This window comes from Parambassis ranga, chromosome 15, assembly GCF_900634625.1.
Source record: "Parambassis ranga chromosome 15, fParRan2.1, whole genome shotgun sequence".
In the NCBI taxonomy this organism is placed as follows: domain Eukaryota; kingdom Metazoa; phylum Chordata; class Actinopteri; family Ambassidae; genus Parambassis; species Parambassis ranga.
Window position 1 is genome coordinate 15,460,578 of NC_041035.1, and position 267,275 is coordinate 15,727,852.

At 40.1% G+C, this 267,275-nt stretch overlaps 8 protein-coding genes and 1 non-coding gene across 16 annotated transcripts; 3 read left to right on the forward strand and 6 right to left on the reverse strand.

Annotated features, from left to right (window-relative positions):
- Positions 1 to 15,241: 15,241 nt before the first annotated feature.
- Positions 15,242 to 20,448, reverse strand: kcnk1b (potassium channel, subfamily K, member 1b). The gene is made up of 3 exons (XM_028423972.1): positions 19,910 to 20,448; positions 18,174 to 18,569; positions 15,242 to 16,620 (listed from the first exon to the last, which is right to left on the reverse strand). The coding sequence occupies exons 1-3, from the start codon at positions 20,262 to 20,264 to the stop codon at positions 16,364 to 16,366; spliced, it is 1,008 nt and encodes a 335-aa protein (XP_028279773.1). The 5' UTR covers positions 20,265 to 20,448; the 3' UTR covers positions 15,242 to 16,363.
- Positions 20,449 to 22,700: 2,252 nt separating this feature from the next.
- On the forward strand, positions 22,701 to 40,155 carry map3k4 (mitogen-activated protein kinase kinase kinase 4). 3 transcript variants are annotated; one of them, XM_028423511.1, is made up of 27 exons: positions 22,701 to 22,913; positions 28,298 to 28,488; positions 28,571 to 29,970; positions 30,751 to 31,011; positions 31,147 to 31,299; positions 31,397 to 31,554; positions 31,646 to 31,762; positions 31,847 to 31,946; positions 32,101 to 32,184; positions 32,281 to 32,550; positions 32,634 to 32,783; positions 33,123 to 33,284; positions 33,465 to 33,598; positions 33,916 to 33,994; positions 34,089 to 34,167; positions 34,804 to 34,897; positions 35,171 to 35,293; positions 36,204 to 36,304; positions 37,246 to 37,326; positions 37,418 to 37,609; positions 37,701 to 37,771; positions 37,851 to 37,967; positions 38,048 to 38,207; positions 38,301 to 38,423; positions 38,615 to 38,721; positions 38,946 to 39,125; positions 39,237 to 40,155. In XM_028423511.1, exons 1-27 carry the CDS (start codon positions 22,882 to 22,884, stop codon positions 39,255 to 39,257), a joined length of 4,740 nt encoding a protein of 1,579 aa, XP_028279312.1. In that variant the 5' UTR covers positions 22,701 to 22,881; the 3' UTR covers positions 39,258 to 40,155. The 3 variants fall into 3 exon arrangements, with proteins under 3 accessions (XP_028279312.1, XP_028279314.1, XP_028279313.1); XM_028423512.1 differs by lacking the exon at positions 22,701 to 22,913 and adding an exon at positions 23,065 to 23,195; XM_028423513.1 differs by lacking the exon at positions 35,171 to 35,293.
- Positions 40,156 to 40,790: 635 nt separating this feature from the next.
- Positions 40,791 to 45,810, reverse strand: agpat4 (1-acylglycerol-3-phosphate O-acyltransferase 4 (lysophosphatidic acid acyltransferase, delta)). Of its 2 annotated transcripts, none has more exons than XM_028424233.1 (9): positions 45,484 to 45,810; positions 45,018 to 45,199; positions 44,492 to 44,661; positions 44,236 to 44,397; positions 43,986 to 44,139; positions 43,783 to 43,885; positions 43,622 to 43,697; positions 42,514 to 42,712; positions 40,791 to 42,003 (listed from the first exon to the last, which is right to left on the reverse strand). In XM_028424233.1, exons 2-9 carry the CDS (start codon positions 45,193 to 45,195, stop codon positions 41,912 to 41,914), a joined length of 1,134 nt encoding a protein of 377 aa, XP_028280034.1. In that variant the 5' UTR covers positions 45,196 to 45,199; positions 45,484 to 45,810; the 3' UTR covers positions 40,791 to 41,911. The 2 variants fall into 2 exon arrangements, with proteins under 2 accessions (XP_028280034.1, XP_028280033.1); XM_028424232.1 differs by having other exon boundaries at positions 45,479 to 45,810.
- A 9,774-nt stretch (positions 45,811 to 55,584) lies between these two features.
- Positions 55,585 to 70,387, reverse strand: thbs2a (thrombospondin 2a). Of its 2 annotated transcripts, XM_028423077.1 has the most exons (23): positions 70,118 to 70,387; positions 69,702 to 69,773; positions 68,984 to 69,537; positions 68,554 to 68,638; positions 66,285 to 66,484; positions 64,912 to 65,052; positions 64,728 to 64,821; positions 64,223 to 64,390; positions 63,103 to 63,279; positions 62,612 to 62,785; positions 62,208 to 62,335; positions 61,973 to 62,125; positions 60,792 to 61,010; positions 60,605 to 60,712; positions 60,253 to 60,412; positions 60,054 to 60,172; positions 59,728 to 59,962; positions 58,678 to 58,905; positions 58,326 to 58,597; positions 58,144 to 58,241; positions 57,686 to 57,825; positions 57,262 to 57,292; positions 55,585 to 56,901 (listed from the first exon to the last, which is right to left on the reverse strand). In XM_028423077.1, the coding sequence occupies exons 2-23, from the start codon at positions 69,766 to 69,768 to the stop codon at positions 56,898 to 56,900; spliced, it is 3,555 nt and encodes a 1,184-aa protein (XP_028278878.1). In that variant the 5' UTR covers positions 69,769 to 69,773; positions 70,118 to 70,387; the 3' UTR covers positions 55,585 to 56,897. The 2 variants fall into 2 exon arrangements, with proteins under 2 accessions (XP_028278878.1, XP_028278879.1); XM_028423078.1 differs by lacking the exon at positions 57,262 to 57,292.
- Positions 70,388 to 79,715: 9,328 nt separating this feature from the next.
- wdr27 (WD repeat domain 27) lies at positions 79,716 to 110,410 on the reverse strand. The gene is made up of 24 exons (XM_028423448.1): positions 110,164 to 110,410; positions 109,764 to 109,905; positions 109,529 to 109,653; positions 109,292 to 109,405; positions 109,170 to 109,221; positions 108,998 to 109,068; positions 108,777 to 108,921; positions 108,040 to 108,109; positions 106,022 to 106,113; positions 105,419 to 105,483; positions 105,158 to 105,270; positions 104,183 to 104,256; positions 100,916 to 100,985; positions 100,593 to 100,664; positions 100,411 to 100,514; positions 99,937 to 100,026; positions 99,315 to 99,436; positions 97,817 to 97,950; positions 97,153 to 97,250; positions 96,310 to 96,431; positions 93,877 to 93,974; positions 91,471 to 91,573; positions 87,436 to 87,534; positions 79,716 to 79,851 (listed from the first exon to the last, which is right to left on the reverse strand). Exons 1-24 carry the CDS (start codon positions 110,296 to 110,298, stop codon positions 79,747 to 79,749), a joined length of 2,415 nt encoding a protein of 804 aa, XP_028279249.1. The 5' UTR covers positions 110,299 to 110,410; the 3' UTR covers positions 79,716 to 79,746.
- A 2,957-nt stretch (positions 110,411 to 113,367) lies between these two features.
- On the forward strand, positions 113,368 to 133,608 carry psme4a (proteasome activator subunit 4a). Of its 3 annotated transcripts, XM_028422763.1 has the most exons (48): positions 113,368 to 114,032; positions 114,818 to 114,958; positions 115,066 to 115,182; positions 116,420 to 116,476; positions 117,792 to 117,836; positions 118,862 to 119,011; positions 119,537 to 119,600; positions 119,692 to 119,766; positions 120,084 to 120,206; positions 120,290 to 120,382; positions 121,691 to 121,956; positions 122,120 to 122,306; positions 122,410 to 122,499; positions 122,592 to 122,656; positions 122,884 to 123,034; positions 123,228 to 123,326; positions 123,431 to 123,500; positions 123,615 to 123,682; positions 123,787 to 124,002; positions 124,823 to 124,980; positions 125,106 to 125,201; positions 125,310 to 125,365; positions 125,457 to 125,513; positions 125,631 to 125,686; positions 125,895 to 125,993; positions 126,092 to 126,154; positions 126,405 to 126,500; positions 126,701 to 126,832; positions 126,922 to 127,131; positions 127,244 to 127,380; positions 127,539 to 127,592; positions 127,675 to 127,804; positions 127,910 to 127,991; positions 128,083 to 128,236; positions 128,361 to 128,430; positions 128,527 to 128,652; positions 128,728 to 128,880; positions 129,091 to 129,195; positions 129,304 to 129,395; positions 129,537 to 129,668; positions 129,786 to 129,994; positions 130,132 to 130,217; positions 130,351 to 130,479; positions 130,919 to 131,074; positions 132,024 to 132,186; positions 132,304 to 132,437; positions 132,528 to 132,668; positions 132,754 to 133,608. In XM_028422763.1, exons 1-47 carry the CDS (start codon positions 113,836 to 113,838, stop codon positions 132,660 to 132,662), a joined length of 5,544 nt encoding a protein of 1,847 aa, XP_028278564.1. In that variant the 5' UTR covers positions 113,368 to 113,835; the 3' UTR covers positions 132,663 to 132,668; positions 132,754 to 133,608. The 3 variants fall into 3 exon arrangements, with proteins under 3 accessions (XP_028278564.1, XP_028278565.1, XP_028278566.1); XM_028422764.1 differs by lacking the exon at positions 116,420 to 116,476; XM_028422765.1 differs by lacking the exons at positions 113,368 to 114,032; positions 114,818 to 114,958; positions 115,066 to 115,182; ... (1 more) ...; positions 117,792 to 117,836; positions 118,862 to 119,011 and adding an exon at positions 119,367 to 119,460.
- Positions 133,609 to 147,657: 14,049 nt separating this feature from the next.
- Positions 147,658 to 149,954, forward strand: gpr75 (G protein-coupled receptor 75). Its single transcript, XM_028424315.1, has 2 exons — positions 147,658 to 147,902; positions 148,213 to 149,954. Exon 2 carries the CDS (start codon positions 148,290 to 148,292, stop codon positions 149,952 to 149,954), a length of 1,665 nt encoding a protein of 554 aa, XP_028280116.1. The 5' UTR covers positions 147,658 to 147,902; positions 148,213 to 148,289.
- A 1,403-nt stretch (positions 149,955 to 151,357) lies between these two features.
- erlec1 (endoplasmic reticulum lectin 1) lies at positions 151,358 to 156,901 on the reverse strand. Of its 2 annotated transcripts, none has more exons than XM_028424318.1 (14): positions 156,579 to 156,901; positions 156,365 to 156,469; positions 155,623 to 155,703; positions 155,429 to 155,506; positions 155,287 to 155,347; positions 155,155 to 155,201; positions 154,119 to 154,342; positions 153,881 to 154,022; positions 153,629 to 153,790; positions 153,486 to 153,545; positions 153,275 to 153,399; positions 153,101 to 153,178; positions 152,880 to 152,955; positions 151,358 to 152,534 (listed from the first exon to the last, which is right to left on the reverse strand). In XM_028424318.1, the coding sequence occupies exons 1-14, from the start codon at positions 156,717 to 156,719 to the stop codon at positions 152,463 to 152,465; spliced, it is 1,452 nt and encodes a 483-aa protein (XP_028280119.1). In that variant the 5' UTR covers positions 156,720 to 156,901; the 3' UTR covers positions 151,358 to 152,462. The 2 variants fall into 2 exon arrangements, with proteins under 2 accessions (XP_028280119.1, XP_028280118.1); XM_028424317.1 differs by having other exon boundaries at positions 155,287 to 155,350.
- An 80,137-nt stretch (positions 156,902 to 237,038) lies between these two features.
- trnal-uaa (transfer RNA leucine (anticodon UAA)) lies at positions 237,039 to 237,121 on the reverse strand. The gene has a single exon. It is a non-coding gene; the product is annotated as a tRNA-Leu (tRNA).
- Between the last annotated feature and the right edge of the window lie 30,154 nt (positions 237,122 to 267,275).

The window sequence follows — 267,275 nt, forward strand, 5'->3', positions numbered from 1 at the left end:
TGACGGCAAAGAAAAGCAGGTGTGAGTCAAAACTGAAGGTTTTTCTTCTTCAAAGTGATATAGTGGCTGATCTGTTCCTCCTCCACTCCGGTGGGCACCAGTGGGACATCAGGAGCAGGTGTGTGATGATCTGTGCATCCTTCTCAATTATAGATGGGATGTTATGCAACTGAAGCTGCTTCTACTGTACTGGGGAGGGTAATAAACATCCCAAAAATACATTTGTTTTGAGGAGCCCTGTTTGCACTACGTGGCACATCCCTGCCCTGAAAGGCATTCCAGTGCTCTCCAAAACATAACATGGTTAAATTAAAATGTTTTCCTCTGAAATTCCTGCAAAATCTTGCCAATGCATTTCAGCTATTATGTTTAAAATGAGAATAAACTCACAGCGCTCTGTCTAAAGACACACAGACTTCTCCACTTATTTTTTCACGTGGATTTCTCAGCCCTTGTGACTCTGAGAAATCCACATGAGAGCTGAAATTAGATAATTTTCTGCTCAGCTCTCCTGCTGAGACGATGCTTCCCCTCCTTTATCCATCGTTAAGACTGCAGTTACCAACACATAAATACCCACAACTGCAAAAAAAACACCTGTCTAAATAATATCCTCTGTAGCAACAGATGTTGGCATTTGCACCATATGTACCCAAAACTTATGAATATGCATCCCTCTGTCACATAATGCTTTTACATAAAATATTAAATATATCATTGAGTCTCCGGGGTATCTGATTTTTTAGCCTGTTACATGTAGCAGTGTTTTAAAAATGCATGCACAAAGAATAGTCTGGAGATGAAAGACTGCAGCGATTATAATGAGCGCTGCACTGTTGATGGCTGCTTCTCCTATCCGTCTCTGTGTGAAGCTTGTGAACATGCAGGAATAAGTGTAACATTGACTCTGTTTACGTACATAGATGATCTTGCCGCATTAACAGGATTTGTGCATGCGTGCAGACGCTTGGCTTGAAGTTCATTAAGTTAGGAGAGGTTTTGCTTCCAGTCTAATAGACACCCCGCTTTTACACAGAGAACAAAAGGACACAACTCACTGAATCAAGAATGTGGCTGCGACAAGTCAACAAGCAATGATGTGTTAAGCCAATGTGATATTATGTCATGGCGTATACATAACACACAACTTTTAATGACATGCATGCAGTAATTACTTATTTTAAGCATGTGCATGTGCTTTTTTGATGGTGTTGTGTCTGCATAATTCACATTTTAAGCTATTGGCAGAGAGGCAGGCTGGGAATGGTGGTGGTTGTATATTTGTGTGGTGAAGTACCTAACTAGTAAGTACTAGTTAAGGTTAGGGTAAGAGGCTGGATAAAAGCCGTGGTTGGTCACATTTACGAAAAATACGTTTCCTTCTGCTGCTGTGATGGTGCTAGTGCAAATCAGTGGAAATTAAAGGGGTGTGAAATGAAATGTTAAGAATGCGTATTGCAAAATTACTTAAGAAACTGGCATGTTATTTATATGCAATTTGGTGATACCAGGCTGTTTATGCACAAACACATCAGGCATATTTTAAAGAAAAATAGTTGGGACTCACTTTCTTCATAGTCTTCTGTTTACTTCCTTTGCAGCCAAAAACAGACTACATTTCCCAGAGTGCCTTTCCCTTCTCACAGACAACATGCTCAAGCTTGTCCCTACTCATCTGTGAATTACAGGCCACCTGAGCAACAGCACTTACACATATTAAAGTGTACACACTTACTCCCAATGCAATGTCATATGTTAGAAACTTCTGACCGAACCAAATGTATGCACATTTAATGGATGGGCAAGATGAGAATTGGGGATAGTATGACACATTTACAGCAGCTTCCATTGATTGGCCAACTAAAATCTTACAAATAAATTCAACATCCTCCTCATTTCAATAAAATGATCCCATATCTCAGCAAAAAGCAAAGATCAGAGCACAGACAGATTTGTTTAGCTTAGCCCCAACTTTTCTGCTGTCAAACAACCCGAATCCCTCTTTCATCACAGTGTGTTTACATAACCTCTTTCACCTCAACTCCAGCTGAGTTGAAAGGATTCATTCTCACAGTCAGACCATACCTGGTCCGTCCCTCCCAGCTGTCCTGTTACTGCCAGCAGTGAAAATGTAGTATATGGGCACATACAGTAGGCCCACTCTAACCTGCTCCCACCATGCCCAAACCCACAGCTTAAAATAGAATCCAACCTCATTTCATGCCTCGTGAAGCTCTAAATTTGTACCAGAGGGGATGCTACATTTGTGATAGATAGTGCGAGTAAATTAGAAAAAATGAACACAGTCTGTTTGTCCTACAAATGGCTTGCTGTTTCTCAGAAGAAACCTAAAGGGACACTTTTAACAGAGAAGGGAAAGTAATCTGTAAGGACACCCTAGTCTAAGTTGCTGGAATTGTGCCTGGAAAACTAGATTTAATTGTTTAAAGCAACACAGGATGCAGCAGCTTGCATTTAAATCTCCATTTCAGGACCTGGTAATAGTTGACATTCACTTGACTTTTGGATACAACAGGAATCATAGGACAGAAGGGTTTTCTTCCTTTTGCTGCCATATTTTTCAGATTGCTGTAAAAGATAAAAGCCCCAAAAACTTTCTCTGCAAGATGTTATCCTTTGAGTTTTCTCTGGAAAGTGATGACCCTCGCTTGTTTTCTATTTATCCTGCATCTTAAAATCTCTTTGCTCTAAATTCTAATTAAGAGGGTGTTTATATTTTATCATATGTGCATATACACTACCGTTCAAAAGTTTGGGGTCACAAGGCCAGTTCTATAGCTTCTCTGATCAGCATAACAGTTCAGCTGTGCTAATATAATTTCACACAAATTATGGTTGCTGGAAAAGGAACTCTGTACTTTGTATATTTTCCATCCTCCATCCTCCAGAGAGAGGCACCGCAAATCTGAATCAGAAAGACACAGTAGGTGGAGCTGCCAGGGTCCATATGTGCTAAATACAGCCTGAATGCAGAGCTATAACATCCTGTAATATAAGGGATGAACCTTGTATCATGAAACATCAAAAGCAAAACTGTGCAATAGGAAAATGACATCAATCACAGGCAGATTTGAAAAAAAGGTTTTCATTCTAGCTTACACCTTTCAGCTCACAGGGCTATTACAGCATTCTGCATGTTGATGATCCTTGCAACCTCATATTCAGGATATTGAGATGATCCATTAAGTCACAACAAAAAGAGCCAAGTCACACTGTCACCTTTCATTTCCAGCCTGAGTCACAGCACACTACTAGCTCCCACTCTGCTTACTCCTGCGTGAAAGAGCACATGTGCCAATTTGGAGAGGCTGGTGGTAAATGAAACAAACAGGCATCTCTTTGCACGCTGCTGAGAAGTACTCAGCCTCCCACCTCTGCTGAAAATTGGCTGCCTTCGGCATCAGCCCTACACTTTTTAGCCATTAGCCATCGCTTCTAGTTGAGTTCTGACTAGTCAGGTCATGTGTGCGTGCGTTAGAAGAGGCTGTGGCCTGATTCTGTTCAACACATGGCATGCAACTGTATTCCATGTGTGACTAGTAGGGCTTCTGTCCCCATGAAACACAGATGCAAATACAGTAGGAGGGCCAGCAGGGTCTGAGAGCTGTGTGGACCGTAGCCTGTAATTATTTCACTACAGGGCTGTTGTGTTAGAAACAGGAAAAAGCTGAACGAAGCAAACACTTCCTGAAATGATCAATTAATGGACATTTTCCCCGATGGCCATGCACACAAAAATGTCTGATGTAACAATGCAACTCACCATGAAATATTTCAGAAGCAGAATAATAGTCAACTCAATTATTTTTTTTTCAATTTTGACTGTTTACCTTTGTAAACAATTGCAATTATGTCTGTTTCCCAACAGCTGTTTGGCACGTAGGATGAAAAAAACCTTTGCAATAATGAGCAGCTTAAAACCCAGTTTTTAATGAAGTGTTTAAATTGCACATACAAGCAATCAGGTACAACATGAAAACTAGAAATTATTGATTGATTGTCTTGGCACCTGTCAATAATTTGTGGAGCTCATGTGTTGAAAGCAGGACAAATGGGCCAGCATACATGCTGAACTGGCAGTGAACTGGCGGCAAGGTCACCGGTGCCCAGGACTCAATGATGCAGCATGTCAGTTACTCAAAAATCAGCACTTGTTGTTTAGCAGGATGAGTTATCTTGCAGCAAAGGCGCTTTTCTGGTGAGGATGGGCACCATTATACATGTGAGCAAGAAGAAGGAGCATAATTAATCTTTTTTTTTTATCCTGTGGAGGACTGTGTGTTTTTTTTTTTTCTTTACCTGGGGGAAAAGATGGCAGCCGGGTGCACTACAGGAAAAAAAGGCAGCCTTTGGGCTATGTTCTACAGGGACACCTTACATCCTGGCATGTGGAGCTTTGAACACCTACTTAAATATTGCTGCAGATCATGTACACCTCACCTGACATTAGGCAGGTGGATTTTATATTATGGCTGATCAAAATGAAATAAAAAATAAATTAAGTAAATTAAATAGGTTTGATGGAAATTTCATTTAGCAATTATTAAAGGTAGGGTAGGAGATTTTGAAAACCCAAGAGTCAGCCAGATTTCAAATGTAAACACACGCCCCTTTCTCTCGGAGCTCACCCCGAAGCCACGCCTCCCAATCACATGGACGGGCATTACCTCTGTGACTTCGGCCATCATGCACGTACCTCTCTGGAGCGCGCAGAGCAGGAAGAGAGTGACAACCAATACTCCGCACAGGGTCCACCCGGAGGATTGGCTGATGTTTTTAGCTTTTTTTTAGCTTCCACAGATGATTAATAGTCTTCGTTTTAATGCGAAACCGCCAAACTAATTGGTTGCTATTGGATTGTAAAGAGAAGTTAAACTAATTTAACTAAAAGTGCATCAGAAAGAAATCTCCTACCCTACCTTAAATTGAAATTGGTTTCTATTATAAAAAAAACAAATGCCAATCTCTTTAGCATTTTAAATTGAACTTAATTTCATACAGCATCTTTGCTGTGTTGGCAGCCAGAGTGCCCTGCAGATGGCTAAAAAAAGGTATTGTGTATTTTTCATCACATTTAAAAAAGAGAGAAGCCTGCAAACAATATATGCAAACAAGTTAGAGTGGAATATCCTGCCTTACTTTATCTAGTCCCACACCAGTGTTTACAAAAGTACAAACTGAAATATGAACTGCAGCTGTCCTGTGAATTCTGCAGTGCTCAGATGTTATGTATAGACCTATGAATTTTAAAGCAGCCTTGCAGCTGTTTAATATTGCAGCCTCATATGAAATTTACAAAATTTTCTACCGGTTACCAGCAAGAGCATAAATCAGCCACATCCTACAGCAAAGACATTCACATCAGAGCAACAATAACATATGAACAATTGAATTAGAGTTGTTACACCAGCGGAACAACCATAAAGATCCTTTAGAGGAAGCACGACTGTAATCCATCACACCATCCAGCCGGATCAGCTGATCGGTAAAGTGATGCACAAAAAAAAAAATGATCAAGTCATGCAAGACAAGAAAAATGAGAGGGGAAAATAAAAGCTGCCTTGACAACTTTTTTCTTCAAAGAATCAACTGCTCCAAGCAACACTGCCTGATTCTGAGCCTGACAAGCTCCAGTGAAGCAAGCATAAACTCCACCTTCTGCAGCAGCAACACTGATGCTAATACTCAGAGAGGGCAAATATAGACTGGAAACAACGGTGAAGGTGGTGACTGACACCATGCACAATATCCTAATCAGATGTGTATTGTGCAACAACAATACTTTGCTTTAGCTCTATATTTAGGATGGGATGAGGGATGATTTAAGGGGATGAATACACTTAAACCTGGAGGGCCAATGTGCCTCTGATTGGCAAAGCAGCTGAATCTTATCATCACATGAAGACAAAGGTAGATTCTACAGTTATTTAATTTGTGTTTATTCCACATCCAACCACACATGTACAAACAGCTGTGATTCTTAACAGCGTAAAAAGCCATTAAATAAAGCCCTTAATGCTAAACAGAACTGAAACTCTCCATGTGCGTAAACAGACTCACTCTTGTAGCTGGTACTCCACGGCTGATATCCATAATAGCCTGTGATCCGCAGTATTCGCTCCTCTATGGACGCGCTGTTGATGTCCTCAACTGAGCGAGAGGATTTTAGGTCCTCTTTGATGGCCTCGTCCACCACCAGGTACTTTAGCTGTCTGAGCTGGGGGCTGATGTCCGAAAGCCTTCTGGGGCTCACGTCGGGCGACTTGCGCATCCCGCTGGGAAGAGAGAACAAGGGGGTGGCAGGGTTACAAGACTTAAAATGAGGCCGCTTTGCAAAGGGAAGAGGAGTCTGTAAAATGTGTATATGACTTGATGATATAAGAGTTCTTCTAGGCTCAAGCAGGAAAAGTCAGTGCTGTATGTTCCACAAAGACCAGCGGCAAGGGCCCCTGCAGCGCCTCTGTTGTACAGTACAATCATCATCCTTCAGTGGCCCTGGGTCCACACAGCAACAGTGTGAAAGACACTAAGCCAAAGTGACTGGTCCTGCTATTGTTGCATACTATGCACTGTCTAACTCCTATTATAGGCTTATAGGATTCTGAAACTAATGAATCGATCATGAGTGATTTATGGAGATGGAGGAGCAACACTTGTGACAGCTCCGGGCAATGAACCACTGAAATGCGTCCCTGCCATCAAATGTCATTTATCACAAAGGGAAGGGGGAGATGGATGCGTGACACCGTGTGTCCACGCAGGTGAGGGGGGGGGGGACAAAAGGGATTTGTTGGAATTATGCCGATAAAGCTCTGCTACCTGTTAAAGTAGCGCATGGTGTCCTGAGCTGTGTGAGAGCAAAACACGATTTACTGACCCACTCAGAGAAATACAGTGAAGAAAATCCCCCCACGCTGCTATATGCGAGATCTACAGCCTGAATAAACACCGACTGACTCCAAACAAACAGTGACATTTCAAACATCAGCAAATCCACAAAGAAAACAGCGATATTAGATTTTCTAACACCTCACACAATACGCTAATTTTGCGCAACAGGTTGTTTTGCCTCCATGGCAGCAATGTATCTGGAGAAAAAAAAAGTTTAAACGTCTTACATCGGCATCAAAGTGGTTGGAGGTCCAAGGTAGCACATACAGTCCCGGTGGGGCCGTCCGACCCGGTCCCACACCGTGCCCTCTCCGTCGCCGTACATCCTGAAGGCGACTACAGTGAATCTAAATCCTCATCCAGGCTGAGGGAAACAAGTAGCATCGTCCTGCTCCTTCTCACCCACTCCCAACATATGCCCGGCCACCACAGCGCAGACTGTTCCAGCATTAAAAGGGCTGCGCTCTGCCCTGGATGCTGCTGGAGGCACTGCAACAGCGCCATCTACCGGACGATGCTCATACAGTGAATACAGTGAGCAGCCGCTGTGATCCTTTGTATCGTCAGGTCTTGATTGTGGACCCAGTCTTTAGTTTTGTTCTCTGATTTGGACAGCTTTTAAAGTCTGCCCACTTTCTCTTCTCTTACAGCTCCTTCCACATAATCTTACTTTGAAGTGTGAAGCATGTGTTTTATTTTTAATCTGATAGTGCCAATTATTTCAGGCTCAGCAAAGTCAGCTTTAGGCTCTTCTGGATGGTGAGGTTTTATCCCAAAAGGCGAAGAAGATTCGAGTCAAAGACACATAAAAACACCTATGGGTAATTGTAGGAGTTCTGTAAATTCTTCTGTCTTAGTCCTGAAGCTTTAACTTTATAGTTCTCTCATGCTCCCCTTGTATTTTAAAAGAGTGGATTTCCTGCTTTATTATTCAAGCTGCTTCACAGCTCAGTGGAGAAACAAAACCAGCGCCGCTACCAGACAACTCTTCCAAGCCACTATCACTGCCGATTGCCTCTGGGGGTCCCCCTTTTGTTCTATTATTCATAAACTACTTTACCTAAGGAGTCCACCAGCATTTCAAGGCAATAAATGTCTGAATCAACACTGAATGTGGTTTCTGTTCAATACCACAGAATCAAAGGCAAGTGCAGGGGGATATGGTTGATTGCATTCAATCAGAGTGATGCTTCCAGTAATGGGGTAATTATGCTCACTGGTGGTGATTATATCTACTAGGAAATTAAAATGAAGCAATTGTCTTTACCTCTTGTCAAAAGAGCTGTTCAACATTAATAGCAGGTTGAAAGCTCTGCAGGTAGAAAGAAGAAATAAATGTGGAGAGCACAAGGGAGGAGAGATAAAGCGGATTTATGATGCACATTTCATTTAAAGCTTGACCACGTTTAGGTGAAGTTCCTAATTCAACATGCAGACCCAACAATAAGGAAGAGGGGAACTCTACCTTGTATGAATGGTGTGGTGTTGTTGTCCATACATCCCAGCAGCTCTGAGGTCCACTCACTGCATTGCGTCTACATCGTGGTGAGCTGCTGCTGACTGCAGAGTGCTAACTGTATTTTGAAGACAGGTTTTTGCATGGATCAATGGCCAGCCACACCTCACACATCCAGGGGAGTTTGGCTGTAGGTGGGTGGTGTGGGCCTGTGCTTACTCAAGCAAAAAAGTAAAGTCCAGTCATCAATAAGCGTGTCAACACCTCGCATCGACTGGCTTAGGGGAGAAGAGGATCAAGTTCATCTTGCATAATTCACCCGTCAACTTCACAGCTGCAGCCTATAAGCTAAATTGATTCGCACTGCTCGGCTGTTTTTCTTCGCCAAAACGAAATCAGGTGCTTCGTGGGAAGTCCTGACCAGAGTGACTGAAGGCTTGGACAGACTAATAAAACAGGAATGACCTCTGGTCAAGCTTTCACAATGCACTTTGTACTTATACAACATATTTTTATAAGCACAACCAACAAATTGCCATTATTCTCTAATTAACTGTCACTCAAATCACATAATAAAGCACATTTACTTCCTCTCACACGTGGTCTGGGCTTATCAGGGGGAATGGGGGGAAGTGATGCTTCACTTCCCCATTTAGTCCCCTGCTACACAGATATTAAACTCATCAAACAACACACTGCTGCTTGTAGAACACAAAAATAGCTGCACAACACTTTAATATGTACTTTGAACGTTGTTATAGTGCCTGTGCTGTCAAATGTCATTCAGGTAAAATTGGTCTTAGCACAGCACTGCACATGGAGTATTTCCAAGGGCTCCCTCTTACTTCAATCTTCCTGCTACCTCACTCGCGTGGGTGTGTGACCCTATTATTAATGTCCTGTCTCTGCACTGTCATGTCAGAGTGTCTACCAAGAGGAAGGACTATATGTGTCAGCTCGCACTGTGAATTTAGAATTTTCCCCCAATAGTAGTTTACATATAAATTTCAATCAATCAGAATTTCAGTTGCCTATAAAATTCTGTTATTAGGTTAAGGACATTTTACTGTAAAGGACGCTATAAATGTTTAAAAAATATCAATCCATCATAATGAATGAAGGAAATAAACAGAGACAAAATGTATTTTTCTATTTTTAAAAAAATTGCACTCTGAATATATATATGCTACAACATTCTGTAACTATTATTCAATATATTTCTAGGAAGAAGATGTGAAATGGCTGTGAGATTCTAGTGCTGGTTGTCATGGTAAAAATAGTAACGGATTTCACTGTCCTTCATCATAAGCTTCCCTTCAGCGTTCTACTGTTCTGTCAGAAACTTCAGTGCTCACTCAGGAACAAAACACTGCATGTTATAAAGTTGATCCATTGTTTCTGTTAGACTCCCATGTCCAGTGTCATACCCATTTTTTTTTAAGTATGATGCAAACTGTGTCTCTTCTTACCATCAATATTTCATGCAGCTTTCAGCCTGGAAACAGTGCGACAGACCACTGCTGATTGGCCAACGCTGGGAGAGAAGTGTAACTCTCAACCAGTTAAAAAAGGTCATATTTATTACTGTGTGTTCAGAGATTTTATAGACATGTTTCTCATTATTGAGACTTTTGATCAAGGACTCTTTTGTGTTTGCATATGCCTGTGTGAGGAGGACTTTATTCCTGTAATCCAGAGAGGCACATCTAATAATCTGCTGCTGAAGAAGGCTGTTAAAATGTTACTTCAACCAGAAGGAATCATTCCAACCTTTATGAAGGCGGCACCCTGCCGTCCAACTGGCCTGTGCGATGTCTTGAGGCTATATTTGTTATTCATCTGCCATTATTGGTGAGGCTGACACACAGCGGGAGAGCACCAAGCAGGATCTCTGAGAATGAGAGATGATGTTTCTGTGTGTGTCAACATCATGAACCACTTTACTGCAAGCAAGCGAGGGAGGACTGGCATCTTGCTTCTTCCTTCCTGGCCAGCCTGAACTGCCCTGATTTCCATTTGTGGATATTCCTTTTTTAGTTTTGCTGACAAATGAAAACAAGATAAAAATATATGATTAAAGTTCAGGAAGTAGCCATGTATAGCCATGCACCCACATCTTCCCTCACTGTCTTTCTTGTGCTGCTATTAATATTGAAAAACGCCTCAGAAATACCAGAAAGCCACTTCAGATGTGCTTTTCAGCTGGGAAATCATCACACACAGTAGAGCACAAAGCATCACTGTTTACCTTTACAGTCAACATGTTATTGTGAATCATAAATCCTGTAATATCATACATGCAGCTCCAGCCTTCTATTCAATAAATCCATTCTCCTTTTTTGTGTTTTTCCCCACACTGCTTTGTATTTTTGTACAATTTGCCAGAAGTATTTAGAGAATAATTGGTCACTTCATGTTGGTGAGAGAGCATCCGTGCTTCTTCTCCAAGTCCTGAAAGTTGTCTGACATTTCTCCACTTAAAACAAGTGGTTGCTTCTTTTTAATATTTATAACCAATTATTTTCAGTGTGCAGTGGTCCGTGAAGGATTCCTGAGAATCAGGATGTTTGGAGGTTATGTGCACTCTGGCACTCTGATACATACCTAGCTGACAATTACTTTTCTTCCCTCATGTGATTTGATAGCAGTTGTGTCACGATTTGTCTAGTTAGTGTGACAGCATTTTTGTAGATATCACACATGGGATTAATATTATGTCTGATGTCTGATGTGAGAGGAATGACTGGAAAAACTGGACAATGTGCGCTGAGCTGTTGCATCGAGTTCTTAATTTGCATTTTACTAAGCGCACAAATGTTGTTTACAACCTGTTATAAAAAGACTAGCAATGTGTAAATGAATTTTTTATTGACATCTTAGTCCACACGATAGACTGTACAATTTACAAGTACTACCACACTAACTGAGTGTCAGCATTTAAATCATTAGCCCATTTAAAATGTGCAGAAAGCAGATTCTCAAACAAGCCAAATGAATTCTACTCTCTGCTCCATTACATTCATTTAATTGGCTTTAAATGAAGATGAAGACTTTTAAAGAATTGGTGATTATAATAATTTTTCAAATTAACTACTGAAATGAAACCAGTGATTTCAGACAGCAGTGTGTCGTTAGGATCACATTTATTATGCTCCACCATATAATGTCCCCTTTCCCCTCTAAACTTCTCACATTAAGTAATTATTGTGCGGTCTCTTGTAAGTAATTGACACAATCTTAACTTTTGTGTATGTGTCATGTTGAGCAAAGCAAGGTTTTTATGTTGTTGTTGTCACTTCAAAACTTCTGTGGGGTGCAGGCAGTAGGTTAAATGTGATTATTTACAGGATAAGTAGGAAGTGATGTGACTTTTTTTAAAGGAAATAAAATCCATTTCAAGCCAGTTAGCTTTGGATTAAGCTGCTGCTGAGTCCTCATGCAACCAGTGGTGTGTGTTTTTGTGATTTGTTTGTGAATACAAACCTTGTCTCTGCCTGAGGCCTCCAGCTTTAATTCCAGCTGCTCAGGGTCATTCTAACACCCCCTACTTGCTGCATCCATGATATGTGCTTTCTTTGTATCAGACACAATGAGAGTTAACTGAAAGTCTTCTCACACTGCAGAGATGTGGCTGCAGCATCCATACCACTCGCCCCTCTCTTACTTTGTCCTCCCTCGTGGCCTTGTCAGTTTGTCTCACCTAAGCCTAAACAGAACCACAGCATGGAATTCACAGTTTAGTTTTTAAAGCCTGGTGTGACATTTAGTTCTGTTACACATAAAAAAATAAATCCACAAACCATTCAGATATAAAACCAGCACTCTCTTTACACCACACAGAGCAGTTACAGAGCTGGCAGTGGAGAATGTTTGTGCTTGAGGCCCTCGTGCGTTCACATACTCCCAGTGTGTGTGTCAGGATATAAATAGAGTTGCTCCACCATCAGAAGGCAGTGCTATAGGGTAGATGCCAGTCGTCGCCTCAGTCCAGCCCAGCCCACTCCGTGTCCTGAATGACCCTCTGAGTGCCTGGACCACTGGAGGAGCCAGAGACACAACACTGAACTTGACTGATGAAATTCTGAGTGTTTCCGTACATGTGTGTTATTATTGTGCTTTGTGAGGGTTTGATCCACGCAGTACATTAGTCCTGAGCTAAACAACAGAGCTAAAGACATATCAGGGATTCTTGATGAATCCTATTTACAATCTCTCCCTTTCAGAATCAGCTGCAGGATTTAAAAATAAATTGGAATTCTTTTTATCTTAGCTCTAGCTCAGGTGGCTCCCTGAGTGCATATGAATCATGCAAAGAGATCAAAAAGCAATATTAATGACAAGAAGCTGCTGGTAAATTTCAGTCAGGTGTGTAGAGATGGGCCTCTGGGGGATTGTCCCATTCTGCCCCGTTACACTTCTGACTGACAGCTTGGCTGCGTCCTCTGACAGTTGTACTGTATGTGCATGAAGTAGACAAATTGTGAAACATCAGAGGACATGATGGAATCATGTGCAGGTGTTCTCCATGCCTAGGAGTGGAAGGTATTTGGTTAGAATCTCTCAAGTTAGCGGATGTAATCTCGTTTTGCTGCAATGACAGATGTTGCTTCTGCCTGCAAAATGTTTTATTTCCCACAAGGGGATGCTCTTTCTTCTTATGTTCAACAGTTTTTTTTTCAATGTGTTGGCAGACATGAAACTGGATCCATATTTAGCAGGCAGCATTCTTCACGTACACACTGCTGCAAAGTGCCTGAGCAGAAGACTATGAATGCAAATGCAGAAATATAATCCCACACCTGCTGACAAACACATTTCACTCCAACACCTGCTGATGAATATTAGATTTTCTGATCAAACTTAGTTTTTTATGACTACTGACCCACTTCTGTATGTTTTTGTTAAATGTTCTTCAGGAAATAAAGTCATGTGGTTGTGAGTTTTTACATCACATTATATTTTTATTTTAGATACTTTTATAATCCCAGAGGGAAATTGTCCATACAATGACCAGCAAAGCGCACCACACCAGTGAGTGCACTGGAGGCAGTGTGGGTAAAGTGTCTTGCCACCGCTGCCCTATATAACACAATGCTGAATATGGTGGATCTAATAGTGTGGCAACTTCCACATATATTAGGCTACTGTGTGCCCATTTGTAATTATATTCTCATTTCATGCATCTAATATTAATACAATATACAACCTGCTTTCCACCGTCATTATCTTTATTCAAGTTTTATAATACACCTGACGACATGGATGTCGGCTCAGTGTCTCTGCAGTGAGTGGGGGGGCTGCATGTCAGAGGTAATTACTCTTCAATGAGAAAAACAGCTGCTGAATGAGAAAAGAATGATTACATTTACTTTCATTAGACAAACACACCTAATGCCTATAACTATAAAACACAATATACTCTGTAGTGCTTGTATGAATGATCAGGTTATTATGTTTTGTTTACTTGTCATCCCAAAGGCTAACCAGGACCTTACAGATAATTGCCGTGCTTTTCTTCTCAATTCTTTATATGCACAAAACCTGCCAATTATCCCCAACCCACACTATCACAATTACGCCTTTGAGGACCACTTTTATGGCAACTTCGTGTTATATGACACGTGTTGCTACAAGGTGATATTACTCACGATCTGCCCCCTGGATCAGTCTGTGTCAATACCTTGTTATCATTCAGCAGCAGCTCTGGATTACAGTCAAATGACACAACTGAAGAAAAAATAATAACAAACCAACACTTTATTTGAGACACACTGATAATTTACAATTCATGTATTTGTTTCTTATGCTGAAATGATTACAAATACACATATACAGCATCCACTAGAACAGCTGAGGAGATATGTACAAAAACCCAATGATTACAAACATATCATAAATAAATAACGTCCGTGTGCTTCCATTTGTATTGTTTTATTATTCCCTGAACAAAACTATGACTACTTTCCCTGACAACTTCCGCCTTTAAGGATAAACTGTATGTATGTGTATGATGACAAACAACAAACAGACACACAAAAAAAACCTCCTGTCCTCCTGCCTCTTAGCAGACAGTTTGTACAGTATCACTGGTTCACAGTTTACAGGAAGGCCCAGGAAAGAAAACGAAACCATAAAATGCAACATTAAAGATCAGTGACAGCTTCAGAGCTTCAGCTCACCTGTTTCAAATAAACCTGTCACTACAAAACCAGAGCCTGCAGAGCAGCAAGGGCTGCTCTCTGACCGGGCTTCACGTTTCACTGCACTAAAAAGCATAAAAACGGTACATTCCAGGCTTCGTTTAAAGGCTGCGACTTCATCTTGAGGTGGAGATGTAGCAGAAAAAGATGAGGTCCGAATAATACAAAGACACTCCTAAAACCTCGGAATGCTTCCATTCCATTCCAGTTTCCATTATAACAGATACACTTGACTGTATACGGACGGGTAATGACATCAAGCCAGACCTTTTGAGAAGAGAATAGCAAAATATTTTTAAATTACACCGAGGAGTTATGTGTTTTGTGAGAATGATCTGGCTTTAATTCAAAAATACTGGAAGTTTTTCTTGTTTGATAAGCAGATTTAAACCTCATGTGATCCTGCTATCTGAATGCATCATTTCAAGTTTTTCGTACCATTTATAGTACAGAATTACTTTCATTAACAATATTTTGTAAACGTCCCTCATGTCATATTCAAAAATATACATTCACTTTTTAAAATACAGTAAAATAGCTTCTGTTCAACACAACTGTTTCCTGGCTTTGAGCAAACTTTTACAAATCTTCCAAAAGTCAATATAAATATCTACTGTTTTCACAGATGACATCAGTTCCTTCCTTTTGTTTCCTGATAAAATCTAACTGTTACTGTCTCTGTGTTGGGCTGCAGTCCATGTGCAAACTGAGCTCTCTTTACTGACATGTAAAATGTGTCAGCCAGTTCCCTTTGTAGTTCCCTTTTTTCCTTTCTGTCTTTGTTTTTTTTTTAAGGCAGGCTAACCTTACTTCCCTTTAAAACACAGTTGAGCACACATAAAGCCAGTCAGACAGATCAATAACTTATAGTGCTTCACACATGGCCGACTTTGAAATACAGCACTGCAACATGAGAAACTCTCACGATGAAATGTGACAAAGTGGAGCGCAACCAGAATAATTCAAACACCTCTGTAAAGACGAACCAGAAACAGAAGGACATAAAAGTGTGATATTTCTTCTTGTTTTGTAAACATTTGCATTTTGGATAAAAATCACTGCCTATTCTTTAAAACTGTATCAGCTCTCTCAGTTTATTGTCTGACCTATTATATGAACAAAAAATCAACAAACGCTGAATCAGCTGAATGTATTAAACAGAGCGACCTTGTTTAAATCGGGCTGTCATGATACAGTGATTATTAATCCCGTGAAGATACTTTGATGTTTCATCTGCTCTTTGGTTCATCTTTAACAGGTGCGTTCATTCAAGTTGCCGCTGTACTGTACATTTGAAACATTTACTTGATTATGTCCATTCCACATACAGTACTGTCAAGCATCTCTATTTATAAGCTACATACATAGATTTTTATGTACTATTTTGTGACAGACTATTGTCTATAGACTATTGTCTATTATTGGCCTGTATTTCAGCTAGATTTAAAAGCCCAATTACTTTGTAAAATATTCCTAAATATGCACTAAATAATGCAGCTTTTAAAGGCGCTTAGCTTCTGTGAGTCATAAATACAGCAGCAGACTTTTCTTTTATCGCTGACTTTGTGTTTGTAGCCACTGTTAAAACATTAATTTTTATGTCTTATTAATGTGCATGACTTTAATCTCTGCTGCATAACACTATATCAGTATTGTGATTCAGTAGATGAGACGGTTTTTGCCTGATCTGAGTCATTTCAGCCTGTTTTACTACCAGAAATGCACGGCTGAGTGTTGCAGAATGTCTAGATCTACTCATTCAATCTACCTCTACTCTTGCACAACAGGTCGATGTTTACTGGATCATCGGATCGTCGTTGGGAGACGACAGAGTTTGGACACTGACGAACGGCTGGGTTTTGTCCTCATTCTGGGCCGCTGCTCTATTGGACACGGTGGTGAAGGACAGGTGGTCGTGCTCCAAAATGGCGAGGCGGTCCTGTGGCTTCTCCTTCTTTAGGTAGAACATTTTCCTCAGCTGCTTCAGTTGCTGCAGCTCACAGAAGGTCTCAAGGACCACCAGCATGACGATCAGACCCAGGATCAGGTAGACTGATGGCACAAAAAACACAGATTATATAAGGAGTTAGGTAAAATGAGGAAGTATCACAACCCATATTTTAATGCTGTTTCTGCACTGCTGTCTTGGTTAATACAAACACTCGCTGCTGTATTATGTATTTTGCATGATATACTCTGCTTTTTTAGAATTTGACCATCACTTCTTTTAACTCAAAGTGATGCCCACACAATCTATATAATCTCATTATATGATTGTAGCATTTTATAAAATTCTGCTGTTGTTTATATGCAGCAAGATTGGGTGCTTTGTCCCAAGCCCTGTAGTTTTATAAACTGACACAAGAGGGCATTGGTTAGCCAATTTTAATGTGTTTTGTTGAGAACCTATTTTACACTCTGCTGTAAGGTGTGTGCTGTAACAATATTTAAGCATAGTAACATTTACATTACAAGAGAAAAAATATGTTTGGGGTGTGTAAGAAGTGACATGGTGTACTGTAAACTTGCATTTAAGCCTCAGTCTTGTTGCCAATAGTCCTAAAATGCACAGATTTGTGTGACAGAATCACCACAAGCAAAAAAAAAACATCATCAAATGAGACAAAATACTCATTATTTGTGGCCTTTTTTATGTTTAGTTCTTTCGCTTCAATGCTCCCAGTGTTAGTGCAGATAGAGGTGATCTCACTTCCGATGCAGGCATGTAATACTTCAGAGAGGAAGTTGTACAAATGTGTCTGGGGCCATTCACAGAGACAAGCACATTCTGTTACAGCCTTCCCTCCTCCTACAGACTCACACACTGTGCCTACTGAATGACGTCTCTGGCTGCTGGCGCTGCTTCTACGTACCAAACACCCACAGCACACATGCTAGAGACTGTTCACTGGAGTTGTGTTGGACATTCATGCCCAGCCACAGCTTGTCAATGCTCAGATTCAGTTTTTTCTTTCTTAAAAAGAATCTATTAAATCTATTATTCCAAGCAGTGCTGCTGATAGCATGCTGCAAAAGTCACCCAGAAAATGGAGTCACTGCCTCGCCACTCTCCAGTAGGCCATGGCCCAGTTTTTAGTACTGCGTCGCTTGAGTTGATCTGATTTCCTTTGGAAAATGTCAAATTGTTGCTTTCTCAGCAGCAGCAGCACAAATTAGTTATTGAACCCTGTTAATGGTTTGCAGTAAAAAGCTAATAATAAATCATCTGGTTTCCTCTTGATGTTTCCATGAAACTACTTGTGCATGAGTCAGGTAAGAACCAACTTCTGATAAATAAATACTATGATACTATAATTGCTGTGAAAATGTACCATACATCTCCAAGCTGTTGTTTTGTGATCCAGACAACATATATAAATAGATCAACAGAGGTGGAACAGCCCTAAAGCACTATGCCACACCTTAACAGCTCAAGGTTCACCACCATAAAATCTGTTTAAGTAGTGATAACGCAGTTTATGACAAATGTCTAACACTAAATATTGCTAATAATAACTCATTTGTGTATCTTAGAACCATTTTAAAGTCGGCTTCCACAGCAGCCCTTCACAATAGCTCCAAATAGAACAATCATCAGCACTCACCGGTGATGCCCACTTTGTACAGCTGCCTAAACTTTTGGTTAGCGGCCTCTCCAGGTACGTAGTCTCCCAGGCCGATGGTGCTGAGAGAAATAAAGCAGAAGTAGAAGGATTCCAGAAAGTTCCAGTTCTCCTCCAGTGCTGAGAAGATGGCAGCAGGAATGAGGAAGAAGCACGAGACGGCCAACATGGCGAGCAGAGTGGCATGGACGATGGCCACCAGAGGCTTGGACAGGCCCCAGCGTGTGTGGATGTATGTGATTGGCCTGCGCGTGCTGAACACCATGATCCTTTGCACCACAGCGGTGAGGAAGAGGAGGGTGAAGGGGATACCGATCACTGAGTAGATAATGCAGAAGGCCTTCCCGCCGTCTGACAGCGGTGCTGTGTGACCATATCCTGTAGAGACAAAAACAAACATGAAATGTTTCATCATCATTTGAGGGTCGAGAAAGCTGCAGCACTGTCCTATAATAACTCTGTTTTGTAATTTTGTGGTCTATGTGTTTTTTTCTTTATAGACTGAAATTATGCCCACACAGTTTCCACCTTGAGGTTGGAAACTGTTTCTTGTCATCTTATTAATGAGGTACACGTTAGGTTTTCTAGGTGTATGTACTCCTGATAAGCAAGAGTGAGGTGTCACTAAAAATAAATTAAAACCCAGTACTAGCTCAAGTTACAGGCAGAAGGAGGATGATGCAGAGAACAGTATTGAGCGTATATCGTGCTGGTGTAAAGAAGGCACGGCTATAAAAACCTGACATGTTCTCAAAAAGTGAACCTAACAGGAGTCTTTAAAATACCATGGCTCACTAACACCAATGTGCAAATGAATTGCATGTATCCTGTTGGCGTGAGCTGGTAAAGTATCCTTCTGCTTTGTTGTATACTGTATTAAATGCAACACACCTCCTTCTGTTCTGAGGAAGAAGAATGTAGGGCGGCACAATGAGCCCTGCCCTTCTAAAAAGTGGTGAGAGTTACAGGTATTATTATGATCATTGCCTCAGGAACGTATTTTGTAACTTATCTGTCATGTCACTGTGCAAGAACATATTCAACCAATAACAATAAGAAGTGTTTGATTTCTGAGAACAGAACATTTTTAGGTGCCACTCCTGTCAGAGCTCCATCTGATCTAGATGCCTGTGATGTCAACACATGTGTTGAGATTAGCAACAAAGACTTATATATGTTTAGACAGCAAGTAGAGCACGCCGTATCTGCACAATCGTGTATGTTGAAACCTCACAGATAACTGCTGCCAAAGTTCTTCAGGTAACCCGACTCACAAGCATCTGCAAACTGTAATCATGCAACGCTAGATTAAAGGGAAGGACTACAGGTTTTAAGGCCTTAGGACAGAACACACACATTAAAATGTGGTTTAAATTTAAAGATGTGACAATGATGTTGACACAGGCACAGTTTAAAGTTGGGTGTACCTGTTCTTGACACAGTAAATGCCTTGAAGTACAGCAGAATGTACTATGCAATAAGGTTGCTCTGTTAGACTCAATGCAAACATGTACAGATAATAAGAATTAACCCTTAATCTGAGGCTGTATCTAAAAACAGACTTGGATGCATTTACATCTGCCTGGTAAAAGTCTTAAAAAATGCTTGAAACACCTGATGTGATCTCCAACATGTGTGTAGTAGCCTCAGGTTCTGTAATGCTGGTCTGCTGCAGCATCACCCCCCACCCTTCCTCCCTGAGTCTGAGCAACCCCTACCTGTGGTGGACAGCACCGTGCTGGCAAAAAACAGCGCAGAGGTGAAGTCCCAGTTCCAGTTAGCTGAGGCGTTATTGAGAATTGAAACCCCGTAATTACTGGCCTCCAACGCTTTCTTCAGAAAGCGCTCCAGACGCTCCTCGGACAGACAGTCGTTCTCCTGGAGGAACTGCTTCTTGATGGTCCTCAGCTCCTGGCGCAGCAGGTCTTCATAAGGCAGCTCGACCGAAGAAAACACGACAGCGCCGAATACGAGATAGAGCACATAGCCCAACACCAACGATACAAAATACCATGTCGATTTGTGAGTCTGTATCAAGCGCACACAGGAATTGCTGGCTAGAGACTGAAGCATTTTTTTCAAAGAGATCGATGAGCTAGATCAGCTCGACTATGATGTAGCTGTTGGCTATAACGACAAATAAAGGCTTCTGATTCAACTAGCTCACGTTTTATTCTTAGCGAACCCCGTCCTGTAGTGAAAGATGTCAAAGACAAAGCTGGAATGAGGATCCTCTCGTTCCCCCCCTTCGCGGAACCTGCTGTGGCAATTGCGGCGTTCAAGTGCAGTCTGGAATGTTAATGTAAATGACCCAAAAGCCGACATCCTCCATATGATAGAAACAACACGAGTGTAAAAGTTTGGGTGAGAATTATAATAGGATCTCCTCTGCCAAAGCTTTCCATTTAGGATTTTACATTATATTTAAGAAAAGCAAGTCATAAATTCCTTTATCGATGAGAGTAATTTTTTCCGAGGTTAAAGAGTCCGTGAATGCAGCAAGTGATGTGGCGGCGACAAAGGCCGTGTGACGTAAGCACCTCCCTTCCTCTCTTCTCAGGTAGTCCGGCCTGTTTACGGTCTGTGCTGTTTCGACGTCTTCAGTTTCAATTCAAAACAATCGGAAGACGTCAGAAAGCTGCTTTCGGCTGAGCCCAATAATGTAAAAAAGAACAGGAAGGTCCCTGATATTCAGAATGTTAAATAGGAAGAGACAAACAGGGGTGTGAAAACAATTATTCTGGTCCTTTTCTGGCTATAACACCCACCAAAAAAATAATAAAAAGCCTCAGGGCTGGTCTAAGGTCTACAAAGTAAAGCAACAGTATCAAGTAAAATACTCATGTACAACATGTTGCCTAATATCTACTATAAAGGAATTATTACTGTAGATGTCATTGTGTAGAACTATAAAACTATTATGTACTTTAGTCTTTAAAATAATTTCTAAAGCATATTACTTTCCATTTGCTGCAGAGAGACTGTCTACTTGTGGTGCAGGACTTTATCACCTATAGTTTCAGTGTTATCTTAGACAATCTTAGACACAACTAAGCTACAACTACGTCTGCGTTGGCTGAACCAGCATTGCAGGACCTGTTCAGAAGCAGCTGAGTTTACATTAACTTTCCATTTGTCAGCTGAAACACACACAGGTCAGTCACAGCAGTAAAGCTGAAGCCTCTGTAAAAGGATGGCTGGGCGCAGGTTTAATCTTCATCTGCAGAAAACAGCCTCATAAACTGTTAGTCATAAGAGCCAGTGCTCTTCAGTGCTTCAGAGCCTCTTTAAGACCTGTCATCACAGGTGCAGTGGGAACACAGGCAAAGCCTCATCATTATAGTGAATAGGTACATTTTCAGCCTGTGTGCAGCTCAATCTTCATTTCCTGAGACGCTGGCTCTGTGTATTCCACCTTTGCAGAGAGACACTCTGCGGGCATGATGGTTAAAGGATGACATAAAAAAATGAATGAAAGAACCAGTCTGCTAGCTGAACATTTACCTAAGATTAACTAACTACATCTGTACAGTACAGAAAGTGTCTATCAAATGTATCCAATAAATATTCACTTACTCCAAGCTGGTGTCATCATTATTGACCAGTTTGTTTTAAAACTTGGTGTTCTCTGCTAATAATGTCTAAATGTGTGTGTACAAAGACTCTTTTAAGGTCCCTTTAAAGGTAAGGTCTCCTTTGTTGTAGACTGTGGGTTTTCCTCACACTATTAATAATAAACTCATGAATGCTTGAATAAAATATTCATTGTTTTATTCATTTGTAGCAGACTGGATGTTTTACTATATGTGGTATAAAGTATGATATTTCATTATGTCTGTAAGGTGTTGATCACATGACAAGTGATTCATGAATAATGTACATATTAAAATATCATCCTCACATGGGGCACTATAGGCACAGAAAAAATAAAATAAATGTGTTTATATTTGTGACTTATATACTCATAGGAACACTTTTTTAAAAAAATGTATTTTAGCCTTTTTAGGAAACGAGGAATGGATGCGTTAACATGACGGATGTGTACCTATTTTTCAAGTACCGTACTCTTGTGAAGCGCCCTCTAACGGACATTTTTAGTTAGACAACCTTAATGAAATGAGACCCGTATTTTCATTGAGGATTTGATGTTATCTTCATGTTTATACATTTTACATTTAAGCTAATCATTCATTTATTTTTTATTCTGAATCTGTTGGTGTGATGAGTATCTATCCATATGTTTTACATTCTGTTTTAATGTAGTGTAGTACACAATCAGTACACAATGTTACTGATTCTTTAAAATGTCGTTTAAATAAATGTTTAAAACCACATAACGCAGATGACGTTATGTAAAAATGATTCTCTCATCACACCCAACTCTGACTGACTTCCAGCCTCCCTTTCCTGACAATAAAAACAAAAAACACACTACACAGTTATGACCGAAGATGACCTATCCGAGTTGCCGTAGCAATGCAAGGCTGTGGCACTCCTCCTCAATGAACCTTGGAAAGATGGCGACGGCATACGCACAAGCGAGAGTCAACTGTGCCGGCGGATAGAAAGTGCTCCAAAGAGACTGAAAATCATCGGCTTTGCAAAGATTTAGCAGTGCAAAGTGCGTCTGATACCATCTAGACATGGTTTAGCCCATGCACGGCTAGGAAGAAGAAGCCGCTGCTTTGCTATGGAGCCTCCGGATCGTAACAAGCCCAGCAGGTATGCGAATTTGTTGAACAGACACTTCACCATCAGCACCTCGCAGCTGCCAAATAGGGAGCTGAACATGACACTGCAGTCGACACTATGGAAGCGCTTGCGCATCCTGTAGAAGTCGACTTCCTGTCAAATAGTGGTACGCGTGCAGTTAATGCTTTTGCAACTGTGGAGTTGTAAACTTTTTTGGAGCAACATTTTCCGACACATTATACCGCAGATATTTGCTCCTCAGCTGATTTTCTGTTGGTAGAGAGAGGGGCAAAATGCTCGCCAAATGATAAGGTAACATTTATTAAAAATTATCAACCGTGCAACATGTCAGGGAAACAGCTAGCTAACATTTTCTACTAGCTGTCGCTTGTCTGTTTTATTGTTCACCCGTAGGGTAGCTGCCAGATTGACGGAGCTGAAGTTAGGTTAGTTCTGCAATGCTGGCTCGTACGGTGGTTTTGGACGTGTGTTGTTGATTGTTTGAGGTAGGCGGACTATGCATTTCATCATAACATCGAGGCACAAACTTCGCTGGTTCTAGCTAGCATGTTGCTCCACTGTTATTGTTAATCCTTTAGCTAGACTTGGCGGCCGTGCTGCTCATTGACTCATTGACTCTGATTTTTAACTTCATGCATTTTAAATGTAGTGTTCATGATAGAATAGAGGTCTGAATATGCTGCAACATGTGCAGAGGCGAGTCTTTCTCCACGCTGTATGCGTTCGCAGTGTTCAGCTGACAAGGCGATGATTGATACACTTCTGCACTTCAGCAAGAAAATGCATTCAAAAAAAAATACTCATGTATTTGCGCATCTGGCAATCTCAATGCCGCAGTGTTTGCCCCTGACCGCTGGCGACAGACCCTCAGGAATCTGCTGTTGTGTCTTCCCTTCGCCTCCCTTCTCCTCATATGCAGTTGTTTGTCTGCAGAGCGACTGACTTTCTGGACATATATCAGGTTGGATCAGTTCTTCAATAATCCTAGTTTTTGAGTACATAGCTGGGCCTGGATTTTTTTCTATGGTATTTCAGTAATGATTGAGGAGCAGCCAGTTGTTATTACCTTGCACTCTTGTGGCCACTCAGTCAAAGTGGATACACAAAGAGCTCACATGATTGTGCAATACTGGCCCTGTTAATGTTGTTGTTGCATGCAAAATAATGACACAGTCCCCGTGCCATTACAGGCGGGGTGTACTACACACATATTGATTATGTGTTCTTGTCTTTTGAGATTAGATGCACACAAATCCTGTAAACGGTGAAGCTGTAGTGTTGCACAGAAGGCGGCATTACTTCTGATCAGAATGCACAGCTACAGCTGAAATGACAGGCCTCACAGAATGTCAGTACATTCTCTTGTAGTCTCTACCTTACTAAGTGTAAAACACGATACGTTAGTTCAAACTGGCAACTATTTTGAGAAAGAATAGAATGTGCCCGCTTGGGAATTGAAGGCTGTTGCTATCTTTGCAAGTACAGAGGTCCTTTTGTCAATAATGTCTCATTCTCAAAGTCAGTCCGAAGACATTGTGGCTCAGAAGCATTCCAGAGATTTCAGGATGTGGTGTACTGTGTGTGCAGCAGATAGCTGACTCCTTGGAGCCCTGGAGGCGCTCATTGGGTAGAACTCATTAATGCCTGCATTTGCCAGGAGCACAGGCTGCAGAATACAGATGGACTGTCCTCTAGCATTTCCTATCTGCATCCTGTCTCTGCCCACACCTGCTTTTAGAGGAAGAAACTAATGCTCTCACATTCTGTCACTCTCATCTGTGATTTTGTTTTAAACAATAGCATCAGTGTCACTATTAAACTACAGCAAGTGGCGGTGCTAATATGCTCCACGAGTGCATGATAGACGCAAATGAAAGATGGTAAACCCTTATACCATCTGGAATGTACTTTTTTGTAATATGCATGCATGGCTGCAAAAGAAACTGAAAGTTGAAAGCGAAGGAGTTTTCTTATGACAATTTCAGATCAAATTTCAAATGCAGAGTGCCCTTTCTGGATGTGGCATTAGGTGAAAAGAAAGCCATTACTCCTCTCAACCATTTAGCTCACTCTACAACCCACAGTCTGCAAACAGTATCTACATTTAGATACGTTAAGATCATGTGACTTGTTGTGATTAATGGCATAAGCTTCCACTGGTACAGTAAGGTCTGTGTCTTTTCTTAGACAGAGGATGTTCCTGGTTTGATAAGTAGCAGTCCAGATGGTAAACACAGCAGCTCTAACATTCATGTTATTACTGTGGCTGTTTAGAGTTAGTGTCATGTCTTGCAGAAGCAAATTCCTTTTACTGTGTGGACCTGGACAGTATGCTTTGCACAGTTAGAATGGTTTGGGAGGTCCACTTCTCGCAATGTCAGAGTGTTCCGCAGAAAAGGGTGTGGTTAAGAACGTTGTGTTCATTGTTTCTGAATTCTCTCAGCTTACATTGCAAAAACTGATTGCTGCTTCTGCCATTTTATCAGAGAGCGACAGCAGGTCAGGGATGCATGCCATTAGAGACGTGAGTTGCACTTCTACTGAGATTAGACGCATTTCAATTGTCATGGCCTCAAAACATAACTGTGTACTAATTAGTAGCCAGCAGACATACATTATTTTTTACAGTGGGGGGTAATCAAATTCTGAATTTAGCCTACTGAGCACCAGTTATGCTAGCATGACCTAATTAGAGGAAAGTGTGCTCTTACAAAACCCTGGCCACCTTCTCCTCCTTTTCCTCTCTCTAAAAAAAAATCCCCTTTAGTTTGGGCATTGTGAGCAAGTGTGCTCACTAACCAGCTGTGTGGTATTCAGCCTGTGGGCCTCACGGGCCACGTGTCAGGACTATACAATGGAGTGCCCCTTGCTGGTACAATGGTATGGATGGTTGGTGTCAAAGGTCGTCTCTCCCCCCCTCTCCCCCTGACTCTGGCAGCCCTTGGTATCACTGCTTCAGTCGCTATACAGAAAAGACTCTCAATTTTGTGCTGTTTATTATTCACTCAGTGTTTCTGCCTGGGGGCTCTGGCATTCCACTGGCCTTTATTGGAGCCCCAATGAGCCATCAGATGAGCCATTGAGAGCAGCCAGACACCATCTGCAGTGATAATTCACTAGTGGCAGCCAGGCAGGGACAGCTTGAGGACCATAGTGTGGCTATGGTTAACTGTAGGGCACACAGGCCTGCAACTTTCTCTGTGCCGTCTGCAAACATGTTTAGGAATACAGTAAAAATTTGTGCAGCCTTTACTGCAACAGCACAATCTGTGCTTGAAGTGTTTCATGGCAACCTAACAAACAATACGGTAGTGATGGCGTCATTGGTTCCGCTTTCATTCCTGAATGATTTAGTCATGCTGCTCTGTGCAGAAGTGACTTTTTAAAACCTGGTCTTGTTGTCTTTCACATGTAGCTACTATTTTTGTCCTCAGATGCTATACACCCATGCAGGCTTTGGAATGTTTACCAATGTTCACATAACCTGATATCAGAACTGTTTTTTTTAAATACATAGTTGTGTCATTGCAACAATAAAATCAATCTTCTTTCATCCTACAGTTTCATGATACAATTTTTGCATTGCAGATCCACATGATCTGTCTGTTTTGGTGCTTAATGCCTTATTGTAAAACTTGCAGTTGCTCACTGTGTCTTCTTGTGTAAGCACACTGAAAAGATTACTGTTATGTCCTGCTTCTGCAGAATAAGCCCCTTCACTATTTCCCATACAATACACTCATAATGGAACCAGTGTACTTTCATGCAAGACTTAGTCTGTAATTTCAAGACTGTTGTGGTTAAGTTGGTTGTGCTCTAGTCATTACTCTGGCAGTGATTGGTGGATTGGGTGGGTAGCTTGAAGTAAGGACACGTAACTCAAAAACAACAGCATAAAAACACCAGACATTCAACAATAAAATCATAAGAATGATCTGAATGCATTAAACAAAATGTGTAAATATGTAATTATAGATCCTTGATGCAGTTTCACAAATGGGTCCTCACCTGACATCTAAAACATCTGGATATGTAGCTACAGTCTGGTCCACAACATGACAGTTGAACATAGCAGTGGAAAAAAGAGCTTCTGGCTACATTAGTAACTTGAGACTCTTAACATGGATGCACCCAAGCTATTACATTGCTATTGTAGAAGGTTGCATGTTTGATTTGCACATGCGGTCTCTGCAGCAGGTGTCTGAGGGCCTAGCATCTAGTTCCACAGCTGCTCTCAGACTTTGTGTGTGCGTGTAGGGAGACTGTAGGGCAGATGGACAATAGTAGTCTGGACTCTGTGGCTGCTTGAAAAGCTTAAGCAAGTGATTTCCAGATTACTCCCCCTCCCCTAACACTCACACCTCCACACACTCAACTATAGTGAAAGTGACACAAGCCTGCTGCTTTAAACCCTATCTACACAGATGCTTACTGGCACGTGTTGGGGAATGCCGTTCAGTCAGATGATCGATGGATGGCCACATGTTGTCCAGCATAGATATCTCCGGTTTTCATTCCCCTCTGCTTCTTTGTCTTGATTTCTTTATTTCCATTGACAGGGTGAGACCTTCCAACCTTTCTCTCTAATCCTATTAAAAACCCCTCAGTAAGGCATTAGGGAACAAAGCCTCTGACATTGTAATCTGGAAAGGCGTGCCTCCAGCACCCTCTGTTTTCTTTTTCCCCCCCTTTTCCTTTTTTCCCAGAAGGAAGCGTTTCAAGTGATTGCAGTGTTTCCGTTCTGCAGAAGTAGATGCAGTTAGCTGTTGTGGCCTTTCGTTATCCAAGATCTCAGAATCTTTTTAGGCAGTCCAGATGTCCACATCTTTATCTTTGCTCAAGAATTACTATAATCTTATGAAAGAAGCATGCTGCTATGCATACTGTTGAGTCTCCCTTTAAATTCTTAACTTGTGCAACATGTTTGATGACTTAGCAGACAGAGATAATTAGGGTTACTATTTCTCCCTCTCTGGGTGAGCTGTTATGTTTACTTAGGCCAAGACAGTGTGCCCATAGCTTATTATCCTGCTTCTGGACGACTGTGGTCATACACAGAGTGTTGCTGTACATTTAGAAAGCAGCCTGACAGACTGTAAAGGACAGACACCTAGTCAGTCTGACGCTGGTAGCAGCAGACGTTCAGTCTGGTTGCAGTCTAGCAACCTGTTTGACATGGCATCAGAGATTTGCTGCACATTCTGTTATGGGTGCAAACAACCCAGTACTCTTTGACCTTGTACACACATTTCTTAGTGACTGATTCATAATTGGCTCGATTTTAGCACATTTGCATGCTCCGTTTGGTGAACATGGCATCTAAATACTGTGTATATCCATAGGTATTTCAATATTTTCAAGATTTTTACATAAATTTAATTCAATCTCGACAGGCAGGCTAAGCCAGTAGAAGATGCCTCCCAACAGAATTCAGAGGAGGAATCCTGGGATTCTCCCAGTGAAGAAGAGGAACCTTTGTATGGCACATCACCTCCTTATACCCACCGTCAGATGAAACGAATGTCTGGTAAACATCATCAGAGGAACAACCAGGCGAGGAGTACTGGTCGGTCTCCAAACAAGAGTAAGTAAATAAATTGATTTATTTAAGAAAGAATTTTTGTGGCTGAGTTTTACATGCATTGTCCTGTCTGTTTTTATTTCAGCGGACCTCAGCTCATCTGTCCTGAGAGAGAGTCCCAAGCCAGCAGAGACCCCTGAGGAGCATAGCTACAAGCAAGGCAAGAAGCAGAGAGCCACACTGCGCTCCACAGAGAGAGATCACAAGAAGACCTTTGAAGGCTCCTTCATGCTCGATCCACTCTCAAAGTCAGGGCCTTTTGGTACCCTCAGCATGGATCCAAGGAAGCATTACTTGAGTTTGGGCTGCAGCAGTTGCAAACCTCCTGTGTCTATGCCCCACATTGCTCGCACACACCGTCAAACCTCCAGGACAGACTGTCCTGCCGACCGCCTAAAGTTCTTTGAAACTCTACGGTTGCTGCTTAAGCTCACATCTATGTCCTCTAAGAGGAAGGAGAAGGAGCAGAGAGGCCTTGAGAACATGCCCTTCATGGGCCACAATAATGAAGTCATTTGGTTGGAGCTGCAGGCTTGGCATGCCCGACGTTCCACCAGCGACCAAGACCTTTTTCTTTTCACAGCCCGCCAAGCTATACCTGACATCATTAATGAGGTGCTGCACTTTAAGGTCAACTATGACAGCCTGAGAGGGGCTCAGTGTTCAGGGTCAGAAGCAGTTCAGGGGGACTGTCAGAGTGTCCCAGATCTAGTCTCTGGAACGGAGAGGGAACCTGCTGTAGCAGAGACCAACCACTGTGGAGTAGATCCATGGGGCTTTAGCGCCTGCCCCTCTGCACCTGCAATGAATGCAGCAGAGCCTCTAGGCTCTGGTGCTGATTGCAGGGAACACCTTCAGCGACAGCGACTGGCATTTGAGCAGGTGAAGCGCGTTATGGAACTATTGGAGTCTGTGGAAGCATTGTACCCCTCTTTGCAGGCCCTACAGAAGGATTATGAAAAGTATGCAGCACGAGACTTCCAGGGCAGGGTGCAGGCGCTCTGTCTGTGGCTTAATATTACCCAGGACCTCAACCAGAAGCTTCGTGTTATGGCCACTGTGTTGGGCCTCCATGATCTGTCCCGTATTGGGTGGCCTGTCTTTGAGATCCCTTCACCTCGCTGCTCTCGTGGAAATGAAGAAGAAGACAACGAGGAAGCTGAGGAGAATGATTCAACAGCCACTTTTACTGCTGAAAGTGATGGAGACGACAGGGATGTAGAGGGAGATTTGTCTCCCACCTTGACTCCTAAATTTGCCCGGTTGTTGTCTGAAGATGAGTTTCTCCCAACTGCTTCTTCAGGAAATGCAGAAATCACTGTGGCAGGAGGAGTATTCTGCCCCACATCCATCTATAGACCATTTGTGGATAAGGCCCTGAAACAGATGGGACTGCGTAAACTGATCCTCAGACTGCACAAACTGATGGACCGCTCACTACAGAGGTCCAGGGCAGCATTACTCCGCCACACTCCTGCACTAGAGGTGAGCCTGTCCTTACTTGCACAACTAAAATAAACCACATAGCATTAATTCCGCTAATATGGTTATTCTCATATACATTGTCTGTAAACAAAACAATTTCACTTGCATGCTAATAAAGGACACGTTTTCATAAATAAATAATCCTGTTTTGGACTGGCCTGACAACAACAAGCTATCTGAAATGAACTGTAATGTGCTCCTTAGCTAATTGGTTGAAAGATATATTGTCCTTTTCCAGCCACAACAGTGAGATAATGCACTGTTATAACTTTGTTGATGTCTGCCATCTGGAAATACTGTGGAATGGAGAGCAAATGCAATCAAACAGCTGACTGTAATGTTTGCTGTGCAAATGTTAGTAATTTCAAGAGGCACTTGAGGAAACATTTAGAAGAATTCTCACTGAAAGAAGCTTATGAGAAGTCTGAGACTGTAAACAACAGAAGATGTGTTGACATAGTTAGATGGCCAATTAAAAGAAAAAAAGAGCAGCAAAGAGAAGATTGTTGCTGAGTTATTTGCAATCAATACTCAGCCCATCTGTGTGTTAAATTACCCTTTCTGATGCAGCGTTTTAGGTCAGTACAGCGAACATTTCCTGGATAATTGATTTATTAAAACTCATTGTGTCATTTAGAGGCTGTGGTGTATGGAATACCTAGTGTAAAATAAATAATAATGCATACATAATTGTTTTTCCATTTAACGTATTAAATGGTAAAATCAATTTTATTGATTTAAAGTCAAGTGTTGACTTTTGACTTTTTTCCACCTCTGCAGTTTGCAGACTTCCCAGACCCCATGATGTACAGTGATTACCTGCCAGAACTGTCACGACACGTGTCCTGCAGCGGTCCCACTGATCCAGAGCTTGGAGCAGACCAGGTGTCCTGGGAAGATTTGCTGGACATGGATCTACCATCCTTCCGGCCAGCATTCCTCGTGCTGTGCAGAGTTCTTCTTAACGTCATTCATGAATGCCTTAAACTGCGACTTGAACAGAGGCCTGCCGGAGAGCCTTCACTGCTCAGTATCAAACAGGCAAGTAGAGGATGAAAAGTCTAGATTTCCAATTTCTTTCTGGAATATTACCTTATAGATTTTGCTCATGTTTTCTCAAACAAAAAACTACTGATTCATATATGTGTTCTTACTTGTGTTGTGTGTGCCCTGCAGTTGGTGCGCGAGTGTAAAGAGGTTCTTAAAGGTGGTCTTCTGATGAAGCAGTATTATCAATTCATGCTGCGTGGTGTTGTGACTGATGCTCAGGGCTTGCAAACAAATGCCAATATTGACGAGTTTGAAGAAGACCTTCACAAGATGCTAGTGGTAAGCATTATAGAGAAAGGCTAGTAAATTAATGCATTGTTTGACTGTAACTTGTGTGTTAAAGATGTGTTTGGCTAACACTGTCATCTTTTATTAGGTTTACTTTGACTACATGCACAGCTGGATCCAGATGTTGCAGCAGCTGCCTCAGGCCTCTCACAGCCTAAAGAACCTTTTGGAGGAAGAGTGGAACTTCACTAAGGTCATCACTCCTTACATTCGTGGAGGGGAGGCCCAGTCCGGCAAGCTTTTTTGGTGAGAGAACTTCAAGTTAATCTAAAGGCAGCCAATATTCCTTTTTTATTCATGGCAAAACATAAAGAATTAATGTTATGTTTTTTTGCAGTGATATTGCTGGAATGCTTCTTAAATCCACTGGAGAGTTTCTTGATGCTGGTCTTCAAAAAAGTGGCAGTGAGTTTTGGCAAAGTGCAGATGACAGTGCTGCCTCGGACGAGATCAGGTGACAATCATTATAAAAAGCTGTTTTGACATTTTTGTATGTAGCATATTGTATTAAAATAATTGAACCTTTTTATTATCCTAGGCGGTCTGTTATCGAAACGAGCCGGTCACTTAAAGAGCTCTTCCATGAGGCCAGAGAGCGAGCGTCCAAGGCTCTCGGCTTTGCCAAAATGCTTCGCAAGGTGGGAGGCTGCAGAGAAGAATTTTCACTTTCTTGGAACAGAAAGCCACCACAGCTCTGCCTTTGCAGTTTATCTGTGACCCTGTTTTCTCTGCTCACTAAAGAACTGGGACTGTATGTTCTGACACTCACTTTGTCTTCATCCCTTTCTGTAGGATTTAGAAGTTGCTGCAGATTTCACTATCACTAACGGGGTGACTTGTCTCCTAGAGGCACTGAAGAAGGGAAAGTATGTCAAGGTGTGTTTATTTTTCTGTTAATTTTACACATTTCTGCTCTTTCCTTCCTGCCTTTGGGTCCTCTATGTAACTGTTTAACCTTTCTTTTATGCCCAGGTTCAGATTCCTGGCTTGGAAGAACTCCAGGTTTTTGTCCCATGTGGTTTGATGGATCAGCGGCCTCTCATCCTGCAGCTTCTTAATGCTGCAGCTGGTAAAGACTGCTCCAAAGAGCCAGATGAAATTGCTGAAGATGAAGCCTACCTGCTTATGAGTAAACACAGAGCTGGGGATTCCATCAACGATTCTGAGTGGGCTCAGTGGGATGGCGATCTTCTCAAACTGGTCCCTCAGATGGAAACTGTTGACACCTTAAGAGCCATGAAGGTATGTACTTTAGCATGTTTCAGTTGTATATGTGTGTCTACCTGGTGTTTCCAAGCCTCTCACTGGTCTAAACATGGTTTTAGGTGGACAACTTGCTCTTGATAGTGATGCAGTCAGCTCACCTGGTGGCTCAGCGGAAAGCCTTTCAGCACTCTATGGAGGATGTGCTTACTCTTAGCCGGGAGCAAACATCTAGTCAGCCTCTCATCGCCAGTGCTCTGGAAGAGCTCAAGGTACTTACATAACTGCATGTTGTAAAGACAGGTGCATGCCACTGTCCTACTTTCAGATTCAGTTATGTTATCAGTTGCACTCAATTTCCAATCTATAAACTAAAGATGGTTAGCCACTTTCAGGACAGATAACATAAATATTACTTAAAAAGGAAGCCACTAAACTTTCCTACCAGTTATACTTGAAGCCATAATACCAGACACCATTTTTCACAAGATTGCCCTCAGTTTTGAAAGCCTTGATTTGGTGCCTTTGGTTGAAGACCTCTCCTGAAAATATGCATAAAATAGTCATATAATATTCTAAAATTATTTTTCTCTTTCTTTCTTCTACCACAGGATGAGGCACTACAGCTATGCATTAAGATAAGCACTGCCATTGACAGAGTGGAGTATATGTTCACCACAGAGTTTGAGCCAGAGGTGGAGGAGTCCGAGTCAGCCACTCTGCATCAGTACTACAGAGAAGCAATGATACAGGGCTACAATTTTGCCTTCGAGGTAAAAGCCTTGCAGGAATGGAGCGTGACCCCCATGCATACTTTATAGAAACTTATGCTTTACATACTGCACATCCATTTATTCACACATCTTGCTCATGGCTTGTTCACTGTTCACTACATATAAAGTAAGTCATCCATTGAGGGGACATTGAGGTTTGCTGCCTTTTGTTATTTGCAGTATCACAAGGAGGTAGTGCGCCTGATGTCTGGGGAGTTCAGGCAGAGGATCGGGGAACGCTACATAGCTTTTGCACGCAAATGGATGACCTATGTCCTGACCAAATGTGAGAGTGGCAGGGGCACCAAGCCCAGGTAAGACCTTGCCTTCCGTTATTAAACATAAAACATCTTAGTCAGTGTGTAATTCAGTTATGTCAGGTTGTGTGATGTCCTGAGGCAGCATTTATTTGCAGATGTTCAGTAATGCTTTTTGAAGGCCCTCTAGTGGAGCATTAACCTCACTAACACATAAGCCACATTAGCACAATTAATCTTGAATGGAAAAAAATTTGTTTTTTTTCAAGACTCATGACCTTTTTTTAATAATACAATTTTAATAGTTCTCTCTGTGAAGTATTTGTATTTGTGCTCAGTGTAAATGTAATTCTTTTGTTTTGTTTTTTTCATAGGTGGGCAACTCAGGGTTTTGACTTTCTTCAGGCTATTGAACCTGCCTTTATATCGGCATTACCAGAAGATGACTTCCTGGTAAAATTGCTCCTCTTTTTATTCTATTTTAAATAATCATGCCTAGAATGCGATGTCCTTATCATTATCTGTAAATGTGCATTCATTGTTGCAGAATTTGCAAGCCTTGATGAATGAATGCATTGGACATGTGATTGGAAAACCTCACAGCCCTGTTACAGGCCTGTACATCGGTAAGATCCTGCTGTGTAACAAGCGCCTTCCACTTCTGGAGTTTAGGATTGATTACAGTTTATATTCAGTCGCAGGTTTATAACCAGGGTGTCATGAGCATGAACTGTGACAGAAAGCAGACATGACTACTAGTGAGATAAAACAGAACACTTCAGTTGCTGTAAAATAGAAGGAAAAAAACATGAGTGGGAGTTTAAGTAACCTCAGTAATTACTCACTGAGCATTAAAGAATTTCCCCTCAGGGATAAATAAAGAAATTCTGATTGTGATTGTGATCCTCTGGAGGTGATAGTCTGCAACCATGACTGTGAAGTAAGGTGTTAAAAGCCTCTTTTCTCACCAGGCATTTCCTGGTTAAATTAAATAAATTTGATCTTGAGTAAAACAGGCCATTTAATAAAATTTAAAAATATGAATAGATTAACAGGATTACAAAAATAGACCACTACAAGCTCAGAGCTAAATGCATTCATGGAGTAAAGCAACCCTGGCTGTCATGGAGTCTACATTAATCTGACCACTGGTCTGGCAAAACATGAGCATTTTAGTCCTTAGACCAGTTTCACACACTCGATACATTCAGTTGTCTCTTCAAGTCAAGACTATATTAAGCATGAGCTGCTTTTCTTTTCAGCTCCCAGGAATAGTCCTCGTCCTGTAAAGGTCCCTCGTTGCCATAGTGACCCACCCAACCCCAATTTGTTCATCCCTAATGCCGAAGGTTTCAGGTAGGAGACTGCCATTCAGGTTTCTACAGTAATCTGTGTTTTAATACTCTTTCCTGCATGGCTTTGCTTTTTTTACCTACTGCTAATTTTTACTCTGTAGTTGTAGTTCTTTGTGTTTGTTTATTGGTGGGATTTGAGTGAGTATGTACACACGTGTGTGCCTCTTAACGAGCCACCCAGTCACAAACATGCACACGCACCTACACACAACCTATGCAAAGACACCTTACCTCCCCAAGGCAGCGCTCCTCAGTTTGTTTTTTTGCCACACAGCTCTCGAAGTCTCCCCTGCGATCTCCGGAACCAGCTGTTCCCCAATGGCCCTCGCCCTGTCCCTCAGGGGCCGGGGGAACACAGCCACACCAAAGCACCCGGCAGCACACCCAATGACGTCAGGTAGCTTTGCCCCCCAAGTAGAAACTGTTGTCAAAACATCAGCCCCAGGGGCAAATATAAAAACAACCACTAATAAAGCTCCTAGAAATGAAGGGAGGAAATGCTTCATGGTCCTAAGTTTCAATATTGATACATGCTTGGAATGGACTGCTGTACTACTCTCCCCTCTGCTTAATGATTTTATTGGCTCTGCATTGCGGCATCAGAAATTTAAGTGGAGCTTAAATCTTTTAATTTGTGGATGCAGGTTAGATTTTATTAAATTAAATAAAATGAAGCATTTTCCTTCCACATTAAATATCATCTTAGTGAATGCAGAATTTACAGCATGGGTGTCAAAGATGCATCTATGTAATTATTTGCATGGCATTGATGTAAACTCCAAACTATTGAATTAAGAAAATCTCACAATGGTTTTCAGCATTAAAAGTCACCTTTAGAAGCAGTTTAGAAGTGTCAAAAGAAGGGAAAAAAAACAGAATTAAAAAAACACGAGTCTTGTTTCTGGTTCAAGGGAAGAAACTGATTGTTTTGCATGCTGTGAAAATGAAAGAGTGACCTAAAATATTCTGCTTTTTAGTGCTATTTACAGAAGTCTTGCTTTGATGCTGATGATTCACTGCTACTAGTTTTGCTGGCATATTAGTGTGTGGTATTGAAATCTGAACTCTGGAGATCTAACCTCTAAGTGTGAATGACTGATGCATGCTCAGCTGTTAATGGGTTTCAAAAAGCACACTGCAATTCTCTCCTATCATGAAAAGCATCTCTGTTTGAAAAATGATATTTATTAAAACAAAACAAAACAAAAGCTGGGTACGGATGTAAAATAAAAAAGAAACCCCCCCCCAGACTGTGAGTCAATAGATTTAAACACAGTATAAGATCACTGTCTACCATGTCTTTACAGGGGATCCAGTTTCCATGAGAATGACCGTCTCTCATCGGTTGCAGCAGAGTTGCATTTCAAATCTCTAAGTCGCCACTCCAGCCCCACAGAGGACAGAGAAGGTGGGTACACTCAGTGATGATTGGTCAGGGGTTTTTTCACTTACCTACAGAAATATAAATAAAACAACTACATGCAGTCTTAGTGTGGTGTGAAGATTAATTTACTGTGACAGTTACTTTTTTTAATACGGTACTCTTGTTTTTTTCTCCTTTTTTTTTTAACCTAAACCTAAATACATAAGCGTGACCACATCATATCCACTTTAGGATTGAGTTTAAAATTTTACTTCCTGTTTTTAAGGTTTTATATGAGCTGGCATATATATATATATATATATATATATATATATATATATATATATATATGCATGCAAGTGTTTTATCTCTAGCTAGACATGTCACTTCTTTACAGTGTACTGGTATGCGTTTTTTGTATGTTTGTTACTTGCTTAACCTTGATGTTGTGCTGTATTTGTCTTTTCATTCATTGAGCGCTGACATTGACATGAACTTTTCTCTGAAGCTGGCAGCTGTGGCTACTGCATCTCTCTTGTCTGACAAGGTTGTTCTGACAAGCTAAGGGTGCTACTTGGGTGTATTCCATTATCATCACTCGAAAACCTATGACAAAACCACAATTGCAAGTCTGTGATAAAGCTGCTGATAGGATATTAGGTCTGGGCATAATTATAAATTATGGCCTAGTCTAATGCAGCTCAGTTTAAGAGGGGACTGAAGAGAGATGTATGAGCAGCCTGACAGAGACAGGAAAAGAGAAGATGGTGGACTGATTACTTGTTCAGCATCTTCTCTTCTCATTATATGCAGTATGTTTGTAACTCATTTAAAAATTAGAATGCTGCTGTCCCTTTATTATAACCCATGCAAACCTGGGATCTTTTCTTAAAACACCCAGACACACTTCCCTTTATTAGTTAACCAACAGGTCACTCTTTCCTATCAGCAAAATGTAAAGTTTCTTTTTTGTTTTTTTTCTCCAGAACCCTCATATCCAAAAGGGGACCCTAACAGTGCTGCACGACGAAGCTGGGAGCTCCGCAACTTCATCAGCCAGTCCAAAGGTGAGATTGTTGATGCAATAACTGAATCATACAACAAACAAATCTGATTAAAATGACAATAATAAATCTCATTTCCCATCTTCTTCCACAGACACAGCAGCACGGCAGAGCCCCATGGAGACTGTCCGTCGCTCCATTCGCAAGTTAGAGGACGAACGGTACGGCGAGATGAAGCAGCGCAACATCATTGGCCAAGTATGTCACACACCTAAGTCCTACGACAACGTCATGCATGTTGGGCTCAGGAAGGTGACATTCAAGTGGCAGAGGGGCAACAAGATAGGTATGGCTACAATGACAATGTTTGGTTTCGACATGCATTATTTGACACACATACAGACAGTGATGGCATGTTTGTGGGTGTATGATAACAGGTGAAGGCCAGTATGGGAAGGTGTACACCTGCATCAATGTGGACACTGGAGAGCTAATGGCAATGAAGGAGGTACGTTGTTCAGAAATCTTCAGTAGGACAAATATTAGGTGCTGCAGGTTTTAATACATTCATTGCTTGATATCGACAGATCCGATTCCAGCCGAATGATCACAAAACAATCAAAGAGACTGCGGATGAGCTGAAAATATTTGAAGGCATTAAACATCCAAACCTGGTGCGATACTTTGGAGTTGAGTTGCACCGGGTAAGAAGCTTTCATTGAAGCATCACTTAAGGTATCAGAATGAAGCAGCTTAGTGTAAATGTTCATGTGCTCACCTGTAGGAAGAAATGTACATCTTCATGGAGTACTGTGATGAGGGCACTCTGGAGGAAGTGTCTAGACTGGGGCTGCAGGAGCACGTCATCAGGCTTTACAGCAAACAGATAACTACAGCCATCAATGTCCTCCATGAACACGGCATCGTCCATCGTGATATCAAGGGTTAGTGTCTCATGCTCCATCTTATTAGAAAGTGTAGTAAACTTAGTTAAACTGAGCAGACGATTGTGACTCTGTCTCTGTGTCTTGAATTAGGAGCCAACATCTTTCTGACATCATCCGGCCTGATTAAGTTGGGTGACTTTGGCTGCTCAGTCAAGCTGAGGAACAACACTCACACCATGCCAGGAGAGGTGAACAGCACACTTGGAACAGCAGGTAAGAAATTAATGATCCTGTGTCAGGGTTCAAAGCTACTGAGAGTTTCTTTTTTTTAGCTCCTCTGATTCATGCATGTGTTTTTATGATGAGTAATTTATATTTTCTCTAATCTTTTAAGGATTTCATACTTCATTCATGGTAATGTCATCAGTAATAATATGTTCTTGTGTTGTTCAAATACTTCTTAGCCTACATGGCACCTGAGGTCATCACAAGAGCAAAGGGAGAAGGTCATGGACGAGCTGCAGACATTTGGAGTTTGGGCTGCGTCCTGATTGAGATGGTGACCGGAAAGGTAACATGGAGGGCTGGAGAAGAGCCATCTTTTTTGCTGTGCACAGAACACTAACTCAAAGTGTTTGGTCTTTATCATAGGTTGAAGAATGGTTAAAGATTTTACCATGATCAGCTGAGATGCTATTTCATAGTTAAAAAAAAAAAAAAAAAAAATCTCAGTAAAACACATACATCTAAATGACCAAACATCATTTATTCATTCTTCTCATTATCGACCTGCAGAGGCCATGGCATGAGTACGAGCACAACTTTCAGATCATGTACAAAGTGGGCATGGGCCACAAACCCCCCATTCCCGAGAAGCTGAGCACAGAAGGAAAGGACTTCCTCGGTCACTGTCTGGAGAGTGAACCCAAACGACGCTGGACGGCAAGCATGCTGCTAGACCACCCGTTTGTCAAGGTAAGACGCGTATTTTCTGGTCGCATTTTCTTCTTGTATGTAATTACAAACTGCAGCTCATGTGGCGTGCAGACAAATTCTCATTAAAACTTCTATGTGTGTTTGTTTCAGGTTTGCACAGATGAAGAGTGACTGAAACCTCCTCTGTGGCTTTAAAGTTTACAAATTAGAGCACTACTGTACATGCTGTTGGCAAAAGAAAAAAAACTGTGGACGTAGAGAAGATAATTTAACAGCTGAAGGCACATGGATTTAAACTGAGGAACTAATTCAACATTTCAGAGGACAACTGGATCTATGGAGTTAAAGTTGTTGTGTCTTTATGTATCTATGAACTGGGCACGGAAGAGGAGGACGGGCCGGGGTGGGACTGTACATACTGTAAGAATAGGATTGGCTTTAATTCATGTATAAACAATATTGTAAAGTTAAAGTAACTATTGCCACATTTGTTTGTTTTCACTGGTGAGACCTCTGAAAGGCATTGAGGAATACTTTTTTTTTTTTTTAAATAAATGGGAGGGGGCGGGTGGGCAAAATCTATAGCACTTTTAAACTGTTTACCCAAGGGGGCAGTTGAATAGAGGAGGGAGGGATCTGTTTTCATTTGCCCTTTGAGGCTGAGACAGGTGTGGTTAGCCTCAGTGAATGGAAGGAAAATGTGGGTTAATGGAATGAATACCATCCAAATAATCTAATAGATTCATCACTCGTCATTTGCCAAGTGTGGGCACTAGGAAGGCTTTGTCTTTGTGTTTTTTTTTCCTTGCCTTTGCTGAGGAGACTATGTCCACTTGGAGCATTGTTCAAGTCCACTGGTCCCCGGTGAAGAGCTGTTCATTAGACTGGATGTAGCCGACTGAGAGGAGACTGAAACGGGCCCTGCGCTCCCTCCTTGCTGCTGAACACAGAACATCCACACAGCCAAACACAGACACTGACACACACACCACAACTTCTGGTCCTCTGCTGCTCTTACAGTGTTTGCTATGTACAAACAATATTAATAAACCAATCGTTTTTATAATAATTTGTTTTATCTTTCATCGTAAAAATTCATTATATTATGTTGTCCCGCAGTTATCCTGCATTTTCCTTGTCAGCATAGCTTGTTCAAAGTATGTACATGATACAATAAGACCTAGTTGAATTGTATTCTGTGATTATCCACAGATGTAGACACATGCAAAAATTGGATCAAGGTGTTGATTTAATTTTATAATGATTTATTATTGCAGAATATCCCATTGAAGCTTGTGTGCTAAGGATGTAGTAACACAGGAAGAATGCACAACAGAAACAGGTGGAGGGGCCAGAGGTGTTTGTGTGAGGCTCCAGTGCCTTTTACTGAGCTGCCCTTAAAGAAGAGGAGAGGCATGCAGGAGTGAGTATGAGGATTTTAGATGGCTTGCCAATGTTATTTTATTAGCAGTAAATGGTGCCAGCATTTGTATATATGCTCACTCATTTTAAACGTCAAGGCTTCAGTTCAGCCCCTGTATGTCACGCTGATATGAACATAAAGCACCTCTATCAGCTCAAGCCTCGTGTTTATCTAAGGTGTGGCAGCAATTCACTGACTCAAAGGTCACGGTACTGCGAAAAAGATTTTAATATAAAATGTCACGTTGACATCCAAGCATTGTACTCAGCCAAAGGAAGATGTGTGTAGAGACGGGTGGGTTGTTTTATTTTTTAAAAACACAATTATTTAAGGCAATGTTCCTCCATGAATAACTGACGTTTAGTCTACCTCATAACTTCCTGATTTACTTACTGCTCATATATACATTTTCAAACTGTTCTTCTGATCTTTATAGGTAAGTAACTAGTTGAACCTGGCTGTTTTCCCCGATCAATCTGAGGCATGCTCGCACAGCACACTTACAGCAGCAGGTAAGAAGGTAAACAGTGGTTACCTGTTTGCATGGAACTGCCCTGTGTCTCTGTGGCCTGACAGTTCTTCTTTCTCCCCCTTTTTTTCCACTGAAGAGTGGCCTCGTGAAAAGCATGTGATGCAAATTTTAACCAAAGTGGATGCATCACTGCCTTATCTTAGGTTTTGTTAACTAACTAAATAAAGGTCAATTTTGTATCTAGTCAAAGCTGCGAGCACATATCCAAGTGGTGTGTTGACACTAAAAACTGCCTGCTTTTAGTGTCAACACACCGTGGTCTCAAGAGTGTATTTGTCATGCAACAGTGCAGTTATTACCAATTATTTACAGTTCTTAAAATAAAATAACAGACTGCAGCTTTAGTTGGTGTGCGTGCTTTACCAACACTCCCATCCTCACAGCACAATACTTGTCTTTGTTGGAACTTAGCCTTCAGGGGCTCTCAGAGCAAATCTGCAGAAGATGTTAATTTAATGGGAACACATCTAACTCACTGCTGCTAAACACAACACATCCACACAAGCAAACACTTGCACTTGACACACCCCACAACTTTAGACGACTACCGAGAAATTATTTGTCATATTGCAGTCAAAGAGGTAGTCCATTTGTCACTTGGTTTAGCTAAATTCAGTTACTGATAAATAGATTACTTTATTGGTTTCATCTCTTTCTTGTAATTTTCCAAAAGAAGGCTGCGCTCAATAGTACAGCTTCATGATCTTACACCTTGAGCTTTTACAGCAAAGCGTTAAACCACCCTGTCTGTTGTACTTTCAAGCAGGTCTGCACATGTTGGGCCAGAGCAGTGCTGCTGGCGTTTACAGGTTGTGCTGCTTGTGGATTAGTAGATGTGGAAAGAAACGGCTCTGAGCAGGTCAGACGCCTTTAGTTGTTGTTTAGAGGAACCTCTTTGTTCCCATAGCTGGAGCCTCTGTGGATCTCAGTCTGGCCAATCATCCAGCGAACCCCAAATGAAACTGTGAGAGAAAAGGATCAGAAAGGTCACAGTTAGAATTTTATTTAATGAAGTCACTAAGGAGCCGTGACATGTTGTGTGGTCATTTCCAAAGTAAGTTTCTACATTTCAGCTTTAGGATGATCTTTTTAGACATCCTAGAGTCCTCACCAGTAAACCGATACCTGAATTAATTACTAAGAGTGGACCACCTCATACCACCTAACAACAAACATGATCACTTACTGTATTTATTGTGTAAACCGCAGCATTCTCCTCCTAAATTCATGCTGTTACAGAAGTAACTTCCAAGTGAAGGGATTCAAAAGGATGAATGTCTAAAGCTTTGCTAATTAAAACACATGCCTGAAAGCTGTTAGGGACATGCTTCCAAGACTGAAAATCATACTTTAACTTACATTGGAGTTGTCAAGTCTGCTGCTTTATGGAACGTTTGGACAGAAAGGAGCCGGTTAAATTTGAGGGATGCATTATTTATACCGAAGAGGGGGGGGGGGTGTATGACACCAACCTGCAGAGCAGACTGCCAAGGACGCTACAATGGTTAACAGTGATCCAGAGCTGATCAGTTGAGTGAGTAATAGGCCAAGGGGGTAGAGGAGCAAGCAAGACCAGAACAGCCAGTTGATCAAGGACCACGGCCGACGAGGGGGGCTCACTGTGGGACCAGGGAAGCGGCCCGTCTGCGTGTAGTGCTCCTGAAAATCATCCTGTTAGAGCAGATACAAATCAGTGCCTGAAAACTGCTGCCAACGCCAGAAAACTGCCAAAATATAACAAATATGTCTAATGTTTAACAAGCTCAGATAAACGAGTGACGGCATGTGACCATAAAAATGAAAAAAAAACACAACACAGTCCAGGGATTCACAGTCTCATAATGTTGAGCTACTTTAGCCTTTTTCAAGTGTGCTTCCAGCTTATTATTGCCCTGCACTCTGAGTCACACATCTGTTAGTACACACTGTGGCTGCCATCACAAAGTGTGAATGTTTGGAAGAAGTCTGCATGCAGTCTGCATAAAATTGCAGACCTGCATCCTGCTTCAGGCACCTCAGCCATGTGGTGTATTTGTATCACACTGTATTGATATTCTATGTTGTGAGATTCTTCTTCTTGGAGGGTCACTAGCCTCTTAAACACACTATAAAAATGCTACAACATAAAAAACAATAGCATAATAGAAAAAAATAAATCAGGTCAGAATGTCAACATCTCATGCTGTGCCAAAAGCCAATGTGAACAAGTGCGTTTTAAGAAGGGATTTAAAGGCCTGTCTAATGTACAAAGGCAGGTCATTCCATAGGTTTGGTGCTTCCACCGCAAAGGCCTGGTCCCCTCTGAGTTTCTGATTGGTCTTAGGCACACAGAGAGACAGGTGTGTAGGGATGGAGGAGCTCAGAGAGGTACAGCAGGGGAACAACACACAGGCAGCCAATGAAGGGAAGATAAAACCGGGAGGATGTGCTTGTATTTGCAGGTGCAGCTGCAACTGAGAAATGGAGGACTGACTCATCCCAAAATAAGGTGCATTGTAGTAATCCGGTCGGGTGGCTATAAAGGCGTGGATTACGGTTTGCTGTTGTGCTAGAAAGTGCTTTGCTTTAACACACTCTCACCTTTTCTTGGTAAAGTTTGTGGAGCCATGCAGCGCACTCTGCCTCGTCTTCTGGTACCAGCTCTAGAGGAATTCTCCTGTGAGTAAGAAGGACGGGGCGTCAAATCACAGAAAGAAAGAGAAATATCCTACAAACTCGTCAGTGCAGTATGTTTTTCCTACCTCACATACAAATCTGCATGATATTTTTTCCCATTCAGGATACCACGCAAAGTTGGAGCCTCATCGTTCCTGAAGTTGAGTGTGGAGTCATACACGGCTGCAGCTACACAAGACACAGCAGCAGTTAGCTGTACTCCTTCAGTTTGCAAATGTATACACTGTGGTGGCCACAAGCAAATACATAACTGACGCTGTGTGCTCACCTGTGCCTCTGAGGTTTTGGGCAGTTACCCAGAATCCTTTGGTACGAGGCAAAAGATGATACTTAAGCTTGGCCAGACCTTTGCTCTCAGCTACCTGCATGCTGATCTTGTGTTTCTTTGGTGTGAAGCGTGTTCCCTCACAGTAAAGCAAGAACTTGTGTCAGAAAGAGACAAGTGTGGGGCATCATTACAAGTATCTCAGTAGCATCAGAGTAAGTTAGCGTGGTCATTTCTACGAGTTAAAACCCACCCAGAAGTTTTCCGGGTAATCCTGCAGTTTCTGGAGACTCTTGGTCACCATGCTTCGGTCCTCCTCCCACTTCCTCTTGCAGAAAACTATCTCCAGGAAATACCACATCCAACCAATAACTGGTACATAAGACAACTCTTTTTTGGCTAACACCTTTGAGCTCTGCGAATGGAAAGTACTAGTTAATCACTAAGTTGTCTAAAGCAGTTTGAAAGAAAAAGGGTTTTTGTGGTTTTTCTGTGGCACTTTCTCTTACCCCCAGAACACCAAATCTCTCACAGAAGGTCCAGCCGCACAGGAAGTCTATGTCAAAAGTGTGGTTGAGAACCACAATTGCATTCTCCTTTCCGTACAGCGGGTAACTCTTCGGGTCGGTGTAGAGTGTGCATTCTGTCCCAGACCACCACTCCAGAGCAGCTACCATCTCTAAGGAGCATTTAAGATAAAAAACAAAGTGCTCTGTGAGTACTTTGGAGATTCTTATTAACATACATACAGTTCTGATTTTTAGTGCCACTGTGTGAGCTGATTTTCAGCTCTACACAAGCAAACTCCTGCTTGAGTGGGTAACTGCAACTCTGTCGAGCCCTTTGCAAATATCTTTATCAGCTTTGTACACAAGGGGAGATTAGCACCTAGCAGGCAAAGTTACTTTGGTTGTTTTTGTGATGTTCAGTTTAAATGAATTTCCCTTATTCTAATATGTGTAAGTGATGGACTGTATTGTTTTCCAGGACCCTGCATGTAGAAGTCTTTGAACACACTGCAACAAAGTCACTTACGGCTTGTGATGCAGTAGGCCAGTCGGATGTTGATCCTGCGTGCCAGCTGTTTACTGACCGTCCACAGAGGTAAAGTACAGAGCTGCAACAGGTTGATGATCAGGCCACTGACCAGGAACACGTAACAGATGATCAGGTGGCACAAAAACTGGGATTTCAGCAGCTGCAGGAGCCCCATTTTCCTGTAAACACACCCACCACCTCTGCATGTCACACCTTACTGTAGATGACATTTTTCAGCACTGTTAAACATAACTGTCATAAAAATCAGGGCTGTACCTGACAGAAAATAAGAGTCTGCATGCATGTGTTCCTAAATGACTGTTACTGTAGTCACAATGCAGTTTTTCAGTTTCATTTAATAGTGAACATAAACATGCAAGCATCCAGTTACAATTAAATATTTTAGTGGCATCTTAGATGAAAATACAGCTTTAAGAAACTCCTTAAGTGTATATTACCTTACCAGCAGTGGTCCTTCCTCGGAGATCTTCTCTTCCAAAGCTTTCCAGTTAAATAAGAAGCAGCATGCTCGCTGAAGTTAGTCTTCTCATTCAGAGTTCAGACATGATTCATTCAGTCTTGATGTTTATTCAAAACTCGACCCACTGGTACAAAGTGCGAAACTTCCCCGCTTAAAGGACCACACCCCATCTGAGAGCCGTGTCCGGACCGGAGGATGAAGCCATGTGCGAGCGGCGCTGCCCTCCGGGATCTCTGGAGCCAGACAGTGTCAGCCTCACGGACGAAGATCGTTTATGTTTACAAGACAAACCGACACACACCGGCGAAGAAGCGCTGTCCATCCTCATCAATGTAGGCTTATAAACACAGCAGACGATGGCCCCACGGTAACCATGGTGATGGATATGATAGTGAACCACCCTAACAAAAGCATCCTATATAGAATCCTATTGCTCAGTATTTATAATGTTTAATGTTTATGTTACATGGATCTGGCGCGAGTTTTTTTTCTTCAGCGAAGAAAGGGAAGTCTTCGCTGAAAGTCGGATAATCTGGCGACAGTCTATTGGCGCAAAAACACGATTCTGTTGATTCGTGGCACCGTAAACAGTGACAGAGTGAGACCTCGCTGAATTTTCGCTCCTCTCTGCGACATCTTTATTTGGTCACACGAATGGCACGAGGATGTCATCACTGGGAGTGGCGCACATGCGCAGTGGCGTTTTCTTGTCAAACGTAAAGAGCCGTTTAAGAGGCCGCAAAATCGGGCTTCCTTGTTTCGGTTTGAGTGAAGGAAGTTCCAGAGAAATTTATCAAACATCCCCACAGAGAGCTGATACAGGTGATGGCTGACACACCCTGCTTGTAGCTTGTTAATAAAAGACTTGATGAAATGGAGGTGAACTGAAAAGTACAACTTTCATTCATATTTATTTAAGAATGGTATTCTTGAATTGTATTTGTTTTGTTTTATTTTAGGTTTTTTAGTTTTTGTTACTTTCACCCTCTTCAAGAGCAATTTTTAGACGTTAATTATTTATTATGTATCCTTACATATAGAAAAACATACCATATCCTGTGACGTCACCTCGAAACATGTCTCCATGGTGACAAAAGAACCCAAAGGACACAGAAAGGCTTCAATCTGATGTTAAGTGTCTATATAGGACCGCAGTAAAACACTACATTATTTAGCTTGTGACAGATATCATATGTCAGTGACATACGCTGCATTCATTTTGAGGCAAAGACAAGAGACAACACAACTCTAATCCCAACACAACAATACAACATCAACCCCAACTTAACTTCACAACAGCACCTCTTTATTTCCTTTACTGCCATAAATCATTTGTTTAGCCAAATGGAGAACCAGGGTCAGAAGAGTCCTGCAGAGCCAAGAAATGGCTCTCCTGCAGGCTAAAAATGAAAATGCCCTCCTAAATCTAAATTCCCACAATTAAAAAGTGAAGCATTACAAGTCACATTCAAAGCTTTCCCACATCTTAGAAGCATTTTGCAGCAGGAGTGTAGAAAAGTAGGAGCTGCTTCAGCTACACTCACCACTGTCTCTGTTAGTACCTCCCTGCCAACACCAGAGGGAAGTAAAGATGCACTGAACACAGCTCCTGCTGAGATGGATTTTCCTCTTGCGCACACACTGCAGACCACAAAACTGTTAAACTTTTTATTGTGCACACTTATATTTTCAACTTTCTTTGCTAAAAATACAACATGGTATCTGTGTGGAACTTCCAGCCTAAAACAAACAGTGTTTGGTTATTTTTCTGTGTAACTCAGGGACCCCTAAAAGGAGGTTAATGTGGTCCCGTGACCGTTCCACCTTGGGGGTTGCTAAAATGTGTTTCCAAACTCTCTTTTTTACAAGTCCCATAATGCTTCAGCCCTCACGTCCTTTATGACCAAATAACCTTGTAGGGAGAACATGCCTGTCTGAAGAGGTCCAAACACAGAGTAAAGCAGCTCAGGAAGTCCTTTATGTTCAAATACCAAACATAAAGAATGTGAAGGGACTCCAGGGAACAATGTTGAGTAAGTGCAGTATGTGAATGTCTCTTTGTGGGTGCAGAAGAGGTGAAGCACAGTAAGGTTTTACACTGTTAGCTGAACTGAAGAAGAACCTCTGTGTTTTAATACATGTGTTTGCTATTTCAAGTCCCTTAGCACCTTTACAAAGTAGCCAAAGTCAACACTGATATATATCCAGGTTTGTTCCAGGCAACCGTTCATTCATCAAGTTGATTTATTAAAGTAACTGTAATACTTATGTAATTGTTTGTGTAGTTCTGTGTAGTGTACGTGCTGATTTCATCAGAGTCTGTAAACTACATATAATGCTTTCCAATCGATCTGTGATTACTGCATGATCACTTATAATTACCTATTACTGCCCTTGAATGAGGCTTTTAAATCTATGCAAGTAGCAGGTCCTCGTCGCCAGAGCTCGCCATCTTGTGTGTTGTCTGTGTCTCCACATCAGTCCAAAACAGATTCTACTGAGGGCCTTTCAGAAAAACCAGCTTGTATTTGGTTAGTTGCAATCTACATGCTTACCACTAGATGCCACTAAACACTACACATTGGTCCTTTAAGTGAAATTAAAAATAAGCAAAATACATTTTTGTGTAGGATAGCCTTAGAGTAATAAAAGTGCTGTTAGATGCATGAGGGCACAAGCTCATTGTGCCAGAGGTGAGTGAAGGAGAACGACTGTAGAACATGAATTAGGTGTTAGACTGAAATCTTCACATTTCCCCGACTTTTAGGTGGATAAGTGAATTGATATGAGGTCAGTGGATTTAAAGTGGTGTTGCAGGGGGCACCTCACCGCAAGAAATTTCTCTGTTGAAATAAATGTCATTAAATGAGTTATGTATTACAGTTATAGTCACCAAACAGGGCTATTTTTTGTAGAGTAGGCTACTGGACATCATATAAGAGCAATGTGGTAAGTTGTGAGAGCAGGACGTCCTACTTTTGCCCTTTTTCCAGTGTCAAATCAAACGGAAAGGGTTAAAAAAAAAAAAGACCAGATGTAATGAAGTTGGTCTAAATGCTTTTTTGACATCTAGGGAAGCTGCTCAAGTCAGCAACAAAACATCTGCTTTAATGTCAGACATGTCATAACCTTGTTAATTATTTGTTTAATTAAAGCCGGAGCTGATCATTTTTGACTTAGCCAAGCCTGAACCAGGCTAATGCAGCTGGCCGTGGCCGGCAGCTTCCTGCCAGGACGAACTATACTTCTTGGCACAGCAACACAGGGGTGATTGGATAAGCACTCTGTATAAAGAATGCAGAGAGGATTAAGTAAAATGGCTGGATAAATGTGATTTATAAGCTTCTCTGCAGACTGTGACTGACTTTGACTAATTGACACTCATTCAAGCTCTTTGCATACCTCTTTAAGCTATAATAGGTCCATCAGCAGATGTTTCTCCACCGTCACTCAGAGGGCCAGGGTCACGCTTTGAGTAAGCGTACGTGCATTTTCCTCATGATGCAGTGATTGAATTAATTTGCAATAGTGTTATGTGTTGGTATGCAGGCAAGGCTTTATAGATGTGAGGAAAAGCGCAATGCCATGTTGGAATAAGTGTCTGAATCAAATGATTTGACCAGACAGCATAATCAGCGGCATTAGTTCCGACTGGAAAACTGACTGAACACATTTGTGCAAATGGTTGGAGTAAATGATGAAAAAGTCTGACCTGGAAAAAGCTGCATTCAGCTGCATGGTTTAGTAAATAGGGTGCTAAATTGGATGAAGCAATTCTGGTTGACTGCAAGCTGGAATGTAATGAAAAGAGATAATGTGCTCAGAGTTTCTGAATGTATGCATTATAGGCTCTCGGACACATAGGGGGAAAAAAGTACAGATCAGAGAAAATGACAACATAGCCTGGGGCCTAAACTTTATTTGACACAGTGTATATGTGCAGTAAGTCAGTAATGAGATCCTGATGCATGCAGTGCCTGTTTCTTCAGAGACTCGGCTCTACAGCCTCCTTCATGAGGAGAAGTAACGGCAGGCCCCGTCGACACATTCGCACATGCGACTGTCAGTGAAACGCTGGGAGGTTTCCTGGAGACACCTGCTCTGCTGCTCTCAGGGGCCCACGCATGAGGTCTGAACCAAGCGCCAAAAGGTTCCGGGCCGAGTGAAGTTATTTGATGTAATGCCATCACTAAGGTGAAGAAGATTGAAATACTACATGGTCATGCAATTACATTACCTGTACTCCTGCTTCCTCTGACAGTCTGGATTTGAATGCTGAGGAAAGGAAAGTGATTCAACGCCAAGTCACATGTGCAGGACTCAGGATGCTGGTCTGGCAAGTAATAATGTATCTAAATGTGCAGCAAATATACACACACAAGCCAACACAGACAGGAATGATTGTGCTAATGGTAGCAGGAGAAGATTTGTGATTGTTGAATGTTTTATGTCTCAGTATTTTCCCCTCTGGAGCTTCAGATTGGTCTGGACTAGTTTGAACCAGTTGCATTCGGTGGCAGGAGAGCTGTGAAGCACACACACTGTGTTTCGTGCCTTCTCTGTGTTTGTGGTTTCAAAATGATCATTGGTGGGATTAAACAAAAGCTTCCACATGCAGTTTGATGTAGATGTGCTGAGTTTGTACACAGAATTTGAAGAGTTAAATTCTAGAGAGACTTTTTGTTTTATTTTTTCTCTGAAGTCATCTGAAGTTAGCATCCAAAGACTGTGCTCTCATGTTGTAAGAGCCAATTAATGACTTTTTGTTTGAGCATAGGAACCTGATGTTTTCACTTATCTCATGTTTGAATTTGTGTGGCTTCTGGTTTTTGTTCTAGCTGTAAGTGTATGTTTTTATTCACATTGCTCTGCTGTGATGGAGTGTGTTTTCGTTGGGGCATTGATGGTGACGTATGGTGCAGCTAGTAGCTGCAAAAGAGAGCAGTGTGGTGCTCCTGATGGACGTAACAGAAAGTGTGGGATGGCGTTTTAGACAATGTAACAGCTGTATAAAAGCGTGTTTGGAAGTATATATGTTTGAACATTGATGTCATCTTTGCTTGGTAGTGCATAGAGGCCACCACACATGTAATACCACTTTATAACACTAGATGGAACAGTGAGTCACTGGGATGCTGAACTTTCTTTTAGATTGCAGAGGAAGTCGCATTTACTAAGGCATCATTTCAGTCATTGATTAAACAAAGTAACTGTTCCTGTTGGCTGTGGCTAACTGGAATATGACACCAAAGCATAGATTCAATGCAAAGGCTTCCTGCTATATTAGTTATTGTTGATATTAATGGCAATAACATGCATGCATCCATTTGAAAATTCTTTTTTTTCCCCCCCCATGGCTGTGTTGAGTCGTCTCCTGGCAGGTACTGAGGAAGTGGTGCATGGTGAGAGTTTTAGAGTTTTTCCACTGAAAGCAGTGAAACCACATGAGAGCAGTGAGACTTATCGAAACCCCAAATATGCTTTAAATTCATTAGCAACACATATGTTGTCATAAGGTTATTTGTATCCATATTTATTGATCACATTTTTTTACATAGTAACAGTAAGATACCACAAGAAAAATGAAAAAAAGGCAACCCCTACATTAAAACCACCACAAAAGTACTTTAAAAACAGTATTTTATTGTGATGGTTAGTTTATGAGGCGAAGGTTCACGAAAAATAAAAATTCAGTAAACACCTTCTCACAAGCATTATTAAAGTCATCAGACGCAGTGGTTCTGTGTCAGCATTCTTACAAATGACTGAAGTTATCAAGCACATTTTTACAGCTCCAACAGGCATAAAAACACCATCAGCTTTTTCCAAACAGCCTGTGAAGAATATTCCAATGGTCTGGTAGTGAAAGAATCGCCCAGAAAGATTTCAGACATCACACAACTGTGAAAAAACTCCCAGAAAAGCAGGCATGCTACACTACATCACTCGGCTCCGAGGTGCTGTATGATGACAGCCGTAGACTTTCCCACATATTCTTTTAGATGGATCACATAAGCTGAAAATAGGTCTAATTTGTTCTTGTCTCTCTGTCAAGCCAATCCCCAATCAACACAGTGTGGCAGGACATATGGAAATTGTTATTGTCACCCCTGTCTGTGCAGAGTGTAAATTAATTTGCCTTCACATGAAAAAAATCAGAACATGTGCAGGAGCCTAATATACTCAAAGGTATTATTGAAATTCAACCATATGTTTATTATAAGTGGTAATTATAAGCAACAAAACACCAGCTTAAAACAATCCGTTAGCTGAAGAAAATAAGGATATGTAATAAATATTTTTATTTGCATATTTATGAATATTAAAACTATTTTGAACTGAGGAGTGGAAAACTGACACATTTTCCAGGAGTTGCATGATGGGAACATGACCAAAAAAAAAAAAAAAAAACAGAAAATAGCTGATATCTTCAAATTACCTGCCATGTGTATTTTCATGAGTGGATGTTCCATTACAGCAGTGCACAACATGGCTGAAAAACTCGTTAGAGATGTAAAAGGATATGGTGTGATCACTTGTTTCCACTGTTGAAAGAAGGAGGGGAGCTTGTAGCGCTGTAGTCCCTCTCATAAAGAGCAGACGAGGCTGTGCCTTCATCTCATGCCCTGTTGAACCGGCAGGCCTTCAAACAATGCCTCTGCTGTGTTTACACTGACAGAGTGCACAAATTCCTAGTTACCTAAAAAAAAGCATTACATGGCTAATAGCAGTTTAATAGGACACCCTAAAAAAATCCTGAATAACTCTATATATGTCAATTTTGTGACAGTTTTTTCTGTTTTTAAAATGAATTTATTTGTGTATTTAAAATGCTATTGAACAGCACATCCAGTTCATATCCACAGACTCCAGAAAACTACTTGGGTAGAGTTAGGAAAATGTAGGATTACCATGGTAACACCACAAACAACTCACTTGACCTGCACTATAGGTGTCAACTGCTGCAAACAGCCTTTGTGACAACACTCCATGCAGATTTGGCTGCTCTGTTATTTCAGGTGGAGGGTAAAGTGATGTCTGGACTGTGTAAAAGTGTTTATGCCAGAAGCTTTGACACTGCTCCACATGCCTCCCGTGGACAGCACACACACTGCAGAGCCCGTCACCGAGCATGGCAGAGGCTCACGCCTGGTTTCCACCTGGAACTTATGAGTCTGTCAGAAGCTCTCACATTTCATCTCTCCCATTGAGGCGACGTGCTGTTTTAGCCACACATTCCACAAACAGTGTGATCGGTGTGCTTGCAGCAAGCTGGTGATGTCAAAATACTTCTGGTTTCAGAGTGGTTACATTTCATTTGGTCCTTTATGACTTTATGTGACTCTGACGGTTGACTTCTACAGCAGGTGCTCAAGTACAATTAAATGTATTCAGATGTGCAAATGGGGAATTTGAGCAACCAGCAGGTTATTTTAACAGTCATGTAGTCCAAGATGAAAGCCTCTTAGGTGACACAGGACCTGATGGCGCCTGGCCAACACAGCTTTCCAAATATGAAACAATCTCATGGATGTTTTCTTTGAAGTATTAAATAATGCCACTAAAAACAAAAGGAAAGTTGATTGATCTCAAAGCAAAGGAAAGTAAGCGATATCTTGATTGTCTCCAAGAGATACGAGAGCTGCATTTGATCTGAGTTTATTTTAGTAACTGAGATAAATCAGGCTTTGGAGGCCCTGCAGCTATGTGTGCTCTCTGGCTTCGTTTTGTTCGAGGTTACCTCCAGGCCAAGACTTCACAACCTGATTTTATGAGACCCAATGCATCTGTTCCCAGTTTCACACCAGTGCCATTATACCCCATAAGTGGAAAGAACTCTTGCTTTGACACCTTTGGGATCATGCTTGCATTTAGGTTCCATTTGTTTGTCTTGAACATGAAGTTACAGCATAAACATATAATCAGAACTGCAAGGAAAATTTCCGTTTTCTCCCTTTTTCCACTTATAATAAAAACCCTCTACTCCGTGTCATACCACTCACCTCACTCAGCGTCTGAAGTGAGGCATCTCAAACCTGTGTCTAATATCAAAGACCTGGGTTCACGCAGACAGCTTGGAGCCCCGGTACTGCAGGATCTCAGCTTGCAGCCCAACACTTCTGGCACCTCTGCTTTCTGGGAGCAATAAGTGTGCACACTCCCACGGCTGGCAAAGAGACGGACCGTGGATTTTTTCCCAATGACTTGAGCAACTCGTGCCCTGAAATAAATGACTTGCTTTATTTCAAGTGACAGACCCACTTCTTTCCTAGCACACTTGGCCTTGGCAGCCCCTTAGTCACTTTGTTCAGCAACAACATACGGTAGGTTCACTCTGTAAAGGAGCCAGTGGGAAAACTAAATGCTGATTCCGCTTAGATTCTGGGAAGCAGGGAAAAATGCATGCTTCCCAGGAGTCAAAGCTACTATTGCTCTTTGATCCAAAATATGGTTCTGTTCGCAAAACTGGACGAGCTGAGGTTTGATTTTCGACACTGAAGTGGATTTTTTTTCATATCAAGTTTATTTTTCACAGCGTGTCACTGAGCCTGTAAAAACAGCAGGCAAGTATAAAGTACTGAGAAAAACCTACAATGCAAAAGCAGGACACACAATCATTCAAGCTGCATTTTGGAAAACGTAGAACCTGATGTTTCAAAAAGGAAAAATAAGCTGGATCACTGTGTGATTTGCTCTGGGAAGGTGTCAGCTTTGCAGATTTCTTCTGGGCCAGATGAACTTTTAGACAGATAGTTTTGGCTGCCTGTCTTTTATTAATAAGCTCTCATGTTACTAGAAAAGTTTAATTAGGTTCAGACGTGTGTGTGTTCAGGCTTATTAAATTAACCTAATCTTTCTCAGCCACTGTCTGTGCAGTTTCACTGGAGTTCTGCAGATTAGCAGAAAGACAGGGCAGGAAGCAGAGGTGGTGCACAGTGGAAAAGGTCAATGAGGAGAATAGTGTCTATAGTTACTGTAGCCTTACATCAGGCAGAATGGCATTTCTCACCAAAGTGACTGAAGAGGAAGATCATAGAGCAGTTACTCTTTTTTTGAATACAAGGAATTCCCTTCCCACCCACAGCTATCTGCGCTGTTAAAACTCACAATCTGGTGATGTGCAAACCAGGATAAATAACACCATCCTCTGTAGCAACAACCAGCTCATCTCACTCAAAAACAACGGTGAAAGTGAACTTTCCTTGATCCACTTTCACTCCATTGCAGCCATTTTGTTTGCGTTTATTCCTCCCTTTTTTTAAAAATGCTCGCTGGTTGTTTAATACTTGCCTCAGCAGAAAATGCTGGTTTACTGTGTCACACGTTGACATCCTCTGGCAAAACTTGATGAACCACCCTGGAACGTGCTCTGGGCTTGAAAGCAGCCACCAGTGCCAGACCCATATAGCGAGTCTTTGGTGTGTGCCACGTGGACTATTCCAAGAACCTCAACCCAAATATCTCTCTGACACAGAGCTACGAGAGCAGGGATTTGACTTCCCCATTTTTCCTAATAACGCATTTTTTTCCTGGCCTCACCATCATTTCCTTAACCCCTTCACTCCCTTTTTTCCCTACTGTGGGACTGATGGAGATTTGTGCAAAACCAAACCAAAGAATCTTTTCATCTTTCAGTGCCACACGGGTCTCTAAACTCAACACAAGCACACAGATCAGCCTCACTGAGTGACAAGTTAACACACAAACAACTTAAACACACTTTAACTAGCATAAGAGAGCAGCTTCAGGTCAGAGTTTGTCTCCCATGCAATCATTTTGTGTCAATTCTAAGCATCATCCTATCTGTAACAAATTTCTCTGCCATTTTTTGACGTATCTTTCCATTAGAGCACTTCTGCTTATCCATGCCACAGAGCCATATCTTCTGATATTAAGTCAACATTGTCCCTAGTCCATGTACATATTACTAACAAACCCCAGCTGTTTATGAACAGAATTATATCTTTGACCAAAAGAAAAAAAAAAAAGTTTGTTTTAATGATCCACAGACGAAACACCACCAGGTAATAATAAAAGTGTTGTATTAATTTGGGACGTTTGTCATGTACATAATCAACAAAGTGGTGTACAAGTGTTTTATTTATGAAACACAACAATCTTACACTAATGTTTGTAGAAAATGTATATCTAACAACACAAGTATACAAAAAAAATATCATTTACATTTTGTGCATTGCAAACTCTCAACAAAATCAAAAAGATGGAAACCAAACAACAGGAGAATGCTGTACAGACTAACGACAACGAAACATCCTCGAACCATACTACACAGTCACACAGTCACAGAGACCTTCGTCTGGATTCCTTTTCATACAAGCCAACATCCACACGTGATACTAATGACTTAAATGAAAGAAGTAATTTATATTAAATGTTTTCACTGTCTTTGCTCGGGGCACTAAGAACAACTGGTGGCTGAGACTGAGATTTGCTAAACTGCAATTTGATTTGTGTCAATACTTCAAATTAAAGAGTGTAATATCAAGAAGGGAAAGGTGCTTGCTGTGGTGCCAGGAGCGCAATTTACAGGCAAAAATGATGATTTTTCAACGACAATGAGGCTCTGTATGCAAACTAAACTACCAGATTTAACTTCCCCCTGGCAGCTACAGTCACCCTCATAAACATCTGCTGTGCTCATGTAGGTGATTATTTAAAAGCAGCTGGTGTTTACACTACATTTTAACAGAGAGATTGGAAAAACTAACAAGTGATAGAAGTGCACAACAACACTGAAAGTCTTGCAACACTACAATGTGCTATCTTGATTGTTGTGTGTTATATATACGTTTTGTCAGTGTAAACAAATAAATAAGTATTTACAAACTAGCAAAAAAATGCAAACAAAATAAGCAGAGCATAAATAATTTACAAAAGGAATTATAGTACAGACTTAGTATAAACATCTTTGGCACTACTGATCATTCACTGGAGTTCTTCGTACAAAATAAAACATTCAGGATGACGAGAGTGAGGAGAAAATAGTAATGGGCGTGAGACAGCTGAATGATTATGCTTTTGGTTACAGTTTATGTTTGTCAGAGTTGTTCGGCAAAACAGAAAATTAAAAAAAACAGGGAACAACCGAGTCACATATAAGGTCAGAAATCACATACAGCATGTAAGTGGTTGAACAATGAATTTAAACATGTTGAATAGGTATATGAGCTATGATTATAAATTCTGCAGAAGCATCAGTTTTTCTTTCTCAGCTTGGGAAAATATACAAATCACTGCCATAGATTCTCCTCCAGCGGATGGATTGAGAAAAAAACATGGAAGTATGCAAAGTCTGTTTTACGTACATTAAAATGGACCGCGCAATGACGTGATGTTTACTTGCAGGGATGTTTTCCTTTCCCGACTTGATTCAGTTATCTGCGGAAAGATTGAGAAAATAGCTTCCATTACCACCAGATTTATAATGAAAGCCTAGAATGCTCATTGTGATTCACAGTCAAAGGGTGCCAGGGTGCAGCAACAACATGTGCATATCGTGTTGCGTCAAAAAGCGTGTCTTCAGTAACGTGGAAGTGATTGTGACAAATAAAAAGGCTGCAGGCTTATTTTCCACTGCTTAGCACTGAGCAGAAGATCTGAAGTCCTTGGAACGACACACACAAGGCCTTTCACAATGCATCCGGGGCATTGTACATGGGCAAGCTGACAAGCATAGCATGACAACAACTTTTGTGTTACTTCAGCCAACACACTGCACACACCGCCTCTCATTGTTACCTTGTGAGCACTGTTGGCAACTCCGGCTTATCTGAGGTTTGAAAAAGATGTTGAAGGTTTAAAGATCACATTATTCAGTCTCTGATCTTTCTATTAACATATGGGGACCACACATGTGTCCACCACATTATACACATGCTGTACATACATAAAGTCACAATCTCACGTTCAGGAATTTACAAAGCAGAGGTTTCCATTTACCCTAATCCTACTGAATACTTTCTTAACCTCAGCTCTAAATTTACCACTGACCTAAATTGACTGGATTCATGGTTTTGGTCCACTCTTCGACCAGCCATGAAATTCATTCATGAATAATTTGTGCTATTGAGTGGTGGCCAGTGCAAAAGTGCACTGGTACACACTATAAACTATCAATGAGATTATCAATCAATCATCATTTACTTAAAGTGTTTGTACTCACCTCTGCACTCATACTTGAGGTCGGAGAAGAACACCAGCTCTTGTGAGAAGACAAACAAGCCTAACCTTCCTCCGGCAAACGTCTTGTCATAAACTGGTCCTGAGTCAGCCATGATCTGTTTCCCTTCATAGACCACAACCCTGCAAAACACAATACATCCTGTCACTGCACAGTGTTCTATGTTTCGTGACAAAATGTGAAGGCCTGTGATCCATAGACCTTTTTCCACAGCGGAAATCTGGGCCAGGCCAAGGTGGCACAAGCTTTGACTGCTGCCAAGTCGAAGCATGCCAGTACAGTCAAACACACTTCAACTCTTAAAAGGATGGTTTCATATAAGGGCAGTTCCTTTAGTCCGAGCAAACAGAAACAGTCTTAGTGTTCCGGCAGTGGAAAAAGGGCCTTAGGTGGCCTGTTGTTGAGCATAAAAATGAGTTCTCCTGTTGTGTATGTCTTACCTTATAAAACCAGTCTTTGGTCTGTGGATGAGATGCCACCTGTAAGCTGTGTAATCCTTCCAACCAATGTTTTTGGGGTCGTGCCACAGAGTACGTACCTACATAAAAGAGTTAACAACACCCAGTATTAGTTCTGCCACATCTTTTAAAACAGGCCACATGGCATTTAGAGTGCCGCCCACTTGTCCTGGAGTGTTGCCTGTGTGCCACAGAGCATTCCTGAGGTTTTCTCCTGTGCCAGTGGTTGAGTTGACAACTTTGAGAGAAACTCCAGAGATGCCAAAGGCCTTGGAGGGTTTGTCCTCCCAGTAAGTCTGTGTGATCTGCTTCCACATCACTACATAAAAGCGACCACTCGACTGGTAGCCGAAAACGAAGCCTGCATAGTCGTCGTCTCTGTCTGTGTTGACGTACATTGTTCCACTGAAGTCCACAGCATTGAACTCATCAAAACCTGTGATGATAAAGAAAGGAATTTAACACAAAATGAACCTGAAATAGTGTTTTAGGAGTGAACATATGAGTGCTGCTCACCCACTGCGATGCCGGGGTCAGAGTTGGCAGTCTGGACCAGCTCTTTGCCCTGATGCCTGACCACCCAGTTGGGATCAATTTGAGTGGTTCCCTTAGGATCTAAGTGAACCATCTGGAACTTCCTAAAGTCTGTCACACTGATGGCATTGTTCTCCGGACACACATCAAGAATATCTGGGATGTTGTCATTGTCAAAGTCATCTTTACAGGCGTCGCCTCTTCCATCACCTGTGTTTAAAAGAATAGAGTTAGTTTTTAAATTATTTAAATCAGATTGAAAAATATCTGCAGCAGTTAATGAAAAGTCTCACAGTATCCCTGCAGCAGTGTCTGGTGAGACGTTAATATTAAAAATGAATGGAAAATATAGCAGTCCTTCACTGGAAACTGACTTTAACAGAACTGCCAATCCCTTTAAAGCAAAGCAGCCATCTTTTCATGCTGTAACAACTTCCACTGATACAACTAGCTGAAGCCTGAAGTCTATTAGAGCTGGACTACAGGCCAGAAACTCATGGTGGAAATGATGCCAGTGGCTAATGAGGGCCACTGCATGGAAGTAGCTAAGCTGCCTTCTGTCATCATCTTTGTTATTGCACAAGGGGCTCAAACGATTCTATCAAATAAACACTATCTGACAAGCTGTGAGGCGTGTGAAAGTGTCAGCGTCCAGCACCTTCCTCCTCCGCGGCCTGTTTCCATTTACAGACAGCTGTACAAACTCCAGGTAACCCTGCTTAAATTGGGCACTGTGGATTAATCACGAGCAAAACCCTAAAGGAAATAAAACCTTCACAGCTTGGCGTGTGCCCTCCTGGGCGACTCACTGAAGTCATGCCGAATGACATCACCCGTGCTGACCCAGCCATTGACTCTTTCCACAGCCACCATATTTCACACCTGCTGTAGTGAGACTAATTGCTAACTCTGAAAGCATCTGGGAGAAGGCATAGAGAAGCAAAGCGATGATTGGTTCCCACACTGACGTTCAGCTGCGATCTCAATAAGTCTCTCACACTAGTGCTGCTGCAACTTTTAACTCATCCTCACCGTCTGAGTCCAGCTGGTCTTCGTTGGGTGTCAGTCTGCAGTTGTCCTTGTCATCTGGTATGCCATCATTATCATCATCGTAATCACATGCATCTCCTTTGCCATCCTTGTCATGATCAGCCTGATTGGCGTTGGCCACATAGGGACAGTTGTCCAGATTGTTCTGATGACCGTCTTCATCAATGTCCTGGTTGTTGTCGCACTGATCTCCAACCAGATCGTTATCTAAGTCGGTCTTTTGGATACATATAAAAAAATCACAGAATTATCACTTCGAGTACTGACTGTGCTGGGATGTGTCATTAGTTGCAGTGCTGAACTCTTACCTGGTCAGGGTTGTGCAGTAATGGACAGTTGTCACATTGGTCACCAACTCCATCCATGTCAGTGTCCTTCTGGTCAGTGTTGTACACGTAGGGGCAGTTGTCATTCTCATTCAGAATTTCTAAAAAAGTTCCATATAAGGTTTAGATATAATAATTTGCTGTTTTTTTTAAAGGATCTGATTTAATCCAGCTATTTTACCATCTCCATCGATGTCCACTGCACAGGCATCTCCTTCTCCGTTGTGGTCGGTGTCTATTTGAGCAGGGTTGTGTTCATAGGGACAGTTGTCACAGCGGTCACCAACTTCATCTTTGTCAAAGTCAAACTGGCGAGGATTGTAGAGGAGAGGACAGTTGTCCTGTGGTGGAAAGCAGATGTTTGAGAAGAGCTGCCACAAAAGGACACCTCTATTTATCAGACAGTGTCATGCATTGACTATAGCTATCTTCAAGTTAGAGGCAGGTACAGCAGAACAACCAATTAACTGGCAAACTACACATGTAGTAAAAACTACACGTTTTTTTTCCAAAAAAGTAAAAAGATCTCGTACCCTTTCATCCAGTATTCCATCATTATCATCGTCTTTGTCACAAGCATCTCCCTGACCGTCTTTGTCGAAGTCTTCTTGTCCAGAGTTGGGAAGGCTCGGGCAGTTATCCTGAAACAGGAGCAGTAAGTTGATGAGCTTTAGAGTTTCACTGCAAAGGCAGGCTTTATCAAATGTGACAACAAGATACCTTCTTGCAGTGATAGGTGGCGTTAGCGCCACACACGAGATTCTGATTGGGCCAGCCGTCCAAGTCGGAGTCCTCACCACAAATAAAGCCGTCTCCAGCATAACCGGTGCGGCACTCACACTTGTACATGGGGTCACTGAAGTGATTGATGTAGATGCATTCAGCATATTTGTGACAGTTGTGGGTCTTGTCTTTGCATGGATTCTCTGGCTCACACACCTAAAACAAACAACAGGGCATTTAACATGAACTGCCTGCCTGAAGATGACAACAACATGTCCCTCCACACACTTGTGGTCAGCCTATTACACATATTCTGTAGTCTTTGTGACTTTTGGTTTTGGAGGCCCCTCCAATGAGGTTCTATACAAAGTGTGGGCCACTTCTGGGCACAGTTGATTTTATGAGATCCCACTTAGTGCACCATGCATCCCACAGTGACCCACTGTTGCTCCTTTACTGCTGCACATGGTATTCACAGCTGCCACTCATTACCAGAGGATGAACCCAACCACGGTTTGGATGCCACTCCATGAGCTCATAGTGACAGCAAGAGCAGGCCTTTGATCAAAACTGTGAAATGGAGCCTCTTAATGCCAGCAATGAGACAATTCCCCTTCTCCCAGATCAATTAGGGAAATTGGGGCATCAAATTAAAGACAGGCAGCTGCAGAGGCCAAAGAGTGACAAACCGGTCCATGAGGGGTGTTACACAAGTGGCACAGCAAGCTTTTCCAGGGTCTGCTAGCACGAGAGAGATGAAGATAGTTGTATGTTCCAATAAAGAAGCCACTTTACCATGTCATATTACCTGTAATAGAGCTAAAATGACTTCACATCAAAATATATTTTAAGGGACTGTTTCAGTCTGCCTCTGAAAGACATGTGTAACGTGAGTTGTTAACTATTTCCCTGCACCTCCTCCTCCCTCTCCTTCTGCATGCTGATACTGGGTCAAGGTCAGCTACATGTATGTACTGGCCTCCCCTCCAATTTTCTGCACACACGCTCACAGCAAGAATGAGGCCATAACTCACCTGAGCAGCTGCGTCAATCATTCATTCATAAATTTGAATCTGACAAGCAAAAATGCACATATTTTCAACACTCTAACCTTTTATTCTCACTTTCTTAAAATGTAAATCACAGCCTACCAACAGTCTGTTACAGTGTAGACTCACTTGTTTGTTCTTCTTGGCGGCCTCTACTCCCATACCAAAAGGCTGGTTGCCCTTGTAGCGCTTTGGACAGGGCAGGCAGTGGAAACCTGGATCAGTGTTCACGCAGCGCTGTGTTCCGCTCACTTTGTAGCAAACATCAGACACCATGTCACACTAAAAGGAGAAAAAAAAGCAACAAATAATTACACCAATAATTACACAAATGAAAACTATAGGTAGTGGGAATAACATTTACCTCATTTATGTCTTCACAGTGGGTACCATTTCCACGGAAACCAGCAGGGCATGGGCCACACTCCCAGGATCCATCTGGAGAACTGCTGCAATCCACTCCCCCGAAGCATGGGTTAGACAGACAGCCATCTGTAAGAGATTTAGACAACAACAGTGGATACAAACAGGGGAAACCGATGTAAACACTGACATATCTGTGTGTCCACAAATGACTCAACCTTTCTTAGTAATGATTTTTATCTTCACAATAAAGGGCAGTTTCAGCCAGAAACTACATTTCTTCTTGGATGAGACCGCCCCATAGTTATAAACTTTTATCTCATAAAATCACCAGGAATATCTTTATACATTATAACTGCAGTGCTGATTAACTCACAATCATAACGATGAGCAGCTCATACTCACCAATAGGACAGTTGTTTTTGTTACAGCTGTCATTGTCATGGGCTTCCCCGATGCACTTCTTGCCACCATACTGAGGTACTGGGCTGTTGCACTCACGTGATCGACTTTTGATTCCCCCTCCGCATGTTGCTGAACAGGTTGCCCACGGAGACCATGGTCCCCAACCACCGTCAACTGAAAAAAAAAACACAGAAAAATGTTAAGTGATTATGTTTTGACATCGTGCATTTCACTCGACAGTTTTTTTTCTAAATAAGCATGTAAAAGTCTGAAATCTAAAGAGCAGAGCAGCCTCAGAGTCAGAAGCTTGGAACTTAATACTACAAGTGAAAACATACTGAGATGATTTGGGTCAACATTTCCTGAAAGACTGACAGGAGGCCAGTCCAAAACACATGGGGAATGTTGCCTCTGGGGAGCCATGAGGCACATGGAAGTCTGTCTGGCTGTTGGACACAGATGCTGTAACAGAGATGCTCCTTTTCACTCACTGGGGCAGGGCTCAGCAGTGCAGCCCTGAGTCTCTCTGCCGCTTCCCTCACAGTCGTTGCCCCCAAGCTGTGGCACAGGAGCGTTGCAGTGTCGTATCCTGGTGATCTGTCCTTCTCCACAGGTCACTGAGCAGGATGACCACGGCGACCACAAACTCCATCCTCCGTCCTGGCGAACTGGGCATCAGACATCAACCAAAACACACATCATGTGTTATTTTCTAGATTTCCATTCGGTCAAATAGTTACAGACATGTATAATTTACCAAAGTTAAAAAAAAAAAAAAACGTTTTTCTACAAGTTAAACATTATGTGATGGAGACGACAGCAAATGTCTTCTGAGATCCTCAAACCAGTGTTTATGTCACTGTGGGTAAACTATCATCTGGTGGTTAAACTGACTCCGTCACTCATACAGATTCCGTGTAATGTTAGCTGCTTGCCCAACTCTTCAGTTTCAGCGTCCAGAACAAATCACCACCCCTCATATGTTGCTCATCCACTTATCAAATTCATTAATATTTTATATTTTTGAAGCAGTGAGTCATTGCACGGTGGAACACCCTCAGTCTGAGATTTATTTGGATTTAACTAGGCACACCCTGCAAGCCGACCATGCGATCCAGTTCTCCACTCCACTCCACAGATGCAGCCATGCTCTGATGGATCCAGATTTATAGAGGCGTGAAGTCAGTCTCATCTCATATTTAACTCAGTGCTGAGTTTTTCCACAGTTCCATCATGTTTCCCACTCCCGCATGTCACACTGTCGTTTGTTTTAGATTACTGTGAGTGGCAATGACATATGCATACTTTGATCATTAGAATATCACCAAACTGAGACAACTACTACTGCATACCAGAGCACGACTGATACTGGAAGTTGGAGTCTGAACCAGGCACCAATTTTTAGAAGGGGAAAAAATCTGATATTGATAGATTACAGAATATTCAATATGTATTTTGATGATCTATACCTGGCTGAAATCGCTGCTTGAGTAGACACACGCTGGACCTACCTTTTTTTACATCCCCACATATGAGCCAACATAAATGTTGATAATGATATAGGCCCATACTGGCATCTATCAGTCATATTTATAAATGAAATATCCTCACCACGACTGTCGCATTTGCTCAGGCTGCACTTGCGGGTTTGTATAGAAGCTCCGACACAGGGGTTGCTGGTTGCATCACATGACCGGCCCCTCTGCTGAGTTCCTGTCCCACAGGTGACTGTGCATTCAGTCCACTCTGACCATGGGGACCAGCCATCACTGTATATAGCTAGAAGAAATGAATGCAACATAGTGATTCACGAGAACTGTAAAAATAACTACAGATTGTATTCTTTGTGTTAGCCTGTTTATCACATGACATCATCTGAAGAACCCACAGCACACATTGTGAGTGTCTTTCAATAAATACGTGGTCTACTCCTAAAGATATAACTGGCTGCAACACTCACCTGTAGTGTTAAAATTTAATAAGCATGAAATATTGTTTTTATTGTTTTCATGGCATATTGCACCACTAATTTAAAATAGCTCACATGGATAAAACTGTGTGCATGTTTATAATAAGGGGGTTCTGAAGGGGTTCTGAAGGGGTTCAGACTACTTACGTATACACACAGGGCAACACTCGCCATCAACGAATGACGGCGTAGCACAGGCCACAGGGGGGCATGTAATCTGGTGACACACGATCTTGGATTCCTGCCATTTATGAATATTAAAAGATATATATCAGAGTCGCTGCCATCCACAGTAATCATCTATACAGAATTGTACGTGGCTTGGTATTACCTGGCAGGTACACTTGGTGCAGCTGTCTACAACCCAGTCTTCCTTATCATCGAAGAGGCGGCCATCCTGCCAGCACATGTTTTTCTCTTTAGAGTCCTTCATCCTCCCAAGGGCCTCCTTCATGACCGTGTTCTCCTCTGTCTGAACATACAGCAACAGACATATTTGCAGTCACACAGGAAATCAGTCAGAAATGATTAGGACACGCTTATTATAAAGGCAGATTGCCACTGGGAGAAATGTACACCTGCTGACATGCTGATTCTTTTAGGAGAGGATATGTGAGGTGACTTTTTACCAGGTGGAAAGAGGAAGGGTGATGCTGCTCTGCAAATACTTTTGTTCAAAATGGTCAACCTCTCCTACTAACACCAGTAAAAGTCACAGCTAAATGAAGCATTGTGTTACCTTTCCTACCTACACACAACCCTCTTCAATTCAGTGATGACCTGAGGTGGATGAAAAACCTCAGAGCAAACTTGAATAAAAGAAATAAAAAGACCACAAACATAAAATATAAACAGGATGCTGCTTCTTAGTGCTGCAAATTGCACAACAATAAATGTCTTCATGTCTCTGTTGCTTCTAGGAAAAACAGTCCATTGAAAAAGAGCTGCTTAGTTACGCACATTACAACCTCCAACCCAATTGGAGACAAGGGGATCTCTGGCTGGACTTGGGATCTGTCAGTCGATAAACCTTTGCCAAAGATTTGTGTGCATATGTGTGTGTGTGTGTCCTTCTGTTAGAATAGAGAGACAGCAGTATGCAGCCCTAGAATCTAAGACACCACTCGGTCTGGAAGAGCCTCAGGGACCCTTCTCATACCAGCCGTTTTTTTTTTTTTTTTTTTCCCAAGGTTCATGCCCAGACTCTCTTATTGCTGGGAGGCTCCCAGAGGAAACACATGGGCTATTTAAACAAAGCCAGACATTAGACTGGACCCCATCACTGCCAGGGGAACACTTCCTATATCCACATGTAACATGTCATAAAATCTGTCTGACTCATGCTGCCACAGATAGCAGGAGTCAAACGGGTTCAGCCATCACAGGCGACTTTATAAGCAGTCCCGCGACTACTTAATGTTTGCTTTTCAAACCAATGTAGGTTACCTAGTAACCTAATTCAAACCTCTTACTGCCTGGCTGCCACACATACCATTTATTTTCCTAACGTGTCTCCCTAAGAGGTTAAATGTCTTCCCTCACATAGAGACAAATTTTGTTGATTTTTTTAACATTCATCACTAGAATTGGCCTATAAAGTTCAGAAAAACAGGCGGTAGCATCTCTAAAACAAACACCAGTCAGGATTATGTTGATTTACGCAGTGCGGAGGGCGTCTCCACATTTGTCACTTCTGCTGCTTACCACTTTTTGCAGGCCATCAATAAGGTTGCTGACGACAACGCGAAGGCCTTTCAGCTCCTGGAACATGGTGCTGAGTTCCTCACAGGAACGTTCGCACATATCTGCTCCCAGGTCGTCCGTCTTCTGACCGATTATGTTTGTAGTGATGGATGGACTAACATCCACAATCTCTGTGCTCTCACTCACAATGTTGGCATCATCTGGGAGATAAAACAAACAGATATCGGGGTAAACAAATGAGCATTTGTTTACCCTGAGTGATAGAAAACATATTTGAGAGATATGACAAAACAGGAAAGAAAGTGTAGCTGGCCAAAAGATCACAACAATGTGGTAACTGCAATGTTTATTATGTTCCTAAAACCAGATGTCCAGTCAGCAGTGTTTGATGTGAGTGATGTATCTGTTTGGCTTGGTGATGGTAAATCTTTTTGAACAGGGATGACAGCAGGGTTGGCTGTGGGAGGACGGGACGGCATGGCAGCGCACACTAAGATCTAGGTGTTCCTCATGTGTGATAAAAAAAACACAACGTTAGTCATAAATCTGCCTGACCCTTTTAAGTAAGTCGACACTTCCAATATGAACTTAACAGACTGGAAGTGACCACACAGATAGAGTCACAGGAAGCCCATGGTCTTGTCCTTACGGGTCATCAGAAGCACAGAAGGTATCAACACTCAGACCGTTCAGCACATTTTGTGTAGGTTAACACAAACTTCCACCGCAGTGTTGCGTTTAAGGAGGCTAAATGTTGAGGTTTCCTTGTACAATCAAGAACCTCCAGCAATGAGTAAAGGAGGACAGGACAGGACAACTTTAGTTCAGTGAAGTTTGCATCCAACCCTATAAAATAATGACCACCTACCCTTACCAAAAAGAAACCTTAACTTTAAGAATGTCAAAAAACAAACACACAAGACACTTGTTAAAGCTCCAAGGACTGCCTGTCATTCAGCCAAAGCACGGCACATATCTGCAACTGGTTTGGATCTTTGCTATGTAAATTGCTGAAGATTAATAGCAGACCAGGGACACTAAATCAAGAAGTTCTCCAAATTGCTCAGTGATCTCCCACTGTAGCCAAATGCTGTGTTTTCTTTCCTCTTCAGTCTGCTGGATTCATTCAAATCTCGGGAGGGCTTCACACTGTGCGCGTGTGAATGCACACGAGCTCGTCTGTGAAAGCATTTACACATTCTTCCTCGCCTGATCGACATCTTCTGTTTAGTCAAAGCCGATAGAGGAGAGATTTAAAATAAAAAAAAATAAAAAAAAGAGCAAAAGCAATTTTTATACTGCTCATTAATGTCCAATGTGACAGTTTTTATGAGAGTGGGTTGTGTGGGTTTATGAGTGACTTCTGGCTTTAAATCTTCCACCAGTGTAAGAACCTTTGCTGCTACCAGCCAACATGCAGAACACTTCTTGGTGACATTTGTTCAACAAATAAACTCATTCAGCTGGAATTCAACACCATTTGTGGCGACAAAAATGCAACAACAACGCATACAAAGCACATATGGATTTGCTTTGTCACAGCAAAGCCAAAAATTACAGTTTCCAGATCTCATGATCATCCCCTTTATGATAATTATGCACATATTTACTCAGATATCTGTATCTTTTCAGCCGTCCTGCGTGTGAGCCCCACTGAGGATCACCAGCTCCTATTCCTCAGGCGAGTGAAAGCCTCAGCTGAGAAAAGCAACCCAATCAGCCAATGTATGACTTCACTGTGTGTGTGTGTGTGTGTGTGCAGCTGAAAGTGGAAGCTCCCCAGCTCTGCAGTATAGCATTCACTTTCTCTTTTCTATTTTCTTTCCCAGGGTATGATCCCAAGTTCCTCTGCCAATGGAAATAAATGTAAGCATCTGTATCTCCTTTTGTTCGCCATGCACACGGCTCGACCTCAGACCGTTGCATCCACACGGCTGTTTCCGTAAACATGAAGTAATGGTGGGAGATCTTGCCACATATTAAATCTGCAAGCTTTTTTGACCCACTTCAAAAATAAAAAAGAAGCAAATCATACAAAGAAACAAAGCCAAACTGTTTGCTGTGCTTAATATTTAACAAAACGCAGACAGCATGTGTTGGTGAATTAGTTGCCAAATCACATCTGCAAGGTATCAGGCTTGCAAATATAATTATTTTAATTATAGTTTGGGTTATGAAAATCACACAAATGGTAATGGTTTCCACTCCTCTAGCACAACAGGAACCTTTTGGTCAATGCTTAATGGGAAAGGGGAAAAAGCACACCTACCTTGCTTAATGACCTCACAGTCTCTGTTGAGAAGGATGTCTTCAAGTGGGATGTCAAAGATAAACTGCACATTCTGCAGAAGGCCCTGTTCAAAAAGAGAAGATGAACCATAACCTCTCCTGTTATTTTGGCTACTTTGAAATGTTCATATTCACAAAGGTTCACTCTTGGCCTTGTCAAACAACCTCACTTTTACACACAAGGGGACATCTAGAGTCTAAATTTGGAACCTTTTCCACACAAAAAGACCAGGGCAACACTCAGCCAAACTTAAAAATACACAATATGTCAGTGTCTATTTTGGAAACTGCTGTTTAAACTGAGCTTTATTATAAGCTTAGTGAACACGCAATTTAGTTTCTAGAACTTTATAAGAGGTGACAATTGCTGCAGAAAGAGCACCCTCAGAGCCTTGCTGCCTCTGTCTTACCCTGAAGTGGTTCTCCCGAATGGATCCCTTAGCAACGTACATGCGGCTCCCCTCAGCCCGCAGGTGCTCATAGAATGGGTCATCCAGGATGAAGCTGTCTATAAGACTGCAGCCCACGAACAGGTTTGCATTCTCCCCATGAACATGAAGCGTGATGTTCTTCCACTGTGAGTCCGACAGGTCCACATCCTCAAATGAAACCACATTCTGTGAGCCCTCCACCCAGTACACCAGGTCCAGGGTGTTGGCACGTCCATTAGACACAATCTCAAACTGCCGCCGGCCATCAGAACTTTCCAAACCGATCAGGGTGCCCCGTGAGCCACGGTCCTGGCGTATGCTGGCCAGAAACACAAAGCCCTCATTGTTTTGGATCTGTCTTAGTATTTGCTTTAGTATGGGGGGGCTCACTGGAGGCAGGTGATCGAAGCGGATAAAACGGTAGGCAGGGGCATCTGAGTTTTGGCCCCGGAACTGTTTGGCCCCAAGAGTCTTGCGTGTGATGTGGCTGACTTCAAACAAATCAAATACTGTCTCGTCCTCCTGCTCACCATCTACAGATCAGTCACAATACAAACGCTCAGTTAGAAAGAAAGTTCATGAGCCTGAAGCTCATGTCCCTTTAAATAAGCACTGGAAGGGATGCATGCACATCTATTCAGCACTGAATGACTAATAAACTTTTAGAAGTCAGCACTGCAGTAATATTGTCACTTACCTTGAGGTAATGCTTGAAGGAAATTAAATGATAAGAGCAACAAGAAGAGACTCCTCCTGAGTATCATATCTCCTTCAAAAACAAACAAAGAAATGGTCTGTGTTAGTTTTCTTTGTCTGGTGAGAACACCATAGCTCCAAATGTTTGTACAGGAGCTTCAGCAACAGTCAACTGTCAACTGATCATATATCATATATTAATTAAGCAATTAATTTAAGCATTTGCCCCCTGGGATCAATAAAGCATTTCCGATTCTGATGTTGCTGGAAGCTTTGTGAATTTCTTCAGCCTTTTATATTTAGCCAGTTTGTCTTCTGTTTTTATGCAGATAATGTGGAACTTTTAACTTTTGCCTCCGCACTGATCGATTTATGGGTAAATAGACTACAGTAGAGTCCGTGTAGCCCCTTTCTTACCTGACGAATTCAGTATTGTTTCCACTGCTGTCCGATATCCAGCGACAAGAACGATAAAACAAAAGGTAAAAAAAAATGGTGAAACAGCGACTTATTTGATGACCTCTGAGTGGAGGATTGAATGAATGAGACGCGGTATCTCCTGTAGCCTCCGTGCGTAAAAGAAGCGTAAAGTCCACTTTGGTTCACTACATCCACAGTCTGAAGGACCTGCAGCACAACAGTGGCTGAGGAGCTCGCCTCCCTCTTCTTATATAGAGGCTCTCAGAGAGGCTGTCAATCACAAGTCCTTCGGGTATGAACAGTTTGTGGTCGGTTGTTAAGAGACAGAGTTACATAATTATCTTCCGATGGCGTAATTTTTCTCATCACACGAGGAGGCGAGTATGGGTGACCCCCTCCCCTCCCCTCTCGACTCACCTCGCCGGCCGCCTCTCACCGTGAAGCCCACCATCCCCTCCCTGTCAAACCCACCTTCCTCCCCTCTGTGTCTGGAGCTAATTCACTTTCACTGGGGAAGAGACGGAGGGGAAGTGGACTATTTTACTGCGCATGCAGGGACACAATTATGGCGCAGAAGAAGAAAGCAAACCCAGATTTAATGTTTACATATACAATTAATAACATCATAAATTTGTGGATTATGTAAGAACAAAATGGACATGAAAATGACCCTTAATGCAACAGGTATTTGAGATGCTTCCACTTTGCTGGCATACAGTGTCTGGAGATCATGAGCTTTGTGCCAAGGCTTCCCTCTGCAGTGTCAGGGAATAAAAAGCTGATATGTCTCATTCTTGGTGCCCTGTAGAGGGATCCTAGTGCTGGGGTGTGGGTAGACCATCAGCAGGATTCATCTAGGGATGGTTGGTGTCATTTTTAAAAAAGAGAGCACCATTTAGAAGGAAAAAAACGAGGGGGAGATGAACATTAGTTTCTTCTTCACTGGATGCATTTTAACAGCATGGATTCTAAAATTTGACTGAAATTAGAAACAGTGGTGAATGGACAGGGATATACTGTTAAGGATGATGATGAAAGCATTCTGCAGTGACCAGAATAGATTAGATTAAAATTGTCAGGGATGGAAAAAAATGTGAAACATTCCACAGACTTGCACAGACTTGTGTTTAATAATTAATCATCAGTGGTGTTTTAGCAAAGCCATTATTCTAACTCTCACTAAGGTCTGACACCTTCAGCTGCCTTTACACACATTTATCAAAGTAATGAGGCTTCAGTGCAGAGTGCAGAGTGGCCGCGAGGCCGACACAAGTATCACATTCGAAGCAGCATATCCATATCTGAGTTGTTTACACCAAACTGTGTGATGGTTAAGAACACACACTGCTGTCTCTCTTGCTGAAAACACAAATCTGGCACAGGTCGAGTTTCCATTGCTTTTAAAAAATTTTCTTCTCTGGGTCACATCATCATCCAGCATTCACCTGATCCACACACAAACTCCCCCTATTATTGCTACAAACACCAGAGACCTGGAAGAGCAATGAAATGAAGGTGATGGATGTCAGTTAGGTTGATAAACAACTATAGTTTCCACTCCTCCTTTCCAAGCTCTGACTTCACCATCAAGGTTTATGTGCTTTTAACCAAAAAAAAAAAAGGTTCAATGTGACTCAGGACCAGAATTTAAAAAGGAAATCTGGCACTTTAAATGTTTAAAGAACTGAAAACTGGAGAGAGTGACACATGTAACATGTAAGTCTCACAACCTCTGTAAAATACAGTAGTTTTGGGAATGGTGGAAATAAAAAAAGCTAAGGTAGGAATGATCGTTTTAAATTAAGATTTACTTCAAATATCCCCTTAAGCTGATCATGCCAAAAGCTGAGTAATGCCAATGAAACAAATTTGGCCCGAATGGCTGGCATTGTAAAACAGGCTTGCACAATCTCCCCAATGGAATGACGGGCCTGTTTGCATGACAATTGCACTATAATGTATGTATTTAAAAGTCGGAGTGAAGCAGCATTTTTCACACGTTACATCTTGTACGTTCACTTCACTACAAACTTGTCCATCAATAGTAACTTGGTTGCCATGGTTTCAAGAGAAGTGACTGCTACGACTGGGGTGGATGGTGTTCACGCAGCACCGATCCCTTCTTTGTAGAAGTTGGCATCCTCTACTTCCTGTTTCACACATTCTACCAGAGGTCACCAGTCTATCAATCAGATATTTGTACCTTTCAGTGCCTTTCAGTAAAGTTTTTCTGGGCACATTGGAGACACGTTCATTCATTCTTTCTTGCTGCAGGAAGCAGGAAACCCCAGTTTAAGTTATTTTACAGTGTAAGCTAACAGAAAGCGCTGGAGATGCAGATGTTTTAACTGAGTGCTCAGGCCATAGCAATTTTCACTGTCAAAATATTGAATTACTTCCTCTGCCAAACAGAGGCCAGTCAAATTTTCACTGTCACTGACTTTCTTTGTTTTTGTTTCTTCACCTCAATTTAAACACTTGCATGCTAGCTTATTTTCTTTCTGCAAACTTTAGACCTGATGACAACATTTACAGTGGTTGCCACATCACAGCGACCAACAATCAAAACCTTCGGGGTGCCGAAAGCTGAAGAAAAATACTTTTAAAAATGAGTGTCAGCAAAGGTAATGGTAACATATTTCAAGACAAAAGCCAGCATTTACTGGCACAGGGTGTTATTGTGTGTCACGTGTGTTCTTGGCTTATGCATGAAATGACACTGTGATAACTTCCTGAGATATCGCAGAGACGTCCTGCCCCCAGACGTCTGGATGATCTTCTTCTACCAGGACACACAGCATCTCTTCTCTAATACTGAGGCAGTAATTTACAACATCTGAGTCACTCGGCAGGGTGTTCTTTTTAGAAGACAACAGGGGAGCAAGAAAACTGTGGAAAACATTTAAGACAATCTGTGCACACCATTAATCACTCCATCGCATCACACGGCCAGACATCCAAATAAGACTCTCTGGCTTTAAAGGAAGTCCTCACTGTGCATGTGACATATATTCTATTAGTCATTCTGCACAGCCACCAAAAAATATTTTTGTCATGACCATGGTTAGCGTTGCTTTCATTAAATCCTTGGAATGATTTTTTGCTATTTGACCATGGTGTCTTTGTTTTTCCTGTTTTATTTTGAAGGTCCAGTTTCCTTGTGTCTCCCTGTCTGATTTACTTCCTGTTGTGTTTCCCTCCATTGTTATTACCTGCTCTGCCTTAATCCCTTTCACCTGTATCTTGTTATCCCTTGTGTATCTAAGTGCCCCCCCCATCTTCTTGTGTTGTCAAACTGCGTTCCTCCTGTGTGTGTTCATTTGTTCCTCCTGTGCTTCTACTGACACTGTTCTTTGTTTGTGGTTGGTTTTTGTTCAGCTATTGTTTGTTGCTGCTGGTATTTTTTGGGATTTTGTTTGGGACTTTTGGCTCTAAATTATTGAAAACTCTCCTTTTTTAGTCTGCATTTGGGTTCCCTTTCTCTGAAATCTCAAACAGTTTTCGACAACACAGAACAATACAAGGAGAATCTGCAGAATGTTTCCCTGATTCCACCTGTTAACTTTCAAAGCATCTGAACCCACCTTTTATATAAAAATGGTTCACATACTTTGGCTTCGGCGTGACATTACATCCATGTGGGACAACCAGCGTTTGATTTCTTCTCCTTGCAAAGGTTTCTACATGACCTGTGTGGGTGGGATTTGTTGATAACATGATTTCATAAATTCAACACAACAGAATGTTTTTGGGGTGATCCTATGCTTTGGGATCATAACATCAACAGGGCAACAATTCTTCTCAAAACCTTTGCTTGTGCGTTCAGCCAACTGCCCTGAGCGGAAGGATGAACAGAAAGAATCTTGTTTACTTCCTTTGTTGCCTGCAGAACTGTTGGAGGATGGCGGGCTGTGAGAACCGCATTAATTGCCTGTTGCTTGCTCATGTTTAGCGAGGGTCAAACACTGGCAGCTTTTATACAGAGTTGCTTGTCATAATGATGTAATCAGACATTTTTCGATTCATTGGGCCAAGACTTATTCCCAGATGTGTATTTGAACTGTTGGACCTGAACGTCCCTAAATTGCCAGCTTGAAATGTAAGGTTGGGGTTGAGTTCACAACTTCAAATAAATATGAAATACTGAAAGAAAGTGTTTCCCTAAATTTACTCATTCTACCTACCTATTTAGGTTAATGGTTGGATGATTACACAAGAAAAGTCCTCACTTTACTTTCACCCTCTTTTCTCACAATTGCATTTTCATTTTTGAGATACAATCATTCTTTAATGATTTCCAGATTCCCATTTTCCTGCCTATGCTGATGGGATGTGTAGAGTTACGGCAGCGCAGGAAGATATATTGAGCAAATCTATAAGAGCTGAGAATTCTGGGGTCATTTTACAGAGAACGTGTGCAAGTGTTACTAAGAGATCCAAAGGGAATGGCCCATAAACAAAAAAGATTGATGTGCATGGACAGTAAAGGCAAGCAGCATGAACGGTGTAGTATGAGTCGGAGAACAAAGTGAGAGTGAGAGCTCTTCGGTGCAGAGGAGGAGGAGGAGGAGGAAAAGGAGGAGGAGGAGGAGGAGGAGGAGGAGGAGCTCTGGCCTTGGGTCCCTGGGCACAGAAGGTGCTGCAACATAGCTAAAACTCCACTGCCTACACAAACTCATCCTGCATTGTTGTGGCTCACAGATGTTTACATGAAAATACAGCATAGGTACATTTTACTGCACAGTCTTCAGTAGCAGAAAGCAATGCTAAGACAGCACGACAAGTCCATGATCATTTTAAGGCACTTGTACTTCACATTATTTACATAGTGTTTATTGTACCTTTAGCTCACTCTTAGCATGAACATTTTTAGTCCACCAAACAAAGCAGTTCCTCTGCAGGTTTAATCAGCACTACCAATGTTTCACTGTCCTTCAGTGGTTCATAAGCTTATAAATGTATTTAAAAACTCCTAAAGGACAGATCTGAAGCTCAGTAGGAAGCTTCTGCTCTTTCCATCTTGACATTGACTCCTTAGACAGATCTTGCAGAGGTCAGACAAGGACACAAGTGTGCATCATTGAAAATGTCTCACCTTTGACCCTTTTCTCCACTTTTTAGAGCATCGCTGAAAGTGTTTGCAGAACTTTAAGGTCTGATTTTAAATATGTGAGTGAGTCATTAATACTTATATTTTATATAAAAACAGAAGTCTATGGAGCAGAGATGTTAGTAACACAGAGCCTCCTGGCTTACTCTTTACACACAGGCACAGTAAATCTTAATTTTTCATACTACACTTTCATTGGCACAGATATAAAATTCAGCACCCAATTTGTACATATTGTCAAGTTGGAAAGAGAATGTCCTGCACGTTTGGGATTTTGATGCACAGTGAGAAGACACTCTGAGGATAGGTGCAGCTAGCAGGAATGCTATGTTCCAGAGGAGAATTTCCTGCTCATTATTGACTCCAGGCTTTGGCATGATACTTCTGTCTGAACACCGAAAAACTTTAAGCGTTCAAGATAAATTAGGGTGATGCAGCCGTGTGGCGTTTAATGTTGAACAAATTCGATTTTGAGACATTTTCCTTGCTGCTGAACTGGAGTTCATTTGAGGGTATGAAAACCTGGCATGGTATGAAATGGATTACTGCCACATGCAAGGTTAGTTCTTGGATTTGAGTTAGCTGAGCAGGTGATAGCCATGGTTAGCTGGCAACCACATGACCTGAAAGCTTAGTTCAAGCAGAGGATGACACATGATGTATTTAGGCTTTTATGAATGTTCACTTTCATCTGCTTTTTAAACACTGCCAGCACACTAAACTGCTGCAGTAACTTTGATCACATCACCCCCTTCAAAACTCTGTTGTTTGTTCACTTGATGCTAAAAGCAAAACGTTTTACGCAACAATGGTCATTTCAAAAATCGACAACACAGAGATTAACGAGCCACACATACCAATCACATCCATACACAGAAGTGGAGCCTAACCACATGTGCTGTTAATTCCCCAGCTAAGTTAAACAGGATTAAAGAGGAAAACATAAAATTGCCTCTTTGAGGAAATAAATTCAGTCATAAAAACAAAGGAATTTGCTAATGGTAGAGGTTGATGTTGAAAAGCTATCCTAGGTTCATGAGCTGAGCTAATGAAGCTGAGAAATGTGCAGAGACTGGATGGTTTATACTCACATGCCAAGCTATCATCTTATCTCACCTTGGCTTAATGGAACTGACAAAGTGTCGTCATGAAGGCCGTGGGGGAAAACCGTACACTTTGTAAACCCGGCCTTTTCTTGAAGGCCAAAATTAAATCTTGGAAGAAGCTTTTATGAGGCAAGGATCTCATCATGCCGTATTTTGTTTGGAATCATTTGTATTTCTCGAAGAAAAGACTATAAGAATGTATTAAATATCACATTTGACAGTATTTTTACATTTTGAGATCCTATCTAAAGTGCTTTTAGAAGCTTGACTGTGTTTTTAAGTGGCTACAGTTTAGTTCGGCGATCTGGCACCTTGTGTTGTGTGCTCCTGTTTTCCCCATTTTTCCAACTCCACAAGGGTCTTGTGTTGATTTATCGGCATGTTAAGCACTCGAATGTTTATGCCTCGTACCCTGGATGACACCATCTGCTACTAATCTGTATTTCCGTCGTTGACTACACGCAGCAGCCCAGAAGTGTTCAGGACAGAATCAAGAACAAAGACACTAATTTCTCTGTCTGTCTTCCTGTGTGGCTCCATCTGGGCATCCCACCACTATCTGCAGCGTATCACTCGCAGTTGTCACAGTTAGCTTCTACTGTGGTAGCAGTGCTGCATCAATATGACGGTATAAGAAGAAGCCAAGGCCAGCAAACACCTGTGCCTTTTCTCTTTTTTAATCTATTAACAAAGAATGTGCATAAAAGGTGATCTAATCAGTGGCTATTTTTTCTGCCCGATATGAGTGTTTGCAGTGACAAATCCTTCACTTCACATGAAGAAAAATGTTGCTCAAAGAGATGAGACTCCTGCTGCCGATGGAGTGGAGGTATGCTAAACGTATTAGCTAAAGTAAATTTGCTGACCTGGCACCAGTACACAAAAAAGCATGAACAAGAACTTGTAGTGAACTGCAGACAGTTGCCCCGTGTGTGTTTCACGGCTGCTGGTTATAGAAGTCTGCTTCAATATCGGATTTTGTGTCCCTATTAATCAATTAGATGGAAAAAAAATAGGTTTAAAATGGTCAAAATTATCCTTTAAGTAGTTGCATGAGTCAGAGATATATGACAGCAGTTTTTGACATGTGCACAAATACTCCCCTCCCTTATGTTTGAGTTCATGAAAACAAAAGAGCAGAGATCCTCAGAGCTCCTCGGGGGATCATTAAACTGCACATGGCTCATGATGTATATCTTATATCCATAGAGGAGAACGAAGTCCAAGCTGGATACTGGGAGTGAGAGTGGACTTCCAGACTCCTTTACAGGAACAAAATTACTGATGATGCTGAAATAAAAAATGAATGTTCTCACAGTCTGTGTCTATCAAAGTGAATGACAATGGTATTGTGAGAGATCAAACTTTGGACTGCATTATGATGTACGGGTGTGGCTCACCCTGAAATCCTTTTATTTTCAAGCATAAACACGTCATGCTTTACTGGTGAGATCAATGTGGGGAGTGTACCCAAAATGACCTCACACAGACAAAGAATGCAGTTTGTGCAGTATATTACTTTGAGTTTGAGAAGAAGTGCGCTCACTGAATCTTAGAGTAGCAGGTTAATTCATTCACGAGAAGATACACACACACGCACATTCCAGCACACAAATGGAGAAAGAACATGGCTGCATAAATTTAACAGAAGATAATTTATTATTTTGCTCCAGAAGAAGCTGCTTTGCAGGAACACTAAAGCTCACCATGACAGGCTAGACTCAGCCTTGCCAGTACATACCTATCTTTGTGGCAAAGATCCATAACGTGGTGTGTGACAAAACAATAGGTACCACCCTATAAATCCTGTGCAGCCCTTAAAAGTATAACATCAAGTTTTGTGATAGGGAAACCTGGCAACTTGAAAAGTATTTTATGATCCTGCTGAGGTTGATGTAGCACAGAGAACAATCCTCTGCCTCGGTATCAATTAAAAACACACAGTCCAAATAGAGACTAAATCAATCGCAGAATGTTGGACAGAGGACAAGGCGGAGACAAAAATTCCTCTGAGGGAGTTAGGAGCAAGTAGTCCATAAGTGGATTTATCGTCCGAGTCAGCATCACATAATGCGTCAAATACAGTATCGCCTTCTAATAGACGGAGGGTGAGTGGCGCTTGAGGTTTCACTCTACTTCAGATAGGCCTGTCTGAAAGTGGGTTAACTGGTGCCGGTGATGATAACAGCTGCTTAATGGGTGATAGTGGGCGAGTGGAAGAAAGCGTGACTTTTAAAGAAAGTAAAGAGTCAGGAAACATTATACAACCCTGGTATTAAACTGGAGACGGAAGAAAAGACTTGCTGCCACGATCCAAACCAAACATGACAGTGTCAGTTTTCAGGGGTCAGCAATCTGACTGGCTGTGATGCACTGCATTATAATGTCTCTCATTAATGTTTCCAGTGGCTCTTTGTGGGATCAGTATCAGTCAATGAACCCTGGGCATCCGTGACATGTTTTGCAGATGTTCCGATGGAGCTTTCTTGTCATTAAAAACTTGTCTTTCATGACTAAGATCCTTATGGTTGCCCTTTTTTCTTTCTTTCAGTGCAATATGCCTATTGAGTAAATGATCCGTCTATTATTATCAACTATGTACCCTTTCAAAATTAGATTATTTTACTATTATACATTAGTGTGTGGTGTGACTTTTCATTGTTACTGAGGCCCGAAAAAATGTGTGTGGGTGTGTCTGTATGAACAGTAGGAGCATCTGTGTGTCTGGCAGCCGAAGAGGTTGCACCCAGTTGATGTCATAGCTCTATGTGCTGATCTACTAAGTAGGCCTTGGCCACAGTTAGTGATATATGTGTAGAGGTACATCTGTTCCACATACTGAACAAACTAAATGTGATGCTTGACCATCAGGGAACAGCCGGTAACAGCTGCTAATGAGATTGTCTTGGGCAAATTTAGCGACAATCGTCTAGATTTGAGTAAAAACTTGATCACAGCATCACAGTGAGGATGAACGACTCAAACTAAACACTGATATCCTGTCACGGTGAAATTAGTCCTTTGAAATATTTTAAGCACAGAAGAGAATACAACTCATACATCTTCTTCCAGACTCAGCGAACTGAATGAGAAAGATTTATTAATACAATAATTGTGAATGTGCATTGGCGTCCTAGACCCCGTCGTGAGGACCACGTCCGAAAGGGGGGAAAGCTCGAGCGGAGAGGCCGCTGATCAGAAGACCCCCCCCTGGGTCTAGACCTGGTGGGGGTGTAGAAGCAGGAGAGCAGGAGAGAGGAGGCCTTGAACTACATGGATCGGGAGGTGCTTGGGGTGGAGGAGGCTTTTAAATTTCTTGCTACGCTATGATTGGGCAGGAGAGGGATAGATTGACAGCTGATTGGTGAGGGAGGTGCCATCTATTAAACACCTGTCTATGTGGGAGGTCACTAGAGGGAGTGCAGTGCAGTGAAAGCGAGAGTGTTATGAGTCAAGTAAGACCCGCTGCTGGGATGAAACAGTCTGAGCTTCCCATCCAGGGTCCCAGTTAGCAGCTAAAAGAGAAAAAAAAGACATCATGATTAGCTTCACTCTTCTGAACTCTCACATGAACTGTCACGCATTACTCTTCTTTTAGCTTTCTAGGACCATGTTACATAATAGCACACCTGCTTTCTTAGCATCACTAAGATCAAGATCTATACTTTGTTTCCCATTGAAATTCTCGATTTTCCATACCTGCCATTTATCACAAAAAACCTGAAGCAGCCCAGCCTTCACTCTGTTATATAACCTTGTTTAATAGATGTGGGGATGGAGGTTCCCGCCAGCGCTAGTCATGTTGAGTCAACTGTTTACAGATTAATACACCCACACATCAATAAACTAACATTAATCCACACACACTCTCACCAACATGTGCACAGAGCAGCACACATGAAGACAATCAGCTCTAGACCATATTTCACATTAGTGCACATTATCTCATCTCTTTCTATCAGCCAGTAGAGCAGATGAGGGTGAGGAAGCATTACCTCAACACTCTGACAGCCAATTAGCAGCTATAGCACTAGTAAAGCCTCCACTTGGAGTTCAGAACGAAGCCTGATCCATACATGCAGCTGCTCAGTATTAGAGAATATAACAGAGCGATGATCATTTCAGACAGCTAACAAACATAATACTTCAAACCAATTATATTTGTACCACATTTTTAAGACTTTTTAAATGCAGTTTTAAAGACTTAAAACGTCCCCTCTTAGCCAGGCCTGCTACTGCAACAAGATAAGATCGCAGCCTATCCTTATGCAGCTTAATTATTGGATGATCTCTATGCTGTAGTCTGATGATCATAGAAGTAAAAGAAAGCTGAGGTAAGGAATCAAACAAGCCTCATACACACAGACAGGTGGATATCAATTGATCAACATAGTGATTCCTGAAAGGTTGTAAAGACAGAGTATCTTTCTAAAGTATACTAACAACAGGAATCTTGGAAAACAGCAGCTTGCCAGGCAGTGATAAAAACCACACTTGGTACCACAATAGTCCAGCATTTTCCCATGTACTAAAACAGTTTTATGTAAGAGAAATCATCTTTTACCAGCACGCAGATGCTTGTGCTGGGAAAGGGAGTCACACTAGTGGAGGTCTGAGGATGACTCAAACATAAACCGGGGTGGGTTTAATCTCTGTCTGAGCAGTGAAAGTCTCAGATAGAGGATTTCCAAGTGCGTGCGTGTGTGAAGCCCAGGGACAAGGCAGGCACTATGTATTCTTTATTCATTCTATGGTGTTTTAGTGTGTAAAAGCATTTGGAGCACTCCCACAAAATAAGTAGTTCAACAGCTCATTCCTCCATCTCTTCTTTTTCTTTTACTCTGACCTCTGGCTGAATGACCTTGATCAACAATAGCCAGGCTGCCTGAGTTCTGCCCCTGGGCTGCTAGTATAAAACTTAAGAGGGTCAGAGAGCAGCTCACTTCATCAGCTGCCATCCAAAAGCATTATCTTCGAGGTATTACATTCATATAAACATGCAATGTGGATTTGAAACCAGATTTTCCAAAAACAACTTAAATGGAATTTTTACCATTTACACTTGCAGCAAACATCTGCAATCCAACACATTCCATCTGTGCAACCTGCAGCTTTTCTACCTTTAGGCAAAAACTTTGGAGTCAGAACAAGTGAGTTATTTGTGTTTCCCCTGTTTTATCTGGTAATAGAATGCCCAGCCTAAATATCAATGGATGTTAATCCATTTTGATTTTTGATTTTTCAGCAACTCATTTAAACTTTCTAGGAATTCTAGGTAAAATCAGATTGAGAGTTCATGGTGTGTCATGCATACTGCATAATCTTAAAAAAAGTTATCATCTGGCATGCTGGCTGAGCACCATGGTAACAGGAACACAAATCAATAGTTCAAAGCAGAGATACAAGGGATGATTAAAGAATGCAATGTGGATTAGATTTTCAATGCTGAACTCCGGTGTCAAATGTTGGCATTCTGAATGACAGAGAGTGTCTGTAGTGGTGTGAATAAAAGCCCAGCCTTTGATAGTACAGGGAACAATGTGTTTTCCCTCTGACAAGGATATCATTCATCAGGTGCTGAGAGCAAACGTCACAAATGCCAACATACCGAGCTGTTCTGTGCCAAACGAGGAGAAGGAGTATCCACATGAGTGATGGGGACAGGAGCAGGCAGTTACAAGCTCAGTTTAGGGTTAATTGAAAAAAAATGTTAGGTCTCTTTCTAGGAATTTTATATTGATGATGATTTCTGGTTACTTCTTTTATATTCTATATATAAGTATGTTTTTATTTTAAAAAGAGCATATTGTTTTTGTGAATGACAATAAAAATTAAATCATATTAACATTTTTCCTGCCCCTCGCAAAAAAAAAAAAAATTTGAAAAACACACTGTCCTACACATTCAGTCAAAGAAAGGACAGCAATGTTAAACGACACTACAGCCAGCAGAGGAAATTCTGTCTACTACATGTGAAAAGATTTTGATACTTAAAAACGCCTCTTGTGACTTTGCAACTTCCTGTTCATTGCAGTTCCAGCTGTGCTGAACACAGGCCAGTAGATTTCAGAGAGGCTGTCTCAGCTCAGTCTGTGTCTCACTCCAATGTGACATTCTGGAGCAGACAGTGGAGTCCAGCTCTGTATTTGCTGTCTGGCCATTACAGTAAAAAGAAAGTGTTTCACTGGCTTCAGTCAGACGAAGAAGAAATAAAAATGGATCAAGATAAAATATCAAACCCAGAAAATAACTCTGGACATTGTTCTGGATGAAACATGGTGAATGGGTCAACTGAGAAGCTGCTGTTTAGAATAGGAATAGACTAATAGTAGGTTAATATTCTCAAATGCTTACAGTGCATAAATACATTAGGCATTTACAAATAATAAAAATAAGAATAATATAATTATATTTATAAATAATTCATTGTTCTTGCTACACTTTTTTACAAAATCTACCAAAGACACGTGGCCAGCTTCGATCACTTAAAAAGCTAATTATGTAATAATTGCAGCTCTAATGATGTCATTGTGCTGAAACCTTGGGTCAACCTCCAGGGATGCTTTCATGTCAAGGTTTATTCCTGCCAAGGAGTCTGTTACAAATGCCAAATGGACTCAAATGATATGGTACACTCAAAAAAAATAGTCTAGTGGTAAAGCAGCTGCCTGTTAGCCAAAAACCACTATTATGAAGACAAGGATCATGACAGTCACTTAGATATTTTACTTTTACTGTTCATCTCCATTTGGACGTTAGTATATGTGTTAGGATTTAGAGACAGCTGTTTGTGTCAATAAGAGGTCACCGTCCTGCATCAACTCCAACACATAAAGTCCAAATGTGATCCACAAGTGCTTAAAATGGAGGAGATCAGAAATGTCTCACTTATGCCAAAGGCCTTGTTTCATTGAAAGAGAACCAGAACCCTGTTCCAACATGCACATTTCAGTTAAATACTGAGCAGCTGGGTGGAGGATTCAAGGATGCTTTTACAGAAACAAATGCAAACAGAGATGGACACAGGCTCATCGTGTCTCATGATGAGCCTCAAACACACATGATCGTCAGGACACAGACTGGCAATAATGAGGAAAGGTCTGCATACAGGAGATGTGGGTATAGATGGAGGTCCAAGTCTTTCACTGATTTGCCTTTAAATATGACAGCTGCTGTCATTTCCTGGTGAGGTCAGGCTGAATCACAGACAAGGCACAGTCACAGTCTAATAATATCAATGATAAATACAGGTAAAGGAGGGGGGATCACTGTGTCCTTTAAAAGAATTCACCATTGAGCTGATCTTTGGCAAGGACCACCATGATGTTTCCACTGCTGATGTGGAACTGTGTAATTGGAGCTATCAGCAGCTTGGGATGAGACAACAAACCTAAACTGAAAGAGAGAGAGAGTTCTCAGTAATTCAAATAGAGCGCAGCGTCATGATGTCTGTTTCTCCATTCTGACCTAGTAACCTGTTTCTTTATTCACCGTTGATCTGCCTGTGGTTTCAAATCTCTTTAATTCCAAAATTAATGGGAGAATTTACCTATAGCTGCACAATCACCTGGTAGAACCTTGAATTGAGGCTTTGAACACAGCTCTGTCACATGCACTACCAAAAGAAGGGCAGTACATCATTATATGTCCAACTAGCAGACACAACAACACTCCTGCAAGTGTGAAAACACTTCTCCTCCAATTTGCAAGTTCACTTTTATAGGAGTGCATTTTGGGTCCAACATGGGGGAGCTTGCAAAACTTTACAGAGGCACACCACGTGAAATCCCTCAAGATTTTACAAGACAACAAAGTGAAGTGACAATAAAAACTGGGACCTCTCATTACAGAGGAAAGTACAGGAGGGAAAAGAGCCCCAGAGGTCGATCTGCCTGCTTGATGGTCTTTTAAGTATTAGGCTGGAAAACATGAGTGAAAAATGAGTGGAAAGTATGCATTGCATTATCTGTCTGTGTCTTACATCAGAAGGTTCTCAGAGCAGAAGAACATCTGGCTCTCAAATGTGGTTAAATAGCAAGGTGAGCGCAGGTTGGGGACAGTGTCTTTTTTTCATAGGAGAAAGTACAGACTCAGGAAATACAAAAATGTTATCATTATATCACATGGCCCTAGTCCCAGTAAAGACTGACCACATTTTCCCAGGACTTTTTGAACTCTCCGTCATCTTTTCACACTTTTTGGCCAAAAAAAAATCAATAAATCAAGAAACTTTGTGAATGTCATTCCTGTCAGCCGTTAGTTGAAGCAAACTGAGTGTAACTGCTGTAGACGTTGCCTCACAGAGCTGAGCCAGGCACTTAATATGTTAATCAACTGTCTGAGCTACAGCAAAGAAACACTTTTGAGTTAATATGAAGTGAAACTCTCTGTAACTCTCTCTGAGCGAATCGACACTGTCAGCAGTATTTAAAGGACTGGAGGCTTAAAACAAGCCATCTGCCAACCAGCATCTGCTGATAAATAGATGTGAGAACTCTGGAAAATACCAGTAAGTGAAGCTTGTGCTGAAGATCAAGTGAATAATGAACTTGAACAGTCTCTTCAGTGAGAGAACAAAATGTACAAGTATCATAACATTTCTGCAAAAATAAACACAATATTTTGAGTTGAGAGAAGCAGGGTGGTGATCATCCACGTTGGCTATCCATCATGGGATCATCCATCACACAGTGAACAGAGCTAAAGGCTTCGTCAGACCACCCTGGATGTAAGTTTGAGAAAGCAGTTTCTAAATACAATACGGTGCACAATGAATGCATGTCCACGTCCCCAGCTGTGTGCTAACTGCCTTCAGATAATTGCTTGACAAATACTTGACAGGAGCCAATTTGCCTATACAGAAATGGAGCTTAGCGAAGTTTCAGTCAGGAAGACTTCCGTTGCCAGCTTCCTGGGTCACTCACTCCTCCTCCTTCTCCTATTATCTCTCTCCATCCACCCTTTTCATACTTTCTTTTACTCTCTCCCCTTTCTATGGTTCTAGTCAGCTAATTAATAGAAGCACCTCATTCTCCTGTCAGTGACCATGTCCTCACTCATGCAGCCAATCACATTTAAGCGTTATATTTAAAACATGTCCTCTCTACTGTCAGTGTTCTTCTCAGATTGAACCTCCACTTCCTCCCCAGGCACCACCAGGCAGAAGCCCAGGCCAGGGCAGCTACTGATCGTCTCCATCATCCAGCTCCTCTCCACCACCACCATCAGGTCTAGACCCCGGGGGGGGGGGTATTTTCGTCAATTTCACCTCCCTTTCTTCCCCCTTTTGGAAGATGTCACATCGGGGTCTATACGCCAAAACAAATTCTATTGTACATAATCAAATCAATTTGTACGTTCTTGTTACTTTGTCTCTCCTTATTGAACTGCAGAAAAACGAACCCACGAGGACCCGAACATTCAGCCTCTCCCACAAGGTCCAGATAAATATTTAGATGCCACAGCTCTTAGGCAACAGTTAAATCATCCTTACAGCAACTTCTAACCTGCTATGAATCAGGATATTCTCATGCAAACATGATGATTTTCAGTGTCAGCAGACTTCTCTCAGCTTTTTTTTAGCATAGCCCTCCAATTTTTTTCATGCAACTGTGAACTTTACAACTTCTCTTTGCAGGTTTATGTAGTATGAAAAAAACAAGAAGACACAAAAGCTGCTTGATGTAGCACATATAACTAGATTTTGAGTAAACAAATGTGCATTCAGCTCATATCTGCAGTGAAAAGGTTTTAATTATTTTCCCAAATGTCCAGATTTCCAGGTGGAAATACGTCAAGGTACCACTGTAATACTACAGTAGTACGTGTTCAGGTTTGGCTCCTAATTTATCATACACAAGTCATCAGATAAAACCATTTTTTGTGCCAACATTTCTTAATTTTTCTGCTTTCACTGCAGGTTCTATCAAATAAAACAGAATGTGCAGAAGTATTGATGCGGAGCAAACATAGTCTGACTGATGAAGTGTGCCTTCAACCTCTGCAGATCACTGTAATTCAGCCAGTTAATGGCCACAGACCAAACTTTCCACTTTCAAACTCGGAAATCTGAATGTATCACCGCGCTGCAAAGTTTAACAGCGTACACAGATGGACATGCAGATTTAAAACATGTGCCTTCAGTCGAAAAGACAGTCAACAAGTCTCATGAGATGTCCGGCAGATGTTGTGATTTTATATTTTTAAAGTGTTTCTTTCGCAAATCTGCTTGCTTTGAATGGCTCCAAAGGAAAACCATTAAAACAATAAAACATCTCTGAGGGGAATTGTTGCTCAGAAATACTCAAAGCGTTTTGTAGCAGACATTAAAGGTGTGCTGGTAAACACAGGACTGTTAGTTTTGATTTCTTGTGTTCCTTAATGGCAATTCAAGACAAACAAAGGTATTTTTTCCAGTTTTCTTTGGCAAACATCCTTACACTCCCTGCATTTTTATGAGTCTCTACCAGTTTATACTGATGGCAGGCTGAGTAAAGAAAGCAGCTTTAAATTTATTGTGGGGTGAAATAAAGATTCAGGATTCATATCATTTCTACCTCAGTCATAACACTGAATAAATTCACGGCTATCAGCAGAAATTCTGTGGTTGCTGACATAAAAGTCCACCCACTCTAAATTTTTGGGATGATCTCACTAAGCCCTGCTATGTGGCCTCAGCCTGGGGATATCATTCTGTCTTTGGAAAGAAGTGGTGCAAATATGTTTAAGCAAATGTCACTGAGCAGTAGTAACAGTTTCTTTGACTGAAAATGACACGACCTTATTTTCTGACACTGCTTTTAACTGCATTCTCTTTGCTTTTAAACTTGTTTCATTCATACATGTTTGAGATGTTTAAGGTAAATGACATTATTTGACATAACTGACAGTTATGTTGTTTTTTGGAAAATGAATATTAGAAGACTGAGCTGGTCTTGTGTACATACCTACAAATATTTGATTGTTGTATTCATAATGAGGGGTAATGTAGATCAACACAGGGTAAACTGTCTGTGGTTGTCTGATTCTGATTCTATGTCAGATTTCCTAAAATAGACAAAGATAAAAGATAAAAACGATAAAAAGAGAAATGCTCTTACCTCTGGTGTAGAAGGGTTGAAAGCAACACTGAGCACTGTGTCGGAGTGGTTTTGAAGTTTGTGGAGGTATGTGCTGCTGCGGATGTCGTACACATAGGCCTGAAAATAGCAGACAGAAATAACTGTAACCACGCGGTGCTTTACAGATGTAACACATCAACAATTATACAATAAATGAACACTGATGTGTACAATACACAAAGAAGCACATATTAAATGTTCCAGTGCTTTATCAGAAGAAAGTGTTATGAATTCCAAGTTTGAGGTCCAGCACACAAACAAACGTACATTTTATTTACATAATGCTTGTGTTGATGGTTTGTATACAGTCCGTCCCATTTTACTGTAACTGTTATCACACTGATTAAGGTTTCCTTAATGAGTACCAGGACTTTGTAACAGTGTGTTCTGAGACTGGGTAGACAATGAGACTTGGCTGTTGTTGATATCAAACACATAACAGGCATATAAAATCATGCAATATCTCAGTACTAATCCAAACATCTGGAAAAAATACAAAAGAGTCTAGACTTCACCAGTGAATTAAAGAAACAACTTGGAACAGGGTCTTTGACTATTAAACAAAATATGTAGAATACCAAAAACTTAACAAAATACTTTTTTCTGATTTTTTTTCTGTCTTGTCTGAAAATAGTGTTGAAAAAAAAAGTTTTCTGATTAAAACATTGAGGCAAAAGAACGAGGGATGATTGATAGGTGTTTGTGGCCTAAGATAAACGCATGTGAGTTCATATAGTTTTCATTATGGTCATGACATCTGAGAATATGACAAAAGGACATTTGTCCAAGGTGGCAACAGGAGGGTGGGCTGCTCTAAATATGGCCAAGAGCATCTAAAAGATGATTCCTGTCTTAGGAGCACACACACAGGAGACCACTGCCAAGGTCCCTAACACATAACACTCTACACAATAACCCAACAACACACTGCCACAGAGCTGGGTATCTCCAAAGAACATATCTATTTATCTATCTTATTCACTGCTGCCGGCATCCACTTGGACACAAAACTCCTTGGGCCTGAGTAGAAGTGGTTCTGGCACAATATGGGAGACAGATTCCAAAAGATTACACAAGTAAAATTCACAAGAGAAGGGCTCTTCCCACAGTCCACAAAGCCAAGCTATTAGCTGGTTACCATCTGGCCCCGTGCACCTCATGTTGCACTCTATACTACTTTTCTCCCAAGATAAAGAAGGAGCTCAGCGGTCACCATTTTGACAAAGATGATGATGTCACTGCTGCGCACCCCTTTTTGAAGGTCCAAGATGCCAGCTTCCACACAGTAGGAGTCTATATACTGCTGTAATAAGTGAGTAAATGTGAAAGATTCAATCATAACTCATTTTGTACTTCATCCAGTCAGCCTTAACTGGACACAGATTCTTAGCTTGCATTAAGAAGAAAACAAATTCTGCTTAAAGTCTATGTTAACCATCCTTCTGGGTGTAAAGTAGGTGTGTGTTCTAGATCTAACAAAACATATGCATACTATTTAAGTGAGCTCACAATCAACACTCTCTTTTGAAACTTAAGATGACGTAACTGTGTTATCAGCTTGTTAGCACAGGTTAATTTTCTATCACTACATTTGTTGATAAATTCGTTTGTGTCTGAGCCATGAGCAGAGATACAAACAGATGTGAGCATGTTTGTTACCAGACGAGAACTCATCAGATTTCAGCAGCTGTTTTTCATTACAAAACCTTCATGTGAGTTCTGTCACTAGGGTCCACGGGTAGAGTGACTCCTGTCTAAGGTCTATGAAATGTGTGGTGGCTAAAAGGGAATTAGATGCTTGGAAGAAAAAGTGCTTTAAGAATGCTTGAATAGCAGATGGATCCTCTGAGGTATCAGTAATGTCAACAGTAACTGAAACAGAGAGCACAGACGTGGTGGGAAACAACATCAACAAAATAAAAATGTATCTTCAAATTTCACTTGATAAGAAGGAGGAAATGAAAGCTGTGCATATTTCAACTACCGGTATATGGCCCACACTGAAATCATAGTACATTTAACTTGCTTTTGGCCCAAAGTGTAATATGATACAGGGAGTCTTTTTAGAGATTCTTTTTTTCCATGATTGTTTTTTGATATATTAAGACAATTACAAATGTGTCTGGCTTATAGAAGTCTCAGGGCGGCTACAAATAAATACGCTGAGGCTCACTACCGTACACTCTCCCAATTTCCGAGAAATTCTGGAAATGTCCAATCTCAACAGAGATGCTCTCTGATGTCCATGCTGTGCTGAGTGCCCGTAATTAATAATAACCAGCAGCATGCATATATTATTCCACAGCTTTCAACAAGCAGAAGAGAAGAGAAGAGAAGAGAAGAGAAGAGAAGAGAAGAGAAGAGAAGAGAAGAGAAGAGAGATGGATAAGGAAAAGGGAGGCTCTCTCCTTAAAATGGTTTCAAACTGAGTATAAGGCAGAGTCTGGAAAAGCAATTAAACAGAGCTACTCCGACATGAAGGTTGAATTTGACTTCTTTTGGAAAAAGGCTTGAATCCAAATAAAAATCTTACAGTCAAGCACGCACAGTCCTCACCTTAAATGGAGTAAAACTAATAAAGATAGGCTGCTGTCTGTCGAAATTACAAGCGCAAACAAAAAGTGGTAACAGCACAGGATATCAGAGGAATATCGTGACACACACGAGAAAGCATCATTTCTGGCAGCAGAATGGTGATGGCATATGGAGATATGGCACAACAATTAAAGGGCTTAAGTGTGTGGATGAGTGAAGTTTTATGTGGTCATCACAAAAAACTTTTTTTTTACTATCATTACTCTGAATTCATGGACCCAAACACTAAAGTATAAACAACATGCTCTACATGGAGGCTTCCTCAAGCTTACACATTCCATGCAACAGATGTGGGCTTTTAAAGCTTCTGGTGGCTGCTATAATCAACAGTGACAGATCACACGATGCAAACATTTACTGTTCGCAGTCCACACATATCCTATATCATATACACTGTGTAAATCATGTGTATACAGCCACAACACTGAAATAAGTAAAGGCTGATCATAGTGCTATTTTCTGAACCTGACAGGGGAGGGATTTCACTTCAGTGACATTCCATTTCCATCATGGAATTGGATCCTAACTCAAAACTTTTAATTGGTCATACAACTATTTTAGATGGTTTTCCCCATCCTCCCATTGTCTACTTGAACTGCTTGAAATGCTGTTATATCCCTACTTCATATCTCACTTCAACACATTTCATAGTGGTAGTCAGGTCATAGAAGAAGAATACTGTGGGGACATCCTAATCACTCCGATGTCTTCTGGGTCTGCCCCAGGGCCTCCTCCTGGTTGCTCATGCTTGGGACACCTCACAGAGATTGCCGTTGCTAGGCAATCAAACTATTGTTCTTCACCCTCTTTCTTCTTCTTCTTCTTCCATACGTTTTTTGGCGCAGCGTATCTGCAGCATACATTGACCGATTTCAGCCATTCAACTATCAAAATGTTAATCTCACAGAGATTAACATTTCAACCTTTTCTATGAGAGAGCCCTTCAACGAGGGTCATCTGCCAAATGTATCTTCTCCTATGTACATGGATGTGTGTACATGTGCTTATATGCCCTTATCTATATGTAAAGACATATTTTGCTATGAGAATATTAACCCTGTTTTGACCTATGCAGGCCGGGTCTTTTTCTTTGTGTGGGTTCCTGGTTTCAAGATCTGTTTGAAGACCTCAGTGGTTGTGGTGAGCCATCCAAACCAGAAATTGTGATGCTTCATGTGTTCAAAGATGTCTGTTTTCTTACAATATAATACTCATAAGCATCTACCTGTTGTTCTGTGAGTTTTACTCTTCCACTCAATGCAAATTGCTAATAGCCCTTTCTCCTAAAGCAGCCTTAGACTTCTGATTTACTCATCCACAAGATAATACACTGAAGAAATATTGTCTTTTCCATTGACAGTTAGAGCTGAGGTGGGTTACACAGACATGTATAAGGAAGCACAGAGTAATACCACTTACACAGTGATCCTCAGAGCCTGAGGCAATGAAACGGCCACATGGTGAGATGGCTGAAGAGCATGGATGGCAACGATTTAGATGGTTGTCATAGCGCTGTACACACCTGGGGAGAAGATGAATGAAAGAAGTTAACAAATGCAGTGTGGTGCTGTTGATTGTATGTCATAACATATAGTAACATGACTCAGAAGTGAGATATGTTTGGTACGGGCAGTTTATCTGAACAAGCTGAAGACCAGCAGTCGAGTAAGCAAAACTCAGAAAAGTGAGTGTAGAAAATTGACGAATGGCCCCCTTGTGTAACTTCTGTGCTCTCTAATTTTGGTTTGCAACACCATGTAATGTCTTTACAATGCTGCTAACAGCCAGCTAAGCTAGGGTTTCTATATGGGTTGGCATGTTGGCAGGCTAGTGCTGACTGGATGTGTTGAGAGATCTTTGACTTTCACATGCTAATGTCATTAAGCTGGACTGAAAGTAGGTTATATTCAGTGGGGACCATAAAGATATTTGATGCATTACTACCAGAAGGGGGTGCCTTGTGATAAAATGCAAAGTTTGTAGGATGCTTTTCTCATTTTTTCAGTTTTATGGCACTGTCAACCTGCATGACCTACACTTTGGAGTTCAGTGTCTGTTCTTTTTATACTATTAAAGGACTAGTGCGCAGAATCTAGTGGCATTTATTATTGAGGTTGCAGACTACAAATATGAACAGATCTTCGTCTGTGCCAGTTGGCCTAATTCGACAACAATTTGTGCTCTGATGATTTAAATGTGTAGTATGATGAGAGATATCTGTTTTTAAGCCCTGTCAGTGCATCTGAACATTCCGATCTGCAGAAGAGCTGACGCAACCAGTTACTATCGCACTCATAAAAAACACTTTAACAGGTCGGAGTAAACACTCATCTGCTTTTCTAGGTCAGTATGTGGATCTACAGCAATGTTTTGACTGAAGAATGGGGAGATGCTGGCGTGAGTTCCACACACATGCAGACACACACATTCTCCATGTTCCATGAGTGATGACTATGTGGCATTTTCCTGATGACTAACACAGACTGCACAAGAGGGTTTGATTCTCTTGAGTGGGAGGCTGTACGGTTACTGAATCCACCTGGGTATTCAATGTCAGTCATCAAGGTAATCAGCAGGCTAATCATAGTTCATTACTTTCAGCCAATAGATTTTAGTATTTGGCATTTCTTGTAGTATTTGTTTTTTTTTTGTATAAATACATTATCGATGCATATTCACAGCATTTACTGCTTAGCATGTATTTATCAAATGGCAGATTCTACCCCGTGGGATGGGGACTACATCACTGCACTAAAGAAAAACATCTGTTGTCTATTGTTAGAATTGGCATCTGAGTGGGTTTGATTTTAAAGTATGCTTAATGCTAGTGGGTAGACCCCACTTTTCTGCGCATCATTTTGAAATACAAGTGATGACTGAGGAGGTGGTTCGGTCAATGGAGTATTTTGCACACACTCCTTACCAGACCATAAAGTAATATGAGTCAAAAAGATTTGTAAGAGTTTAACTGACTTCTTGAGTAATCTTGTTCTCAGCCAAACATTACGTTCCCCCTATTTTAATTAAAGTTTCTTCCTGCCTGATTTCAACTTTATACACCAAAAATGTTTTCTTTAAAGTTCATTCAATACTTTATAAAGGCTCACCAGTATTACTTTAGTATTACTTTAGTTTCACTTATTATATAATACAGAGGTGAACATAAATCATTACCGCTCCCTTAAGCTGCAAACCTCACATAAAAATGAAATCAAAACATTTTCATAAATCCATACATTTCAACTCCTTCTGAAGAACCTAGAAACGAGGCACAAATATTTATCAGATAGCGAAAAGTTTGAAGGAGTCTGGGATGAGGAGTCTAACATGGAAGCAGTCTCAGACATGAAAGAATGAACTACTCAATAATGCCTTCTGCTGGGCCAAAAAGAACAATCTGAGATCCAAAAAAGGGCCTACTTGAATTATCCTCCTTTTATGGGTATCTGCTACGAGGCCGCCAAGTAAAAATATTCTCTGCTTTGTACTTCGGAAATGGAACAATTGCAGAAACACTCATCAGCTAAAGAATGTTTGTGTAAGAAAATTGTGGATATAATTTGAATATAAGGTAGTTTTGGTTAATGGTGAATGTTGATTTCGTTCTTAATTGCCCCAGACTTTTATTGCTGACAGGTTTTGATGAAAGAACTCATTAGCTGGTTTGATACCTAAACAGAGTTGAAGTGGTTGAATTTGGATATAAGAAGTAAAAAAAAAAAGTAATGATGCTTTATTTTAGTAAAGTTGCCATACAGGAAGAGAAGGAGGAAAGCAGTAACATTCATTCAGGCAATGTGACGCACAAATGTGTAAAATACAAACCTAAGTGTACGAAGGTCCCACATTTTTACACCATCTGTGGCTGCACTGGTGAGGAAGAGGTTGTGTGAATCTGGAGTCTGTGTGCTGAACACTGGTCCCTTTAAAATAAACACAAACAAAACAGCTTAGTCAGCACATAGTTGACTAAAATTGGTTTCAATTCAGTTTATCTAATTGTCTATAAGTAGGAAAATTGCATCTGTAATCCAAGGACAGTGCAGCTGAAAAGATGGAAGCAAAATTAGTTTTGCTTGTCTTTGTGCCATTCTTTGTTTTTTGTTTTTTTTAACCACGCTGAGATATGCCGCAGTTATAAATGCAAAAAAAAACATTCCAATTGCATTTCTATGTACACATTCTTTATGTGGCTGTCAAACTAAGTTATCAAATGATATAGTCAAATGTGTGTGTGTGAAAGAAGGAAAAAGAGGAAGACAGAGCAGTGACGGGGGTGTTTTTTGTTTAGATTTCCATTAGGAGTGTGAGAGCGGGAGTCTGAGAGGGCATTTCCAGTTCCATTTTCCGAGAAGTCCTATTCTCTGATGAGTTCCAGGTGAATTTTGCAAAAGAGGCGATGGAAATTTGAAGTCGGAAAGGCTGGCTCTCATGCTGCAGTTCCTGATGTTTGGTCCGCCTCAGGACAACAAAGCAATATGGGGGGTGGTGGAGTTATGTGTGCAGTCTCCATGCAGGGGCAAGCCCTCTGATCCATAACCCTCATCACCCAAATGGCCCTTGGGCACCCAAGCAGAGGACCCCTATATTGACGCAATAGCCAAGCTGAAACAACACACCGCAGGCTCTCCACAATGTCTAGCACACAATAGCTGGCGTGACAAAGAACAGGCACCCATGAACTGCAGGAATATAGTCAGCTGGGTGCAGGGGAGTGAGACTAAATCAGGGCTGAATGCCTTAATGCCTTTAATCCATGCCACTAGCTGCAGTGTACCCTGCTAATCCAGGCTGGCCTGGGTGTCGAGTATGTGGAGGTCAACATGCAGAAGTGACTAAAGTCAATAGCCAAAGATCACCGAGTGCAAACCTCCCTCACACACAGATGTGCACTTTTCTGTAAGTTACATAAGCATGTGTAAGACAGGTCATAATTTCCACATTTTTTATGATGAATATGGATTTATTGCGAGTGCAAAGCTGGCAAACATTCATATGACCATTTTACTGTAAAATGTAATATGATAGAAGCATAAATGATATGCAGAGAAACAGACTAGAATGGATTTTATAGTTTCAATTTGAGTGATGCAATATTCTTCACAGCACTCTAATGGAAGTGGATACAGGCCCAGGCTGTCTACTTGTTAGACACCAGCAAATTGGGTCCACATTGGTCCAAGACAGTGATGTGGGAGTAAGGCCACATAAACCCAAACTGCATCATGGAACAGCATTACTCCAAGGCCATCATCCAGCATGGAATCTCATCCTGCCATCCACTATGGCAGCCTTAATCCCGATCCACCAGGGACTTACATTCAAGATGAATGATACCGATGATGGCATGTCCTGTCTGTCTGTCATGGAAACTTTTGGATAACCATGACATTTCTTTTCAGCCCTGACCTTTTTCATTCACACCACAAACTAACACTTTTATTCCTTCGAAGATGATCTGTGCCTTATGTAACTTGCGAAGGACTCATAGATTACATATATAATTATAAAATCTGCCAAATAGTAGACCCTTCAGGAGTAAGATGCAAGATGGGGCTCACACTATCAATTGATGCCAAGCCAAGCAAATTCTTTGCCATGTGGGTTAGGTCTAAATGTCATTCAGTCCACATGTGGAGTGATGAGATGTCTCTGCCTCCATCCAGTCACAAAGGTTTAGCACTTATCGAAAGCTTTCAGTCAGTCTACAAATGAGAAAAGCTCACTTTTCTGAAACTGAATTGATTTTATAGAAGAAGTACTATTTTTAAGGGGGTGTGGGTAAAATAAATGAATGAATGTGTGTAACAATTGTGATTAGTATAAAATATTACACTTAATCACTCAGTTGTTTCCATTTTACATTAAAACTAATCCCTTTCAGACCATAGGTCAGTGCCTCCAATATCCATGAAATGACTCTAAAGGGTCTGATCCCAAAATGAGAAACATCAAATGCTCCATGTACTTTCAAGGCCACATATTGTACAGGTTTTGTGCACCTCACTCATTATATGCAGACATAATTTGTATTAGAACATTCAAAATAACATGTATTGGCCAACTCATTTGGTTACAGGGACAGATTAGACCCAAAAGTAATCCCTTTCAAAGATCAGAGAGGGATTACTCAGTACTACTGATCACTTGTTGCTTTAGAGACTGCACACTTGCACACTTGTATTTTTCTATTCTTCTCATATTTTCTGTGTTTCGGGTACAGCCCTCACTCAAAAGTTTACCTTTAGATGTCCTCACCTTGTTCTGTGTGATGCAGTGGATGGCTCTGCTGTGGGCATCAGGCAGCGTTGAGACAACTGTACCTTTGTTCATATCAAACACTTGAATGGACCGATCTGAACCACACACCAGGACAATGTCTGAAGCAGCTGTTAAGAGGAGTTGTAATTCTTTTTTTTTTTCTTCATTTTTGAACACTAGCATTCCGAAGTGAAATGACTTTCCCTCATTCCTCATGGACCTTCAGTGCTATGTTGATAGCTGAATACATCAGTTTTCCTATTGTGTAGACAGCTGCTATCATTCCATGCTGTTACACAAAAGTATGAAGATTTTAAAGGTCAGTAGTGTTGTATTTTACAAAGAAGGTAATATTTTATACAGTATAAGCATAATTTGATGAATTAAACGTCTTGAGAAATTCCTCTTTTTTGCACAGTTTGATACACTGATACAGAAAAGCCATACTTTATATGTATGTTTATAAAATGTGTTTTATAATGGCACTACGTATATTTTTTAGTCATTCAGCAAAGGTTTTCCTGACAGGATCTCACTCCTCATACTAATGCAGCTCACTTCTGTGGGTTTACTGGAAGGTAAATGCATTGTAAACCCTAACAAGGGCTTGGAATGCAGACATTCCTAAAAAATTAAAGACACCTAAATGATTTTACAGGTAAAATCAGCAGTGCAAGCCTGCAGGCAGCACATGAAGACTTTATGATGCACAGACTGATTGCTGCGGTTGACATGGAAGCTGTCCAACCAGATGCTCTGAGTAAATAAGATAGGCTCACTTTGTCAGCTCAACTATACTACTTCCTGATGCTAGAACAATAACAACAAGAAAAAGGATACAAGAGAAGAAATCATTGATTGCAGACAAGGCGGTGATTTCTGTTGCTGTTGTTGTCGTGAAGCTTCTTGCCAATTTGACGATACTCCGTTGCTCATATCTAAGAAAAAGAATGGTTAGTTGCACAGTTAGTGTGCCTAAATGATTTGAAATGCCTCATTCTTCACCTGTCTAAGCAGCAAGAGAGAGGGACTGTAAAAAATAATTTCTCAATTACTGACTGATGGCAATGTATGTTTCCATTCACAAATTGAACAAATACGGTAACTAAAGGAAAAACATGAATAAGCAGTGTGCTTAAAGAGGGTATGGAGGCCCTTTATTGTAATTTTCCTTTCCTCCAGAACAAGGCCAGACAGCTTACAGTACACAGGCGTGCAGTTTGGGTGGTAATGAGTGTCAGCAGTGTCTGCGGTGGAAGCTAAATAAAGCCAGGCCCCCCCATCAAATCAGTCAGAAAGTGCGCCTAGGTAGCCGGTTACATAAGTTTTACAACAGATTATAATTGTCTTTGGGCTCTGCAGTAGTTGTTGTGTTTGTTATTGTTATTATGATAACTAACAGCTGATCAGGAGTTCAACAGATTCCAGTCTTCTTACATTGCAGAGAAGAGTAATATTTATACTATAATAACAATAACAAATAAGAAGTGTGAATCATAATTACCTTTTTATGTCATCATGTGTCATGTCCACATTATACAGGTACAACAACAGAGATGGTCCAGAGCCCAGAAGAATGAATTTGTCCAAGTAATAAAACTGGGCGCTTCTAATGGGTTTTGAGAACATACTTTTGCCCTAAAGCAGAAAAGAGAGGAACAAAGTCAGACAATAATCTCACAGCTAAATACTGAAATCAATAAGCAACGTTAATACACCTACTTTTTGTTTGGCCCCCTACATGTTAAATAATAATCTGCTTAGAGAAAATTTCATGGTAGACCAAATTGCTCAGTTCGAATATCCCCCTCATACTGTTTGGCTCTCCTTGTATTGTCAGAATCTATTAAGGTCAAAGACAGCTCAACAAATCATTTCTTTGTCTATGTTAACACATTTAAAGGTACTGGCTTTCAATGACAGATATTTTAAGACTTGTGTGGTTTGAGTCTTTGAATGCCACTGTGTTAGATCTGTGCTAAATCTATTCTACTAGTAATTCTGACCAATCCAAGTATAGCTCTTGTCCTTGAAATGACTTCCATTTGTCGCCAAGTTGTTTCACAAGAACACCAAACAGTCAAAGACTGTAGACCCAGCCAAGCTCAAAACAATCTCACTAAGTGAAGTAAAGCAGGGATGGTTAGCATCAGCTATGGGAAGACTCCACGTTTTAAGGACAGACCTTTTGTTTTCACTTGGCGCAGGAATGCAGACACACTTCTGACTGTCCTGTTAAATGTGATGCCCAGTGAGGAAAGGAGGGTCTGCATACTATCAGAGTTTTGGATGATCTAGGTCAAGCAGATCCCTCAAATTAATGACAAAGAACTCACCACAGAGCCAAGGAATGTACTAGTTCATCAGAATTATTAACCTGGCTTTAAGTTTGATGAAGCAATTCTTATTAGAGAAGGAAACGGTAAATTAATCATGTTTTATATCAACTTGTCAAAGGTTTATTACAGAGTATTTTTTTCTGTGGAAAATCTGCTATAAAATGTGTTGTGAGTTGCTGGTTAAAAACAAAACTGAACTTTTTTTTTATTATTCTACCTCTTATTTTTAGTACTAATAACATGATGCACTGCATTACCCTCAATGGACAAAAACAAGCCTAACTTTGCTCACAAAAAAACAACGATTTTCCAACAATCACAGCTTTCTTTGAAACTCAAAAGGACCTTGGAAAATGTGTATGGCGTGCTTCTGTAGTTATATTGTTTTACTTTCTTTACATACTACTACTTACTTCAGTTTGAGTTTTTAGACATTCAGAATGAAGACATTTTTGCAAGATGAGGTCACTTTTGCTGGTCCTTATTTAACTGTTTTTTATGGTTCAAATTTGGATTTGGAATAATGTGTGAGTGAAAGTTTCATGAATGCCTAAGGAAGGCAGGGCACTAGTGGTGATGGTTGGGATTGAGGTGACAAGAACAGCAAGTAATAAACAAAATAAAACAAAAGCACAAGTGTGTGTTATTAGACGGGGCAGTTACCACAACAATGGCGGGCTCTGGGTTGCAGTGGGTCCAGATTCGTAGTGACTGGTCCTCTGACGCACTTAACCACCACTGTCGGTTGAGGCTCCAGCTCACACTGCCCACTGGCTTGTCATGGCCTACATACAAAGACAGAAAATTGGAATTAAACTGGTAATTCCATGTGTGGCTATGACATTTACTTTTATGGTGCTGTTCAGAGAGCCTGGCAGACTGAAGACAAGAGGGTCATGGTGACCTACATGTCACCTCAAACTCTGTCCTGCTCTTTGCTGCTCCCTTGTGGACACTTGGATCCAGCTGCACCAAGTGCGACACAGATGCTTGACATACATTCATTTTATGCCTGTTAATGTTTACAACAGGGCCAATTCTCTGTGTAATATTTATATCTTTACCAAGTGTAGTGAGAGAAATCTGGGCCCAAATCTACAATAGTGGATCAATTACAAAATAAACAATAACAACCTGAAGAGGTAGAGCTAAATCCAAGCTGAGGGGACATCTCTAGAAAATATAAAGGTGCAACTTTATAAATTAATTGAATAATTCTCAGGAAGGGGTAAATATAAAGGTGATGTTAACAAGTTATGGATACACACATGTTCGTGTCACTCACCTATGCAGGCAGTTGGTTTGCCAGTGAGGCTGGACTTGTACAGTAACACTGAGCTGTCGCCAAGACCACACAGGATTTGTTTTCCATCACCTGGGAGGGACAAAGACACAGAAGGGTTTTATTAAGATTGATTTATTACTACCAAGCAGTTAAGTGTTTGGTCTAAAGGAGGAGCGTTCATCCTAAAATATAATTAGGAATCAGCGACAATGGAACTTTTTATTGTACTGCCAATATTATTATTATTGTATAATATAATGTCTGTGGAGTTGTCAATCATTATGTTAAGGCATTGTCTATTTATGCTGAGCTGGGTTTCTCATACATTATATCCCTGCACTGAGGGATGTAATCTGAAACTTCACCCCTAGATGCTACTAAATGTTACACACTAGTCCTTTACATATCATGGAATTTATGCCGTATGTTGCTGGCTTTGGAACTTTGAAAGTTTTCTTATCAAAATGAACTCACCTGAGTACTGAAGGCATGAGACTTGTTTACTGGAGACCCTCAGATCAATGCACATATTGGTTGGTGCATTACTGTCTGCTGGGTAATCTCTGTGGATTAAGCCACTAAATGACAATTTATGAATCATATAAAAATATAATTTCTCAACACGGTTTTTAGTGAGTGAAAGTGAGACTGCTTACATGCTTTTGTTTGCCTTTTTCTTAGAAGACGAAACCTTCTGTACATTTGTTTTAGGTGAGAACATGATCTTTCTGAAAAGTAAAAACACAAGAAAAAAACATTATTATTTATAAAATTATTTATTTCAAAAATTTTAAGATTGTTTCCTTTATTAGGGAACTGCATAAAAGTCTAGCACCATAAAAGGGCAACTTAGGGACATATTAGAGTTCTAGTCTACAATTAAAAATGTAGAAGAAGTAGAAAATCTAAAACATATTCTATCCTTTGAATTAGAACATTACATTTGGACAAATACCAGAAACATACTTCACTGACATACCTTGGGGCACTGGTGTATCCAGATGACTTCACCTTTGAGTGGAAAACCAGAGGCTGTTCCTTTACACCTCCTGTGTAAGAGGTGAGATGGTAAGACAGGTCTGATCTACAGTATGTAGGTCTAAAACAAGGATTAGTTATACTAAGGATTACAGAATGGATTAAGGGTCTCCGGTTTGTTACTTCTATAGGTTTTATACAACTGATCATTATAACAAACTGGGTTTCTAGGCTGATTCAAAGAGGAGGAATCAGGACTATTGGGTGACCACGCTGTGCGGGAAGCATTAAGTGCATCAGCCACAAACTGTGGGATGGTTCATTCTGCTCCCTGTTCGCTGTCAGTGCCTTTACTATATTACAATGAGCTCACTTTTTCCACAGCCATTAAAATGTGTAAGGCTTTCCAAAAACTGTTCTCCTGTCAAACACAGGCAAAGTAAAGTAAAAGTCACATAATCTCTGAGCAGCAATTTAGGACTAAGGTTCAGAAAAAAGGCTGACTTGATTTATAGCAGTGACTGCAGAGGGGGACACCAGTCTAATGAATAAATTAACCTGAAAAAGTGTCATTTTCTACAACTGGTTTCATACTCTTGTTTCATCCACACACTCACTGAACTAACATAACTATATGGATGCATGTCTCAGTCATCCAGGTCATTTTCATTCAGAAGGTTGAAGCAAGGCAGCTGGACTCCAAGCAGCTTTATCAGATCCAATTGATACTGAATAACTATATGGTCATTTTGGATATTTAATACGGTCGTAAAGATATATTTAAGTAACTTTATGTTTATTTAAATTGTTTGACCTTTGACCTTTTGTATAATATCATTTTATATGTCAAATTTGAACATGTTTGTGTTAAAATCTGACATAATTTCCACACGAAAGCTTCAACGTTCAGCAAAATGGTGTTACAGAATTTACAGATACTTCTGCTCAAAGTGACCTCTGACTGTCAGACCGCCAGACAGCCTAAAAACACAATGCCTCTAGACATGGTTTACAAAGGCATAAAAACAACTGCGATTTTACAGTGAAGATATCAGCAGAAGGACCACAATTCACTACTGTTGGCATAATTTTTAAAATATATCTTAAAATTGAAGTATGAGTTCACCCAACTGTGTAACAGGCCTTCAAAGCTCTTGTACAAAAAAATGTTGGCATATTCCCAAAACAATAATAGTACAGACTTATATGCCAGTGAAACAAAAGATAAACATCTGGCTCTCTTTTATAGCTTTCTCTTATCTGATAGATGGGTTCGTCTTTGTTCAGCAGTGCCTATATATTCTCTACATTACTCATTTTCTTTTTGCTGGATTCTAAATAGAAGTTTCTCCAGGTACATGTTGTTTTTCTATCTGTAAAGGCCCAGAGAAAAGTAGCTGTTTGTATCATCTTTCTTCCATCAGCGTGAACAAAAACCTAATAAACCTGCATGTTTTTAACCAACAACGACACAGAAAGCTTGCAAATGAAAGGTTTTGTGACATTGGTCAATATGTCAATCTGTTTGTGGCATCATTGCACATACTGTACTGTACTATGTTGTGTGTGAGGTGGTATACTGGAAGTAGCTTTTGATCCAGAACCAGATTATGTAGAAAAACTGAGCCAAATATCCAATTATGTGGCGACGCAATCCTTTGGCCTTGCTTAACGGCTCTATTGACCCCCTGCTGATATATAATGGTCATTTAGTTTTATAGGGCAGTAAAAATCACATAATTTACGCTGACTTTACACTAGACACTATTTGAAGCAAAGTGAGAGTTTCAGACAAATTTCCAAGTCGAGTCATATCTGCGTAAAATCACAGCAGTTTGCTGTGTGCGGCTTTTATAGCTCTAATTATGTAGGATTTTGCCTAGAGACAAAAAAAAATCATTCTAAATTGTTGCTTATTATCATAACTATTCAGTCTACTTTAAAATGTCAGGATGTTTACCATCTAATGCAACAGCTAAAACAGCAGAAGCTGTTAGAATAAAAGGTTTCTTAGCTGTCTGCTGTAATTAAGTCTGCACCTGTAGGACCAAAGATCCCAGTTGTTGTTACGTTGTTACAGATGTAGATTACTGAGATGTTAAGGACTGAGGGTTTTAGAAAATAAGATAATTCTTATTCTAAGTAAGAGAACAGTAGTTGGCACAACACAGACCTCCCTCTTAGGTCGCTCGAGCCACTTGAATCTATCATTTTAAACACGTCCTGTGGAAAAATACGATTTAAAATGAGCCTAGAGCATGTAGGTTTACTGGTCCTCACACTAAAACGACATAATCCAGGCAACAAAGCGCAAGACAAGGACTTGACAGCACAACACAAAAAGTACTGGTATCTAAATATCATCATCTCAATAAGCCAGTAGTCCTGGCTTACCTCAATTTTATGTTACATGGCGTCGTGACATGAGAACAGATGTCTAATCTGCACTCAACTCTTTCAGACTTGTGCCAGATTAAGAGTGAAGGAACATTTTTCTTTCCAGGAGGTTTATGGTGTGATTTGTATAGAATTCAGGAGATATCTTTAAGAATACAGCGATGCATGGTGGGTTAGTCTGTAAATGTTTGTGGTTTTTTGGTCTGACGATGCACCTCTAGACTCCCCAGAAGATCTCCTACATAGTTTGGCACTGGCAAATCCCGTCTCTCCAGCTGTGGGGAGTCCAGCTAATACTGGCTTTCTCAGCACTAACTCTCCGTAAGAGCAACATGTAAACCTCAGTATAATGTAGGTCTCCAGCAAAATAGTTTCAAGCTGCCAAGTTTTAATGATACACCACAGAATCACAAATAGGCTCACTTTACCTATGAATTCAGGAGTGCAAGAAGCAACCACGTAACTGGGCTGTGTTGAGGGGATTTATGTCTAAATGCTCTGTACTCTCACTGATGCAAATGTAAAGTACAAATTTATGGGGCAAATGGAAACTAAAGGCATTGCAATAATGAATGCCACAATGCAAATGATGGAATCTCTTCTATCCAATTTTTAAAAATAATAAGGATGTTCTCTGTTTCTCTTGTAATAGCCAAAGAGGCATTCTCTTCTGGCTAACCATTTAAGAGCACAGTCTGCAGCCAAGCAAAACAGACAACGTGCCAGTCATGGAGTGAACTATAAAAAGAGCCATACTTTTAAAACCTAGAGTCATCAAACAGCAGTCGCTTCTGTTTTTTTTTTATTATTTTATGTGCATGGGTATAAGTGAGTGGTGAGTGACTGTTGAGGCAACAACAGGGATTCTGACCTTTCTTTTTAGGATGGTTGGGTTCCTTCTTCTTTAACTCGGCATTCAGAGGAGATTCAAGCAGTGGAGGAGAACTGAAAACAAGGGAGGGGTTGAAATGGTGGGGAAAGGACTTACTGGAAATGAAGGAGCACAGAATTTTCCACTGTTACAGATTCTTAGCCCTTCTTATTCTCAGTACTAAGATATTGTTGACTCATGAAAAAACAGATGGCATTAATGGTTATAATAGAGCATGTTAATATGGAAATGTCAGAGTCAGAAGGAGTTACAGGCAGCTGGAAAAAAAACATGACTGGTGGTGAGGTCAGATGACCAGTATCTGAGAGAAAGTAGCACAAATGTATAACTGCATTGTTTTTGCATGTTGTTACAAGCTAACATGATTATGCTTTGGCTCATAAATTGCAAATTTGTTAAAGGAGAAAAACACATTAAGTTGATGAAATTAGAGCTTATTGGTGCTGCTGGGCTTTGCTAAATAATCATTTATGGAGGTACAGCTAATACCTAAATGAATTCCTTCCCCAAAGGACAATTTAAATTTTTGGCATTTATAAAACCATATTATTGTGAGGGTAATAAGCATGAGGATTACTCTAAGGATTAAGACTGGAATTACTGTTTTCACATCACTGTAGCCTGTTATCTAACACTGATTTGTTGCATAACAATTATAACATGTCGTAATTATAACTGAGGAAATGCTGGAGAAGTTAGCTTTGAAGGTTTTGTGAATATCCAGTTTAACACAAAGCAATGTCGTTCCCTAAACCGAACCAAGTAGTTTTGTTTTAATGCCAAAATCTAATGAACAACGCTGTGAAGAAAACTACACAGTGACTGAAAGCTGCAGTCTCCTGCGTGACAGGCCTTGGTTTTGTGTATTACCGACATGGTAGAATGAACCATCTGTGTTGCATTTGGAGCTAAAAGAGACATTCTGGGGAAAAGGTTATTTAACTGCAGGTTTACCTTGGGAAGACTGAAAAGCCTTCAGAGCAAGTCCTCCTCCTCACAAGGTCACACAGAGGCAACTCCAAAAGGACCACACATGGAGTAAACACCGAGCTCACTAAGGCCACCATCTTTGTGACAAAGAATATATAATGAATATTATTAAAACATGCTTTTACACTGTACTATAAATGTTTCCTTGACATTAGTTGGAGCAAAGAGAAAAGCCAGACAAGCATCCCTAATCTCATTGATCAAGACTATAATGGAACTACTCACAGTGGAAGCACATCCAGGAGGGACAGACCATGACCCAGCCGTGAAGATGTTAAGGTTTGGGTGATCTAAGAGAAAAAACATCATGGATTCGGTTGCATCAAATGTACAGGATAATATCACTATATACAGTACAACCAATGCCAAATGCTGTCCATAAAACCATGAAGTCATATTGTTTGCAATGTTAAGTGGCATTTAAAGGGTTAATTTTAATTGCTATATGCTACTAGGACATCAGAACATTGCATGATGATAACAGTGTAGCATGCAAATAAGTTTGTTACAGTGTCTCCCTATTAGAATCGCACAAGAGAAATCCTGTGTTTTACAGAAGAAAGGTGTTTACTGCATTAAGCCAAAGACCATTAAAACAGTGCCACACAAAAGTGAAATATTTCCTGGTAGCAAAATAGGAAAGCAAGATTTGTTCTCTCCTGGACTGGCAAATCCTTCAATACCTGAGGAAACGTTTACCTTGTGAAATGGTGTGTGACATTTTACTGCTGTATGCAGGAAGTCATGTCATTCTGCTACAGCTCGATATCAATCACTGTGCTTCTTTAAAAAAAAAAAAGAGCAGAAATCATACATCCAGCAGCTTACCTCTGAAATACAGTACTGTTAGGAGTTCTGAGGTAGCCACATCCACCACATACAGGCCATCAGAGCTTCCAATACAAAACCAGCTGTTGTCCCTGCAGGGGCCACACAGAAACATATGGAAAAAGTGTGTTAAGGCATTTCTCCTAAAAGCATTTTTTCAAAACGTTTAGGGAAAGACAACGAAACCACATACTAAAGAAAAACATACTGATGTGGTGGTAAAGCATGCACACTATCAGACTATACCTTTTTTTTCTTTGTCTCCATTGGCTGCCTACAGTCTAAACTTATGTAAACTGTACAGTATATAACTACTGCTACATCGAATAGAAAGAAGCTTTGCTTTTTTATTCACTTGTTTCTCAGGACTGCACCCTGAGGCTATGATATAATGAACAATTTATGTTCAAGTGTAAAAAGTACCAAGTTTCATGTTTTAGTGCATCATAATTTTCATGCTGTGCATGTGCTTCTGTACAGGATGAAGACAATAAAGTCATAATGTGTGGAATTTTAATGTGATTACTGCATCGTTGAGGTTCTTCTGTAGGAAAACCCTTAAGGATTGTGAGAAAGGAGGAATATATATTCTATCTTGTATGAAACAGGGCCCTTTTTGAATATTAAACCAGGATTTCAGTTTGTTCTCCAAAGTCTTTTATGGTCAGTAGCAACAGGAGGAAGCTGAGGCAGGCAGGTGACTCCGGCTACTTCCTGCAGCTCCTCTTGACAATCCCCACATACTCCCTGGCCTGCTGGTAGACATAATTCCTCTACTGAGACCTGCATGATACCTTAAGGCAGCTGCCTATGACTTGAAAAACCTCTCAAAAGCAGGCCAGGAGGGAACCACCAGGTACCTGATTCACCAAACTCCTGACCTGAGGTTGAAAAGTAAAAGCAAGCCTGTCTTGCCTGCTGAAAAACCAATTTCAGCCAGTTGTATTCACATCCTCGTCCTTTCCGGCAGTTGTACAGCAACTCCATCACTGCTCAAGCTGCACCCAACATACGGTCCATGCTACAGTCCCTTTTCTGCAGTCCTTGTCATGGCAGACTTGTATTTATTAATTCTCAGGGCTACGTTGTCTTAAGAAATGCTGCTGGAAGGGTCACTAAGTGCTTGAAACTAGGGTAGTGTTAGAGCACCCTCTAGATCCAGTCATGCTTATCACTGTATGGGCAATACAGAGGGAACATGTGGGCCATCTAGCTACATTTCAAATTTTTCAAGACCTTTGGATAAACAGCAGTTAAACGGTGGTTGCAGACAGAAGACGTTTCTCAGAAGATGAAGTGAATTTGACTATACATTTCTGTTTGAGTACGGAGTGTAGGTGTAGACACTGCACTGAGATCACATACTTTCCTAAACTAAGACTAAGGGAATCAAGTCCATTTCATTCGTGCGGTCCAAAAACTACAAAGAGTGTTACATCTGTGGTTTTCAAGTGCCTGCTTCCTGCCATAGCATCAAATGTTCAAACAGTCTGAAGCAGTTTATGCCATGAGACCTCAGTTTCCTGTGATGTGTGAAGTTTCCTGTGATGTTTTCTGTGAATGTGTGGACACGTGCAGGAATTAGTCCATAAAGAGTGGCATTTAATTCAGGATCTTTTTCCACGCTCACGTGACAGAATGACATCTAGAGTATAAAGCATTAATGACAGAAGTTATTTCTCGTTTTTTTGTGTGTTGAGACAAATCAGTTGCTTTTGTAATATATTTCTGGATCGCATACAATTTGTATGATATATAATGTATAATGATGTAAAATAATAAGCCTCATTAATCCTTGAGAGTGAATGAATCTGGTCCACTATGCTGACACCATGAAGTCCAACTCAGACTTTGTGATTTTGACCACTGATTAACGTAATAATTAATGTGATAAATATAATGTCACCTACCCCCATCTATCCATCTTCTCCAACAGTTTACCTATCAAAAAGCTCCCCTATTGAAATTTAGTTATCACTTCTGCAACTACTCCTCCTCCTACAACTGTGTTAACTTACTTTTGTCGGTCAGAATTCGTTTGTGAAAATGAGCCACAAAAAGCCATATTGAGGACAGGCTTGGAAGTCTCTCCTTCTGCATGTGATTGATCAGCAGCATCTGGAAGAAAATACCCAAAATGATCTGCAAAGACAATATATGAAAGTAAAAGTTCACAACAGAAAATAAATATTGATGAGTCGTTGCTTTAGCCTTCCTCTGTAAAAAGTATTAGGTGTAAGTTTCTATCCTAACCTGGAAAAGTGCTGGGTAGTTGGATGACAACACGCAGCTGCAAGTCTTAAAGGTAGGGTAGAGGATTTCATTCTGATGCACTTTTTGTTAAATTAGTGTAACTTCTCTTTACAATCTGATAGCAACCAATTAGTTTGGCAGTTTTGCTTTAAAACAAAGAATATTAATCTTCTGTGGAAGCTATAAAACGCTAAAATCATCAGCCAATCCTACGAGGCACACCTGCGCGTATAGTTGGCTGGTTGGCTGCTCTCTTCCTGCTATGTGCGCACCAGAGAGGTACGTGCATGATGGCCGAAGTCACAGACTGGTTGGGAGGCGTGGCTTCGGGGTGAGCTCCGAGAGAAAGGGGCGTGTGTTTACTTTTGGCTGACTCTCACTGAGTTTTCAAAATCTCCTACCCTACCTTTAAAATGATTACAGAGTAATTATTACCTGACTTTATGGTGGCTTAAATTCTTGGACAGTCAAAATAACTGAGGTCACGTCTGCAGGTCAATACCATGATTATTTTGACACGCTGACTGCTGAGTTGTGACATTACCTGCAGACTTTTGGCGCAGGTGATGTGTTTTTTCCATTGCCTGAAGGTCCATTTTGGTCACCAGTTGACACTTGTGGTCATCTTTCAAAGAAAAGCACCACACCTAAAACAAATCAGTCATTTTACCGTTTGTGGACATTCAGTCTCATACTGATTATAAATGTGTGACAGTCACTGACCTGTCCATCCTTTGAGCCTGTGATAAGGTGATTGTCCTTCTCTGAGAAGCACACACTGAGCAACGGAGAGGCTGAAACATTGAAGAATTAGTATTCATTTTTAGGGCCTTGACTCTACAGCACTAACTATTTAAAACATGATATTTGAATAGCAAATTTAAAAGACTAATACCTGAGAGCACAAATGACTGGTAGACAACTACTTCAGCTTTTAAATCCCAAACCTAAAAAAAAGGAAACAAAATACAAAATCTTCACCATGGTACTTCAAAAGGAAGGATATCAAGCCGGTACCTTAAAGGTGCGGTCCTCCGATGTGGTGACCAGAAGGTCTTTATTCCAGGAGCAGAACTCTGCTGATGTTAAAGGTCCGAGGTGGCCAGTCAGGGTAGAGATCACTTCCTGCCTCTGATGAGGAAAGTGACAGTTAATTACACATTACACAACAATATTACACATATTCATGTACACATGTTTTGGCAGGGAATAAATAAAAACACAATACATATGTTTCTTCACATCATCTTGTACCTTTGAGCTGAGGACATAAATCGTTGCTCCTGAACATGCAGCCACTCGCTCATCAGAGTAACAGAAGGTAAGATGGACGACTTCACCCAGTAAGGTCCCGATAACCTTCCCAGCAGCAACTTTACCTGAAAAGAAATGAATGTCTCTGATTCTACTTAAAGCAAAATACAAGCATGAAACTTGTAACCCATCTTGGAAATAGCTGACTCTCCTCACACTGAACAGTTTCTTTTACCTTCTTGTGTTCTCTTCTGGCATAGTTCAACATCCCACACGATGATATAATCAGGAGACGCTGAGCAGAGTGTAACAGGTCTGCTTCTCTTTCCAAATGTCATAGCACTAATTTCACGATGGTGACCGGTCAGCACCAGGGGCTGTGAACAAACAAGTACAAAAATACACAATACACACTGTCCTCACCTCGTATATAATTTTCAACATAATATCAAAGCTCTAAGCTCAAGGCCATAAGGATTCTATTACTATTTTAATAAACTGTACTGAATAGTCTATAACATGATGTACACACAATTCATGTTCATATCATCTATAGTGGCACCTGTGTCTTACTGAAACATGGAGACAGCATAGCCTGCTAAACACACACACACACAAATAGCACATGAACAAACCTCTTGCTGTACGTCGTCATTATTGTAAATGAGGATTTTGCTGCCATGTATAGGTAAACCACAATGAGACCGACAACATGCGAGCTGCTTGTTTGACAGAACTCTGTCGGGAGTAACCGTGAGTTTTTCAATCATCGTGTCTCTTCTTCTAGTCCACCAGCGATAGTTAATAGCTCCACTCGAACATAGGTGAGAAGCCACTTTAACACACTTTCAGATCAAATAAGTTGCGCTCCTAACAGAGAGGCCTGGGGGAAGCTTGTTGCTAGGACACCACACAAACTTCCGGTGTTGTGCCCGAGTTCCGAGGGGTGTGGTTGGGGCGGGATTGGCAGGTCTGTCCTCGAATCCCTGACGGGCTGTATATGGCTGAAGCTGAGACGCACCCATTGACAGTAAAAACTATGGACAGAGCCTCCGTGACGTCACCCGTTTGTTTCTGAAGAGCCGTTTTGAGTCTCAGTGGGAGGTTCCGGGACGTGATGACCGCCGCCATGTTGGCAGCGTCACGTCAACTAAAACTCCGAATATGGACAAAGAGGGGGGGCACGAGCGGGGTTTAGGGGGGCGGGCGATCGTGGAAGCAGGAAACTCACGCTGTGATACGTCAACTGTCTGTCACTCAAGCGGCAACGCCCATAATTAGGCGTAATTTTAAGTCCGAATACAATTGAAACGAGTGAGTTGTAAAAAAATTCACCGCCCCTACAATTGACACTAGAAGAGAACCTATCATCTGAGACCACAGCGATTTTTTGTACCAGGCCGTAAACATGTTCTTTTCTGCTGTGAAATCGGCCATTTTAACATGGGAGTCTATGGGAAATTACTCGCTTTTGGAGCCAACCCCCAGCTGTTGCAGCGTGAATTACAAGTGTTGACACTTCCGCATGGGCTTCCACTTTGAGGCCCGAAGGTTGCCGCTTGGACGCACCGCTGCGCTGGAGATGCATGAATGTTGTTTTGAAGTTATAAATAAGTTATTTCCTCGTTGTTTGTTTCCCTTCAGTGATGTTTTACTCATGGCGAAACATCTTCAGAAAGAAATCCATGAGTCCAGTTGCCTTGATGTAAACTCTTGGACATAACATAACCTGGATGAATGAGACCATCCACAGACATACTCATATGTAATTAAGTTTTGCTTGCCTGCCCCCTTGTGGCTATATTGAAGAGCAGCTGGGATTCAACTAAATTCAAAAATGTACTATCATCATAACAACGTGAGACCATTGGGGGTGTTTTTTGGTATTCATGGCCTTCATTACAGTGTGCCATTCTTAACTACATATGTCATCAGTGTTACTAATGTGCTCCTGATCATACACACAAATTCTTTTTTTTTTGTTCTCCAGGTATTTATACTTTTTTCACACCATGTCCACAGCATGTATTCCCATAACAAGCTTTGATCATTTCTGTGTATAGGCTAGATGTAGAACTTCTGTATTTTAATTGTTCTTTCTCACTTTTTGTGTTATTTTCACCCCAACAAAAACATGTTGGGATTTTGCAAGAGTAGCGTACACTACTGTAAATATTATTATCATTACATCATCATTACATTCTGTTAGTCTACATAGAATATTGATGTGAATGCAGTCAGCTGTAACACTCTTGACATTGTTTTATTGAATGTTTTATACCGTCCTTTGTAGTAAGCAGGGGGTGATTGGTGATTGCTGCATTCAATCACTGAACTCATACTCATACTCATAAAAAATCCTAAGCATAGTCCGACAGATGTCTGAGGAGGCTCCGGTCCTTTAACATCTGTCGGACCATGCTTAGGATTTTTTTATGAGTATGAGTATGGTGGTTGCCAGTGCCATTTTGTTTGCTGTTGTGTGCTGGGGCAGCAGACCGAAAGCACTGGACACAAACAAACTGATCAGAAGGGCTGGTGATGTTGTGGGGGTGGAGCTGGACTCCCTGACAGCAGTGTCAGACAGAAGGATGCTGTCTAAGCTGCAGGGGATCCTGGAGAACAGCTTCCATCCTCTCCACCACATGCTGCTGAGGTGCAGGAGTACTTTCAGTGCCAGACTGATCCCTCCTAAAAGCACCACTGAGCGCCACAGGAGGTCATTCCTTCCTGTGGCCATCAAACTGTACAACTCCTCCCTCTGAGATCAGACAATCTGATCTAACACACTGTCTTGTTAATTATATCCATATTGGATTTATTGTGGACAATATAAGATTTTACTGCACACAGTATTAGTTGTATTATATGACTACCAGTTTTCACTTGCCTGGATTTAACTTGAATGTTTATTAATATTTAGAATTTTACTATTTTACCTTATTTTATATTTCTAACCTGTTTTTTGAGTATACATAGAGCACCTGGAATCCCCCTGGGATCAATAAAGTATTTCTGATTCTAATTCTGAAATTGCAATTCAATGTGTAAGTAATCCAATTATTCAGAATACGTTACTCAGATTGATTAATGTAATGGAATACATTACAAATGACATTTTAGGACATGCAATCTGTATTCTGTAACTGAATACGTTTTAAAAAAATATCCTTTCCAACACTGCCAGTGAGATGCCGCTGGATCTGAAGTGAATGTCTGCCTATTAACCAGCATAAAGCTTTGTGAGTAAACCTCGGCATTGTAAACATTATTGAGCCACAGTTGCGCTTCCCGGTTCAACCACAAGAGGGCGGTCACTGTTCACTTGTGTGCAGTCCTCATTAGGAACATGTTACTAGTCATTAGTTTTCACTTATTAGCCATACAAAACCATAGACGTGTGCAGTCATGTTAACGGCAAATTACACTGACTACACATAATATATTAATTAATTCATTCATGTCCAGTTATTGTAGCTTATTTTTAACAAATTATTATTGGTTTTGATTAGTTACCAGCAACTAACTATATTTGCCAAAAATACTTATGAAACGCCTTACGAAAGGGATAATTAAGGAATGTTTTGTAAAAAAAAAAAATCAACAATGAATGCATATTTATTATAATTTTTTGCCATTTTGTCTGAAATGAAGAGCCTGTTTCTGCCGGAGAGCAGACTTTAGAGAACAAGCGGTCTAAAGCGGATTTGGAGTCATCCTTCTTGGTAAAGGTTTATAAAAAGCATGAATGGCATCAACAGAGAAAGGGGTTCTGGGATGTGTAGTCCTCTCAGTAGCCGGCGGATGTGACGTATGCACTGTGTAGCTAGGTGTCGTCTGCAGTCTGCTTTGCCGTAGTTGGATGAATCAGTCGACGTTGACAGTCCTTGGGATATGACAGTGCTTTTGTAGTACAGAGCTAACTTTAGCTAGATCATTAGCCGGTTGTCAGTTTTTAGGATTCGCCGAAAGAGAGGAATTCGAGTGCCAAGGTGTTTTTTGGACAGAGTCGTGTTTTCGTCAGCCTTAATTTCTTCATAATATGACGTTCATAACGTTAATGTTTTCTGGTAAATGAAGCTAGTTTAACTTAAGCTAGATGGCTAGCTAGCGTGTCATCAACTTGTGAATCTCTTTAACTTAGTCTCTGTGTGGGCCATAACAACCTCTCTGTTCATCAGGGAGGGAGCTAATAGCTGGGGAATTGCTAGCCGTTTTTTAGCCAGGTAGCATAACAACGTGCTCTGGGACCGAACGAACTTACAGCATTGCTAGCATACTGAAGCTAGCCGGTTGGAATTTGTAATATGAAAAAGGCACAGTCGGACACACTGGGTTTTGTTCCTCAAAAAGACATTGTATACAACAAACTTCTGCCGTACGCGGATAGGCTAGATGAGGAATCCAAAGATATTTTGAGTAAAATAAAAGGAAACTTGTGTCGAGCTGTTCAGCTTAGAGAGATATGGCCCGGTGTCCTGTTCTGGACAAGGAAACTTTCCACGTAAGTATCACTAATCTTTTAAGTTTCATAACAGTTGTTGCTTAGTCATTTTATAATCTCAACGTCGCGCTTCATGGAGTAATGTCAAAGAACGCTATGTGTAACTTTTGGTCTGTACGCAATGCATTTGGCTGGAGATCACTGTTGGTCTGACGAATAGTTTGTTTTTGTTGCATATGGGTTTCATAATCGGAGCTGTCAAACACACCACCTGGCCCAGGCAGTGCAGCACGGTAGTCGGACATTGTCATTACTGAAGTACCTGTGTTCCGCAATTGCCGTTTTCCTCTTTGAAACAACCAATCAGCTGACAACTCATAAAATAAAACATTTTACTTAATGCAGTTTATGCGTTTACTGCAAGCGGTCGCTGTTTTCTTCTTGAGTTTATAATCAACATAATGCTTACTGAGAACATTACTCCACAGTTCCAACAGTTTCGGTGGTTAAGTATGTTGTTATATTTTTCATTATACAGTAATAGGTCAGCTCTTTAACGTTCCTATGCTCAGTGAAATTGATCCCCCTCTGCATTTATTTTTAAGTTATTTCATAATTTCACTGTGAATTACATACAGTGTGTTTTCATTTGGTTGTATTTTGTTGCTGGGCTGTCTTTAATCCGTTTCAGTCCTCAATGCTGGCGCTATGCTCTGTCCAAGAATGACTCACTGCCGGCTCAGAGAGATGGAAAGTTTACTGAAGGGTTGACCCAGATTCTGTTTACTGGTGTTTTGGCATTTAACAGCAATAAACATAAACATTCTGGACCCTTTTTTATTAAGGTACATGAGACTGTATGGACGGAAATTCAGCAAAGAAGACCATGTGCTGTTCATCAAGTTGCTCTACGAGCTAGTGACGATCTCCAAACTGGAGATCAGCATGATGCAGGGCCTTGCTCGGCTTCTTATCAACCTCCTCAAGTAAGCATGGGCCCCAATTTCATAATACCAATGCTGGAATCTTTGTGCTAATGAGCTTTTATCTGTGTGTTTATTCTCATTATTGGCATGTCTTATACATCTAACAGGAAAAGAGAACTGCTAACAAGACAAGACCTTGAGTTGCCTTGGAGACCACTGTATGAGCTGTATGACAGGATTCTTTTCTCCAAGACCGAGCATCTAGGCCTCAACTGGTTTCCCAAGTATGCCTGTGTTCTTTTGTGATGTTATTTTTTTAAGCATGCTTTATATCAGAAATAAGATATTCCTATTGACACATTCAACACACTATTCATTAATTTGAAATTGTGCTCATGTTTGATGCAGAATAACTTTAGATAAAGCACACCAGGCAATATTTAAGAATTTTATAGTACGTCCCCTCTGCTCTTCAGATTGTTGAATTGAACGGACAGGCTGCTCCCAGTCAGATAGTGGTTTCTGTGCATCATCTTGTATTTCTCAGTCTACCGATTTTTCCTTTGTTGTTATTTTTTATGTGCACAACCAAATGCAACACCAGCTGATACCCCGGAAGGCATGTTATTTCCATACCTAATTGGCATCTGGTTGTATAAAATGACAATATTATATTCAACTTTTTAGAGTAGAATCCATTACCCAGCACTACCCAGCAAAGAAGGCACCCAGAAGCCTTCTTTAGAAAACCGTTACTACTGCAGCCTTCCAGATGCCATCACACTCGCTTGCTATTATTCACATCTAATATTATTTTTACAGCAAGTCGTACACCTCAGATTGGTGTACAGTAAAATACGTTTATGTTTGCGACATTTTTTTTAATTACTAAACAAGGCTGTGCATGGTTTACTTAATTTTCAGCTTAGGTATACAAATTTTCTGATTTGTATACACAGTCATCTAGTCATTGTAGATAGACATAATTACATAGAAAGGTAAATAGGTTCATCAACCAGCTTGCTAGATGTTTTGGTAGTCTCAATAAAGTGTTAGCTTTATTTGTGATAGAACGAGTGGAACTTGTTGTACACCTCATATCCTTCATAACGATAGTTTTCACAAGTGACAGTGTCCACTATGATCTTTGCATTTAGCATGATTTTGGAGGGAAGGCCAAATGTTGGTTTATTCCATGCAAGACCCTTTGAAATTCCCTCTGAAGATCTTAGCAAGCAGTGCGAGGTGCTCTTTTATGGTGCTATGGGAACATTGTATGTTTATCACAATCTGCCTTGCTAGCCAATCACGATAACACTGAAGTGGATAAAAGCAAACAGCTTTGGCTGATTGCTAGGCAACTTATTTAAAAAATACAAAACTAAGCTTCACAAAATATCATATTTATATTACATAAACTATTGTAATAAGCTGATGCATAGCATGTTCAATATTTGGAGTGATTGGCACTTGTCATGTGCTGAATGTGTTCTTTATGCCTTTGTCTCCCTTTACATTCAGTGCTCCACGGCCTCGTTCATCCTCTAAACTCATAATGCTAAAATTGGTTCAGAGGTGGTAAGGAATTCTTTTTGTGTTTTTACTCTGAATTCATCCTTTGGGGCACTTACTTGTTTTTTAAGTACATTGCATGTGAAAACAAAACTGACAAAACACCCCATGTGCAGCTTCACACAGAAAAAGGATCAAGACTCAATCAATGTTAACATTTCACTCATACTGGAGACTGTCGCACTGCAGCTAATAGAGTTTTTTATCATTTCACTGTTCCCCATATCAACCATGAAAAGAAAAACAGTTCAGGCTTCTTTAATATTTTTTTTTCCAAATTTCTCATCTTTCCTGTTTCCTGTTTCCCAGTTTTGTAATAAAATGTATATATTTAAATAAAAAAATATTATAACGTTATATTACTAATACAGGTATCATAGATTTTCAACAGTTATCCAGGTTTTTGTTGTTACATATCTGCCCTGACTTTGTAAACAGCATTTTAGTTAGGGGACCAGGTTCTTGTCACGTTTCCTTCCCTCCCTGGAATGTGTTGGGATGAACGTGAGGGATCACTTTAACTCGGCTACAAAGGTCAACTAGTATATTCTAGGGGTTCCTTCGTCTGCAGAGTCTGAGCAGTTTGTAACAAGACACTCAGTTTGACTCATTTGTGTTGTTGGATCTGCATGTCTTTGACCCTGGTGTTTGGCCTGTGTGTTTGTGGGCTTGTAGTGTTAAAGAGAGATGCAGTTTGGCTTGCAGATTGTCAACCATATTTCAGCTATTGTCTGAGTAATAATCATGGAGTGTGCTGGCTACATGAAGACTTCAAGTGGTGTGGAGATACATAACCAATTGTTGAGTGAGATTGGCAGAGCATTTCCAACCAGGCATGGCTTATGCTTGCATGTGATCAGATAGGTGGGATTGTGGGAAGGGAGCGCCAAAGCTGTGGATATATCGGTCCCAGGCTTTCAGCACTGTTATGTGACCCAGGTACTATATGTGAAGGTAATCATGTCAGGAGTTTGCAATGCATAGTACACTTTATAATCAGGAGCAAATCCAAAACCACCTCATACAAACATCATACTGTAACAGTGAAATTGTTGACAGGATTATACTATAAATAAATACAATCAATAAATCTGTGTCTTAGCCTGAAACCATTAATGAAGGTTAACCAATATGGGCAATAGCTTAGTGTTTAGTGTTTCATTTTCATACACGTCAGTAAGTACACTAATCAAAGAAAGTTACTGTGTGCATCCAACTGATGTCAAATTACATTGGTATTTGAAAGGTTCTGTGACCAAAATAAACATCATTGTTTTACTGACTGGTTAATAATATTATGTCTTTCTTCCTTTTTTTGTAGCTCAGTGGAAAACGTGTTGAAAACACTTGTGAAAAGCTGCAGACCGTAAGTATACATAATATCTATGATGAGTCTCATTTTTGTTCTTTGTTGCTGGTGCAAGATTTTAATACAGTTTTAGTAGTTATTCATTTTTGTGAGTTGATAGGTGATGGTGTGTTAGGTAAAGACTACAGATACATCAGAAATGACACTTATGTAAAGCAGAGGTAATAAATCTCACCTTTACATTACTGTCAGCTGTAGAGCTGTAAAAAAAACTGTTTAATTGTTGCACATGGGTAATGAAGTCCTGTGTTTGGCCTCAGTAAAATGCTATATCATCAAACTGATTGCATTTAACGTAGTTGTGTTCATGCAGGCACTAGGACTTGTCCCTCAGTTTGCAGTTAGATAGATAATCCTATTATCTCATCTAATTCTGTCTTGTGTGAGAGTTTCCTGTTACGGTGAGAAGGGAAAGTGATTTGTGGTCAGCTGTTGAGTGTAGTTCAGAGGTGAAGCAGAGAGAAGCAACTTCGGTTGGAAGTCAAATAACAGTTTTTTTTTCAAGGTCTCCAGCGGGAATCCCTTAGGATTCTAGGTGACCTAAAATAACCTGCAGTGTTTACACAAGCACATAATGGACCATGATCCCTTGTGGGCCTATGATCCCAGTGGAACCACAGGATTTACCCAGCTAAAAATGTGCTAGGTGTATGACTTGTAATCTCCCATCTGTGGGACTTTAACTACAACATTGACATTTCAGTACCTGCTGCTTCATGTGTATGTTTGGATGTGGGCAAAAGCATAGAACAGACAGTCATTAATCAACTCACACTTAGGGTTAGGGTTAGGGTTAGTAAGTTATGGTTATCAGCCTCTGGCAGGTTTGGCCAGGTGTGTGAGGAAGTGATCTGTAAGTGACCTAAGAGGCTTGTCCATCTTTCTTAAAATCTCTAAGCTGCTTGGCTGTATGCTCCAGTGTCCTTCTGTAGTCATTCATAAGCATGTAAATGAAAACATTGTCAAAACCTGCCATTTGTTTGCTTTTACAAAAAAACATGATTTTCTTTCTGTCCATGCAGATACTTTTCAGAGTCTTCTACTCAGGAGATGCTGGATGAGTGGAGGCCTCTCCTTTGTCCCTTTGATGTCACCATGCAAAGAGCAATCAGCTACTTTGAGCTCTTTCTGCCCACAACGCTGCCTCCAGAGCTCCATCACAAGGGGTTTAAGTAAGAAATATCTCATCCTCTCTCCTACGTATGAATGATATCACTGTTGTGTAAAGACAGTTTATCAATACTTACCCTTGAGAAACAATAAAGTGTAGCTGTACCTCTGGAGTAAAGAATAGCATTGTATGGCATGCTATCTATGGAGGTAGAGGGTTCTGATACAGACATCATGGCTGGCAGGCATAATGGAATAAGTGCTTGTGTAAATATGTGGGGTGAGGGGGTGGGTCTCTTTTTTTAATGTCTCCCACAGTGAGACATTGAAACAAGTGCTATAAAAGAGAATGAGTGGCTGTTTGAGACATGAAATAAAATTGTTTAGTTTTAAAAAAAAATGTTCATTTTCTGCAGTGATTTAGAGGATTTTACTGCTTACGGCCAGTTTTTCCCCAGCCATAACTTTCACTGAAGCTTTCCTGTAGCCTTCTATAGTTTCCCTGGTGCCTGTTGGTTGAATCTCATGTGTGTTACATTCTTGGTAAGGTTGTCTTTTGCGTCTTAACCATGTTGTTTGTCTTACAGATTGTGGTTTGATGAGCTGATGAGCTTGTGGGCATCTGTACAGAACCTTCCGAGTTGGGAAGTTGTGAGTATATACATATGTTAAAAATACTCAAAATTTATAGCAGTCAGTATTTCTGTCTTCCCTGTGTAACATGTTTTCTTTGTCTTTGCAGAACCTGGTCAATCTTTTTGCTCGCTTGGCCAATGACAACATTGGCTACATCGACTGGGACCCTTATATTCCTCAGGTCTGTTTCCCTACAGTTTGGTGCTAGTTCGTTTTGAAGATTAGGGCACATGCTGTTCAGGGTTCATCTTTCATGACCATTGCTGCTTGACAGAGAAACAAACTATCAAGTATCATAGTTGAGTTTGTTGTCTATCACAGAGGGAAAGTGACATGTTTTTGAACCATGTTAGTTTCCACTGAGTGACACCTATATGTTTCACTGATAAACATGCATTCATCATAAGCTTTTCATAATTTCTGCAACCATGCAAACATGTCCACTACAAAATAATCAGCTAAAGAAAATCAGATCCTAATTGTTTTGCTTTTTCACAGATTTTCACAAGAATTTTGAGGAGTTTGAATCTCCCTGTGGGGACCAGTCAGATGATTGTACCGCGAAACATCACCAACGCCTATGACATCAGCCATGTGGTGCTTTGGGTGTCATCACTCTTGGTTAGTTTTATAATCACAAAGAGTATTTTTATGTACACTTAGAATTGATTGCCTAATTGACCTTGACACTGTTCTGATTACAGGGAGGACCTAGCAAGCAAGCTCAAGCACAGCTCAGTGGCCTTTTTAACAGTATTACATCCTTTTTCCACCCATCAAACCACGGTCGCTGGCTGGTGAGTCACCTTTGACATCCGTGGAGGATTTCCTTAAAACCCTTCTTAGAGCACCTAGTTTCATATCATTATCATTTTCCCATGACAAGTCATGATGATTTGATTTTTCCTTTCCACCAAGTTTAAACACAACACAACTTGTTCCAAGTATAATTCCAGTGTGATGTTAGCCCAGCATATGCTGGCATATAGCATCAATATTTACAATGACAGAGGGCATAGTCACTCAACGTCATATTCTAGGAAGCTTTCTGAATCTTGTTGGCCTGTCTAGGTTTACATTAGTATCTAGTTCAGAAATAACAGCAAGCCATGTGAGTGAGATAGTTGCAATGCTATTAAAGGTTACTGGCACCAGGACTACATACCTTTCTGTTTTGAGGATCTCTTACTCTACTAACTTTGAAGCAGCACAGACGGCAAGATTTCCTCATACCTTTATTTTTGGTAGAGGGGTTGTGTGTATATGAGTGTGTTGCTCTGTTAGGGTTGTGTTAGGTTCAGTTTTCTTACATGTAAACAGTGTTTTGCAATCAGGGCCTGTTACGATCTAGCATTCGTATGAGTCTTGGGTAGTAGATAGACTAAAGTAGATATCACTTAACTTGGCCTAATTATGAACCACATATGCCTCAATTTACCACTTGTGGTTGGACTTCACTTATTCACTCTATGAAATAAGCATAATTAGCACTTTTTTTTCATATCGTCCAGACAAAAAGCACATGAGTATTATATTATAGTATTTTATATATATATATATATATATATATATATATATATAAATATACACTGTGTTAAAATAATTAATTGTGACTGTGAGACAGCTCACCTGTGTGAACTGAAAAATTAGCTGTCTCACAGTCACAATTAATTATTTTAACACAGTGTATGTCAGCCAACTATAAACTCTATAACAGCTGTTGGGATATTTTTATTTTAATAAAAAAAAAACAGGCTCAAGAGAAACGTGCTGAATAAATGTACTGACCTCCTATTGTGTGTAACCATCAGTGAGCTTCTGCCCACCCATTCACCCAGGTGTAACAAGTGTAACAAAACAAGTGTTAATTCATAAATTCAACTGTTTTTGCTAAAGTGACCTAATTTACAAAGACACAAAACCAGTAGGCAAAAACTGTGTTCACAGTGTAGATGTGTGTCTGAATCTCCCTCATGTCTTTAGATGCTCCATCATTACAACAGCCTCTCCTCACCTCTCCATTTGTACATTGAGGCAAACTGTCCATTTCTGTGTCACCACTTTGTTATAAATCTGCCTTTGTGTCCCTTTGTCCTCGTGTCCAGATGAAGCTCATGAAGCTGCTCCAGCGTCTTCCAGCCAGTGTGGTTCGGCGACTGCACCGAGAACGTTACAGAAAGCCCACATGGCTAACACCCATCCCAGACAGTCACAAGCTGACAGAGGAGGATATCACAGACTTTGTGGAGAGTATGATGCAGCCGGTTCTACTGGCAATGTTCAGCAAGACGGGCAGTCTGGATGCAGCCCAAGCCCTGCAGAACCTAGCTCTGATGAGGCCTGAGTTTGTCATTCCCCCTGTGTTGGAAAAGTAAGTTTAAACTTAAATAGAGTTTAGAATCTTAGGGTTGTCACAGTATTTGCGCAGGTTTTGCTTATTAATCTGGATCATGGAGTTTTCTGCTTTAGAAGAAAGAAAGAGTCTCATTTTGAAATGACAACAAAGGGCTTATTGTTCTCATTCTCTGCCGTAGAACCTACCCTGCTCTGGAGACTCTAACAGAGCCCCACCAGCTAACAGCCACTCTGAGCTGCATGATTGGTGTGGCACGGAGCCTAGTGTCAGGTGGGCACCGCTTCCCTGAGGGGCCTACTCACATGCTACCCCTGCTTATGAGAGCTCTGCCAGGTGTTGACCCGAATGACTTCAGCAAGTGCATGGTGAGTGCCACTGTCATTCATGGTTATCTTCTGGCTGGACTACTGTAGTTAGCCTACTGTGGCTTTTTCAGGTCTTACTTAAGAGTTGTTCCTGTTCCTACAGATCACATTCCAATTTATTGCTACGTTTGTGACTCTTGTGCCTTTGGTGGACTGTTCGTCTGCCCTACATGAAAGAAATGACTTGACAGAGGTAAATTCCTCTTATCGCTCCCTCATCGTTGACCAAATTTTTTGCATGGAGCAATGCATAGAAAATTTTCATATCTTTTGTACCACTTTCAGGTGGAGAGAGAGCTGTGCTCAGCCTCAGCTGAGTTTGAAGACTTTGTGCTTCAATTCATGGACAGGTGTGTTGACTTTTGATTCTAGGGTCAAGTTAATTACCTAGAGCAGTAACAGTAATGACATGATAGGAATGCTGCTTAAATCTACTCACAGTGTATTAAGATACTGTGTAAATGTTAATCACTGTTGTCAGTGTTCTTGATTTTTATTTATGTCTGAAGACCTTGACATTAGTGCGAACACATTTTAACTTTTTATTTTTTATTTTTTTTCTCTTTCTTTTGCACAGATGCTTCGCACTGATAGACAGCAGCACTCTGGAACAAACCCGAGAGGAAACAGAAACAGAGAAAATGACTCATTTGGAGAGTCTGGTAGAGCTTGGACTGTCTTCCACCTTTAGCACCATTCTCATGCAGTGCTCATTGGACATTTTCAAGGTAATGGTGTGATTTTGTCTGTTACTTTAATAGACAATACTTAAAAAAGTAGATATTGGATAGTTATGTACTTGTTTGTTTTCTGTCACATAATACCACACTGACGTCATGATATTGGGACCACTGCTCAGTGTATATGCAATGTATATACTGCCTCCATTATGTGTATCTATGTTTCTCTTTGTTTTTAAAGGTGGCTCTGGAAAAGGTTTTCAACTTTGCGACCACAAACATCTTTGAAACGCGCGTAGCTGGGAGAATGGTGGCTGACATGTGCAGAGCTGCTGCCAAGGTTTTACACATTCAGACTTTCCATATAAGTCCGAAGCTTCAATATCTTGCAGTTTTTCCAGTTAACTATCATCTTCATCATCCTCGCTGTTCTTATGTTTTTAGTGTCATCCTGCAGAGTCACTCAAGATATTTGTACCACACTGCTGCAATGCTATTAACCAAATTGCTGTCAGTAAGTGATCATCACACAGAAATAACAATCTAAGAGGTTTCCAAATGTATGACTCCTGTTTTCCTCCAGGAGTTGTTGTCATTTGTGTGACACACTATTTTTTTTTATAAACAGATGAGGAAGTGTTGAATGAGGAGGAGCTTGATAAGGAGTTGTTGTGGAATCTCCAGCTGCTTTCTGAGGTAAATTACCACATTTAACTCACCCAGTTAGTAATTCCCAACCTCATTTTCCATTTTCCTTTGTAGTAACCACATTATTTGTCTTTGTGCTATGTGCAACTCAGGTGAGCCGGGTGGATGGAGACAAGATTCTGCCCTATCGTTCTGACCTAGTCCAAATTTTGCAGCTGACACTCCACCTCAAGTGTAAGCAGGGCTACACTCTCGCTTGCAACCTGCTACACCACATTCTTCGTTCGACAGCCCTCATCTATCCCACAGAGTACTGCAGTGTGCCAGGAGGTTTTCACCAGCCACTCAGTGACTACCTAGCTATCAAGGTACTTCAGTAAAAATGTTCCTCACTTATGCAGTAGACATGTTTACATTCATTTATTTTGGACATCCCGCTTCTAGCTTCTAAAAAGTATACTTCTTCCATCACTCAGTGAGGCACTGTGCCAGAAACATAGAAACACTCGAAAAAACAGACCTAAACCTGATAAGTCAGACAACTCCTAGTGACACTCACTGTGACCTGGTTTGATTATTGTCTGCTTCCCTCTTCAGACAGTTAGTCAGTGAAGGAAGCCTGTCCTTTGATCCCCTTAAGTCTCTTCTTCAGTAGGTGCATGGATAGTAATTCACTTGGTTGGATTAGGGTGTCCTGCACCACAGGGGAAATTAGCTGTCTTAGTTGCACTCTCTAAGTTGCCAGCAGTTGTGTAAACATGAGGAAATGTGTTAGGTTAGTTATAAATGTAGTGACATACTGTTAATGCTTAGTCAAAGCGTTATGTGATCTCACTCTCTCATCTTTAAGTATGTGACACCCAGTCAGTTTTTGGAGATTCAGTGTTCTGAAGACTAAATTAATTAACTATTAACTGAAGTAGAAAAATAGGTTTAGGAGATAGATGAAAATTCATATGATCCTAGTACCTTTTCTTGGAAATGCCTGTGTTCCTTTCTTTTACCAGAGAAAGAAATAGGGTGCTTATGCTTTAAATGTATTTAGTCATCTGAGTTGAGTTGCCATAGCCAAAGGTAAAGTCCTTTTATTTATTTTTTCACCTATGGCTGTGAGAAGAACCGTGGTACAAAATATCAAATTAATTTAAAATGGTTTGCCTGGTGTGTTTCTTTTTTTTTTCCATTCAGGACTGGGGTCGGCCCGGAGATTTGTGGAATTTGGATATCCGATGGCACATGCCAAGTGTTGAGGAGACCTCTTTTGCTTTCTATTTACTGGATCTAATCCTCCAGCCTGAACTTCAGCGCCTTCAGAGATTTGCACAGGGGGAACAGGACATGAGCAGGTAAGGAACTCCATTGTTTTCTATATGCTGTCCACATTTTAGGTTCTGTAATTCCTGCATATGTATCTATAAGAAATACACAAGTAATGAGATGTTAAATTATTATTATTATTATTATTATATAGAGATGATGTACTGCAGAGCCTCACCATTGTTCAGCATTGCCTCCTCGGAGCTGGGAGTCTGATGCCCCCATTGAAAGGAGAGCCCATCCCTGCACTGTGAGTATTTGTATACTGAAACAGAAAAAACATACATAGTACTACAGTTTTCTGACTTTATTTGAATGTAAAGAGACTAAGGTGTCTTTGAACTGCGTTTTCTTTCAGGGTTCATAGCATGGTGAATCTTGACGAGACCACCCTCTACACAGGAATGGTGTATGGTATGCTAAATATAACATTTTTATTTACAGAGAACATTAGAGGGGTTTGTTGGAGTAAAAACTTACACTGTGTTATTATCTCTACCTGCAGATGTGTCCAGAGAGAACTACAGAGATGCTATCTGTAGTGTCATGAGGCAGCTGCTGCGTACGTGTTCCCTCAGCTATACTGTCTTAATTCAGCAACATCCATTACCAGTTAGATAGGAAGCTCTATAGATAATTAGGTTTAGTGTCATAAGAGGTCTTTTTTCTCTTCTTATAGATTACATCCTGGAGCACTCTGAAGATGACACAAAATCCCTTTTCTCTGTCATCAAGGTGAGGCACACAGTAAAATAATCTCCCGTGTCTTTTAGAAAGCTTTAAGAGAGCATGTGCATGATATTTTATCCACTGTGGAAAAATGTGTGAGCATAGGCCATCTCTGACCTTAAAGTGAATCATGTTTGATGTCTTGAATCACAACAGACAAAAGTTGATATGATAACACTAACAAATCAATATTGTTGTCTGTGAAACTTTTCAGATTATCAGCGACCTTTTACACTTCAAAGGCTCTCACAAGCATGAGTTTGACTCCCGCTGGAAGAGCTTCAACCTTGTAAAGAAATCAATGGAGAACAGAGTGAGTCTTCTCTTACTGTTGTACTGTTATCCTGAAAAAAAATACTAACAATACACGCAGGTATCATGTGTTCAATGCCTTGCTGGTTTATTTTGCAGCTTCATGGCAGAAAGCAGCACATCAGAGCTCTTCTAATAGACAGGGTCATGCTCCAGCATGAGGTAAGTTGCAAATAAAGTCTATTTATCATTGTGTTTTACCCATTGACTGTATATACAGATAGACAATGCTGGTCTGCCTTCATTCATTGAATACAAACGTTGAGGTCAAAGGAGGTGGGATATATGATTTACACTGCAGTCAGCCACTGGGGGAAGTCAAGATGATTTGGCCTTACTTTTGGGGAGCTGTCTTTCTGTCCATTTTTTTAACAGTACCTATTATGGCTGTGAATCTTTGTCATTTATTCAGCTGCGAAAGCTGACAGTAGAAGGATGTCAGTACAGAAGCATTCACCAGGAGCTGATGAGAGATCTGTTGAGGCTTTCCACAAGCACCTACAGTCAGGTGAGTTCCACAGCACACTTCAACAAAGATTTATTGCTACCTTATAAAAGCATTCTCACTCTTTCTAACCTATTAGTTTATCTGCTCTCTGTTGTTTTTTTAGCATATAACTGTGTACTAGCTATTGTATGTAACCAGAAAGACATTTGATTTGCTTTTTTAATACACTTAAAGAAAGAAACATTTTGGTGACCTTGCAGGTACGCAGCAGAGCTCAAAATGTGTTGTTCACTGCACTGGGAACCTACAATTTCTGCTGCAGAGATGTGATCCCCCATGTCCTCGAGTTTCTCAACCCAAACAACAGCAGTGTCACTCAGCAGCAGTTCAAAGTATGAGATTCCTCTTCACTTTTTTGATGCTGTCAAAAAAAAGTATTTATACTCTCACTTGCATAAATGTATATTCTGTGGATTTCCAGGGTGCCTTGTACTGTCTTTTGGGAAATCACAGTGGAGTGTGTCTGGCCAATCTGCATGACTGGGAATGCATTGCTCTGACATGGCCAGCCATTGTACGCTCTGGCCTCAGTTCTGCCATGTCTCTGGAGAAGCCCTCCATTGTGCGACTCTTTGATGACCTTGCGGACAAAGTCCACCGTCAGTATGAGACCATTGGGATCGACTTCTCTGTGAGTTTATGACCAAGTACATAACAGAATCAAAAACATCTGGAATATCTGTTTTTGGATGATCCCTTCAAATTTCTGATGACATACATTATCTTTTTTTCTGTCTCTCTAGATCCCTGAGGAGTCCTGTGCTGTGGCCAAACAGCTTATGACTAGTGGAAATCCTATTCCTGAGGACCCTGTCCCCTCTGACGAAGAAGCACAGGAGGGTCTAAAGAGGCAGGAGCTCAAGAACCTTGATTCTGTTGAGTAAGTTTTACACAAAAGCACTATAACCTTCCCAGCATCCTTCAGCTCATAGCTCCTCCTTTTGGGACCACAGATCTTAAGATATTGACACATAATTCTTCTTTTGCAATGCTGTGTTTAATGTAAGTTTACTAAAATTGCACTGTATTTTTTTGTAGGAAATACAAACAGCTCATTGGTGATCTACTTGACAGCATCAGTAACAGGAACATGTAAGTTATTTCTGTGTTTTATATAATCTTGTTTCTATTTATTTATGACTTCCTGTGATGCCTGAATTATTTAACATTCCAGGCCTTGGAAGTTTGAACACATTGCAATCGGCTTCCTGTCTTTGCTCCTGAGAGATGACCACCAACTCCCACCAGCTGCTATTACGTTCTTTGTGAAAAGCCTCAACCATGACTCCCTCTATGTCAGAAAGGTGTTGCATATACAGTGAATTAAATTTGTCAGACTATCGGTTTGTGCACATACTCCAGCCTTTGCTGTGGTCATTTAGGTTGAAATATCTATCTTTCTCCATTAGGTGGCGATATCAGCTGTGGCAGGGATCATGAAGCAAATAAAGAGACCGCATCAGAAAGTCCCTGTCAGCCCCTCTGAACTTTGTAAGCATATGGTTTAGATTTTTTAATGCATGTCTATTTAAGTGTTGTATTTTTTGGCATCTCATTGTAATTATAATTCCTCTGACCATAGCTGGAATGAAGGAGGAGAGTGGGATTGTGGCAGGGGACCGTCCAGACAACCAGTGGCTCCAGTATAGCAGCAACAAACTGCCACGCACACAAAAGGATTGGGACCTATGTGTGTTTGTGGAAAAGACTCACTGGGGATACTACTGCTGGCCAAGGTTTCTATGTCATTACACTTGGTTTTCCCTTTTTTTAAGTCTTTCTGACTGTTTTCTGTGTCCATTTAGTTCAATCAAAGAACTTTATTTATTTTGATTTTGTTACTGCTTATTTGTTGTTTAGAAACCTGATGATCTATGCACCACCGGGGGAGCAACCTAAAGAGAACCTGTTAAGAGAGGAAATGACAGAGGTTTGTGAACAGCACATGCTCAAACCTAAAAACATCATCATTTAAAAGTGTGAAATCATGTAAATATAAACTTTATTTTTATGCTCTTTTTGACAGCGGGAGCAGATCATCTTTGATCATTTTTCAGACCCTGTGTTCATTAATCAGTTCATCGAGTTTCTCTCTCTTGAGGACCGTAAGGGCAAGGACAAGTTCAGCCCTCGCAGGTTCTGTTTGTTCAAGGTGAGTTTTCTAGACAGTGGTTTCAACCAGAGGTAGGAAAAACAAAAACTAATCCACCTTCTCCTACTCATCCAGGGATTGTTCCGTAACTTCAGTGATGCCTTTCTGCCTCTGTTGCGGCCACACATGGAGCGTCTCGTGGTAGATACCCACGAAAGTAAGCAGCGCTGTGTTGCAGAGATTATCTCTGGTCTGATCAGAGGCTGCAAGCACTGGAGCTATTTAAAGGTACAGATTTGTTCCATGGGGCTATCTCTAGGAAACTAAATTTATGTAAATTTAAACTGTAAATTTAAGATTTGTTCTCTACTCAATTGACGAATGCCATTCTCTGCCAGATCACTAAATTTGTCATGTAGGTTATAGACTCATATAGTATATTAACTTTGCCTTGAAAGATAGTTTTGAAATGCTTACAATTTCTTTTTGATTTGACAGGTTGAGAGCCTTTGTGAGCTGCTGTGTCCACTGCTCCGCACGGCCCTGTCAAACATCACAATAGAGACATATGCAGACTGGGGCACCTGCATCGCCACCGCCTGTGTAAGCCCATTGTCAATCCATACCCACCACTATCCCTCAATTTGTTAAAGTGGTATCACTCATCCTTACTTCTGAATGATTTCCAAATAATGTTTTTGTCTTCAATAGGAGAGTAGAGACCCACGCAAGCTTCATTGGCTGTTTGAGATGCTAATGGAGTCTCCAGTCAATGGAGAAGGAGGTTCTTTTGTCGATGCCTGGTAAGTACAAAGGTTGCTGATTAAGGTTATATCCACATGCCCAGATGAGTGCTTTAACACAATTTTAGTAATTTCCATGCAGGCCATCTTGGTTGTTGTTGTTGAGACTGGCAAATTGTGATGCAACATTTTCCTTCACAGTCGTCTCTATGTGCTGCAAGGAGGGTTAGCTCAGCAGGAGTGGCGAGTCCCAGAGCTTCTCCACAGGTTGCTAAAATACCTAGAGCCCAAACTCACACAGGTCTACAAGAATGTACGGGAACGAATCGGGAGGTGAGCTTGTAACGTATTGTCTTTTAACTTTTTTTTTTGTCTTTTTTTTTTTAACTTTTTAAAGTGCTTTGTGTGTTGTTTTGTCTCACCCTTTCCTCTGATTTGGTGTCCTTGCAGCGTGCTCACTTACATCTTCATGATTGATGTCAACTTGCCCTACACTCACCCAACCACCTCCCCACGCATCTCAGACTTCACAGAGCGAATTCTGTTGCAGCTGAAGCCCCTAACTGAGGGTGATGAGGAAATCCAGAACCATGTCATTGAGGAGAATGAGGTGGGAGAGCAGGATGAGAGGACACAAGCCATCAAGTTGCTCAAAACGGGTGAGTTCAGGGTTTATGTATGGTGGTGTATGGCAATGGTGGCAAAAAATATAGGTTTAAACAACAAATTTCTCAAAACAGTAAGAGAATTAAAACATTTCAATAAATTAAACATTTATGTCTTCACATGTGTGCAGTGTTAAAGTGGCTGATTGCAAGTGCTGGCCGCTCCTTCACCACTGCTGTCCCAGAACAACTACGGTTGCTTCCCCTGCTCTTCAAGGTGAACTACTCACTCATTCATTCGTAGCCTTGATCCACAAGCGTCATCACAACCAGCTTTTAATTATGTCTTATAATGTAACCACAATAAAAGGCCATGTCTGCCTGTTAATCTACCATGTCCTCTATTCCAGATCGCTCCAGTTGAGAATGACGACAGTTACGATGAACTGAAGAGGGATGCAAAGACCTGTCTGTCTCTGATGTCTCAGGGACTCCTCTACACAGGACAAATCCCCATGGTCCTCAGTGCCCTGCAGGAGGTGAGTCATCTGGCAGCTCTGGCTCCAATTCTCGCCTGCATCACGCATGACTTGGTTTTTTACAGACCCTCACCGTGTCATAGCCTCTCAGCTCAATAGGTAAAAAGAGACAAGAGGAATCATTGTGGCTATTCATTCTTGGGGGGTTTCTTTGACATAATGTCTATTACATAATTATAAATATCTTGTACATTCTGTTAGCGCCCTGAAAAATTAATTAAAAACTGTGACAGCATTTTGAGAGGGTAATATGGCTTTAGCATGCAGTTTTAGGACATTGTACCAAATAAGCAGATTTAACTTTCTTTGAAAATTAAGATGTGAGATTAAGCAGTGACTGGTGATGATTACAAAATTGTGTTCATCCACGCACTGTTCCACTTGTGAAACAAAAGAAAATATTATTGATATAAGGTGGGTCTGTTGTTGTGTGTTACAGATTGCCCAGAGCAGCTCCTGGCACGCTCGCTACACGGTGCTCACATACCTTCAGATTATGGTGTTTTACAACCTGTTCACATTCATGAATGACCAGAAATCTGTGAATGAGGTGCGGGCGCTGGTGATAAAACTGCTGGAGGATGAACAGCTGGAGGTAAAAACAGCAAATTCATTCAGCACTGCTCAACATTAAACTCCTTCAAAATGTAAAGCCCAAAGCTGGAACATGTAGCCTGTCTGCTATGAACAGTAACCAGAAGACAGCTGGAAGGTGAACAAACATATGGCAGACTGATTATATAATAATCACCAAGCTATTGGCCAGTATGTGCTTGTTTATGCTAGCAGGCACTCAGTGTCTTTCAGCTTCACTGTAGTGATTCAGCACTCTCCTTCTGGCTCTCTTCCTCCCTCCAGTCCTCTAGTTGTTGCTGTGGCAACCACAGGCTGCAGTAATCTGTTGCTATGGAGATAACGTTCAGATTTAAGGAGGAGGAGAGGGATGGAGTAAAGACAAAGAAGTGGGGGATGGATGTAGCCATTTTTTATTTGGCCTTTTAAAGTAACCTAAGCCTGATTTACAGGCCATAGCTATGTGACATGTGTGGCCATTCCAATGAAGAATTCTGACCAAGAATCTGCATGGTACCCATTTAATGTTGAGAATTTATTTTAAGAACAGAATGATGAAATGTGCCACACCATTTAGCTCATAGACATTCACCCCCAGCTGGCTCCTATTTCCATTCCGTTTTCCAGTTGTAGACACTGGTGGAACATTCTGCCTCATAACATTGTTGCTATGGTATGTTAACGATAGTGCAGCCAAGGTGTCTGTAACATACAGTCTGTTCTTTTCAAGTCTGATTATGCTATCAAGGTCAAAAGAAAAGATCACTACCTGTATTTGGAATGTTTTTATTTTTAATTTAGAAAAATGCTACAATCAAAACTGTATTCATATTTGGCTTGTTGTGTTGAGTATATTACAGATTGATTTTAATAAATATATGAAGTGTGCTTTAATGGATCATTATCATGTGTAATTTAGTAACTCTGGTCAAACAGATTGACAACAACTTTCTTTAATCCCTGTTTTGTAGGTTAGAGAAATGGCAGCCACTACACTTAGCGGCTTCCTTCAGTGCAATTTCCTGTCCATGGATGCCCCCATGCAGGCACATTTTGAGGCTCTCTGCAAGACTCGCTTGCCTAAGAAAAGAAAGAGGGAGCTCGGCTCTGTAGTGGACACCATACCCTCTGCTGGTAAGGAACTTCACTACCGTAACTTAACTTTCAGTTAAGAAATGCTCTCTAAAGTGTGATAATATGGTCACAGTGACGTTCATTTAAATGAATCCCTCCTGTTGTGTGTGTTTGCAGACCTGGTGCGCCGCCACGCTGGTGTTCTGGGATTAAGTGCTTGCATTCTCTCCAGCCCATATGATGTGCCCACATGGATGCCCCAGCTGTTGATGGACCTGAGCGCTCACCTCAATGACACACAACCCATTGAAGTATGTGCAATCACAGATGAATCCCAGTTAATTGCAGGGTTTTGTAACTTGTCAAAAGATTTACATAATTTCTTTACTGCGCCCTTTCAGATGACTGTAAAGAAAACTCTATCAAACTTCAGACGGACTCACCATGACAACTGGCAGCAACATAAGCAGCAGTTCACCGATGACCAGCTGCTAGTCCTCACGGACCTACTGGTGTCCCCCTGCTACTACGCCTAAAGCCTGGTAAAGCATTTTAACTTTACACAGTTGTTGAACCACATCCAGAAGACATTCAGCTTAATGTCATGTTTCCCTTATCCCTTATCAGTCTGGGCTTGCCCCAAACCGACACCAGCGAAGACCCCAATTTTTGACTGATTGAAAACACAGCATCCCTGCAGCACCTGGAAGAAGAGTGGGCCCACAAAGGAACTGCATTGTGGCTTACTGAAGGATTAAAAAGTTGTGTATTTATGTATTTAGCTCATTTACATTTCTACTATACTTAATATTTAAGGATCAACCATAGCAGGGATGGATGACCTGCAGTTTGTAACATTACTGTACAGTTTTTTTTTCTTCTTCTTTTATGTTTTTTTTTTTTGGGTGTGTGCATGTACACAGGTATGTGAGTGTGTGTGTGTGTGTGTGTGTGTGTGTGTGCGCGTGTTAATGGGATGCTGGAAGACACCTGCCGGTGTCCCACACATTTCTCAGGATTTTATCCCTAGTAACAGCTCTGAGCCAACACAATGTCCACTGTAGGACGGCCTCTTTACTCTCTTCCAATAGCGAAGCATTTGTTACGAGTCACAGAAAACTGACTATTGAATAATGGTCTCTAGATTAGACACACAATGTTTGTGTGACTGTTTGATCCATAAATGACTATATGCATTATGTATGTATATATCAAATATGCACAAACATCTATTTATTTACATTTGAAGTGCTACATTTTAATTTTAATTTTTCTTAGAAAGAGCTTAAGTAGATGGTTGAGCTGTTAGCAATGGATCCTACTTTCATCTAAAGCAGAGGGAGCGCCCCGGTTTCCTTGCTACTTTGCTGTGGACCTGAAAACACTTAGATCATCATGTCCTGTGTCTCAGTGCAAGAAAAAAAGGAAAAAAAAACAGTCTGCCTGTCCGTAATGGTGACCTCTCACCTTTGGTATCATTAACCTCCTCTGAAAAACCTAGTGACATGAAATTTAATTATTTTGGTTTGCATATGTTTTCCCCTGATGACTTGAAATTAGTCTAAGCATTGAAGCATTTAGTACCTCACTTTTAGTGTAGTGCCAAAACTGCAGTGATTTTTTTTTAGATCTAATGTTTGCTTCTTCACAAATATTGACAATAAATTGTTTGTACCAAAATTTGCATTTGATGTTTTCATCTTAATTCATAGTAATGCAACTTGTCAAGTTTAATCTGTCTATGTAGTGAATAACCACTCAACTAAAAATGTTACACTGTTTATTTAAACTTGGCTGTCCCCACTGAAAAAAACTCACGTGATATTTATAAAACATTGTTTCAGTTAGCTACATCATGGTGAAAGTATAATATCCTTCCTGCACCTTCTATCTGGCTGAGATCATTTTCACACCATCCACAAGGAAAATGGGTTTGGGTTCTGATGGTGTGACTCTTAAAACTGAAAACCAAATCGTTTTGCCTTTAAAGCCATCTGTTCGGGGCAAGTGCCAGCCTTTTCCTCATTAACAGCCCATATAAACGGTGAAGCGAGAGGACCAGAGCAAACCTTTTCTCTAACTCGCCGCCACCTCCACATCTTCTACAGGATTAATATAAAATCATACACATTTGTAGAATGTTGCTGGTGCTCACTGTTTTTAATTTGTTTGTCTTGTGCTTCGGTTTGGACACAAGAAGCATTTGTTCAGAGGGTGCAACATGCATAAAAAATGTGGGATCTGCCCTGAGAGGAGTAAAAGGAGTTTCACCAGAGCTGTTACCGTGGTGACAGGCTGACACACAAGAAGCATACAAAGCAGCCATATTTGTAGTCTTTATCAGACTTTAAGCATTATATTTGTCATTTTGATCATCATTCAACTTTATACTACTTTTCCACATAAAAATTAAAAATTTCACTTTTCCTGAAATTGTGTGAATGATCCGGTTGTGAACACTACACCACTAACTGTGCATTCATCCACAGCACTACACTTCCCCCCTGTGCTCCTGTTTTGGTTCTGTTTGCATTTTTAAAGGCTTTTTAAAGCATTAATGAATGAATTTCGTCATCAAGATTTTTCAAAACATGGTCAAAAACAAAATCATAGTTTTGTTTGCCACTGGGAAGCAGTATATTATAGTGTATTATTTTCAATATTATATTATTTTATTTTTTGTTTATAATGTTCTCATCTTACATTCATTTTAAATTAAATGTAATTTAATTATATTAAATTAATAATATATTAGGTTTTCATTTTACCTGATTAAATGTTATTTTATGATTTTGTTTGCATTTAAAATTTTCTGCCCAGTCCACCTGTAGGTGGGATCAATAACTAATGATTTATTTATCATTTTATTTTATTTCCCCATACTTCATTTCAGTCCTAGAAGTTGCAGAGTCCATGCAACTGTGGGTAGTCACATGCTCTCTGCCTCGCACCTCTCGTCGCAGTTCCTCCCCCGCCGGAGACCTATACATGCGTCGCAATATATCACGTCTGTGTGCCCTTGCGTTGATTATGAAACGCCGCTAAAAACGAGGCTGACGTCATCCCGTTGGGTACGTTGGTGCAGGTCAGACGCTAATAAGTAATTAGCAGTAGCTGCTCCTCCCTCACAGGAGATGTTTTGTCGGTGTGGACAGACGTGCTCACAGTACGTTAGCGGCTTTCCAAATGTTTGCTGTAAGTCTCTCTGACGTTTGACATTTAAGTAGGACGAAGACGTTTGGTTTCCAGGAGCTTCACACATCTCTGCGGGGTTTCTCTGCCACAGGTGGTGGTTTGAGACCCGTTTGGACACGGCATTAATGACTCGGTCCAAACTCTGGAAGCTGGAACTCACTTAAAGGTTAGTGGCGTCACTTTTAGCTCAGCACGGCTCAATTCTTATATTCTGCAGTATTTTAATTAAGTTGGCAAACTACAGTTGAACAAACGGGGGTGAAGGTATATAGCAGCGTTAAAACGGCAGCAAGATGTGTATTATCCTGGTCCTCAGTTGATGCCTTGATTTTTTTAGCTACGTTAGCCGCTAATGCTAATTAGCGCAGCTTAATTGTTGACAGGTGTGTTAGCTTGTTAGGCTAATTTTAACCGCGTGCCATGGATCTTGGCCTGTTCCTGGCTCTCCCACCTCATTCTCCTCAATGACATGGTTCTGGATTTTATACCGTGATATAAAGCCATGCTTTAAATAAGTTGGCAAGTTTAACGTGCATTAAATGGGGTGAAGCTGCACAGGTTCAAGAAGCCCACAGGGCCCAATTATTAGTCCCATAATTTAGTGTTTGTCTATAAATAAAGTATTTAAAGAAATTAGGATTTGGCCACAACACCAAAACTCTGATCCAAGGGGTAATGTAAATGTAATGTAATGTGTTTTTTTTTTTATTTTGAGAATTAAAAATTGATAAAACCTAGAATATTTATGGGATTAAAATGGCACTGTTTGCATTTTAGTGGCTTTTCAAAGTGGAGCTTTACAGCATGGGGGCATTAACTGACGTGGCCCGAGAAATTAAAAAATGCAACTGAGGTTGAGTCTGTTTCATTTTTCGCCAGTCTGTGTAATGCATGATGGTACATATCCCTAAAAGTAGTTACCAATGGATGGACACTTTTTCCAAGATGCGTTGTGGGATACATTGAGGGCCCTATATGGGGTCTATAATTTCTCACTAAGAATTTAGACAGCAGTATAAAATGGCGGAGGCTCTATATAGGGCCATATGTAGTGATTGAGAGTGATTTCAAACACAGCCTAAGACTCTGTGATTTTTTTTTTCCATGTCGTTCTTTGACAGGTTTTTTTGGGGCTGTGAAATCTTTTCAGTCACTGTTAGTGCAGAGGGGCGGGGCTTCAGGGAGCCTTACTTATAATACAACGACCTACCTTGTAGTGTCTCTCCTGTCCCAAGTGCCACGAAAAGTCATAATGTAAAATAGATTTTAAGATAATGGTTTTTTTTTTTTAATGTAAGTGTCTTATTTTTGAATTACTTTTCAGTGCTAATGCTTGATTCAATGCCAGTCTGTTTCCAATACAGCTGTTTCAATGCTATGTTTATTGATTTCCTCTTCACTTAGCCCCATAAAAGTGTGCTTTCCCTGGAATATTTGAAGTTTAATGTTAAAGAGTAAGGCAAAATTAACCTGTCGCACCCAAGTGTGATGGGACCTGCATTTAGTTAAAATGACAAAAAATATTTGTGCAACATGATCTTAACAAATGATAAATACAAGTGAAAACACCAGTTTACTTTAATATGTGTAAATATTGCAGAAGTTGTACAAATGAAGGAGTTTTTAACACTAATTTTATAATTGCACCTATAGAAATGTCAGAATTTGATTAAATCCTGCTTTATAATATAAAAGCCTAGTGTTCAGTCAGTTCAAACGGCACACACACTGATTTTGGGGCTACTTGTTCTGATTTGTATTAACTTAAACCAGATTTTCTGTGGTGCTTCATGTTTCTGTAGATATTAAAACCTTTTTCTTTTGTTTGTTGTTTTTAGGCTGATCTACAAGCAAGCAAATCAACAACCAGTAAGACAGATGTTCTATATTATTATCCAACTCTTGGTTTTTCCTGGCTGCCATGGCCTAATCTTTTCTTTTCAACAACTTTTCTCTAATTTTCTCATTTATGATCTTTAATGTCTTAAATGTAAATAAAATCAGTCAATTCTTTGAATGTTAGCTAATAGTAGAAATTTAAATATTAGATTATTAATCCTTTGCGTTCAACTGGAAGATTATATTGGTGACCTACAGAAGATGAGCACCATTTTGAGATCCGTCCTGCCTTCATCCCATCAGTTGCACCAATTGCATACGTTATTGCGTCGACTAGGTCAAGTGTAGGTGTACATATATCTGCCTGAAGATCTTCAACAAGTAAGTAATGTGTAGCTTTCGGCCCGTGTGCCGCTCCCAAGCTTTCGGCCCGTGTGCCGCTCCCAAGCTTTCGGCCCGTGTGCCGCTCCCAAGCTTTCGGCCCGTGTGCCGCTCCCAAGCCTTCGGCCCGTGTGCCGCTCCCAAGCTTTCGGCCCGTGTGCCGCTCCCAAGCTTTCGGCCCGTGTGCCGCTCCCAAGCTTTCGGCCCGTGTGCCGCTCCCAAGCTTTCGGCCCTGATCTCTTGCTGTCCTATCTCTCCTTCATGGCCTCTGTGCCTGTTTCTAACAGTTTTCCACTTTTCCTGCTCACATACTCACAGAAACCTTGTAAAGTTATCTTTGAGAGCACCATGTTGTGTAGTTTAAATCTCTATGAAAACTAAACTACCCAAATTGGAAGTCATTGATAGCTGCGCAAGAAGCCCCTCTCTTCTACCAAAACTGCACACACACTCTCACATCCACATTGTCTAACATAATGACATGTATTCCTCGTAGGGAAATCTCCGAAAGGTAAGACCAAGTATTTTTTCTGTTTTTTTTTTTTTTTTTTTTTTTGCTGTTTTTTTTTTTACTGTTTTTTTTTTTGTTTTCAATGGCTGCTTTGTCAGTCCCTCCCTTGAAGTGATGCAACTGAGCTGTTTTAAAGAATAACTCTTACATTTAGTCTTTGAAAAATTTGACTGGACAAATTTGAAGAAGAATTTCATTTTAAACATTTAATGACGAATTTTACTGGCAGCGAATGCGTGAAGAAGAGAAGATGGCTTTCAAGATCCAAAAACAACTGACTGGACAAATTTGAAGCGGCATTTCATTTTTAAGCATTTAACGAATTTTACTGGTGACGAAGGTGTGAAGAAGAGAAGATGGCTTTCAAGATCCAAAAACAACTGACTGGACAAATTTGAAGCAGCATTTCATTTTAAGCATTTAACTAATTTCACTGGCGACGAAGACGTCAAGAAGAGAAGATGGCTTTCAGGATCCAAAAATGTTTGTAAATTATATGAAACTTGTATGTATTAGTATTGAAAGTAGTGAAATTGTATTAGTACCTTGTAACATGTGCATCTTTTGTCTGAGATGAGGCCATGATGTCTGGATCTCTTGGAGTCATTTCTTCATTCAGAGGGGGGGTAAAGAACTGGTGAGTAGGCTAAGATTGGCTGACTTACTCCATGTACAAGCTGAACAGTTAAACCTGATGTTTGTATGTTCTTGTCCCTGTTCTTTGTTTTTCAGTCCCGTTCAGCTCAGACTGCTGCAGTGACTTAGAGTACCGGTAAGTTTAATGCGGTTTTCAACAGTTGTTTCAAATGTTCAATTCAAGTGCTTTTTCCCAGTGGAAACTGTGGAATGACCTGCCTTTGCACATTAAACAGGCCTCCTGTACATGTTTTTAAATCCTTTTTTAAAATAACTTTGGCCTTTTTGACTGTTAGTTTTACATTTGTTTTAAATTTTGGGTTGTAGTGGTGGTTTGTAGGTGCATTACACTATAGTTGCAGTTGCACTGTTATATTTACAGTTGGTTGCAGTGTCCCTGACATATTTGTCACAGACCTATGAAGGCACTGACTGTATGTACTTTATGGGAAGTCTGGAAAAACATGGTGTACAGAATAATTTATTCATACAAAACTGAACAATGAGCTTAACAGTATGGTTTACTGTTGAATGTAGCAAAAAGTTCTGAGAGTTGACCTTTAACAGAGCTGGCAGTTTGGGTTTGTCTGTGCTTTCACTAAAGAGCTTCTTGGTCATTCCGTTACAGATGAGCTGGTTCTCCAAAAAACAACATGGATGCTGACTGTGGAAGAGTCATCTACTTCAAAGTTACTGCTAGATTTGTAAGAAGAGGTTAAAATGTTTAAACTACATTTAAATGTATGTAATGTTGTCATCAAGAGTTTGTTAAAGGTAATTGAGTGACTGAAAACATTAGGATGAGCTGAAATGTTCATTTTCATGTTTCTGTTAACATGCAACAACATGAATATAAATAGACATGCAGTAGTGTTATACAAGGTAATGACTAAAACACACAGTCTGAGTCTAACTGCTGCAGGAAGAAATGCAACAGGTAGGCTTTATTGTAAAAGGAGGTGACAGAGTTAACAAGACCCAAATGAAAACACAATGATGAAGAGAGAATGGGGAGGAGGAGCTTCTTACTGTGGCTGTCGGACCATGATCATGGTCATTCTGTGGAGGTGAGTAGAGCGACCAGCTTCAGATGACCATCGAGGTTTGTATGCACACATTATGACACAATAACAATGCCTTGATCAACTGTAGTGTTTGAAAGGATTGATTTCAGACCGACCATCATGGAAGAGACGAACAAGGATGCTGTGACTGGTGTGGCAGCTGCTGATGTCAGACAGTGAGTAACGGTGACACTCAAAAGGCTTGATGGCTGCATGCTTCTGTGTGTTCATCTGTAACCGTCTCATGGTCACTCTGTGTTGTTTCTTCGGTTTGAACATGCATGTTTTTATCCTGTTTGATTTCATGTCTACAGTATCATCACACCTCTTAAAGTTTTTTGATATCTGGTCTGTGGGGTTTCTGCTTCTGTCTGTGACTCCTGGTGTGTTCTATTTAAAAACTCACTGAGAAAGTTCCCAAAAAATTTAAACATAAGCTTGTATTTTAATAGATTTACAAAATAAAAAAAAAAGTAGGAGGTGCTTCTTGCTGTTGTCGGACAGCAGTGATCATTCTGCCCCTGTGGAGGTGAGTAGAGCTACCAGCTTCAGATGGCCATGCACACACGATGGTAACAATCCATTGATTGATGTAGTGTTTGAATAAATTTATTGCAGACCGACGGTCTTGGAAGAGATGAACGAGGATGCTGTGACTGGTGTGAGTGACGGCTGCTGACAGAGGGTGAGTAAACAGTAACACTCAAACGTAGTGAAACTGCTTGTTGAAACTTTGAACAGGTTCCAGACTGGTTGAAGTGTGAATTCAAGAAAACCTCTACATGGTCAGAGGTACAAGGTGTGGATGGGTTCACTGAATTGTGTAATGAAATCGGGTGATTCTCTGTTAGGTTTGTTGCCACAGAGAAGCATGAAACATGGTTCAAAGCAAAAATGTTTAATGGTGAATTTTAAATACAAATAAGTGGTTATTGAAAATCAAAGGGTGTGTATAAAAGTGATGGCGGAACATCATTAAGGTGACACAAATGGAACTGAACAGGTTGCAGACTGTTGAAAGATGAAACTAAAAAGGCTGGTAATTCAAGAAACATTTACACACCATGTAATACAAGATGGTAAAGGTTCACTGAAGTGTGTATTGGTATGATACCAAAGGGAAATGCAATAAAGTGGTTATAACAAATGAAAGTGTCTGAAATCAGGGTGTTAAAAAGAAAGGATGGTTTTTGGTACAGGAGTTGTACACATCTAATGTGAGTGTTTTAATCTCTGGCAGTGATGGAAGAGCTGTTTTAAAGACTGTTCATTCAAGGAAAAGTAACAAGGTTTAATGTGAATGTTTAGAGGTACAAACGGGTCGTGATGGGTTCACTGAGTGTAATGAAATCAGGTGTTTACATGACTGTGTGTTGGGTTTTTTTGGCATAATATCATGAAATATTATGTGAATAATGAAAGAGTTTATACCAAATGAAAGTGTGTCTGAAAATCATGGTGTTGGTGAAATATGGTTCAAAGCAAAATAATGGTTAATGGTGAACTGAATGAAAATACTACGAGGTGGTTATTGACAATGAAAGGGTGTGTCTGAAAATAAGGGTGCAGCATTTTCAGTGCGTTAAAACATCCATTGTCCCTCACATGTGGACACAGAGAGGTACAGGCCTTTATTTCTGAGTGTCGAATGAAGGACATGCAGTGATATGGACACTCGGCTTCGTTCTGCTCAAAGCCTCATTGGATGTAACAGGAAAAAAATGTTTTCTTTGGGAAAACAATGAGGCAGGATGGCCTTTAACACATTCCATGTTGGAGTGTGAAGTGGCCAGTTGGAAATGAGCTCGTTTTGCATGTTGAACAATCACTAACTTATTTCTGAGGAACAGCTGCAGTGTGCAAATGGAAAGCTCTGGTACATGCCACACTATGGCGTCTACCATCTCAGGAAGGACTCACTGCAAGTGCCGTTTGTCTCGCTACAATTCAAGGTGCATATTTGATCCAAACCTCACCAGTCGTTGTTCAGTTCAGAGAGCAGCCTGCTGCTTTTGTGGGTGAAATACAGGCTGTTTCACCACATGAAGGAGGACAGAAGTTTCCATTCTCTGGTGGCCAACACATTGGCACATATTTGGAGCTGTATCATGTCCCTCTTAACATGTGCTGAAGAAGAAATCCAAATTGAAATGGAATTTTCAGCTGAAACATTCTAGCTGTTGGAAGAAGTTTTACATGGATGACTGAGTGTAGGCTCAGAGGAGGCCACTCGTATGTTCCTAGCTCCATGGGCTCTTTATGAATATGTGATACGGAAGTTGTGCTGTGCTAGATCCAATAAAGACTTCCTCTCGAGCGTGGTTTAGGCCTGCTCTGATGTGTGGAATCTTGATTTATTCAATTTCAAGATGAAGCTGAAACATCAGTCTCTAACCGGATTTGGAATGTTGTCTTAGCTCCCAGTGGATGTAAAGCTGACGGAAGGGCTACAGCTTGTGTGACGGTTTCGTGTTTTGGACACCCAGGACATCTGTTCTGAAATATGTTGACAACAAGGATGAGTATCTTCAAAAATTTGTTGCCAGCAGGAAGGATCTCCCTTATCATAGATGCATCAAGCCACTCAGTGGCAACACATTGGTTCCAAAGATAATCCAGAGGACTGACAGTCTTGGAGTTTTTTTTTTAAAGAAACAAAGTTGGTCTCAAAGTCCTGGATTGCTTTTGATGGCTTGGAAGGATTGGCCAGAAAATGTTCTTGGTGAGGATGGAAAGGACCTGGAGGTAAAAAGGGATGTTTCTCTGAAGTCATTGATTTCTTTTAGGTTTGAGGTGTCTGCTGCTGGTTTTCTAAGCCTGGAAACATTTTTGATGGAGTTAAGTCATCAGATGTTGAAGACTTTCTGCCATCACAATCTCAACTATCTCTTTATTGGAAGCACAGTTGGCTCTCATTTACGGGTCAGCAACAAGGACATGGACAGATGGTACATCTGTTCTGAAATACATTAACAAGGATGAGCGTCTATTGCCGCGATCTCTGCCATCAAAGACCTCAAGCTCTTAATGGCAACACATTGGCTGCAAAGATAATCCAGCTAATGTATTCAGATGTTTAAAGAACCAAATTTGGATTTCAAGGTCCTGGATTTCTTGGATGCAGTGCATACAAATGTTTTGTGAGTCCTTATTCGAAGCAGCAGCCTTTGTGGATGAAATACAGGCTGTTTCACCAAGTAAAGGTGGAGGAAGAGGACAGAAGTTCCCTTTGCTTTCTGCATTTGCCAATGGGAGATTGGCCTGAGAGGTGCACAGACGTTCTGTTCTCCTATTTGGAGCCGTTTCATCCCCCAGTTGTGCTAAGGAGAACCACAGTTGACAGCAGCTTGGAGCTGTCTGCTGGAAAACGTTCAAGCTGTCAGGAAATTTTTGTGGCCATTTGGATGTTACAAGAATCTGCGGTCTGTGAAAGGGGTGCTGCATTGGAAAATGGAAATGTAATACACATGCTGCGGTGCATTTTCAGAAGATCAACAAGCCACGGTGCTAGATCTGGAAGGCCTGCTCTGTGTGGATTCTGATTTATTAAAGTACAAGATTGCCGTTACGGCCCATGGCAGTTGGGGTCCGTTTTTATCCCCTGTTGCTCTTCTCTTTTGTCTCTTTCCCTTACAGGCCCAGTGCGTGGTGTGCAGCGATTGGCTCGGCTCTGCCAATTGCCGGACCAATCCATGGGAGGCCCGGGATTCTTAATCTTGATGCCAGCGGACCTTCCCTTGTCATGCTGTGGCTAATGGCTTGTTCTTATGTGTGTGATCATTAAAGGCTTTGTAAAGTTGTTAGTTCTGCCAAATTGTCTTTTCTTCTGCCTGCTCTGTCCCTGTGGGCAGTCGGAGTCCTGTTGAGGGCTTTATTAAGTGTGCTCTGATTGTTTTCCTAATATTAAATCTTTATCTCTTTATCAGGTCTGCCTCCTTAACTTGTGTCTTGGAGTGGGTGGTGATTAGCATGTCAAGCTAATCGCCTTGTGTGAAAGGTTTTAAACCGAGATTCGGATGTGTATTGCCTTCAGAGTCCAGGAATGTCAGTGTAACGCTGAAAACCAAGCTGGTGAAACTATGCTCAAGAACTGGAATGAATTGGGTGGATGTTGACCTTTGACTTGTGACTGATGTCTTGTAACATTCAAGTTTTATTTTATATGTTCATTATTCAAATGCACTATTAAAGAGGGAATTGTGAACTAACACAGCCTGAAGTGCTTGAGACCTGCCTGCAGCTGGTTCTCAGGCTGATTCAAAGGGACCTGACCTGTTGACTGAAGTGTTAACAGCTGTGTATCATCCATAAGAGTCTCTGACTGAAAAGAGGCTAGTTCAGAAATTCTGGACAAAGTGATCTGATGTGTGTTGAACACAAGTCCCCCCCCCCCCCCCCCCCCCCCACAGTTGTTGCCTGTTAGGAAGCAGATATTACCTCCTGTACTATAAGTGTGAAGGAAGCTTTTGACTAACCTTTTTACTTCTCCAGGTGTGTTGCTAACAGCTTTTTTTGATGCAGGTCCTTAAAGGTGGAGTCATTGTGCCTGTTGATGTGATTATTCTGGGATCTTTGCTGGCTGTTTGTTTTCTGTCCTCAGGTCCATGATGACCTCCAGGATGGCTGCTCCAGAGTGTCGGGCCTGACGGGGTCAACACTGACTGCTGGCTGACCAGAATAAGAGGAATCGCCTGGGGTGTACGCCGAACGCTGCCCCTGTTTGTAAAAGAAGCTAAGAGGAGGGTTGGAGTTTTTGAAGGAGCATCTGGGATCCAGTGACGTGACGTGCAAGCTGAAGGCTTGTGTCACCACCGTCAGATCATCGTTGGAGCGACACCTAGGTGTAGATTAGACGTAGTCGTTTCCCCACATGTTACTTCTCTTTAACTTCACGATGATAGTGTTTTGGTTTAGTTTTTCCTTTTATTTTATTGCTTTTTTTTTGTTCGCTGCAAGCGAAGTGATCGACCATGTAAAGGGGTCGTGAGGGAATTTTTTCCTAAAAATTATGCTGGGTTTTTTGCCCTCACTTGCATGTGTTTGTGCTGCTACAGTTTATACCAATGAGATTATTTCTTTTTCATTTAGTCTATAAAATATTTTCAGTTTGTATCCATCTATTCCACATATGCTTCATGTATTAATTAGCCATGTTAATACTTTCACATTGGTGGCAGGTTTTAGAATTTTAGGTTTGTAAATTTTTAGCTGTATGGTTTTCCAAACATGAATGCAAGTCTGCGATATGTGGAGTACATGATAAAATCATTAAACTGATCTCTAAATGAAGACATGTATTTGTTGTAGTAGCAGGTGTTATGTTAATGATACTGCTCTGTAATGTTTGGGGGAAACCTTTTGTAATAGTACAAATAGGATTTAGAGAGAACACAGGGGACACTGCAATTAGGATGGGGAAAAAATGGACCATAATAGGCATGTGAAGTGTTAAAACAGTGAGGGGAGTTGAGCGGACATCTGTTTTTTTGCCCTCACTTGCATGTTTGTCTGTCCTGCTGCAGCTGACGTCACAGATTACATTCATTTAGTCTATTTTACATTCCATGTTTTTTTTTCCCACTATATTTTGATTGATTTCATATTATTACTGTAGATAACTCCATTTATTAGTTATGCTTACACTTTCACAGTGGTGACTCTTTATCATTTTAATCATATTTTGTGAATGTGTAACTTCATGGTTAATAGTGTCAGTTCCTTGTTTAGTCTTGATTTTGAAACATGAAGATGACTGATCAGAAGTTTATAATCATTGACCTTTGAATTCTACACAGACATTTGTTATGTTAATGATCGATACTGGTGATGTTTGGGGAAACCTTTTGTAATGGCACAGCTTGATTTGGAACCACATAGAACAGTCTCTGCTGGCACTGGATGAACAGCTTGTGCATGTTAAGTGTCTCTGTAGGACTTCATGTGTTTACTAAATTTTGCAGAAATGAACATTCTCTCTCCTGTGGTTATTAGTTGTCGTTTGCTCAATCATATCTTCAAACTGCATGAGTCCTGGAGTGGGAAGATGTTTTAACGCTAATATCCTATAAAGATTGATCCAGGGGCAGTACACATCTGTCTGTAACTGGGTTCTGAGCTTTCTGACGGACAGACTCCAAGTGGTCAAGATGGGCAGATGACTGCCTCCATCACCACCTGGTACAGCAGGTGATCTGCTGTGGAGCACAAGCTGCTCTCCTCCCTGCAAACCATCTTTAACACACACTGCCTCAGGAGAGCTCCGAAAATCATCAGACCCCACTCTACAGGAGCATCCGCCCTCACACCACCAGACTCAAAAACAATTTTACCTTTCAGCCATTAGACCACTGAAGCAGTAGTTCAATTAAACGGCACCATTTGCACATATTTGTATATATTCTGTCACTTCTGTTGGACACAGTATTCTTATAGTGGAATATTTTGATAATTTTAGGCTCTTTGTTTTCTTGTTTCTTTAGTACTTAAGTTTACTTGCAGGTGCCTGCCTGTTTTAAGCTTGCTGAAATGACCCTGCTGTCAATACTGTGCATATGACAGATAAACCTCTTTGAATCTCTGATATTTACTTTATTAGTGTGCCAAACATGCTAGGTAATTGACGGTAATTCTGATATGTTTGAGCACACAGCTCTAGTTTCAAAGGAGTTTGCGGAGTCTGTGGCTGCTAATCAACAAATAGTGACCCTGGTCCCTAACCCCTAAAACTAATGCAGAACTAGGTTTAGCATCTTGGCTGTCGTGAAGCGTGGAGCCTTAATTGAGATATTCCCATAATGGTCTCAACACTGGAGGCATCACACAGGGGGCAGGTCCTGCTTGCTGAGAAGGTGCTGTACAGAAGCTGTGTGAGGAGAGGAGGGGGTGCGGGGGACAGTTCACCTCTGGGTCTCCCAAATGGAACAGACAGGGAGTGAAGGAGGGAGGTCTCACTCTGTCCTGATCCTGATGTCCTGAGCGTGCGTCACTGCGTGTTTGTGTATGGTAGCGTGAATGATCGAAGGAGTGAGACTTACTGTTAATACAAGAGCATTATTAAACAACTCCGAAGTTTTTGGACCAAACATAACAAACCGGACAGACAGCTGAGAGCAGCAGGCCGAGAGACGGAGGACTGTAGCCTGAACCACAACTCTGCGATCTTCCTGAAACCCTAGCTGTAACCCTAGCCCATAAAACTGCAGTGAAGTTGGTTTGAGGTTGGATATTCTATAGATATTTATCTTTTTACTAAGAGTTGGTCTCTCACAGCACATTTTGGTATGGGGCAGTCACGTGATGTGGGAGAAATATTCAAACATTTATTTCCTTAGTATAAAATCATTTAAAAAAAAAAAAAAGAGTGGGCATCCCTGCTTTATTTAATTAATGTTACAATAGGAAGAAATGAAAATTAAATAACTACTTGATGCCCAGAAAAGAATTAATAAATAAAGGCTGGCAATTGTTTTAAATGCATGTTAACCTTTTAAAACCTCCTCCTAAAAAAAAAAAAAAAAAAAAAAAAAAAAAAAAAAAAAAACCCTGTGTGTAAATCTGTTTAATATCAAGTATAACCATATTTGGTAACTGGTGCCATGATGATCATATCCAGCTCAAATACAATGGGGAGAACCATTTTTCGCATAAACTACAGTATGTTGCCATGGTGAAAAAAAACCTCTGCTGCGGTAATAAATCTGACGCGTCAGAACGCGCTGCAGCGGTCTTTCACATCACACTTTTCCAGCTAATGCTGCAAAAACTGACCTTTGTTACTGTGAATTACTCCGAGTATCGGAGTGAGGCGAGTCTTTACAGATGGACCGCTTGAATGCAGTGGTTATGCTCATGCTCGGATACGTAGACAGTGACTTCATACTCATTTTTCAGCGCACGTCCAGTGGCCGTCGCTCCTCTATTACAATGGATACATCGCCAAGAAAAAAAACCCCAATATGCTGCCGTGTGTTCGCGTTAGGATTTAGAGACATGTAAGAAGAGGTATTATTTTAAGACATATGTGTATTTTGAAGCTGCTGGAATACGTTTTTTTCCCTTCAACGCTGCGGTGCGTTCACTTCCTATTAATGAAGATGGACTGTATTAAATGATGAAGATGATGAAGATGATGGACGCGCCGTCGATTACAGGTGGTGTATTATATTTTCTTCTATTGTATAATATTTTGAGGAAACCACTGACGTGTACATTTCATCAGGATTTCAACAGACGCTTTGTGTGTGTGTGTGTGTGTGTGTGTGTGTGTGTGTGTGTGTGTTTGGGGAGACGGGGGGAGTAAGGTATAATTGGCCAATGCAGTGGTGCATAGCCTATTGTAGCTTATGCCTAACACTTGTAGCGTTTTGATGTGATCAATTGTCACCGTGCATCACTCCTTTTTATCAGCTGTAATGTTGATAATAATCTGTTAGATTTAATCTGATTTTGTGTTCTTTGTAGCTCTACCACGGTGGCAGCCATGGCAGAGGCAGCTGGTACTGTGATCCTTCCATGTGGAGGAAAAATGCTGAAAAGTGATGCCTGTGGGACAAATTGTCAGTAATACAATGAACACCACTGTAACACCATCAGACCTGGTGGATGTGCCAAGACAGCAGACCTTCAATGGCACACAGAGCGCCTCAGGTTGGGCCGTGATCCACGCAGCTACCTTGACCTTTTGCTCTCTCCTCCTCATCTTCATCTTCTTCCTGGGCTCTTATGGCAACCTCGTTGTGTTCTTGTCGTTCTTCGACCCGGCGTTCCGCAAATTCCGCACCAACTTTGACTTCATGATCCTCAACCTGTCCTTCTGTGACTTGTTCATTTGCTGTGTGACTGCTCCCATGTTTGCACTGGTGCTCTTCCTGGATGCGGGCGGAGGGGATGGTGTGTCTAAGAGCTTCTGCTTCGCCTTCCACCTGACCAGCTCGGGCTTCATCATTATGTCCCTGGAGACAGTGGCCGTCATCGCTCTGCACAGACTGCGCATGGTGTTGGGGCAGCAGCCCAACCGCACTGCCTCCTTCCCCTGCACGCTGGTCCTCACTGCATTGTTGTGGACGTCCAGCTTCACCATGGCGGCTCTCCTCACCATGCGGGCGTACCCACGTCGAGATGGACCCTGTTTGCCTCACTTCGGCCTAGGAGGTGGACAGGCCAGGGTTGTGTTGTATGTCTACTTGGCAGACTTTGCCTTTTGTGTAGCTGTGGTGTCTGTGTCCTATCTAATGATTGCTCAGACTCTGAGGAAGAATGCACAAGTGAGGAAATGTCCCATCATCACTGTAGATGCTACCTGCCCTCCACCACCTCCACCTCTCATTGCAGCAGGCTTTGAGAGCATGCAATGTGCTGTTCAAGGCCCCTCTCTGTACCGTAACCAGACTTACAACAAACTGCAGAATGTACAGACACTCTCATGTGCCAACAGGACAACTCAGCCTGCAGTTCCAGGCGCTGCCCAAGGAGCCACCTGCTGTCAGCTGGTCTCCACAGTCAACTTGGCCACAGCCAAAGACTCCAAAGCAGTCATCACCTGTGTAGTTATTGTGTTCTCTGTGCTGCTTTGTTGCTTGCCGATGGGAGTTTCACTGGCACAAGATGTCTTGTCACCAGAAAGTAGCTTTGCACATTACCAGTTTGAGCTGTGTGGTTTTGTTCTCATTTTCCTCAAATCGGGTATTAACCCTTTTGTGTACTCTCGCAACAGCGCAGGCCTCCGCCGCCGTGTGCTCTGCTGCATTCAGTGGGCTGCACTGGGCTTTCTCTGTTGCAAGCAAAAGACTCGGCTGCATGCGATGGGGAAAGGTAGCCTGGAAGTGAACCGCAATAAATCTTCGCACCATGAGACCAACTCGGCCTACGTCCTGTCCCCTAAGCCACAGAGGAGGCTGGTGGACCAGGCCTGTGGGCCCAGTCACTCCAGGGAATGTGGTGGCAGTCCAAGGGCTACAGGTGGGCGTAAACCTCGCCTTCCAAGTACCTCTACACCTATCAACACACGCATTGAGCCCTACTACAGTATATACAACAGCAGTCCCTCTGCAGGACCCAGCTCCCCCACCAGCCTGCAGCCTGTCAGCTCTCAGACATTTGCCTTTGCCAAGTCTTATGTAGCCATGCATTACCACACTCACCAAGATGCTCTGCAAGACTTTGAAAGCACCTCAGTGCACCAGATTCCCATTCCCTCAGTCTAAACAAAGAGATTTGGACATTTCGCACCATGGCTTTAGATCAAATGTTAGTCAAAAGAGGGATACAGCAAACCCTTTTATGTATTTGGAATCAGTAGTAACCTTTTGTTCTGCAGTGTAAAGAACCAGAATTATAAACTTTGCCGTGGAAACAAAGAAAAGTGAGTTTCATAAAGAAAACTGTCTGTATCCTCAAAGTTATTTACTTTTTTTCTGTTCTTACAAATACACAACTTCACATAAGTCTGCCCCTATGTTGTGCACGCCGTGCCATTTTACCATTGTAGGTTTTCTTTGAAGCCAAATACAGCAGCTGTTGATTTTACTGAGCAGTGATGGCAGCCTCTGCAGCACCGGGCTACCATGAAACCCTGCACATGCCCACACATGGCTGTCATGGCATGACATGAGGTTGATGGCTTTTGGACTTTTGCTTCTTAAGAAAAAAAAAAATGTGTTTGTGAGCCTCATACACTTTTTAAACACAATAAATGTTTGGCAAATTCAGACAATCCACGCTTTTACTTTTTTAACCAGAGATAAAATAATTAATCATAACGTGATTCTGTATTTATTTAGTATTTAGTCATTTGTTTTTCAGCAGAAAGTCACATTTTTTTGAACATGTCATGTGTTTCTTTGTAATCTTTGGGTCTTACAGTTGATCAGACCAAAGTGGGAGGAGGTCACCTTTAGAAAAATGAAACTATTTGTAAAAATTGAATAGGCAATAAATTCACAGAAAGAATTAAGACAATACTGTGCACTAATAATTAAGATAAATACTACTTAGCTTCCTCCCCAATTTAGACATTAATTTGCAGGTCAGTGGTTCGCGGAGTGGCAGTAAAAATGGTTGCTTAGCAACATTTGAAGCCTGTTGTTTGATTGTGCTGATATTACAAATATGAAGACAAACTTTAAAAAATAATATTTACAAATGTAGATTACAAGACATGCATAGCATCAGCACCCTCTTGTGTCCTTTTTAGTTACCATAGCAACTGCAGGAGGGACTATTCTGCATGTGTTTCTATGGATTCAGCTGTTTTTTTTAAAGAGTAATACTGTATGGAAGCAAATCTGTCTCATCAGATTCTAATGAGCCTTTGAATTTCAAGCACTTGAATACTAAAATTATTATTATAAGGTATTTGTTTTCTTTTGCAAAATTTGAACACACGAATTATATTTGTATATTTTTAAAATATTTTTTATATATAAACTTCCACTAATTTTAGCATCTTTTTTTCAGTTATTTTTTTTATTTTCAATGTTCAAAAATTCAGAATAAATAGGTCACAAGGGACACGTCCGGAACCCCCATTGGTGCTATGGCGGCCAACACAAACGTCAGCAGTTCGGTACGTGAATCTAACCAACAAAAACCAACAAACAATGTAAAATTAAACTGATGAAACAATGTTTCGTTGTTTTTATTTGTAGTTTACAGTTAATGTATTTTTTTTTCTGTCTCATAGGAGCTGCTGGATCATGTGTCTGCACATGCCTCTGGACCTGATGGACTTCCAGATCCATGCAGGAGTACAGAGACGCACGGCGGAGTGTGATAATCTCTCGGCACAGCACCGTTACTGATGAAGAGTTGGACCAGTGTGTGAGGCAGATCTCGTCTAGTCAGCCTCACTCTAGATACAGAATGAAGGCACTGCTGTAATGTGAAGACCTAAATTCAGAGTCAATTAATTCAAATACTTAATTTTGGTGTTAAACAATTGAGTGCTTGAAATTCAAAGAATCTGATGAGACAGATTTGCTTCCATTCACATACTACACTATAAACGTAAGGTTTCAAGTTTTTTTTTTTTTATTCTTCATTGCATTGGTTTGATCCCGGTGATACAGCAGTGATCAGGACCCCAGTGTTCATCTTCATAAAACCACAGAATATGCCTCTTTACTGAACCCACAGACGTTCTGTACAGCCTACAAACACATCAATCAGCTTTGTTACTCCACAGCGCCCCCTAATGCATAAGTTAAACTCACTCATCCTGGAAATTCACACAACACTCACTCTCCCTGCTGCCAAACATTTTCAGACTCTACCCCCTTTATATCTACAAGTCAAAGTGCCACAGTCAAGCAGCTAACCATTCACACACACCACACACACACACAATAATATAGACATTAAAGACAACAAAGCCACCATTGCTGTTACCCCTGATGATAACAAATCCCCTGATTCGTCACTCCTTTGCTTGTAATTAATCAACACAAAGAGAAGCATAGATATAAAGTCCAGGCACCTGCTGCCTTTTATGGAGTGAGGCATCTGCTCCATTTCACTGTTTGCACTAGCTAGCCAGTGGTAACGTCGCCCGCTGCACAGATCGGGGCTTTGGGCTGGAGCTGTGCTCCGAGGCTACATGAAGTCCAGCCTCAGGTTTGGCTTTTAGCGCAGTGTTATGGGCATCTTTGTTCCTCTGCCAGACAGGTTTCTGTTCTGTAAGTGTCCTCTCCATGTTCTCTGTGCTCCATTGCTGTTTAGCTGGAGACTGACAGAAGTCCATGTTCATCGGCTGTGTCGAGAATCCTGCATATGACCGGAGATTCAACCTATGGAGGACAAAATAAAATCAGTCATCTACTTTGACATCCAGTCAGCACTTAGCCAGTACAGTTAGAACTGTAAATTCAAGATGTTAAAAACAGGCATTGATATATGTGGCTTAACCTGACATCACTGAGCCATTTGTTTTCTCTTCTGCTCAAAGGAAACCTCTAGCAATGACTAATTTACAGCAAATTTGCAATGCAATGAAAAAATAATATATTTCTTTGATGTAAACCTTTATTGGTTCTTTTTTTGTCAGACAAAAATAGGAAAGTAGTAATATGGTTCAGGTTCAGTGTTTCCCCCCCCCACTGTGACTCAGACTCAGTGGCCAGAAGTAAACTTACCCCAAGGATATACTGACAAGTCTGAGGTTCCAACATATACACAGTGACAGCATGGGGAGACTCAGACTCCTTACATCTGACAGGGAGAAGAGAAATGATACGAATGAACCAAATGGAAAACAGTGAGGATTTGTCTTATTCATGTGTTGACTCAGGGTTAGTGAGACGGCACCACAGGGTGCCATGGTTCCCTTCCAACCACCCTTTACTTGTTCACTCACTTGAGCTTGACAATAACCTGTCTGGGCTTTCCTGTCAGATCACACAAATCCCCGTGGCCGTAGAAGTGGGACACCAACCTACCATGAAGCAGAGAGACATTAATACAGAGAGAAATGACAAGAACGTCAGTTCACTTTGCATCCAGATAAAAAGAAGAAAATCTTAACGCCTACTTGACTTTCTGCACTCCATCATCTTTAAGCTGATAGGATCGGGCGACGTTCTTCTTGGCCCAGTTAATGTGCTCCTCTGCATTCCAGTTTCCCACCACTACAATGTTCTTTCCTTGTTCTTTATCCTGTGATACCAAGAAACATTTGTTTACACTTTTAATTATAATGAGTTAGTTCACACTCACACACATTACTGATGAGGAACACCTACCTCATGGTACTGATGGACATGCTTTCCGTAACAGAACTCATATTTCCACCATCCAACTCCCTGAAACACACACATTAAATCATTAGACATCACTTAATAGTTTATAAAACACCACTCAGGTGCTTCAGATGAACGCGCCTCACCCCGTGCAAACAGTACGAGCCACTGAGAAACTCCTTGATCAGCTGGTCATCTGTCAAGCGAGAGATGTGAGTGGTGCCAACCGTCACCTGGGACTGCCCTCCCACAGTCATGGGCTTGTGAGTGGAGGTAAAGGCTTCCTCCCTCACTGGAGGAGACTCCTCCTGTGATATGTCAGAGACATAATTGAGCCATGTGTTGGTTGGAGCAGCCCCTTTTTTCTCCTCTGCCCTCTTTATGTGTGTGAGTCTCACCTCTCTTGTTTCAGTGGCGGCACTGAAAGGTGGTTTAAGCTGCTCCTCCTGCTCCTTGTCTAACTGGGTGAGCCGCTGAGGCCGTAAAGGGGAGCCCGCCAGAGCCTGGCAGAAGATGGTGTTCACTGGGGAAGATTTGAACCTGCAAGAATACGTCACATATAGAAGCAGTGAAACAATCAGACTCATTACTTCCAACATATTTCTTGTTTAGTTGTAGTCATTTTGACATATCTACCTGTATTTTGGGTGCTCACAAAGCAGAGGCGTCAGCACCACCACCTCATATTCACAGGTGGTGACCTCAGCCACAGACAAGATCTCATTCTTGGCTTCTGGGTGACAGATGTACAGCACAGACGTGGCGCGAGGCTGGTTCCTCTTCAGCTCACAAGGAGTCCCATTTCCCATGTCCAATGAATAGTAAGGCGTCAGCTGACCTTCAATATTCTTAGTCTGCACCTGGACAAATGGGAAACACATGTGAGAACTGACAACTTCTCTGACAGATAGATAGACAGACAGACAGACGGACAGATAGATAGATTAACTTTATTAATCCCTGTGGGGAAATTAAGTTGTAGCAGCAGCATATCAAAAAACAATAAATACAATAAACACAAGCAAAAACTCTATACACATACACATACACGCACATGGCAGCAACAAAAAAAAAAGAAAATGTACATACACACACATAAAGCAGATCAAAGAAGATAAGAAGCATAAAAACACAGTTAATGTAACTGAGCAGTTTGAAATGCACCTGTGATGATGCTTTAGTCTGAGTTAGTGAGCACAGCTCTGACAGTCACAAAGGAGGTATACAGTCTGATGGCGGACGGCAGGAATGACCTCCTGTACTGTTCCCTAGAGAAGCAGGGCAGCAGGAGTCTGTTGCTGAAGCTGCTTCTCAGTCTGTCCACAGTGTTGTGGAGAGGGTGTGAGGGATTTTTCATAATTGACAGCAGTTTAGCCGGCACTCTTTCCCTCGCCACCTCCTCCAGGTTGGCGAGCTTAAAGCCAACAACAGACCCCGCCTTAGATCCCTGTGATTATTTAAAGCTACAGACTTGAACTTCTATCTTCCCCTTCTAGCAGTGAGAATATTTACACATGCTTAAAAGTGAAGTTGCTGTGGTTTGGTCACTGAAAGTGTTGTGACCCTAGGACTGTCTGGGGCTCCGCTCATGCCACAAGAATGTACCAGAAAGTATCAGAGAAGGGCGCACCGTGTGGTAGGTTGATTATGCTAACTGTATTAGTGTACTTACTTCTGTATCTGCTGATGCTTTGGTATTTTCTGCCTCTTCACCTTGATCTTAGAGATAGATATAATAGATAGAACAGAATAATATGAATAAAATATATTAGAAAACATATCAGAACACTACTCAGAAACTCACCTGTTTCTGTCGCCTGGCTCTTCTGTGCCATATTCCCCAGGTAGTACTCTTGAACACTTATCTTCTGTGGAGATACACATAATTACCTTCAGCTCACAGTGGAGCAGTTATCATTCATTTGACCTGAAGTTTAAACCCAGACCTGGCCAGTCTCCTTCTCTTCATGATACTGTCTCACATGCTTCCCATGGCATACTTCATATGTCCAGTATGACTCAATCTGTAAAGTTATTAGAGACTCAGAGTAAACAAAACAGCCTCAGCGCGTCATCAGAAAGCCGTCTGTCATGGTCCGATAACAGAGCGTGAAATGTAACTCAACAGTTTCAGTCTCACCCTGTAGGAGCAGCTGCTTCGTTTGAATAGTGTCTCCAGCAGTTCACGAGGACTGTGTCCACTGTAGTCCTTCTCATCATCCTGAGAGGCATAAACAAGATGCAATAATCAGATCACAGATCACAGAGAGATTATAAATTTCAGCTCTGTTGACACTGCTACACACACTCATCAAGTTATAAAAAGCATCCAGAATGCTTTCAGTCGATCCATTGCACACTCTCAATCTCAGACAACTGAGCAAAGCTTCCAAACCAATAACATGGGTTGTGCCTTATTTGTCTCTTGCAGTACTACAATACAGCTCAGGTTTGGCATGATATGGCCACATGACACGGAAGCTATTGAACACAACAGCTGCCAGCAGCCAGTCTAACTGGGAACTGTTGCATATCCTAATGTTGTTGTTGTCATGTTTGTTCTCTGTAATGTTGTTCCTCTCTCTCTCCTTCATCCTCTCTGTCTTGTCTACCTCTTCTTCTTCTCCTCCTCTACCCAGCCGGCTGATGTATATGGTTCTTAAGGTGGTTCAGGCTCTGGGTTTCGGTGAAGCACCTTAAGACAATTCTGATTGTAAAAAGTACTATATAAATAAAACTGAACTGAATAACGTTGTCAGCTCATAGCTAATGTGGTTTCTACACTCCCTTAAAGGCAAAGCAGCTTTGGAGTTCAGGTTTTTCTGTCACAAAACACGTTTCTATATTTTTACTATGCCAACTAGTGTGTCAGCACTGCTCACCTCATCTCCAGCCGTTAATGAGGGTAGAAGGCACTTGTACTTCTCCTGCTCTGTTGTTGTCATGATGACGAAGTCATCTTCCTTGTAAAGTGCCCCTGACGTTGGCTGTAAACCAGAAATAAAAAAAGAGGAACAAACTCTGAAAAGTGTCACGCAAGCTAGCTTCACAACCACACTGTTTATGTTCATAAATCAAAACTAAATGACGACATACCAGCGAGAATTCAACACCCGGCCAGGTGATTTTGAACGGGACCTCGTCCGTAAAGGAGGGATATCCTCCTCTGTTTGCCGAGACGCCGCTGCAGACCTCCAGCAGCCCCCCGAGGAACACTAACAGCAGCACGGCTTCCATCTCTCCTGTCCGGCTGCTGAGCTCCTTCAGCCCGCTCCTGGCGTAGGATAACAGCCTCCTCTCTTCACACTGTCGCCGACTGGAGATGTGCAAGAAACAGCTGATAAAAAGTCCGGAGAAGTCTGTTTTGATAGACGTTAAGGGAGACGGATGTCAATACGACGCAAAACACCGGAAGTGATCCGCTTTCTTGCCACGTCGTGTTCCGGCAGCGCGATTGACTAAAAGTAACGAGAGCGCCCTCTGGCGGACATGAGAGGTATTGAAAGACATTCCTGTGAATTTTAACAGGTTGTTAAACACCTATTTTACCTACAGAAGTAAACACTTAACTCAATTACTATTTCAGAGACAGATTCAACAAAAACTAATTTATTTTAAAAATGGTGACATACAGAAACTAATTCCAAGTGAAACAACAGTTTTGTCAACCGTACTGGTGCTACTACACTAACAGATTATACAAAACCTCCAAAATCTCCCTCATGTCCGCCTGATTGAGTTACCCCCGTCATCACTCACCTCAGCAATAGAACTTCCTCCACTGGCCCTACATGATGGTCCTGCCTCTGACTCACTCTCAGTATGGACCTCAAATATCAAGAGATGGGGATGGATTGCACATTACTTTTCAATTAACAAAGTTGTTGGACCATGAACCAAACTCTGCTTAATGCAGATAATACTGAAACAAAAAAATCAAAAAAATGCATGTCTTTACTTTTATTTGCTTATAAAACTGCTAAATTCACAAAAAACCTTGTGGATGTGTTTATAATGATGCACTGTCTTATCTGCTACATCAGTGTTTCCCTGTTCATATAATGCACCACTGTGTCCTGACGGTCCATCACATTTATTTTATCCTTGCTGATAAGAATATGAGCAGGTGACTATGTGCACTGGCGAGGCGAGGCTGATGCTAGCAGGCTAACAGGAGCTAACCTGGCCTCATTACAATATGGGTTAATTCTGAAAACAACTCTAACTCTCCGTGTCTTTGTTGGGAATCTCCTCATGTCCACTGTGTGTGGGGAGGCAGCAGAAAAGGCAAACAACATGTCGCCAGACAAATAAAACCGTCTACTGTAACTGAAAGTAAACAGTAGCTTCCTCCCAACTTTTCTAAGTTGACTTAATGTCACCTGGGGCCATGTACCAAAAGAGTAAGGCTTTAGCATGAGTTGAACTTGGACTGGGATGACACTGACGTTACCTCCTCCAGCTTCGACCAGCACAGAAGGTTCTCTTTGCAGTGTTTTAGGCTCGCTCAAAGAAAGCCACACCAAACGGGCCATTTTAAAATGTGGGGGGGGGCATGTCCCCCTCTGATATAATAGTACCTACGCCTCTGCTGTGTACAGTATGATTCGTTCAAAGAACAATAAAATGAAAAAAATAAAATAAAAACTACTTTATTGTCATGTTCTATCTTCATATGCAATGTCTCCTTTTCCACATCAGCTGTTCTTGAATTATAATCACCAATTGTCTCCCTTTAAAATGATCAATAAATGTATCAGGGCAAATTGCCTCATCTCTGCCTCCCTGTGGATGTATTTGGAAATGTGAGTGCTGAATGCACAGAGATAATGTTTTTGAATATCTCAATTATTTTTAAGACTGATGTTAAAAGTCATAGATCCTGCTGAGAGGCTGATTAACTGAACACCTCATGGATGTTATATGGAAGCAACGAGTGGAGCAGCTCTGTCCTGCTGTGCAGTGTCCTTCCTTACTCTCATCATCCGGCGTCTCTGTTGATTCAGCATTACTGTGTGCTGAAAATACAATAAATAATACCCCCTCCATCTGAAGAGCGCTCATGGAAACAGTCCACAGTTAGCAGGAAATTTAAAACATAGTCCCTGAAAATATGTGGTGTTGCATTTCACTGTCGGAGGGAGGAAATGTAGAGACTGCCTGGGACTGATGAAAACATGGACGGTTTTTTTTTTCACCTGTTGGTGGAGCTGTTGTGATGTGGGAATGTAATGCATGAGAGAGGAGAAGGAATGAGATTATAACAGAGATTTTGAAACAAAGAGGGAGAGGATTAGGGGGGAGAAAAAGATACGGAGGAACAGGGAAGGATACAAGCAGGAGAACATGCCACTGGATCAACCACTCTCCTCTGCTTACATACCCACAGAACCACACCTGTTTCCACCTTGTATGTCAGCCTACATATGGGAAGATTTAGCCTGCTCCAATCCACATGGATGTGTGAATATGATGTGGGTACAGATCAGATGGATGTCTCTTCCTGGACTTTTCTGGAACCTGACTGGTTGAGAACTTAGAACTTATCTCCCCTTTGAAATGAGCATTTTTCATTTATTTCACTGTCATCCGTGAGGTGAACTTGATTTGCATAGATGCCTTCCATATACTCTCATCTTATGCATAATTGATACAACTGTCATCTCCCCAACCATAATAACATCATTCCAAAGGGAGCAGAGAGAAATGAATCCTGGCATTTGAAGGTCTTGAAGCAAAGATTAAGATATCTCCTGAGCTGTCGCCTAAAAATATACATAGAATATGTCAGACATCCAATCAATACTGCCACTTTTGCTGAGTTTCCCTAATGACATTCAATATTGATTTGTGTAAAGCATTCCTACATGTTGCATCTCTCATATATGGCTTTCCTTTGTTGGGTTTTCTCTACATGCCTCCTCAGACTTGGGAGTTTTTAAACGCTTGTCGAGTGAATAAACCGTTCATTAATGCTACACACAAATCTATTAACACGCTTTTCTTCTCAGTGTGTTTACTGAGGCAAGATGTTTTAAAGAATTAGGTATAGGCAATGCACTTTAAAGTGTGTTTGTGCAAAAATCTCTCTCAATCCTGTCTGTTCTGCATGGGCACAGTTGTCAGTCATACGACTAAAGAGCTGTCAAAGGATAAACAAATCTTTGAAGAGGGCTACAACGTAAATAAGTAGCTACTGCAAAAAAAAAAAAAAAAGCAAAAAAGCACGAATTGGGTGAAAGAAATGGATTTCAGGATGCCGGTGAATCAGAGTGCTGCTCTGATCGTCCCTGCAGAGCAGGTAATGAGAGAGTATTTTTGTTTGGATGGGTTTGGATAGGAGCCAGACGTTCACAGAGCTGCCCCTTGCTATATTTGTCTGTGACTTGATGCTTACAGTTGACAATATCATAGGAGGGGGGGGTCAGTAGAGTAGAGACTGAACATGCGTCATAACCGCACAGAGCCTCTAATTAAAACTTTATAAACCTCTGATGTTTTATATCAGTCAGATTCTGAGGTTACAGTACATCTACGACTGCATTTGCCCTCCAGTTAAAAACGTATGCTTCACACGCCTTTTTTTTAAATCTTAATGTTAACACTAAGATTAGGAAACCGCCTTTTAAATAATGTACTTCACATGAGTGGAACAATCTGCAGGAGCTTGTTAAATTAGATAAGCTAATCCCTTTTAATCAATTTAAGACTCTTCTGACTGACTTAGAGCAGTGAGCATGTCTCTGCTTAGGATGGGTTGACCTGTTTGTCACATAATGCTGATGTTTTTATTGTTTTGTACAGTATCACACAACAAAACTGGTGGATTGTGCTTCCCAGGATAGATAGATAGATAGATTTGTCTTCTTTGGATGCCATGTTACAGTCTTTTCTTCTATTTACATCTTAATCAAAACTACAGCAGCCCATCCCACCACCATTCTCAAAGGTGACCATGGATTTTCATGGAAATACCATTTGCATTGTCTGAGACTTTAAGCTGTTTGAGAGAGAGAGAGAGAGAGAGAGAGTCTTGAGACGCCACGCTTGAATACAAAAGTCAGTGAAACCCCAGACGTGTCTTTTTGTCTATAAGCAAAGAACAGAAAGTGGGTTAACTGCTTGAAAATGCATCCTAAGCAGTGTGTATAAGCTAGGAGGGCTTAGTGAAGCTGGGAAGGCTCTGAGAGTGAAAGTCATTTAGCGTCTCTTCACAGTTTGACAGTGAATGGCACAAATACTGCAAGGCGTGACACGGAGCTCCTGACCGACCAGGCACAGCTTCTGTTTATGTGTTTGTACAATGGATGCAGGAGCAGTGTAATTGTAATTATATATATATATATATAAAACATTCAACTGTACTACATACACAGTCATTTATATTCGACTCTGCTCTTGAGTAATTGCTGCAAAGGAACCCCACACAATCCATCATCATTTGAACGCAGTCACAAGAATTCATTGGCACCAATTTATATTGCAGATGGGTTTAATTGGCTGAGATATGTGAGGGATGATGGCTTCTTCCAGTTTCAATAAGAGTCCACTGTCTACTACTTAGCTGCTGCTTACAGCATCACACAGCTGATACAAAGCAAGCACAGGTTTAAAATGTAACCTTCAGCCTGAGTGTGCTGTTTGTTCTTACACAGAGGACAACAAAGAAAAACAAGCCGTAACATCATAGATTTTCATTTTAATACAGTACATTAGCATCATTTTTTGTGTGAACCTTACCACAACTACATGTTTATTTGCATAAAGTAAAAAAACTGCATCACACACTTTGGAATATTTTAACAAATAACATTTAAAAGCATGTACCGTATTTTCCAGACTATAGGTCGCACCGGAGTATTAGTCGCACCAGCGTTCCAGTGTAAAAACTACGTTTTTAGCGTAACTTTGCCTCTTGCGTTAGGTGGTGCGGCTGCAGGGCATTGAGAGTGAGACACATGCATTTCAACAAGTCCTCACTTTTTCAATTATTAGCTTCACCGCACAGAAATTCCTATAAATATCCTGTAAATGAGTAAAAGGCAGACTACTGTGCGCTATAGCAGTCTGAAATTAGCGACATATCGACCACACGCGTCACCTATGCTCGAAATGCAAAGTGTGGACAAGCTGGAGGTGGAACAGTACTGTCAGGAGAGGGACAGAACAGCTACCTTTATATTTGTAATGGGACGTCAGGACACAAGGCTAACAAATTGTATATTTTTTTATATATAAGTCGCACCTGAGTATAAATCGCATACTCCATTATAGTCCAAAAAATACAGTAATCTGAAATTGATTCAGAGCACTGCTGTAACCTCTTGATGACTTTGAATTGACTTTAATTTACTCTCTTTACACTTTGTGTTAAAGGTAGGGTAGGAGATTTCATTCTGATGCACTTTTTGTTAAATTAGTGTAACTTCTCTTTACAATCCGATAGCAACCAATTACTTCGGCAGTTTCGGATTAAAACAAAGAATATGAATCGTCTGTGGAAGCTATAAAACGCTAAAAACATCAGCCAATCCTACGAGGCGCACCTGCACGTTTAGTTGGCTTGTTGTCACTCTCTTCCTGCTCTGTGCGCACCAGGCAGGTACGTGCATGATGGCCGAAGTCACAGACAGGTTGGGAGGCGTGGCTTTGGGGTGAGCTCCGAGAGAAAGGGGCGTGTGTTTACTTTCAAAATCTGGCTGACTCTCACTGAGTTTTCAAAATCTCCTACCCTACCTTTAATGCTCTTTATATTCACTGCCTTTACAGATTAAGAGCGACTCTAACAGACTTTAAACTGACACTTCCATCCTGCCAAATAATAACACAGTGTCAACAATTTCCATACTGCTCCTCATTCTAATTAATTCAGGTGTATAAACACCAGTCCCCTCATGTATTGTATCCATGTTTGCTATTGAAGGTCTCCCCCAAGAAGCCACAAATCCCTTCCCTTCATTTTTATTGTCTGTTCTATGTCTATGTATGTCTCTGTGTCTTTTATTTCTGCTTAGTGTGCACAAATGTCGCCACCAGTCTGTTACTTTCAGTTCATTCTTTATTCAAACTCTCAAACTTTTTTCCCTCAACTGAACCTGAAGTAAGCCAAAAGTCATACCCCCCCGGTAAACAGTGCAGTAAACAATGTATGGTGTGAACACTCAGATGAAAAAGACGTGGTGAAATTATATTGGCAGGTCGGTATCACACTGCCTCTTTTCCAAATGGCACAGCAAATCTGACCTTTTCATGATCTCAGCGCTGTCAAAAGATGACCTTTGTGCACAGCATCATGCAGTCAATGTGTATGAGTCTTCAGACAAAGCAAAAAAAATAAAAAATCACTCATCAGAAGCAACACTGTGACCAAAATGAGCAAAATAAGAGCAAATGTATTTTGCATTACGTTAGACGCTGACTATCTTCCTGCTAACAGCTGTTATTCGACTCCCACAAGGCCCCTTTATCTGACAATGACTCGGTGTCTGTACGGAACTCTGGCTTGAATCACAGAAAAAAAGAAGACTGTTTCTGAGACAAATTTACTCACACTCCAGACACAGACTGAATCCCCAGAGAATAAAAGAAAATTCAATTCAAACACCCACATAAAATCTGTTAATCTTTTTTTTCCAGAACATCCTCACACCTTTTTTTGTGTGTGGGGGGGAGGTGGGTTTGAAAAACTTATTAAATCAATAAACTTCTGTTACTTCTCAGGTTGTGGGTGTAACCGGAGGGAGTTGCAGGTGGAGAACGGGCAGCTTGGCTTCCCCGGTGGGTCAAGGTGAGTCTGTTAGCCTGATGGCTTGTTCACTCTGCAGATGTCACCTGGTCATTATCCTGAGGCAGCCATCTGCCAGTTGGTCCTGCAGGGTCTGGCCACTCCGTCTTCTGGGCCCTGTGTGACTGGCAGGATCCATGCTGCTTTCTCTTCCACTCTGACCTGCTACTCCACCTGCCTCCAGCGTCCAAAAAGGCCAGGCCGGTCAGGACCACAGGGAAGACAAGAGGACACACACAGAGAAACAAAAAAGGAGGCTTTGAACCCTCTGCCACAATGTAAACTGGGATAAATTAATGATGCAACCGCAGTTTTTACCTGGGCTCCCCTCACAGCTGACTGCTTGGCTTCTCACCCTCAGCGCTGCTGGGATGCAGCGATATGCTGCCAAAATAAACTCCAGCCTCCCTGACCGGCTCACTGACTTCACTTGCAGGTGGGCTTATCAAGAAAGAGCTTTTACATGATTATTCTATTTCCTTAAATTATCTATTGAGAGAATCCTCAGGTACTAAACCTAATGAATGGTGTCGTTACATCACAAAGTTAATTGTCAGACCTTAAATCTTCCACAGCAGGTAATTTTGTGGGAGAATTAGAGCCTTACTTTTGGACACACTTAATCATGCCCTCCTTTAAGGTGATGGATTTGGCTGTGACTTTTAAGATGTAATTTCTGACTTGATAGGGTTTTAGGATGACTGGCTCATTACAGTGAGCTGGGGAAAGGAATCTTTTCTCATATTTCAACAAATGCAATACTCCTCAATGTGCTGTATGTTCATTTGTCTGCAAATAAACACAAACAGAATTGACTGTAATACACCATGGAGAAGACTGAATGACTTTGGATTAATATAAAAGTATGGTCATCCTTCTTCAATAACAGGGCAGGATAAAGTCATGCGTTCTTTCTTCTTCTGTGTCACACATGCTCCTTCATGGCTGGGACTATTTGAGGACATATCCATAGATACCCAATCACACAAAGACCCATAAACACAATCATCTTCTGCCTGAGAGTAATGTCCAGGAGGCTTTCCATTTTTTATCATCCCACCACACTTTCATAATTTTTACTGACCACAAAATAACATTACTGGCTAATGCACACACACACACACACAACATACACACCTTTGATCTTGTATCCTCTGCGGTTCTGATATTTCATCCTTGACCCAGTTTGAACTGGGGACCTGCTATAATGTTCTGGACATGATTGACCGCATGAGCAATCTGCTCCTCCTTTCCTTCTGCCATTTTTATTTTATTTTTTTTTGTTTTGGATACATTTATGATGCTCTGGAGGAAGGCACACCACAACTTCAGGCTTGGCTGTGTTTCCCTGAAATAGAAAGGAGAACCGTGATTGTGGGAGGCCCACCCTCTAACCTGCCTTCGCCCCTGGCAGCCCGAACGGGCCAGCTGGTACTGTCAGCAACCCTGACAGATGACCTGCTGAGTGGATACTTTTAGCTCATGATTCACCCATCATTATTCAAACATACTGTATAATGTATAATGCACTGAAACAAAGCCTTTATGTGTGCTGTAGCATCCAGAAAGCACATAGCATGACCTGAATTATGATATTATCAATTACAATGAGAGTCACTTTTAGTTTTTCATATGCTCTACACAGACTGAATGTTACAGTGAATAATATTTGACAAAATGTTTAGCAATCACTGAAGCAGGAAGAGGCAGTTACTAAATTCAGACATTACAAACAATAAACCATAACACAGTGTTTTATTGCAGAGCACAGACGCACCTCTTCCACTGCAGTCTTGCTCTCTTACAGTATGTTTTTGCCATCTTTGTTACAGCCGCCACCCACGCAGATAACCTATGGCTGCATGCCATGGAGTCTGCGCCTATATGGGAAGCGTTATGGGGAACATCTCGAGCAGTGTGACTTGTGAATTAACTGCAGCCGTGTAAATTTATCCAGAAGGAGTTTTCAGTTATGTTAACATTCTTTGTCACAGCCCAGAACAGGCTTTCATTTCCATTCACCTCTTATGCTTTTTTTTTTACCTAGTGAACAGAAAGTCATTATTTAATTGACTTTCTGCAGAATTTAGAATTAAAACTGAATATTTTGGATAACTCAGTCAAATCTTAAAATCTTAAAAGTTTAGAAAAAAAAATCACACATCTGTCTGTGGAAATAAAATGCTGTCTGTTGTTATAAAAGGATGTGATTTGACACTTTAAAGTACACAAAGATCAGTGTGAGATGAACTGCATAAATATGAATTTTTCAGACTTTGACTGAGCCGCTGAATTCACAATTTTCTGAATACAGCAATTTGAAGTTGAAAGCAAACACTCGAACCTGAATGTGACGATTATTGAAACGAACCAATTCCCAATTCATATTCAAATGTCTTTAATTCAGACTGAACTCTAAGCGCCCGAACATCTGGAAAGAACTTTTGTTCCCTGAGTGACTGGAAGGCAGCTGCCTCCTCCAAGGCTGCCAACAGTGGTCTGACACTCTTCACTTAGCCAGCTGCAAGGCATGTGGCACTGTGCCTTTCTCATCTCCTCAGCCACTGAACAAGCCTTCTTTACACTTAGTGAAAGGAAAGCAAATTGCATCTTATAACTGCAAAGACTGTGGTGAGTGGAGCACCCTTTTAAACATTGCATACAAAACGGCCTCACATGCACATGCACAGTTTAACTTGTCATGTTTGGACAGCAAGTACACACACACACAAATGCCGCTATAGTATAAATAACAAAAAGCAGCATCAGAAAGAAAGCTACTTTCCATCAAAAGCCGAAAAGGTGATGAACAGAGCTGCTCAGCCCATTGGCTTGTTGCTGTGACTGAGGAGGGTAATCTCTCTATAACAGTGCACCACTTTTGGAGATGTAATACAAGGCAAAATGGTGACATAAACCCTAACTGTCACTTAAGAAAATCCTCATTACAATCATAACAGACAAATAAATACAAAGAAATGTGTAATGGAGGCTCTGTGACCTGGTTGTCAGAGATGAATCACTGCATGTTGATCATTGTGAACGCTCTTTTGAAGATCAGAAAATAGCCAGATATCATTATTTGTGATTTTTTTAGACCATAAAATAACTGCAAAATAGTCTCTAGGTTAAAACAACAGATTCAAAATATAAATCTATTCTTTTGTGTGAATAGAATTCATATTGGGATACTGGTAACAGGAAATAGGTGGGAGTGTCACTACAGTTTGCTTGATTTAGAAAATGGCTCCCTTAAAACCTGGATCTATAACAGAGTTGTTAAATACACTCAAGAAAATTGTATTGAGCTTTCCAAGACCCCCAGGGAGGGGTCTGATATGCTAATGTGATCACAGTTATATATATACGTGACATGAAAGAAACCACCAGGAGAATTCTGCACATGGAAGCAGCTCACAGCTAGGCGCTGTGTCTCCCAATTTATTAGAGACACATAAAGATAAAGGATCTCTGTAAGCATGCCAATCATAATGTGCTCAAAACGCTGGCTCTGCAGGTACAATAATGTAATAAGCATCTATGTAAAGTGCATGATCCCTGGTGCAGAATAAAATATCAAATAATTTACATATAAGTGGACCAACAACATTTAGAGGTACACATATAGTTCACATAGATAATAAGCATTAAATAAAAAAACATTAATTGCATGTATTGTCACATAAAACACATGTAGGAACACTTTTTTTAGGTGTGCATGATGTGAAAGCACATACTGTAATTCCCTTCAGCACTCTACATTAAAAATAATTTTTATGAATGAGCGACCCGACTCACCTACCAGGAGAGACAAAACAAGAAGACCTTCAATGAATAAGATATGCCAGTGAAGTCACGCCGGTCAGACATGTGCTTTTTTTATATTGAGTTGGGCTTTGATATTAGAAGAACAATAAATAATAAATCTTATTTGAACAGGAGAGTAAACCCTACCAGCGTCACCAGCACTCCCTCTCACTGGAAAATCCCACTTCCTGTTTGCTTGGAATTTTCAAATGTTCCATTTTGTGGCTTGTTTTTCCAAAAATGTAGCAGGAATAAGACCTCAAAAACCACTCCAACTTTGAGAGCCTGGCATGCGGAATTAGAAAACTCTGAATACAAAGTAAAAGTTTGATAGAGCAGCATCTAATGAGCGTTTTAAGACTAAAATGGAGTCTGTAGCGTGAAATGTTAAATGTTAAAAATGATGCAGAAATTGCTTAATATTTGAACAATTATAATTTTTTGAAAAAAAAAGAAGAAAAAGAGGGTGACGAACTATAGGTTGACATCTAACACTTCCAGTTCGCTATAAAACACAACAATCTGAACAGTATTAGTTCTTGACTATTCTTAACATAATACAGTGGTCTCACCACTATGTTAGGAGTCAACACCTGCATCATAAAGCTTGGAGTGGAATGATCATTTTGACAAATGTCTTTCTAAGTAAGCACAGTTAAAGGCATAAAAATGTCTCACTTAATATGTTCCTTCGGGGTAATCAGGCAGTTAATTTCAGGTTAAGCAAAAGGAAACTGACTCGTGTAGTGTTTTAGTATCTCACTGAGATGTCCTCCAATCTTCTGTATGCTGCTTGAATCCAAGATTAAATATTTTCCTTCACATTTGAACTAGACAAATTACACATGCAGCATGGCTATGTGCACATCTTAAAGCAGCACCGAGTGGACCATGTTTAATCAAAACGGCTATTTAGAGGCATGAAAGAAACAGCAGAGGCAAACTATTTATACTGAATATATTTCATATATTATGCAATAGCATAATTAAGTCAATATGTTTTAAATCGAGAAACCTCTCTGTTATAATATGATTCAGGTTTGATGATGTAGTGTTTTATGTTTTTTTTATCTTTTGCCTTTTCTTTGTGTATTATTTCACATATTTGTTGGATGTTTCCTTGTTAAGGAAATAATTTCAACTCAGATGTCCTCATATGTCTATCATGAAAACTATGACAGTGTAGGAAAATGTCAGATATAATACAGTAGCAGTAATAACAGAAACTTGAGCAGCTAACATTTCAGAGCATTCAGCATTAAAATGATGACGCAACTTCAGTGCACATTGTGAAGTCTGTAATTTAAATATTACAAAATGCAGGCAGACGTGTGCATGACATGTAAATGTGACCGAGTGTTAACCCGCATGATCATGAAAACATGTAGATTTACTATGCACCACAAATAGTATCATGGTTTAAGCCTGAGGTCATGAAAAGACTGCAAAGGTCAAAGCTCTGTCACAGAGCCTTTTTCATGTAAACACAAAGATTACATCTACAATAAAAGTGACTAAAAATGCCCAAAGTAGAGCCAAACACTGTGTCACTGCCCGTGTCGTAAGAATACACAATGAAGCTACAGCTATCTGAACAAGTTCATTTGAGGACTGAAGCTTACTTTGGAAAGTTCTACTTATGTCAAAAACCAATTTTCACATGTAGCGACTTTTCATATCCTCCAAGGTACGAGTCACCCACAGAAAAACCAGAGCTGGATTGGTGGAGAGAGAGAGAGAGAGGGGAAATGTATCAGGAAGGGAAAAACCCATAAGCTCCACAAAGCTGTCTGTTGTGATTGGCCCCATTAAAGTGTAGCTGCAGTATATACACAACAGACTCATGAATTATTCATTGTTGATTTTTTTTTCTGTCAATTGTGCTTTATGTTAATCTACATGCATGTGTGACGTTGGGCTTTTGAAATATGTTCAGAGGGAGAAAACAAGCTCTTATGGTCCCTTAAAAGAATCTCCCAGAACTTTCCTTCCTGTCTTTGATAACAAATCTATCTGTTTGATATGAAGTGAACTACACAGGCTGCCATTTCCTGTCATTCTTTCATTTAATCTCATCAAAGCACGCAAAAAAAGCAGATCACTGTCCAGAATCAGGGGACCATCACGAGGCACTGTGTGGTACAAAACAGTCTTATCACAAGACACAGGGCTACTCTCAGTGCTATTAGGACATCATATTGAATAAAGAAGATATAGTTCAGATCATTAGGGACGTCAGAACACCGGGAAAAAATACGTTCAAATGGCCAGTTTTCTGATGTATTCTATTATACCCTATAAAAAAATGAATGACTTTGTTTGTTTGTTTGTAAAGTTATAAAGGTCATAAAAATATAGAAACATGTTTTCTAAAGAAAATGATTAAAGTGTAAGTAAGACGAACGTAAGTGCAATTCCATGTCCATGTGAATTAGCTGAGAACTTTAAATAACTGCATTCACACTGAGGATTTGTGCTAAATACTATATGTACATGTAAGTATGTAACAGGGGCAAAAAAAAGGATTTGAATGGGAAAAAAAGTGTTGCCGTAGGGCTGCCAGGGTGCAAAAGCTGCAGAATGACAATTGGCATTTCCCAAGACAGGCGTCATCAGTCAATCTGCTTGGACAGGCTGAGGAATGATACTAGAGGAAATGTTACAATTTTCATACTTAACAGCGTAAGTGGCAGGGAAAGCTGTCTGCTCCACCAAAAAAAAAAAAAAAAAAAAAAGTAAAAGAACTTGAGTTCGAGCGACTGGGAAGAACACTCACACATGTGCTTAAAACCTGCCAGGATCAAACACCGACAACCGTTGTCACTCTCTGGCATCACCATGTTGCAGAGTTAGAAAGTAGCATCCATGCATTAAACTTTCATGAAGCATCTACTCTAGAATCTGCTCCCACACTCTGACTCTGCAACAACAGAAAGCATCAGGCTTTAAGAATATCACACACTGAAGTCAGACACGGCTCTCAGGTGTCACACTTAGCAGCAGCGTCAAAGAATGAAATAAACATACATTATAAATTACATATCCAGGAGGTAAAATCAGCAGCAGCGAGCCACAGTTTCACACCAACTGATATTAATAAAGTGTATTCAAACTAAAAAAGTAAAAAAACAAACAAACAAAAGAAACACCTCAAACTGCAGCAATTCAGTTTTAAAGATATTGCTGCACTTTCTGTCAAACTAATTTGATGGTGGACGTCTGGATTTGGTGTTCTCCTTGCCTTCGATGACATCAGACCTGCCGTCTAATGTCTATCATGCTTTATATTGTGGGAACAATATTACTTTTTGCACTTTCTGATAAAAAAATACACTGAACTAAAATGAAAATGAAACAAAACCAGTGTTCAACTGGAGAAGGTGCATGAATCCATATGTGGGAATCACTCAGGAGAGCTGCTGCTTTGTGTGTTCAGCGTTGGAGAACGATTGGAGAAGGAGCAGGCTCTGTTCCACCGAGATCTGAGATCAGCCGACCCGATCGATGACTCTTTGATGGCCTTGCATGAGCTCTCTTCTCTCCTGCCTCAGCTCACCAGGGGGGGAAACAAGCTTCTTCATGTGAATCGTAACCGCCAGAAATGGCTTTGGTGAGATGTTGGTAAGCGGCTGGTTTAGCCTCTTGCCTGACTCGTTTTGGGCACATTACCACTTTCTGCACTCTCGCACTCGCTCTTAGAACGACAGGGATCACTCCGAATATGTGGCTGTGGTCTGCCGCTGGCAGGGGAATGCATGCATGTGTCATCTACAGTTGCTGCGATTCAGAATGACATTTCTTCCAAAAGATTGCCCCTGAGCAAACATGCCATGTTTGTTTACACACGAATAACCCATCATTCCTCATGTCTGTTCACCACGTCAAGTGACGGTAGTCCCAACTGTTGAACCATATACAGGCTATGCAGAACTGAAAGGACTGTTTACCAATACAGAGTTACTATCTAGAGAAGCATTAAAAAGGCCAAATGGGTCAAATTACAATTCACTACTCAAATCAGACTGCTGCTCACAGATATTTACATCATATCACAATTGTCCTAATCAGTTAATCAATGTTACAACTCATTTATGGTTCATTAAGAAAAGAATAAGTGTCAAAAATCCAATGGATTTTACCTTACATCTGCCCTGATAGTACAATATACAGCAAGATCTACTAGGTAATAATTAGCAAGTCATTTAGCAAACACTGCATACAGTAGTAAAAATAACTCCTGTTACATTGTATCTGTTGGTTTTACCACAATGTAGTGTAAGTAACCCTCAGTTAACACAACCCAAACATAGCCTTTTTATTTGGCAGTTGATTTTAACAATCACCCGCTGCGAAACACATGGAGTGAGAGCAAGTCGGCATTAAAGAGAAGCAAACATGATCTGTACATTCCCTTTGATCTCAAATGAGGTGGAGTCTGTGAACTGAATACCGACTTGTCGTACCTCCAGGCAGCTCAGTTCATTTGAAAAAATAGCTGTCAGCAATTTAAATAATAATTCACACTGTTTGCGAGTGTATGGAAGCAGCTCATTTGTCTTCTGATTTACTTGGTGGGATAAAAATGCTCCTGCCCCGTGGTTACTATGTGCTCATAACCAGTGATGTGTCACCTTGCATTGCTGTGAAGGAGTTTCTCAGGTTGGGAGTGACCCTCCCGTTTTTCTGGATAGCTGCAGCGCTAGGTTCACTGGAGTTGAAAGTCTATCAGATTTAATTGATGGAGACCCTGCAGAATCAATGAGGCTAGGAAAGCAGGACAACCCCTCTCTTTGGCAAGCCAGGAGGCCATCAGTAGGGGGGGTAGGCAGGAGGGCTGTGTGTGATGTTCATGCGTGAACCTGGGGCTTTGGAGTAATGGTGTGTGTCTACCCTGGTGCCACGCCACATAAACTTAGGACCTCCCTGTCAGATCCAGACACAGGGCCTACAGCAACGCACAGGAGGAGTCTGCAGAGAACAGTCGACATCCCAAATGCTTATATGTTAACACATGGGTGTCACAATTGGGGCACATTTTGTGTCAGGAAAAAAACTTCATAATTTCTCTTATTCAAGCACTAACTGTGCTTTACTTTTTAGAGGTTATTTATTTCTAATTAAATAACCAGTGTATTTTATTTGAAGCTATAAATAAAATGCAGAATAACATGTAAAATCACCTGCAAACCTCTATCTAGCCACAGCTGGCTGTCTGCATTGATGTGGAGAACCCTCTGACAGTCTCCAAATCGAGCAAATTACAGGGTGGGAACAGTCATCTGCTGGAGGGCCAGCGAGCAGCACTGGCTGCATCCTCCGAACTCCTCACTGCAACATCAGCAGTGTCAGTGGACTGTACCCAGTCCTAACAACGAGCATCTGGACAACCAGTCACGCCACATCAGAATGATCAACGAGCTGCCTCGACAAACCAGTTTCACACAAAATGATAAACCAAGATATTTCTCTCTCTAAAAAATAACGACTTGTCCTTCAACAACACAAATACTGATTGGACATTTTATGCTGTAGTCCACAAGTGTACACAGCCCGTCATCACCAGGAAAATGTAACATGAGGTTAATATTTCATCTTGAAAACGAAACAACTTCCTGTTTTTAATACTTAACCTTTACCAGTAGTTTTTTTGTACCATATCCAAAAACAAACCATCTCACACAGCTAAAAAAAAAATAAGAGTGGGTGAAAACAAAACAGCTCGCGGTGTTAGTTGGATTGAACGCCAGACTTGTAATGCTCCTAATAATACTGAAAGTCCGCTGCATTGGATATCCATTCACCATCTCCCACTCACTTCCTTACTCAGTAGAGTTTTGGGAGTGTTTCAGTCCCATGTTTAGGTGACATTAGCTAGTACAATCACATGTTTGGTTAGCAGAGCTGTATCCACATGTTGTACCTGGCAGGTTGTATTATCGAGACAATAGAACACTGTAGTAGGCCGCAGGTTGTAAGCGGAACATGCTCTAATCTTGTTTTTCATTAGTAGATCCTTTGTGACCACTTGAAGATCATTCTGACCCCACAGATCCTTAATGAGATGTTTCTGTGTGTTTACAGTTTCAGTGTGGGATTATACCAAGTTTCTGACTAACATCAGATTTTATTAGCCTCATTTCTGTTACTGACCGGTTAAACGCCTTGACATTTTACATCAAATAACAAAGACTGAATTGATGGCTCAGGAAGCTTAGCTTGGTCCAGTCAAAGGCTCATGTGAACTCAAAGAGCAATCAGAAATAAATCAGCCTTATTTCTTACCCTCTCCATGAGGCCCAGAGCCTTCATACTTGATCAGCACCAATCGAGTGGCACAGCAATCAGCAGCAGAATCCACCCAGCTATTTGGGAACATCTCCTAAAGGGAACTAAATCTTTCTGATAGATGTTCTAATATTTCACATCTAGATAAGCAGATTTACGTGTGTGTTTAAATAGCGTCTGCTGTTATTTTAAGACAACCTCAAATGAATGTTTTTGCATGTCATGAATTACATTTACATAAAACTGAAATCTCTGAAAACCTTCTCCGACCTCGCCGTCGACTCTCTGAGTGGGTAGACAAATACTCCCAACCTCTGCATTGCCAGAGGTGCTCCTGAGGTTGAGCTTAATGTATAAAGATGGGGGATGTGGAGAGCATGTAGGATGAGACGTTCCTGTGTTGCACTGGGCACATAAATAAGGGAGCAGCACAAAGCTATCCCCCAGGACTGCTGTCAGTTGGCATCTTAACACGCTGGATACTAATAAGAAACAATGCTGCATCACGCACCTTATGCAACATGCAACACCCAGATGGATTAGGTCTCATGGGTTTACAGTGAGATGGAGGTCTGTAGCTAGATGTTTACAATGAACATATTTGAAGCATATTACCAATTCACTACTAACACAATTTCAAATTTTTCCTCAGAGTAATATCTGCAATGAAACACACTTTAAATTCTGCATGGGTTAGTAGTGCCCCCTTTTTAATTTAAAAATGTCCATAAGGGCAGGTGTAACTGCTCTATACAAATTGTACAAAATGAAGTTTAAAATTAAGTCATATAAATGAAAAGTTATGTTATCAAGTCAGAAACGGTCCAATTATTGCTATTTCTCTCTCTCTTTTTCATTTCAGGAAACAAATCATCATACTCCAGGGCAGTCAAGTCCTCAGTAACAGATAATTTTACTTTAGAGGAAACTTACATCTAATTAAAACCACAATTAAGACACCAGTTTTGCAGTTCTAAAGTGTTGAAGGAATATTAAATATAGATAAGCAATTAAAAAGCTCCATTTGTAAAGTTGCTATACAATAAAAAATAGTGCTTAGTTGGATGTTCATGCTAAAAATAGAGTAATAACAAATATAGTGTTCAGTGTCTTGCACAGCAATGCTCAGTTATCATATTTTAGGATTTTTACTAAATGCAAAAGGATATAATTTTAGCAATTATGTCAATCTTATCAAGCTGGCTGTTAGCTTAGCATTGTGTCTGGATTTATTAGCTGTGATATAAACAGAAAACAAACATTAAAATAAAATGGAATAGAATTTTTGGAACTTTTCACACCCCTCAGCTGCGTACATCAATCAACTCATAAGGTTGTTACACTAATGAAAGTGCACAGATGAGAATGCCATTAAGGAGACAGACCTCAACCAGTATTTTTTCTGAACTTACTTCACATGTGCACAGTAGATACACGTTTAAAGTTTTACAGTAAAATATTTTGAAAATTTCGTTTGGGGGGAAATGATAGAAAACAGTAACAAGCTAAACAAGTGACATGAACTGCCTGTGGACCAAACATTTTGTTGTGCAGTTCATCCATACTGCTAAGGAATTCTCTTCAGTGATATTTCTAGATCATTTCTTTTGCGTTATCTCCACAACCTTTAGTGTTCAGGTTTGGGATAAAGGCTTTAACAGGAATAAGAGAAATGCTGTCTGCAGGCATCTGTGTGTAATGCAGCTACTTCAGCATGGCACCTCTGTTTGGATCAAGGTTTCAGAAGCAGACAGGGGTGGCAGTAGTCTCCTAGTTAACATGACAGTGTGAGGCCAGTGCCCTGGAAAACAGCCTTGCACTACTTACAGAAGGAAATACAATAGCAAATGTAAACAGACAATATTCAGCACTTTATAAAACCTGCATTGAACACACTATTAAAATCTTCTTTGGAAGCTAACAAAACAATAAAATAAATATTAATATATGATATATAATATAATGGTGCTGAAAGCAATAACAACAACAACAACAGAGAGTCCACAGCAGATCAAGATAAATTCATTTTGAATGAAAGGCTTGACTTAATCCAATTAGCATAACTTTAATGCTCTCTGTGGATGGACTCTCCAAGGGCCTGGATCTGTTCTTGCATTTTGTTATTTGAGACTTGGAAATTCCCCCGCGATGAACAGGCAATGGAAGAGCAATAACTGCTTCACAGCTTTAGATCAGTGAAGCTGATGTGTGTGAGATGACTGGTTGTGGGGGGGGGGGGGGGGGGGGGGTCTGTTTGGGAACCAGAGCACCAGACAGCAGACATCTCTATATTTGGACTATTTGAATGAAGGTATCAAATTTAAATAATGTTAATATGTAAATCATCTCATTAGAATCATTAGCATCATGTAATATGATTTCTTTGTATAGAAAGAAAGGCAATCATCACATACAGTTACTTGTGCTGGTTTTAGTACAAACATGCAGGCACTGAGAGCAGCTGCAGATCTCTGAATTTGTCTTTCTGGATGCAAACTTGCGCACTGCTAACCTTTATGTCTATAAAGTGTAGTGACACAGAGAGATGGAGCCACTGGCAAAGACCAGCTTTTGCAAGGAGAGTTGCTGCAGTGTGGGCTGCAGAGAGCAAACACCAAGGCTAAATGTGTGCTGATGCGTAATAAAGACATGTCAGAAAAAATAAACGTTACATGTGATCACCAGATTCTGACACTGATGCTCGTTTGCTAATTAAATACAAAAGGATTTTGCTCCCTGCAGATTAAAGGGATAACAGGGAACACTGGGAAGGCAATCAAATGACAAATCTATATAAAGATAATCTGTGCCAATAATGCTTTGAAACAAATGTGTCTGAGTAGTCAAAAATAAAAGTAGTTGAATTGCATTTGTTTAACAAATGTTTACTGCTTGTAACATTCCCCTCTGAAACTATAAACATGACATATTGTTTGATGTCTGAAAAGAGTCGCATATCTCATTCAGTTTTAGATAATGTCTGTCAGTGCAGGCTATATGATGGAATAACAACTTTCAAGTTGTTACTCAAGACCTAGCATACATCTTCTATAAACTCTTCCCTACATGTGTAGCTTGTGCCATTCTGTGTGATTCATGTATTAAAAAGCAACATCTGATCATTAAATCTTAATAATTAAAGTTTCATTACTTAAGGCAGCCCTGCTTCTCTCTCACTGCCCCATCTCGCCTACAGTCAACTAAAAATATAATGCACTTTACAGCACAGAAAAATAACTTGCCTTTAAAAAGTGCCTGTGAATATTTTTAATTATCCTGTTTCAGTTCATTAAACATTCATTTATTCATGTTTTCACTGTCTTTACCTGGTAATTACTTTACTTGTTATTAAGGGTCATGCAGGAATGGAGTCAATCCCAGACAGGGGTGCCAGTCCTCTGCAGCATCACTGCTAATGACAAAAACTGCTGCAGTCCATTTGTAACATCCTCTGACTGGAAGAAAAGAAATAAATGTCAGTATGGTCACATATTCACATGTTAGCGTTTTATTGATATATTACATTCTGAAAGTCTACAGTCAGTAAAAGATACTGGTGCTCACAAGTTGTCAGTAGCAAAGACGCCCACTCTACTCAGCTGACAGCTTTAGTCTGCTTTCTCTGTACAGTGATGTAACATTGTTACCTAGTGTTTTGTCTCTAATAATGAGTCAGTTGTTCCTCAAAGAAAGATGATGGCGTTTGACCAACCTTATAGTTGTTTGCAGACATCATTAACAGGCTCCCTGCATTTAGGAGGGGCCAGCATTTAGTCACACAGTGGTTTGGAATGAACTGCCCAGAGAACCAGATACAGAGATGGCTGAAGAAAGAAGTGCCAGTACTGCACACCGGCCTCCTTTAAACACTTGAAGAATTTTAATAAGTTAAAAAACCCTTATGCTGTTTAGGTAACAACAAACATGTCAATTGAGTTCAGAAAACTATGTCTAGCTGCCAATGATTTAGATCTTTTTCATTCTTGAATTGTTGCATGTATGCAAATTGTGAGATAAATCATTTATACCTCCATCTCAGAACTTCAACACTTGTATCTGACACCAAGGGCATTTTAGATCAAATAACAATGAGCCTCCCTGATCAGTAGGCAGAATGCACCACCCAGGAAGCTAAGATGTGACACCTGTCAGTGTCAATGTATAAGCAGTGTCAGTAGCTGACTGGTTATATGCTGTGGTCTGTGAGAACCAGGGCTGCTGAACCACCATGTTCTGGAGGCCTTTGATCAGCCTGCCTCTCTGGCCAGTCAGATGAACAGGCACTGAGGCAGAACAGGGCCTTTGAAGATCTCAATCATCTGTTACTGATAAGGTTATTATGTTGTTGCTCTTTGCCTTCAAGGCTGTAATCAAATGTGACAGAGACTGCCCTGCTGCTGCTCCCACAGGGAGGCAATGAGGTGTACAGCAGCAGAACTTTGACAAGGGAGGCCGAAGGGTGGGGACACCCAAAGAATTATTAGGTGTTTTCATTTTTTGGGTAGCAAAAAATCTGCCAACCAGCTGCAGCGCTACATGTGTTACATTATGTTAGTGTGTATATAGGCAAAACTAGCTAGATATCAGTGGGATACAGTGGAGTCTCACAGACACATTTGACATCAGAATGTCTACATTCCCAGAGGTGGCAGGAAGAAAATTAACATTTTTCTATGTTTAATATCACATGATATTCTGTGTCTGTTGTGCTTCAGGCTGTTTTGAAGAAAACAACTCATACACACCTTTGAGCTCATACACCCACACGTCATGACACTAAACTGCTCATTAAACAGGTCCCTGTATTTTTTAGCCGAGTTAGCCTTCACACCATCAAAACTAAGGCCGCCAACCCTGAAAAAATACCTTTCCTTCAGAAGAATCAAAGCCTCCTAAGGAGGGCTTTTATTTTGACAGCTTGAATAAATCATGAACCTCTCTTAATGAATATGCTATACATGTGTTGGGGGAACTTATGCTGAGCTGCCTTTAGTTGTCTCTCATACTATGCATAATTCTCTTTGAGTAAGAATGAGTCAGAATCAAACTAAATCAGTCAGATTTCAACTAATTAGTGTCTATGTCTTCCTGGCTGTGAAGCCTAGAATTACCAAACACTATAAGACTAGCACCACAAGTCATGTCATGTGTTATTACTAGGGATGTCCCGATCCGATCACGTGATTGGAAATAGGGCCCGATTACATGATTTCAGACTCGATCGGAATCTGACATTACCTTCCGATCAGGACTCGGATATATTTTTTATCAGGGCTGTCAAAGTTAACGCCTTCTGTGCAGGGTGGCTCTGTGTCTTGTAGTGTAGGGGTATGACAGTTGCCTTTGGTGCGAGAGGTCCGGGGTTTAAGACCTTGATGAGCCACTGTGTGTGTGTGAAATGTCCTAGCCTGGGAAGGCTGAAGCATTTAAAGTTGGCGGCAATGTGTTGTGGGCAGTTTGTGGAAATCCACAGTCAATGCGACAGTGATGAACTGTCACACACACGAGTTTTGCTTGCAATAACAGGCAAAGTCATTGCAGTATCATTTATAGGGCAAAAAACCCCGATCGGGACATCCCTAGTTATTACTACACATTTTGGGCATGTTATTTCTATACTATGAAGTACTAATAAACAACCTACATCTACCCTAATCCCACCAAACCATCTAGTATTTTATTTAATGCACAAACATGAATGAAATAGTGTAGATTTCAATATGGGATTGTGTAGTTCTTTGTATTGTATAAAAGCTGATGAAAATGTATCAATATATTACAAATGCACAGGGCAGGGTGTCTTTGACTGACATTGTCTTCCGAAACATCACCATCCATCCATCACACAGAGAGCCATTACAGCCTAAAGACATCTAGGAGTGTTGCCATGAAGTATCCATCTTCATATGACCAATCTATGGTTATTTGTTCAATAATCAATGTAAACAAATTACCTCAAAGACCAGATCATTGAAGATTGATCTTAAAGTTGTACATTATTCTTCCATTAGCCTAAGTCAATTTGGTAGCCATCTTTCATGGATATATAGAATCAGAGCAGTCTTTCTGGCATCACAATGAGCACAAGTAAAAACAAGAGAAGAATAATAACACAGGGAAAAGACTTAAGAAAGAAAAAAGAACCAGTTTTCCCTCTAATCTTCTCCATCACACGCCTAAAATCCAATGGATTAGGCCCTGTACCCCTGAGCTCACTATCACTATGGAGACTACTGGTGCATGAAACATCTCTTATCACCTTCATTTCATTTCTGCTATTCATCCCAAGTTTTCTTTCTCTGGCTTTTTTAAACAGATACAGCTGGGCATTTTATGAACAAGGTGGCAATACTGAATCAATGTTTACTATGGACACATATGGACAGAAGGTTTGTGCAACATACTGTATATTCTTCAACATTCAACAACAGTCCAATCATGAAAGTGTATACACCCACTTTGAAAAATCCTGCACAGGACATAGAAGGGTGTGAAGGCCTGCAATTTAGAGAGATATGTGAGGGGAAAGGACAAATCAGCTCCAAACAGGACAGTGGTGAGTAAACAACACTTACTCAGGGCATACAAACATGAGTTTGGAAAATGGGAGCACAGCCAGACAGGGCAGATCTGAAGGTCACCAATCCATCATCTGCTTGTTAAGTAAGTAAAATGGAAATCACAGAACAATAAAACTGGGAATCAATAGCGACTGAAGCTCGGGGATCAAACCCACTCCTTTGACAGGGATTATCAGCCAAGCTCACTGGCTTTTAAATGGCAAGCAAGGCAGAGAGCTGTGCCAGCAAGGCAACTAGCCACAGCTATTTCACGCACATTTCTCCCCCCTCTGTCTTGCTGTTCCTTCAGGCAATGACCTTTGCAGTAATATTTCCATAGACATGCTGTTAATGGACAGGGCTGACATATAAGAAAGCTTTACGAAGTTTGACATCAAGAATTATATAACAACCACAGTCATTGACAGTGTGTTCAGGGGGGAAAGTGTCAGATTGTAAGATTACAGATTTTGGTCTCAGGGTAGTTTTGCTCACTTGATTAGCTGATTAGCAATAATTAGATAATGGCATTCTAATTACAGTATAAAAACCCAGCACACACACACACACACACAAACAACATAATTCAGTAACAATGCTTCTGCAGAAAATAGATGGGCTGATTATTCTTTATTTTCTGTTAAATTGCTGTGTTTATTTTTAATTTCCTTCGTTTTCTGTTGACATTTCATTTTCATAAGAACAACTGTAATACTTCATACCAGATATTATCCTCTCTTTGTTTGTTATTTATTGTTTTTATGCCAGTATTTTATTAGAGATAAAGCCCAAAAAGTGATAGGCAGGCTTAGGCATGTATGCATGCTAATGTTCAGGAATGCACATTACAAGATAAGACAAAGATAAACTGGCCTGTAAAGGGCAACCATTTCACAAAGATATTTGTTTTAAGAGGCATTTAAATATCAAGTCAGTTCAAATATAACTGTCAAATCAATTATCATCATTGGGAATTTGCAGAATGAGTAATGCCTACTATTAAGTTTGAATTTTCAACATTTTATATCAATCTCCACCTAAATGCAAGTAATTCAAGTAATTTTTCATTTTCTCCTCCTCTGCAGCATAAGTTTACCCTTCACGGCCATTATATAATTCATCCAATTTATCAAGACCTGCACTCCACACCTATAAATAAAGGCTAATCAATAGCAGTAATGATCATTAATAGTCTGCATTAGCTATAATTTTAGGTTGGTTTGCTCGAATGAGCAGCCTAAAAGGAAGCCATGGAATGCTGTGCAAAAACCCTGCCTGGCCTTTTATAACATATAACCATGCTCACATGTTATTATGCTAAAAACAAAAATACTGTAAACTCAGGCACCTTTTGCTTATTAGGATCATTTGTTTGTATTAAAATTAAATCAAAATCATTAATTATACAAGTATACACACAAATACTACAGTTACAAATGATAAGTCCATAGTGAGAATGTCCACTGGCTCCTTACTTAATGCTGATGCTCCAGTCAACAGGTTTTCAATATTCAAGTGAGAATGCAAGACTTTCACTATATATTTGGTTTGATTACCACAAACATGGGAACTTAATTGCACTCATTGTTATGCGTTGTCACTTCACTGGTCAACATGCTGCTGAATATCAATGAGCTCCTGATAAATCATGTCTTTGCCTCAACACTCAGAGGAAGAGCGAGAGGCAATTGCCCAATGTTGCTCCAAGGACACAGAAATCTAAATTAGACTCTAACACGTGCTAAATGAGAATAACACTGAGGAGAGTTGGAAGTCGGTGGGGTTGCAAATTGTTTTGTAACAATTTGGTCTTGACAAATAAAGTTGTATTGAATCCAAAGGGTTCAGGTTATGGTCTCTTCTTGTTTTTCCTGATGCACGTGTTGATGATTTTACTGTTGCTTCTGGTTTAAAAATAACATCAAAAATGCACCTAAATTATAGACGAAAAGCTGTAAACCTGGCATAATGCGTGAAAAAAGTGTCACACATATGATCAGGCTGCACAGTCTCAGACGTCTAAACAAAAATGTGTCCTACATCTAAAATTTAATTTCATTAGTGGACAAAGGAGGCTGTGATAAGACTGTTTTTACATTCATATCTACAAAACCACACAAGCAGGAGACTGCAATACAATTGTGCTCACTAAAAACATTTTTTTCTCTTATTAACATTGCTATTGGATTTACGTTAAATTATCACACATTATCTATGAATGCAATTATATTTAAAAGTTTATGAGTTTTCAGTTGTATTCCAGCCCTATGTTGTGTCTGCAGGTTTTCTGAGGTTGCCTCCATCTGTCAGGTTAGAACAACCTGTGAGCATAAATAAAAACCCTGACCACAAAGTAGACTTCTTCTCAAAGAAATTGAGAGTGAACAAAATTAGCATACTGACCTCTTTCTTCATGGTGGTTTGGACTGTGGCATTTGGTGCCTGGACTGTGAATGTAAAAAGACAGTTTTACCATATTGTGAAGCTCTAAAGGTGACCTGTTGACCTTTTTTACTTTTACAAAATTGACTCACAAGGAAAATAGTATTGTTGTCACCCATTTCCTCAAAATGAGCAGGCATAGTAGCCGGCAATTTGCGGGAATATATCAGAGATAATGCAGAGCGTCAGAGAAGGAGCCAGGTCTTTGGGCCAATGGTCCATGAGCTGGTTAATGAGGACTAGGGGATGCTTCCTCCACAGCTCTGAGGGCCATATGGCTTACAGCAGCTGCTCGCTATGACTGCTGATCACATGTGGTGCTCACAGCTCAGGGCAATCGTGACTATAGTACCACTCTATACAATTAAGCGTTTAGAAATACTCAAAGCACTCACATTTAAAAGTCTCAGCATCATCAAAGTCAAAAGTTTTTCAGCTTCTTTCTTTGTGCAGTTGTTTATTGCATGTCTGATAGAATGTCATTCTACTTGGACCACAACAATGACATGCCCCTGACATCTGCAACATCAATAACTGAGTTTTTTTTTTGCCATGAGTCTCAGTGACATAACAGAAACTAAAAAAAACTAAAATCTGAGGCATGTAAGCAATCATCTTCTCTCTCTTTTTCTACAATGATACAAAGGTAGTTCAGCACTGTTGTAGCACTGACCAGGGTTCCAGAGCTGCTCTTATTTAACAGTGTAGGAATTAAAGCAGCAATGCTGCACAGTAAACAAAAGTTGTCAAAGTGTCTCCAACAACACTTCAATTAAAATATTCTTAAGAACTCACACCTCAGGGTTTTTAATGCTTAACAATTAAACATCATTTCCCCAAATTCACAAGGTATAAATAATTAATAGAACATATGATGTTCGAGTCTGAATGAGCAGTTTTGGGATTTCCGCTGTGTGTCTTCCACCCACTTTTTTGCACACAGCACAATTTAGAGTGCTGTCATTTTAAAACTTTATTTGATCTTTCCTGTTGGGGGATCAGTTGGTAACATTGTAACTGTACTCTAAGACTGTAAAGACTGATTTATTTCTGTGTTTTTTTCTTCTGAGGAAGCCTTTCTAATAGCTCCATTTCTATCAGTGGTGAAAATAGAAAGCCACACGCAGTACCTAATCAAGAATGCTATCATGCATCTTCACTACACGGTGCTAAATTCAGCCTTTGTCACACATACACAAAAGGCAGGCCAGGCTGTTCTTCAGAATGAGAATGTCATGGCTCACAAAGAGCAGAGTGCCCCATTTTCGTCAGCCAACTGTGGAATTGTAAGATATGAAATGAACCCCTACTACCCACCCCCACCCCTCCTCACTCTAGCATCAATATACTGCAATTATGGGCTACAGAGAAATTGCTCATGCAACCAGGCAATCCATACTTCTGTCACTTGCCACTTCTCAAATGCAATCAGAGACCCAATAGGGCAAAGCTAGATAGCAGCTAACACATTGTTAAAGCAGAATCTAACATTTGCACTTTCTGTTAGCACCATGAAGGACCTGATGTCATTGTGCTGTGTATATGACAGAAGCTTTAAATCCAAATATATGAAAATATTACATTTTTGTTGCAGAAAGAATAAAAAGAAAAGTGATAGGAGTGTGCATTAATGCTGTACCGGAAGCTTTACTTTTAATGGATCCTCAAAGATCATACACCAGAGTGTAATGAAGTCAAGGCCTGATCACAAACGTAGAGAGGTGAAATGGAGCAGAACCAAGCATCTGGAAACAGCAGAGAATAGTTTCCTCAAGGTGCTCAGAAACCACTGGAGAGCAGGGCCAGTTTGCATGATCTCTCTCTGGGAAAGTAGTAACTGTGATTAATGTCTTCTATTTAAGTACGTTTCTGTTTGTTTTGTCAAGAGGACACCAATGTGACTATGCAGGGCTTTTACAGCACCTGGCATTTATTTATTTATTTTGTTTTTTTCATCTAGTATTTGGTGACTCAAGCCTCACTGTAACTTCACATGCTGCGGATATATTTCAACATTTACATCCACTTCCACACTGCTGATGGATAATTCATCAATTCTAATTTACTGGGTTAATTCATTCAAAAGGTTCATTAACTAAATTAACTGGAGAAAAAAAAAAGCATTGATGAGTGACCTGTTGTCATCAACATGAATCACAGTGGTTTAGAGTTACTGACAGCTTTGATTTTTGTCATGACCTGGACATGGGGTCACTCATTAAACCAATCTTCTCTGTCAAACAGAGTGGTTATGGCACATACCACATGGGTGCATGCACGCAGAAGTGGATCCCTTGTTCGATTCCCTGTGCTGCATGTCATTCCCTGATTCTGTGCTGCATTTCCTGCTCCAAAACAGACTGGAAGCTGTCAACAAAATGTCCCTGCTGTACTCCTGATTCCTGTATTTCCTATTTCCATCACACCTACTATAAATCTTATCACTCTTTGTTGTTTTTATAAGAAACAAATTATTTTACTGAGTTTCCCAAAAAATAGGCAGGAGGCTGCAGTGGTTAGCACTGCTGCCCTGCAGCAAGAAAGCCTAAATTTGGCTGTGGCTATTCTGTTTGGAGATTAAATGGTCTCCCTGTGCCCACATGGGTTTTTTTCTGGGAACTCCAGCTTCCTCAATTGGGCCTCTAAATTGGCCATAGGTGTGAGTGTGTTTGGTTGTTTGTCTCTGTCTATGTTCGCCCTGCGATAGAGTGACAACCTGTCCAGGGAGAGGCGTCTCACCCATTGACAGCTGGAATAGGCTCCAGCCCCCTTGTGGCCCTGTACTACAGGAGTTACAAAAAATGGAATGGATGGTCCTTAAGAAAACAAAATGATGTTTTGCAAGTAACGGAATTGTGTTCGTGGTTAGTTAACATCACTCCTGATGACCTGCTTGTTTCAACCTTATTATCACACAAAGAAAAAAGTTCTTTGTTTTCAAAGAAAGAACAATGTTGAACTCTAAATTATATTTCAAGGTACCGGTAACTGGCACCTACTAAAAAAATACTGGGTTTGTTGCCCCTGCATAACCTTCAAGAGTCACTGAAGCCAAAGAAAGTGACAAGAATGTGGGTAATAGTTTTCAACACATCCATATATTATTTGCACTATGTGTGTAGATATAAGGCAACACACCTTTAATATTTATTGAGCCCTGATTCTTTTGGGGATAGTGATAATAGACTGAGGTGAAGAGAGAAAAATTGATGAGTGTAAGAGCTACACAAAATGTCATTTCCTATCAGGCTGTAATCTTTCTCTATAGATTTCTGTGAAAGTAGTTTGGCTGCACTGTCAACCCAGGACTGCGTGCCTGACCAGCAGTACACACTCTTTATGGAAATCCACCAAAGTCAGGTCCAAATGCAGCATTTAAATAAAGAGTGGAAGTCAAAATAACCACTGGCAGCACAATATGTTAAGTAAACACAAAGGTTCCAAAGGTTTTCTTCCAACTAATTTTAGGATGATAACTTCAACTAACATTGGACAAATTGTATTGATCATACCCATCTTTTACAGTAGTAAAAGCTACTGTGGAACTGTGAAATCACAAATGAAGGGTTGTGCACTCATTGTAAATCCACAAACTAGAATCCTGGGATATGTTAAAAGTCTGATTTAAACACTGAAACTACTATTGGAAAGCCATCAAATCAGCTTTTATAATCTCTGGAATATTGACAGAGTGGAACCATTTCTCACACAGGAACACTGTATGCTTTTATCACTAATGCAATCTTTTTTCCCTAGCTTAGAAAGGCATTTCAGCCACATATCAGACTCTTATGTACTGACAGAAAAATCTTAAAGACTGTCTAACAATCAGTCAGTCGATATTTAGATACAGGCCATTTCTCTGCAGCGTCAGCTCTGGGTGCACTGGCTTCTTTTTCAGCCACATAGACTGCATTATCAGAAAACCAGGAAGCTGGTTGATGACTACAAAATCAAAATCAAAATGCACATCATCCTGATAAAAAAAATGTACATATTTAGACTTTCAAATAACCAGCTGCTTCAATATGGTGAATAGTGTTGGTATTTATTCTATGGTATTGCTACTATATTTTTACTGCTTTAGAATGAAATGAAAAATGAAAAACATTATCAATCCTAAGACAAAAGAAGTAATGTCCCTCCTCTTTGCTGTGACTACTGCAGTGTAATTCTATCAAACCAGCACACACAGAGAGAGAGAAGTGAAAAACTGAAGTTGATGGATGTTACTCTCAGAAGTATTATCTGGCAAAGTTGTAGGCTGCTGCAGCATTTGTCACATGGTAATTTTCCTCTCTGATAAGTAAAAGGTAAGTGACTTTTCCACACTCTGCCCTGATTTCTCCACAGAAGTCAGATTTTTCTCTTAAGAAACTAAAAGCATAAGGCAGGGACGGAATCTTGATGTAATAAAAATGCTGTCAATACAAGAGAAAGTGCTTTGTAAACTAGATTGCGTTGACAACTGACTTGCGTGACCAATTCTTCCACCATATACTGCCTCTGCTCACAAAGAGGGCAGCAGTGAATGAGATGCTGTGAAAGGTTTTGATTTTTATGATTCTCTTTCCTTCTTGCTGTCATTGGTGGTTCTGCTTTCCTACAGTGTCTGGTCCTTCAAGCCTTCCAACATGCTCTTACTGTACTGTACATCTCCTGACTCTTGAGGATCCTTTGAGGTAGGTCATTTTACACATTATAGTATTTAACCATGGGTCACTGAATCCAAAACTCTCCTTGTTTCTTCCCTTCATGTCACACTACATCTGTACACTGTCAGATGATGTGTGTTTGAGGATACATATAATTTTCTCTTAATTTAAATCAGAAGACATAAATCAAGAGCAATACTGCCCTCCCATAAAAACCCATAGCTGTCTTTAACTGTGGAGCAACCTCCATCCGTCATGTGAGACAGCATCAGTTGTTTCAGTAAACACCCTAAAACAACATACGTTTAGATTAAAGTGGCCATAGGGAGGGGATGTAGTTGATGGATATGTCAAAAACTTTTAATGATAAAAATCCATCCAGCCTCATGCCATCCCTTAGTCCAAGCCTAGAGGAGGGTAGTGGCAGGGTAATGTCTTTATTGACAGAGATGAGAGTGCTGTCACTTAACTTCATCTCTATTTTAAAGTATTAATTAGAATGTCTGGCTGGTCTAATTTGTAGAAAGGTTAGGATTGCTTCATTAGTAGAGAAAACTAACCACACTGCTCACATATTTTTTTCTCCTCTTCTGTCTGCCGTTTGCTTCTCTTAATTATGATCCTGACGGACATGAGGGAATTTCAGTCTGGGTTTCCCTGCAGCGAGCTGTTTTTCAGAGGCAACCCAATGACTCGACTTGTTTTGAACTGCCGACTTTGAAGATAGCTGAAGTGTCACATCAACAGCATTCAACAGAACACTGATCTCATCTCTGATCTCCAATCATCACTGAGCTGGCTTAATGCTGTCCCTCCTGGCAAACACATAGTTATTTAATGGGCTGTGTTTACAACTACAAGCACAAGTGTGACTGCCAAGCTCAACAAAGCTGAGCATGACTTGGAAAAGGTGGAGGAGATATGAGGTGCCTCTGCTGTCGCTTCCATTGAAAGAGGGTATGAAAGACAAGACCTGGCACTGTATCACTCTGTGTGCTTGTTGGCTTGGCTGTTGAAGCAGGTTTTCCCTTTCTCTTGCTCATCGGCCTAGGATCCGGTCCAGGGTGAATATACAGTGCACTTCAGGGACAGGCAGGCTTTTTTGGTCACTGGGTATGAACTTTTACCTCTCTTTTGTCTGTTTTAAACATTGTAAAATAGGAGCTGCTTTGGTTTGTGTGACATGTGGCTTTAGTATTTGTTACTGTAATTGCTGTGCAATTATCTTGATTTAGCAGAGCTACTGTAGAGGCTGTAAATGGAAGCCATTGCTTCATCCAAATTACAGTTAAAAATAATGAAGGTCACAAGGATCCAACATTCCAGGGTCTAGGTCCCCAGGTTCCTATGTTCTAAGTGTCCTAGGTTCCTAAGGTCCAAGTTTCTATAGCATCCTATACCCATGCCATTGTGTCACTGTTAACTGTTAATTTGTGTAGGTGTCAAATCTGACCTGTATCCATTATCTAACCCTATAAAAATATTCAAATATTTCTTATACTGTCATAAATATTATTCAGCTATAATGTCCTCTGTTATGTTGTCTGTCTCAAATCAGTGGCATATTCTGACAGCCAGCCAAGATGTTTCACGATTTCTGGGTGTTATAACTGTAGATCTTCTTATTATCACTCCTCTGAGTAAGAGCAGAAAGAGCAGAGCAGAGAGGCTGAACTAGTGAACAGTTTAAATTTGACTTGAAGTACCGTAGGTCTGGTGTGACATCAGTGTCTGGCAGCAAAGAACCGAAATGCCTTCATAAATCTGGGGGAAATGCCAGCAGAAGAGCGGAATATGAGGCCATAACACAAGCCCGTCAGTGCATTTAAGTGTTAATTATTCATTTTGCCTCCCTCATAAATTTTAACTGCAAGCTTTTGTGATTAAAACAAAATATCTCCATGAGAATATCCTTTGGGAACTGGCATCCTTTAAGCCCTTTAAAGAATTGTGAATAATGATGGTGCTCTCATAAAAACGATCCCTGGAGGATCCTGTCTATTTTTTACTCTTCGCTACCCATCCTCTATGAGCTGTTGTGCTTAAGTGAACTCCATTTGTGCCCAGGAAGAGTGAACAAACAATCACTGAGCAAGTGGAACACAAAACAACTAAGCTGTATGTGGTCATCAAATATTCTATAGCCTCAGGGAGCTCTAATTGCCTAATGATCAAGTTAGTGTACATTATATGGACTCTATCAGGTGGAGGTGTATAGACAGCAATTTCCTCTTAATTCATTTAGAGCATGGTTCATTTGATGGCTATGCAAAGACAGTAATAATCCACTTATCCTTCACACAGCTAATCTCCAACAAATAACCCCCCTCCATTTTCTTTTTAACACACACACACACAAACACACACACTGCTTCACAAGGCCCAAAAGACAATTTTCTACCACTTAATTAGCAGTCCACATATGTGTGTGTCCTTAAACAATTCTCGAATTGTTTACATGCTACACAAGCTAAGTGGTCACTTCTCTTTGTCCATCAACAGCTGCCACTAGATGTCACAATATTAACACTAGGCAATACAAACTCACACACCATCAAACTGCCCGCTTCTGCAACATTTCTACAGTATTGCAAATTAAGGAAATACACTATGGATATTTCCTCAGGGCAGACCTCCTACCACTTTTTTTCTCTCTATCTCTTCCTCTTAAGCCAAAAAAATATTCTTCTCTTAGCAGTGAACACAAGCTTTAACAAAAGACATATGGGGCGGAAAACCAATTTCTCAAGATATGGAAATCCACAGGAATTGTGTGAAGATGTATCTTAAGAAGAAAAGCACATGAAATTATGTCCCTGTCCCTGATGTCCCTAACCTAAAGATTTGAAGAATGTGCCTTTCATGAATGAGCCCTGACAGTTAAAATGTCTTGAAATCAAAAAGATCCCATTCTCTATTGAAGCAGCTAATTAAATCTGTGATTGAAGGATGGAATGTGGATTTAGCTTGCATGTGATATTCCTGTTCGAGCATATACATCAGGAAAAAGACAATCCCTTTAGTCCATATGGATTTCAGTGGAGTCAACCCTGCACTGAATTCCATGTGGACATTACAACTCTTCCTCAGCACTTGGCCACATTTCCATAACTTTTATTTTCTCTGTGCCTGTGCCTGGGTTTGTTCTGACCCCGTGCGTCCTTCGGGATCTTTGATTATTCGTACACTGAGACCTGAATACAAAAACAGCTTCTTTTGATTGAGGAGGCTACATGGAATTCTATGGGAGACAACATGAACAGTTTCAAGGTCCCTCTTTTGCAGGATGATGTGGGTGCAGCCCCCTCTTGAATCTCCACGAGATAATACCAAAGGTGAGAGCTATGCAGACGGGGATCAATGGTGGATAGAAATCTCAGATACAGTATTTCATACCCTTGCAGACACAGTAGCGTAGTGTTTGAAAGGTTTTAATGTTTCATAATTCAAATATGGAACATGTGCGCCCCAGTTTGAAGGTGGATGCTCACCGTCTTCAGACAATTTGTAGCAGCCAAAAATGCCGGTGGCCTAATTATTCATTTTGATATTCACACTTGATGTGATGTTACTGTGTGCTTGAGGGTCGTATCTAACTAATTTAATCAGCCCGTCCTCACCGGGAAACTGTAACATGAGGTCAATATTTCAGTCTGTGAAAATCGAACGTGTAGTATGCATTTCTCTGGCTACATTTTTTTGTGTTGATGGGGGCGGGGCTAGTCCCAGTGGTAGCTGAAAATGGCAACCATGCAACAGTTCTCCTTGTAAAACGTCTATTGTTACGAGTGTGTTTTAGATGATCTACTGAACTAACCTCTTACCCCTTTTTTAGCCTTAGGAGAGGTAGGAGATTTCATTCTGATGCACTTTTTGTTAAATTAGTGTAACTTCTCTTTACAATCCGATAGCAACCAATTAGTTCAGCAGTTTCACTTTAAAACGAAGAATATTAATCATCTGTGGAAGCTGTAAAAGGCTAGAAACATCAGCCAATCCTACGAGGCGCACCTGCACGGAGTATTGGCTCATTGTCACTCTCTTCCTGCTCTGCGCGCACCAGAGAGGTGTAGGAGTAGGTGAGGTTAATGGTAACAGCACCCTCACAGTTTCAGTGTCAGATCATCACTGCAATAATTACTTTTGGTTGTTGTTTAGTAAGAAGAACAAAAACATTGTGGTTGGGTTTAAACTTTCACAAAGGGTTTTCCTAATTTTGTGCAGCTTAATTCTCTAAACAAATGTAAAATGCTACATTCATTTTGCTAACATTGAGCTTCTTTACTTTTGTAATATTTGTGTTTCTCAGTATTGCATAGTTAATTAAAGATGCATAATTTGTCTACATTTAAAGCAGTCATAATGCTCATTGTCTGGAAGAGACTGCACCATTGCTAATCAGATATGACACAGTATAAAATGCTTATAAATACTCTTATATAATTAATATACAACACAGATAATGACCATTACTTTAACGTCTTTTACAGTTCACTTAGCAGCACAGGTCACCTGAACTCATTCTAATTTTAATATCTGTATTACTAATGGAAAAGTATTCTCCATGATATAGCATTTTAAATGGACCTGACTGAATAGTAAATGAACCACATCCATCTTTGTGACACTGCGTTGCAGGGTACTTTCCTCCAGAATCATCTCCAGATGACCTTGCTATTTTAAGTTTTCTGTGGATGCACTCATACCAGGAGGAAGGTTCATTTAATCACCAGAAATCCTGCAAGAGCAACGAAAATGGCTTATGTTACATCTGTATGATGATGATACAGTAACGAACTGACTAAAAGCATTAAAAGGCCATTTATAGAACAGTTTGTCTGCATCTGTCTCAGGCTTATTGGATGTTTTTGTTTGTTCGTTTTACATTGCTAAGTCTTGTTGCTTGTTGACAATGTTAACAAGGTAACCAGAGTGGTGTTAACACACAACAGCCAAATATGATTTAACAAATAAGCCTTGGGTTGTATTTTTAATTGTTTTTAGATTTCATTAAAAAGACAAAATCCAGCAATTAATAGATCACATTAATAAACATTTTCACACACACAAATGCCATTGAGCTGCTGTTACACTGAATGCTATGTTTGAGCACTGTAGACTATTTTGAAATGTTTAAACTGTGGGGTCATTTAAATCAAGTTAAAAAGACCACAGCTATAAGTAATGTGGATATTGTTTACTGAGTTCTTCACTGGTAACTCCTGAAAATTGTTTTTAATGACAATGAGGCAGAAATATAACCCAAAATTAATAATAAAAAATAAATATTGACCACACTGTGCATTTTCTAATGGCACCATTATTTATCGTGTTTTTATAGGATCATGGAGAAGGGAGAAGTAATTCAGAAATACAAAAACTGTGCCAACGATTTGCAGCGTGTCAAGCAACACCTCCCTCATCTTTCTCTCTATGTGTGTCTCTCTTCTACTTATCTTAAGATGTTATATCAGTTAGTTGCTGCTATCTCAAAAGGACACATATGTCAAGAACAGAGGGAGTTGCTGAGGTTCATTACTGAATCCAATTATTTTCCAAAAGCCCAAAACAACCTGAATGTTGTTGATAGATACATATACTGTATACTGTATAAATATTCATGACTTTAATAAGCAATATCCCCCTTCAGCTAATAACAAATTATGAGATTTCCATTCAAATTCTAAAAAGGCCTCAAAATGTTTTTCTATCACTTACCCACAAAGTAACAGGTTTCCACAAGAGATACTTGTCCTGAAGGGACACAAACTGAGATATTTTTCCCCAGCCGTTATACTTTGAAAGACCTTGTTTTGGTTAGTTTGGTGTCAAATCCAAAGAGGCCTCAAAGATGCAGTTGTAAATTGTAGACACAGAACAGCAGTTTTTCACAAGCAGCGTTCAGCTCCTACAGACTTTGTAAAAGAAACATCACTATAAAGCTGCAGATATACTGTAGTTACATTGCAGTGGGATCATATGGGCAATATAATTTTAAATAATATACAAACAAGATTTAAATCATACCTTTTATACGCTATTAAAGCATTGTGATGTTGAAGAAAAGCCTGGATGCTTTGGTGAACATTTTTAATGTGTGTATTAGTTATGGCTTCACAGAAAATCAGTCTTCTACAGCTAATAAAGGCATAGAAACTAACTACACAGTATGCCACTTTCCCTCTTTTTGTCTCTCTTTGATCATTCATCTGCACTGCACATGGTGTGATTGAACCTGTCACAGAAAAGTGACCAATGTAAGTCTGACAATTTTACAAAGTGTTCTACCTCTGTGAATCCTGGGTAATGTGAATAAAATTCTGCATTAATGATATGATCAGATGTGTCGCAGTAGTGTATCTCTCTGCTGATGAACAGCAGTAATATGGGATGTATTTTATGAGGAAGTGAAGCTCTTATTCGTTTCTGTAGCACACAGAGGCCCACACCAGGACTTATACCTGTGCTGTTTATTATTCCACATAAAGTCTCACACACAGTGGAAGAAGCAGTGTTACCTGCTGCTGAATTTAATAGCACTTTTAAACAAATGTCTGATTTGACTTTGATGAGTAGAAACTCATTTACCTTCCACTGACTGCACAAATGATAATGCTCATCCTAAATTACATGCACATATCAGTCACATGTGGCAGTAAAATCAGTAAAATGCCAAGCTTTAACAGACTAATTTCCTTCCTTCTGTCACTATGCATTATGGTTTTGTCCTTCTGCAGTGATGAAACACAGACAGTAGGCAAAACAATCTTCACATGTGGATCTATTGGGCTTATTGCCAATCTATGAAATCTTTGTCAGCTATCAACAAGGCCTGACAATCAGCATTGTGATGTGATCTGCAAAGAAACATGAAAACCGGCCAATAATGACAAAAATTATTTGTGCAGGAAATGGCAGGTGTCAAAAACTGCTAAATTACTTTATATATCAAAGGTGTCAGGCAGGTTGAATAAACAAGGGCTGCATATAAAGCGCTGGGTGAATTACTTTTGTAAGTCTAGAAGGACACATAACTTACACATATAATAAATGTAACCTGCATATTCCACTTTATATACTTAACTCTTATCTTACATGATTATTGTTTGAATGTGAATGAATGTGGCATTCACTTAATAGAGCTAGTTAAATTAGATTGAACCCAGGAGCCTCTCTAATGAAAAGGAAGATTGCAATTTTCCTTGACATTTTACTTTCAACAGCATCAAATTAAAGTGAAAACCAGTACACATGATGTAAAAAAAAATAGGGTGACTAATACTTAACACATATTTGTTTTCTCTTTTGTAACTAATACTCAAAAAATGGTTCACTCGTGCATTTTTACACTGACTGTAACATATGGATGTTGTTTGTTATCCAGACCTGTAAGCACGCCAGCCACTTTGTGAGGTAGCAAACTGAAAGTTGCCCTGTGGGTAGCAATTTGACAGTCAAATGACCAACTTTAAACTTAAAGAAAGCAGATTTAAAAAAATTAAATAAAGGATGGGTCCAATTAGAGAATACTGTTTTGTATTGTTATCCAGTTCAAAAAATAGTTCGACCACATTTGAAAAAATAGCTAAATCATTCTATATTCCATGTATAATGTATTTTTTCTACCCCAGTATATTCTAATGGTCTCCATCACGTTGTCTACATAATTAAAAGAGATCATGGTTCACACAGACATTTTATACTGACCCTGTCGTGAACCCAGAATGAAGCATATGGTCCAAACCTCAATTATGCATGGACAGATCTTCCTTCTTTTAGAGGGAATGGGAACAGAGTGTTATTTTAGTGTAAGGTGACCTCTTTAGCAGTGACAACATTTGATGAGCATCAGGAATGCTTTGGCCCGTAAATGTGAGGCCCCCTAATTCAACATGACTCTCTCTGATGTTTTACGGTGACAGGGCACGCTAACTCAGATGTTTTGAAGCAAAGTGTCACTGTTTGGTATTTATTACCTGCTGTGAGAGAGGGTGGCTTAGATATGTCTTTTACAGATCTTCTTTTAAATTCTGGTATAATGTCAAGGGAGTCTGTACCAGACAGATTTAATTCAAGATTTGAATAGAATGCATTGAAAAGCTTCTGCAGTCCACCGGGCAATCACTTAAAGGCAGACTAGAGTGAGTGATGGTGCAGCAAAAGCTTTATAAAGAGACACACAACACTCAACGCAGAGGCCACATAAACACATTAACAAGTCAAGAATCAAGAGAAACCTGCTGGTGTCAGTTGACAAGCCATACTAACAGGGCAGATATTTTGGGATCATTAGGTCATAAAAAAGCAGAAGGTTAAGTCACTTTGACCCAGACAAACTTCCAGCCTGGTTCAAGATTCTTTGTGTGGTTTGTCTGGAACTGTATCAAAAACAGTACAATAGGCTCCACAGGCCCACTTCAGCCAAAGCAGTCTAAAAGGAGACTCTCAAAACCTGTTAGAAAACTCCAGACAGATGTGCAGTCAGCAGACAGGCAGCTTGCTGAGGAAGGAGGTGGATAAAAAGCTGTCACAAAACATAAAGTAACACAACACTAAAGATATCACGCAATAAGAGAATCGTGAAAATGTGTATCTTTATATTCTTTCTCCCCAATTACAGTTGGTGAAGCAATCTTAAGCTATGTTGTTTCACAGTATCGCTCATATGCTGCGGTACATTCTATCAGCTTCTCCCAGCTTTTTTTTTTTATTGAAGTTATTTAATGTTACACTGAATTAAATATTAAAACCCAAGGCTTGATGTTTTCATGGCTACACAGTTCCATCAAACAGGAATACTCTTGATGTTTTGTGGACCACTTTTAACACATTTATGAAAAATTCAGACAAGCATGCTTGGTATATTTTGGGTATATTTTGACCATGTCCACAAAATTTAAAAATGGAATTACACTGTATTTTTGTGGATTTTTTTAACACTTGAAAATCCTTTTTTCCCTGTTCCAGTACTACATAATGTGAATTATTTTATATATGGAGGACATCTTTGATCATCCTCTCTGAATCCAAAACATGAAGGATCTCCCATTGAATTCCCACTGCATCTAAACATGTCTGGTTGCCAGCTGTTTACATATTCAACAATGCACAATAATTTAAACTCAACCAGTCTGTGCAGAACATCAGTCAGCCATGAATTAATTAAGGCTTTCTGCTCTGATAAGTACCAGCCGAGAAAAGAGGGTGCTGTGTTGTGAGTCTAACAAGAGTGTGTGATCTTTAACTGTGCGCTGAAGGGAATTTCACTCATCATGTCGGCCCCTCACGAGAATGCTTGAACTACTGGCAAAATGTATGTGTATGTCATGTCTGATCAGAAGGCACTGAAGTGTGAATATTTCGTGGGATTGCAAATATTAACAATGTAAGAACAGATTTCATGTGTCGCTCAGATTCATTTGTACAAAACTTCAATGATTTCGAGGAATCCAGACCTGTAATTGAGAGCTGTTGACAATGTTAACGATGTCATAACAAGTTTTCTTGCTTGGGTTACAGAGTAATCAGACTGAATAATTTCTAATAAAACTGAACTTGATAAGCTTCCACATTAACCTTGTACTCTGACTAATGATGCTATTACATGTATAACCTATTTCACTGGAGGTTCGGCTATTTAAGGAAGACTTCACATTCCCATACAAGTGTTCTTCTTCACTGCAATATAATTAAGTAATGGTAACATGCCGAGGTTCATTATTTGCAGGTCACTGAATGGGTTTCTTAAGGAATACAAGGTGTTACAGAAGAAGATCACAGAATGTACCTGGCTATTCAGTTGGAAACAGTGAAGAGTCTGTCAGTGAATTAATTGGAAATAAAGGCAGATAACTTGGACAGAATCTTCACATTTACATTTATTGATAATTTATTTCGCATCCCTACTGTGAAAAATGTATAAAAAGAAACTTTTTGTGCTTAGCATAGGGATAAACAATAGCTGACGCCACTCAGCAGCCATCTTGGTAATACCTCAGAGTGGATATTTGAAATCAGACCAGGCTACTATCTAAATTAAACCAAAACTACAACACAAAGCAGATACCCGGCCAGTTAAAAGATATGACAAAAGAGAATGAGATCAGGTCTTTGTAATTGATTACTTAAATACAAGGCATTTTCAGCTTATATTATCTGTATGTTTTGTGTGTGGGTGTGTGTGTGTGCGCTGGGGAGTTGCAACTCCAACAGAAAACACTTTAATCTCTGTCCTTGAGAGTAATCTTGCCTGTGTGCAAAATGGCTCACTTTATCAACTTGGTGGCAGCCTGCCCTGCTTGGAGTCTGGAGGCAGCAGCAGTGATGCTTTCCTCATGACAGCTCAGAAAGAGCAACCAGACGATCACCTTCTCCAGAGGCTCACTGTGTGTGTGTGTGTGGAGAAAGGACAAGGAAAAGACTATTTACGCTTTTTTTTACTACTGCTGATCCAGCTCTGATCCACACACATAATGACGTGTTTCATTAGAAATTAGTTTAAAAGCAGCCAAGGTTACCTGTTGTGATCTGATGATTGATGAAGTTTTAAGGTAAGTTGTAAGTTAGAATCTTAGAGGCATTGCATTGATCCTGATTGTGATCTTCACATGCATTACAAAAGCACTATACTATAGGTATACTACATTAAAGGATGACAAATGTGACTGTGAATGTAGCTTTCTGAAATAGGACAAGATTTTGTGAAATGTTTGGTCATAAAATTAAACCCCTTACACATTCAAAAACACTAATATTTATGGCCTGATTGATTATCCTCGCATCATGTCATTGAGGTTGAGGGTGAGGTTACCCCTTGAGATTGCTCAGCAACTAATCCCAGTATTGATCACGACGTTACAGCAGCTCACGCACCTTAAACGCCGGGAGACGGGATGTATTATTGCAGACAGTCATCCACACGTTCACAGAATTAAACTCACACAGACCAGAGGTCTGCTACAGTCAGCTACACTAATCTTCTATCTATTGTTATGCTGTGCGCCCTCTTCCCTGAACATTATCAGCTCGTTAAGCCAGGTAACCACGACTGTGCTCACAATTTACAATACAATTGCATTGTCAACCTTTTGTGTGTGACGTGCGCTGCGTAGGAGGGCCGTATGAGGAGTTCTGCACACACACGTCTTGCGGAGTATGGTACCTCCGTGCCGAAAAGACATTTTTTTTTATCTCTTACCACCCATGGAGCGAGTTCTCTGTTCTCTGTTCTCGTGGAGTATGTAATAGCCTTTAGCTTCATGCAGACATGTGAGTGGTATCAGTCTTCCCATCTGAATCTTGGCAAACTGGTGAGTTATGACAACAGAGTTTGCACAGATTTCTCTGCATTTTTATTTGTTTTATTTTTAAATTTTTGAAAGTATGTTATATAATACATTACATTTTATACTGAATCAATATCATAGTAAGAATAACACAGCTGCATGCCACCAACCCACGAAAACACAGCTGCAGTGAGGTGTTTTCATCATCTTTAACCAGCTATTTAAAAAATACCTAAATGACTATATAAATAAATAATGCTTTTATTTTTTTTATTTTATTTTTTTAATTTTTGAACCGATAAGAATTCTTACTGTTGTGTGTTTTGTGCTGTTTACTCTTACGTGAAAAGCCATTTAAAATCCAAATAATGGCATGTTTGTGCCTGTAAAAGTAATGACTGCATTAATGTGGTCCCCTTTGCCTGCAGCTTAGGCTAGTCATTAGCCTCTCTGTGTCTTACACAGTGAGGCCAAATTGGGTTAAGGAAAACACACACATACACACACACACAACCAGGTTGAAAAACAGTGGAGGACAGCCTTTAAATCAGGTCATCACCAAGGCAGAGCGTGTGTGTGTGTGTGTGTGTGTGATGTGCCTTTGGTGCAGATTGCTCTTCGCTGGCCTGTATCCCATAACTACCACCTTCTAAAGGCAGCGGTCAAGAGCTCAGCACGGACACCCCTGTGGTCACCTTTCATAACTCCTTTTTGAGGTTAAAAGAGGGTTTGATCAAGGGATCTGCCACCACCCACCCAACCTCCGGTCAAACGCACACTGCGTTTCTTCTTGTCTGGAGCTCCCAGTGGGTTTTTTTGAAGACTGTTCTCAATTACACTGCATTGAAGCTACAGAGATGGTACGTGGCTCCATATGATATCTAAGGATTTTTTCATTTTTGTCTGTTATGAAGACTGCTGTGATTACATCATTATTTAAATGAATGAGGCCATTTTTTTAAAAGGCAATACCAACCCCATGATTTATCCATGAAGACATCTAAAAGAGACATGTGAAAGAGAAGGAACAAATTTAAGATTTTAATCTTGTGCAAGATATCTTTTCTCCTCTAAAACTACTACGACATACTATTAGGACAACATTAATTACACACTACAAGTAAACGTCACAGTGTATCCCTCTTCCATGTAAAGAACAAACAGGTTTTAGAGACAATCAGGTTGACATTCATCTGGTGTTTATTTAGCTGAAGCTATTTGTGGGGTTTCGGGCTGTGTATCATAGCCTCAGGGAAATGGTGGTGGAAAAATCAAGGGACCATTCGAGACTTGAACATCTGTTGTGAACAAATCAGTCACCACCGCTGCACACTATTTACAATAGCTTTACTTCTTTTGCAGTGTAGAAAAGGTGAGACACATGAGGTGATTCCTTTTATTGGCTAAAGGCGTCATACATTCTATTATTAATAATTTGTTCCTTTATCATATTACTGCACTTTGTTGCCCCTGGCTATTGCTTTTTTTGTCTTTGACAGTCCAAAAAGAAATAAGTGCTAATCATGAATCTTTGTGGATTTTCCAGGCATATTGAGCTTAAGCACCAAGTCTAAAAAGCATTACTAGCTTAATGACTGACTCATATCCACCACCTCAGCAAGCCAAGCAGCAAGAAGCTGCATTCTGCCCTTTTCAATTTATGTTGCACATGAATCCTCCACTACTGGTGTATGTCTAAGCTGATTGTCCCATTCAGCTAAAAAAAAAAATAAAAAAATAAAATCACCCCACCTAATCAGTGATGCATTTCCCATTTACAACATGGCGACTGTGGAGTGATAATAACACTTCTTGCCTGCTCAACCTCTTCACACTGAGCATATAAGTGAAATTTAAGCCTACTGAAGCAAAGACAAATTTCAGAAAGAAAATCTTTAAGTTTAAGGTGATTTGTACAGAATAGAAGCCATGGAGACATTACATTGTCCTGTGGACTGACATATTTATCATGATTTAAAATTATATATACATGTTTATATATGCATAAAGATGGATTTGTAATAGCACCATGCCTGTGTTGCTTACTCAGACATATAGTCTTATCTATAACAAAGAATAAAACCTCTAACAGATGATTTATCCATAAAGCTATACATTTTTTTATCTGTTACAGTCATGGTCATTAAATTGATTTAAACTGCTCAATCTATGTTATGGCTGCAGCAGGGCTGGCACTTTGAGTTCACAGCTACAACCACTAAGCTACAGCCCAAGTGCAGATAACAACTAAACCAACTTAGACAACCAGCACCGCTGCCAGCTCCGAGGTTTGCCTCACACCTCAACACAGACAGGACATCACGCAGGAACCAAGCACGTCACATTGACTTATCACCAAAGGAGGGTAGGATTCACAAAGGAAGAGCAAAAAAAAGAGAGTCACCGAACGAGAATGAGACACACAAATCAATAGAATGACAAAGTGCCAAACAAAAAGGTTGTCACTGACGTCTGTGCAGTTGTGCAGTGAACCATAGAGGAAGTCGATGTAGGCAGTAAAAGGGACCTACAACAACCCAAGGATTGTTTGAGGAATGCTTTTCTGTGTTTATTGTGGTCTCACCTTTAAATTTATGTTCTTTAGGTGAGAAATATGTACTTTTATCAGTTTCTATCTTTTTGAAAACATTCTAACTTAGCACTATGTACACATAATGAAGAACAGGTCAAGTCAAATAGTGAGAAGAAAAGCACACATCCATATCCCTCTGTGGTGAGTTAGTTGCTTCAGGGGAGGTGATCATTAGGAAAATGGGAAAGTGGGTGCAGGATGCTGGCTAAGAGATGGATAACTCCGTTAGACATGGCAGACAGAGGCGCAGTGATGGTAGTAAACAGGTCAGACCCTTATGGGCATCTCAAACAGAGAGAGCTGCAGTTATTGGTCCCCCCTCCCCCGTAATCATGATTAATGGAAACTGGAAACAAGCAAGCTGTCAGGGTTTATGTCAAGGTTTCATATTACATCATTTATGTTTTTTGTTTTGTTTGTTAGAGCAAAGCAGCAGCTGTGGAGAACTGCTTGTATCCAAATACTGTTGCAATCAGTGCAGACAGGCCTTAGGTAGTGTCAATGCATAAATAAAATGTGCTAACAAGCCATGACAATTTTTCTTCTTGTATGTGTTACTCCTTAGAATCAAGGGACTGCTGCTCCTTGGATCATTTGAGATCACACTGGAGCAAGGTTTTCTTTGGAAAAACACTGGCACAATGTAGCCTTGGTATCCTCTCTAAACCTAATACAATAATGCGTGCTGTGCATACAAATACAATATAACTGCTAGAGTAGAATTGTAATGTCTTTTCGAATTAAATAAATGCATGTGTCAGGCACTATAAGAACATTTTTTACATGTATTCATACTGTATAATGTGATTATTCAGTTGTGCCTAATATCCAGAGTGATATGAGAGACTGCTGAAAGGCTTTTGAATGTTCATATGCATTTGATTCACAAGGGTTAAGGTCTGTCAGACCGTCCTTGATATGGGAGATCACGGCTGTGTGAAAGTAGGCTAGCTGATGGCCCCTAAAGCCGCCGGTATATTATAATTGAAACAGAAAAAAAGACACTATAGGAGCTTTGTGACCAGAAAGAGACCGCTGATTTGATCCCTGCAAGGCACAGACCTCCAGCCACATGTTTTGAGTGTTTCCTATTTAGCCGTTGTTTTATATACTTTGCAAAGACAAACTGTTTGTGACACCTGGATGAATCACTTCTAGGTTACACAGAGAGAAATGTATCCTCTGAGTCAGCCCCTGAATGCACAACAATCCACTAATGTGGTTGGTTTTCTAATATTCCACTAACAGTACAGCCTATGATCCCTTTAAACATAGGATTATATGTTTAGATTATAGGATTACCATGTTGTCGTTCTTTAGGAAAAGCCTGCAGCAGTGAAAATGGCCAGGGAAACTCGGTTAAAAATGACAAGGTCCAGTTTATTACGGACCGGGGCTCCAACCCCATGGAGAAGCATTATGGAGTTATTGCTTTCACCATATCTGCACATCTCAAGGCCCTGAGAGCAGACTGGAAGAAACATAGACACGGATGTCTTCATACCTTGTCCATCTGTCTCTCATATTGTGCTACAGGCCCAGTATCCACTGTGTAAGTTCAATGGTGATATCCAGGAGAGCGCCGCCACAGAGTTGTGGGAGAAGAATCTTTTTGATCGTTTTGTCGGGGGTCTAAATTCGACACAGAACTGCCAGTCAAAAGAGTCAGTCTATTTTAGGGTTTCTGCCAAAACTCTCTTTCTTGTCTGACACTATAGTAGCTTGGGTGGAGGACAGAGACGAACTGATGACATGTTTTACATCAGAAACATCCATTCAGGAAGTAAATCAAACACATTTCTGTCCCCAGTGTCACAAATGTCTCTTCCACCCTTCAGACAATAACTACTGGGATTTCACTGTGGGGTAGAAAATGTTTGTCCCCTAGAATCCTGCATACACTGTGCAAAACAGCATGCTCCCTCAATAGTAACAGAAGGGTTACAGCAGACTCCTATCTAGAGTCAAGGCTACATCACAAATCACCCCAGATGACTACTTCTCACTGCTGGTTGGTGTCCTGCTCCTGCAGTGTAGTAGCTTCTGTAACTCCTAAACCTCAGGGGACTTACTGGTGTGAGACAATTATAACCTTGGTGGTCTATTGCTAATTCTCTCAACTTCAATTCAATGCAAAGCAGTCTAGTTGCTAAGCATATCCAAAAACATCTTTCAAACTATCACAGCTTGGCAACAGCAGGCTTAACAAGCATCACCTGTAGGGCAGTCTGTTGGTTGGCTTGCTCCTCAGTGGAATGGTAATCAGCTTAGACTAACAGTTTAAATTATACATAACAATCTTCCCAGTTAACTCTGAAGTATCTTTCCCATAAAAATGTGGCTCAGCCCTCATTCAACCAGACTAGCTAGTCTTGTTTTGTGCTACATTTCCATCAGCTCAGTCATGCTTTCCACTTTGTTTGATGATAGAAAATTTCAAGTGTTGTTATCACATCATGGTGAAAGTGGCCTCAGTCTTTTAGGGTTATTTAACAGAAACAAAAGCAACCACACTCTTGGGACAGGTACTACAACTTTTTTATGAATTGTTCTTTTGAGAGCCACAGACAATGCACAATCAGGTGAACCATTCCTGTCACAGTTTACTGACATGCCAGCTGCAAGTGTGGCTTTAAAAGGGCAGTTTATTATGTATATAAGGATGATGTGTCTGTGACGTCACCTGCAGGTTTTCTGAACAGCTGTTTTGAGTCTCTGCGGGAGGCTCTGACCATAGATATTTTGGCAGGGTATGTAAATTTGGTCCATTTAACATTGGAGTCTATGGGGGTTGACTCACTGTTGGAGCCAGCCCCTAGAGGCTGTAGGGAACTGCAGTTTTTACCACTTTTGCATGGATTTCAATTCTCAGCCCCGGCAGTTGCCACATGACTCAAACATTAAGGAGCAATAACCTTCTGTTGATTTTAGTTGGTTTATCACAATATTGACGTGATAATTTATGTGTAATTTGTATAGATTTTGGAGACATTTAGTAGTAGAGAAATTCTACACTACACCCACCTGCTCAAAAACAGCTTTCATCCTATTAAAAAAATGTACAGATATGTACAATGGCTCTACTGTGTTTTATTCTGTGTATTGTATTGTATGCATCTGTTTCTCAAATGTGGTCTTGTTTTCTGAGCTGTATCTTTTGGCATCAGCTTTGAATGAGGAATTTATCTCTGGAGAAATTTTTTCCGACTTCCACACTCCTCCTTCTGGCGTAGAAGCACACAACTCCAGGCGCAGTGAGAGTTCTTACATTCACCCAGCACTATCTTCACTACACTTTGAGGACATGCCAAATTTTATTTTGAATTTAAGTATAGAAAAGTCTAAGGGGCCTTTGGAAAACTGTGCCCTCTCACTCCTGAGATAAGAGGTAATCAGCAACTCCCACTGTATTCAATCTCTCACCTCTCTTTGCTTCTTGATACACTTTATTGTTTACCAAGAGGAGTGATCCATCAAAGCCTTGGGAAGATGACACATGGGAGAAAACAATGCCAGCTTACTAAGGCTATGGGAATGACTCCAACCTTGTATGAAATATAATAAAAATGGTTTTGTTTTTACCAAATAAAAGAAGGGCATAAAATAATGCTGAAATCTACCCACTATGTATCCCATAATCTATTATAATTACTCCATGCTATGTGCACTAGAGGCACACAGCCAGAATTCCTAATAAAAAGAACATGATGGCTTCACTTTCAATGCACTTATATTTGTCTTTATGCCAAGATCCTTTAAAAATATATGTAAAAAAGACATACAGACCGCTGTTTTAAATACAAACAGTAAAATTTTACAGTAGGTTCATGCCTCTTGATGTTCTTTCAGCACACCTTCTACACTGCACTCTCATTAGCACAGATGATCTGTAATTGACTGTAATTGACGTCTGGAACGGTACCAAAACATTAGTTAATATTCTAGATCTAGAGCTCTGTAGCAGAACCAACAAATGCAGGAGAGCAACCAAATATTTCTCCTCTGATGTTTTGGAAGTCTTGAAGGTATCGCTGAGCAACAAGCTGATATGGAGTGACAGTCTATGCAAGGGGTTGTTTACAACATTAGTGAAAGTTTGAAAATCACACCTCTACTTCAGGCTAGCAAATAGTACAGTAGGTCACACATCATGATCATGATTGTCAGTGGAGGCATGTTATTTTCTTAAAAATATTTGTTAGTCTCAAACTCTATCAAGCACTTGTCACTGTCTCACCCACCCACGGTGCACAACACTCACTCTATTTGAATGTACGTCACAATCATTCACACTTTTTATGACTTGCTAGTCACATTTGCTATCTAAGGTTGTCGAAACACATTTACCAGTTGCTGAGAGCAGTTGTTACTGACGCAATCTAAATTTTAAAGCAGCCAAAATCAGCTAACATTGAAATAGCTGGTGGATCTGCAGAAGTGTGTGTGTGAGATATGCAGGGTTACCAAGGGGTTAGCAGTTCCCTCTAAAGCTGTTATAAATTCTTTCAAACAGGGATGTGTATGTTGTTAAACCCTTTAATAAAATATGTCATAGTCCTCTCTGTATTTTGTGATAGTGGTATCACTTCCCGGAGTGTATATTCTGTCCCCTTGTCAGACATATTGTGAGATGAATAGTCAAAGAAAACTGTGAATGCAACAGTGGCTGATCTCTCAACACTCATTCTCGCCATAACCTTAAATCCTCGCAAAAAGCCATATGGCTGAAGAAAAATGTGATGAAAATAAAAGGTAAACAGGAGTAAATATTTATGTAGCTGCAGATGTTTGATGCTCTGTGAAAGAATAACCCTTATATAAAATACCCAGCTTAACAGCAGAGGGACACACATTCACAGCCAGGTACAAAATATAGTATATAATAATAATGGGCTTGATCTGTTTTAGAAGGTTTGTCCACGTTTAGAAATTCAAAGGAAAGGCTGGGGATATATTAGCAATCTTTACAAAATAAACTTTGCAGTCTCTGTGCTCTACCTGCACACATCACTGCAACACATCAATTATCACACTTTCCAACAGGTCTCTTCTAAAGTGATATATTTTTACTGAAACATGGGCTAAAACAGAACCGGAGTTTAACGAAGGATACAGAAAAGGAAGTGGTAGACATTAGAATGTGTGTGATATTTGCAAGCCTCTGACAGTGCAGGGGGGCCATCAGAACAGAGCTGAGGGCATAGCCTGGGGCTGACTGCAGGTATCTCTGACCGACTCCTCTGTCCTCTTTCATTTCCTTCCCTCTTTACCCTGGCCTTCGCCACAGACATTGCTGCCCTCTTTACCAGCTGGGCGAGGCTCTGATAAGAACATCTCCATGGAGAGGTGCCAACGGAAACTATTGTAATAGCTTTATTAATGGCTAAAAGGCTCCCACTCCTTTGTAATGAAGTAATTTAAAAATTTTAATGTTTTATATTTTGGTCTTGTGCTCAAATCTGGACTCATTAGAGTAATTAATGCTTTAATGAGCACACCGCACTGAGAGATAATGCTCTTTATAATTATAAATGCCCAATATTACAACTCTGCTAACAAAGCAAGTAAAGCACAGCTGCAAGATCATGCCGATGCAATTTTGGAAATTTGAACAAAGACCACTTTATGTCTGGATAAAGTTCTGTCCTACTTAAATGACCAATATATCTTTAAATAGAGCTCAAATCATGTTAATGTAATTAAAAGTTAATGGTAGTCAATTAGATTTAAGCAAAGTGGAGAGTTGTGAGCAAAAAAGACACAAGACGGTGCTTAACTTAGAATAGGAGCATATAGCTAAAACCAGACTTTTCAGCTGTCAATTTGACTCTGCCAATGTTAGACTATAAAATGGTTTACTCTAGTTGCCGTCATGTCTGTGACGGCACTGGTTCCACTTCTCTTGATGCCTTTGGAATTGGTAGAGCAGATGGAGACGGAGGGACTATTTGTTCTCAGCATTGATGCTGTTTTTCTGTTTCTTAGTTGTGTGTGGACCAAGAGAACAAACAGTATCCTCGGTTTATCTTTTAATATTTATGATACAACAAACATATTGTGAGAAATACGTTTGAGCCATTTGTTGACATGGAGCTTAATATAGTTTATGTTGTCAACAGACACAGACTGCAGCACTGAAATCTGTTTTCTTCCAGGTATTAAGGGAATAAAGTTGTTAAAGTACAAGAAGAGAAAAAAACTCTTGATTGTTTGATTGATACAATAGTTTTCATTTTCAACAAATAAACCTACAATTAACTATTTCATCACTCTGTGCTTTCTGACACACACTTTAAAAGTGGTATGCATATTTTAGTGCCTGTATGACAAAATCTACAGATGCACTTCTTTACAGTCTCTCTTGAAAGTCAAAAGTTGTTACTTTTGTAGCTAGCACGTCTAACACAACGTTGAAACTATGTCACATGGACCCCTTCTGTACTTATGAACGCGTGACCTGTTTTTCATATATTATCAACTGCATTTTAGACTTTTAGAATCAAGAGTTAAGGTGGCAGTTGGCATTTATTAGTGGGTCAAATGAGAAGTCACATGACTGATAGAAGTCCTATGAGGTACCAATTATTAGATTTTTAACCCCTCTTCTAGCACAATGTTGTGATTTTTGTGTGAAATTTAACCGAAAGGCCAACTCATCCACTGGCAGTAGGAAGAAGTCAGCTGCCATTCTTAACAGGTTTAACCCACGCTGCACGAATCATAACATCAATAAACAAAAGGTATTAGAGAGGCATCTGAATCCCCATTCATTATTAACACAGTTTGAGGTATAAAACCATAATAATATTTATCCGTTCCCCTTCCTTATCGAGGAAACTTTTATTTGCTACTTGCAGTTCGGATTGTCTGGGTCTGCTCACATGGATTTGGGTGAATGATCATACAGACAAGGCTGCCAAGGACTTGATTAAGATTGCAAACTGTGGAATGTTCATGTTTGGCAGAGCATGTGTTCCACTTGCTGAAGACCAGACTGAAGACAAAATCCCATAAAACAAACAAAAACTAAAGATGGCATTGTGTACAAGTCATTGGCAGGTTTTGAGACCCGATATGAAATGTGTCGACTTCAGTAATATCTATTACTCTTTATTTCCACTTTATGTCTTTACTGCCCACTGTGTTAATCTAAGGAAAATGTAATCACCACCAAATTAAGGATTTCATATTCTTTTCTCTTGATGTTATTAAGTCAGAGTCATAACAACATGCTGAGACAGCTATGATAATACCGGCTGGATATTGATCTGAATAGCTATCACTGGTACTTATTAATTGCTTTTTTAGCAAGATTCGCAGTGTGTATCAGATCACTAGAGCAAACCATGTGTGAATATATGGCATTCTCCCTTGTGCAGCAGCAGTAAAAGCAAAAGCAAGATCTTCTGTGGCATAAAAATAACAGACGTGTCTGGTTTTGTGTATGAAAGGTTACATGCTGACAGTTTAGGAGAAATATGTGTGAGCCAGGTGTGCATTTCTTAAAGCTGTGGCACTTTTAGCCTTCAGAAAGAATAAAGATATCATACGTACTGCTTATCAAATAACAGAAATCAATTGTCAGGAACAGGAGGAATATTGAAGATTTGATTCATTTTTAACGTGTATGACATTATATTAGTAGAGATGTTGAGATTGCATACAGGACTCTTTAGCCTTATCTATTCATTCACTGATCAGAGATAAGACTTTCTTTTCAACGTGTCCATTATATACTGTGCAAAGCACAGCTTGTTCACGTGATATTACCTTGCTGCTGTTCTTTCATGCTGTGAGATGAACAGACAGGCTGACCTTTCAGTCACTCTGCTGTTGGGAGCCAACGGAGCTCTGCCAGGGTGCATGGCAAACCTTTTGTGTAGATGACAGCCGAATAACAATGCAACAGCAACATTCTGCTCACTCCTCAGACCCACAATAACAGAGACCGGAGGTTTTTATGCTATTAAAATCATATGCAAAGTCAAACAGAGATAATAACCGTTCTTGCCATTTTCATTACATTTAACAAAATTTGTATGTCTGAATTTTCAAAGTGGACTAATAATGAAGCGACCCATTCTCATCCCTCCTGCAGAGGCCATTCCACAAAATTACATTAAAAAACGCAATATCACTTCTCGTGTGTCATTCAACAGTAGGTGTGTAGACCTAGCTAGACAGGCATCATGAGGTGAACTCACTTACAAAACAGTATTTGACTGTTGGATTGTCACAAATCGCAAAAAATGACATCTTGCTATTTTATGGGGGGATTCTGCAGCAAACTATTTTGTAGCAGTCATTTTCTGAAGTTATAACTCGTTGCCTAGCAACATAGAATGTACACATACTTTAAGAAGAGGAAACAGAACAACAAAGTCAGGTGATTGTTGGGATTGGTTTTTCTTTTGTTGTTTTATTATTAACCTAAATTCTTTACAACACTGAACAATAAGGTTTTCTGGCGTAAGGTAATGATGGGGAGATACCATTCAATTAAAGAAGTAATAAATGGGATTCTTTCTTATTTGTGTATTGAGTTCATGTACAAAAGTTACACAAAGTACATCTGTAGTGTTATTCCTCGACGGGTAGCTTTCGAGGCTGTAGTTGTGAATTTGACCAGCGACTGGAGCTGTGCCAAATGAGAGGGAGCTGAGCTAATAGCAGCCTCGTGTCCATTTTCCATGTACAGTGCTCTCTCAAGGTCACGTAGAAATGCTTTGGAACAGCGATAGGCTGCTTATCTCCTCCTCGGGCTAGACTGGGTACCTCCATTAATCAACCAGTGTTAGTTACAGAGGCAAAAGCTCCAAGTGAATGGGTAAGTCAAGGTTTGTTTTTGCATGTAAACATATGCACATACATTTTAGCTTGTTATGATTTCAAGGTCTGGATGTGGTGTCTAGTGATTCTCAGAAAAAATGGCTGGCAAAAACCTTTCATCATAACAGTCCTCCATGTGTTTCATGACATGGTAAAGGTCCACCACAATAAAGTCGGCCAAAAGTACACATGTCTGATGTATAGATGTAATTCTTCACCACTGGCTGTTATCAAGAGAAAGAAGTACAGTATATACTGCAGGTGGATGCCTCTCCGGTTGCTGCTGCAGGCTGCAGGAGTCTGTGTACACCATTTGGAACAAGATAAATGATGAAGTACGGAAGTTGGGTACATTCATCGACAACACAATTGCCTAACTCTACCCTATCTCCCCTGCTCTCTCTGTCACTGTCTCAAGGTGTAATGTACTGTAAAATGGAGCTTGCTTCACTAAGCCCCCTTTATTAGTTTTTCTTTTTATAGAGTGTGATTTGCACAAATAATTTCCTGCTTGCCATATGTTTGCTATGGGCCAGCACTCAGGTTTTTCTGCTCAAATTAGTGCCTGTGCATTAAGGCAGGGATTTGTTATTGTGAGTTGGATATCGGTTGGGTACTTGCACATCAGCAGTTCTGTTTAGAATGGTGTAATCCACATCTAAAAAAAGAATAAACCAAGAAAAACCTGTTTCATTTCTGAATGGATTTGTCATAAAATCTTGTGCTGATGTTCATCTGCCTCAAAAGTAGACACAATGTGGATGAGATAATAAAGCACAAATAATGATCAGGTCTTTAAACTGAATCCTAAATCTTATAAGTGAGATTTTAGCTGTAATCTCAAACAACATGTAACTGTTACAACGTAGCTCTATTCTCAGGGTGTCTGGTGTGAACAGCTCTCCAGAGGTCATTTCACAGTATCTCTATCAGGTTAAGGTCTGGGTTCTGAGTGGGCCACTCCAAAAGACTGATTCGCTTTTTCTCGTTTGAAGCCTTTCTGTACATTCTGTTCCTCTGATGTTAAGGGTCACCTTCCTGCTGCTCTGCTGAGCTTCAGCTGGCCAATAGCCAACCTGACATTATCCTGTAATATAATTCAATATAGTTTGGAAAATTATAGACCCAGTTTGTGTGTCTGTGCACTAATACTTCACAATTTTACAAATTGATTTTTTATATTCTAAACATGAGCTTTTAAAAAAATCTAACATTCTAAGACATGCATGATATTCCACTTTTATTCAGGAACCCAAAAGAACAGGAGAAGCACCGGCTTTTTAAACTTTGATATCAAGAGATTTTTGGATATGTGCACATTGGTTGACCTTTTGAAGCGGGTGGCTGAGGGATACATTAATAGCTGGAGCATGCATGGTTGCATCTAAACAGAATAACATGATTATGCATAAACAAGAGAATAGGTCCATTGTCAGTGAATCTGTAATGACATACAGTGTATTGGTGTCTGGGAAAGGTAGGCAGGCAAAGTCTGCAAAAACAGAAGAATGTCTGATGCCGTTTGGCTGGGTTTAAGCATTACTTGGTTAAGTTTAAGGAAATATCTTGATTTTTGTTTCCACAGACCCACAATGTTAAACAAAGGGCAACATATGCCATCAGCCACTTTGGCTATGGTGATGAGTTCCATCTAGGTGGCGTTTACACACACTGTATTCTCATGGCCACAAGAGGGCACTGCACTCACCACATAAACATGGGTCAATTGCCTTTAAATCCAATTGTTCTGGTGAAGAGTGGCTAAAATGGAAATACTGGTTGAATATATATTTTCCTTAGCCACATAAACAGCTTAGCCAGAATATTCTCTTTTTCAGAACATTTTGTAAGCTTTACTAACATTTCTTCAAGCTCAAAATGTTGGAATAAGTTTTATAAGTCAAAGTTCCTCCAAGCCTCACTTCTACTTTGTTATCGATCTGACTTCAGTTGTGCTAATGGCCTAAGGGCTCACATACTTTCTTCTACACTGGGAGTTTTTTAAATGATGTATTTATTATGGACAAGAACAATAATTAATGTTTTATCATCAAAAACAAAGTGTGTTTATTCAAACTTAGATAGAGATGTGACCCACTTTATTTTTCTTGCCAGTTTAACTGATCATATTTCCAGCATAGAATCGCATCCCAGAGGATCAGCAGCCTGATGGCATCTGTCGAAAGGCTATCCACTGTATTATGAATGAGTAGGATTTGGCATTCCCCTGCTGTTCTGAGGTCCTTCACTGTAAAGTTACACTGAAGGTATGCTTTTGGCATGGTTCATCTGGGCCCAGTGCAAGCTGCTTTGATCACATCTTCACAATGACAGTGCTGTATGATCCTACTTAAAGCTGACATTGCAAAGCTTAGGCTTGTGTGTGGCAAGAGGGAAAAGACCATGGGAGAAGATGAGGTTTGAACGAGGGCGGATTAGAGCAATGGATAGTAGAACTGAGGGACATTCAGATGGAAAGCGAATGTGATTCTTGAATTATGTATGTAAGATGCTTGCATGCATTGTAAGTGCTGCAGCTCCCTTTGCACTGATACTGATGAGATGCAGAGTGACATCAACACAGGGAGCATTCATGTTTTTTAATTGTTTCAGCTTCATAAAAGCTAAACAAAGGAGATGTTTATTTTTCAGTATTCAGGACGCAAACACGTCCTTCAGAGCATCTAACAATGCAGAACAGAAAACAAAGGCAGATAACTACACAGATGTACTGTTTGTGTTTGTATAGAAAGGCAAGAGGGTAGAGGCTAAACGAGTTGAAAGAACTTGACTGTCCTTGGATGTCCTTCAGGGATGTCATGGTCATGCCTTAATGGAGTGGATATGTCCCTGTAAAAGCTTTCACTCCACAGAGGCAGAGGGAGATTCATAAACAGTTCATGTAGTGCTGCCAGTGTTCTGTCGGTGGTGCTGAAGAAAATCCTCACTTTTACTTTTGAGGAAAGTTTTTATAGGTAGCAAGTCATCCCATATGCTGTACATGTATCTGTAAATTACATGTGCTGAAATTTCAGTGAATGACTTCATTCCAATTTGCATGATCCTAAAATAACACTGTAATTGTCAATGACCTTGTTTTCTTTAAAGCTTTTTGTCCTTGTCAAATGATGTGTTGCCTCTCAGCTCCCTCTGTGAGAACAAGAAGCTCTGCATCTGGGCCGATCTTCTGCAGCAAGGCAGGGACCGGCTAATCTAGTCCAGCAGACACACGGAGCCCACAAGATGAGCTTAATGTCCTTTTGTTTACTAAGCTCATCTACCATCCAGAGGATAGAGTGTATATGAAGTAGGTTTAAACTCTTTCATCTTGAACAAGACACTTCAGCAGTTAGGAATGCTTATGGTATTGAGGATAACCCCAATCATCTTCAATTAATGCCCATAGTCAGGAGACTTCATCATGCTTTTGTTTGCCTAAACAAAAATCAAGATTCTCGTCCATCCACTTAAAGCCACCCATCATAATAAAACAGCATCTACAGAACCCGTATAACTGTGGATTGTTTTGATCTCTCGCCTGCAGATGAGAGCTTTGAGGGAACCGTGAGAGTCTGAAATGCACCACAGCTAAGGGCAACAAAGCAGCTGGCGGTATTGGACGGGGAGCTTGTTGTCATGAGAACACAGTGCAGGGCGGAGAGGAAATGAGAAAGCTGCCTAGCTTCATTAGATGAAATAGCAGGAGGGTTTTATGTGGATATAACAAAGATTAATTGGATTCTAGTGATCTGCTCAAAATGTGACACTGTCATGCAGAGTTATGAGCCTGGCTCAGCTACTTGCTTGACAGTCTTATGCAACTATCAGGTATGAGTTGAAATAACAGCGCAGCTCAAGCATTGTCAGCTAGATGTAAGCATCTTTTATCAGAATAGCAGAGTTTTGACACATTTACCAGCACGCCTGGTTGCAACTTATTTATTAAGACACAGCATTGAAACATTTTAAATGAAAAACAGATTTTACAAACACATACACAAAGGCCCTATACAGAATGTAAATGCACATGTCTTATGTCTCTTTTATACAAGTGATTTCCTAACACAGCATTCCCATTGGGTTATAGATCATCTTCCTCCATCAATAGTGTTATAAGCTGGGCATTTTAGGCAAGCAAAACCCACATGCTCAACAAACTGTCAACTGTCACGCACGTCAAATCATAGCTCTGAGCCTTGGGGTCTATACCCAGTCAAAATCTCTTTGCCAAAAAGTGAAAGCATCACACTCTTTCCATGTCACATTTGCCAATGCCTGCGGTGTCTTAAAGTATCACTGCGCCTCTAATAGCATCCATCCCTTTATATTTGAAGATATTGCAATATGCTCAGCCCGCACATAGACGGGCTCTTAAAGGCCCCGGCTACCGAATTTTCAACCCCTCCTGATAACAATAATCTAAACAGACCATGGCCACTGAAGCAAATAAACAATTAACCTCCACAGTCAACCACAAGCCAATCTGTTCCCAGACTGTTATCATACCCTCATCCTCTCTCACTTCTTGACCTTCTGCTGTCATTTTGATTGTATAGTCCAGTAAAGTCCAGTAAAATAAGCAAGTTACAGCATCTGAGATTAATATTCCAGATGGACATAGTAAATAATAATTCAATTTCTTCACCTCACTCATGTTACTATAAAACAAAACAAGACTGTTGTTGACTGTAATGTCACACCTCCACAGGTTCTGTGTACTACAGTGTTTTAGCCAGGCTAATACAGTGGCTCTGTGACATCATACATGAATTATGTAGTGATTGTGAATTTGTCCCCACTCAAAAACTACTGTGGAATGATTTTTCTTGAGTTGTGATTTGTAGGAGATGTAGAGACAAATGTTGGATAGGTTGTCATGCAATCTGGTGCAGATAGAGAAATAACCAAGACATGAATCCCAAATGTTTTCTTACATCTATGTAACACAAAGCTGTATATCTAGGTAACCATATATAGAGTAAGAGAATATATAACTATGCTTGAGTTAATGTAAGAAACATTTGGGTAAAAATACGCAAAGGAAGTGCAGACAAACTTTAGTGAGTCACTTCTCACTATATTCATTTTCCCATAATAAATCACAATATGTCTAGATAGGAAATAACTTCTGTGACTTCTAATGACTTATATGCTCTCCATTTGATTTTGGCTTACCAACTGACAGAGTTATTAATGCAAAATTCACAGAGGGCTGTGCGGCAGTGCACTCTCTTCAGGGGGTGGAGCGCTGATGAAGGATCTTGAGGCAATACTGTTTTGAAATATATGAACTATCATTTTATTATTTATTTTAGTTATCTATAAAGCTCAAATCAAAAAGTGCAATGCATTCAAACCCCTCAGCCTATCCTGAATGCTCTTTACCACATTATACATTAACTTAATGGTGCAATAAGAATCGATGTATGTCACATTTTCTCTGTGGAGACACATGGGTAATCCATACATATATTCTATGAACCGTTGAAACTGAGATCAGTATAGACACAAACATTATTTACCAATTATGCTTTTTAAATGTCATTTATTGTAAATTTATTAGTTCTAACAAGCTTTTTGTAAAGAAAATCTGTTTTGTCAGTTCTCACTGTGTCTTGAACTAACTAGGAAATCTGAATGTTAAACAAAAAAATGCTGCATTTTTACAGAGGTAGAGAAGTGTTTCTAAACAGTTGCCTGGAGCATGACTGATGCATATCCAAATGAGCTGCCTGATTATAAAGACTGTGAACCTTGCAGTTATAACTGTAGTGGCATTAGCTGCAGGGTCTTCCAACAAGAGGGTGTTTTGCAGTTTGGAACTTTAAAATCCTTCTCCCATATTCTGTCCTCCGAGACAGCAAAAATTATAAATACAACTATTAACATGAATTGCAAACTTCTTTCTGTGACTGCAGTGTGTTTTAAAGAAAACAGCAGCTGCAATCTCCTCTTTTTCTTTCAGCTTGTTTGCTTGTCACTCAAGGGAGTAGATGAGGTGTAATCACTACTAATATAATGTTCCTGAGTGATCACCATCACGGTGAATTTCTTCACTGCTATGAGTGTCAGTATGTTCTTCAAGTGGCATCGCAGCTGTTTGATCTACACAGCAAGATAAAACAGATGCATTCCCAATTAAGCTTTTATGGAAATTCTGAAGCGACACACTTTAAAGCCCGATCTTCAACAGGTAATTCTCTATATTTGTTGTGATTTGCAATTCAAACCGTCCTCTTTAAGCATGACACGATCAGGCAACAAGCAAACTAAGACCTGGTAGTGAGCAGCGACAACAGCGTATCATTTATTTTGATCACACTTTGTAGATGGAGACAGGCATGAATATTTGATTCATCTCTGTCTAACATGAAGATCCCTGGCTCATCACACTGTTCATCCAAATAATACTGAAAGCAGCTCAATTTTACTTTAATTCAAAGGGCGGATAGTTAGCAGGGATGTAGTTTACTTTGCAGTGTGTGGTGCTGTGCCCGGCAGCAGGAAACTCTGTGTTGACAAAGTGCGAGGAGCTGCTGCAACAGTAGGGCAGGGAGGAAATTTCTTTGTGCCAGCTGCCAGGGTAATTAGTTCCTCGCTGAATTATGCATCAGCAGAAGTGTCAAGCAGTGTTAGAATCAGGCAGGTACAGAAAGTGGATAGGAGAGCCGTCACACAAAGCTTTTAAAACCATGAATACACACAGCAAAATACATTGTATACATTGTATTGGAAGGCTTGGACTCAAATTATCAGTCCAGCAGTAGAGCAACTAACAGGCATTTTCATATTAAAATATGTTTCTTTTTTTGGATTTTTGAAGTTACAGCACAGGGAAGTCTGAAGGAAATTATATCATGTTTTAAAGAAATATTCCTCCATATGTGGGGCGTGTCACTGTCTTGTTCGATTGATAGCAGCTGGCAGGCTGCCTGAGTGCTGGTGTTACACCGTAGGGAACGACAGACAAAGTAAACAAAGTGGCGCGGCAGCCTACATGTCACGGGCTGACAGAGTGTTGTTAGTGGTTTTGAACCACAGCAGCAGCAACGGACCAAATGACACTGGTGTGTGCAGCAGCTTATTGGCTAAAGTCTGGTTGATGTTTATTCAATCAAGAATCTAATATGATTGTGAAGATATGTAAGTAGGTTGATGAAAAGGTGAAGACCAATAATATAATATCAAAATAAAGGAGATAAAGCAACCAGTTTTTCTAGTCAGTCCTCACCAGAGAAGCAACTGCTGTGGTTGATTTTTTTTACAGCAGGTTAATTGATTGGTATTTATTGGTTTCTGTTTAACAGCCCTGAAATACTGAAGCAACTGTCATCACAATGGCCACTTGGCCATTGCTGCAATCAATGTTTATTCTTCATGTAAGTCAGAGCCAGAAAAAGTCTTCTCAAATAAATGCGTAGAACCAAATGGAATCAAGTGCTTTCACGTCAGTCTCCAAAACACCAGAAAGTCTCCAAGAACCCCAGAAAAGTCAGTAGTCACTTTTTTCACACTTGGGAACCCCTGGTCTTCATGAGGTGGAACTGATCTATGACTCCACTGCATTGACCTGCATCTTTGTCAGCACAAAAGGATACTGTCATCTTTAAAAAAAACATCATATTCTTCATCATATTTCTTCAAGTGCTGTTAATAATTCTAATTGATTGTGTGAGTGTTTCACAAAATGTGTAATTAACAATATTACAAATATTACACCTTTCAATTTTTTTTTAAGGTAATCAGAGGTTGTCGTTTCACCCCCAAAGCCATTGATTTCACAAACATAAATTAAAATGAATCTTTTTAGTCTGGCAGTGTTTAATGGATATTTTGATTTATTTATTAATTTAGGCTCTTTAAAGAAAAAATATTACAGTATAAAAATAAAACTTCCATGACAAAGCCTGGAGTTATATTCTCAGTGGGGTCATGTCCTGTCAAAGCCTCTGTGCCTACTGTCAGAAACTAAGCTATGGCTCTCTGAACATGCTGCACTGCCACTGTGTAAGTGTCAGTCACCTTGGGCTGGGAAGTATCGGAAATCACAGAAGTGTGAATAGGAGGAGTCTCCCTTTAGCACAGAGCACAGATGGCACAACATTAGAGCCAGCTTTGCGTAGCCTTCTTACGCCACTCTTTATTTTTAGAATTCTATTTTATTTATATGACACCAAATTATACGTCAATAAAGTCAATACAGATGTGAGTGTTGAGCCTTAAAACATAATAATAAGAAATCATATCAAATTAAAAATAATTTGTCTGAAGGTTTTAGTGTAACGCAAACAAGATGCTCAGCACAATATATTCAACTATCAGATCCTATTGCTGCCACGCCATAGAACCAGGGTCTCTCTGCAGCCCAGTAATGTGCCCGCTGGAGTGGAAAGGAGTGATTGAATGGGATAACCTCAAAACTCAAGGACTGGGACTGCTATTAGCTACTATATTCTCAGAGGAGAGCCATTTCAGTCACTGTCTGCTGAGTCTTTTCCTCAGAGCCAATACACAGACACCAACACCAGAAAGCACATATCACACAAGCAACAGACAACAAATAGTGAACCGTGCATTCTGCACAGAGAGAAATAAACATGTCTTGGAAGAAAACGAAAGCAACCCCCATCTTTGTTTGCTCCCAGTGGGTCATGCATGTTCATCTGAGGCTAACCGGATTTACAGTTTAGAATATATCATGAATAAGTATATTCATGATCCATTTCCATGCATGCTTCCAATTTGAAAACATTAAATATTTAAAATATCCATCCAGTATCTGAAAATGTTGTTTGTCAGTATTATTGAACATTTGAACTCTAGTCTGGGTTTGCTCAATAGTCAATAGTCAATACTGAAACATGCCCTTACTAATAGAAAGTGCAGGGATCTCCAGATAACACACAGAACTGGCATGTTAAATCATATATTAGCTTATGATTGCACAGACCCCAACCACTGGTTTGTGAGGAATCTAAAATAATCCTCCCTATAGGACGAAAAGCTACACCATCAGAATAACAAATGCTTCTCATAGAAATGTCTTTAAAATGCTCTTCAATGCTGCTTCACACTTGCAAAGACGTGACAGAGCAGAACACTGGAGTTATGGATGTCGCAGTGCTTTTCCTGGTACAGTAGTTGGGTTGGATCACATTCCAACTACAAGCATAGTCCCCCAGAGTAAGTGGTGCTATTGTGCTCACACCAGCCCAAACAAACCAAACCAAGGGGTCAGATGTACTATTATTCAATTCAACCACACTAAAGCTGCAGGTATGAATGCACCATTAAGCACCTTTCATTCAAACAGGACAACAACTACACAAGCAGCTACCTTTTTCCCCTACAGTAGGAAGGGGTACATTCCCAGGCAGCACTAGGATCATAACACCTTTACTAACTTTACTCTTTACTAATCCTGGTTGCATGCATTGCTGTGATCAAAAACAACCTGACATATACATATTAAATGTTGTGTTATAAAGGTTATTTGGTAGTCTGACACTGGGGACATATTAACAAACACACAGTCTCGAATGTGCTCACCTTAACATCCATGTATCACTTCTGTACTATTTTGCGATGTCATACATTTTGTTGGCCAAACTTTGCTAGTGAATGTAATGAAAGAAGATTTTTTCCACACACAAAAAATGTTATTACTTGGTATTCGTTATCTCTGTCGGTGGCCTGCTGCCTAGATTTTGTGCATCCGTTTGTAACCTTTTCAGGTGCTTAAGTGAATACATTCGGTGTGTAACACTGTTACTCTAACATAATGTGATATACCCCCACAGTAGGAATGAAGTGTGTATTCCCACTAAACTTAAGCGCTATGACTTGGTCACTTGAATTGGATCCTGTTTGAGCTGTGAACCATGTGAGACAGTGCATATTTAACTTTAATGGTTGTAGGGTCCTGGTGAGTGCAGAGTTTGCAGAATGTGGAGTGCCTGCCAACAAGCACTGCCATCAGTTACGACCGTACCATTACTTAGGTAATGTGTTTCAGGTCAGCTCTTCAGCTTGGGGTTGCTGTGCTGTATGGAGTGAGTTCAGAGGGGTGAGTGTAATGTAGTTGATACCACTACAGTTGGGCAGTGATAACTCACCCCGAGGTTGAGATATTCCCTGACATTTGAAATGGATCATTTTCCTAAGGCAGATTTAACACACACACACACAACATAATGTGGGTTCAGTTTTGTGGTCAGATCTAAGATGGAAAATGTATGATACATTTAACATAATGTAATGTAAGTGACATCATCTGTCTCTTCTGTTTCATCTCCCGTTCGTTACACGTCAGTAAGCTCTTTACCTGTCAGGGCTGATTCATTTTTACTCCTGTTTTAACAAATGTCTTTCCTCTGTGGCTTTTGTCTCTTGCAGTAGTTTCTGTGGTATTTCAAAATGTGTGATGACCCACTACTGCAAAAAAGGGCTTATTTCCATAAATTATGCATGATTTTAGGCAATGTTTCATTGAGTGTTTTGAGTGTGTGTTTAATAAGCCTTGACTTTTGACTTCCCCTTTAGAAATACAAGGCTTCAGCAGTTTCTTCATGTGGGAAATTGCTGCCATGAGTGTGTGTTAGCATTAAGTGAATCAAGAAAGACTAATTTTCCAAAAGCAATCTGAAAAGGAGCAAAAAGTCACTGCTGCTGGTTTATATCTCATCAACACAAAGTCAAATATCATCCCTACAGTATTATATTTTGTATTCTGCTTTGTGTATTTGAGCTTAACTGATTCATTTTATCTCCACAGTTCCATATTATAACAGGGCACAGCAGGGGTAACCTTTGGCAGCTATCAACCACAATGGAGCTCTTTGCCATTTAGCGGCCGTGTAAACCAGATTACCTGATCATTTAGTCTTCATTGGACAGGCGGTCTGGCGTCTACTGTGTGCTCCTGTAGAGATCTCATTCTGTAAGTGTTAGCACTGGGACGAGGTCCCAGAAAGACCTGAACGCCTGTGTTAATCTCTGCCCGGGCCTGCAGCCCATCACTGGGGCCTGTAATCTAGCTGTTGTTATCTTTAGTGGAGAGTACTCAGCCATGGCTCTTGGCTCCTGCCTGCCTAGCCACAATAGGTCTCCACATGCAGCTTTCTCCTTTGTTTTCTAGTTTCTAGGTCAGATTCTGCTTATGCTGCAAATTCATTTTTGTCCAACACTCTCTTCTTATATGTTTAAGGTTCCTGGACGCAATCAGAATGTTTACTAATATGTAAAGACAACCAAATAAAATGTTTTTTACCTAATATAACCTTTAATAGAAATCCAGAACCATCTCATATTTTTGAAACTTCAGTTGACAGTTCAGGGATTTGAGAGTGATGATGCCAATCCAACTCAACCAGCCATCTCTGTGACTGAATATAGACCCAAAGGTCAAAGTGATGTTACATTTTTAGTCTTTTTCACCTTTCTCATCAGACAAGGGATTCTCCATCATCAGCAGAGAGCCATTAAGGTGTCTCTTGCTTAATGGACTTGTCGGGAATCCATAGACAGACCGAAGATAAATGGTAAATACTAAAAATGAAGATGGTTAGGTGTGGGAAGATGGTGCAGGAGGTGGAGTAGGGTTGTCCTGAGTCCACATTGATTCACCTGTCAAATAGAGGAGTCTAATCTCCTCTCCAACAACAAATTACTTCCACATCATCACTTCCATCAAAACAACACAGAGCACACAAGAATGGCATATGCTGCATACCTGTTAATAAGTATTGTAAAATATGTAATGTCAAAGTGACATAGTGCAAAGCTGAGACTCAAGGCTATTAAACTGATTCTCAGCAGGTTTACAAATGAGTAGGACATAACAGTGATAGCAGCGATAGTACTTGATTAACATGGGCTGTTACTTTTCTCTATCCCATTAAAATAGATGCAGTTATCTGCAAAAACAGGAATTAACGATTTATTCTTGGTCTATGCTGAGGTGTTGTGAAAAATTTTTAATACTTGTTTTTCTTTATTTATAGTGCCATATAACAACCACTACAAGACATGAGGTATTGAGAGAAGCTGCTTTCTAACATCTGTGGTGATCCATGCTGTCAGTTCAAGCATAGAAATCGACATAGCATGCAGGAAATTACATTGTTGTTGCAGAGGGGGTTTTAAATTTGCCCCATCTTTCCACCCGCTGCTCTTGTTTGGGGAACTCAGTGCTATTAGTATACATAGCTGCACAACTCTAGTCTGCTCTGTCTGCACAAGGCACACTACTGTGCATTTCAACGGGTCTTGCAGTCTCATTTCTATTCATCTCTATTGAGACAAGGCCCCTGCATTTGATCATCTATAGACATTCACTACACCGTTCTGCAATACTTCAAATATATCAGATATTAATATATAAGCATATACTGTAAGACACTAAATACTGTCCAAAAGCAAGACATCAAAGATGTGCTCCTGCCAAAAATCAAACATGACTTAAATATTTTAATGTGGCTCACTACAAAACAGCACACACTGCTGCCTCGCATGGCAACATTACAAAGCAGTTACAGTGTTTAATGTGCTTTGACACATTTCTTTTAAGGACGGTTATATTGTTATACACCTGTCAACCACAACATTAAAAAAACTGACAGGTGACGTGAATAACACTGATTATCTTGTCAAGTGGTAGGCAGCAAGTGAACAGTCAGTTCTTGAAGTTGATGCGTTTGAAGCAAAAAGATTGGTGCAAAGCTCTGAGTGACTTTGACAAGCAGCATTTCTCACGCCTTACTCGTCACATGCGGATGCTTGGTCAGGTACCCACACGTTAAACACAGCGGGTAGTGTCGTTTTTCAACTTGCAGCATAGTGCAACATTCTGCCAAGTGAGGTCGTAAAAAGAGAGCAACAGGGGCACACAGAAAGCTCACCCGGCTAGGTTTAATTCCAGCCTGCCCCTTTTACTATATGTAATCCTCTGTCTCTTCATCCCAATTACTTCCTGTCTGTCGCCACTGACCTCTGTCCAATAAAAACAAAAAGTCCTGAAACAAAGAGAGCAACAAAGCTGTCATTTGGAGGCTGCAGGGCTTTCCACCAGAAGGGGATATGAGTCCCTTTGAGGAACCTTGAAGTTCTGCATGCATATTTCTATATTGAACCACACGGTGTTGTTCTATAGCATAGCAGCATTCATTTAGCAGGTGGTTGTACTGTGATTGGTGTGTGTTGTCTGGAATCGGCTTGTGAATAGCTTTCTTATGTCATCTGAATAACCTTGCTTGTTTAATTTGTATAAACGTTTCAAGTGTAGTTTAATTTTCTATCTGTGCAATACAAGTAAGGTGCTTGGTAATTTGTGTCTGGTGAATTAATCATGGCATCTTCTTTTTCTCAGAGTTGTTAGTTAGCAGAGTGTGACTCTTATGGCTACAATCAAACATAAATGGACCCAGTAGAGACATAACACTCAGAGCTGAATAACACAGTTCAGCTGGAAGACAGATTTTAGTGAACAGAAAGGGGAATGGCTGAACTTACAACCACGGCTCAGCAGCTCAGTTTCCACCCATCAGATAGCTAAAGCCAGAGTCCTGCCACCACACCCCCATAACCTGCAGCTACTCATACTTCAAAGTCCAAAGTCATTGCATTCATGCCACTCTTTCAAGTTGAAGTTCCAAACTCATAATAATAGTGATGGAGATTCTTGTTCGAGGTAAGCTTTGCCATCTCCTTTCTGTCTGTGGAAGCCCTGACATGAGCCACAGCCATATGGAGATGTCAGGTCCCACTTTGTCTGACAATGCAACAGGAAGGTTTTTGACAACTTGAGAGGCTGATGGATGACTTAATCCTTTACGACAGAAAAAAGAGAAATCCAGAACTACACACAATTCAAATTCTTCATTGGCAGCACAGAGAAGTCAGGATTTAAAAACCTGCATGGGGCCTACCACTAAGATTTGAGTAAAGTCAGCAAGAAAATGTAAAACGGATCACAGAACTCTCAAATGTGACTGCAGTGACACTGCTATACACGTCAAGGTATATTTGTTAATTTCCGTCTTTGCTGTATATGCCTCTTTAGCAAGTGAGAAACAAATGCAAATGTAAATTGGGGTTATGTATCTCAGGATATAAGGGCAATTGGAAGAAATATGAGATGGTTTGCTGTAGGTACATTTTCAGCTGACTGGACTGAATGGCCAAATGCCAAGACTAATCAATAAGTTATTTTTTAGACGGCCTCCTGTATGCCTGGTAAAAGACTCCTATGCAGAGTGTCACAGGGCTTTACATACAGTATGTGTGTGCTGTAAATTTGAATGTACGTAGATGATAATTGCGTAGGATGACAATGTTCCTGCAAACTAATTCTATCTGCTTAAACTTTGACCTGCTAGCAGATGAGAAGAAGCCAAGTTAGTTTTGGACCCAGTAGTAATAGATAACTCACATGGTCTGGCTTTCAGGGACCTTCCTCTGTTTCTGATTCTGAATCTGTGAGATGGGAGGATCATATATTGATATTAGGGCATTTTAGGCCCAAGATCATGGCAGTAATAAAAAAAAAAAAAAAAAAATAAATAAAATAAAAAAAAAAAATAAAAAAATAAAAAAAAAAAAATAAAAATAAAAAAAAAAAAAAATAAAAACAACAACTGAACGTGGGACCTAGTTCTGCTTAACACATCTCGATTTTTCGGGGCAACAGTGGCGCAGTGGGAAAGCAGGGTTGTCCAATAACCGGAAGGTTGGTGGTTCGATCCCAACTCCTCCCTAGTCACTGTTGTGTGTTCTTGGGCAAGACACTTCACCCTAGCCTGTGGCGCGCCTTGCTAGTCATTGTATGACACTGCTTGTGCAGCAGCCGTAACGAATTTCCCTCTGGTATCTAAAATATAAATAAAAAATAATGGGCTGCGGCTATACTCTCTAAATATCAAGTAAAGGACAAACATGCACAATGTTTAATGCACATACACCACAGAGTTTGTGCTTTCACACAGACTGACAGCCTCAATTTTGCACTAGTGACTCAGAAAAAAACTGCTGCTGCTCACATTATTTGTGATATGAACATGACAGGTGTAGGGGTTTAGGAGTGAAAGCACGACCCTACTGTAAATTACAATGACTTGTCCTTACTCAGGATAAAAGGACAATTTTCTAGGCATGCCTCCTTTGAATTGTTTGTGGATTTAGGCAAACTGTGCGAGAATACAGTCAGGGGACAGAAGCTAAGCAACAATCACCTAAATTAAACTCACTGTTGCACTAAAAAAATTAGCTACCCACCTAGCAAACTGCTTTCATTTAATCTAAAATGTTTGTGGGCACAAAAACTATGCTAGTTTCTCAATCACAACTTAAACAACATATTGGCATTTTAGCAGATTTGTTTGCACCCAACTTCCAGAGAGGGGCCTTTCCAAATTCTGATCCAAAAAAAGGAAAGGGGATGATCATGAGGTGAAGGCTGACAAAGCTTTGGGGAAAATAGGGTTTAGGGGTTAAAATAAAATAAACCAGCATTTTTAGCTGATATGGGGTGAATGAAATGCAAATGTAAAATGGGCCATATCTGTTCTAAGTTCCCCAGTGGCTCTGTTCCTGATTGTGACAAATGAAACTAGAAGATGTTCACGCAAATTGTGCAGATGGATGCAGAGTGAAACGTGCATCTTGTGAAATGGAATATTCTTGTAATTGAAAACATAAGTTATAGCCTCACTTGCCCCCGTCTGGATCCCAAGAAGCTGTTTCATTGAAGGAATCACACAGTGGAAGATGGGGACATGGCTTTTGAATGTTCTGACTGTTCCAATCTAACAGATTAATGAGTCGCACAAGCCTATGCCAACTCTGCCCCCAGGAAAAGGGAACACATGATGCTCCGTATCAATAAAAATGGCCATCCTCCATCATTTCACAGATAAAGTGAGATGGCCCATGAATGGCTGTTTGGGAAAGGGCAAATTTATATTAAGGCTAGGAATCTTTAAACATAGCTTACAGTGGTTTTCCATATGTCACTGACTGATTCACCACCTCTATTTAAGCAGGCAATTTAGGTTGTAACACAATAAATCTTGAGCAAATATCTTTGAGATATCACAGAATCAGGAAAGTAATGAAAGCAGGATCAGACAGAGTGTAACCTAACCACAAAATCAATGATTTTCTATTGCTACTTTCAAAACAATTATTGGGAATTTTACCATTAAAAAGAATTGTGCGTGGTGTCATATTGAAATGACTCTGCAGACTAAGAAGTAACAGCATATGACATACCAATGTTTAAAGTCAGGTATATTGATAATCCAGGGTCACAACTGGCCATGCTTGGACATTTTATGAGCTAATGTCATGGCAAGATTCAGATATGCTACATCTGCCCTAAAAGAGTATAGCGTTTTAAAAAAGAGACAAACTTACTGGAATGGAAAACTAAAAACAGCTTTAAAAAAAGTACCCCTACACTCATCTCTTTAAAATAACACAGCATTCTCTGCCTCTAAGCTTAGACCAAAGGCAACACTTTTTAATGACCTTAGTTTGAGCTTGGGAGTTTGAGAACTTCCCTTTTAACTGTCACAGAGAGGCCCGTAGGGATACAGAAAACCATTTCTCAAAAGAACTTCAGGTTACCATTTACTTTTTCCTACGCATGCCACCATGCAGAGTGTTGACAAGAATATTTTAATCCTCTGGCTCACACATCCAAAAATTAATGGATTTAAACAGATGCAAAAGAAACGACAGTAACCATCATGGTGAAAATTCATATCTAGGTTTAAAAGCAGAAAGAAAAGCCTTCTAAATTTAATCAGATAAGAATAAATGGAACATCACTACCACTACTATATCAATACTTACAGCATTTGCCAAACAGTGAACAAGACAGGGATATTAATAATGAAATAACATATATAAAATATGAAAACGTTACTTTAGCTCTAGAAATCGCCCACTGAATCAGCCACTATATATACACACACACACACATCATAACGTTATGCTTTCTTTTAAATTACTGAGGCAATGCACATCATAAAAAAGCTGCACAAACATGTAAAATGTTCAGCAATAAACTTCAAACGTTTTTCAAAATGCAATATTGCTCTGACAATTTGATTTGATATTTTACAATTATGTCCAAAACTCCTAACTCCTACTCTGCTGCACTAATTATACATTTTTTTTACTACACCTTTAACTCTGAGTACAAAAACCTATATAAATTACAAATAGACCATTTTGTCAGTGTAGTTTGCATCCAGTGTTTCTCTCCTGCTTATACTGATTAGTGCTGCATGCTGTGTTGGCAGTTCAGATAACTAATAATATAAAACCATCTGAGACCAACATACCTCTATCCAAATGTGAGTTCATGTGTGCCACTAAAAGTTTGCCCAGTGTGGACAAGACGGCTCCATCAACAGAACATCCTGCTTGCACTGTTCACTGCACTGCTGCTGGCAATTTTATGTCTCCTACTGAGAAGAGAGAGTTCAGACTCTAAGCCAACAGTCTTTCAAAGTATCATGAAGACTGCTTCAAGAACTGGGAACCATTCTCCTTTCTGCAGGCCCTATGTTAAGTATTGGGTCTCCTGCTGTTTTCATCTGGCTCAGATAGCCACTTCCCCTGGGGAAAATCACACGTAAAAAAACAAGGAAAGCTCGTGATGAACAGAGACCAGTCCAGTTCCTGATTCTTTACCTCATAATCTGGACTGAACTGGCCTTAAGGAGATTTAAACACCTCTGACAATGTTTGTATCATAAACACACACATTCAATAGTAAACTCATGCTTGTGTGTTGTAACCATTAACAACTAATAGACTATGCCGGCTCAGCACTTGGTCTTAAAACATTGTGGCTGTTTGTTAACATGTTTATGATGAGAGGAATCCAATTCCATAGGTGTCATGTAACATAATGCAATCTTTATGTTACTTTTCCCTGAGTCTCAAAACAATGAAAAAGCTTGGGAGTGTATCTAATATAAATTTCTTAAACAACTGTCAGCCTCATCTTAACAAGAATGGACCTATTTTACCGAGCAAGCAGAAAAGTGATTATGACTTACTGAAATTGGCAGTGAATAACAGTAAAGGGAGGGGAAAGGAGTCACCATGATAAGAAGTGCGTGTTATTGTACTTAAATCTGAGCTGCAATTAAACTCATACTTCCTAGTTTTGCCTTTGGAAACACCAGTATTTAGGGGCTTTGACTCACATGAGAAAACATCTGCACATAGAGATAATGCTGTTGTAAAAGAGTATATTGTTGGTTAATTCACACTGAACAGTCAGCCTCCAACTTAATGTGTGTATTAAAATTGTCGTTCTAGCAGGAATACAGCAGCTGGTGAGCGTGATCGATACGTCTTTGGCAGTAATAGTACTGAGGTTTAGAAAGAGAATCTCAGTAAATAATAGCAGAAAGGAAGGATATAAATAATGGACAGGAGATTGAAAAGGTATGTGCAAAGGCTGAGAAAACAGACATTAATATCAGTTCAGTAAAATAGACTAAAAGTGAGAGAAACCTAACTGAGGAAAAAAATACATCCTGGTGATATATGATATTTTAAGTGCAGTATAACAACAATAATGGAAAAGCTAATGGAACATATAATCACAAACATGATGTTATATGGTCATGGGACCAATACACCCACAAAAGTCTGTGTTAGGAGGTAGGTTGGGGATAGTCAGGCTTAATGCAACGCTGCAGACTTTCCCACAAAGGGAACAGTACCCCTGTCACCGTGAGCTGTTTTGTATTCACCTTCTGCTAAGCTTCATTTTCACCAGTGGTTAGGTTTAGTTACAAATTCTGATTGGAGTTAGGTATAAAAAAGTAGCAGTCTAAGCTCATGTCTGTTAAGGCGGCCACCTGAAATGCTTCAGCTCTTTGTCTTTATTCGGATTAGGGAGTTAAGAGGCAACAGCTGATGAGCTTCAACACCACCGAAGAAAACCTATGAGTGATGGAAGATTTGTCCATCTTTGTTTGTACAGTGACTGATTACCAGGCATAATTCTCTGCTTGAAGTCCCATCCCAACCAGTAGAATTTACATGGACAAATACAGGACGACGCATAACTATGAAAACAAAACCTGATCCAGTCACCTTATGAGCTCAGCTACTAGCTACTACTTTTGGTTCCTTCTGTACTACAACACAAACATTCTCCTTTAAACCAACCAGAGTGAATGTAAGGCAATGTCCCATGCTGGGTTTTTGCAGTGATACATAAAACAACAAGAAACATGGAAAAAGCAGGGATAAAAGTGATGACTTTGACTGCTTACTCTGTGTAGTCTTCGGAGGGACATCCACTGTCTGGTTGTCACTTGGGGAACAATGACATCTCTGATGTGTTATCAGTTCATGCTCTATTGTGCCATGAGAGTGACAGCTCTGAAGTGTCCACTGACAGACAACACAGCTTAACGGTTTTGAAAAGCAGGGAGTCCCCTTCTCTTAAATCGCTGAAGACCTCCAACTTCCACGGGGATCTGATCAGACTGCAGAGTCAACAGACAAGTCACAGTAAATAAACATGCAAATACAAACTCTCAATAGATTTAAAAAGGTGTTAAATTTGACCTTGTAGACACTGTTTTTTTGCAGCAAGCTAAAGTTGCCTCAACACAACAAAAGTATGTTTAACTACTGCCATGTGCACATGAGATTAGTTTTACCTGGGGACCGATGGTAATTTTGTAAGAACTGCAGACCTCAGACTTGTGAGAACCTGTGGAGTAAAAATTCCTTCGTAAATTACCAACCAATTTCACAAAATGCTGCAGTCCTGTGATAATACCAAGTAGCAACCTTCAGGGTTCAGACATGAAGCCAACATAGAAGTGTTAAAAATTGCAGTTCACGCTGCCAGCGCTAGGGGCTGGCTCCAAAAGCGAGTCAATAGAGTCAATCCTAGACGATAGGTTGCCTCAATCTTAAACTCTTGGATACAACATGACCTGGATGAATTACAGTCTTCACAGACATACAGTACCTGAAGACAAGTTTTCCACCACTCACACACACTCACTCACTCCAGATGTGCACACACTGCTTAGGCATGCAATACCAGGCATGTTATTATCTTGCAGAAGGCTCAACAGTTATTACATGGCGGTCCATCATGTAATTACCATCAGTAAATTCAAGTAAAACACAGACTTTGCTCATTGTGTGTGAATATGTCAATCAAAACACAGATGTGGCAAGTAATTTAAATTACTGGAGGTCCCCATGTAAAACTAATCCCATACAAACAGTAAATTGCACAAATTAGACTAATTTTTTTTTAGTGTATTTTCTGATTCTTTGGATGTAAGCAGTTACTGTTTTGGAGTTTTCTGCAGTATTTTGAATCAATCACTCCACACCACTTCTGTCATGGTACTTCATGTCACATCGGCGATGGCAGCTTGCACATGCCAAAACAAATGAAGATTGTGGTTGTCAAAGGGAGGCAGTTGAGGAAACTTCAGACAGCTGCACTCTGCAACCTGACGTTTGACATTTTTATCTTTACATCTCAAAAAAATGAGGAGAATCCACCTCAAAATCAGAACATCTTACCGGATACAATATGAGCACCTGACCTCAACTCACTTTAGTTTTTGTATTGTGTGCATTTTTGATAGAAGCGATCTTTTTTATTTTGTGTGTTACATTCAACTGTCATAAGGTGAATTTAAGAAGCACTAGTAGCTCTCATGACTTACCTTAAAAAAACAAAAAAACTCTTGTTGTGACACTGATCTTCCGAATCCATTAAGAAGCTCCACAGTTGCTCAGGAGAAAACCTTGACTGGGCCGGGACAAATTTCACTAATCTTTCATACGCCACTGCGAAGCTGTTGGAAATAATACACAGGGAAAAAAAAGTTAATTTTAAAAGCTTTTATCTTTGAGATAAGAAAGGTCAGGGCTATGTGCTGGATCGTATTACTTTGTAAATACGTGCTGAAGTGTTGAATCTGAGACTGGGATCTGTTTGCATGTCTGGATTGAGCTTTTGGAACATCTGAGCTACAGGATAAGAATTCTGAGTAGTCATTAGCCCAGCAGCTCTTATAAATACACATGCTGCCTTCTCTTTCAACTTAGAGGGAGAAACCAGCAATTTTATCTGTGTTGATTTAAAGGATTTTGTAACTGTGATTTGTAGTTTACTGTTATATATATATATATATATAGTCTTTACTTGGTTTTAGTGGTGTTAATAATATTTGCTAAGGTTGCCGAGGCCATCAGTATACTAGAAAAAAGATGCATATTTATTGAGTACTGTTTTTGTACATAACTAAAAGGTACTTAAGACACTCAAGCAACTTAGGGTTAAGTGTCTTTCCCACGGCCATGCAGTGGGGACAGAACATTGAACTGCAAACCTTATGGTTTGGTACACAACCACTCTACTACCTGAACCACAGCCCCTTTCTACAGGTCATCAGCAGACTAAATCCACAATCATACAGTCAGAAGAGCACTGCACCCCAGTGAGACTGTGCCTTAGCCTACAGAGAAGAAGTGAGGAGCACTGCCATCTAATGATTTGGACACAGGAGTTACCATCAGTTATGTTTACATAAGGGAGCCACTGGAGAGAGGCTGCTGTAATGTATTGTTGTTTGCATGAAAAACGCTACCTTGAAACATTGTTTGTTGTTTCTGGAAGAAACAAAACTACAGATTCATCTTTCTAGGACAGTAAATGAAAAATATCTTTTCCTCAAGATATTTTGGTATAAAAAAGTTGGACAAAAAAAATAAAAGAGGAGCACAAAAAGAGGACTGGTCTATGGACCCAAACTTTCTGTTTCTAAAGAATGTGACACTTATTTTCACTTTTACAAAACACTTCAGTACCAGCTTCATTTGTGACTCTTGCTATTTTAATGAAAGGCCAATAGATTTGTCACACATGAGCACAACTAATGGCCATAATGGTCAAATTAATTATTTTCATTATTGGTTGGTGTTCTTTTTATTTTTTCCCCACCGCCATTCATTAAAGTTGACACAGAAACAGATAGGGCAACAATTTCAGCCTAAAAACTCATTATTTGACAGCTAACTACTCAGCAGGTGTGATGACCATTCCCATACTTACTCATATGAAATGCATAATGATATGATACTGTCAGAAACGCAATGAGCTCGGTTCATTTATATGTCAATATAAATAAATAAATAAAAGACACAAATGCATAAACGCCCCCACGTTGATAGCGAAGGTAGTGCTGGTCAACACACACACACACACACACAGACACACACACACCTGTCATTTGCCGCTAGCTCGTAACATTTATAATAACGCGCAAATCATATTTTACATGTAACGTAAAGTTAGCATTTAATACATCACTAGAGATTTGACCACACATACCTTGTAGGCTGCTTAATCTTGGTTTCTTCTTTCTTTTCCCTTTCTTATTTTAACTTCCTTAACTTTTAGTTTGGCTCAGGAAGCTCACACAACACAGGTCTGTAGCAGGGATATCCAGCAAGTGTCTGGTTATGAACAGCCTGCTCACGCTGACTAACAGATACTTTTCTCTTACTTTTGTCTCTTTGGCGCGATGCAGGTAAGGTGCGTGCATAATTATTAACACTACGGAACACCAGGCCAGCGCTCATTGGTTCCGCTTGTGGCCGACTGAACAACTAACCACAGCAAAACAGATGAAACCATAAATTAACTGGCAAGGCAGTTGCTGTCATTTGTATGACTGCATTTTATATACAGGCACAAACGTTATTTATATATTTTTTTATTTATAAATCTATCATTAAATTATGATTGCAGCGCAATCCAATTAGATCAAACAATTGCAAAACTGATACATAATTAGTCAATATTTATTGTTAAAGACTCCCAAACCGTTCCTGTTAACAGGAACCTTGGAAATGATGCATAAAATGAGAGACAACACACACACAGGGTTTTTTTTTCCACCTCAAGCTTTTATGTGAAAAGCTGTAAATTCTACTGCAGACTCACAATTATTTTTAAACAGCTCCTTTTTGGATCAATGAATTGCTATGCCATTAGTCATCTGAGAGCCTTTATAACACAGTAAAAATACAAAAGTAAACAATGCAAACAATGAAAAAGAATGTCCCAAGAGTGCTTCGCTTGATGTTCACTTTTGTTGTTGAATTTGCACCCACTCATTTTCTCTGTGGTGGATAGACAATCAAGTCAAGTGTGTCGCTTGCCACTGCATATCAATAATGCAAGATGCTTCAGAGCAGGTAGTCGATAATACGCAATCACCGTTCCAACTATTGAAAATGCAATTAAATAACGTTTACATTAAACTTTTTCTCTCAAAGTCAGTGAATCTTTCGTCTTCGGTGTATGATATTAAAATTAGATCCTTAAATTTGCTCATTTTAAGTGTGAAATTATGTAATAATGACCTCAATAGGTCATGAATGGAGCTAGTGAGGCCCAAACGGCTCTGTGCAAATGGATTAGCAGAAGCGTCCTAGGATTTATATTGCACAGCAAATATCCAGGACACATTTCTTTTTCTTTTTTTCTTTTGGTTGATAGTTCATGCTGAGAAGATTAGTAAGAACTGATATCTGACATGGCTTGTAATACATTTAGCTGCACATTATTCAGCAAAATTGTGCAGAGACATCCATTTCTTTTATAAGAACTTGAATGGTGCCAAGTTTGAGTTCTTTTCCATTTTATATCATAGCTGGTACAACAGATCGTGCATATTTTCTCAGTGGAATGTAGTTGACTCATGTAATGCACAAAGACGCCATCAAAGCCTGTTTGGTTGGGATTCAAAGGGATAGACAGACCCCCCCTGGGAAGCTAAGTCATATGGGAGAAAAGTTAGTCAGTGCCTTTGAAGCATGAGGAGCTTCTGCTCATCTGGGGAGTGGAGGAGCGAATGAGCGAAGGGGTGCCTGTGATGCAGACAGACATACCTGCAGAGGAATCATTTTACAGCAAGGACAAGTGCCACATCACTTCAACAGCCTCTATCCAACAGCTCTTGTAGACGCTGAGGTGCAGCACTGGTTTGACTGAACAGTGACATATTTTTATGTTTTGTTTTTGACTGATTCAAGAACAAAAATGAAACTTTTAATGCGGAGTTGTATGGTGAGATCCAATCAGAAGATTTGCAATTACATTAACAGTGTTGCTTCTGTTTTAATCCACTCATGTATAATTGGAAGGAAGATGCAGAGATTGTGATCTATCATTATGGCACTCCAGACACAATTCATCTTTGGAGCTGTCTATGGTTGTTTGTAAATTGGCAATTTGAACACCAGGGTGCACCATGATGGCAAACGGCAATTGCACTCAGACATCACTACAACAATAAAAAATGTGTTTGTCAGGCAGCTGCCTGCTTTTGTGTTTATACAGTGAGCTCCTGTGAGAGGATTTATCCTCCTAATTGACTGACATTTACTTTTTCTCTTGTCACTTTGTTGAATTAAACCACCGTTGTTTGTCATCTCATTACAGTTTCACACAAACTGCATCATTTGGCACCTTGTGCATTATGCACTTAGCAACTCAAATCTAATGTCACCATGAACAGTTCATAAATATTTACAGATTCATAAAAATAAGTTTGCTACACTTGATCTTTAAATGTTCTGCACTGAAATGAAAGTTTTGTTTGTGACAGAACGGTTTCTTTGGGTCAGTCTGATGTAGATTTCCCTTGCAGAGTGTAGGCCTGAGGCTCTGAGGATCTAGCTGTTGGATTTGATCATTTTAACTTTTATCTGACTTTTTTCAAATCATCAGGGTTCTAAATCATCGGGATCTGCTTAGCGAGGGGTCTGTGTAGTTACAAAATTACCAGCCATGCATGCAGTGTTAAACTAGGACACCCTCTTCAGATGTTTATAAATGTACAGCCCAATGTGTAAAGAAAATGACACATCAACATCAGAGCAGAATGTGCAACTTCGTAGATGGCCTGCTGCATGTGAACACTTGTCTGTGTCCACATTAGCAAACTAGCTGCAGTCCTGGTCATATAGTCTGAGGGAACCTGACTATAGTGATCAATCAAACTAAAGATTTAAAATATGATTTATTAAACTATATGGCTCCTCTAACAGATTTTTAGACTTTTCATCTCTAGATGACAGTGAAGCAAAAGTGAAAAAAAAAATTTCTTTACTGCATAACCTAAAATAATTCAATGACATCATTAAGAAAAAAACATCATCTAATATCAATGTACAGATCCTTAAGAAATGTCCCCTATTTCTGCTACTCATGTAACTGCATAGTTAAAATAACAGTACAACACAGTACTCACCTCATTTGACGGATCTTTTCCTGTGGGACTAATTATTAAGATTTTTTTTTTCGTTTTTCAGTGAGATGAGTTGTCTTTTTTTCCAATCTTCAGCTATGTGACATTTGGTGTAATTAATTCCAGTTGAGCCTTCTATTTCTGGCCAGGCTGTCTAACAAAAGCAGGATGGTGCAGCTTTATCACCTCTTGTTAACACCTCCTGTTTGGAAAGCAGGAGCCTGGTAGAGAACAACCAGACACTTGTGATGAACTGGTCTGAGGCCACATTTACATCCACACTGGTAATAAGCCTGGGCTTCCTTGTCCACAGTATCCCAGTATATATTTGGTTCGGTCATGCACACTGATGCACACTAAACATGCAAAAATGAACCAGAAACCTTAAAACAACAGGTCACAAACATCACCTCTGCTGACTATGAGCACATTTAACCTTTTCTAGTTATTGAGTAATTCTAACACCATTATTTAACCCATCATGGAATAAAACCGAGGAGGTTTATGGAGCGAGATGCAGGGCAGAGAGAGGGGGACATTAAAATATATGTGTTTGATTGGCTGTAGAATTAGCACAGGATGAGCAATCTGCAATTTACAGGAACATGATATCATTAGGAACACCTATTAAATGTTTTATTAGGCCTGTTTCCAGCATGATAGTGATGCACAGTACAGTGCAAGTGCACTTAATTTGACTCTACATAAATGCTAAGCCAAGACAGAGAGTCTGGGAATGATGGAATATATCTAAGTTGCACCACCCTTTCAAGTCTTCTGTTAGTCCAGTAGCTATTCATTTAAAATTTATAGAATGAGCAATCTCTGAAGTAAATGAGAAAACTGGACCAAGTGGAACAGAAGGCAAAACACACAAACAGTCTACATTTGAATGATAATAACCAAGTTCAGTTTACACAGATGCACTTTAACTATCTGCGGATTGCACAAAATAATAAAGCAAAGACAGAAATGAAGGACGTAGGAGAAAGAGAGATGGAGGGCAGAGGAAGAGCATCAAGCTATCTGGAACTGCTGAGCTGTAATTTACTTGAGAGACGACAGGAAAGATACAAGCAGAAGTCCCAGACTGATAGCTTCTGGTTATGAGAGGAGTGGAACATCAGTTATCTGGTGGCTAAGTGACAGAGTGCGTTGATTGTACACAACACAGCCACAACTCTTCAAAGAGGAACGCCGGGTCCTAAATCAAAGAAAATTCCTGTCGTTTTTCTTTTGCCCTCCTTGGCAATCTATTCCTCCTTAATATTTCTTCACACGAACCCCAACACTGTATGCTGGCTTGTTTCACACTTTACAAATGATCACACAAAAACTTTGGCCAGCTCTACTGCTCAATGCAATTTCAAACTCAGTGTGAAATATGTATGATATGGCTCTGCAAACAGCTCATTCCAGCATCAAGCTGAGGGATGACGATAACTGTGTCAGCCACACAGAGCAAATAAACACTGTGCACTTAGCATGGACTAGTTTCACATATAGTATATTACATGTGTAAACTTTCAGTCTTTTGGATAATGCTAAGACTTTTCAGGGTAAGCACTTCACACAAGCAACTGAGCTATGATATCAAACAAAGGCAAGTGTTACCCCAACAGCTACATAGCAGCAGGCAGCAGCTCCCATGGCTAAAAGCTTGAATTGGGCTGTCAGTGCAGACTTGAAGGAGTAGCACTGGGCCTCAAGCTGCAATTATCAGACTGGCAGCTGCTGATAACTGCCACCAGACAAAACAGGACCGTGAAATATTACCCCTCTCCGCTCAACTTCTTTCATTTTCACATCCTCTGCTCCATAACACCTTCCTGCAGCAAGCTGAGTACTCACCCAGGCTGCACACACAGATGACATCACTGGGTCAAGGCTCTTCCTTAACCCAAAATGTTGACAATAAAGTCAAGGAGTTTTTTGGAAAATTCAATTAACATGACCTAGAATAGAATATTCTTTATTAAAAACCCCTTTTCTACCAGGAGTGGGGTTTGAACCCACGAGGACTATTGTCCATTGGATCTTAAGTCCAACGCCTTAACCACTCGGCCATCCTGGTTTTGACCTGAACTGTCATCGCAGAGCATTATGATGTTACAATATAGATATTTGACCTTTTAACTATCAAATGTTAACAAAAATCCTCATATTTGGATTATGTTTCTCATCAGTATGTCAGACCTTCAGTGTTTTAGACTACACTTGTCTCTGTAAGCTAACTCATGAATCAGTTGCTGTATCTCTTCCACCTACGCATACTTTAAATTTACATTTTCCTTTGTTTCTGTTTGCATCCAGCATTTCTCTACAGTTCGTGTCTCAGGATAGTTTAATATATTCCATTAAAAATACATTTATATGGTTTTAATTATAGTACAGCTTAAGCCAGTTTATGTTGCTTATAACTATTTCCACTGTGCTTACGTCTTTCCACTGAACTCTGATTGATTCTGTGCTCCACTGAAAGCCTCTTCTTGACTGTTTATTGTCTGCCTGAGGGCGTGTTTGTTCCACACATCGTGAGTGGGAGGTGCAATGATAGTCTGTCTGTTACCGGCATACAATGGTGCTGACATGGGCAGCCAAATTAAAGTTGCAAGGTAAATTGAAAGAACACAGCAGCAGCTGAAAGGCACAGCTATAGCACACCTATTTGTATCTCATTAGCAGTCAAATACTCTACCAGAAAAAACATGTAGATCTTAAACCTAATCCAACAATGATGCTCTGACTCCATCATCCATTATCCACAGATTTGAAGTTAATTATGCAAAACTTTTCCTTATCTTTAATTTAAAATGAATTAAATTTGGGATAGATGAACTAAAGCATCCGACAAGCTCTGAAGGTGACCCTGTTCTCTTTCTATTTCCCCAAGCACCCTTCCATTCTGCACACTGTGTGACTTTTGAAGAGTAATTGAGGAAACACAAGCATGATAGTAGAGGTCCAAAGAATCTATTTAAAGTTAATGTTGGGATTGAGCATTGTGTTCTGCATTAAATAAATAAGGCCAAATCTCACTCTCTAGTCATGATTAGAGCAGCGTTACCATTATTTGAGCTCTGTATCAAAGTGTGTCTCACAGTTGTTCTCCCCTCCACCACATGCCTACGTCTCTCAAATACCTGTCTGTATGATGATGTGTTCCACAAACATCTCTGTGATTTAAAGGTAGGGTAGATTTCTTTCCGATGCACGTTTTGTCTCTTTACAATCAGATAGCAACCAATTAGTTTGGTAGTTTCGCTTTAAAACGAAGAATATTAATCATCTGTGGAAGCTATAAAACGCTAAAAACATCAGCCAATCCTCCGGGTGGACCCTGTGCGGAGTATTGGCTGCTTGTCACTCTCTTCCTGCTCTGTGCACACCAGAGAGGTACGTGCATGATGGCAAAGTCACAGACCGCAGCTCGTCTTCAGGTAATGCGCGTCCATTTGATTGGGGGCCGTGGCTTCGGGGTGAGCTCTGAAAGAAAGGGGCGTGTGTTTACTTTCAAAATCTGGCTGACTCTCACTGGGTTTTCAAAATCTCTTACCCTACCTTTAAAGGTATACAAATCTCCCTCTGACACAGAAAACGAGTTCTCACCAAACTTTATGACATCCTTCATCCATGCCAATTTAAAGTATATAGCTGTATAAAACAATAGCTATTTCTCATTTTCATAATCATTGAGTTACTTACATTTACATTATTTGTTGTATTATTTGTTAAGTGTTGTAAGGAGCCACTGATTTTTCACCATAATGTTCTGTGCTATAATTGCACATATCTGTGTTTACTGACTCAAAGGGTAATTAAACTGTGTGGAAGCAGAATGAGGAACAATTATCTAAAAATATAGCAATTATAAATCCATTGTAGAGATGAACAGCAGTCAATTTCCTTCTCCAACTATGAGAAATGACTAAAAACTAACACCGAGTTCTTACACTGTGTTGATGTAAACACACCAGCCACCACCACAAACTGTACCATGGAAGGTTGCATGTGTTACCTTGTAAAAAATAAAAGGTCCAGATGAAAGCTGGTGTTCTCAGCCGTGTCTCTGTAAAAACAATGATGCAACACTTACTAAGCTCTCACGCTCAGTCTCCAGGAGGTTGTGGCAGTATTTGGTTTAAGGAACAAGGAGCAAACTTTTGAAAATGAGAAAGGACAGGAGAGCCAGTCTGCTTGACACCCTGGTTGCGCTTTCTCTTCCTCAAACAACACTTGGAACTTTCTCCTTTCTGGCCAACCACAAAAGACGACACTTACGACTTGAGGCTTGTTTCCCCCAGAAATTGTGTGTCTACCAGATGAACATGATTGAGTCTTGTTATTGTTTTGCAGATTTAGTTTAGAGCAACTGATTATTCTAACAATAAGAGATGAGATATCTCTACTATACAAAAAGAACTAGGATTACAAAAGAGGCCTGTGCCTGAGTGTGTTATTTCTGTCAATGGAGACAGAAGCTCACAGAAGTTGATATTGTTCAAATAATTGTCACTGGATAGAAATGTTATCATCAAAAACAACGATTGTTTGGGGAAATAATTGAAGGTAGAGTTATTAAACGAGTATCCGGGGAGAAACATCATATGATCAGCTTAGAGAGGGACAGCCAGCATGGAGGCACTTAAACAGTAATTACTATCAGCAGTACTCCTCTGGTGATGCTGCTGAGGATTTGTAACTCCGTTTCTGATGAGGTCAGGTCGTCATTATAATTACTTGTTTCACTTAAGTATACACAACTGGAGCGCAATAACAGGAATAATAATTAGTATACTTGAAATTATCAGGGGTGAACTTCAAAATCAGCAGGGACTGAATCACACTTTCATTAAATCTGTGAACAAGTCAAACAAATAATGAGAATAAAATTAACGCGGGTTATGAAGGTGCAATTTTTTCCACTTTGTTTTACAAATCTTTTGAATGTGAATGTGTCTTTATAAATAAAGCTAATTGTAGAGTTGCTACGCAGTTTATTATGTTTATTTGCATTAAGTCAAACCTAATTTATTTATACAAATGTTCACAGAACTACACTTGTCAGTCTCTGCTATGAATGGTCTTGATAGATGCCAGTCCACAGTGTTGGCTTGTTTTCCTTGGTCATAAAAACACATTATATTTTTTTTTTTGATTCAAAGAGCTTTTAATTAGTGTTACAAAATTGCCTCAGTTGTACAGACAGCCCAGTCTGGTAGCTGCTCTGGCAGCTACAGTCTTTATTCTATGGCACTTAATTAAGAGGTTTAAAAGGCACCTTGACAATAACCGTGGAGAGGAAAGAGGGATGTTCTCATCCCCATCCCCTGCTCAATATTCCTAGCCAGTGGCTATCTGCAAATCTACAACCACCAGGTCAATGTAACAGTACTGTGTCATGTATCATGAGGTTATTCAGCTACATCGGGTCATTATTCTGAGACTAAACAACACTTAACAATAGCCACTCCTCTTTCACTCAGGAGTCCGGGGTCCAAATGACGTTCATTATCATTTTTTAATTTCGCTTTTATGCAGTTAACTGCAGTTAGTAAACAGACAAAGTCATAACATTACACATATTTAAAAGGAAAACCGCTCACATGTGGTTGCCATTTTCAACTGCAATCAGGACAATCCCCTCCTCCATGAACACATACACTCTGCCTTTCTGGGCAGCAAAATCAACCTCACAAAGTGTTTTTCATAACCATAAAATCTCATTTTATTAATTTTCTAAAGAACTGCATCACTGAGGATTTTTTTGGCAGACTAACTTACCCAATATCAATGACAATTTCATTTATTTAACATGATAAGCATTAACTATAAATACTGTTGCTCTGCAAGGTGTCGGGACTTGCCCTTCACAATTCAGATTGCTTCATGAAATTCTAATAACTCAGATCTTTTTCTTTTTTTTTGCCTCTGTTACACTGGACTTCACTAAAATATATCCTTACTAGACCAACCTGTTTTCTAAATATGTGGTCTCTGGCCATCTGCACATTCTCAAAGGATGATTATATCAATTTCTGTAAGGTCTCAGTCAAAAGCGTCTCTTCATGAAAGGACGAGGACATCACGGCTCCATACTGGCACAGTGCTGTGTGTAATTGATCCCTTGGGTCCACGATATACCGTAAGTTTGAGTACGTACATGCATTATTAACAAGAGGAACCACTTTCAATTGTACACAACATGTATACTGGGAAGATGAATTATGCTCCGAGGCTGGTGGTGTTTTATAATTATCAGTATAGGAAATTCCAAGCTTATTAATACTTTATATCACAACCGGTGAACATTTTCTGCCAACAATGATTATGCTCTGTGTACATTGATTGCAGAAATAATGCCTTTTTTTCCTCAACACCCACTTGTGTGTCTGCAATAAACTGAGATGCATTCCAGCTTTTTATTAGTAGGCTTATAGCAGGTGCACTTGTCTTATATCCCAGCCTACATGTTGTTAATTTCAAAAGCAATTGTTCAGAAATACCATAACATATTCTTGGATATACCTTCTACCAAAAAATAAGTTGAATAATTAAATGGCCAAATTATTAAAATATCTTCTGTTTTAGAGATCTAAAATGTATAACATGGATGCTAACAGGCTAAGCTAACATACAGGAATGAATGCTCAGATTCATGGTGTTTGGAGCAGAACATGCAAATACGTTATTTTTATGCACGACTTTATGCCCCGTGGCTTGTGAATTGGTTGCTAATGGATTCCCCAGAGAGCTCCTGTAAACATCAAATAAAGTTTGTTGTGATTTGACTGTTTTTGAGAAAACACTTCAGTCACAAAAACGCCTCAGTGCACTGTTTTGCAAACATCTATACAACGTTCTAATAAATTGTTACAATACTCCTGTGTAGTGTATGTAACCATTTTTCCCCTAGAATAATGAACCACCTGAGTTTTTTTTATAGTGGATTCCCCATGCACTGCCACACATCGTATACTGTGGATGCAGACACTGTTTAAAAAGTGAGAAATGAAATGACAGGACTACAAAGACCAAACAAATGTTGCACATGTGTACTGAGGGACCTAGGCTGCATTAGGTGAAATATCAGGGTAATGTCAATTTACACATATCTCTAGTGGAATATCACAGGTTTGCATTTCTTCAAAAGCAACGCTATTTCGCACATAGTACTTTAATCTGATTATTAGATCAGCAAACATGCAGCACTTCTCTAGTATTATACAAATATACAGGAATTAATCAGTGACATGATTTGATTTGGAGTGCTCATCAGTCATTGATTTGTGTTGTAACAAGCATCAAGCCAGGTGAAATCAATTTAGGACTGTCATAATGATTGGTAATACTGCTGCGGCATGATGACTCATGAGTGAAAAGCAGCTAATCCTCATTTTCTTTTGCTGGAAGCTGAATGAAGCTCCACTCTAATTCTATTCTGACGGCGGCTGACTCATTTCCACATGTGTCTCATACTCTGCTCCTTTCAGAGTCTTTTTGTCTCCATTACCTCATTCAGGCATTAGAGATGTGTTGGTTGTATTTCCATTATTTTTTTCATTTGTTGAAATAAAATGGGCAGTGCACCATAACATCAATAAGTGTGTTACGGTTGTTGATGTTTTTTCTTATTCACTGAAGCCTAGTAGACAGATGTTATTCATACCAGTGGATTATTATTATCTGTGTCAGACATATAATGCTGGCATAAATAATGAGCAATTATTTTCAATATCTAGCAGCTAATTAAAGAGCTAACTGATAGCAAAAACTGCACTACCAAATCAGTTATTGTCCCTATGTTACATTAGACAGACAGCCAATCACGGTGTCATTCAAAGGGTAAGAAAATAATACCAAAAATAACTCCTGTTCCTGACTGAGTGCTGTCTGTGTTATTGTTTCAGTGTGGTTACTCTCCCGTTTTGTGAAAAAGCATGCGTTTTCCTCAGGCACATTCCTTTCATCCTCGCGTGGCATCATTAGCTCAATAGATATCCCTCGTGTAAAGTAGAGAGTGGAAGACTGAGTTCAAGTGAGAAAGAGAAAGACCTCACTGTCACTGTCCCATAGCTGCTTACAGAAGGAAGGCTTCAGAGTTAGTAGCACAAGTTTTATCAATATGGTTATTTCATGCAGCACATTCTGCAGGACATTCTGCAGGGCTGTTTTCTTGAGATTCAGTTTTTTTTTTAGGAATACACTTTTGCATTTATCTGAGCTGAAACATTCAATACCAGCCAAGAGCCAAGTTTTCAAAGTTTTCAAAGTTGATAACAATCACTTTTTGTAGTAGTAAGTCTTAGTATGTGGAATATACCAATGTTGCAAGTTTTTTACCCTTGCATGAATTGTCTAGGTTCCAAAGAGCGCTTTGTGGTGCCCTATAAATGCCCCCTGTGGTTGGGGGTCATGTGATAAAAGTTAGCAGCAGACACCACTTCTTAGTCTGCCTTAATATTTAGGTCGTTCTTGGTAAGAGTTGACTTAAAAAACACATGAACTTGGCCTGAGATCTTTTTAAAGTTGACAAAAAGAAAGGCAGGGTTTGAATCTCTGAAGAGTGTATGTACAAAAGTAAAAGGAGCTTAACTCCATACAAAACATCTGCTGTTCTGGCTTAAATACATGTTGGTCTCAGTGGGCAGAAATGGTCATGGTCAGTAAATCCAGAATAAGGGCCAAAACTTCAATATGCAACCTTATTTGCATAAACATCTCTCTAAGCTATGTCACTCCCTCCACTTTATACAAGTAAAGTTGTGTGGAGCCACACAGCTACAGAGAAAATAAATGTATAATATGCCAAATAACGCATTATACTCAGGCAATGAAATGTTATTTGAATTATTAAATCAAATTTCAGTCAAATGTAAGTTTGTCAGCACAGGCAATAGCCATTGCAGATACTATATTTACATTTTCTACCCAATTAGGTGTAAATTTAACCTTCCATAACTGCAAGAGTGTCATGATAAGTGCAGTACAGCTTGTACACATGTCCAGGGATCTTTTTTTTTCTTGCAGTGCAGCTCTCTGTATTTTCCTGCATTTGCTTTTCCTCTAAGTCTCAGGAGCTCTCATACCTCCTTAGTGGTTTGATTTTCTGTTAATTAGCCTTGATCAATTTCTCTTCTGAACTTTTTTTGTGCAATCATGTACCGTACATAACAACATAACAAGCAGGAGTTTTGCTTTAATGTGGTCTCTTTGGGCCACTGTACTTTGTTTACTTTCTTTTTGCCCGTCAAACACGTCACTGATTCTGACAATAATTTCTTTAAAAATCTTGTATGTGTGATTATTGATTATATTATGGCAAGAGACTATTAGTGCTCTGTAATTTTATATTTAGCTTATGTTACAATGAAATAGAAGAGATATAAAAAAAACTACATAAATCATAATAAGTTGCTGTAATAGCCTTTAATGTGCACTTTGCGGTTATATAATAAAAATACTTTTAAAAAGCTCCACAAAGAACACATTACAGTCTAATAGTCACTTAAGGCATACATACACTTTCATACATTTGTTTTTTTGTAACAGAATCAGCATAAGTATTTTTGTGTCTTGCTTACCAAGAGTGGCTTATTTTTTCTAGGTTTATAAAAACCCTTTTAGTTACTGTATAGATGACATTGCCCACACAGGAGAGTAGGCGATGAATGCAACAGGTGGTGAGTGGAATTATAATATCATACAACCTCATTGTTGTATTGGAAGCTACCTCCTGAGCTGTCTTTACACTCTTAAAGACACATAAAATAACATTACATTTTACACATAATTATCAACTCTTGTTGGCAAGAACAAAGAATTTGTTGTAAATGTTTTCTACAGTTATTATTTGAAGGTAGGGTAGGAGATTTTGAAAACTCAGTGAGAGTCAGCCAGATTTAGAAAGTAAACCCACGCCCCTTTCTCTCAGAGCTCACCCCGAAGCCACGCCTATCAATCACATGGACGCGCATTACCTGAAGATGTTCTGCGGTCTGTGACCTCGGCCATCGTGCACGTACCTCTCTGGTGCGCGGAGAGCAGGAAGAGAGTGACAACCAGCCAATACTCCGTGCAGGGTCCACCCGGAGGATTGGCTGATGTTTTTTAGCATTTTATAGCTTCCACAGATGATTAATATTCTTCGTTTTAAAGCGAAACTGCCGAACTAATTGGTTGCTATCAGATTGTAAAGAGAAGTTACACTAATTTAACAAAAAGTGCATCAGAATGAAATCTCCTACCCTACCTTTAAGACATGAATATAGGATGTTAAACTATGTCAAATCAAATGGAATTTAAAGAAAATGAAGAACATAGTCACTGTGTTTAAATGACAGCTCATTTTACCCACACGCACATCTGACCTCTGTCACATCCAAAAGATGTTGCTGTTGACTGGCATCCTGTAATGATGCATTGACATTTTTTTACAGCTGCAGAGAGAATGAATGAAACATGAGAGGTGAATCAGTGCAGTATGTTATGAAGGTTTTCACAAATCTGTAGAGTTAGAGCATGATTTAAACAACTGTGTATGACGCATTCACTGTCCCCCATACAACATGAAACTCTTTGATGTTGATTACATTACAAACAAAAAAAAAGTTTTCACATTTCATGGTTCAGATGCCGGCAATAATTACTGTAAGCACCCCTCAATGAATACAGACTCTGAGTGAATGAATAGAGAAGCTGCCATGATTAAAGAGGTGTTTAATTTTCATTGTTAAAGCCGCCACTGGTATCGGACCACACCTCAGTGCTTGTTATGTAAATGGACACTTTTATTACATCTAATTTGGTAATTATTAGCTGCCACTGTATAATTGTGTTTTGATAAGTGAATTCTCTGAAGATTTAAATGTGTGATATCCTTGGCTGTGTTTTGTTCAGCTTGTTTGTTTGTGGCTTTGGGCTCTACCAGCTTTGTGGCTTTTACAACAACTAAAGAAAAGTTTATGCCGTAATAAATAATGCAACAGAGCAGACCATGCAATAATATGTAATATTCCCCATCACGTTTAAGACTTTTATATATCACATGTAAAGATGGACGAACTTTCAAGTTTCCTGAAGAGCCTTAAAGAATCTGTGGTGGCAGTGCTACATCTGATGTGATGTCAATCACCTGTCCATTAAAGGTAGGGTAGGAGATTTTGAAAACTCAGTGAGAGTCAGCCAGATTCTGAAAGTAAACACATGTCCCTTTCTTTCGGAGCTCACCCGAAGCCACGCCTCCCAATCACATGGACGTGCATTACCTGAAGACGAGCTGCGGTCTGTGACTTCGGCCATCATGCACGTACCTTTCTGGTGCGCACAGAGCAGGAAGAGAGTGACAACCAGACAATACTCAGTGGGGCGCCTCGCAGGATTGGCTAATGTTTTTAGCGTTTTATAGCTTCCACAGATGATGATAAAGCGAAACTGCTGAACTGATTGGTTGCTATTGGATTGTAAAGAGAAGTTACACTAATTTAACAAAAAGTGCATCAGAATGAAATCTACCCTACCTTAAAAGTGTGGGTGGTTAAAAAAGTTGGAAGAAATGGGGCTTGTAAAGTATTATGTATGGCCACAGGTGGCCATTAGAGGAACTGCAGTTTTTTGTACAACAATGTTGGCTCCATTTTTGGACATGGCAACAGCCAACAGTCAAAAATCACATTTATATTCCTTTATTAAAAGAGATATTACTTCTTAAAATATATAATGAAACCATTGTACAATAAATATTACAAGTGTGACCCTTTAGAAATATTATTTAAAACAACATCCATGAGAAATGGCTGAGTAAAATGTCATAGTGACACCTGCAGTAGAGTAATTCTTCCATTTATCTCTTCAGACAGTGTCATCCCTTGTCCTTCTCTAAACTATTACAGCGGTGTAAAAAAAAACACATCTACTAACCTCAAGGAATTCACTAAGTGGTATCAGCACTGAGGGGATGTATTTGCAGCAATTGTACAGTGTACAGTAGTGGAGTGTGTCAGGGGAGACAGCAAAGCTTTTTACACATAAAATATCCTGCACCAAAGGGACTCTCGGAGGGGGGGTGGTGGGTGGGGGTAGCCTTGAGAAATGTGAACTCTTGTTGTTCACATGATATGGAATCATAGGAAGGTCAAACAACATAAAACTACTGGGCAGAAAAATGAAAGGGTAACCAGTCCATTGTGATACTAAATCGTTATGCTTATTGTAATATTTGCTTATTCCATGGGCCCACGTCCATCTGTTTATCTCCATGTTCATCACAGGAAAACAGGAAGACGAAGAGATGGACGCTGACACAGGGAAATTTATCAATGGTTCCCACTGACAGCTTTACCCCTCCACCATTTACACAGCAAAAACAATAGGCCACAGATGACCAGACTGACTAATCAATCAACAGCTCAAAGTGACATTTTGGTTTTTCGGTCCTCTTACTGCCCTATTCACCTATTTCATCTGCCCGCTCGCTTTCTCCCCCACATGACTACAGATGGCTGAGACGCCACAGAATATTGAGGTTTTGTGTCAGATCTGTCAGTATCTCATCTACCCTTGTTTTTCTTTCTTCCTTTATTGACACAACATACAAAAATGGCCTTTCTCTGCCTGACTTCCCACCCTCCTCCCTCTTTCTATTTCTCTCCCACTTGCTTTCACCAAGGCCTAATTACATGGTGGAAAGAGTAATCAATACAGGAGAGACTGAAAGTCCCCAGCAGGCAGCAGGAGGACCCTCTTTACTTTCCACACTCGACCCTTCTCATACTCACACTTAAACACTAGTAGGTGAGTCATCTTGACTTTTTACAGACATTCAGCCGAGGCTTGACTATTCCCATAGTGGACTCAATACTGCATATACAGAGGAAGTGCATTACATTTCACCCCTGGGCATTGAAAACGAACACCCCATGGAAAAAGCAGGAAAGGCTGTGTTATCTCTATGTTGTTGCAAATGGTTGAACATACAAATTATGATGCACTATGTATTTCTTGACACTATTTAAACAGCTTGTTGTGATGGTCATACTGTGTCAAAAGCCATCCAGGGTATACTTTATACTGCTTAATGACGACACGCATGAAAGACTGCAGTTCACCTGACATGTTGACTGTTTTAATGAGAGATCTGTCTTCTGTGTTTGTTTGTTCCCACAATATTAACTTTTGTTTTGAGTTGATACATTTCCAAGCAAACTGTATCATTGTCAGTCTTGCAGGCTTAACTTGAATAAGCAAATAAATCATTTGAGAGTTTCTTTATCCAGTTCTTTTGACACAGTCAGACTCTCTTTTCAAATTGATTGAAAGCAGATCTCTTAAAAAAGTATCCCCAGCATGTAAATTATTCTATTTTTCATTTTTTGAAAGTTTTCTGTTTTCCCTTATGAATACACAAAATATGAGACTGGGGAAATTTCCATTTTGTAAGTATTTTCCAAAGGCAAAAGTATAAAAGTAAAAAAAAACTTCTCTATTGTGTTTTATAAAACCAAAGAATGGAATTTACACAAATCAGACATTGGATCTTGTAAGTACTCTAATTACCTCAGAATGACCTTTATTGTAAGACAGAATTTCAATAACAGCCATTTCAGACATGCACCTTTACAAACTGTGAATAGGCCACGCACACAAAATGTGGTGTATCCTGCTGAATTTTCATAGCAACAGGACCAGGTAGCCATGAGTAATTTCAATATGGAATGAGTTCATCATTGTTATTTTTGTATATGTAATTGTAACTGTGTGGGTAAGAGCTTCTGCATGTGGAGCTTAGCAACGAGTATGTTTCAAATTTCTAGTCATGTAATTATCACAGATTAAATATTGTGTTGTCACAATGGAAGCCAAAAATGGTGACCACGGATTAAAAACATTTTTTAACCCCAAATGAAAACAAAACTTAACAGTGGGTGAAAATCAAAGAGCCTTCCGGAATCAGGCGGAGTCGAATCCCAGACTCCATTTTACATTAACTCCTGCCACCCCCAACCTGCCTTCTAATATAGACTTGTGCAGGTGCTATTGGCTCCACCATCAAAAGACATTGTGCAATACGTCCATTAGTATAAATGTAACCATGAATTGAATCTGGCGGATGTATTTTCAAGCAATTGTCTCTTTTTTCGTGTTGGACATGCCATCTACTACAATAATTGTAACACTTAGAATTATTTGACAATGGTGCCATCTCAGATAATATTTTGTTATTAACAAAGTACAGTAGCAGCTGTAGAGCATCTGTTGATGCCAGACTTGTAAAAAAAATAGACAGTAATGAGATTTAGTTTACCACCTGTAAACTAGAGAAAAAGACCAAGAAGAGCTGGACTGAAGTGAAAACTATAGAAAAGCAGTCCCAGAGGTTTACAACCAACTAACATGCATGGCTGAATATGCTTGATGACATAATGCAGATGAGGTCAGGCAGCAGGTTGACCCTGCTGGATATCCTTACTGCAGTAAGCAAAATGGGCTTTTTGGAGTTTGCTCTTTTAGGATTTTTGCTTTAACACTATGAAACCAACACCCATTAAAAGACTGTGACAAATATCTGACCTTTTCTCAGTGGCTCCTGCTCATACTACTGGCAGCCTCAGAAAGAAGTAAGAATGACTGTCCAGTGAAGCACTCCTACTGGGGAACAGGGAGGATGAGAAATTCTTTAGTACAAAATAAAAATAAAATAACCTGCTTGAAAACATGTAGCAAATGTTTTAAAGCAATCACACATCAACTACTGCAATGATAAAAATAATCCAGTTTTAACAGGTTTCCTCCCTGATCATACAAATCACTGCGATTCATCAGTAACCTTTATGTCTAATTTTAGCCAGAGTGATTCAAGCTTCTCATCTCTGTGAATCACCACTGATAGTGAACCTCTCCCTTCTCATTTGGCTCCCTCTCTGCCTTTTTTTTTTGTTCTGGCCACGTTCTTGAAGGCTGAACATGGGTGTACTGACACTACAGGATGAGAAGAGAGCACAAAGCCAGAGCTAATTAAAGTAGGCAAACTTTAGCAGCCTTGTCTCGCTCTCATTGACCTTTATCAAAACACTGGCATTCATGTCGGGCAAATGCTGGCACATTCCACTGAATGCACTGTAGGGGAAGAGGTAAACAAACACAGCCTCATTAGAGTGCACTAGAGACCATCCTATCACCCTGGTAATCTTGTGATACTTAACACACACAAACAAACACACACACACATACACACGCACACTAGGGATTTTAAGATGTGGATGGGTTAATAGAGGTATCACTGATGCCAATAAATTACATGTCACATTTCATATCACTTGATACAAACAACTAAAAGTAATCAAACTACAAGTATTATCATATGTCATTCACGGATGAGCTGCTTTCTGTTTGCGACAACTTTGTTCCAAATGGATTTAGCAGTAAGCTCCTATAATACATATATAATATAATATAATATATAATAACTTACCATTTCTACCTCTCACTTAAACCTTAAGAATAAAAAAAAGGTAAGTTGACTTCTGGGTTTCATGGCCAGCTGTGATGTAGTATTGTTATTTAGTGATATATCCTGTTCTGAGCAACTGCAGCACAAGCAGAATTTTCACCCTGGTTGTAGTTGCTCTTTAATGGCAAGTCAGCTTGAAAAATAGAGATAAAGTGAGCAAAGCGGCGTTTTGTCTTAATAGCTCTGGGGCAATCCCTGCAGACAGAATATTCTTGATGCACATTTAAAGCATTTTAGACACCCTCAGATATACCTACAGCATTCATAATATATGCAAATTACAACACTACATAGCCTATATTTCTGTTTAAAAATAAAACTTGGAGCAATGGAATGTTGAATATTGCATGTGCTACTAATGTAATTATCCGTTCATTTTTTTTTTTTATTCCTAATTCCTTTATGAGATCACTGGGGGTGAGTTGATGCATCCTGCAGAGCAACGCATAAATAAACATAGTCCTATGGGCAATTTAGAACATCCGATTCACCTGACCTGCACAATTGAACTGCAGGAGGATATGAGAGCACTCAGGGGAAAGGCACGTAAACACCAAGAACATGCAAATTTCACAGTGAAAAGTCCCAGTCAACACTGGTTGTGCTCAAACCACAGAGCTTTCTTGCTGTTAGGCTAACCACAGAGGAAACATGCCATCTAGAAGTGATTAATGCTATGGAAATATAAATTATGCCGGATTACCCACATTGAATATTAAACTAATGAAAACAGCAACTGTTCCAGGCTTGTCAGATCTAATTACTTTACTTTCTAGTGTAATTATAATGTCACCAGTCAGATCCCAAAAAATGGATCAAGTAACACAGGGCCAAAAACTGAGCAGAGAAGCACTTCATAAACAATCTTAAAATAAACAGTCCAGTAGATGTGGGTTTCAACTACAGTCAAATAAATAAATAAACACACATCCATATAATGACTCGTCCAGGGTTTGATAATTCAGTTAAATTACTTGAGGAAAAGGTCCTTTGACCTCAGAATCTGAGCGCAGGCAACAGAGTGTGCTTGTTCCTTCCTGTGGAGTCTGGGACGCTAAGGGAATGAATTACTAGCTAGCCTTTCACCTGCACTGTTCCCTCAGCACCTCAGCCTAGACATTGGTCTGACCTCCGCCAGCCACCACTGAAGATCAGCCATGGGGAAGAGATAACTCACTTTTGTCAAAACTCTGTGTCAGTTTGAGTCACTACCTACAAACTAAAGAAGTGATATTTCCAAGAAATATAAACATTTGAAAACCAGCTTCATAGCTTCATGTTTGCTCCCCACCGGTGTCCTTGCCTAAAGTCTTTGTCAGCTTTTTTTTTCGTTCCCAGTGACCAAAAGATTGTCAGTTTAGGACAAACCTTATTCCAACCAAGGGTGTCCTCAATTTTCCAGCAACATTTTTTACCAGACTATTTGGAGTAACATTTACACCTAAGTGCAATGATTTAAAGCTCCTGTGGGAATTTAAAAAAGCTGATAGATCAAGTTATTGAGTAATTAAAGGTGTGATCAGTTGAAATATCCAGTCTAAATTAATTTTTTGATGCCTTTTGTTGTTTAATTCTGTCACTGTTCCTTTGCAGCCTGAGCTTTGAGCCCAAAATCATGAATGATTCATTTTGGATTAGTTTCAGCTTTACTATTGAGTTTCATTGATTTATATTTTACAGCTGTAAACACAGCCTGCCATTGTTCTTGTGTAACTGTCACTGCTTATCCGCCTTTTATTTAAATGCTGAACCTTTTTCAGCATTAAGTTGCATTGAGCCAGTCATTGATATCTTCATCTCAAGAGCCAATGCTACCTGTTCACATTACATCCGTACAGTAAAAGCTGGGATTGAGGAAGCTTTTAAGTGAGCTTTTAGACAGAGCCAGCATGTCTCTTTGTGTCTCACATCGAGTCGACAGGAATTCAATAATTCCGAGGTCTCATTAAGTGGGGCCCTGCTAATTTACCTGCTGTAACATGTCTGAAGCATACCTGCAGTGAGAACCCCTGAGCACACCAAGTCCGGAGTGCAGCACAATCTGCAGCAGCAACAGTTATTGTTCATGCAGCACCTCACTCGGGTGCCCAATGCTCCACAATTCTTATTCAGAGAGAGACCTTCTCACAGCTACTGTGCCTCCCATCCTTTTGCTTTGCCACTAACAAAAAAAGAGAGGAAATCAATGAAACCAAGGATCAATAGGACTCATCCATTGCCAAGGCCATCTGTTCCTCTTTTTTTTTTAACATTATGTAAAGTTCAATAGAGAAAATAGCTTCAGACTGACATTAATGCTTCCCATCAATTGTCCGCTGAAAGTATACAAAGCCAAAGATTATACTAAACACCCATCGGTGTTGTTTTCAGGCCATTTTTGCTTAATACTATAATCTATTCAACAGTAAGCGATTTGTGAACTTTTGTCCTGTTTTTTTTTTAAAGCGAAGTTACTTTTATAGTCCTTCAGTGAAGCAGCCACACAAGTGCTGTGACATTTTGTCATGGCAGCTTCATGGCCTGTGATAAAACCCACTGCAGAATAAACTGGTGGACTAAGAGAAGGCTCTTTATACACAGTGTACATATTTTTGGCCATAAGTTTTGTTTTCTGTTCCCTTTTTTATTACAAATATATCACAATACAGTATTTAAAATAATGCACAATATCGAGCTGCTGTGATTCAACCTTCACAGGTCAAAATTCCCACTGTTTCCTTAATGTTATCTCACCCTCCCTTTTATCACCATTGTAACCAGGCATAGCATTTGTAACTGTTATCTCAGTTATGCAATGAAAGATGATGTTGTGTCAAAGCTGACTTTATTTAGAATGAGAAAGAGAGAAAAGGAGAAAGATTGCAGAGATACTGCTAAAGAATAAATCACATCACTAAGATGGTAAACCGGAAATAACAAGTACAGGTCCTATAACCCTGCATAATGAAGCAAAGATTGATGAAGCAAATGAGAAACAAAGACTAAAATGTCTTCATTTGGTTCATTCATCCATCAACAAGTCCTCTGTTGGCTGCAGTGTTGTGATCCCTTTAATTTATTCAGCAGCTTTTTCTATGTAGTAGTGGAGACATAAATGACTTTATAGGCTATATTTACATAAAAATGTATAAGTCTTCATCCTGACAAGCATTTCAGCGCTGCTACAGAAATAATATATGTCCATGCTGGACACCAGAATATGAATGGCACTACATGTAGTGATAATAATACCGCATATTACTTGTTCTTGATACAAGAACTGTTGTATCAAGATGAAGTGGTATCTTGGCTCTTCTGTAGTACTTGCATAGCCCCTGAAAACAAGGTCTGCAACATCCACAGTTATTCAAATTCATTGTTGAATTGACCACAGACAAGGGTCACATGATGTTTAAACAGGAAAGGATGTACAGTTACCCAAATGTAAAATGTAAATGTGGGTGGCCTGTGTGCTCTTTTCCAAATGTTTCAGCCTGTCCACACCACAAAGTCCAGATTATTTTCAAGCTAAAGCGGGGTTAGAAGCATTTTTTTGGACTCAAGTTAGGCAGATTAAGCAATAGACTGAAAAAATAGTTTAGCATTTTGTAAAACAAACTTAATTACTGAAAGAACACTGTAAAATATAAGACAATCACATTAGCTTAGCTTAGCATGAGGACTGGAAACAGGGACGCAAGCCAGAGGCAACAAAAATACCAGCTCATCTAAAGCTCACTGAGCTCCTCTGCTTCTGTACACATGTGGCATTTTCTCATCCAGGCAAGAAATCATGAATCATTTATTTTAAATGTTTCTACTTTTGATTTTCTTCTTCCATATTGTCAATCTGCAGGTCAGCAGATTTAGTGAGGGTAGTTTTGTTAACATTTTAGTCCCAGATAGGAGTGGTTTCTTTGGCTTGGATGCCAACAGGACTAATATCTGTTTTTCCCTGATGTACTCTTAGTGTGCTTTTAGGAGTCATCAATCATGTATATCATCAAGTTGCCTTCTTTCTTTCACCACTTTGAATAAAGTAGATCTAATGTGTAAAATTAAAATTTAATTTTAACACAAATTAATGTTTAATACTTAATTTGGAATATCATTATCTAACTAGAAAAATCATTTTCAGAAGAAAAGGAGTTTTGAGTGCAGCATACTGAAGGATTTGCTGTGAATTTCTTAAAAATCTGAAATTTGAGCTAATTTTTAAATAAAAGCTTGAAGAAATTGTCAAAACTGAAATTTAATAGAAGGCTGGAATTTTATATGGCGCTAGAAAGAACAAAAGGTTGAACAAGCAACAAGCACATCAGAGGCACAGCTCAGGTTGGCTGTTATGGGGACAAAGTCAGAGAGGACAGATTGAGATGGTTTGGACATGTGCAGACGAGGGAGAGTGGTTGTATTGGTAGGAAAATAGTGGCAATGGAGCTGCCAGGCAAGAGATCAGGAGGAAGGCCAAAGAGGGGATATATATTGATGTGCATAGCGAGGACATGAAGTTGGTGTGAGACAAGAGGAAGCAGAGGACAGAGTTTGGTGGAAACAGATGATTCCTTGTGGGGACCCCCAAAGACAACATCCTAAAGGAGAAGAAGACACAACATGTTGACAGCACAGGCCTCCTGCCTGACCTTCCACTGCATGAACTGTCTGAGGCTGTAATAATACCTGGAGCATAAAAGAAGAAGGATGTTAATGTGGAAAAGAAGTAAACAGCTGAGTAGTGATGAATATGGCATATATAATGTTTAAAGTCTGGTGTAGGTAAAGCTGTTTATGTGTGCGCTTGTGTCTCTGTGACAACACACGTTTGTGCAAGCAATTCACAGCAATCCTTCAAATAACAATTCACAGCAATGGTGGAGCTTCAGCAATCAAACACTCATTTCCTTCATTCCCAGTGTAATATAAATGTCCTTATCCTGAATCAGCAAATTGGCATGCACATAGTCACAGTCAGCTGTAATTGCATTCTCTTACACAATGCTTTCAGGGCAGGCACTTTGAACTGGAGAGACCCCGTAATTTTTTTTCTTCTTTTATCCCTTGAGGAGCTGACTTCTTCCTGTGTCTCCTCAGACACGCCGTATAAAGATATGGCTACAGGTGATTGATTGAATAATCCGCTTCAGCCCTTATCACAGCCTACTTCATCACTCCATCCAGCCTCTAGAGCAAATCTCCATATCTCTTCATACTAAAAGATGGGTTACAGGTGAAAACAGCACTTCCAAGTCAATCTCCAAGCCTCTCTCTGGCTCACATCGTTTCTCTTTCATCCCTCCACTTTGTTTTAAGTGTCTCCTCACACAGTTCAATGAATTCATACTGCGTGCCATTTTATTACATTGTCAGGTGGCCTGTATCAATTATTATCAGCTTTTCTGAAATGCAACCAATTCCATAAATCATGGCAGGATTTTTTTTTTTTTGCTGTTGGCCTTGTGGCCTTGTGTACAGACCTGTTCTCTCAGTCTCATTATGGACATTGAGGGCAGACAGTACAAATCAATGTTTGACTCTTCACTTTAACCTTGGGATGTCATTAGTGTCTGCACATTAAAGCCAAGCTTGACTTGAGCTAATTTAGCTAAATGAGGATATCTCCCAGCTGAGATGAAAAGATGAAGGGGAACCTTGGCAGCATGACATTTCTACCTACAGGAATGACCAAGGATTCATTGCAACTCTTGAGGCTATAACACAGACACGGCATCCACGGTGTGAATTAGCCCAAATATAATGTTCATATCTTTAAGATAAAATACTTTTCTTCAGCTACATAAATCTCAAAGTCACAATGAAATCAAATGTAGGCCACATGTCTTTATACGTTTTGTCAGCCATACACCATTTCTGGCCTGATGACTTAGAGCAATATTGCCACAATTTGCTGACACAACACTGAGAACCAGTAATGGAAAGTAACTAAGTATTTGTACTTTGTTACTTTATGTATTTATACTTTACTTAAGTAAAAATAATAGTGCATACTTTATACTTTTACTCCATTACATTTTGCAGCTATATCTGTACTTTCTACTCCACTACATTTCTACAATGTTTGTAGGTACTTGTTACATTTTATGAACACAGTGCTGGACTGATGTGAGGTCAGACTCTGCATGGAGGTGGTGTCACGCTGCCAGCTGTGTTTCTATAATGAGTCTCAATCATGATGCCGGTTAGCTAACTAGTTAGCTACTGTCTGCTAACACAAATCTATCCATTAATGTCTGATTAACATTAATCATATCATTAATCTACAGTAGGGATACCTGTTTTTTGCCAGTTTTTTATTACCAGTATCTCTGTTCACTTGATGCCCACAGCCTGCCTCATGACACACAGACCTGTCCATAGCTGCTTCTGGGCACATTTTAAAGATTTCTGTACTGAAAATGTAAATTAACTACACATTTCTTTGATTATTTTAACCTGTTCAGATATCCTTTGAAATGGAAATCAATAATATATATTTGGTGAGTGAGTACTTTTAATACTTTAAGTACATTTAGTACATAAGGACTTTTACTTAAGTAGGATTGCTGATGTAGCACTTCTACTTTTACTCGAGTATATATTTTGCTGGGTAATTGTACTTTTACTTAAGTACCAAGCTTCAGTACCTTCTCCACCACTGGTGAGAACTAACTAATCCTCCTGACACCACTTACTCAATTCACAATCACAGTAGTTATTGAAATAAAATGATGATAATGGTGACATTAATGTGTTGCATGTTGCATAATGTGAGCTGTTTTGTAGCCTGTGTCAGCAACTCTTTATTATATGTCCAGTCAAATGTGCATTACATGAAAAAAAGAAGACTTATCTATTATGTCTATTCAGGAATGCAAAACGTACTTCATAATACAAACAGCCTGACCAGGAGATCCTCACACTCCCACACTCCCCTGCTCTCTCATGCATCTTACCACCCCACATAATGAGATGCCTCACCTCATTTAAATGGCTTGTATGTTTACATGAGAGGTTTTTTTTTGTTGCCCATATCCATCACTGATCCATCTATTTGGTTCATGCTTCTGGGTAATCTTGAATTCAGCTGGGGTGCCAATTGTTCTTATTGTTATTCTGTGTAGTGGTATTCTTTATACCACTACTAGATCTGTTCATCACATGGGTGAGCTCCTCCAGCCTGCTGCTTGGCAGACACTCATTACTGCCAGAGCAAGTCCCGATCAGAATAATGGGAAGTTAAATATTTTAAGAGGAAGGATACCCGCTCTTTAAAGTCTTAATCAATTTCATAGATATTGTCCAGGAATTAAATGAGCAAGATAAAATTAGCATTTTCCAACTCTATCACTAAAAGCCCTCCTTTCCCACAGCTGCACTCTAAATACAGAATTACAAATAGAGAAGTAATGAGTATTGCCCATGTTAATGATTCCATTAAATGACTAGATTTTGCTGTGAAGCTGGAGTTTAATACAGGTTTTGAGTCATTGTGTAAAGCATGAACAAGCAGAGAATGTCCTTCACAGACGTGAAATCTTTAAAAACACAGCAAGCGGGGTCAGAAGGCATATCTTCTCTGAAGAAAACGTATCACTCGTCAGACTCGTGAGTAGGTTTCCTGAAACACTGAGCTGGTGTCTATTTTTATGGTGTCATTGTCAAGAGTAGTATACTTGAAAATGACCTGTCGGAGAATGATAGAGTGTGGATTACCCCTTATTTTCAGAGGAAAATGAAAAATAGGAAACAAACATTAGGCTGTGACTCACTCTGAAAGGATTTGTTGAAAGTGCAGGGCTGAAACAAAAAAAAAGAATAAATGTGCACACTTGGCATGAATGAATGAAGAGGAGCTATGGAATGTGTACCCTGATTAATTTAAACGCTTTCTTGTGCAACTGAGGTGACTCTGCTAAGTGTTTCTGAGTGCATAACTCACGGCTGTGCTTTTATTGCACTTGTTCTAGACTAGAATTAGCCGCATTACATGCATTTCAAAGACATTCGTGCCATTTAGGCCATGCTGAGAGAAAAAATTACCAGTCACTGTGCTGAATGTTTACATCAAACATTAATGTCGTGAGATGGAATGTATGGAGCAACAATGCTTACGCTGCATGTTTGCTTACAGTCAGATACGTGTTTTCAAAGACTCAAACAGTCTTTTCAGAAATCATTAGCATCCCACCAGCCTCTCCCTCACCTCCTCCGGCAAAGCCAGATAGGGTGGCAATAATGAGCAGCCAGTGAATAACTGAAAATAAACGAATGAATAATCATTTAATTGAGGACACTGTAGAGGATCGTTGAAATTACTGTGAATAATGACAAAGCAAATGAGACGCTGCACCTGATTGGTTCGCACAAGTTGGGGAGCATAATGTTGTTATCATTCACATGTTCAGCTCCAATCTTTGCAGATAACAATGTGAAACTCGTGCACTGTTAGCACTTGGGAATCAATGGGCCCCACAGAAGAAGATTAAAAAGAATCTTCTTTTTACCAATTTGTTTAAATTCTAAAAGCTTAGTCAGGGCCGAAACAACATACACCAACCTTAGCATTTACACACATTTCACTGCAGGCTTTCACAGCTGATACACTGAATACTGAAGTCCTCCACAAGAAAGGCCACAGCTGCATCTGTGCTTTAGTTCCTTCAGCATCCACCAAGAATACTGTTCATGTGTGTAATGCTCACAGTTTGTACTGTATGCTGAGGCAGAGAGATTTGAGGTTACAGGACACCAACGACTCATCAAACCCTTTCACATGGCAAAGGTATATTCATTGTGGTAGAGCCTGTGGTGGCAGGTTCAGAGAGGAGGATTCTGTCTTGAACTGTCTCCCATGATGTGCTGGCCAAACACAAAAGCATATACGGTGCAAGACTCATTCCACAAGATCTACCATAGAATGCTAGAGGAAGTCATCCATCAGACTTCAGAGTGTCAGACACTCTTAGTTAATAGCCTGTCAGACTTCACCCCTTCTTCAGCTTCATAACCTTGTATTTTGTATCTATAACCTACATTTCTTATGATCCGGTCTAATAATTTACCTGTGCAAGATGTGCTGCATATTTAGCTCGACTATTAAAAGGACTGTACAGATTGTGTTTGATCTGACCAGATCCATCTTTCCATCATCAGGGTCCTCATGGATTAAGGGTAGAATAGCTGATTTAGGCTAGTTTACCCTCCTTTTATTTTACAGCCCTTCATTTAATCATTAGTATAATCAATGCACACACATTGCTATAAAGCAGTGTTCAAACAGACATAAGCTTTAAAAATATAGCATTCCTATTGTTTGATTGGGTTCATTTCCCTCCTTATAATACAAATGATTTTTACACTTCTATAAACATTAGAGCTGTATAACACCCTTGCCCTTGCTTTCAATAATAATTCTGTACATGCCTGTGGTTCTCTGGCTGAATGTGCCTACATGAACAACATATTTTACCTTCCACTGTTACTATGCCTCTTAAATGTGGCTGTGATTGAGGTTCCAAGGCTAAATATGTTTTCTTACTCATCTAGCCTTCCTATAGTGTGTGACATGTGGAGTGGTGGTGATGAAACAACCGCCGTGGATAAACTGATAAATAATAGCCAGGGTTTCTCAGCTCATTTCCTTTGATTGACTCAAGCTCACACTTAAAAGGAAATGAACCTGGGCAGGACTGACAAGCCTATTCAGTGTAATGCATTGTGGTCTTCTTAAGACTTCAGATTTGTGCTTGCTGTCTGGAAAAGCCACCGTCCTCTGCCATAGGAGTGGTTAATGAAGTGTGTTCCTGGGCCCTAGTTGGCAGTTTGACGAAAGCGCAAAATGGGGCGATCCTCCTCCCTTCCTCGAAGAAAGGACAGGGAAGGTAGATGCTTGTGAATCGGCTAATTTTTCTTCCTGTCAGGAACAGACAACCAGCCTTTACCTTACAGCTGTTTAACACCTCTAACTGTGGCTTCTTTTGGCTATTTATATGTGTGTCTCTTTAATAGTCTATACATATTATTGGTAATTTTCAAGGGTTTGAGATGTGTTTTAGCCCAAAGATCAGTGTTAGAATACATTAAACAGCTTTAGCTGGGCCCTCTATTCAATGTTTATTTCCAAATGATTGCACTTTAAGTGTCCCCTCTCTTGAAATACACTTAACAGGCATTAATACTTAGAAGAGCGCCATAGATTCTACATACTTCACCATTAGATGGTGTTTTACTGCATATCTTCAACAGCAGGAATTAGTAACAACACACAACAAGAATTTGTGGCTGAAAAGAAGCAACCCTACAGCTCCGTGGGTAACCAAGTCTCTGTTTGCCTTAGAATAGCTGTGAAAAGACAACTCGGCTGACCTTAGTTAACAATACTGGAACATTTATGTCTTATGTTAGTGGCGTTGTATGACACACTCTGCTGTTAAGATGTGTCGTCCTTAGTGAGGTACGATAATGCTGAGGTACACAATATAATGAGGACAGTGCATAGCAACACGTCTGCTAGAAATGCATGTGTGATCACAGATCTTCAACATGTATCTTTGGTGTTCAGAGCATCATGAAATCCACAACCAAAACCAAACGATTACAAAATGGTATTTTTACAATATTCATTCTTAATTCTTATTCATAATCTTTTTTTTCCAACAATGGAAAAAAACTGAACAAATGTATTGTATACAGTATGAAGTCAACACATTTTAGGTGCCCATTTCTGTGCTGCCAGGTAGCCATCAACCTGCCTCGGTGTCCTACTTATTCTGAACTAAGACAGTTCAGGATACTAACACTATGCTGCCCTGCAGTCTAACTCGATCACACACACACCCTTACTGCACTGAGTAATTACTGCAACTCCTAATGTAGAGAGCTGTCAGTTACAGCACAGCCTGGGACAAGCACACAACATAAAGATACTGTGCTTCTTGAACAGAGAACAAGTACGTATTATTACCAGAACGGTTAATGCAAAAACACACATGCAAGCTGCTAGCTGTGACTACTAAACACTATTATGGGACGCAGCAACAGGTGAAGTGCCACTGAGATAATAGCAGGACTTAATAAGGATAGTTCCACGGTCGTGATAAGACAATTTCATAATCCTATTTGCAGTGAAGAATCTAACGACTAGACAAAATGTCATCTGGGTTATGCAGGGTGTAGTGCCCTGAAAAGATTCACGATCATCACATGGCTCACTTGAGTGAATCTTTCGCTAATGCTTCAAATAGAGAAAAAAACACAGCTGTCCAAGAAATGCTGAGGCCCAATGAGTCTGTGTCCTCCTACTTTTACAATTGTTAACAGAGACCAATGTGACATAAGCAATTCAAAGGTTAATCTATCTATTTTCAGATTATTTCACCCGAGTAAGATGGGTGAATTTAACTTCTATTGACCTTGAGAAATTACTGGGACGAATACATCCTCATGGTTGAAATGATTTTTTCAACACATAAGAACTCAGTTTATAGCACAGATGCTGATGCTGGATATTCACAAATAATCCTTGACGCATATATATGTATATACACACAGTGTTTGTACTTTGCCACTTTATTAGCGCACTAAATTATGTTTTGTCAGTTATATATTCTTATCTTTCTTCCTCAAACATGGTGTCATAGACACTAAGACAGCAGGCGATGCTGAAACACGGTGCATTCCTGCGACTCCCTGTTGAAAAACTACTTAATCTAACTGTTTAATGAAGTGAACGACAAGAAATCTTTAAGCACAAGAACAATAGAGCTCAGAGGCCATTAATCACTTATTCTGAGTGTGTCTGCCTGGTTGTCCCTTTATCACTGCACTCCAGTCACACAACTACCACAGAAACATATTTGAATCACACACTGACACCACTTTTACCTCAGTTGTTTTGACAGTTGGAGGTGTGATATATGATGTTATTTGTAACATTTCACCATACTCTCACATCCTGGTCCTAGAATCATCACAGTTCTTTAGTAATTAAAAAAAAAGTAGAGAGGCAATTGACAACACTTTATTATTAAACTTTTTTTTGCCTCACTCAACGCTGATTAAACAATGTGTGAGCACTGTGTTAATTGAGACACGTGGAATTTGGCAGAGTTGCTGAATTTACTGATTTAGGTGCAGCAGGAAAACATCACCAGGAGTGACATCAGTGGGCCTCAGCTGGGTTTTCTTTTTTTGTGCAATATAAAAAGGGGCTCAATGTTATGTTTTGCAGTAATGTGTAAAAAGAGAGAGAGAGAGAGAAGGAAAAATACAATATATAATACAATATGCAATAGCACTTGTCCATGTTAAATATATTCATCACTTTATGTTATTTCCATTTTGATACTTTCCAGTTTATTCACAACTGGAAATTGTGTGAAAATTGTGTCAGTTGACAATATTTCTGTGGAAGATTCATATACAGTACACAATGAGACATCCACACTGCATATATTACATGGAAAAAGACAAGTGCTGGTGGGCTTGTCTGGCAGGTAAAGTGGCTTGTATATTATTTTCTTAAATTGGATCTGGAACACACACCCTGCACTAGCAGGTGACCATCTGATGTGGGTATTCGCCATCTGTACCCTCATTATTATTTTTATTCAAATATATTGCATGATGAAAACTTATTGACATTATTAAGGTCTCAATTAATATTAGCAGCACATGCAATGTACAATAATGCTATTAGCTAACAATAAATCACACAAATGTGACTACTGTCAGTCAAGCTGTATGTTTGTCATATATACTGTATAAGAAAAGGACAGTGTGCTGTGAGGTTGTCATTATAGTAAATGTAACCCAGATAAGGTGATGCAAGACTACATTAAGTTTCTTTGCTTACATAATAAAAAATAAAAATAGAAAGTGCTGTCAAATACGATAGAAGCATTATCCAATATGTGTTTGCACATGCATGCATAAAATGTAGGTAGTTCTTTGCACACCATGCATTCCAATGAGGTTTGTATTTTAAAATCTACATGTATTGTTTGTTTTTGTTCCACACTGCGTGCTGTTCTGCTATTTCAGTCCACCCTGTATCCTGTATTCAGTAAGGAGCCTATTTTTATGGCAATAGCATTGACAGTCCCTAATGATAAGGCAAAGAAGTTGCATAAAATGCTGGGATTACTATTTGTGATCAGCAGGTGTGTCAACACTCACATCTTATCAGGCCATTTCACACCAGCTTGCACTCCAATGAATATTATTCCACATTATCATATGCTTTACAGATATTGGCCAATGATATGCCTTCTCTTTTATAACTCGTCTTTTCAGCACACAAACACACACGCACACCCAAGTTTAGCTGTTGTAAAAGATTCTCAGTTCAGTAATGACTGAAATCTAGACTGAATCATGTCCACAGAGATGCTTGTCTTGTATGAAGGGATTCTGATAAGACCTTGCAAAGGTCAGGGAAACATGAAATGACACCCACTGAGAAAAAAATGTAGCAATAATGCATTTTGCCCAAAGGCAAGCAAGTCCAGTTTTAGACTAAATAAAGCATCAGCTGTGTGATTTGTGAGATACTTCAGCTCTTGGAATTCCACATAGAGCAGTGTGTAATTAATTCTGCAAAGGTTGCAGTTGATGAAACAAGATATAGAAAATAAGAAATGATGCTGCATGCTTCAGTGAGGATTAATGCCTATTTGCTGATATGACCAAGGTCAAAGTTTGCCTTAGTACCTTTGAGGATTCATGTTCAGATCCATTAGTCATTAGGAATAAGCAGGAATTACACACATGCACGCACACAACACACACACGCAGAATTACTGTATGCAGTGTAATTAAACAGTTACTAGTTTGTTACAGACAGTTATGGCAGTCCTCAAGACAATAAAGGACAATAAAGATTAAACGTGTCATAAATAGTTGTAATAAAAGTGGATGGAGAGAATGAGGGGAATGAAAAGTACAGGAGCATTGTACTGTACTGTCTCTGATCTCCTGTGATCTACTGACCCAGGCTTTGAGGGAGGTTTTCACAAGCTGTTTGGGGCTGCTGGATCCAGTGGCCTCACATGGAGATATTACCTCTTGAATTTAGCAGCAGCAGGGGTGAATGATGCACCCTAACAAACCCCAGTGTAGAACAAGAAAGACTTTGGAAGCCATTGCAGCTGATAAAAAAATCCATAAAATATTCTGTTACTAGTAGAAATCAGGCACTTATATTAATAAAATATGGGTATAGAAACCTTATCACCACATTTTTTCTTTATTTTTGTGACAAAACTAATCCAAGAGGGTTGTTAAATAGTTTATATAGGCTTAAGTTGTTGTTGTTGTTATTTTTAAACACAATTTAAAATGTTAACAGTTTTCAAAGACAAATGCATGAAAATCTCCTTCATCATTGCTTTATACATTTTAAATATCCTCATCATATCCACCGGGTCAAGCGGGCATATTTCAAAGCAACTAGTGGTGTCAATACGGACATGCTATGAATGCTCTGCAAGCTTAGATTCTGATTAGATTAAATTCAGCCATTGTTCAGAGTACAGAGTTTTTGTGCACGCTGGTTTTTTTGCTGCCTTGAAAAATGATAGTGACCCTGAACCATTTTCTGTTTATTTGTTCCTCTATTTTCCAATAGAAGGCCAATGACAACTTTACAAAAGAAGCACTGTTATTGGCTATACAAATTGACAATATTTACTGATATATAATTTTACAAGAAGCATACCCTATTATTATTGTTGTTGACATATGACACATTGTGTTCAAGGATAAAAAAATGTAACATGTATATTTTATGCCACATGCATGCAGGGACCTAACCCTTCTTTGTTTTGTTTTTCCATTTGTGTATGCAAAATAAGATAAAATACCATTAAAACTGGTAGATATGAAGTGGATAGTAAGTCTGCTGGGAAACACAGGAAGCAGCGAGTAATACATCAGAGAGCACAGAATAACAGCATTACTTGTAGCTCTTCGGAATTAAATGAGACCTGAAGTGCACTTCTCTTTTGCATGTTTATCTTTGCTGAATGATGGACACAAACTATATTCCGTTCTTTACATCCAGGCACATTGTAAGTGGAAGTACGATTTTCTAAGGATAAGCCATTATATATATTGGATGAGCACTATGTGGGTGTTTAATCGAAGACTAAAGCTTGAATGGAGGAAGAGGGCAAAATCCAAATATTGGATTATTAAAACATTTTTTTATTTTTTGGAAACCTCAAACAATAATATTGTAAACTATGAAAATGTACAATGCAAACAATGTGAAAACAATAGTGTAGAGATCAAAAATCATTTGATCAGTAATCCCTGGGTTTAATGTCAATAAGAAGTGAGGCGATTAGTTCCTGGCTGATTAGTCCGGCTTTGAAATCTAGGTTTTAATCAGATTTTTGGCATGTTAATGCTGTTCTCATGTATCTTCAGTAGGGTCATTATGTAAGAGTCAATACAATCATTAAGCTCATTCAAGCTGGACATGTGACCAGCTCTTTGCAGTCCACACTCCTACGTTTCATTAATTCCTCTGAAATGAAATTCAGAGTTGCAGTGTCCCTTTCGCTCTCTCCTAATCTAATAACTGTAATGATACAGATTTCTAAATTCAATCAGCTTTAATCTGGGGGATACAGATGCTCTCAATAGGGAGGAGAAAATGGTCCCTGCTGGTGAGTGGTGAAGCTCTTATGAAAAAATGTGGCTACTTTAGAGAGAATAAGGACTCATGTCATCATTTCCTAAAATCACAATTTGTTTTAAATCTCTCCCTGCCATTCAAACTACAACAAGAACCACTAATTATTCTGATTCTGGTCTACATATTGTACTTTAATTTCAAGACTGATTAACTGATTAAACCTCTCAAGAGCAAATGGGAATGTACGGAGTGTGTTCTCATCTCCATCTGTCTGTCCCACCAGCGTGTGCTGAACTCATCTGTTTGTGTTTCTGCAGTTTTTTAAGTTGTTGTATTATTTTGTTGTATGTGCATTTTTCATAAGGGCATTCTTAGAGAGCAAACCATGAGATTCATGCAGCTGTGCCTTCTGCCTGACTGAACCACCTAATCCACCTGCATTTGTAACAGACAGATGTTGTTTCAGTGTAGCAGCATTTAAGATATCAATTCAATTGATCAAATTGATAATTATATCATAAGCCAAAATATGTAGATAGATAGATCTTTTCTGTGTAACAGCAGAATGCCTCTCTTTCCATTGTGGTAGTTCATTCCATGAAGGATGAAGTGCTTCATCTTCTAAGAAAGCTTCACCCAGGAGGTAGCAGGTTCAGAAGAGCCACGAGTATATACACAGTTTCTTAAATTAGTCTGGGGAAAGATAAATTAGCTTTGGAAAATATTGCTCACCCTGTCCCTGTGGTCCTGTAGGGGATGCACTGCTCAGTCTAAGAAACAGTTCAATACTATCAAGGTCCATTCTCATATACTATGTGTTGACCCCATTACTTTCTGCTTTCCTTTAGCTAGATCTGTTTAACTTCACAGCAAGAGAAGAAAATCTACCACTCATCAGGTCCATGTGGACAGTCATGTGCTTGTCTAAATACATAACCAATAATTATGTTAAACTAGAAACAAGATTGTTAAACTATTCAGTTAATCAGATTTTAGAGATTAGATTGAAATAAATGCCAAAAATTGGCTTACATGTCTAAGACTTGAATAAACCATTTATATATTTATCAATAGGCGTGCCTGTGGTATGAATATAAATATATA

Bases quoted from the DNA above. Each gene is read 5' to 3' on its own strand.
- thbs2a (XM_028423077.1), bottom strand. From the start codon at position 69,768: ATGATACTCAGGAGGAGTCTCTTCTTGTTGCTCTTATCATTTAATTTC. The intron at 66,485-68,553 runs GTAGGTGTGCTT...TTTATCTCCCAG, and splicing joins CTGTGAGGTCATTAAGCAAG to ATGATGCCAACATTGTGAGT. The intron at 58,598-58,677 runs GTGAGCAGCACT...TTATCATCACAG, and splicing joins TGACCCCGGCATCGCAGTGG to GTTTTGATGAGTTCAATGCT.
- agpat4 (XM_028424233.1), bottom strand. From the start codon at position 45,195: ATGGGGCTCCTGCAGCTGCTGAAATCCCAGTTTTTGTGCCACCTGATC. The intron at 43,886-43,985 runs GTGAGCACACAG...TGTCTTGTGTAG, and splicing joins CCAAAACCTCAGAGGCACAG to CTGCAGCCGTGTATGACTCC. The intron at 42,713-43,621 runs GTGAGAGTGTGT...CTGCTCTAACAG, and splicing joins ACAAACTTTACCAAGAAAAG to GATGATTTTCAGGAGCACTA.
- map3k4 (XM_028423511.1), top strand. From the start codon at position 22,882: ATGGAGCCTCCGGATCGTAACAAGCCCAGCAG. The intron at 29,971-30,750 runs GTGAGCCTGTCC...CCACCTCTGCAG, and splicing joins GCCACACTCCTGCACTAGAG to TTTGCAGACTTCCCAGACCC. The intron at 37,968-38,047 runs GTAAGAAGCTTT...GCTCACCTGTAG, and splicing joins TTGGAGTTGAGTTGCACCGG to GAAGAAATGTACATCTTCAT.
- wdr27 (XM_028423448.1), bottom strand. From the start codon at position 110,298: ATGATTGAAAAACTCACGGTTACTCCCGACAGAGTTCTGTCAAACAAG. The intron at 105,271-105,418 runs GTGAGTAGTTCC...TTTGTCACAAAG, and splicing joins CTCCTGGATGTGCTTCCACT to ATGGTGGCCTTAGTGAGCTC. The intron at 100,515-100,592 runs GTAAGCAGTCTC...ATTGTCATTTAG, and splicing joins AAAAAGGCAAACAAAAGCAT to TGGCTTAATCCACAGAGATT.
- psme4a (XM_028422763.1), top strand. From the start codon at position 113,836: ATGAAAAAGGCACAGTCGGACACACTGGGTTTTGTTCCTCAAAAAGAC. The intron at 126,501-126,700 runs GTGAGTTCCACA...GTGACCTTGCAG, and splicing joins CCACAAGCACCTACAGTCAG to GTACGCAGCAGAGCTCAAAA. The intron at 127,132-127,243 runs GTGAGTTTATGA...CTGTCTCTCTAG, and splicing joins CCATTGGGATCGACTTCTCT to ATCCCTGAGGAGTCCTGTGC.
- erlec1 (XM_028424317.1), bottom strand. From the start codon at position 156,719: ATGGAAGCCGTGCTGCTGTTAGTGTTCCTCGGGGGGCTGCTGGAGGTC. The intron at 156,470-156,578 runs GTATGTCGTCAT...TCTGGTTTACAG, and splicing joins CGGGTGTTGAATTCTCGCTG to CCAACGTCAGGGGCACTTTA. The intron at 153,791-153,880 runs GTGAGACTCACA...GACATATCACAG, and splicing joins CCGCCACTGAAACAAGAGAG to GAGGAGTCTCCTCCAGTGAG.
- gpr75 (XM_028424315.1), top strand. From the start codon at position 148,290: ATGCCTGTGGGACAAATTGTCAGTAATACAATGAACACCACTGTAACA.
- kcnk1b (XM_028423972.1), bottom strand. From the start codon at position 20,264: ATGCTTCAGTCTCTAGCCAGCAATTCCTGTGTGCGCTTGATACAGACT. The intron at 18,570-19,909 runs GTAGGGGTTGCT...TTGTCTCTACAG, and splicing joins CACGGTGCTGTCCACCACAG to GATATGGTCACACAGCACCG. The intron at 16,621-18,173 runs GTGAGTGCTGAT...TTGTGCCATCAG, and splicing joins GTACAAAGTGGGCATCACCG to TCTACCTGATCCTGGGTCTG.